At 42.1% G+C, this 288,358-nt stretch overlaps 3 protein-coding genes and 1 long non-coding RNA gene across 14 annotated transcripts; 3 read left to right on the top strand and 1 right to left on the bottom strand.

The window, feature by feature from the left end:
- The first annotated feature begins 25,499 nt into the window (after positions 1–25,499).
- On the top strand, positions 25,500–35,564 carry CYSLTR2 (cysteinyl leukotriene receptor 2). Its single transcript, XM_013948322.2, has 2 exons — positions 25,500–25,549; positions 34,410–35,564. The coding sequence occupies exon 2, from the start codon at positions 34,436–34,438 to the stop codon at positions 35,366–35,368; it is 933 nt and encodes a 310-aa protein (XP_013803776.2). The 5' UTR covers positions 25,500–25,549; positions 34,410–34,435; the 3' UTR covers positions 35,369–35,564.
- A 69,155-nt stretch (positions 35,565–104,719) lies between these two features.
- LOC106489265 (uncharacterized) lies at positions 104,720–132,799 on the bottom strand. Its single transcript, XR_001293365.2, has 3 exons — positions 131,619–132,799; positions 107,666–107,921; positions 104,720–104,926 (listed from the first exon to the last, which is right to left on the bottom strand). It is a non-coding gene; the product is annotated as an uncharacterized lncRNA (long non-coding RNA).
- Positions 132,800–134,434: 1,635 nt separating this feature from the next.
- FNDC3A (fibronectin type III domain containing 3A) lies at positions 134,435–263,683 on the top strand. 11 transcript variants are annotated; one of them, XM_067292000.1, is made up of 27 exons: positions 134,435–134,542; positions 152,821–152,949; positions 166,899–166,940; positions 180,741–180,816; positions 206,561–206,637; positions 212,050–212,287; positions 220,333–220,605; positions 223,171–223,229; positions 230,665–230,822; positions 231,952–232,011; positions 234,427–234,565; positions 235,243–235,296; positions 235,946–236,070; positions 239,766–239,940; positions 240,794–240,880; positions 243,796–243,934; positions 245,621–245,689; positions 247,072–247,190; positions 248,886–248,991; positions 249,079–249,254; positions 250,267–250,380; positions 253,244–253,393; positions 253,478–253,761; positions 255,877–256,086; positions 257,468–257,634; positions 258,255–258,382; positions 261,213–263,683. In XM_067292000.1, the coding sequence occupies exons 2-27, from the start codon at positions 152,848–152,850 to the stop codon at positions 261,525–261,527; spliced, it is 3,642 nt and encodes a 1,213-aa protein (XP_067148101.1). In that variant the 5' UTR covers positions 134,435–134,542; positions 152,821–152,847; the 3' UTR covers positions 261,528–263,683. The 11 variants fall into 11 exon arrangements, with proteins under 11 accessions (XP_067148101.1, XP_067148090.1, XP_067148109.1 ...); XM_067291989.1 differs by having other exon boundaries at positions 134,435–134,591; XM_067291993.1 differs by lacking the exon at positions 134,435–134,542 and adding an exon at positions 134,619–134,754.
- Positions 263,684–263,946: 263 nt separating this feature from the next.
- Positions 263,947–266,972, top strand: MLNR (motilin receptor). The gene is made up of 2 exons (XM_013948302.2): positions 263,947–264,703; positions 266,570–266,972. Exons 1-2 carry the CDS (start codon positions 263,947–263,949, stop codon positions 266,881–266,883), a joined length of 1,071 nt encoding a protein of 356 aa, XP_013803756.2. The 3' UTR covers positions 266,884–266,972.
- The last annotated feature ends 21,386 nt before the right edge of the window (positions 266,973–288,358 follow it).

Raw genomic sequence — 288,358 nt, 5'->3', positions numbered from 1 at the left:
CTTCCCTGTCTAGTCCTGGGGAAACATGTTAGACAATTTCTACCAAAAGCAGGGAATTTCTTGTGCCAAGCACACAAAAGAAGAAGAATCAAACCAAGAGTCATATGAGCCCTCTGGCAGCTAGTCCATGGGTGGGAGTTCCTGTCCAGCGGGACATTCTGCAGATGCCTCCTCTGATCCCTGGCGACTTCGATCGTTTGAGCTGTGCTGTGGCTCCTACACATCCAGGAGAGACTCCAAGTGTCTGATGCACACCAGTGCGGTGACTGTCATGTCAGAATACAAGTATTTATAACATCCAAAATGCTTGTGAATCCCAGACTGCAGTAAGGATATCGTGAATAGCTACTCATCAAAATGCTGGCAAGACAAGTGCAGTGCTGCTCCTGCAGTGTTTTTCCTAGCTTGGAGAGCAGATATACCATGAATTTGTTTGCAGTATGTGTTGTAAAAAGAGATTCTTCTGCTCTGGTCTCCCCAAGAGCAGAAGGTATTGGTCTCTGGAAATGTTTCTGATTTCCCTTTGCACTTCCACCTAGGATAAAAAGAACATTGAAGTATTTTATTTTAGTATCACTGAGGCTTGGAAAGAACACTTCTCATTGAAATGTGTCCTTATAATTCATAAACATCCTGTGCATGAGAAATGTCCTTTTTACACTTTGTAAGTAAAGCTGAGCTCTTTTTTTTCTGCTTCAACTTAACTTTTCTTTGGTGCATGTTTTATTCCTCTTCTAGATGGCGCCAGTGTCACATTACTGAGACAACTTCTTTCTTTCAATGGATATTTTTTCACAATTTTATTTTAATAGCTTCACATGTAAACCAGTGAAATAGGCATTTGTCAAGACCCAGCTTTGCATCTCTTTCTGCTATCTTTGGACAACTGCTATTATATTTCCCACAGTTTTTGAGTTTGTTGGTGTGGAATGCTTTATATAGATATTCTTTTTAAAATATTTCCTTTTATACCTATTTTATGATTTATTATTGTTATTATCAGAGTATATGCCAGTCTACATGAAATGTGAAAGAAAGTTAATGACATTATTATAACTTCTCCATGCTCCTGGGTCACCTGAGCAGCCTCATAGTAACAGACAATCTCTAAGGGCAGAGCAGAGCCAACCTACACCAAGGCATCCTAACTCATGTTTAAGGAAGACCTCAGAGACCCTGCTTGCTTCATCTGCCTACAAAAAAGGTTTTGCAGTGCCTTTTCGCATGCAACTGATGTAGTCCAATTTGTCTTCTGTATATCACTGTGGTTTTTAAAAATCTTTCCCACCTAAAATCAGTTATTTTTTCCTGAAGGACAGATGTCTCTGGTTATGAACTGAAATGAGTTGTCTCTGCCATGTATATTCCAGCTGTTTCAAGAGGTGCTGATGGCTTTTTCTTTCTGATGAGTAATACAAATAGCCAAAAAAAGGAACTGTTAGCTCAACAGAGCTATTTCACTTATAATATTTTTAATTCTGTATGTTATGTTCCTTTGTAAAGTATGATCCAACCTCTATATTGGTCTACCCACCCTGGATAACAGATTTATGATTATATTGTTCTACTGGCCAAAATCTGTATCTGTCACAAGGTTTTCTACAGCATGCATAGAAATCAAAGTGCCCCTGAGGTAAAACTGGATCTTCCGAGTGGAGTCCTCAGTGGCACTGGGATTTTCTGGCCTTTCCAGTGGTACTGCTGAAACAAGAAGGATTTTGCAGAGTGCCTGAAGGTGAATCACAGTTTGAATCCATTTGATTTCCTTCAGGTTCTTTTCCCACATCGGCAGCCCTGAATTGAGAATTTCTCTCTGTGACTCACTGTTTTGATGCTGAGATTTGTTTCAGCAGAAAGCACCTGCCTGGGTGGCCTGGGGGGATGTGACATTGCTGCAGCTAGTGTCTGTCACCTGGCCAGATGCTTTCTGCCCAGCCCATGGGGTGGATGTTGCAAACACCTCTGTGCCTTAGCCTTGCTAACACTATTTGCAGCCCAGCACCCTGCTTTTTACTCACAGCCCTAACCTCTCACTGAAACTGCTGTGGCAGCATCTTTCAAAGCTTCTAAAACAGTATTTTTCCCTTGTTGTTCTCATGCTCTTGTTGTTTTTCATGCTCTTTTCATGGCCTCGCACCTGCAAGCCCCGATATTGTTTTTATGGCAGGTTCACATGGGAAGTGACTGACTACCACTGGTATGAGACTAACCCCTTATTTCCTCCCTTTCTTACCTCTCATTTTGTAGATTTTTAGTTTACATCAGAGAAAACCAAAATACAGTATGTAATAAAGTAGATAGAAGTCATTTGAATACTCAGTAAATACTAATATACAGGTACAGAGGCTTAACAACCAATTAATATGTAACACTTGCACCTATCTATCTGACATATTTCAGTCTGTGCTAAGAGCTCCATAAATGGCAACAACAGTAGGATGTTCAAGTGGGTCCCAGCAAAAAGTATGTTGTAGTTGGGAAACCACTTGGTGAAAAATAGTTGCCACTGCCGCCCTCTGTGCTGGAGAGGATGCCCAGAGGAGGATACTCATCTGAATCTCTGTTACAGCTCTTCCTGACCAGTCATATATATACATATTTATGTATATATAAAGAAGTTTTGAATTCAAACTGAAAACCATTTCACTAAGGGATTTTATTCCTGAAGCTACTTCAGTAAACAAAACATAGTGTTATAATGTAGATGCCTGCAAAATGTCATATGAACCACTCTACAGGTAACGACTTGCTTTCTTCCACTAACAGGAATTGGCAGGGAATTTAGAAAATGATGCACATATGAGTGAGGATTCAAGCACATGAAGGACAAGAAGGTGATCAGGAGTAGTCAGCATGGATTCACCAAGGGGAAACCATGCTTAACCAACCTGATTAACCATAGCCTTCTATGATGAAATGACTGCCTGGATAGATGAGGGGAGAGCAGTGGATGTTGTCTGCCTTGACTTCAGCAAGGCTTTCAACACTGTCTCCTATAACATCCTCACAGGCAAACTCAGGAAGTGTGGGCTAGATGAGTGGACAGTGAGGTGGATTGAGAACTGGCTGAATGGCAGAGCTCAGAGAGTTGTGATCAGCGGCACAGAGTCTAGTTGGAGGCCTGTAGCTAGCGGTGTCCCCCAGGGGTCAGTACTGGGTCCAGTCTTGTTCAACTTCTTCATCAATGTCCTGGATGAAGGAACAGAGTGCACCCTCAGCAAGTTTGCTGACGATACAAAACTGGGAGGAGTGGCTGATACGCCAGAGGGCTGTGCTGTCATTCAGAGGGACCTGGACAGGCTGGAGAGCTGGGCAGAGAGGAACCTCATGAAGTTCAACAAAGACCAGTACAGAGTCCAGCACCTGGGGAGGAATAACCCCATGCACCAGTACAGGCTGGGGGCTGACCCGCTGGAAAGCAGCTCTGCAGAGAAGGACCTGTGAGTCCTAGTGGACAACAAGTTGACAACAAGCCCTTGGGGCAAAGGCCAAAGGTATCCTGGGCTGCATTAGGAAGAGCATTGCCAGCAGGTTGAGGGAGGTGATCCTTCTCCTCTGCTCCACCCTGGTGGGGCCGCACCTGAATTGCTGGGTCCAGCTCTGGGCTCCCCAGTACAGGAGAGACATGAAGCTGCTGGAGTAAGTCCAATGAAGGGCTACAAAGATGATTAAGGAACTGGAGCATCTCTCATATGAGGAGAAGCTGAGAGCACTGGGACAATTTAGCTTGGAAAAGAGAAGGCTAAGGGGGGACCTTATCAATGCATTTAAATATCTTAAGGGAAGTGGTAAAGAAGATGGGGCCAAACTCTTCTCAGTGGTGCCCAGTGACAGGACGAGAAGCAACGGGCACAATCTGAAACACAGGAAAGTCCACCTGAACATAAGGAAAAACTTCTTCACTGTGAGGTTAACAGAGCACTGGAACAGGTTGCCCAGAGAGATTGTGGAGTCTCCTTCCCTGGAGATACTCAAAAACCATCTGGACATGGTCCTGGGCAACATGCTGTAGATGACCCTGTTTGAGCAGAGGGGTTGGACTGGATGATCTCTAAAGGTCCCTTCCAACTTCAACCTTTCTGTGATTCTGTAAGATCAAAGAATACTCACACCCACAGCTCTCACAGAAATCAATAGATTACTGGAAAGGTTAAAAAAAATCCTTTATCAAATAGCAAATGGTAAAATTATATAACAAATAAGCATCCAAAGAACTCATTAAGAGTGCAAGAACCAGCTTGACAGAGATTCTGCTCTCCCTGTTCACACAAGACCAATTCACTTTAGGGGAGCATTGATGTATTTTGGAGAAGTGATTCCAAGTCACTTTTTAGGTATTTTTAGTAATTTATAACATGACTACTCATTTTTCCAAATACAGAAGGGAAAAGTCTGACCTTTTCAAAGGCAAACTGAAGCTTCACTACTAACAAGTCTGTCTAATAGAGGCTTTGCCATCCTGTGGCTCACATTATATGAAATCTGTTATGAAAAGCTATTAAAGTCAGCTACAAGAAGGGGGAGTAGATTTGTGGCCAATGAATTATCCAATTTTATGTGATGTATTTAAGTCTGTGGGCACTGTGGCTAGGCATGCAGGCATTCTGGCTGCATTTACAGCAGCCTGTTACCAAGCTGCCAGCAATACCCTTGAGACAAGTGCTGCGGCCATCCCTGCCATCCCAGTCCTGCAGCAAACTGCGGGAGCAATGCGAGGGTGCCCCCCAGCAGCACCCAGAGGGAGGCACTGCTTCCAGCTAGCCCTGACTGCCAGCCCTCATCAGCTCCGGCTTGCCTCGCACCCTGGACCCCCGCTCTGTATGAAGTCCCAAATCTCCCAGAATGTAGGACACACCTGTGCATACATGGCCTGCATGCCCTCATCCCAGTACCTCCCAGCACTCCCAGATCTGCACACAACATTTGTCCCTTCTTCCACTGCCTGGGTGGGATGTGCAACCCCTCTCCTCTCTGCAGAAACTCCTCTCTGAGGGAGGGCTGTTTTAGTGGCCCAGAGTCAGGCTCCCCTCCGCTGCTGGAAATGACAGGCTGGCCCTTGCAGGACACGACTAGCATATCTGCACGCCTCTGGCCCTCTGGCTTGCCAGACCCTCCGTCCCATTTCTTCTGATGGAGTCTGTTATGCCTCCGTGTCCATCACTGCATCAAAGTCCATCTCCCAGAGCTGGAACTGTTGGTTGTATTATACAGTGCACCATGACTCACCTGTCTGTCCACGTGCACGTAAAGCCCCAGCACTCAAAACACTAGCCCTATGCAGCACAGGCATTGAAGCATGGGGAGCATATGAGAAAAAGAAAGAAAAAGAGGAGGATGCTGTGAGTAACTGCTAGATTTGTGGGAACTCACACGTTCCTGCCTCTTATCGTTCTAGTTTCTGTTCCCTATCTTCCTTTCTGCTTCCTGAAAGGCTGTTAGGCCAAATCACAAGCTCATGCTAATGCAAACTGCACCAGCCGTGACCTTTCAGATTCATCTTCATTAAGTCACCACTTGTTTGGGAGGGAGCGAGAGAACTCTCTGGCACATCCTTTGGACCTGCCTTGGGCCATCTCAGAGGGCTCTGCCAGGGCTCAGCCCTTGGAGGAGAGCTGCTATTACCCAAACGACTGGTGAGGGAGGCTGGAAGCCAGAGACAGGTTACCTAGGGAAGGACCTGAGAGCCTGGCTTCTGCCCTGGTTTTGCTTTCTCCCTGCTGTTTTCCCCCTGGAGCATGGGTTACCATGTGTTGGTCAGCTGTTTGGGAGTACAGGCCACTGTCTTGTTCTGCGTGTCTACCTGGACATGCAGAGACACGTGCGTCCCACCTGCGAGAGCCTCGCTGTGCCATGGGGCTGGGGACAGTGAGATGTGGGGGGCTCTGGTCATCCAAACTTATCTCAGTGTTACCTATTTCCTGCCAAGTCCACTCTGGTCGCCTTGGCCTGGGTCCCCTTGTGTGCCTGATTTCAAGGAATGCCAGACTGCACACAGTTGGAGTCTTTTGTGGCTTCTGTAGGACCGCAGGTGTGTGATTTTCTCACGAGAGCCTCTGCTGTTCGCCCACAGACTCCACAGAAGTGTTAAGCCTGGCAGTAGAAGCGTTTCTTGGCTCTTACCAGAGATAAAATGTGCGTTGCTTGATTACATGTCTCTTGTATCCCAAGACACTGCATCAGAGCTCCCGAATCCCACCCCACTCCTTCCTCACACCCAAATATAATTCCCAAAGAACAGTCCTCCCCTCACTCACGTGTGGTCTATAGTGGCCATGGGTGCTCCTTAGTTGTGTCAATTTTGTCTGAGACCTGTAAGCTCCCTCCATAGAAGAAAGTATTCAGGGCTTAACTCCATGCCAGAGGAAATCCTCAAGATACGCTGGTGATTTGACTCTGAATGCGCTTTCTCTCATGGACAGCTTTATTCAGTCTTTGTCACTTGTGTTAGTAGATGCTAGACAAGATATAGCATGGATATAGCTTGGACTGGCTTGGACTAAATTTACCTTCAAACATTGACATTGTAAAGAAGTTCTTCAGAAACTGCATAAAAGTAACAACCGACTCTTAAAGCTGAGAAATAAGAAATATACAATTACAAGACTAATGAAAAAGTGAGAAAGGTTTGTATTTTTTAAGTCAACATCTATTCTGAGACAACAACAAAGCATGTAATAACTGCTAGAATATAATGCACTTATTGACAAGGTCAGGAAAATGAGAGTTCTTAGGATTACCTGAGTAATTCATAATCATTTAATCTGTCTGTTCAAGTCATCAGAATTAAATGGAGGTATGAATTAATTTCTTTTTGGTTTCTAGCTCCTGTAGAAGGTGTTGGAGGGCTTCTCTAGGTATCTGGGTCTCTAGATATGTTTATTTTGCTCAGTTCATAAAACTGCAGGCAACACTAAAATGTATCTCCTGAAAAAATAACCCCCTCTCCAAGTCTGTGCTCAGATCAACATGGAGACTCATTTTTCAGAATTTTGTCCTCCATCTACATGCAGATATTCTTGAACTAGAGACCGGAAATGCAATGAGCACCACATTAATTAGTCTACTGTCCACATTTTTGGCCCTTGGAAATTGAACTACCATAGCCCAGTTTATTTGAAGTACTCCAGCATGCATTCAGTTCAGGGGGCTGCAGTGCTCTTGGACTCCCTTCTGATGCTAGTAGAAAGTATTGGCTCAAAGACTCTGTACTTTCTGACAGACGGCCATCTGTCACCTTTCAGATCCTTGACATATCATCGCTCTCCCACAATAAAAACAACAAAGCCCATCACTCTTCATTAGCACCTGGCAAGGAGAGAGAGCAAACATGTAATGAACAGTAGTGACATTGTCCTGAAATCACACTGTGATGTTTTGGGATCTCAAGTGCTGGACATAGTAAAACAATTTACTTCAAATAGAATAGTGATGGAGGGAGTATTTAAGATGCCATATAATTAACCCATACAAATAATGTCCAGAAACATACACCTTTAAAAACAAAATACTCCATTTGAGAATGTGTCCCCTTTGCCTTAACTAACACTTCTGTATTCTGCAGTCTTTATCTCCCTGCGCACTTAAGATACGCAGTGCTGTTTGTTACCAGTACAAGGGAGTGTGTGAAGGAAGCACTGTAAGCAAAAATTATTCAAAATACTTCCCTAATTAGATATCATTTAGGTATTTCTTGATGTTTTCCAGTCTTGTTTTCTATACCGTTATGGAGATGACCTCTTAGTAGAAGTTCTTTCCACTGGTAGACTGGAAAAGACAAGCTCTACAAAGTGCCTCAAACATTACTTTCTTTTGACATATGGTCATAATGAGACAAAAGTCCAAAATTATTTCAAAATTACTATTCTATGTTTTATTCACTTTTAAATCATGTTGTTCTCACAGGAGAGGCCATGATGTTCATGTGTACCAGAAATGAATGCATATTGATCCACTTTAAAGAACCTCACTTACTGCACGTGTAAGTAGTTTTGCCTTAAAAAGAGACTACCTTTCACATTCAGCCATGCAAGCACTAGACAGACATAGAGTCTTAACCTTCTGGTTGCTTAGATCAAAGTCATTAAGCTATTTCCTGAATGCTTTTTGTAGCTTTTGCCAATAAGTTGCTATGGGCAATCAGTCTTCAACCAAAAATTATCCAGGCAGAATTCAGGAGGTAAAAAAGATTTGTTTTACAACAAGAGGCCCAGCCCCTCAAGATCAGATGCACTCTAAAGTAACTCAGGCAGGCCCTTCAGCATTTTTAGGAAATTTTTGATAATTTATGTGCCTAAGAAAGCTGTCTGCACTTTGTACACTTGGCCTTGTGCATAATGTCTTGGTTAGTGAAATGCCACTCCAGCACCTGATGGAAGTGCAGTCACAAAGTGAAGATACAGAAGTATGAGTTCAAGCTTTGCTCTGGAGTCAAAATGAAGATTACCTGCTAGGCTATACATACAGTACCTATTTTTATTCAGACTGGAGAGCTGAAGATGGGTGGCTTGTCAGAGTAGCCATCACTTTCCTTTAAGCATTTTTTGGTAGTGACATTGGGATACCCTACTCACCCCAAATCCATAGGTAGCCTTGGCTCAGGCAAATCATTCCCAGGCATGATTTGGCAGGGCACCTCATAGCTGCTCTTTAGCTAGGCTCCAAGCACTTTCCTTTGCCAACAGACAGACCGGTTTGGGTTACCAAAAACAAAGTGTAAACATTCAGCCATTGTATTAGCTAGAATATTGTCTATCAGTTTTCTGATATTGTTCTTTTCTCTGGTGCTGTGAAACTACACACAGTTCATAGTCCTGATGGTGGTGTCTGTGTTTTCATTGCACTGAGAGTAAAAGGGAATATGGACTTACTGGCTAATTCATTCATCCCCATTCATTTGAGGTACAATTTAGTAACATTTCCTACAAAAGCAACTCCTTTGTCAGGGTCTCTCTTCTCCCAAGCATCTCAGCATAGGTTTTCTCTTTTACCCTTAGTAGGAAATGCTTCAGTTCCTCTTACTGCTGGATCATGGATGCCCCACCTGAGCGGCAGCTGTATTGTAAAATCTCTTTGCAGTCTACTCCTTGGGCCAGATATTTGTACTTAAAACAGGAAGGTTTAGTTCCCTGTAATCAGTGCTGGTTCCTTTGCGTTGTAGGTAATTGTTGGTATATTTTTCAACATCATTTCCCTGCTTCAGGAGCCAGCCAAAATTGTTTTTGTGGCTGAGGACCCTTTTTCTCAATTCAGATCTGTCTATTTTCTCATGCACTCATTTATGATTTTACTCAGAAATTTGCTATTTATCAAGCAGACCTTGTCTCAACTCTTGCCCTGAATTTTGAAATACCAGAGATGAGTATGTTATAATGGCTTTTAGTCATTCCTATTTCTTCTTCAGCTCATTTTCCAGATCTTTTGCAATCTCTATGGCTACAGCTATGCTAGTTATAAGAGTGCTGAACCATTCTCTAACACTGAACTGAATGGCTCAGGTCTATACTGCTAAACTTCCAAATTTTCAGTCTCTCTGACCCTTTGCCTCTTCCAAGATACCTACTGGAAATGGTCCTAACTTCTAAATCATGCATGGAAACCATTTGGGAGACTACATCGTGGTCCAGGCCAAAGCCATGCCAGGGATTGTTTCAATCATTTGACACTGAAGACAGTGTCAACCATATAATACTGGGAATGTTTCCTTTATCTGGGAACATCTCTAGGTTTGCATTACTTTACTCGTACTGTTGTAGCTTGTATTTCTTAAAATAGCTGTTTCACAGACTCTTGCTCTTCCCATGGGTCTCTATTTGTAGATAACATCTAAGAATTTTTTCTCCTGTAAATACTACTACTGTCTCTACTGTTCCTCTCCAATCTTAAATACACAGAGCCATCAGTATCTGCTATCAGCAACTCCTTGTCCGTTTTCATCCATCTTTGGGAAGACCCCAGGGATCAGTTGCAGGAGGAACTCTACCCTGATGACCCTGTTGTCAGTTTTCCCCTCTTTCAGAAGCTGAAGCTATTTCTTCACTCTCTGAATTCTCCCAGTGTACCCAGTCCTGGCCAGTTGCCATGCGTTCCCCCAGCCAGCTAGAAGCCAATGGCAATGTCCACTGCATGGTGGTGGAATCAACATGAAGGGCTGATTTTCTTAATTCTCCAGTGATACTTTCTTTGCTTTTCTCTCCACTTGGCTGTTTTCACAGGGCCTCCATTCTTCTGTTTCACAACAGCTATCCTTCACTTCTCAATCTTCCTTCCTAGATGTGATTTTTGTACTCCTGTCTACCTAATGCAGACTTTCTTTGATACCCTTCCCACAGCTGAATGAAATCTGTTAGTAAAACTGTTTTTTCCTTTGGTCCTTTATTTAACAGTTCATCAACAATGATTTACATGCTTTGGATCTTGTTCTGCTACGAACAGAATTTTACTAATGCAGCAATCAGATACCGAAACCCAAGACAGCCTTCAAAGGGCCTGACTTTTCCTCCTGAATTAACCTAGGCACCAAAGGCCTCATCCTCCCCCAGGCCTATTTCAAATGATAGCATCCAAGTTTTCATCAAGTCCAGCTGTACCACCCTGGGCCCTGGAGGCAAAACAAGGATTTGAAATCTCTCTCTCTCCCTCTCTCTCTCTCTCTCTCTCTCGCTCGCTCTCTCTTTTAATATCTGGGTTAGTAGCAATCCACCTCTTTCTATTTCTATCCTCACTCTATTAATAGATTCCCAAATGTTCTGAGAAATAAACGGACATCACTGCTGTGAGTAAACAGTAGTTCCTACAACAGAATTCCTCAACATTGCCAGTTCAGCTCTTAGCACTGATCTAGGCACTTTGCTGTTGAGCCTATGTCTTTTTAGGGATTAGTGAGGCCATTGCTAGAGATCTCTGTCTACCTTCCAAGCCTTTCCAGCTTGGGTCTGACAAACCCTAAACACATCTGAATTAATAATCTTGTACTACTCAAAAAAATTCAATCTTTTTTCCTGAATTTTCTTGCTTTTTCATGAGATTCATGAAGACACCTTGCAACCTTACAGAAATCTTTTCTCTTAAAAATTTCCAGTGGTTCTCTGCTTTTTTTAATGTAGTTTTAACTTTATGTAGGAAGGCATTTCATTTCCAGCACAGACCAGGTATGACCTCCTAGTGCTTCAATAAGAACAGGTTCTCCTCTATCAAACATATTCCTTTCAGGTGCAGATTAATCCCCTGGTCTTTAAGTTAAAGAATTAAGTCCTTAATTAAGTTCTTAATTAAATCCTTCAATAGTAACTTAATACTGAAATATTTCTACCTTAAGGTGGAAATCAAAGGAAGATGGGCTTTTTTCCAGGAGTGCGCTCATATTGCTATATTTCCCTTCCTAATCAAAAGGAGTAGCTGCTGCTCCCCCATATACCTCAGAATTAGGCTGCTTGCATAGAAGATAAGTTTTGGAGCCAGATCCCAGCCATAAGGGAGGAAAGCAGTAGCAATGGGCCGTTTGATCATTACCTTTATAAATCACTGAGCTCATAGTGGTGATTTACTTGCCATGTGAACCTCAAAATGTCTGAACAGGCTTTTAGGCAATGTTGGAGAAGAGCTGGTAATTTAAGTTGTGTTCAATAGGAAGCTGAAGATTGGGACTTCTCTGGTTGCACAGTCCAAAATGCTCCTGGTGCCTTGTACCAGATTACAAAGAGTCACAGACATAATTCCAATAATTGCTTGAGAAAATGGTATGAAAGGGAGGTGTAAAGATTCATCAGGAACTGGGGATATTTCTAGAATAAAGCTAGCATATGCCAGACAAATGGACTTCATTTGAACAGATAATTGTGCTGCTGACGTTTCAACTTAAGAATTTCACAGATCAGTGTCTAAACTGAAGTGTACATGGCTTGAGATGTAGCATCTGCTAGGGGAAAAGTCATGGGAACTCTGTACTGCTGAGTAAAGAACAGAAGAGAATATTGCAATATTCAAATAGGAAATGGGGAAGAACAGTCAGAATAAACACAGTGCCATTCAAACAGCAAAGAAAAGAAATCCCAAACCTATGAATTGACGCAAATGTTAGAAATCTAGGAAATGACAGAGAGAACTGGTATGGAAAATTTGAATGAGGATACCAGCACAGCAGACATATCAGAAACCATAATGACTGGGGACACAAAGTATTTTGGAAAGATGGGGACACCTGTGCTGATAGAGGAGCTCTGCTATATGTAAGAGAAAATTTTAATCATGTTAACTAAATGTTCAAAAAATAACGTGGAATCTTTGTGGATTGAAATTCCAGGTCTATGAAGGAACAATATAATATTGACATATAGTATTGTATTATTATATTATGAGTGTGATTATATTCATATTACATCATTTTCTATTATTGTTGTATATTGTATACATATTTATTATTACATTATGTTGCATATATACCATATATGTAATTACATATACATATGTGTATGTGTATATATTACATATATGTAATATGTGCAGTATATTACATATATTATTAAATATAATAATTACATTATTATTACATTATGTTATAGGATCACAGAATCATAAAAGAATTGTAGCTTCAAAGCACCCCTGGAAATTGTCTAGTCCAACCTCCCTGCTCAAAGCAGGGTCAAATAGGACAGGTTGCCCATGGCCTTATGAAGGAACTATATTAGTATATAGTTACTGTTACCATGGAAGATCCATTTTGTAATCATGACCATGATGTACTTGTATTTAAAACCTTTTCAGGATCAATAGAAGCAAAAAAACACAAACAAACAAGCAAACAAAAAACCCTTATACATGTTAAATTTTAAAAAAGAGAATTACACAAAAGTGAGGGCACTTATTAAGAAGACATTTACAGGGGCAGAATTAAATCTTTGCACACAACTTGTGGACCGCTTAAGGATACCATAGTGCAAGGAAGAGAAAATGTCTTCCTCTAACAAGAAAAGATTTGAGAGAGCACAAAAGGAAACCAACATAATCAACATGACTGAAAGGAATGCTATTAAAATGAGAAGACATCCTTAAAAAAGCTGAAGTTGTGCCCAAACTGGGTTACTGGAAAGATCTGTAAGCTGTAATTAACTATAAAAACATAGCAAGGCAGGCAAAAAAAAAACCCTTCTAAACTTCCCCAGTTCTAAAGATTCCAGGAAATTATTTACAAGAAGCATAAAAACTATTAATAAATCCTTTTCCAAACATATCAGAAGCAGGAAGCCTATCAGAAGGTTGGTAGGGTAAGTCAATGAAAGATGCAAAGAAAAAGCCACAGGCAGAGAAAACAAATGCATTTGTACTTTTTTATATCTGCCCACTGAGGAAGAGTTTGAATAACCCTATTTGGAGAGGATTTATCAAAGGATATGTCTTAGTTTGAAACAAAAAATTAATGGAACAAACAGACAGAATTAATATTAACAAATCCCCTTACATGGTGGTTTTCATCCAAAGAGCGCCAAAGGAGCTCCAGGTGGAAATGGCTGAAATTCTCACTGTGGTGTAAAACTTTGCACTTAGAGCTATCTTATAATCAAAGGAATGGAAAGTGGTTAATGTGAAAAATGAAATTACTAATTAGGAAACCTGATACATGTACTGAGCAAATTAGTAGAGGCTATATTAAAGAAAATTTGAGGTTTAGTGGAAATACAGATAAACGAGACATACAGGGAAGAACTTTTGTAATGGGAAATTGTATCACACAAACATTGGAAGGCTCTGAGTGAAAAATCATGTAAACGAAGGAGATCTGGCTGATGCAGCATACTTAAAGTGTTCAAAGGACATCCAAGAAAGTCCCTCACCGAAGAGCCTTAAAGAAATTCAGCCACCATAGGATAACAGGGAAGATTCTTGCATGAATAATCAGGACATAGAGGGTAAAAGCAAGTGGTCAGTTTTCACAGTGGAAAGAGATTGCCACTGGGGTGTTTCAGAGGTCTCTGCCAGGGCTGTACTGTTCAACATAATCAATAACTAATCTAGAGAAGAAGGTAAAAGTGAGGTGATAAAACTTGAAGATGATGCTAGGTCTTCAGGGTAGCAAAGATGTGGGTTGACTGGGAAGAACTGCAAAAGCACTATAGGAGTCTGCATGACAGAGCAATTAAATGGCAAAAGAAATTCAGCAGAGACATGTAAAATGATGCACATCAGAAGCTCCCTTGTCCAGCAGCTCTACTTTTATAAATAGATAATAGGCTCTGAGTTGACTGCTACCTCTCAAAAACGAAAGGTAGCACGAAAACTTCAACTCAGAGTTCAAAAGTAGACCAAAAAAAAAAGCAAATATTATTATGCCACTGTCTAAATCCATAATGCACTGATGTTTTTCATGTTCTGCGCAATACTGAGCTCCCCTAATTGGAATGGATTTAAAAGAACTGGATAAGGTTTAAAATCAAAAATGACCAAGGCATGCAACCCAGCTTCCATATAACGAATGAGTGTGTAGGCCGAGACTCTTCATCCAGCAAAAGAGATGACACAGGAGGGTCCACAAAACCATGAGTGGCCTGGGAAGGGTGAATACAGAGCAATAGTATTTACATCCAGTTTGGAAATAAAAGGAAAACTTTCACATATGGTAACACCACAAAGCTGTATCCTGTCTTCCAAATGCCCCACTTCTTCCCATACAGGATCAAGGGGCCATCAAACAAAGTCAGTGCCAACCAAATTCAGTATAGATAAAAGGAAATGTTTTCCATGAAAAGAATAATAGACCTGCAGAATTCCTTGCCAAAGGATGCTGAGAAAGCAAAAAGTTTATGGAGGTTCAAAGGGAGACAGGACAAGCGCTTTGGAGAGCTGCTGATGTTGCTAAGTAGACCATGCCAGGCTTGGAAATCTCTCTGATAAAAATAGTTGCAAGCTGGGAGAATACGAGGGGGAAGTACCATCTATATTTGCTTTGTTCTTACACTTGTCTGCTCAGCCCCTTTTGGAAGTAGGACACTGTCCTGGATAGATCCTTGTTCCAAATCAGCCATCCTTCGCTTTGCATGCAAGAAGAAACAATTATTCCTGCTCCTTGTCAATACAAGAAGTAGAGAGTACCAAAAAAAAAAACAAAAAAACCCCCCAACCCACTGGTAGGCAGCAGTTTCAAAATAGACAAGGTGATGTGATTTTTCACACATGTAGTTCTAATGTACATGTGTAGACCTAATTCTACGGCGAATATTTTCTATAATGTGCAGTTCAGCAATGGAATCTTTATGCAAGATGTGGAGGTTGCCAGAAGTTGAGAAACTGGTAGGTTCAAAAGCAACTGGACAAATTCATGGAAGAGAAAGTCATCAAAGGTTATTAAATCTCAGGACAATTCTCCTGCAGCAAATCCTTAGGCATGAATTATTGATAGTTGACTTTTTATTGAACTGCTCCGTAGACATCTCTGGTTGGCCACTGTCACAGACAGTACCAGACAAAGTGAGCATTTTGACTGATTCTGTACGGCCTTTCTTGGCTTCCTATTTTCTCTTGCAAAGCAAAACATGTATGTTTCTATGACTATGACCTGCAAACATTGTATGTTGTATTTCAAAAAAACAGTCAAAAATAATTTGAATGGTATCTTTATAGACAGGAATCGTGGCTGTGGCTAAGATTTCTTACGCTGAAGCAAAGGAAACTCCCATTAAATATTGCGTTAGCTTTATTCCAATTTCTCATATCAAACAGAAAAGAGCCTCTATCACCCGTTTGCAAACTCTTGACATAGTAAAATTGTGCTTTCAACTTTTGGCTAATTTTAGCACTGTGGTCTCGCAATTCTAATTCTAATACATTTAGGCAGTACAAGTGATGGATCTGTGCACTAAAGAGATGAAAAATGAAAGATAGAAAACATCCCTAAAGTGGGAGTATACCACTCCAACAGCCAATTTGCTTACCCTTGCAGATGTTTTCAGGATTGCCTGTCAAAGGGAAACAGAATTTTCTGTGGATGTAGCTGGAGGATATTGTACATAATGCTGTTGAACCCTACTGAGGTGTTTCAGCTTTGCAGAGATGCAAGCAGAGAATACTTAGACCTAGGAAGTTTGCTTGACATGAGACTGGTTTTGCTATACTGATATGTAGAAACTATTCTATTACCTGCAGAAATTATAGTGAGCATGTTTAATTGTTAAAAAGGAAAGTAAGACTTGATACTGTTGTTAAATTAGAACACTTGGGTTATTTGCTAGGAATGCCTTTGATTAATAGTGGAATGAAAGGTTTAAATTATGAAATAATGATACTAATACGATATAACTGTTGATAGAAATTTGACAGAAGTAATTCAGGTAACTCATAGGAATTATACCTACAATCTTGCTGAATTATACCTAGTATCTTGCTTAAGAGATGTCTAGGAGATTAATGCACAGAGAGAGCAAATGAAGTGAAAAAGGCATATTAAAGGTGTTGTTCTTTGGAGCTTTGCATGGAGTGATATTTTTTGGAGATTGCATTATGTGGTTCTGTCAAATCACATTAAGACCCAAAAGGTAAATAGGTGCCTTGATTTTAAAGAATATAATTTTTATTTCTTGTTTCCCCCTTACATAAACCTATATCTTTCTGTAATAACTTTAGTCTCACAGAATAACCTGGCAAAATTAATGAGCATCTCAATCTAATCTGACGGTCTGCTGCCCCACTCATGTCCTGTGCATGAATACCAGAGATTGTAGCAACTAAGAAAAGTCACATTTCTCAGCAGTTTTCCCCTTGAGAAATGCAAAAGCATCAGTCTTCCCATCAGAGATGTCACCCAACTGGCTGGAGTTCCCTTGCCTTCCTCACCCCAGTGCCGTGTCAGCAGTGCCACATGTGCAGGCATGTCCCTGTCCCCAGGGCTGGGCAGTGGTGCCTCATTTGTCTTTACACGTTTTTCCTGCTCTTTCCACCTATGCTTTTGGGTTTGCTGAGTCTCTCCCCACATCTGCTTGGCACGCTAATGCACATGAGCTGCACCATCAAAGATCTGCCTTTCCAGCACGCTAAAAGTGGGATCAGCCTGCACCATCAGCGCCAACACATCCCTGTGGAGATGCTTAATTCCTCCCCCTTTCTTTATTGCCACTTTTTCAATAGAATGGCCCTCAGAAAGTCCTGGAAGAGGAAGACCAGTGTCGCGTTGGTACCTTCCTGCAGAAGAGAACAGTGTCCCCCTGCACACACACACACACACACACACACACACACACACACACTTACACAACAGTAGTGACTGGGCTCATTGCTAGCAACTGGCTCACTCAAACCGCGCAAGGTGGAATGGAATAAAACGCATCAAAGAATAAAACTGGCCAAACTGTATTTTCATCTGTTTGAAAAGAAGTAAAAAAGGAGAGAACATGGAGAATTCTTCTGGAGAGGGAAGTCTCGGTTTTGTTCTTTTCCCTTCTCTTCGTGGTCCTCTGCCATAAGCAGTATTTACTGCTTAAGCTGAATGAATTCTTGATTCATGCACGTGATGCTCTCAGAGTAGGGAAATCAGTCTTAATACATGCGAGATTCTCTCAGCAGAGATGTCTGTCTGATGCATATAAGGGTGTCATTGTGGGAAAGTGGGAGATTTGTGTGAAAAAAGCTGTGAGATTTCGTCTGAACTGGGAATCTGCTGACAGCCTGCTGTGTACTCTACTTGTTGTTTAGCAGCCAGGGGATGTGTTGCTAAAACCAGTCTTGCATGTGTAAAGCCAGAGCAGGGAGATCTGTGCTGCTGCTCTAACAAAACACAGCCTTAACCTGGCAATAAAAGTCTTTCAAGGGATTTCAATATCAGCGCTGTTGTGAGCAGAATGCAGCATGACTCCATGGAAAATGAGCAACCACCCAAACACATACTGAAGATGACACCCACAGGACAGACAACATGGACCCTTCCCACAGAAAGCACTTCAGCTGCGTGGGAATAGGGATTTTACGGTGACACAGCGCAGATTCAAACTGTGACAGAGCCATCTGGGGGGATGCTTTGGCCTCTGTTGCCACTTTGGGGTGGCTTCTGAATTCAAAGTCCCTCGAACGCAAGCCCGTACCTCTGTGACCCTGCGCTGCACGCCTGCTGCTAGACATCCGCATTGGCCCTGTTGCTGTATAGCCAGGACACCATACTAGCCGCACTTGGGCAAAGGGAATGAGACCTCCCCTCCTTTCACCAACTTCACTAATTGTATAAACCTTGCTAACATTTATCTTAGACTCCTGGCATCCATCATGGCCTGGGAATCTGACAGATGTGTTGGTTACTTGTCCTAAAATTAGCTATGCCAAAGCTTCGTTTGCCTGGTGCTGTGAAGAACCAAGCAGAGCTAATCATGGCAGAGATGGTGAGTGCTGTCGCAGCTGACTAGAACTAGGAAAAGTGTATTTTCATTGTGTCATTCTTTTTAATGAGAAGTAAAATAAGAGCTGATGCAGGAGATCCTGAGCAAGAAAAAGTTTTGTTATATATAAAAACTTATCTGCTTTTCCCCCGGTCTATTATGTGAAGAATGAGTCATATTTTTGACAGTAGCGGATGAGAAAAGTTGTGGCTGAGGGACTGAGTACAAAGCGAAGCAGATGGATGGGTGCTGGAACATGCTGAACAAACAGCTTGCTTCATTTTGTTTATTCTCTTCTAAAGCACTCAATCTCGGGGTATTGGGAATGTTACATAAAACTGAAACCATTGTGCTAATTCTTCTCTGGTGGCATGCTCCTGATTTCAAGAGAATTACAGCTTTGGTCTAGTAAAAACAACCACAAAGTGGAAGAAACAGCTCTCCAAACAAAACTGAATTAAATCATGTATTTGCCATCATTTTCTTTCTGCAAGGAAAGACCAATTAACCTTTGCCCAGCTTGCCCTCCCTGCACTAAGGGCTCTGAAAGCAAAACATGAGATAGTTCAACCAAGACAGAGTGAGCTACCTCCCGGTTTGGCTGCAAATCCCCACACAAGCCCGACGGATGGTCGCTGGTTTGTGTAGCCAGCCCATGTCAGGCTGCTCAGACCTTTCCACACTAGTCCCAAGCACTGGCTGTGCCAGTGGACAGGGTCCCCTAGAGACAACACCCCACGAAGATGGGTCTTGAGGAGATGGGATGCGTGGATGCCAGATCCCACTTTGGTGCCAAACGATCTCCATCTTGATGATGGAGGAAGTTGGTGCCTGCAAGATTTCCCTTGCCTCCCTTCCCCTTTCCCACCACTGCCTCCAGCCCTGTTCAGCCAGTCTGGCTTACTGTATGCCATTAAAGAGGATGTAACTAAGTGAAGTCATTTCACAAAATCATGTCATCTGTGACAAAGATTAGCTTAAATTAATTCCCGTTTTTATTGGGGTGAGGGTGGGGGAACCACTGGTTGCAAACTAATTACAAAAAAAGGATAATCCAAGCAATTTTCAAGGCTGGAAATTTCATTTATAAGTAGGCATTTTTCACAACACACTTATAACTGATCCTAGACACTTGGATCTTTTCCTAAAATTCTAAGTAAAAAATGGGGACAAGAGGTGATGTTATTATCCTTTTCAAAATCACACATATGGTCTATCTTTATGTAGTATTTTAAAATACATTTTTAAAAGTATCAAACAGCGTACAATATCCTAAAATATTTCCCAAAGCCTGTAGAATAGAAAATGCTGCCTCTGGGATCTGACCCCATGTGAGTTTTATCTAAAGAAACATCATTAAAATCCAGACTGAGAACAAAAGCTTAAACTTACTTTTTCTGTAAGCTCCAGACCATTTCAGAAAGAAGAGCCTCCTGCATGCTCCAGGGAGATAAACCTCTGACAAATGAAAGCGGTCAGCCTTGGACGGAGATAACAGCGACTTATGTCCCACACAGTTCTTCCCATGGCTCTTCAAATTCTGGCCAACACAGTTTAGTCTTGCGACTTCCATTCAAGATTTTCATCAAGCATGCATAAGCACATATATATTTATAGCTACATAAGCGCACAAACGCGTTATCTATAAACACATGCATCCAAATGCATCTGTGTTTGTGCATGTGTATATACGCACGCATGCAGCATGCAGCTGCACGTGTAACTGTGTGCATGCACAAACATCCCTGCACACATAGAGAGAGAGCATGGAATAGCATTGGAAATACAATGAGTAGGAAAGCGAAGGGACCACAGTAAAAAGGAGAGAATGGCATAAAGAAACTGGGGCTGGTGAACGGCACTACAGCAAGAGAGGCTGTTTTCTGTGATAGTCAGTGCTTTACTAAGTATTAGCAATGACTGCATGGATATGAAAGTGGATTTGGCGATAGCTGGCATTCATGTGGAGAGACTTGCCGGCTGCGTTTCAATAGTGGTGTTTAGCCATTGAATATAAGATGCAGAGCACCTGAACCTGATCATTCAGATTTTGCAATATTGTTGGTGGTTTTTATCCAGCTGTTGGGTTAGGGCTATTGTAGAAGAGTCACCAACAAGGGGAGAGAGGAAGCTTGCTTTGCTTCTACTTTCTAGATTTGTATGAAGAGAGAGACCAGCAGAATAACATAGGACATGCGGAACATTTAAAGTGGGGTAAACACAGATCAAAACACAGAGCTTTGGAAGTAGGTCACTTACTGTAAAATGCCATACACATGCCAACATACGTGTGTGATAATCTACAGGATATCTTATCTCATATCTTAAGGGAGAGGTAACTAGATCACTGCCAAATCCTGCAGATTCTGCACTTTCATAACCCCATCAATTTGCAATTTTGTAATGTCTAACACACAAAATGCAAAACAGAAATAACAGAGGTTGCAGTTGCAGTTTGTGTGATTATTCAAATTGCATAACACAAGCAAAAGTCCCTGTGACATCAAGATGGTGCTAAGTAGATAGATGGATACAGAAGCAGAGAGGTTTTGAAAGACAGGCTACGCAGAGAAGACAGAATATTAGTAAATATTCCTGGCACACTGTCAACCTTGCGTGTTTTAAAACTGAAATGCTTTTAGCTAGTTACTAAAAAAAAAGTTCTTTTTTTCCAGTCACAGCTTCTGAGGCTGTTTTCTTTAGGTTTTAATCCAAAAAAAGGCTCTATTCTTTCCAATAACTTCAATGGGCTTAAGATGAAGGCCATAGAAAGTGTTTGACTTTCTGTCCTGCTCGAGTTCACTCTTTTCAGAGTTGAGGACTGGATCAATTAAACTCTAGGAAGTGTATTAATGCTCCTGGCTGCCAGCGGCTCCACGGCTTTTGAAGACCATCAATTCTTCCCAAGGCCCACAAGCACCTTTGGAGGAGCAGGCAAAGAACTTCTCCAGTTTTAGTACTTTATACTTTTAAAAGGGCAGTTTATTTTACATGTAGACAATATTACATGTCTTTTTCCATTCCAGATATATGTTAACATTCTTCTGCCTTCATTAGTATATTAATGAGGAACAGCAAACTGTTAAGAAAAGACTACAAGCAATTAAAAAAGATGTCATTATTGAAGTTGCAAAAGAAACAGCTTGAAAACCTTCTGTGCTTTTCCTTTTTGAATAATTTCTGTTAAAATTACCCTTCCTTCTTTATTCCTTCTTCATGCAGTAGTCACCTTGATCTTCCCAGCTATACAGCCTTGTGGCTGACAGCAAATGGGCTACTAACATTTGATGCTATTTTTTTTTTTTCTCAATTGCACAGAAAATGAATGTAAGCTTTGTAATTTTAGTCTCTGGAAATAGATATGTGTTACTAGGCTAAGCTGCTATTTTGAAGACATGAAGCATTAAAATCTCCAGTGGAGGTAATCCCTTCTGTTTGTTTGACACATCCTTTTTTACCAAAAAACCTATTGTCGTGTGAAGGTGAAACTCTGCCACTGGACGTTCATGCCTGCAGACAGCAAAATATTAGCTGAGCATCCGGAAAAATATATGGACTCCTTCTTCTGGATTGCGTGGGTCACTGGATGTCTCATCCCACTCCCCTGGTGCTGGGGGTTGCCAGGTCTCCTGTGCACGGCCCCGTGGTTTGCTCTGGGCAGCAGCGGGGCTGCCCAGCTGAACGAACTGGCATGCAACTGCCCGCTACGCCCTGTGAGCAGCGCAGTGTGCTCTTACGGGTCTGTTTGGATGTGCATGTGCATTAGAGACCCAGTCTTGCCCAGGCAGGTTTCAGATCCCCGTGGCCAAAAAGGCAGCTCCCCAGCTCCTGTGCTGCGGCACGAAGCAGAGGGCAACCTGCCCCGCGGGACTGCAACGACAGATGGATGCGCCTGGCAACGTGCTTGTCCACCCTCACTTTAGGGGGCGAAACTTAGCATTCCTCTCTAGCTGGTGGGAAGAGTGAATTGGCAAATCATCCCACATGCCCTCGGCACCTCTTTGACAACAAGACACTGGCTCTGCTGGTGTCTGGAGCAGCAACAGCAGCTCTACGTGGGCCAGAAAGTCACCGCATGGAGCCGTTTGAAACAGCCTCATAGCAGGAGGCAGCCCAACAGTAGGACTTCTAGGCTGTGGCCTGCAGAGGTGTCTGGGAGGGGAAGGCCGCTTTGGGGGAAAAAATGCCTAAACTGCCCCTTTGGAGAATTAATTCCCCAATCACCTGAACTGCAGTATGGCTAAGGGGGGAAGCCTGGCCCTACAGAGTGCATGAGAGGTGATGCGAAACACCACAGCGCCTTGAATTTTGGGATGTCCATGCTGCCTAGCAAGGTGCCCTCCACAGCGAGCATGGGAGATGGGCTCCTCAACTGGCGCTCCCATTGGGGAGCACTCAGGCCACCAGGATGCTTGAACTTGCCGATATGAATAATTCAGATTTTTGCCTTTTCCTGGCCTGAAATGCTTCATTATGGTCCAAAGTTAAGCTTTGCGCGATGGGAATTCAAAGCCTACAGCCACGGCTTTGCTTGCAGTCGTGGCCTGAAGGGAAGGAACTGACCCCTCATCCTTGGGCCGCACCAGGGCAGAGGTGGGTAAGCAAAGGAGGGGAAAGTAAAGAATGAGTCACTCCCTCCTGCTTTTTTCTCTTGAAACTGGGCTGCTGTGGAGCCAGAAGTGCAAAAGGAAACAGAAACAGAGGCAGGAGGGAGCATAACTGCAGCTTAGCTTAGTAGTTTGCACTCTCAGCCCTGCTGCTTCTGCATCTTGGACCTTCTCTGCATTTTATGGGATGCAAAATTCAGAGATAAACTAGGCTGGTAACTGTTGAATGTGTTTTGTGCAAAGTATCTTGCAATGAGAGTCCTTGATTCTTCACAGTATTCTGAGATGGTTTCTGCAGAATTACTAAAGTTTTTATTAATAAGGGAGTTACTAAACTCCCCTCAGAAGCTGAGTCATCCAGTGACAGAGTCTAAAAAATCCCAGGCAGTCACTCCAGCTCCAGCTCATCAGGTGCAGGGTGAGCTGGCAGCCAACCCCATTCACTGAAACAGCCTAAAAAGGAAATACAGCATTACTTAGGCAAGGAGAAGAAACAGTACTCTGCAGAAAGCAGGGCTTGTAAGAAGGTGGATGCAACAAATTACGAGGCAACAAAGATACCATATCACACGGTGAAAGAGGCGTTCTCAAAACACGTTCAGGGAAATAAAATGTGATCAATGAGTAATTTTTCCACATGTTTTGGTCTCTGACCTTGTGTATCTGCGAACAACCTGCTTATCAGTCCCAGTGTGATTATCGCAGCATGCCGTGTGATACGGATGTCATCAGGCTGCTATTGCAATGCTTACATTAGTCATCACAGCATCTCTGCCCATTGCAGATAAGAGGCCATCTGAATTATTGGGGCATTTCCCGAACGGCCCTGGTGGGCACAGTTCTCCTCTGGCTGCAGCTGTGCTCTCTGAAGCATTCTTCACAGCTTCCTCCCAAAGGGCTCTGCCCCCAAAATCTGCCCACCAAGCTGCTCATGGGGTCATTTCCTATCCTGCTGCAGTTCAAATGAGCTGGGATAGCCAAGACCCCCTATTTCAGGTGTCTAAGGTACCCTGCCTCACTGACTGAAGCATGAGCAAGAGCCTGCACCCGCACAGCTCTGCAAGCAAGCCTTGGCAGATGGGGAAAGAGCTGGGAGAGTAACCAAACCAGCCAGCACCACCACAGCTGGGATGGGACACAGCCATGGCCTTAGATGCTGCATGAGTTTGCAATATCTACGTTAGGCACCAGTGGAGTGGTTTCAGGAGCATCCTTAATTCACTGTCATTCTGCACCTTGCAAATTCATTTAAAATGGCTCTCTGACATTGTAAATGTACTTTGCGCTGTCAATGCAAACATGGGCAAATGTTCACAGCTCGCTCCAGAGACCGAAGGTGCTCACCTAGCCCTTAGCTAGGCCAGAGCAGTCCTGCACGTGGTTTCCTATGTCCTTTTTCAGCTTCATGAAATAAGAAGTGCTGGGCTGTGTTTGCAGCACCCCCTCGTTGTCAGGATTTGTGAAGTCTGGTGACACAGGTCTTTGCAGGCACTGCACATCACCACTCACCCCCCTACCACGCAGAGCACACCCAGAGGGCGATTTTCCATGTTCCAAAGACCATTTATAAACCAAAGTGAAGGGACCTCGCTATAAACAAGAATCAGGCACAGGTGGCCAATGGAGGGTAGGTTACGAGCGGGACTGCCAAGAAAGCTTTGGAGGATAGATGACTATAAATGTAGGTGCTGAGCAGGTTTTAGGAGGAGACTCTCCATCTGCCTAGCTATGGTAATGACCATGTGTGGATGCCTGGCCTGCAGCAGCTGGGAAATAAAACACAGCAGCCAAGAAACACTTGAATAAGTCTGATCTGCCTGCGTGCGCTGACACCATAAAGGAGGAATAACCAACCTATAGTGCGCACAGATACCTGTTTCTCAGTTGCAGTGGGCTAGGAGCACCCATCTACACTGATCCACTGATGAGAGGTAAAGTGTTAAGGGGCAGTAAAGCATTTGCTGCAATCGCTTGTCCATGACCAAGCAGCACTATGTATTCAGGTCCAATCAAAATTCAAGGAAAATTAGTCCCTCAGCTCCGTAAATTCACCCTGGAAGTGTGAGCTGAGTTACATTACCCATCAACTCCTAGCTGCCTGCTTATGATGTTGTTTTTAATGTACTTTCTGCAGTAAAAAGCCTGGATAATAACCCCTGTCATGTGTCCTTGTGTCCCCTTAATAATTCCAAGAACTACACCCCTAAAGATCCATGTTAAGCTTATAGCATGATCTCCAAATATGTCCATCAGCTGTGAGTATTGGAAGCAAAGATATAGAGCCCAAATATAGAAATTCAGAAAGCTTCCAGGACCACTGCTTAGCTGCAGGGCCTCTTTCATTGGAGGAAAAGTATGAAAGACTGCCATGTGATTACTAGCGCCACTCCTTGAGCTGAAAACATTTCTCACTTAAGAAAACAGAAGATTTCTTAATAAGGATTTACTTCCCCTTCCTACTGTTCATTACCCTTCTGTGGCATTTGTTTTTGATTCAAGTTTCTGTGTTTTTCATTTCTGCTAAGAAAGCTGCAAGCTGTGAACAACAAAAAGCAGAAGGAAATAGTGAACACACCAGAAGGCAAAAGAGCTGAGGTAGGACAAGATTTATCCTCTTTTTCTTTTTCTGATGTAGATAAAAATGGTTGTAATAATTAAAATACAACTTACTTGTGTTTCTTATTACTTGCAGTAAGCTTTGTTTTTGCTAGAAATTGTAATCACTGACTAAATTTCTCTATGCTAAAGCCAGACTTGAGAATTTTATTTGGAAGAAAAAAGTGTGACTTTATATAACTAGGACTTTTGCCGGATAGAAGATAACAATCAGGTGGTGGATCTGAGTGCATCTCATTTTTTAACCAGACCAAAATGACAAATTTTGTTTATGACAAACTTCTAAAACAAAAAAGTATTAAAGGTCAGGATCTTGTTTTTTCTTTTTTATTATCATGCATGTAGAAAGGTTAATAAAATGCCACATGTTTCAGTGAATTGAATTCAGTGTTAACTGAAGATATCACATTTTGTTATATTTATTCCTGGTAATGCTGCTCCTGAAATATAAAATGTACACTAGAAAGAAAGCAAATGGGAAGTTTAAAAAAACATTAGAGCTTCTGTTTTTCTCATAGTGCAGTGGCAAATGCAAGTAATATGACATGAATGCTCCTATATTGCAAGGATATCATGACAGCCTTTCTATTCAGATAACAAACATGGGACTCTGGTGTCTGAGGTCTTCTTCAGACAAAGGCAAATTGTGATAGATGTGCAGAACATCTCGTTTTCCTGCTACACAGAAGGATCTATATCTTTATCGCTAAACATAGCACAGAACCATATTTTTGCATGAACAGCACAGTTTCTCTATTTAATGTTGCATATGTGGAACAGCATATTGAAATTAGGTCTTTTGGTAGTTCCTCACTTTCTGGTGAACTCAATGTTTCAGATGGGCAGATCTGAGAACCTTCACTTGGAATTTTTCAGCAGTTTGGAATGAAGAATTTCACATTTACACCTTTAGCAGCAGCACCCCTCCACCAACCCCCCCTCCCCATCCTCCAAAGGGAGGGATTCCTCCTGCTGCAGCATGGCACAGAAATCTTTCCCACTGTCGGCTGAGATACTGGTTGACTTGTCTGACTGCTCTTGATTTAGCCCTCCACTGGAACTGGGGACAGCCCAGGGCTACTGACTGTTACAGTTTTCCCAGTAATAGCTTTTCAACATACAGGGTGGAATCTCTTTTTTCAGGATCACTATTGGTACTGGTCTCACTTCACAAGCAGAAAGTAGGAGCAACACAGTGAAGTCAACTGAGTTACAGTGGTGTTTGTTACATAAACTGGGAGCAAAGTACAACCATAAGAAATGAGCTAGTGGCTCAGAGCAACCTCCATCTAGCCCAATATTTGGTCTCTGATGGTGGCAATAGGAGATGCTATTTAGAGAGACCATGGGAGCCAGATCACCTCCTGCAGTGCATTGCCCTTGTATTCCCCCAGCATCTCTAACTGTTGTTTAGGGGTGCTAGAGGGTATATCCCTGCCCAGGCCTTCATTTCCCATTTATTGTCCTTGAATTTGTCCAACCCTGTTTTGAACCCACTGATATCACCTGCCCTCACTGGTTGAAAGTAGGCTCCCACCAAGTCTGCTGAGCTCCCCTAGTGCTGCAGGACCCATGGATAACAGTTTGCATTTGCACCATCCATCACCTTCACGCATCTGTAAGCCTTGACTGCATCTTCCTTCAGCCTTCTCCTGCCATGCTAAAGGGTCCCAACCTCTTAGTCCTTGCTCTGTCCCTTGATCGTTTCGCTCACCCCTCTCTATCCCTTCTCTAACTCCATTATGTCTCTCTTGGGTGCAGAGACCAGAACTGCACACAGCATTCACAACAGGGATGCATGGAGGTTTTATACAAAGTGGCACACTTTTGTTATCCATAGTCTTCTTGATGATGCCCCTCATTTTGTCGGCTTTTTTGGATGATGTTGCAGCCAAGGCAGAAACGACTTCAGTAGACTGTCAACAATGACTCCATCACTGACACCAAACACAAGCTCTTTCTTGAATGTAACAGCCAGTTTCAAGTTCAGTATCACATAGGCATGATTTAGATTATTTTTCCAAGGATGCATTACCTTACATGAAACTACACTGAAGCTCATCTGCCACCTTTCCAGCATAGCACTGGAAAAGTTTAGGGTCATCTGCCAGCCTGGAGATTTCTCTGCTCACACCCTTCTCCAGGTCATTGATAAAGATATTGAACTGGTCCAAGCACAAAACCTTAGAGACCCCATTGTGGCTTCATTAAGCCCTACACTTTTCTTCCCAGCCTTTAACCTGCTTTCAGTCCATAAAAGAACCTGTCTTCCAGATTTCTGGCAACTTAGTTCCTTAGAAAACTTTTCATGCAGGAGTTTCTCAAAGACTTTTAGAAAATTCAACTATATAAATACATATATATATATACATATACAGATGTATATATATGGATATACATATTTATATAAAATGACCACTGGGCCCCCTTCATCCATCAACCTTACAGCCCTTCAGCAGATGAGTGAGGCAGGACTTCCCTTTTCAGGAGATGTGCTGGCTCTTTCTCAGCAGCCTGGTGTTTCGATGTGCTCAGAGATGTACTTTGTTATGGACCCCTGGCACCTTACCAGAGGTGGGAGGCAGTCTCAGTGGTCGGTTGGTCCCAGCACTGAGACAACCAATCTGCAGCTTTCGAGCTCCCTTCTCGAGCCCTTCTTGCAGACAAGAGCTGCACTGGTAACGCTCAAGTCCTTTGGCACTGTGTCTGATTGTAATGGTGGGTTATGTGCCTTGGCCAGCAGTTTAACATTTGAGATCCTCAGGATACTTGTATGAAAGCCATCTGGTCCTGATTATTCATTGGCCTCTAAACTTATCTAGTCAGTTTAATATTTCCTGAATACATACGCCAAGTGGAGCTGGCTCCTCTGACTTGTTTGCTACAAAGAATGTATCAGGCATGAAAATACCCCAGCATCTTCAGCAGGGAAGATTGAATTCACTGAGTTTCTCCACTATGGCTTTGTTATCCCTAAAAGATCCTTTGCCATCAAGCAACCCTGCCAGTTCCCTAGCTGTCTTTCATCTTTTGATGTATTTACAAAACTTGCTGCTCTCAGCTTGAGCATTGTTTACCAGGTGCTTTCAAAAAAATTTTTTTAATGCTCTTCAATTCCTCTCTTTATTTGAGCTGCCATAGTATGGGCTTTCCTATTCTCCTCATTTGGACAAACCTTCCAATTTGCTAATGATGATCTTTACCCTATAATAGCTTTGCTAACTGCTCTATTGATACATGTAGGCCTCAATATTTATTGAAATATTTATTTCTTTTGGAATGATGTCATACTTTATATGTGGGCTTCTAGCACAGGTTCTGTTGAATTTTCTGTCTGTTTTTTTAAACAGCACCCAAAACTCGGTAGGCTTCTTGCTTCTGGGACTGCTCCTCCCTCTCACAGAAATGCTGAACCTAGCTGTCCTGCGGTTGTTATTACAAGGCACCCTCCATCCCAAACTGCTTGAGCTGGGTCCTCCGCAGCACTAAAGGCCAATTGCAGAATAGCATCCTGTATTGTGGGTTGCAGGACTAATTATCCTAGGAATCAGTCATTTACTGCATACAAGCATTTTCTCTACATCTCATCCTAACACAGCATCATGTCTGTACGAAGGCACCTTAAATCTCCCCCTATTACTACCTGCTTTCAGTTTCTCTAATCTCACTTAATGTTTTCTGATCACTATCATCACCTTGATAAGGAGTTTGGTTGTGCAAGCCTCATACTGTATTTTTATTATTAGAGTGTAGGAGGTATTGTGCTTCTCTCTAAACGTAATATTTTTATGTTGTTACATTTTGTGTAGTCCTTCATGCACAGTGCCACTCCTCCACCTGAACATCCTACAGTATCATTACCATAAAACTGGTAGCCTGGCAACACGGGATCCCATTGATTATCCTCTTTCCAGCAAGTCTCCGAGATGCCCGTTATACCAGCGTTGTTGTCTCGTGCCAAGCATTCTTGCTCCACCTTCTTATTTTTAGGCTTTGAGCACGGATGCAGAATTATGAGCAAGTTTGACTTTTGCTCAGTCATTCAATACAGCATGTGCCAGCCAGCTGCTTTGCAGGTCATTTGATTTGCCTTCTTTGGCTGCTAGATTCCTACCTGCAGCCTGAGCTTAAAATCTGTGAGGTTGGGGAGGCTTATATTAGCGTCTCCTTCAACTAAGACTCTATGCTTACTAAATACTCTATGCTTACCAAACTGGTTAGCTAGGGGTGAGCTGTACCTAAGGGTGTGCACTGGAGAAAACCCCAGCACCTGGAAATTGCCCTGTTCATACTGGTCCTTCAGCTACTGCCTTTTATCTGCTGCTGGGTCTGGGCACATTCTTCATGAAGCTCCAAAAATACCATATTCCTGAGTTTGTTTGCTCTCTCCTTACACACTCTGGGAGGTGAGTAAGGCTGCCTCTTACTCAGCAGACCATTCGAGCAGCCTACACAGACTCCCAAATGCATACCCGAAGCTCAGGGCCACCAACCAGGGAACAACTACAGCTCTCACAGGCCAAGCACTCAGCAAGCTCTCCTGCCCTCCAGGAGCCTCCACCACTCTTCCTCTTGCCCCTCCTGAGGCAAACTGCTGTGCGAGCTGCCCCATTCACTTGGCAAGGAGGCGTAAATGCTCTTTCAAGCTGCCTGTACAGATAGGACTCATTATTAAATGGATCGCCCACGGCCTCTCCAGCAGGCTTTGATGGTTTGCAATGCCGGCTGTGCTCCCAAGCAGCCGACATGGCAATGAAATGACTCAAGTTGGAGTTGGGTCAAGCTATAGGGCTGAGGGGTGTTATGCAATCTCCATGCTCCCTCATCCTCAATGCTGAAGTTCCTGACCTCACTGGGCTCTGTGACGCTCTCCTTGTGCCCCTCTGGGTTCAAGATACATGTCTTCCAGGGACCCCTCCATGATTTCTGTGCTATCAGTTCTCCACCTGGCTTGTGCACCCACGCATTTGCTAAGTCTCCTTTTCTTTTGTTGAGCTGACTCACTCACTCTCTCCTGCCAAGGCAGTGTCAGAGCCTCGGGGTGTAGGCATACCCTTCTGCCTCCACTGCCTCTGTCTGGTAGTTTCCATCACAGAAACTCACATAGAGGAAAAAAATCTCCTCCTGGAGCATTTGCATCAGAGAAGTCTTTCAGTACCACTTAGGAGAGACTCCCATTTCAGATTGCCCCTTTCGCTCCCTCTTGTCTCTCAGAGGGGTGTTGGTTCTTACTGCCAATCTCCCTTTTGAAGTCTTTTGGGGGACTCTGTAGACTTAGTCTTTCACCTGAAACCCATTCTGTTCTTTCCCTACCCAGGAGACAGCCTGGACACTCTTATTGTAAACAAAGTTTGTTTCCTTTCCTTAGGTATGTAATACTTTCTGTTTATCTTGGAGCCATCTCCTGACCTTAGCTGGCTGATGAACATCTCTGGGCTGCAAGGAGGGGTAAAACTCTCCCCTTTTACTTTGTGGCTGCTTGAGATATTCCTGTGTGTAATATATCTTTCACTGGACCTTACATTCTACATCAATCTGTATGGTAAAACACAACTAATACAAGCATCTACATATAATTGCACAGGTCATTACTGGCCCTTGATTGAAGGCAGGCACAAGGGTGATTAACAGCTTTCAGGTGACTGATCCCCGGCCTCTTTCTCTTAGACCTCCCATAACAGCTTAAAAGCTTTGTTTGGATAATTTGGAGAGTCTGAGTCTCACCACTTCCAAGGATGCTGTGTTTCCTCAATTACACATAGGCATCTAGTTTCCTAAAGGTCTTTAGCTGTCCTGAGAGATGAGGAACACAAAATAGCTTTAATGGTTGTTGTTAGCTACATTACCCCATCTAAAGAGCCTGACCAAAGTGACTTTGCTTCTGTGTCTGTGGTACCTGTTAGCACTCTCCCCAGGATGCTGAAGCTGAAGGGGTTTTAATAAACTAAATTTTAATTGCTCCAATCCTCTCCTTCAGCAGATAGTGTCAGGCTATAAGAGATCACCTGTGTTGCTGAGCAGGGCTTCAAATTTGCACATGCTCCAAGTTCTTCATCTTTGTTTGACTCCTTCATCTCATAGGTTTAAGAGAGTCATGTTTGGTGGCCCACACAACAGGAACACTTCAGTTGGTGGCTGGTCTCTTCACTAATAATTTTTTGTTGTGTTTTGGGGTTTCTAAAGGCAAGCATGCTTGGGCCATAGCAAAATACAATCAAAAGTGCTCTTATCTTTGCAGTATATTGGGCTATGATGTTTCCCTGAAAAATGGGAAGACCAGCTTTACTCAGAAGAAAAGCTGTTTCCTGATTCCACGTGGAGAACTTCCATGTCAGCCAGTTGCTTTGTATAGAAAACCAAAACCATTCAAAATTCCTCTGACTGGAAAAGGATTTGTTGTTAGGAAGTGTGCCTCGTCTCTCTCCTCTGCAGTGGCAGAGAATCTTAAAAGAGCATGAATTTGCCTTACGAGCACTTTGTTTGTTGAGGCTGAGGCATTGCTGAGCATCACTATCCAGTTTGCCCAGTTCCAATCTCCAGCCCCAGTAAGCTTAATAGATATTATTATATTTGTTTTCTGGAGGGATGATTTCAGGCACTGCAGGGATGGATACAACCTCTGTGTGAGTGAAAGTCCCCACTCCGCCGGCACCACACTCCCATCTCACCACGGGGAGTTAAGTCCTGCTCCTTGGAAACCCAGCCCGGAGGGATCGCTCTTCCCACGCTCCCTCTCGCAGTGGGGCCACTCCAGTTGCCAGACAAAAGGCCCCTGCTGGGACACATCTGACTGCAGTATTCAGGGATCCAGACGGCCTCTGAGACACAGTCCTGCAGATAACACAGGCATGCCTGAACGTAGCGGGCTCCAAAACTACGGGGAAAGGCTTGAGTTCACAAACTAGCTCCTGTTTACAGCCATGCCAGGAACACCAGTGTTGCCAGCACTGCAGTCGGTACAGGGATGCTCAGGGGACCCAAATCTACAGCCCACTAGTGAGACTCCACCTGCACAGATAAATTCATTTCAAATTGTTAGGCCAATGAGGTTCAGAATAAGAGATAAACCAAGTCATGTACCATGGGCTGATTATCACTATCAATGGGGCAAATGACAAGCTGCTTTTTCACGCACATAAAAATTTCTTACTGTTCTATTTTTTAGGCTAAAATTTTCCATGCTGCATTTGCTGGCAGATGTGGAGAGGGGATTGCTTTCCCACTATTAAACAAGCAACAATTCTGAAACCTTCCTTTTAAAGTACCAGTAGTTGCAGGTGAGCTGAGAAAAGAAACATGGAATTTTGCAAGGAAATAGACTCTAATGAGAAAAAAACTATTATTTATAGTGTTTTAGTGATCAGTGGTTTTGGTTTGATTGAGTTATGGTTTCATGGGAGGAAAAAATATCACTCTACATGAACATAGCCCGTTTTCTCACAGATCATTTTCAATAGGGCTGCTAACATGGGCCACAGTGTGCATAGATGACTATCTGATTTAGAGCAGTTGAGAACAAAAAAGGTTGCAAAAACAGTAAATGAGGCAAGGGTCCCACAAAAAGAGACAGAAAACTATCAGCAAATAAAAGGAAAGAAGAAATCCTGTGTAAGGAGAAGGGAATTTAAAAAAGGAGCCATGCATAACTAGCACAGTATTTATACGCTGTTTAAGGTAAAAATGTCCTTAATTTATTCTTATGAAAGGACATCAGAATGCTTTCAGTATTGTTCAGGAAAGTTCAAAAACATCCTGTCAACAGCAGAAAACAGCAGAAGAGTTTCACTAGTCCCAATTGTGGCGGAGCGCAACTACCCCCCTCCCCATCTCAGGCCCAAAGTGTGGTGGAGCACAGCTACCCCCTTCCCCTTACCTCAGGCCCCAGCTGACCACAAATAACTGATGGCGCCCAGGGGTGACCAGGATGAACTAAGCGATACTGGTTGCAACTGGTGAGGCAAGAAATGGGCATGAGATCAGCAAAAAGGGGTATATTATCCCCAACACAGCATGAGTCAAACTCCGGGCCCGTAAATAGCGCTGCAGCCTAGAGCCCATTGAGCTCTCCTGCATGGCAGCAGGCTGCATGGCGGTGAATCTCCCCTTGAGTTGGGACGCCTCTCAAGGTTACTCTCCTGGAGTTAAGAGAATCTCTGACAAGAAACCACTGAAGCGGTAAGAAACCAAGACTTGGGCAATAACAAATGTGAAGTAAGATTCTCTTGCTCTGACTACACTGTATAGCCATCTTCAGTAAATCTGTTTGCAATAAACCCAGAGATGATGATGATGATAATGATAATAATAATAATAATAACAACCAGTAACACCCCCTCTCCCCCTGCGACACCATTAGGCAAATTCAATTCTTTTGGCTTTTCATCCTAATTTGAAACACAAACTTCCTAGCAGATGGTGACTTCTTTTCTGATCAGCTTTTGATATTTCCAGGGCTGGTAACTGCTGACTCAGAATCTCTCTGTTACAAAATGAGTGACAACAAGTTGCTTATTTTGCACAGAGAAGCTCACAAAATTGCCATTGAAACACATGTATAAGATTCACCTTCAAAAGGCAGCACTTACATAGTTGGAGACAACTACCAGCTGCTGTAATAGCCAAACCATTTAGAGCTTCCTTGGTGTTGTACATTTTGAAAGTGTCATGCACAAATTTTGGGATGTGTATTTCTTGGGAGATCACACTCATTTAACCAACCTTTACTTTCCACTGCTCTCTGCAGCTTGTAACTTTTGCACTCAGTGAAATAGTCACAATGGTGAATTCCCCACATGGCTTGTAATCCAACACTCACAACCACTTCTTTTTACTTTGTCAGAAAGGCCGAGGACCCTACCCCAGACTATGAATATTTCCGAGATGGCGCTAAATGACAGCTTCACTAATGGCTCATCCAACTGTATGATTGATGGCTTCAAGCAAGCTGTTTATCCTGCCACATATCTCTCTATCTTTTTCCTGGGTGCTGTTGGAAATGGCCTCTCCATATATGTCTTCTTCCAGCCTTCCCAGAGAAAGACCTCGGTAAACATCTACATGCAGAACTTGGCCATTTCAGATCTCATGTTTGCAAGCACTTTGCCTTTTCGGGCCAGCTATTTCCTGCTGGGCTCACGCTGGATATTTGGCGAAGTCCTTTGCAGGATCATGACTTACAGCTTGTACGTTAACATGTACTGCAGCATTTATTTTCTCACCGTGCTGAGTGTGGTTCGTTTCAAAGCCATCGTCTACCCGTTCAAGCACTGGAAAGTAACTAACATTAAGCATGGCAGGATAACATGCGCAGCGATATGGTTCTTTGTACTGGCAGCTTCCAGCCCGCTGTTAAGCCAGGAAATTGCTGGGTACAGCCACCCAGACAAGTGCTTGGACCTCCGCCCAGCCAACACACAGAGCCTCTTTCTGATGAACAACGTCGTCCTCGTGGTGGGCTTCATCCTGCCGTTCTGCACCATTATCATCTGCTATGTCTTTGCCATCAAAGCGCTGCTCAAGACCAAGACTCCTCAGCAAAAAAAGGCAGTCTGTCACAAGAAGGCACTGTCAACCATCATCATCACTCTCATCCTGTTCCTCCTGTGCTTCCTGCCGTATCACATACTGCGAACTGTGCACCTGAGGCACAATGACTGCCGCCAGGACAACTTGTATTTGCACAAGGCGATGGTCATCACTCTCTGCCTGGCTGCCATGAACAGTTGCCTTGATCCTGTGCTCTATTACTTTGTTGCTGAAAATTTCAAAGCGCAAATCAGAAGTTTATACTGCAGGTAGCTGACTCAGAATTGCAAAATTATATATATGCGCTCCTGATAGGACATCTAGACTCTGTCCAAATTATTAAAGAAAAGAAGCCATGTGGTGCTAGCTAGCCTGGAGCCGCGTGGCTCTGTGCCAGGCCCTGCTGGAGCAAAAGTGTCTTGGAGAGAGCTCATTGGAAATGTCCAAAACCGAGACAGGAGCTCACTAACTTTAAGCCGCGTGGATGATCAGAGGTCAGGTGCCTGGGCAAAGTCCCTGGTCCTTTTTTATTTAGCAGCGTAGATATGCCTCCACTGTTCACCCTTGCCAAGGCAAGGGACTGAAAGAGCAGTATTCTTTTCTCAATGTTGCCACCAATTTGCCTTGTTACCAGAGTATTTCATTTCTCCTTACTCACCAGTGATTTGAAGGGAAACTGCTCACCTAACTATCTCGGTGTCTTTGTGCTCCATTTCCCTGTGTGTGTAGAAGTGCGTATTTCAGATGCTTCATGGTGCTTTGCCAGTTCTCTTTACAAACATTGGCCAAAGGTTTGCATATAACAGAAATATAAAGCATGCTGAGTCTGACTTACACAGCAGGCAGAGAGCCAAGCAGGACCTGGCAATGCTCAGGCCATTCAGAAAGCATTAATACTTCTAGATTTTCCACTCCGAGGTATTTTGTTTAATATTTCACTGATTATCAAGTGAAACAATGATTTCAAGCAAACAATTTCAGTATTGCAATGATATAAGTAATGTGACCTTTGAAACCAAAGGCAGGATGCTGGCTCACGTGCACAGAGCTGCACCCTGCGTCGCTTTGAGTGCTCTCTCATCCCTTCAAGACCATTGCAAAACTTGTTTTTATGCTCAGTGTTGCCCATGCTTTTCTGAAAGCCAAGCACTTGAGGCTAGGCAGCTCAGTCCATGCATAGGGATTCAGAGCCAGGCTTTCAAAAATATCTAGGCCCAGATGGGTAGCTAGTAGGACATTTGACAGTGCAGCCTTAGGGAGTGTTTCCAGTCTGACAGCAAACTGCTGCCAAAGAGGTGTCCCTAATCCCCCACCTCCTGTCTGCTCCAAGCAGAAAACTGTTCCCTATTTCATAGGATTAAACTTTCAGTTGCTTTGAACTGCCTGACATCAAATGGGACCAAAGCAGCAGGAAAACACATGTAGCCAGGAGCAGGAGGAAAGATGGGCGGCAGAGGAGGAAGAGGAGGAGGAGGAAGAGTGCTGTTTTAGAAAGCGGTGGGGAGGTCCACCTATGCAGGCTTTGGAAAATCTCACCCAAAAGGCTGTCTGCTTTTTTAAGCCCCTGAATATTTTCTAAAATGCATGTCCAAGAAATCGGGCCACTGGCAACTGAGTGCACTCAGGGTCCAAATTCAGTTTGAGCACATCTGAATTTTTTTTAAATGGCCCCCTTTTTTAAATAAAACCATGCTTGGATTTTTTTTAGCTTGGAAGATTTGTCATATTTGTGAGGAAAATAGCCTGTCTCATATGAAGACTTGATATAATGATGAAAGATTTCCCTCCCTTTGGAATCCCCCCAGAAGAAGGTTTCTCTCAGTGAAGATATGTTCTCAGTGCTCTGGACTTTGGGGGAGAAAATACTCTATCAGCTGAAGTTTATTAATCCCAAACCAAAATAACTGCAACCAACTATTTTCAACTCTGTCTGAAATATAAGGAAAACAAATCATTGATGACCAGGTGGAAAAGTACTCAGCATATCACCAGGAAAGTCACATTTTCCTTGGCTACCTCACGGTTAGCTTCAGTTGAAGAGTTAATCTGCTTCAGTTATTTTATGCTGTCTTTGATTAAGCACAGACTTGTATCATGTCTTCACTAAAGTTTATTTTCCAAATCATTATTTCAAGAATTTAGATAGGCTTATTTTGTGTGTCCAGGAACAGACCTGAGACCTGATCCAGTGATGCCATGTTAGCTCATGGAGTGCTTGGTCCCATGCTATTGAAGAAAAAGGTAATGTTACCATTGGTTTGCAATGGGAATGGGATCAAGATGGTAGCTTGTGCGGAGAGATAGTGGACAGAGGAAGGGAAGGGAGCAAACTCTTTTTCCATGGTTTTCCCCTATCAGGAGTAGTCCTGAACAGGGACAAGTGACAATCTTGGAGCCTTTGACAAGATACTATACACCTTACTATCAGGAAATGGAAAAAATAAGAGGTGGTTATCCACAATTTAATCGCACTAGAGTGTGTTCGTTTCTGTGTCCATCCAAATGTACCCTCTTATCAGAGAGTTTTGAATCTAAAGGGTAAATATATCCCACATATAAGGTCACATTTTTTGTATAGACCATGCTACAACTTTGTTAGCAATTGAATTAACTGTCAAGACCATGTTTCAATAAACTAGGTTTACTAATTGCTGGTGTTTTCTATTGGTTGCACAACTAACAAGGAATCTCCTTGGAGAGCAGGCAAAGAAGGGCCAAGACATGGCTGCTGCATTTCCCTACGTGGAGTAGCCTTTCACATGAGAGAAATGCCTTAGAAGGTGAAACAGCATCCTGCTGTCTTCCTGACTTTATTGGGAAAATAGTAGGGAACATCAGTCAAAATTTGGGGTACAGATAAAATGATTTTTTTTCTTTAGTTACAAAAGGATTCAGAATCATCCTTATTAGGGAATCTCACATGCAGCTTTAACAACATTTGAATAACATGTCACACTTGTATTTACTGTCATTTCTCCATTTGGTATCTTTGTATGTCCCTGCTCACTGAGCTGAAGAACGTGTTCTTTACTGTGGAGTATCATAGTAAAAATGTCGTAAAAAGAAGACACCATATTTATCCCCTAAAATAAAGCTCCTGACAGTTAAATTACTAGCAATGCCTCTAGGCCCCTCAAGGGACCACCTACCCTTAAAAACTATTTTGATATGTTTCCTCAATTTTCCAGGAGAAAGAATCTAAGAACAGCTATGTGCCTAGAAAGTTAAAGCAACAGGAAACTTTTCAATCCAAAGCTACACCAGAAACAAAGGGAGATTTTATAAAGTAATCTGCCTGCCACCCAAACCACTTGACCCCCAGCACAAGAAAATGCCGCTCTTCACATTTGCTTGTAGCCCTGGCTCAGGCCAATGTGTGGCCCCATGTGCCCAACGGCGCAGCGTGGCCACTGGCCGGGGACCGTTGCATGCTCGGGGAACGTGGACATACTGCTGCCTCCCACTTCACCTCTTCTCCACACATGACCCTGGGCTCTGCTGCAGGACAAAACTGCTGCTTGCTGTTTCGTAAGGAGCCTTTCATATACATAATAAATGAAAGTATTACAGATCAGAAGAAAGAAAAAAAGTTGGGGATAAATGTTACTCTACAACTAGCCAGCAGTAAAAAGTCTTTTGTAGAAGACTGGTGTGGATTGGAAGAGAATCACTGAACAAGTTTTTTTTCTCTAACATGAACTAAAGAACTTTATTATAACCAATAGAGTATATGTAATATTCTGACAATATATTATATGCAGTATGTATATTTTTTCTAATACTGTTTTATATGTATATTTATATGTAATGCATTATTATATTATAAGCAGTGCATTATCCCAGGTAGCTTTCATTTTCATGATATACCCTCTGCCTTCCTCATTACACATCCTGTCACCATGGCTTATATTTTGCTTAAGCTCCTAACAGTGGAGAAAGGGGTATGAGTTTTGTTATTCCGTGCCCCCTTCTGAGACGCATGTTCCTGTGTGCTACAAGAGCATGTTGTGTTGGCAGCAAAGCAGACACGGGACTTTTCTCCATGTCTTAGGGCTGCTGCTTGTCTTGGTCCTTTAGGATGGACAGGATAGAAATGACCTTCTGCCCCTCCAGCTGATGAGCAAGGAAATAAGATCCATCGACAAAAACAAAATGTAGTCAAAATCAGGAGAAGTCAGATGCTATTTCAGCAGTGACCCCGGACTAATGTTTTGATTTCCTGTGTCGTATCTCAGTGAGATTAAATGAGAGCCTCTTTGAAAGACGGCAGAAATAAAGTGCAAGTGTAGATTCCCCGAGAGTCCACTCTTGCCCAAGGTGTTTCAGCTCTCCAGCCCGGGCTGACCGTGATGTGCCACACGATACCACTGTCTCCATGTGGATATGCAGTCCAGTCCCACACACACAGTTGTGCCATGTCTATACAGGAATCTTACTGGACATCTGCAAAGAAAGCAGTATACTTAATTGCATGCAGCTGATGTTACATAGGTGCATATGTTCATCCACCAGTCAAAAGTTTAAGGAAGCTGAAGAAATTACAGAGTTTCCTTTGTCCCAAATTCCCTTTTTGCCTTTCAGGCAAACTGGCCTGATTTCCACCACCACGTCCCCTCCCTTTGATTTTACAGCTGAACAAATAAAACTGCCTAATGCTGGAGCCAAAACCTGGTCACTCAAGTCGCATTCCTGCTCGCATGAACAAAATTTGAGCCTTTATTTCCGAAGCTGAGAAATGAAGCTGTGGACCTTGATCCACAACCTGTATCCAATCCCTGTATCACCATAGGTAGGGTTTGAATGCTTGGAGTGGTAGTTGGCAGCCAAATACTTAATCAGATTCGCCGTCCTCATTTCCAAATGTCAAGCGTGTTAATTGTTTGCCAGTAATATATGTTCCTCTGAGCAACTGTGTAGATGCAGCTGGAGAAGATTCACTCAGCAATGAGCTGTGTTTCCTAACATACACAATGTTGAAAAAGAAAATCCCTGAAGAAAGGCACTCTGCACAGATGTTTCTTAAATTTTTGCCAGCGCTTCCATTCTGGAAATAATTTCGGGTGACCTCCCACTGCAAGTCTCCCTGCCTGTTTCTTAGGACTGTGTTTTAAATAATGGGATACAGAAGCTGATAACTGTGAAGCAGGGAGTCAGCCCTGCCCATGGAAACCACTGTCGGCTCCCATTCCTCAGCTTTCTGATGTGGTTACAGCCCGGCCATGCAATGATTTTGGTATGAAGCTCGCAGAGGCAGAAAGCCTGGTGTCCCTGGCAGGCTGCCATCAGGCCCCTTCTGAGGCCCAGAAAGCCCTTCATGGCAGAGAAAGCCCTGCGTGCGTTTGCTTTCTCCTTGCAACTATCCTCTCAGCAGAATTTCAGGAAAAATTTGTTTGAGTGCTTTGCTTGTTGCTGAGACACTGCTTGCTTGCTGCAAGTCAGTTTTTTTTTTCTTGGCAACCGTAAGGACAAATAACCCACAGAGAATGAGAAAAACAATCCAGCCCAAGGGCCATCACATGTTTTCTGAAAACTTTTGTTACCCCAGTTGGAGCTGTCTCTTCTGGTGATCCCTCACCACTCAAAGAGAACATACAAACCCAAGTCAGAAATATGAATATGCTCTAAAAAACAGTACTCTCAGATTGTTTTTTTTTTCCTTTTTTAATTTTGAATCACACTGAACATAGCCATTGACACCACTGAGCCCAGCCAGTCCACACAACGCTAGATTTAGGCTGATGGTAAGCAGGGACACATCCCTTTATAAAGCTGATAGGAGCAGCATGGGCATGCACAGCTCCTCCTCCCGAAGCAGAGGTGGTGTGTGGAGCACACGGCTCGGTTCTGCATCTTTCACAGATGCACTGTTGCTTCAGCAGTCTGTGTACCTGGCTGCGAGTGCTCGCTTTGGCCATCCGCGTCCATGGACCTTCCTGTTTGCTGGGCATGCTCCGGCTATGCCTGCCTCCGTGCCAGCACAAACCCAGCCTGTTCATCAGCCCTCCACACACCCTCGGGTGCTGGTTGCCATGGAAAGGAAAACCAGGTGCAGAGACCAGGTGGGAAAGACAGGCTCCAGCAGGTCTCCAGCCTCAAGGACAGAGGGAGCACACCCAGGCGACATGTCTGGCCATACCGCCTTCACTGAGTTGTTTATACCAGCTACAATTCAAGACTGGCCTCTCCCCAATTCCCTCCCTGCTTCCGATTTTTAATTGCACTTAAGTAGTGCTTTAAGCTTGAGCTAGCTGTGCTATGTAGCTGAGGATTGCCCTGGGAAGGGTAAGGGTGGATGGGCAGACATCCCAGCTGGGAATGGCATAGGAAAACATGTTGTTGCACTGCCTTTTGGAGAAGGACAGGGTGGTAAAACCACTGCTCACAGACTGAGAAGCTGTTGCCTACCTGTAGGCCCTTTTCCAGCCTTAGGGTCTCTCATTTTGTCCTTTATATTCAGGGCCATCATAGCTCTAACAGTAGCTCATGTGCTCACACGGAGAATCTATCCACATGCTTGCAAGGAGCAGGATGAGCTAAAGGCCTAGCAGCATGGCCTGCGGCGGCTCCTCACTGTTTTCCTCCTGTCTGATCTAGGGCTTGCATGCCCCATCTTTCAGGACAAATGTGGAACCTTTCAGGACCTAGCTCAGAATCAGCAAAGCTCAGCAGCACTCAAGGACATGACACAGGCAGCCTGAAAATGGAGAGAGGAAGGTCTTCTTTGGGCTGTGCTATGGGAGGGGATAAATGTGGAAATGCAGAACTTTTCTCAGGGTGCCAATTCCAGTGAAGCACTTTACCCTAGAAAGAGCCAAAAAATGTTATTGTTGTCCACAAAAAAATTTTCTTGGGCTTCTCCAAGTCCACAAGCAAAGAGCAGGCCCTCACAGCCACCACCCACCACAAAGCTCTCCCAGAGCCTTGAGGCAAAGCAGCTCTGCAAAAATCTGTGGATGGGAAGATGTCCCTGGGACACTCCTAGCCCATCCCAGCCTGCTCCAACATCAGGGCCACCAGCATGCTGAGTCAAAGGCAGGCAGCACCTGAAAAAGTCTTTCTAACCACCACTCTCCAAGCAAGACACTTTCTCCTGGATAAACCAGCAGAAAGTGCCTTTAAAACCACAGGACCTCCTCATGCAAGCCCTTACACCATGTCCTCTTAAGTCAGCTTCTAAACTAAGACTACACACACAGCTACTCATTCAACCAACCCAGTAAGATCAATGCAGAGAAACCTACTTTAAAAGGGAGCTTCAAAATCAAAATATTCCCCCATGTCCACTCTTGGGCCAGTACACCTTGGTGTTTCCACCCCCACAGTAAACTATACCCAATCTAAGGACTGGGCTCATGAGGGAACGTGGCTTTGGAGACAGTCCAAGCAATGCTGGCAAAGGCTTTATACCTGGTCAGAAAAGAAGCAAGGATGGCAGTCATTCCTGGAGCTCCTGAGCAGCTCTCAGGACCTTCGGAGGGCCAAGGGCACCCTCACGCCCACCCCTCTCCCCTTCCACCCTGAACAGGCACATGACAGCTACAGGCCGGTGAGATAGACCAGATCTCTCTCTTTCCTGCTCCTGGCCTTGGCAGCCCAAAGGATGGTGACCTGGGGAGACCCTTTTCAGCAAAGAGTGATGAATACTGATTTTAAGGAATACATAGCAGGGTGTTTCACAGAGAACCAGGGGCATGGGGCAAAAAAAGGCCAACCGTTGGGAGAATAATGCCAGAAACTTCCTCAGCAAACAGCAAGAAAAAGCAAGGAACTTGTGAAACCATTTTCAAGAACTGATACTCGGAGCAACATGTCCATTTCAGAAATACATCTGGTTTCAGCTAGTCTGCCAGGAAGGAGCCTTAGAAGTCACACAAAAATATGCCCAAGTTGCTTGAGTTCTCATGGCTGAGAACTTTCTTCTTTTTTTCAGGCTCAGCAGCTTCCAAAATATCTAATTTCTGACTCATAATGGGCATTACCATAGCCATCACATGGTGCTATGATATACTTGCCTTCAGAGTACTTTCATATCCCTAATTTCTCAGTAGACATTTATTCACCTTGGATTTTTTTTTATATATTTAACCTGCGGTAATTGAAGGCAGCAGCAGAACATTAAAATATCTTAGCCATAATAGGTAATATGGTAAAGTATTTTCACTCACATAGTACTTTAAGAAAAAGCATATATGTACATATATATTATATATATTTATATAAATATATCTTTATATCTTTATATATTGTATATATAAATATATACACATATATGTAGGCACACACAGAGTATATATACATATTTATGTATTTATGTGTTTATATGTTTGCATACTTATATGCATGAGTATAGTTCTTAGTTTGCAAAGTCAGTGAATAAATATTTGGTAATCAGTGCCAAACTTCTCAAGATTAATGTCATATATAACCCTTTTTCATTAATGTCTCTATAATGTATTTAAAAAAAATACATTCCAAATTAGCCATCCATTCCTACTCCACCATCAAGTTGCAATTCAAATCTGATGTACGAGAGAGTGAAACCTTGCTTCCTAATGTATCAAAGATCATACCTGCATTGGTGAAACCTCTTCATCTTGGGGGGAAAAAACAAAAACAAACCCAAATACCTCTTTTCCTGTATCTAGTTATATTTTGCTTAATTTCCTTATTAAAAGAGAACTTTTATTTCCAGTTTCACCAGGACTTTCACTTTGGCCCGAAGTGATACATAAAACTTTGACAAGCTGTCTTTTTTCAAAACTTGACAAGCAGTCTATTTTTCACACACATGAAAACCATGTGGAAAAGATTTCAAAAATCTCTAATGACAGCTGTGAAATTAAGAACAGATTTTTTTTGATGCTGGTGCAGTAAAACAACGTGTCTTGCACGATGGTGTGCAGACCTGTGGGATCCACAGATCCTTCCAAGAGTCCACAGTACGTAACAGAAGCAAACCTGCTGTCAATCAGATTAAATGTGTTATGGGGCTTCACAGCTCTACAGGAAAACAGAAAGCTGCAGCAAAGCATCACTTCTGAATGCGGACACGACACTTCCCCAAATGCAAGTGTCTGCTCAGTGCGTGCACCACCAGCTGTGAATAAACAACAGTCTCAAAGCAGCAAGGTTGAACTTTAAATTTTGAGAAAACCTGTGCAAATTCCTTTGGAGAGTGCTGCGCACTTGCTGGGTTCCCCAGCACTTCAATTTATGCAAAGAAAAGAAGGAGATTTAGCAAAAATTCAAACATTTCAAAACCACACTAAAGAAAATAGAGGCACTCTAATAAAATATTTAGAACTTTTAACCTAAAAACACCCTCTCTGGTCAGGAGCAATGTTTCCAATTACAACTAATTTATCAGCATGGAGGGAGTCAGGAGAATTCCAATTTTTAAGGGAGAATGAAGAGATGAAAATGTAATACCCCAAAGTAAAGATGAAATAAAATTATACTGAAGACTCATGAGAAATTGAAATTGATTTGAAGGCCAATATAATATTCCTCCAGTAGAAGACGGTATTACATTCTCTTCCCATATACAAATGTATAAGAAGCAATCAAATCTTACTGTTTCAGAAAAGATGTGCCATAAGTGGAGGTGGTATCAGAACCCAGTCAGATTGTTCTGCTGCTCTGGGGACTTTTGCTCATATGCAGTAGGATTGCCCAGCTGCCTCTGGCAAATGTGGAAAAAAATAAAATAAGAAGCAAACAACACTGATGACGTGTTTTCAAAATCCAAAAAGGATGTTTAGTAAGTGTCAGAATACAAGCAACACAGAAAAGGATGTTAATAAATATGTGAATGACTATCTGAGGAGACAGATTTAAAAAAGTCCTAGGTATCTTTTATACTGAGCAATAATTCTATTTTAACAGAGTATCGAAAGTAAGTCTGGATAGTGGAAGAAGTGAATATGAAGCCCATAACTATAGGAAGGTGAAATTCATGTGCATGGATCTGTGTCATGCTGTGATCAGATGCTTTCCAGGCTCAAGACAGATAATTTAAAACTAGTCAGATTATTTAGTCCTCAGCATTTCTTTACTGCAGTGTACAATCAACCTGCACGAGATGGATGTGGGGACTAAGCCCAAAGTCTGAAACAAATCTATATAGCAAGCGGCAAGACAGTACCTTGAGAAACAGTAGTTTCCCTCTCGTGAACCACATTATGATAGAAATCATAACAGTGCATGATTCAGAGCAACACAAGGAGGCCATATAGTCTATCTCCCTGCAACAGGATGAGTGCATGCATCTAAAGCATCCCAGGCAGATCTGCCGAGGGCGAGGAATAAGACTATGGTGAAGGAGATACAGCTCAGGTAGCCTTGGTTGGAGACACATGTCCGAAGCTGGAAAGCCATGGAGAAAGCCCCAGTACATTTTCTGAAAACACAGTTTTATTTCTTCCCACAAAAGATAGCACATAAGAAGGGAGAAATAATTTCCCCTGGATATGTGCTGTATTTTTCATAAGAAACTAGCTTCAGTTCCTTGAAGTTTCCCTCAAGCCCTTTGTTGCGAGAACAGCTTCACATCGGCTCTCTCCCTCTAGCTGTGTTTTGCTCTGCCCTCGCGAAAGCTGGCCTCACAGCTTTTCCTTCCTCCAAATCTATCTGAGAGTTTCTGCCCGGCCTTGCAGGGCAGCTGCCGCTCGGCCAGCCGTGCCTCACCGGCGGTATCGGGTCAGACAGATTTCCTGCAGCCACGCTGTCTGCGAGAGTGAGATATTAGGTTGGCCCACTGTGGTTGTAATGTTGGCCAGAACATCTCTGCCAGCTCCTGAGTGATTCTGCAAGGCAAAAGCCGGAGGGTCCTCAGTATTTATGAGACTTGGACAATTGTTTGTGGCTTTCTAATAAGCTGAGCAGTGGAAAACCAGAGGCATTATCCCTGTTAGCTCGTAATCCCGAGGATTTCGGCCAGAAGCATTGCTTCTGTCCTCTCTTGTTGTGTTTTGGATTTAGGCTAGCCAATGGGCATACACTGTCCTATTGCATCACGGAGCACAGTTTTCCTGCCAGCTTCCAGTTCCCTCAAACCGTGATAACCTAGGCAGCAGTTTCCTTGCAGAGCCCTTAACCATTTCTAAACCAGAGAGTAAAAGACAACACTACTTTTTCCTTTGACTGCACCTTGCAAAGGGGGTGCTGGCTCACTGTGAGAGGATCAGAGCAACCAGCGGTGGGATTCAGTGAACTTCAGATGTCTACAAGACAGATGCATAAGTTTGCATGTGTCCTTTTGTTTCCCTTTATGATAAGTGGAAGGAAATGGCTGTTTTCCAAGGCTGGTTTATTCCACTCAGAAGCAGGGGACAGATGAGTTGCCCCCATTGACTTTAAAAGCAGCTGAGGGTGACTAGCTCACACTTTATCTACCTTATCGATAGCTACACTTGGGCAAGACAAATCCCACCTTAAATCTCTCAGCTGTCATCATGAATATCACAGGGACACAGCACTGAAAGAGGTCTTCCGGGAAATGCTGCCATTCTGTTGCTAGTAACAACACCATATGTCCACATACACAAACAGATCAGAAGCCACCTGAAAAGCAGTTAGACTACTATGGGAAAACATTTCTTTGAAAGCTTTTTCCAGATGATGGTGCTTTGATGGCATGAACCAATTTTCCAGTTTCCAATCTAAATGCAGTCATGGGTGCTTTGCTCATACATTAACGCTGTCCTATGCCTTGCATAGTTGTTTTCTCCACCTGGACTTTATCTGCCAGACATATTTATAGAGAGGAAACATTTTTTTTTAGTTTCTTGCTAGGTTAAACATGTCATATCCTTTTGGCGTGCTGTCTCCAGTTGTCCGACCATCCTAGTTGTTCTCCTCTGCACCTGTTTGAGTCTGCATTCAGCTTTCTGGACATGCATGATCTGGACTGTTAACACTGTTTCAGCTGAAGTGAAATAACAATGAGCAACAGCACATTTTCCGGCCTTTACTGGGAGGAAGGATAAGTTACTGGACTGACTCATCTAAGAACAACACTGGGATTTTCCACTGTTACATCCTGCTCCCAAGGCTCATATTTGCCCCATGGCCACCTAATACCTCTCCGTCTGTCCCCTTTTTTGTTGTTTCCAACAAAAGAGTGCCATGCATCCACTCTTGTCGTGAGGCTTTATGATAGTGCCTATGCTGCTGGATAAAAATGAGGCCAAGCAGCTTGGGCCAGCTCACGCCCACACTGCTGAGGTCCCGCAAAAGTGTCCCGGAGAGACCCAGTTGGAGCCATCCAAAGTGGAGCTGGAAGTGAACTAACAGACATATGGACAACCAGACAAACAGCTGCAGAGCTTGGTCCCTACTCTCTTTTTTCTGGCAATGTGGAGATGTTTAAAGAGTAGGTCCCTCATTTTGTCCTACCTAATTTGATCCCATTTTTCACTTCCTGCAATGTTTTCTGTGTGATGCAGGAGTCCTTCGCTTCAAATTCACTACCGCACTCCCACTTTTGGTGCCAAGATTGTCAATGACAAGGTCAAGTGGGATGAGTATCAGGTCTGATTCTGAAGGCCCCCCAGTACAAAGCTCCTTCCTCCTGCACTAACTGGTGTGATCATTTTTAGAGAAGGATAACTGGCTGTGTAAGCTTTGAATTCACCTGCATCTACCTACATGTCTTTTTCTCCATCTTAAGTAGTGATAATAACCAAGACCTGGTGAGTCAGTGCCCCCCAACTTGAGGGAGTTATTAACACTTTAATCCCGGGTCTCCAATGTCATGTGCTAAATCTTTCCCAGTTTGGAGAGAGAGGCTGCATGCTGTGATGCATGGGCTGGACTGGAGCAAATCAGGTTTCATATAAGTGGGCCATTTCTAGAGCTCTGGTTATCATAGGATAGCTAAGTTATATTAACTTGATGAATTACAAAACTGCCAGATATAGCCTCCGTTTAAAAGGTGAGCTGTCTGAACCGCTGAACTCCAGAAAGGCAATCATACAGGGAGGGATGTTGAAACATTGGAGGTAAATTAGGGGACAATTTACCTCATTTAGCAAGTGACATCAAAGGATGTGGACTCCTTCACACTGACTCTCTTAAGGAGGCTGAAGTGGGTTCAAGCAGAGATAGCTCTATATTTTAGTTGACAGGGAGCCACTTTCTAGGAACACCAGCGTGATCAGCACAGTCAAGGGGGAACCCTTCAAGTCTGCTGTACCAACACGCACACAAAACAACATGAAACGAGAAAAGTAGAGAAAAGGAACAGAGACAACAGAAGAAACGAGGAAGAACATGAAAGACAGGAAAAAAAATGGTGAGGAGAATGGGAAGTAGGGAAGAAAACAGAGAGAGAATCTTTTTTATGGGATAACTCATCATAGCATGGGCCAACTTGTGACACCAGGCCTGAACTTTACCAATGGGACAGTTCTTGTTGGCTTTCCACATTTTTGTCAGGTAAGAATGGGTGTCACAGGCAGAGGAGGCTGAGCCAATGGCTGAAAACCACAGCTGGCCCAGGAAGGGAAGGGCAAGGAGCTGACCAGGCAGACCCTGGCGCTTCACTGCTACCACCAGGAGTATGGGAGACCCCAAGGTGGGGATATGGCCTTGGAGAGGAGGATCAGGGTTTTATCAGCCTGGGCCAACGTGATATTAGTGAAATGGTGACCCTGATAAGCAACATTTTTTGTACCAGAATGGTGCTGAAAGATGCCCCATGTTCTTAAGGGTACAGTCATAATCGTGTATTTTGGTGATATCTTCTGGCATCAGTTAAACTTGTCACTTTTCCAACCAGACAGAATTGGAGAGGAGATGCAAACCCAAGGAAAGAATACACTGGAATGGAGAAGAGAATAGGAAAAAAAGGAGAAAGAGTGGGTAATACAGAAAAGAATGATTGAAAGGAAAGAAAGGGGACAGAAGAGAGAGGGAAAGGATGATAGAGGGAAAATTTTATTGCTGAAGTCCATGAAGCAAAGCCATTCAGTGGCAGAAGGGAAGATGTGTGCTGCAGTTACAAAAGTTATATATGGCATTCTTGCTGTGCCTGGATTTTACTCAGTACTTACATGGTGGGAGTGTTGTATGTGAGAGAGGTACAGAGGGCAAGAGAGTCAGAGACACTAATCTGCATGGTTTTGCTAAAGTATTAGTTATTTGGAAAGATGCTTTATTTAGACCAGTAGGCTGTTACTATTCAAAGAATCACACAGTGCTGCTGAAAATTTTCCCAGGGCTGAGGGATACATAAAATCACGCACAGAATCACACACAGAATGGTTGAGGTTGGAAGGGACCTCTGGAGATCATTTAGTCCAACCCCCCTGCTCAAGCAGGGTCACCTAGAGCACGTTGCACAGGATTGCATCCAGGCGGGTTTTGAATATCTCCAGAGAAGGAGACTCCACAACCTCTCTGGGCAACCTGTTCCAGTGCTCTGTCACCCTCACAGTGAAAAAGTTTTTCTTCATGTTTAGATGGAAGCGTCTGTGCTTCAGTTTGTGCCCATTGCCTCGCGTCCTGTCACTGGGCACCACTGAAGAGAATCTGGCTCCATCCTCTTCACACCCTCCTTTAAGATATTTGTATACACTGATAAGATCTCCTCTCAGCCTTCTCTTCTCCAGGCTAAACAGGCCCAGCTCTCTCAGCCTTTCCTCATAAGAGAGATGCTCCAGTCCCCTAATCATCTTTGTGGCCCTTCGCTGGACTTGCTCCAGTAGTGCCACATCCCTCTTGTACTGGGGAGCCCAGAACTGGATGCAGTACTCCAGATGTGGCCTCACCAGGGCTGAGTAGAGGGGGAGGATCACCTCCCTCGACCTGCTGGCAACACTCTTCCTGATGCACCCCAGGATACCATTGGCCTTCTTGGCCACAAGGGCACATTGCTGCCTCATGCTTAACTTGGTGTCCACCAGCACTCCCAGGTCCTTCTCGGCAGAGCTGCTTTCCAGCAGGTCAACCCCCAGCCTGTACTGGTGCATGGGGTTATTCCTCCCCAGGTGCAGGACCCTGCACTTGCCTTTGTTGAACTCCACAAGGTTAAGAGAAAATAAGACAAATGAATAATAGCTGGAATGAAGACTAGAAAGAGTGGTAAGGAGCAGCTCCTTTTAGAGAGTTAGAGGTCTGCAGATATTAGTGGGGATCCCACCCATGTGGTTGAGATACATATTGGGGATTCGACACAAACCCAGCTTGATCGAATGTCCAATTTTGATGCCACTTGGAGTCAGAAGCATTCTGTATCTGCTTTCTATAGCGTAAAAAAACTACACACAATCAAAGAGAGGGAGGAACAGGCTCCAGAACAACAGAGTTTTTCTCTCATGTGCTCCATCATTCAGCAATGAGTCAATAGTAGCCTGTGCCTAGGCCAAGCACAGGCACAGGCTGAACGCTAGACCATATTTGTCCATATTGTCAGATGGTTGCTTCCTGCCAGATTTTGGCCCATGCTATCTAACAATCTCTAGGCAATGCCTGGGCACAGTTCACAGAGAATAGCATGGACCACGGATGGTTCTCAGCAGACACTTCAGCCACTGCCACATGAACTTGGAGAAGGAAAGGAGCTTAAGCATGTGGGTACAAGCCACGCTGCACCACCTGGTCTCAGGGTGAAATAAGAGAGCCTCTTTACTTGTGTAGATGTAGCCCCAGCCATCTGGGGGCAGTTCAGGCTAAGGTGCCTATTACGATGTTAATGTCTAAAGTTCGGTGAGATGAAACTGCCCTGGTGCACTGGCAGCCCACTTTGGACTATCCCGCTTGCTACTCTGCTCCATGCAAACCCCCTGCCACTTCTCTGTTGCATGACCTTGAGCCACTTGCTTAAACTTGCAGCATTTCAACTCCCCCATTTATGAAATGCAGCAAGAACTATGAATAACTGCAATAGTGCAGTACTCACAACAGCGGTGGTAACAGCAATAGCCATGCCCCTAATCTGCAAATCTGGTGAGCAGACTTTTTTCAGTGCTTTGAGGTTTTCAGCTGGCAGAAGGGCCCTAAGAGTATGAATAATTCCACCTTGTCACACCAATATAAACTCAGCGTAGCTCCACTGAGGTCAATGACTGCTTCAGATTTCTACAAGTGGAACTGAATACAAAATGTGATCAGCCTTGCAGGATTGTGAAGAAAAATGAAACAAATCCTGCTCCATCACTCAGACATTTAAATGGACTTTATATTATTAGCTGCTCTGTGCAATTTGATGTTTCTAAATATATGATTTTTCAATAATGCAATGCAAGTTTTTAAAATGCAGCCGTCACATAGCAGCAGACACAGCGAGCTCATAAAAGTAAATCCCTAGGTACAAATGACATCACCAAGCTCTTTAAATGATAAACTTTCACCTTCCTGAGCCAATACAAAAGAAGCCTACCAGCAAATTGTGTACACTCAAACTACATATTAAAATGCAGAGAGAGCCCTCTGGGATTTGAGGACAAATATGGTCCTGTGCAAACTCTGAATGATTTAAGGCTGTTAAAGTGATGCTCTCAAACAATTAAAAATATCTGCCAGTTCTGTCAGGAGATTCTGCAAGACTGTTGTGGCTCCAGGGGCGTTAGGGTAATTCCATGGCAATGGGATGATGCCAATGTCCAGTGACGTATGGAAGTGGAGATAGGAGCTCTTACCTTTCCCATCCCCAGCACTCTCCAGATAGGACAAGAGGAGAGGCGGTTGTCATCAGTCAGAGGCCTTACACAACACAAGGCTTGGAAATGTCAATGTACCAGGAAAAACACAGAGAAATGAAATTCCCAGAAATGGCTCAAAACTCATGACAAACTTCTAGAAAAGGCGAGTCATTCAGGATGACTATCAAGGGGGAGTATCATGCTGTCCTGAGACAGTGCATCAACACGCATTGTCTTGGCTTTGTAAGCTCCTTCTCTCAGAAAGTTATCCCAGATCAAGTTCTCAATGAATAGGGACTCTGCCCAGGGATACCCTGTAGAAAAGGTCCTGCACAGCAGCAGACAGATGAGATGGCACAGCATTAAATCTTATCCGGCAAAGACATTCAGAGTTGACCCTGCCAGTCTAAGCCACAGCTGCCAGATGCCGCACAGCTTAGACACAAAATGGCCTGGCAAGGGTGCTGTGAGGATCCCAAGGAGCCTGGGTTTCCATGTGGCCTGTCTGGCATTTCCAGAAAGATAAGCTCCCTGAAGGCTGTGAGTCCAGAGACTTGGCTGGTCTCAGAAACAACAGGTTTTGATGTTCAGCCTTCGCTTCTACAAAATTCTGTCCAGTTTGGTATGGCCTTAGCTTTGTCTTACATGGAAATAGAGTAAAATCAGTTCTTCAGAAAGAGTGACTGTCAGGACATAAGTAATATGACTTCCCAGGCTTACATGACAACTTCCCTTGCCTGGTGTGGAGGTGTTTCTGGAATGAGAAGGCATATTTTTCAACTTATTAGTGATGGGGTTTTTTTAATAGGCCAATAACTGGAAAAACACCCAGGTGAATATATAAAGAATTCTTATGAGAAAATTAAATGACTGGAGAGGAGGTACGAACTGTTACTGTCCCTTTTGGGGTCATTTTGTTCTGGCACCTTTAGCCATGTGCAAAGAGACTCTGCAAGCAAGCTATACAGCTTAAATGTACAAGGCAATTATTTGTTGGCTATCACACAAAAGACAGCTAGGATTAAACAAGCTGCTAGACTAAGCACAGGTGGGCTCACCATCCCGGTAGGACACCCAAAGAGGTTTTGCTGGCCAGGCAGGCATCAGTCATGAGGAGAAGGGTTGGCATCCTCTGTTCCCTGAGACGGATCCTCAGTGTTGCTGCATTGCCATCATCCAACAAATCTGCCAGCACTGACACCATTAACACAGATTCCCTGTTTTTTTCCTGTAGGACTTTGTATCTTTCCACACTGGTGTTTTTTTCTTTTGAATCCTCAAACTACAAGCAATTCTGTCTCAACAACCCCACCTCTGTCTGTAAGCTGACCTTTCTTATCTTTCAGAGGCCCACTCCAGAGGCTTTTCCACAATTTATCGGTTCCCTCAGCGGCCTGGGCCAAGGTCCTGCCACTGGGCCGGATCTGAGCTGGGCTTTAGACCTTTTCTAGAAGACTGCCAGTGGAAATCCCACTAGACACCACCACTCCCAGCCTGCTGCTTCCAGCCTCCAAGCTGTCTTGTCTACACCCTGCCCAGCGCGGGACACCTCCCCAGCTGTGGCACCCAGCGTCAGGGGGTGCTATGCCGTGGGAGCAGGCTTTCTTCCCCTGGCTGTAGGCAGAAAATGCACATTGACACCGAGATTTCAAAGCAGCCTTTTTCCCAGGGGTGCACAGGAATGTTGTGTGGCAGGAGGAGTGCACCAGGAAATGTCAGCGAAGGAGATATTCTCATCTGCTCACAGGTCACTTCAGCAACCTATTTATAGTCAAAGGATCTTGAGCATGTTCGTGGATGTGGAGCCTGGAGCCTCTTGTGAAACATGATGCAGTGCTTGAACCTCCCTAACAGAGGATGGAGACAAACCCAACCTATTCATCATGTCTCTGTGTTTTCCAGTTTACAGAGTCCTGTTCACCTACCAATGGCTGAAACTCATGGATTCAAGAGAATAACTGGTCTGTGGTCTAAAGAGAGTCATCAATAAGATGTTCCTAAAAGGATAATTCCCTGGTTCTTAGAAACATTTGTGTATTAACCTCAAGCCATTTCCTCTCTCTCTTTCTCTCACCACACATGCACACACACATACACATGTAAATTTATTTCTTTTTTTTCCTGGAAATACATTTAATGGAGATTTCCAAATTCATTTTATGAAGAGGGGTTAAGAAGCATTAACCTCCCCTATAAATATCTCAGTTGTATAAAACAAATAAACCAAGCATCAACAAAAACAAAATATCCAAATGATCTCAGCAAAGCTTTTGCTATACAGCCTTATACCTAGCCAAGTCCCCAACTAATATGAACAGGCTACTTAATAATTAACTTGATCATTAACTTGAAAAACTGCTATATGCTAAGGAATTCCCAGGTTCAGATCATACCATACCTGACAGATGAAGTGACATCTGAGCTGAAAAGCTGCTGCAGATTAGTTTCCCTGGAGAAGGCATGGGGGCTGTGACAGCAGCCTCTCATTTCAGAGAAGGCCGTCAAGGGTATAGAACAATTTTTTTAGCCTGAAACAGCCAGCGCTGCTTAAATGTTGGGATTTGCCAGGTGCCAACTGAAATCATACAAATGTCCATGCAAAAGTGCACCATGCCTTCTTAACCCAAGAAAGTGCTTCACCAGCCACAAGGAATGGAAAGAGCACAACACAGCAAGCCATGCAACGGGCACTGTTGGGCAGTCCAGCCACTGCCAGCCATTTCCCTGGGAACCTAGCTCTCAGATGAGTAGAGCTAAGAGAAACCTGAGAAATGCAGGAAAAAGCTGTTAGGCAAAAGTTCTGTCACAAGGTTTTATTTTGCTTCCTGCTGCATGGCCACCTCTGAATTACCACATCCAAGCAAGGCAGGGAACATGGTTAGCCAGAGACTCTCACTGGAGGGAGAAAGGTCTCCTAAGCACAAATCCTTGCCCAAACAAGCCTGATGATGCTGACCTGCTAGCCATGGAGCTGTTATGTGGAGTTGCCAGTTTTCAGGCCACAGGGAAACCTGAAACCTTTCTCACGGTGCCGTATACCTCAGTGGTGCACACACTCGCCCACAGCCTGGGTAGGATTCAGATCAACATTAACACAACCAAGTGTGGGTATCTCCACGGCAGAGAGAGATCTAGATTTCCAACAGTGGTGATCCAGGGCTCAATTTAGTCATCCACACATGGGGGTTTAGGGCCATTCCGATGCCCTTCGCCATGTGCATGGGACTGACAGACACGACAGTGGGTCTGCAGAAGACCTGTGCCCTTCTGGATTTGGACACCACTTGAGATACTGAAGGGCATCACAAATGGCACCAGGTATGGTGTGCAGTGAAGAGAGGCTCACCTCGGACAACTTGCTGATCACAGCTGAGTGACTCCCTGGGCTCTTCTGGCAGTATCAACTAGCTCCAAGCTGCTATTGTCTAAACACAGCAATTTGGTGTCATTTTAAATGGTGCAGGATATCCTGCCTGGCTTACCGGGGTATGGGTTTACTGTGTCATATCTGTCAGCCCTGTGAAGGTACCATGGGGGATCATAGGGCATCTAGGATCACACCAGGTCACTCCTGCCTAGGACCACCGTGGCATGTGGTGGGAGTCAGTACCAAGGACACCTATGTAGAGGAGTTGTAAGCTGGACCTGGATCCCACCTCAGATGTTTAAATCACCAAAAAAAAAAATCACAAACACTGATTTCTGACTCTGAGTTTCCAAAAGAGTTTAATAGACATAATGAGAACCTCAAATCAAACCACAAGCCACCCAGTCAAGTACTTTTTATTTGCTTCCTTCACAAATTAAAATCCACCAAATCAAATTGGTAGATTCAGCTATTATCTCCTAAGAGAAAGCTAGACTGAACAGGGGATTTTGGTGTTTGACCATCCAGGATCCTCCCCTAGTAATTTTGTAGAGATAAGTATGTAATAGCAATATAGTCACACTTCATATTTCAGTCACTGTAACAAATAACAGATATTCTGTCTGTATAGGTAATTACTTCAATATTGATGAGTACAATTTATCCTGCTCAGCTTTTACAAAGCTCTTACTGCTATCATGCATGTTTTATTTCAGGGAATCAAATAAACAAATGTAAAATAACTTTTGCAATGCTAGTCCTGTCTTTCTCCACTGGAAGTTACTGCTAACTTTGCAGTATCTGTTAATAATAAGCATAATGTTGGCTCTACGGTAATATCAGGTTTTATGCTCTTCTAAGCCTTAGGCTTTATGCTGAAATTTTGGTCCCAGCCACTTTGCCCCACAATGACCACCCAACAGGTGGGATTAGTTCAGTGTTTCAGCTTCTAACACATACCCATCAGGCATCCTTGCTCTTCTGTGTTCATCACAGTCAAAATCCAGCGGGACATCTTTATGTGCCTCTCAGTTGTCGCCAAAATATCTTTCTTCCAGTGTCTTTCTGTATGGCTGAGTTGTGACTCTGACAAGCTCATATATAAAATCAATTCCTGTCTCGCTAAGAAAGATCATAAGGACTTAGGAGCCTCCAAGAGCAAGCCCTGGGACAGGCTGCAATGGCCATGCAAAGCTCTCTAAGGATGGCTTAAATATGGGATGTGACAAAAATGTATATGGGAAAAAAGTAACACAATCTGGGCTGCCTAAGGGCACACTGCATTTAACTGTCTCTGTGAACTGGCCCAAAAGCCCTTCCAAGTCAGAAAGGATGGGCCAAAGTATTTAAGTAGCAATTCGAAGCAGACATGTCAGAAGTCGTAAGGATTTGGGGAGATTAAAGTGAGCGTCTTTTCCCTTGGATAAATAAAAAGTAACTTAAAAATTGATAAAGATGTTGAAGAGTAGTCTGGGTTTAGATAAGACAGTTGGGAGAGAAATCCTATCCTGCCACATGGGCATCGCACCAGGATGCCCATGTAATCCAGCAGCGGGGAGCTGGCAGGCTTACGAAGGCTTGTCAGCCATTGCGGCTGGCATGGGCAAGACGACAACCTGCATTTGGCTCTTGCCTTTCAAAAGCTGAGCTGCTTAAAAGAAGAACACAGCCTGAAGGAAGCAGGACTAACCAACTGCTTTTCCTCATTGTACAGCATGAAGGATGTGTTTTTTCTTTTTTTGACACAGGATTTGCTACAGTTGTCTCTTCTGTTGCCTCCCAGTTGGATGACGGCATACAGCCTTGCGTGAGGTTGCAGCTGAAGGTCACATGGAAATTTTGGTTAGCACAAGGTGTATCTCCATGGCTGATTAGTACAGTCTCCAAACTGCTGTCTTCACATTTGCTGTTCAAAACTGGGACTAACTCCTGCTGTATTTCAATGTACGATCCCTTTTTTTTTTTTTTAACTCTGGCCCTTTTTTTCTGGGTCCTCTATTTCTTACAGATTCCCTCCATGTTTAAGAAGCAGCCTAGCTGAAGACACTGTCAGATCACCTGATGCTCTAGTACAGAAAAAAACACTGCTCCTTCCCTCCCTTCTTTAATGGTTGTCCCTGCGCACCACATATTTACTGATTTCCCTTCAGCTTCTCTTCCCATTTTTTTGTTTCCTCCTCTCCATATATATTCTAATGGCAATTGCACCTTCTCCCAGAGTTTGAAACACTCTTTCTCTGGATGAGTCTCAAACCCAGCTCAACTTTCCCCTTGTTAGCTTTGCATTTCATTCCTTTGGCATCTGCTTTTGCATGTCTATCTGCCACTGCAAACCAAGTTCTTTAGGATGAAACCTAAATCTTTTCCCTTTGGCTTTTTCTGCATCATCTATCACTGTGGAAAACTCCATTTTCTTACCTCTGGCTTGTGATACGGACTCTTTTCTCTCCTTCAGCCACACTGAATCTTGTCTCATTAAATCTCATCATTTCTTTTTTAATATAATCAAGACTGGTATTTTCATTACTATCTCCAGTCTTAATACCTGATTCATCTTCTGTCCTCGTGGCAATAAATTCCTGTAATGGTTAGATAGCTGGAATGCTGCTAGAATATTTCAGTAGGGGAATAAATCTAGTTTGTCTACATTTTTTGTTCAATCTGAATGATTTGTTACTCCGTCATAAACTGACTTCACTTTATGGACAAAGCAGATTCCAGATATAGTACTTTTCTATAGGCTGTTAATTATATGGCCAATACCACTTTTGATCTGAGCTATTATTGAACAAAGTTTTATACGGTATCTTGAACTTCCTTTGCTGCTCCGCTGCAATGTCATCTGATCTATTTTCTACTCTACAGTGATTATTTCATGCCACTCCTTATAAGTGAACAAATTAATCATACTTATAAGTTCTCACTCTTCCCCTCTAAATCCTTCCTTCAAATGGACTGTTTTCAGCTTGTGTTCTTCCCTGAGCCACCCGTGCAATATGCTAAACTAGGCTGCATGAAGAGAGGTTTTTTTCCTTAATTACAAAACTATTCAGTGCTAGCAGCACTCAAATGAGACAGAAGAGACCTCCTCTGTGACATGCTACTTCTTTCTTTGAGTTTTTCTTTTATTTGCACCACTTTATTTCCTCTCTTTGCCACGTATCTCATGCACTGCCAGTTTAACCCTGTATTTATCTGAAGCTGTATTTCTTGAGCTCAGTGCAATTGCAATGCATTCATTAGGAGCCACCTGGAAGCTGCGCCAGTCATCACCAGCTCCCTTACTTTTCAGTCCCTCCAGTTGCAGCTTGGGTCTTTAGGACCCCATCCTTACATTTCAGCTCTTAGGAACCCAAAGATGTCTAACATTGTACTTTTGCATGAGTATGACGTTATATCCTACAAGAAACTGGTCGTGATTCCTCTCTTTAGGTGATCCAACTCTTCCTCACTGCAAAGAAGAAAATGTCTTTTGTAAGTAAGTACTCTAATGGATTTTACTGTTTGCACAAACTTGGCCATTTGGGGAATTCCAGTGACAGCAAGGATGGACCATGATCCTGCGCATATGTGTGTCTGTACATCTGTGAGGAATCGCCATCACATATCAGCGATACGGGGGCCATGACACAAGGCTGAACGTATCTTGATTCCTCCCAGCAGAGGTCAGCGGTAACTCAGTCCCCAGGACAGTGCCATGCCCGCAGTTCAGAACGCACACACTGAACTCTGCAACAGGAAAACATACGCTGCAGAAGATTAGCGCAGGCAGGTTTCTGCACCCGGTGCTGGGAAATTTCATATCAATTTCTCAGCTGAGGGCCATAGGCATTTTGCGTATACAATACTGCATTGGCTTTTTCCTGAGAGGTGTATCAGTCTTTTCACTTTAGTAAATAACATTTGTGGCTCACAGCATCTTCCCTTTTACTTTGGTTCTTTCTTTTTTTTTTTTTAAATTGGATTATAAATATCACTTTGGCTGTTATTAATCTAAAATACAGTTAAGAATGTGCAGAACAGTTTTATTTGCCACTGAGAGAGCATAATATACAAAAGAACTGTTTAATTTCATGTTTTCTTTTCTCTTTTGCTGAAGATGAGAACTATGTAAACTAGATCCCTCTTTTCATTGTTTTTCCTCTATTTTTAGGCCTCACCCCCCCTTCAAGACTCATGCTGCCAGTATAAACTGTATCTCACATGTAACAGGCTAGAGATATTGTTTAATAAACTGCACTGCAGAAGATAATTGCATATTGTATTTTTCAGCATCTCTTCTTTTCTTCTTTCTGAAAAACACCGCAAGCTTTCTTTCATATTAGCTTTCAAGGCAGCCCAACCACTAGCTCTGCAACAGAAACAGAAACAAAAGAATATAGGCGAATTGGGAACAAACTTCTAATTACAGCTCTGTTTGCCACTGTTAATTTATTTCAGATTTACCAATCTTGAACCACTGATATACAGCAATGATACTCTTGTAATTCCCAGTTACTTATCATTTAAACACTAATAAAATTGACACAGAGCGTTTCATGAAGACTAGTGACCCCCTTGCGACCTGCTGACCTAAGGCCAAGGCCCAGTAACCCAGTTGATCATAGATTCCCAAACAACTGCTTTGGCCAGAGATCATTATTGCTATTGGAAGCTGAAAGACATGGAATGAAATGTAAGATGCCTTTTTTTCTCCTGACTGCCCGATTCTGCAATGTGCATGCACTAGTTGCCCTGGAAATACTGGGAATTTGCCAGGCAATTGACTTTCCTTATGTTAGTTCAGCATGTGCCATTTTTGTATCCTGACTATCCCATTCTTTTTAATTTGCAGAGAATAAGCAGCAGTTGCCTGCAAGATTATTTTGTCTACAGTCTTTAACACATCTTTCTAGGGGCAACATAAGATACCTGTATTGAAATGTGATTCGTTCTTAACACTAAAACCCAAGACACTGAAGTCTAATCACATCTTTCTTATACATAACTGTGTGATGTCCAAAATCCTGGAGACCAGCCGTCTTCTCCAAAATAATGAGAAGATCCCAGCAGGAGCAGCCATGGCAGGGTGCAGCCTTGGGGACAGAGGAGGAGCACTGCTCACAGCTGCCCGCAGCACATGAAGCTACCCTCAACTTGATGCCATTTGCAGAGCCTTGAGAGAATCTAAACACCCCCATATAATGGAGATACCAATAATATGGCAACATTGCTTTATCAGGAATAAATCATATAAAACGTCCTAGACGGCCATGAGGATAAGGTGGCAGCTCCTTTTTGTGATGTACAGTCATGGATATCCAGCTACCCTGGGAACAGCTTATCCTGAAAATGTCATTCCATAAGTGGTGGTGTTTGGGATCCTCCTGACATCTGGCAGAGTGGGTAAAAAGTCCCCTCTGGGTGCTGGCTGTGAGTGGCCAGGTTCAGCCGGGCAGAGTTCAGTGGCTGATCACCTGCCAATGTGATGAAGGACCGTCACGCCCACATCACCCGTCCCAGCTAACACGGGAGCCTAGCCTTCCCCAAAGGCAGAATGCAACGACTACCAGCCTGAAGGTAAACCTTGGAAAGGAATTGAAGCTCCAGCACAAAAGGGGAATAAAACACAACAATATATCCAATAAGTGGAAGATGTCTAATACAGTGTCACAGAGACTGATGTGAGGTCCAGTGTTTTTTTTAACATTCACATCAGTGATTTGGAAGAGTGAGCGAACAGTATGCTAATTAAATCAAAGGATGATAGTATTCTGGTGGCTATAAACCGCTGTGGGGACTGAGATAAGATGCCAGTGGAATTCAGTGTCTAGGGGAGTTTGTAGTCCTATACAGCAGGAAACAGCGATGTGATTTTGTTTTATGGGGCTGCACATGTATAGGCAGCACATTAGAGGGCAAGGGGAGATGGTTCCTCTCCACAGATTTCTCACAAGACCAGACTGAAATCATGGGTTAGCTGTAGACATCTCGCTAGTGGAAGTGTGCTGACAAGCTGAAGTCCCATGAAAAATAACAGAAATGATGATGGAGGTGAGAGGACAGATGGATGAAGAAAGTTAAAAGAACTAAACAGGGACACCCTGGTCAAGAAAAGACAAGGCATGCAGGAAGGCATGCAGAAAGTGAAGGGTGCTGCAAGAATGGACAATTTATTTGTAAATATCTTTTATTTGACACTATTCAAGTGTTCTTGGAGTACTTCATATTTTATCTCAGATTTGCAACCAGTCAAGAGAAAGGAAACGTGGGTCGAGCGGCAAAAAGAGACATAGCTTTAATATCTTTACAATAAGATCTGCCAGACTGTGGCATCAAAACCACATGAAGAAATAAATGTGTGGACTCTTATTTAAATGTTTCTAATCACCGTCTCATGAGAACCTCTCCCCAAAACATCTCCCTCCATAAGCACACACAGCCACATGCTCTTAATTATGCTAGTTTTTGGAGATGTAAGGAAAAACTGCATGGTTCCACCCAAATATTTTTGTGATAAGACAGAATCACTTCTCCCCATTCTCATTCATAAAACCTAGTAGTTCTAGACTGTTTCTCCTCAGATGTGCTAGTTTTCTATGCTCCACACTTAATCATGTATAATCTCTCCTGCACCTATTTCTAACAAGTGAAGGATCACAGAAAATGCACCTGAAAGATTTAACCAGGTATTCCAGCTGAGCATTACTGCAGAGCTCTTCCCTCCAATATTTGCTAGTGCTGTGTTTATTTAATCACAAATCCCAAGTAACTGAGTCCTCACCATGATAAATCTGGTTGTCAAGATACTCTTTTCTGTCACTTGTCCCACATTTTCATCTTTTTGTCTTAATTGTTACAAGCTTGAGATAGGATAACAATTCAATAATAGTGTTCAAAAACTCAACAAATTTCAGTAAATATGAAAGCCTGATGGAGCAATCTCCCTTCCAAACCCCCAGTTCTCCAAGGAGAACCAGCAGCGCTAAAGAAGGGAAGAAACAACAGGCATGGAGAGGAGAAAGACTTAGAAAGGCAGGCTATATCTCTTCCCCATGTACTGAAGAAAGGTCCCAGCCATACAAGCATAAAACTGGAAGAGGCTTCCTGGGGCAACTTCAGCCCCCTTTGGTTAGAGCCACCAAGCTGGAAGAGCAGTGAAAACATTATTCTTCTATACACTGTTGAAAACTTCTTCTTAAAACACTGATGTTTCTTACCTGCATGACTTCTATTAGAAAGCCATTGCAGAACTCTGCTCTTCCTGTTATTTAATACACTGGCTTGAAAAAATATACCACATGAAACATTTCAGCAGAATTTCTCTCCAAGTTATCTTTTCTGAGCATTTCCTAACATTTGAGAAGGTAAACAGTAGGATTAAGACACACTGAATTTTTTTAAACTACAACTGTGTGTGTGTTCTTACTAGCAGTACAGCCTAATCAGAGAGGGATGGGTCGTCAAAAAATCTAAAAATAGAGTTCACTATTGCTTACAGTTTATTACAGTTGCAACTATGTCCCTTTTCATTTGTTTTTCTGCAAATATTTTTATGAGGTTTCCTGTTCTTGTGGATGGAGGAATAGACAGATGGATGGGTAGACAGATATCTGGAAAAGGAATTTTATTCAAGCAAATGGGGACTCAGCACGTGAGCAAGTACATTCATGCCAGAATTGCTTTCTTGCCTGTTATGGATAGAGACATAGAAATAAATATAGGCATGCATACCATTATTGGCAGAAATGTGAAATAAAACTGCAAGTATCTTTCAGACACTACATGATTGATAGCATTTTTCCTTTGTCAGGAGGGAAAACACCTATTTAAAAACTAGGATCAGCATATGGGGGAAGCAGAACACCCTTTGTAGTGCAAAAAATGATGAAAATAATGTTAAATGCCTTAATATTTCCTAGACTAATTTTTCAGCTGTGTCTATCTGAAGTGCTTCTTGCCTTTTCCGCGGTCTGTACCCAGACTGGGGCCGTGGTTTGAGCAGCAGTTCGGAGTCCTCTCTTCGCCTTCCCCATCTCCCCTCTGTCCCTCAGCCCCGGTACCTCTCCTGGGAGCGGCCAGGGTGTCCTTCTCACCCCACGATATCCTCCATCCTGGAGCTATGTGTGCAAAACACGTATTGGTATTGCCCTCTGCTGGCTAGCACCATTGGAAGGGCTTGCGCCAAGAAATGCCGGTAGATCTAGCTTCCCTATTTTATTATGGGCTGTATCCTAAAGGAGATCTCTTTTGATTTAGTCCTCACTTGCATTTGCTCAATCTCTGCAGGATGTCTCCTGGAGGGATGGAGCCGACAGGTCTCTGCGCGCGCTTGCTGCCCTGCAGGAGATATGCATGGGCCATGCTGGCAGGTTTGGGCAAGGGTGTCGTTCCCATTCACTGCTGCTCTTCAGGAAACTGGCTGGGGGATTTACAGGGTGAGGGGGAGATGGTTCTCCCATTGGAGGAAACAAATTCAAGAACAAGAAGATCACAGAGTTTTCGAAAACTTTCAACCTTTTCTTTACTGGGTCAGAGTCCTTTACTGCATTTCACCAAAAAATTGAATTTTTTAAGACTTTGTTGAATGGCACTCAGTTTAAACTGAAACTTTATCCAGTCCTATTCCCATATAGGAAGTGTTTGTCCGCAGATGTGTCAATAGCAGTGGCTAAACAGTCAGGCCTTGTCTGACTTGTTCCGTTATTTTTTATATTTTTTGTCATGGTTTGGAGAACTGTTTGGGAGTGCTGTCTGCTGTACCTAGTGACATTAGGCTGTTAACATGGGCAGTGCTAACACCAGCACATCCACTTAAACTCAATCACTCAAAATGCTGAAGCACGGAGAATAGATAATGATTGAAAACATATTTTGAGAGAGGAAAATGATGGCGTAAATGATTGTGTTATTCTATCAGCATCTATACACAGCTAGCACACAGTGCTGAACTCCTCAACGCATTGATTTCTGATGAATAAAAAAAAACCCAACAAAGTGACAAAAACAAAATCTGAGTGCACTGGGGCAAACTAAAAAGCAAATGTGACAGCAGACTCCATGCATTTGAAACAAGATTTACAGTCCTGTGGGGGCCTGTGATGCCCAAAGTGATGCTGAGGTTCAATTTCCTTAAGCTGCCAAGAGTTTTTCCTCAAAATCAGGCAGAGGTCACCAAGGAAGATAGCAGAAAGTTGAAAAAGCAGCTGTCGATGCAACATCTGTCTGAGCTTATGCCAAATATGTTTCTTTTGACAGCAGGTTTTAAACATTTTGGTCACTAGAGCAGGACAGGATCTGAGAACTGCTCAGATTATTCCTTTTTTTTTCTGGCCTCACATGAAGCCCAGCTAGGATGTGAAGTCAGGTTATAGGATCCTGTGAAAAACGTGCTGCGACCAAGTGGCACAGGACAATTATTGCTAACAGTGCTGCAGGCTTTGAAGGGGTTTCTGTTGGATTTTGGAGCAGATGTCCAAAGCTCAGTGCATGCTCTGTAGTCACTGGCAGCAGGAGACTGCAAGGTATATTCCAGGTACCTCACTGGACCCCTTTTATTAAAAAAACAATAATAGCAAAAAATTAACCCTGGAACACAGTTTTCTACACTCTGATCTTAAAACTGTTCCAAAAAGATACTCACATTTGCTCACAGAGGTCTTGCATTTGCCATACAAATGCACATTTCTGAGCGCACAGACTCACATAGTTCGCCTTGCGCTAAAAAACCTGCAGTGTGCATTAAAAACCTGCAGTGTGCACCATGAGCAAGGAAACAGTGCAGAGGCCACACTCTTCCACTCTGAAATCTTTCACTACCTTGGGGACAAAACTCTCCATGACTTCAGGGGGACTGCTCTTTTTCTGCTGGGATTTCCCCCGTTTTACAGTGTCTGTGCCTGGCACGCGTCGGAGGCTGTCCTGGAGGAGCCTGCCTGGCCACAAGGCCACAACCACATCACGTGTGGCATGCTTGGCATGGCTAATGGGAGGGGGTCAAAGTGCCTTCCTGGGACCCCCCCCGCAGAAATCCCTTTTTGGGGCTGTGCATTATCACCCTGCCTCGTGCTAAGCTTAGAGCAGCAGACCAGCATGTTTGCTGCAATTTGCTTTGGCATTGCTGGGGAAGAAAAGGGAGATTCATGAAGCAAGCTGATGCCCAAAGGGCTGTGGTTTGCAGAGGTGTTTTGGTGCTGGGAGTATGGTGGCATTTTGCTCTAAGATACAGCACGGTGCAAGAGCGGGGAGCAGATACTCTGCTCCAGGGAGCACTCGATGGTAAGAGAGCGAATGAAATTACATATGATCTTCTTAAGTCCAAGGGCTCCTTCTGTGTATCTCACTGCTTTCCAAACACTGGAAGACAACACCTAACAATCTCCCTGCCAGGAAAGGCCTTTTTATCCCCATTTTACAAGCTGGGGCTCAGCAGATGACCATCTGGGAAGCCCTAATGAACCAGGCTTGTCCTCTAGCTGCTGCTCTGTGAGCTGTGTCACATCTGCCTGTCCCCAGCAGATATCTCAGACACTCTGGGGTGCTGAAAATGGGCCTAATGCCTCTTTTCAGGGCAAGCAGGCCAAGTGGGGTGTTCAGCTCATGCCCCGAGGCATCGAGCATCAGGCACCCTAAAAAGCAAAGCTCACCACACTGCTGTTCCCGAAGGGGCAGGGGCTATGCTGGGGCGCCAGGCCAACCCCCAAGACAGACAACCTCTTTTCCCACCCAGGGGCAGCGAGTGCAGCAAACCTGCCTTCCTCAGCAAATTCCTTTTATCTGCCTCCTTTGGGCAGCAAAATGTGATTTTGACTAGACCGCTGCAAAGCCCAGAACCAGCTCTGGAAGACGACCCGGGACGTATCACACAAAGGAACATGAGATCACGGCAGCCACCAACTTTTACCTTCTGTTTGCTCTGACTAAACATGTTAATGACAAAATGGCTGTGGATTCCTTCTGGAAAAAATTTTTTTTTAAATCTTGAATTGAAATAAAAACCCAAACTGACAAGGCAAACCTGTTTCAGAACTAAGTTAAAAAATATGTCTTTTTGAGGATGAAGTCCTCTTCCTTCACTACGTCCCCTCTATCCCATCCATTACTTTATATACAAGAGAGAAATCATCCTGGGAACCAAAACTATCCCGTTTCTTTCAAATGGATGCAGGGCATGATGATATTTTAATCTGTAAAAGAGTGCGCTACGAGAAGGCAGGCAGGTCCTGGCTGTTGTATTCATTGACCCACCAGAGCTCCAGCTCCCACCTGGTCCCAAACCACCTCCTGGATCCAACTGCAGCACGGCACAGCTCCTCATTGGATCAGTGCCAGGTTACATTGCAGGTAACATTTTAAGGGGAAAGCAAGAAGCTTGAGTCCAGCCACAGCAGTGGGGTTTTCACAAGCTCCTTCCAAGCAGGGGGTTGGTGTGGGCCGGCCAGGCCTGGCTCCGAGATCTGGACCTTCATCTGTCCCTCCTCTCTCCAGCAGATCAGCACATCCATTCCTCATTGAAAGTTGCCTGGAAATTGCCATAGTCAAAGTTTTTTGCAGCGGAGGAGGGACTGCTTTTGTGGAGTTCCTCTGTGGTTTTCCATAACCTCTGTTATGAATGTCAAATCAGTGTGTTTCACATGAAAAGAGCTAACAAATCCTTCACAAGGACTGTTTGTTATTCAACCGATTTTTACATCATTTTCTGTGGCCCTTTTGAAAGGATTAAGAAATCCTCAGATACTGGTACCTGAGGGAAAAATTCAGCAGCTCAGCTTATATGCAAATTCTGAATGTTTGTAATTCAAACTGTGTTGATTAGGTACAGTAAATAAGTATTGATTCTGACTAGATGGTTTATGTAACTAAGCAGCACAGCAGGAATGAAGTATTACAACTATTACAGCTGCATGTGCAAATTACAGAGCTCTCATTTATTGAAATAGTTGAAATGCAGTGCTCCTGCTGTGCTGATTAGTTAAATAAGCCATCAAATCAGTGAACATAGCCATGTGCCACAACACTGCACAATCTGGAATTATGTATTGGACTGTAACATTTGTGATTCATACTGGCTAGTCATCCATCTAACTAACTCAAGGCAAATAGCGATTTTTTTTCCTATCCAAAACACATAATGTGGTATTTGCTCTCCACAAATATTTAAATGCAGAAGTAGCTTATAGTGACTGGTTAGGGTTCTAGAGTGTTTGTTAATATGAACTTTATAAATATGAAATGTTAGCAGAAAGCAGACAGGAAAGATCTGTGAATATGAGCCACATCTAAATTCCATGCAGGGTCGGACATGACCCTCATCTCCATCAGATCCAAGTGCTTGCTATCTGCATTGGCAAAGCCACTAACATCTGCCAGGTGTGGCTTGTCCCCTCTCTCAGCTGGTCCCCCAGGGGAAAACTGCGTTAGCAGTGCAACGCTTCCTTTTGTGAAGGGTTTACTTTCAGCATGTTTTTCATATTTAGTTTTTACACCCACATGGAGTGCTAGAAAAGGCAGAAATGCAACTTGCACACAAGAGTATGAAGATTTGTGATTATTCTTACTTTTATGTTCTTACATGGTTATTAAATACAGCAGGCTAGCTACAGCCTCCAGCTAAGCAAGTCTTCTGCCTTCAAGAGGCTGTGTGGGGGGCAGCATTGCTCTCCTCCCACACTGTTCTTACAGTCTTTCCTGTGCATCATCTTCCTCCACCATCAGAGACCATCAGAAGCTCTGATTAGATGGACCAACAATCTCACCCAGGGTGGCTGTCCTTATTTTCTCACCTCTTGGACTGTCTTGAACTACATTGGACCTCTTGGACTTAAACCTGTCCTCTGCCTCTTGCAAAACTTCCAAATAGAAAAATGCAGAGAGGACATGTGCAGAACTGCAGAGCTCTGCATCGTCTTTTCAAGCGACACTGGGCTCAGGACTTTGAATCACATGAAGGACTGGGAATGAATGTAACGATATTCTAGGGAATGTTGGCACAGGGAGCAAAAAAGAGACCTCACGGGCTTTGAAGTGGCCTGAAGAGATGTGCTGTGGGCTCTAGTCAGGAGTCTGGAGCCCCTAAGGCTTCCAGGTGTGAAATTATTGTATCAGCACAGAGGTGGGTAGCACAAGGGGTAGGCTGTCACCAGACAGGGTGGAAAGAAGTCTTACCGGTATCTCCTTCTCTGGCTCACCCTCAGGGGATTTCTCTTTGCCTTCATTGACCACAGGGAGAACCTAGGTAGTTTAGTTGGTCAGTGACCAGGTCACCTGGATGCCATCCGCTGGACAGTGTCAGTGCAGCCCAGGGTTTCCCAGCCAGCCAGGGACAGTAGCTGACACAGGAATTCGGGTGAGCTGTCCCAGGGCGCCTCCTTGACTGGGTCTCTTGAGCGCTGCTGAGCTGTTCATCCCTGCATGCACATGTCAGCACAGCCTGGGCACTGGACACATTTCGTGTTCTTGGCCTTGAAGCCTGTTGACTACCTGTTGCTGGAAAATGCTCTGTCACTGCACATAGCCTTCATGCGGGGTTTCAAAGTGACAAATTCCTCCTTTGAACATATTATCCCTGTTTATGCTTTACCCCAGACTGTGATTTCTCATATTATCAGGGGACAGAGGGTGGGGCCTGGGACACCGCTGAAAGGAGCAAATTCTACTACAGGATCAGCACTACAGAAAACCACTCCAGCAAAGCTGAGTAATTCATTCCTTTATCTGGAAATATTTGCTTATTTCAGACATTTAACAGGATAGCCCAGCACATTAAGCTTGGCAGCATGCTTTAGTAGTCTTTTTGTAGTGATACCTAGCAGTCCTTGCACAGTGCATACAAAGAAGGTATGATGTTACAGTGCTAGGTAGGAGCACACAGCAAGCCAAGGCAACAAAACTATGAGCAACTCCTTAACAAGCTGGATCTGATTTTGCAAAATCTGCCTAGGTCTTTGGATTAAGTCTTATAGAGATGTGATGCAGGCTGGATATCAAGCAGAGCTGAGTTATATAATGTTTTACAGTGACTGGTAAGATAGATGACCTAGAAAATAGGATTTGGCACTGCTGCCTGCAATTGATTAGTGTGCTGCCTACGTGTACAGGCAATGGGAGGCCTCTCAGATAGACTGTGCCTGACTCAGATCCTGGCTTGCTTTTGCTTCTTCCTTAAACTCATGTACCACCTGACTTCAAACATCTCTTATGCTCAGGTGTTTTCCCACTTCTGTAAGCATGCTGTTTAATATCTCTCGGTGGCCTGGAGAAAGAGATGGCCTGCACCCTCATCAAGTTTGCAGATGACACTAAATGTGGTAGGAGGATACGTGGGAGAGCATGGCTGCCATTCAGAGAGACCTCCTCGACAAGCTGGAGTAATGGGCCAGCAGAAACTTCAGAAAATTCAACAGAGGCAAAAGCAAAGTCCTGTACCTGGCACAGACTAACCCTGGGCACCAGGCTGGGGACCACCTGGCCAGGAAGCAGCTCTGCTGAGAAAGACCTGGGGACTTGGTGGGCAGCAAGTTGGGCGCAAGTCACTGGCACACCTTGGCAGCAATGCAGGCTGAGAGTGTCCTGGGCTGTACCAACAGGAGCAGAGGCGGTACGTCAAGGGGGTGGGGGATCATTCCCCTTTACTCAGTGCTCATTAGACCACATCTGGATACTGCATCCCATTTGGGGCCTCCCAGTATAAGAAAAGCATCGATAAACCAGAGCAAGTTCAGAGAGGGCCACCTGGATGGTCAGGGCTGAAGCTCTTGTGCTGTGAGGAGAGGCTGAGGGAGCTGGGCTTGTTCAGCCTGGAGAAGAGACACCTTCAGGAGAACCTCACAGCTGCCTGCCCATGCCTACAGGGAGGTGACTGAGAAGACGGAGCCAGGATCTTCACAGCAGTGCATGGCAGGAGGACAAGGGAAAATCATCACCAGCTGAAGCAAGAGAGATATAAGGATAAAAACCTTTTTCTCCATTAGGACAGTCCAGCAGTGAAGCAGGTTGCCCAGAAAGGTTTTGCTGCCTCCATCTTTGGAGGTTTTCAAGACCTGACTGAATGAAGTCCCAAGCAACCTGGTATGACCCCACAGCTGGCCCTGCTATGAGTGGGGAGGTTGGACAAGGGACCTCCTGAGGTTCCTCCCAGCCAGACTGATTTTGTGATTCTGCAGGTTAGGAAGATCATGTTTACTGTATAAAATGAGCTTTCCTATTTTGCAAGGTAAATCAGTCCTATCCCAACTGGAAATCCAGATCACCATGGAATATATACAGCTTACTTCTGACAGTCTTTGGAGAAGTCTGGGATTTGATACCCAGTCCAAGCATATTACTAAAACAAATTAACTCATCTTAACCATGCTTGTGTGTCTTAAACTTGATAGGGGACTGCAGCAGAATCCTTCCCAATTTTTACTGCCTCAAGCAGGAACAGGTCACACTTTTGGTCCACCAACCAGACTTCATGGATTACATCTGAGCAATTGTATTTATTTAGCATCCTCTTGCAGAAAGCACTAGTGATATTGTACAATACTTTGCTACCAAAGCCCAACACAAATATCAACTCCTGGATTGAAAAACAGAGAAACAAATAAAGTGACAGAGAGACAAAAGGGAAGGGGGGCAAAAGGATATTGCAAACAGGAAAATAAATATGTAAAGGCAGAAAACTTAACTGAGCTCCATCTCCTTGGGACACTGCTGAGGCACTGCAGAGCCCTTCTGAACTGAAACGAAGCCAGCCTTTCCCAGAAGGCATGCAAAAAATCCAGTCACGTTTGCCTCTAGGAAGAAAAAAGAGCAGTTTTAGGAGTGAACTCTTCCCTGCAGCAAAAACTAGAGGGAGCAACTTGCTAAGGAAGGTTATAGGAGGGCAATAGTTCTAAGCTGGACTGAGAAATGGAGAGGAAGTTACTGAGCTTGTTCACCATTTTGGAGACACTTGGATTAAGCTGGTTTTGTGTCTGAATTTTCCTGTGGTCTGTTGGGTGGATATATGCTGAGCTGTGCTGGGAACCTAGGGTTTATGGGGTGGAGATATTCACCTGTCCCTGACAATATGCAACAGTCGAACCGTGAATGCTATCACAGGACTCCCGGCCTACCTGTAGGGTCAGCAGCTGAGCTCGGGGACAGCCCCGCACACCCAGTGCTCCAGCTGGGCCCATCTCACCGCAGCTGTCTATCCTCACACAAAGTGCATAGGAAACACCATAATAACATCATGGGATTGCATCCACTTTGCTCTGGTAGAAAGCAATGTAAAGTGCAAGGTGAAACACTGCAGGAAATGCGTTAAATCAACAGACTTATTCCATGTAAAAAGAAGCCTTCCTTTTGCCTCTGGGCCTGGGCTGCTTCATAGTACAGCGAATGCAGAGGAAAGATGTGACTCAGCCACTCTATCTTTAATCTCACATATTGTGAAGTCCATATTATTCAACAAGGACATTACCAGAGGAAAGTAACTTCACAAACACAGCCCAAGTCAGTCCCAGCGACCTGCTATGGTGAGCAGATGACTGGGCACATCACAGGCAAATAATGCGACTCCTGCTCAGCTCTGCCCCTGAGATCTGGGTGCACAATTTACATGGAGCTCTTCAGAGGTCAAGGTGCTAGCAGGCACTGCCCAAGGCCACCGGCTCTTGGGTACAGCAACGGATGTGAACTCCACAGCTGTGTATATACCCTTATCTTCATTTCACCCAAATCTCCAAACCCCAGAAGGTCACAGACCTTGGCAAAGGAAGCTGGATTTGCCTTCGGTAGGAGATATTCCCACGCTGGGGGCAGGCGCAGGGATGGAGCTCTGTCCCCACAGGGACAGGGGTGGCAGCGGCAGCCTGGGGCAGCGAGAGCAGCTGTAGCTCTGTGACAGGCGCCTGAGGATTTGGGAAGAGCTGGTGGACCTCTGGGAAGCAGATGAGAGGTGTGGAGGGGTTTGGGAAAAGAGGATGACTGCTGACCACCTCCAGTGGGAGCCCAGCGGGCAGTCTGGGCAGCAGCAAAAGTAAAGCGTCCTGCCCACGTGGGACTCTTTTCCCCAACCACCCTCATCCCTTCCCCAGCCACATTTCACTGTTTGAAGCATGGCACTTCTGCTTCTAGCCATGGGATCTTGTGGTCTTGTCTGCAGAGCCTTGAAATATCAGATTTCTGTTCATCTTCTAGGTACTTACTGATTGTGATCAAGCTGCTGTTCCTTCTAAAAGCTCCAAATTGCGGTCCATAAGTCCCACTATAAAAGTGTGTTGCACGATACTGTACATCTCAAAAAAAAAAGAGAGGAAAAAAGAGCCTAAGACAAGTGTATGAATTCCTCCAGGAGGAGGAAAGCGATCATTTTAGTTTTGCTAGTGTTGTATACACTTACTGGCTCTATTTTGAAAATGGTAGGGGGTTGCTTTGTCTCCATTGCTATTTATATTACCTAAGCATTTCCCACAGAGCAGATGCCATTTTTCAATTTCTTTTTACTTTTCATTTTTCTTCTCTGGTCCGCAGGGAAATCACTGTAGCAAACACACACATGCGCACACACGTGCCTGGGAATGACTCCTGGAACACAGCAGATCCCAGTCCTGCCTAGGACCAGAGGGAGCGCGAGCATTGCAGCTCTGTGATTCAAGCATCTGCAGCCGCCGTAGCCCATAATGAGTTTGTGCACAGGTGGATTTGTACCAGAGGCTTGGGCTTACCCTGTAAGGAAAAGGTTCAGTGGTGAATTAAATTCCAGGGGTAGTGGATTTAGCAAAAAAGCCCTCTACTGTAGTTTAATCCACACATGAGAGGAATACGAAGTGGAGCATTTTTAAGCCTCCAAAACCAAAATCAAATCAAATCAAATCTAGCAGTCTGTTCTCTCCAGAGGTTTTCAGCCCCAGACCTGCTGATGGCTCTTCACCAGCCTTATTGCCACTCGTCAACAACAGAGTTGTGCACTGTAGATCAGGTCTTAGCCAGCTGAGGTAGGGACAAGTGAACTTATTTCAAATGGCCACAAGAAGATCACATAATAGCTTTTCTCTGCTGGCATAAGCCATGGTGTGTTGCCTGGCACCTCGGGCTGAATCCAGCCCCCTTTTCCTCTACCCTGTGCTTTTGGGGGAGTTTTGGGAGCATCTTCCCAACAGAGAAGGAAGAGCAGTGTCTTTTGTGTTCTCCAAAGATATTTCTCCATGGTGTTTTTGGACACCTTCACCTCCAATTTTTCTGGTAGGGCACACAACACCCACGTTTTCTAGCCTAACTAAGGCCATGCACACAGTTCAGAATGTATGTGGTGCTGTGCAAAATCTGACTCACCGACTCAGCCTGGGGCCCTTGCTTTAGAAACTATTCACAGGCCAGTATTACTTCAAATGCCACCTGTGCAGCTGCAAAAGGGCCATAATATGTGACTAAAGGGGCAACGCAAAGTGTGTGACACCAGGTTGACATCTCCTGCCCCTTCACAAGGCTCCTTGCTGCTGCGTCAGGGTAAGAGGCAGAGGTGATGGGCAGGGAACCCCTGTACTTGTTCTCTTGCCTGTGGGAACCAGGAGGATCAGCCTGGCAAGGCTCCCCGTCCAGGCTGCCTCCTGCAAAGCCCCTCACTCCTGCTTGCCGTGCTGAGATGCTGTGTGTGTTGGACCGAAAGCAGCAGGCACTGGCTGTCTGCACTGCTTTCTCCCCAGTCTTTTTTTCCAGCTTGCACTCTCCCATGGCATGGGCTTGCAGCCTCTGGCTGCCTCAGCTGCCCTTAGGAAGCCCTGACAGTCGCAGCCTGCAGCTTCAGACATCTAACACTCTGGATCCACATTCACTGACTTATTGATTCTTCACACACCATTTCTGGGGCCCTAGAAATAATAATTGAGACTTGTCTGTGAGCAAAGGAGCAGTGTGAGGACTTATTAAGAAAAACAATGTAAAGCACAGGCTAAAAAAAAGCCCAGGATATGTCTTCTGGCATGTAGCAAGGAGCCAAAGCTGTGAGGAGACACATGGAAATTCACAGTGGGAGCTGGCAGAGGCAGCCAGGTTGCCAGTGTCATTGGATTGAATGGGATCCCAGAGCCACCAGCAGGCCTGAGGTGACTCCTCTGAGAGGGAGGTCTGCATGAAATGTGGGTAGCAGGGACTTGGCATGCAAATACGGGGGCTGCAGGTTACGGAGAGACTGAAAGTGCTGAGGATGGGCACAGAAGAAGAGGCAGAAGATGCCACCCTCAAGCTGAATGGGTCCCCGTCATCTCTGCTGGCTCCTGTTCCGTCCTTGACCTGCTTGGAGTAGGTGCCACAAGGCACGAGCTCAACAAAGTCTGTTGGTGTTTCCTGGCTGTGGTCTGCATTTCCAGGGAATTTCCTCTGCTCTTGCCTCACTGCACAGGCCCATCACTGCTGCCCCATCTTCACTCTTGGGTTTCCTCTGTGGCAGCTTAGCCTTTCTCTGGGCTGCAGCACCTTCACCCACAGAGGCTTAGAGGCCTTAAGCAAGGAAATGAATGTGATTTGTATTCTCACCTCCGCTAGAGATGTATTTAAATCTTCTGCCTTCTTATTTACCACCCATCAGCCCAGCTCTGAGGTCTGAGGCAGCACTAGCGATGCCAGGTTCAATATACATAAGACTCTGGGCAAAGGCACAGTCCTGATACTTTGGGGACCCAAATGGGTACATGGGAAGAAGCCAAAGTGGCTTGCTCTTGGTGGCTCCAAGGATTTCTGTGGCTATGGCAAGAGGACATCCAGGTGGGTGGAGGAGGAAGCTGTCAGGTGGCAATGGCAGCCTTCATCTGTGTGCTCTTGGGGATGTGGGAGTGAGGAAAAGAGAGACCTGGGGATGTGGGAGTAAGAAATGAAGCTGATGGTTTCTCTGGTGACACTCTTTGCTGGCAACCGTCATGCCGGCTGAGGTGACATGGATACACATCACCCCACATCTACAGAAGTGCCGTGCTGAAACAGTTGTGCACAAGCAGTAGAATGCACGAGGCCTCACAAGGACTTCCCCCTGGTACCTCCCCCTGGCTCCTGTCTGAACCATGATGGATGGGGCCAGGCCAGGCCAGTCACAATGCATGTTTCCGCATGGGCCAGCTCTGCAAAAAAGACTGGCAGCAGCCCTATCTTTGATATGCTGCCAGACAGCCCTTCCAGCTGCTGGATGCTGAGGTCTAAGGTAAAGGTTCAGTGTGGAGACCTAGTGTTTGGGCACCATTCAAGTGAAAGAAATATTCTCGGGCCCAGGCTTGTATAGAAAGGTGGGTGGCAACATATGGGAAGACTGGAAATAATAAGAGAGTAGGAAGGGGGAAGGAAAGTACAGGAGAAAAGTCTGTGTTTGAGTTGTGAGAGGTCAAACTGGGGGAAGTTATGGTCAGCAAAAGCAGAACTGGCCCAGTCTCAACCACATGAAAACGATCTCTCAGAAACAAACTGAACCCAAGTCAACCAGTTCATGGAACTGCAGTCCTGAATCCAATGTCATCTGTATCACTGCATTTAGGTACAACATTTAGGTGCAAGGATCTGCATCTTTGCTGCTCTGATTTCTCTTCTTTGAAATTGAATGTAATTATAGGCGGATGTCTGGTTAATTACTTGCATCACATGAATGCTTTTTTCCTGCAGACTGCATGACATCTCCCACTTACAGTGAGGCCCCCCCCTCCTGATTCTGCCTGCATCGGAGAAAAGAGGAGATTTTGTCTCCTCTCACTGTACAGCTAGGGCAGCTGGACTTGGTTATCTTCCGGCACTCTCAGTTTATCCGCAAGGCAAGTCATTTTTAGGGCTGTGCTGCCTTTGAGTGGATAAGTATTATGAAAATGTCCATCCACCCCTTTGGTAAAAGCTTACTGCAATACAGGGCACCCTGACATCCAAATAATAAGGTAACTTTCATCATCACCTAATCAGTTGCCGTAGTAACAGATTTCCTAAATTTCCCTGTTGCATTTGCATGTTCATAATATGAAAATAAGAAGTGGGAGAAGGAAAGGAAACAAAGAAAATCCAAGGCTTTGTAGGATCTGCTCTCTGACTGCAAGGCACCTGTGACAATGTTTGCTGATCAGCCTGGGCTTTATTTACTCACCTTTGTTATTTCCGTGGCCCCTTCACTGACGCAGCAGCAGTTGCTGTAAGCTCAATGTGTGGGGGCAAGTCTGGAAAATTACCAGCATCCTCCCTGCAAGGTTTGGTGGCACAGAGTGAAATAGCTTATGGCATATCTTTGTATTGAAAGGAGATATTGCTAACTGTCAAGGTTAGGCAGGGATGGGCAACCAGACCATTCACCCAGCAGATATGGTATTAAATAATGAATTTAGAATTTCCTTTCAAAAAATCTTGGGCTAAAATCATTGCATGTAGGATGTGGGGGTACTGCTTATTCTGTGATAGTCAGTTCAGTAAGGGTTCAGCTCAGCAGAGGTCATTTCACCAAAATTGGCAGTAAGCTTTCCACATGACCTTCCTGCTCAGCCTGGACTCAGACAGTCCCGCTTGCACTGTGCTAGGAGAATCAGGAGGTGATACCGCTTGTCATTTGAAGGGCTTTGCTCCAAGTAGACCCACTGCAACTGATTAGCTAGCGGCCTTGCAAACCTCAGCTGAATCTCAACAAGCAGCTTCAGCCTTTCCTGAACTGGCAGCAGATAAAAGACTGTGCAGCTTGGACCGGGAAAGGTGGCTTTCCTTCTCCCTTCTGGCAAGCTTCACAGTACAAACATGACTTGGGACCAGCATGGAGAAAGCAGTGGGGGAGAAGGTGAAGGTGGCTAGGCATGGGTGCACACAGTACCTGCGAGCTGGCCAGGCTGGGACAACCTTAAAACAGCAATCCTTGGGAGAAGGAGGCCCACTTGTCCCTAAGATACACATCCCACAGGGCTGGGGGGAAATGGGTTTCTTTGTACTCTCCTTTTCACCTGTTTGTGGCCTCATCCACCTTTGGGGAGGGAGCTGAAGACACCAATGAGGGCACTGGGCAGATGGCCAGGCTCCCCACCTTGCCCAGCACTGTCAGTGCTGAGCTTCGAGATCTGCCCCCTTGAGAACAGGCAACTCGTAGCAAACACGGAAGTATTTCTTGTCAGGTAAACACACCGCAGAAGATGAGGCTGGGAACAAGCTCAAGTCACACATTACAAAGTCCACATCTAAGGAGCACTGCTCTCTCCTTTAACCACGCATAGCTGTTCCTGCGTGGGATGGGGACAAAGGCCACAAAGCGAGGTCGGAAAACACAGCAGATATAAAGGCGGTCCGATGTGGCTGTTACATCAGGAGTCTTGTTTTCAATTTCCATGTTTAGTCTCGAATTGAGTAATGTGCATGTGAAAATTAAAGTGCTCATTGCAAAAAGGTGAATGTTGAATACAATGAATTAAGGAAGTGCAGTAAATCGGCAGTACTGTAATTATATCATCAGGGAATATCATGTGCGTTGCACAGCATTGTGATTCATGATGTTGCAAGTAAATAACAGGAGATTAAAAGTGTTCTTGGATTCTCATCTGTAATGTAGCCCTGTTTAAGGTTAGACCTATCAAAATTATCAGTGGAAAAATACTATATTTCAGAACTGAGTCACAGAAGTTCACACTGAGTCAGAGATGAGGGTTCTGCTGGGAGATCTGGGCACTGAGAACATAAGCAAGATTTTGGGTACTCCCAGGGACTTCCAGAGATAAAAATACTGGGGAAGAGATTAATGTGTCTTTCAGATGCACAAGTTCCCTGAATCAGCTGACAGATACCACCAAGTGACCCAATGCTACATGCTTAGGGATATTCCTGGCTCCCTCTGAGCAGCAAGGGTATAGCGAGGCAGGACAGTGTGAGGCAAGAGGTAACATCGGTATTTCTGATTTTCATGCACACTCCATGTTTCTTGTCTGTTGCAGGAGATCTAGTCCAGCTCTGCCCTGCTGGCATTTACAGAGCCTGGCAGACTGGCCTCGGACCTTGGAAAGAAAAGTCGTCTGTCATTGCATCATGTGCAAGGAGCCCAGACCAAGAAGGCACTGCATTTCCCCATCAAAGCACCAACAAATGATCCCAAACAACTGGCCAGTCTCTGCAGAGACATCCAGCAAGCACCTGTCCACCTCCCTGGGTGTTGGGCTATCACCAGGTATCCTCACTAACCTAACATCTCTTAGTGGCCATGGGAAGTGGGATTATCCCCATTTTACAGATCATTTACTTGAAAAGCAATTTCTCAAGGGAAAATTGCAAGGCACTTCCAGAGCTGGGAAAGTGGCAAGGCAAATCCCCAGCCCCCTGCTCCACCTGGCAGGACACGTGGCCTTGGACGGGGTACCCGCTGCTTGAATGTACAGCCCCATCTCTCACAGCCATGCTAATCCATTTTCCTTCTATTTTTACACTGCTCCAGACAGGAGCAAGCTTTCTTTCCAAGTTGTTAAGAAAGGCTCTTTGATAAACATTCAGTGTCAAGTAGCAGGAACCATCAGCGCTGGAAGTTGCTCTGGTTACTTGGGCATGTATGCTAGAAAGTGGGGTTACAGAAGGGCAAGAGGTGGAAAGCAGAGTCCTGACCCTAATCATCCATTTCTTCCCGTCACTGGAAATTATAAAGCCTCATTTTAGTAATCCAGACACAAGCTTGCCATAGAAGAAGACAAAGTGCAGATGAAGGAAACCTTGATAGTATGGGACAGGATTTCCCTGTGAACTAAGCTGAAGGAGAAAGATGTTATTATAAATGCAATGATTAATTTCCGAAATAAGACCAAAAATGGATTTGACTGTAAACAAAGGGGATATTATTGCTAGGTCTTTAAAGATTTTAATGATTATATGAATTTCTACAGTTAATTTGAGAGGTAAAGAAAATCAGCCTTTTGCTTTCTTGTATTACAACAAGGTGTGATATTGAAAAGATGAAGTAGGAAGTTGGCGTGCGGGTGGACTGTGGACATATCTATCACCTGCAAGTTTTATGAGTATAGGCAATAGCATCAGTACCAATGAGGAACGATACCAAAGGGAGAGTCAGAGCTCTCTGCCTGCCTTCTAGCATCATGTCCGCGGTCAGCGCATGGTGGCAGAGAGCCCTCTTGGTGCTGTACATTTCCAAAGGCCCTCTGGTAGGGAAAGCATGGTAAAAGAGGACCCTGTCTTCAGGGTTGCCAACATTCATATTTAGATATCTGATTAAGAATGTTCTTATTGCCAGAGATGCTCACTACCCACTAATTCCAGCCAGGCCTCTCAGTATTAAGCACCTTTTGTAAATCAGAGCCTGATACAGATGCAAGGTGCTTAATGGCACCACAAGGCCAGTGAAATGATCTCCCTTTGCTTCAAAGCTGGCTGTGGATCACTGGATCCCTGCCCCCTTGGTCTGAGGTCTCCTAGAGCTGATTGAGAAATTCCATGAGTTTTTAACCAGGTCCCATGGGAGACGCTGCTTTGCTCAGGCGCGTTCATGCAAGCTGCCCATTCATCACTCCTCAGTACCTGCCTAAGAAGCAGCAGCTCTGCTAGGAAAACAGGTGCAGGCAGTATTTTCAGGGGTTAGTAAACATACGCAGACTGAAGAGTGTCTGGAGTTTTCCTGAGCCAGGAACATGCAGTAAAATAATCCAGTTCAAGGTCTGCCACTAACCTAGAACAGTCCTTGGCTATAGTGATGCAAAGAGCAGCTGAGTTTGCTTCTGTGCATGTCCTGCTGCTGCCAACATGACTGATAGATATTAAACTTGTGAGGTAATACACTTTTAGTCTGTTTGCAGCCATAGGTGACCTGTTCATCCAAATAGGCCATAGTATTTGTGGACGTGCTAAATCCATGTGGAAAGAGGCTAGCATAATTGAGCATATTTAAACTAATTGCTGAGACGGCACCATCCCAGGCAGCAGCAGGGTGCAAGGTCTGGGGCGGTGCAAGCAGTGGGGGAAGAAAAGGTCTCTGGTTCCTTCTGGAGCTGAAAGGGGAAACTGTGCTGCTGGCTTGGAGGAAAAAATGGGGAAAACTGGGGACGCTGCTCCAACCAGGCAGTGCAGTGTGCTGCTTCAGGTGCACAGCTGTGAGTAATGGCCAGAGAGTTGTGTGGTATGCTCCAGGGAAAACCTTCTTGCCTTTCCCATGGTCCATGCTCTCTAACTGACCTGCCTGTGGGATCATACAGCACCAGAAGTTGGAGCCCAGCAAGAACCACCAGAGACTGGCCTCGAGAAAGACTGAACCATCTTCCTATGGACAGCACTGGCATCGGGTAATCAAGACAAGGGTGTCCCAGCTAGAAAAGCCCTCATGGAGTTTCAACTCCGTACAAAAGCTGTATTTGACTAGCCTGACCTGAGGACAACTTAAAAGAAGACATAACAGCAATAGATTTCCTCAGACTTGGATGAAGGCTGCAGCACAGCTTTACTGATGGTAACCAGGCAAGATAACGGTGCTATGCAGAGGCCAGGAGAGGTGGCCCTTATTCTGCCTTCAAGTTTTGATTCCAGACACTTCTCAAAGTGTTTCTACAACTCTCTTTACTGATAAGAAAGCATGCCAGGCCAGCTGGCACTGCCAAGCAAACGATGAAAGATACTGTTGTTTGGCTGCTTCTGACACAAGGTTCTGCTATAGTTCTTGTCTTATTTCACCAAAAGCCAGGGGTGATTCCCATGAAAATCCTAGTAACCAGAAACCTATCAAATAATGCACTGAAAACTGAAAAGTGTTTGTCATTCATCACATTATTAAACAATTAGGGGAAAATCTCTTTGTACACAAAACAATTAATGGCTGCCACATTAAACCATAAAGAAAAGCAAGAGCCTGATTACCGAAGTCAATTACTAAAGCTGTTTATTGTTTCATGTACAATAAAGGATAAGAGATTACTGTAAAACAAATGCTAGCAAAGAAAAAAAAAGAAAGGGACGCCTCCCCCTGGGTTGTCCTTTGAGCAATGGCAGAGGTGACTCAGCCGAGGTGTCCCAAAACTTCACCATCATCCAGATGTGGTTGCTTCTGGGAAGAAGCACCACGAACGTCACAGCTCAAAGGCAGAGCACAAAAACTGCTTAGCGCTGAGACAGAGCTCTGAGAGATGCAGAGAGCCTTGTGTGCAGCAGGACAATTGGAACTGGACAGAGGAATTAGACAATCTGGAATATTTTTAAAAATATTTCCCAGTGCAATACAAATGAACCTGGGAAGGGGAAGAGAAGGTTCAGTATCCCTTACGTGAGCCACAACATTCCCAGCAGTTTTTATGAACTTGAAGATCTTATACTGGACAACAATAATAATTTCCAGTGTTACTGCACTGGGCCACATGCTCTTTGCAGGTGGCCAGTAATTTCAGGCAATTTCTGGGAGGAAGAGTTTGCTTGACTGTTCTGAAAGGAGAGAGTGGAAAAGATTGTCAAGGTGGTGCTTTTGGCACAGCCTTGGCTTCTGTGTCAGTCATGATGGCTTAAATATTCCCCTTCAGCCTTTCATGAAAAGGAAGGGAATTGGTGTCCCCTGACATCACGTGTGGCAGCTCCATGGCCTGTAGCAGTGCTAGGAAGAAAATCACTGAAAATTTCCCTGCAGAGAGGAGTCTGTGGCCAAGCAGCGGGTGGGTGCCATCACCCCATCAGATGGTCCCCCTCTCTCTCACTGTCTGCATAGGGAGCACCCAAGGGCAATACTGCCCCTAGCCAGCCACCCGCGTGCCCTTTTCCTGGTTCAGCAGTCTCTCTGGGCTTCTCCAAGCAGCTCATTTCGGACAACCAGCTAAGCCCGCATTTGGGAACGGAAGGGAAGCTTTAAAAAGGTCAGGCCACTGTGAAGCTCCTTTTCTTCTCCACACTGCCCAGGTGCAAACTGGCACTTGTGCTGCTGAGGAGCCTGTTACTTTCCCCTGACTTTTTCAGTGTTTTCTCCTTGTTTTTATCACCTAAAATAAAACTCTCCTGGGGGGAAAAAAGTGTCTGTCCATATCATAAACAGGAGTCCTATGTTGTTGTGAGCCATTCTGTTCCATGATTAAAGCTGGGCTAGACATTTTATTCATAACAAGCGCTTTAGGGTTTTTCCGTGGTGTTTGTGCTTCTCCTGCCTGGCGCCCTCCCCTTTCAGGGAACTGACGTGGGTAATGATTTCCTCTCGGCAGGAGCAGAGTTCAGAGCTTCGTACTGGGAATAAACATGCGATTTAGCCAAGGGTGGATTCATGACCGCAATTCATATTCTGAAACAGGGCAAGTCTTTTGCTTATAGACAAGTACATCATGCGGTTGCAAATAAAATTTAGGCATCAAAACACTAAACGTGACATTTGCAGCAGCGGATCGCAGCAGACGCTGAGCAAAACGAGCTGGGCGTGAGCCATCCCCCTCCCACTGCTCACTGCCCCAGCCCTGCCTTTGCCCTCAATGTCCTTTCCAGGGTGTAACTCTGCACCGCTTTTCTTGTAAAACAAGCAAACTTTATATTGTTAAGTTTCGAAAGGCATGAAAATGAGATGCATTCGGTCTGTGAGGAAGCGTAGGTTTCAGAGAGGCTGTTGAGTCACTTTGTTTGAAGCGCAGAGGCATGTAAATGAAATGAGAGAGGGGTCTTCAGCTGGCTGCAAATCACAGGGGGAGCCTGGGAGCACCGGGGTGGGATTGCACCCTCCATACCTGCAGAAATGCAAAGCGCTATACAGAAAGACCTGAGAAGGAGGAAACACCCAACAGAAAAAGTAATGTATCTTTTTTTGTCCTGATAATTCAGCTTGTAAAAACGTGAGATAGTCTAGTAGAAGGAGGATATACGGACAGATTTTAAAGCTTTCAGAGCTATGCAATTTTTGCATGGAGTGGTCTCATTTCTGCACAGATGCATGCAGTTAGCATTAGGGGCTGAGCAGCCTCAGCAGGCACACTGAAGCGTGCATTTATGTTCCCTGTCAGACTGCAGCATTTGTCTGTTTGTTCAAATGCTGCCTCGGCAGTGGGGGAAGACAGACAACGGATCGAGACCATGTCCCTGGCAATCCACGGTTTGGATACGGGCACACCTCAGTGACTCTGCGCTCCTTGCTCTCCGCTCGCAGTCGGGAAAGCACGCAACAGAAATGCAGGCGTGCACAGCTTCAGCGCTGAAATCAAAACCGCAGCTGAAGGAGCGAGCTCACATCAGGAAGTAGTTAACACACTAAATCAGCCACACACTGAGAGCCGAATCTTTTACCTGGAGAGTTACCCCAGACCAAGAATGCGGATATTGCTGCACACCTTGGCAAGGCTGGCTTTCTGCGGAAATGTCCTTTATCCCCTCGCCTCTGCACGGCAAACACCCAGCCACCCCGTGTCCTTTAGGACATCCTCCCACAGGCAAGAGACAGCACATGTTGTTTCAGGTTTCAAGTTTCATGTGTGCCAGTTGCCTGATGAGTATGTGCATGTCCACCAGCTGCCCAGCTGCTGCCACGTACTGGGTATTAACAGCTGGATTTGGCCTGCCATTGCCTCCATGGGGAGCTGGGCTTGTCTTTCCCTTAGGAGCAGCCGATTTTCATGGCACATGTAGGAACTTAACTCGCCCTGAGACCTCCATCCCCTGCCAGACTGGATGGAAACAGGCCAGCGAGTTCACAAGTTTTGGGGGGGGTAAAGGGACAGACAGGACCAACAGCCAGACAGGCAGACAGGCAGCCTGATCACATCAGCCTTGTTTCTTTAGAGAGTGAAGCTAAAAAAATAATAGCAGCAAAATACAGACATTCAAGAAGCTGAAAATAAGGCACAAATGTCATGTGAATCACAGGGCCTAAAAGGATGTCTGGGCTATCTCAGGCAACCGCATCATGTTATTTCTTTGACACATCATCCTCAAGGATGGTTTGCTCTTTCATTCCTCCTCCTCAGTGGAAAGCTGACTTACCCTTTATTCTTCTGATCACTGAACACCTCCTCCTAATTTCCAGTCTGAATTTGTATTACTTTCTTAGAAGATCACATGGAAACAAGAGTTTGCACTGTGTGCCTGTGCAACGAAATTTAAGTTAAAAGTGTGAAGTCAGAAAAAGTGATGCCAGAAACAGGAGAGCTAAGACTGTAAAGGCTGGGAAACCCAGGCTGCAAAATGCCCCTTGTTCTACATGTGTACAAATGAAGCTCCTTAGCATTCGTATAACACCCTTCAGAGAGTGTGCTCAGAAAGCCAAGGCTGGTACTATCACCAAACTTTCTGAAGCCTACTCTCATGGGGGCTGGGTCAGGATCTTGCACCCTTTTGTTATCATCATTATTGATGCTATCTCTATTATAACAGTTCACAAAATCCTTGCTCTTCAATAAGGTCCCATTCTGTGTGGTGCTGAAGTTAGAAAAAGAAAAAAAAAATCCCAACTTCACTAGTTAAAAATCCTTGGTTATTACAGGACAGCTTAAAGAAAAAGTGAGGCTGAGGGTGAAATAGCAGCAAGCAGGAAACAAGAGAACATTTTGCATATGCTAGGAAGTACTAGCTTGCGAAATGACTTTGCTGCTCACCCTTAGCGTGGCTCCTTGAGAAGACAGGCAGTTTCTCATGTAACAGTCAGCACCTTGCTTGAAGCCCTCAGCCACAACACAGCTGATGTGCTAGTGCTGCGTCACGGTCCATCAGACATTGCTGCCCAGCGGAGACAGCCCCAGAATAGGATTGCAGGCTCTGAGAAAATAGCTATTACAGCAGTTCACGAGCATACTGTATAGTAAATGCACAAGCTGCACCAGCCTCTGTTTTGGTGTGGATCAAGTAAGGCACCTCTGGGCCACATATGGCAGAAGTTGGACCTTGCTTTCCCCTTTACGCTCAGCAGCAGTTTATTTTATAGCAGCTGCCGGAAGAAAGGGTCAGACTGAAGGAGCTTCTCCAGCGGGTGCTGAACAAACACAAATAAAGACAAAAACTGTACTGTGAAGAGCTCACCAGCCAACATGTCAGGACACTACAGATGGATGAAATAAAATGGAAAGAAAAAGAAAACAGTGAAGGGAAGAGACTCTATGGGAACAGGAGAAGAGGGACTAATTTACCCTAATTAGAGCTTTTACAGGTTAGATATCTAAGCTAATCACTCTTGCCTTTGTTTGTAGTTAATGAAGACAAATAGACCCCTCCAGAGTACTGTCCTCACGTCCTAAGATAGGACAAACAACATGTCACATGAAACACTCTCTAGACAGGCCTGTTTCTGTCAGCCAGCTATAAAAGGAATGTGGGATGACAGATGTCTGACTTTCAGCTGCCTGAATTAGGTGTGATGAATTGCATCTGAGAAATCAAATGCATTAGTTGAAGGCACAGTTTGGCGGTTTTACCTTGTGGAATTTGGGGCGGATCTTTTTTAAAAAAAATATATGAGCAAAGGATTTCATGATCCCATAACAAAATCCTGGTCTGGTGTTTAGGTATGATGAATAGGTATTTTATTTGAAGAGGACTTTTCCAGGGCAGAGCAGACCTAGCTGAGGAGACTGCCTGAAGAGGACTGGCCACAAAGGAGACATCACAGGGGAAGCCCTGAAGGGGTCTCTCAGGCCTGCGTCCACATCAGCAACGCTGGGCTGGACCTGCCACCCTTATATCTGGCAGTGGGTGCAAATACAGATTTGCCAGAAGTCTGAGGATCTGACCCAAATTCTCCTCTAGTTAATGAAATAAAGTGCCTGTGACTGAAGCAGAAATTATTCCTCCAGTCCTTTTACTGGATGTGGAGGGAGTCAAGGGCAGCCAGCCGAGGCGGAGGCAGCTACATGCAGCCAGCTGAGCCCTGCCAGGCTCATACCCGGTGTGGGGCAGGTCCAAGGAGGGAGATGAGCCTGCGCAGCTCAAAACCCTTCAACTAGGATCTAGGTTGCATCCAGTTCAGGAATGCAACCGCCAGCTGATTTGCACTGTATAGTTCAGTAAGGAAAGGGGAAGAGAAGGGGAAGAAATGACCTCCATATCAGTGAGATTCTAATCTTCAGTGAACAGAAAAATGAAAATACCCCCAAAAGCCTTGCTTTGGTCAAAATGCTATGTTTCCAAAAATATCGGCCACTGGGAGTTTCTGCTTTTTCTGCCTTTTTTTTTCTTTTGTAGAAATACAGCTGATTCATTTAAACGTAAATCAGGTTTACAGAGGTGCAAGAGAATTTTTTTTCTTGATGGTTTCTGCATATTTTTGTGCCTCATTGTGGGGATGTGCTCTGCTTCAGCAGTAGCTATCAAAAGACATAAAACCAGAAATATAGCAGCCTGGTGCTTTGTCAGTTCTGCAACTGCAGTTAATCTGAGATGAGAAAGAGACTATTGCTGAAATATAATACCAAACTACTGGGCAACACGATCCCCTGCTTCTCAACTGATCAAACAAACTATTCATCATTCTAGACCAAACCTAAACTGACAGCATCCTTTTGATTTAAAGAAAATTGAAGATCTCAGACTATCTAACATGAATGATGGGGTTTTTTTTTGCTCTTTTGTTTTCTTAATTGAATGAAAGCAGGTTTTATAATTTAAATATTCCCACACACTGTTGAATGAATGCAAATTTTTCCCATGATTATTCATGTACTGGAACAGCAGAGAAAAATTAACAATCTTAATTCCCAAACAAAGCTGATTCCTTCTAAACGTATACTGTGCATTTCAGGATTTGCAGTAGCTCCTGGAGACCTATCACTTAGGGCCTTATTGTACAAAGTCCTGCACAGAAGATAGATAGCCCCATGACTTCCCCCAGTCTGAAGCAGCCTGTGCTCTTCTCAAGTGTATCACCACGCTGCCCTGACTTTTCAAACCCCAAGCTTTCCAGCTCTGCCTCCACCCAGCAGAAACACCCCATTTTGACTCCACCTACAGTTTGGAGCATCCCAACCAGGGTGGTTCTGCCACCAACAACAGCCAACTTTTCCCCCTTCTGTCCACTAGCTCCTTGTTCCTGTACATTATAGGCAGTCCCCAGCTTAGTCCCCATACCTCTTATTAAGAAGAATAAAGAATAATATAAACAACAAATAAATAAATAAAGAAAGAAAGAATATAAAGAATAAATGCCTCTTATTGAGAAGAATCAAGAACCCACTCTCCAAAGCCATCTCCCATTCCTCTCCCTCTCTGGAGTGACACATTAAATATCTATTTAAGCCCTGAGGGCCCCTTATTGTCTGCTCCCTCCCTTTCCCTTGAGACCCTCCCTTCTCCCTTCATCATTTACTCTCTGCTTCCCCAGGGTGTCTATCCCCCCTGCACACTCCTTTCTCCACACATCCCAAAGGGAGAAGAAACCTTGCACAGAGATCATATATGTTGTGGATGAAAGGAGTCCACTGCTTTTAGAAGCAAGGATCCCAAACACCCCTCCAACGCCTGTCATGAAGACAAGGATCAAGGAGGTCAATGATGTGGTTCACTAAGAAAATGATCCTGGTGAAAGTGCCCAGACAGCACTTCCCCTTTCACTAATCAAAATCAAGGTTTCATGTGGCTGCCTGGTCCAAGGTACCCCAGGGACACTGTACTTGTCATTTCTTTCATTTCCTAGAAAAGATATTCCCCCCTGCCCCGTGCACAAAGGCAAACTCATGCAGCCAGGAGAAGGATCTCTTGACAGCTGTCCTGTGAGCATAGAAGTCCCTGACGAAGGGATCAGAATGAGGACAAATACAGGGACTTCAACTCTGCCTTCCTCAAAGGCAGCTCCCCATTAATGAGGACAGTAGGAAGCAAGGAAGAAACAGGAAGAACAGCAGAAATGGGGGCATGTGCAAGCAATCTGTCCTCTTGGTGACTTCTGTCAAAGGAGAGGCTGGAGGACTCCCTGAGCAGGAGACTGCATCTGAAATATTATGCTTAATAATCACAGTTGGGTCGAATTTGTTCAGTCCGGCTTGAATCTCTGTATGGTTTCCACCTTCACAACTACCATGGCAATCAGTTCCGTAATTTTATACGTACTATTTGAAAAAGTGCTTTCATCTGTTTGTTTCAATACTGCTCATGATTGGAGTCCATCTAGTACTTATACTGTGGGAAATAGTGAATATTCTCTACTTCTTTGCCTTCTTTATGGAACTCCAAATTCTGTGGACCCCTATGGGATATATAGGTCTTATAGAGTCTTAGATGTGTCTTTTCCAAGATAAGCACTCCTAGGTCATTTTGTTTCTCTTGTTCAGGAAACCATTTTATACTCCTGATTGTCCTTTTCACCCATCTCTGGACCTTTTCTAGGTCTATTACATACTTTTTGAGATGGGGAGAACAGAACTACATGCTGCATTCATGGTTACATTACACATTACATAGTAACATACTGGCATTTTCTGTCTGGTTCTTGATTCATTTCCTAACAATTACCTTTCAAAATCTTCATGTCATTTTGCAATAGTACTGCCTTACTTTTGGCTAATTTTTTCAGACTGTATTGCTTAACATTAAACATCTAAATCCACAGGAAACTGACTAAGTGACCTGACTTTTCAGTGGTTTCCACAGTTCCCATTGAAGTTGCTTTACCTGAATTATCTCTGAAATGTGGTCAGATAAAGATATATACATTCCTCCAAGGAATTAACCTACATATTTCTTGTGAGCAAACAACCATCTGCCTCCATCTGAGATATGCACACTCCAGCACACACCTGACTAAACTCTGTGGTTGCCCACATCTCCCCTGTGATGGTCCTCAATGCTGGGTATCTCTGCACTGAGGGTGGAGCAATATTTTATGCCACAAACACCTGTTGGCTTCAATAAATGTTAGCTAGACATTAAAAGGAGTGTAATCCACAAGGAATTATTAACTGAATTTAATAAACATATTGATTCATTAGAAAAAGAGGTGACGTCTAAGTAAATGCATCACAAGTTTGAAGTAGGCTTAGTTGTAGTGTTTGCCCAGGTGATTGACATATGACTTATCCTAGTCCACTGCAGACTCAGCTCCAACTTACGATGTCTAAATCCACACTTGTATTTCTTTGTGTGCACCACTGGGTCTTCAGAAGAAGTAAATCCTATGGTTGTCTGGGCTTCAGTAGCTGAGCAGCTCTGGTTCTTCCCCATCCAACTGCAGGAGAATGTTTTTGCCTTCCTGGGTAGAGGACAGAGTCTCAGGGAGGCACTGGAAGGCTCTCAGCGGTCTCTGGTGAAATATTTCCATATGGCATCACTGCAAATCTTGGAGCTTCCCAGTCTGAGGTCAACGTCCTGTCTCTGAGAACAGCTGTCAGTGACTTCAGAAGAAGGAACACGAAACTGCATCAGACAGTTATGGAAATAGTCTAACAGAAATGGCTCCTATTTATTTGGAGCACAAACATGCCTCTTACAGAGGATTCTCAACCTTTCCACAACTTAAGGAGTTTTTATTTATTTTGTAATCCTTGCTAATAAAGCTAGATGTTCCCACTATCCAGAAAAATGTCCAGTCTTCCTCTGATTCATACTAAGCTCTTGGCCACAGTGATATATTATAATATTAGGTTCCTAGAATAATGCAGCACAAGTGCTGAAATTTGCTTTGGGGCAGAATTTTGTACCGGGGTCTACTTCACATAAACATTCACAAAAAGCTCATGTAAAACAATAGCTAGCTCTGGTACAGTACTTTTCCATAGATTGCAAAACTATTTGCAAAAAGTGCCTATTTCATTTCGCTTTTCTTTAAAACTGAAAAGAATGACTCATTTTCATCCAACAAATCAGCAGCTTCATGCAGGACTTCTGGTCTTACTCCAGGGATCTACCAAAGAGTCTACGCTACCTTCCACAAAGTGGGTGAAAATATGGACAGTGTGAACATGTTTAAAACAGTTAACATGTCTCACGGCCATCTTTGTACTACGCAACTGTAGGCATCTGTACTAAACAGAAACATGTCACTGCTGCGCACTCTTATGTAGCAGTGTGGCCTTGCAGCAAAGAAGGCCAAGCAAATACCACGCTGTGTTAGCAAGTAGCCTGCAGGTCAAGGGAAGCGATCATTATCCTTTACTCAGTACTTGTGAGACCACATCTGGACCACATGCTGCACCTGATTTGGGGCTTCCTGGTACAAGAAAGGCACTGACATAGTGGAGCAAGCCTGGTGGAAGGCCACCAAGCTGGTCAGGAGGCTGGAGCACATGGCATACAGAGAGAGGCTGAGAGAGCAGGGTCTGTTCAGCCTGAAGAAGATTGAAGTTATTCTATAGTTCTATGATTTTGAGCACTGAAGAACCTAGGAATGGCATCAGTTCAGCAGTGGGTAAGAAATGCCTGTATATGCTCTGTTTACCAGTTGGTCAAACATCTGACAGGCCTTTGGGGTGAAAGTCACAGCATAAAAGTAAGATGGTTATCAAGAGCTATCAAAGTCAGCTGTAATTTGAGAGATGGTTGCAATTTTTTTTCAGCTCCTCTCTGTTACAGGTAATAACTTCCATGCTGAACTGAGGGGCACACAAAATATTTCATAATCTAGACAAGGTGCATGATGCCAGATAGAGTACATCAGTTTAAAGGGAACTTGAGCCCAATCTGTCTTTTATATAACCCACTCTACTAAATCGCAACTCCTGAAAGGTAGAATAAGGCTACTAGAATCAGCTGATACTAAGTGAAAATGTGAGTAATGCTTGAAGGTTTCAGAAAATATATTTTTTCTCCATAGTTAGCAACGTATGACTCATTCAGGCTCTCTAGCTACTGCACTGCATGAGTGACTCAAAATTCCACCAAGAATGGAGGCACAAGCAGTCCTTGCTCCTTTCAAATCACCCTTGTTTTATCTCACCCACTTCCAAAAAGGAGACTCTTTCCCTGTTACTTCCTTCCATCGTCCCCATGCAAATCCAGAAAAAACATCGTGCACAAGGATGCTCTGTGCTCACTGTGACTTAAAAAAAGCACATGATATAATGTGTCAGAGTGGACTCAGGTATCCATTTTTTAAAAGTGAGAACATACATAAATGGGTTGCTCTGCTGACTCCCTCTGAAATTCTCTGGAGAGAGAGGACACTGTGCTTTTAAACCTGTTGGACCAAAATGTCCTGTATGGAATTTTCCTGTGCAGAGAAGCTGGTGCTCAGAGTTGGGGGTCTTAGAAATCTTAGTCAATCATTTATTTGGGAGCAAGTTTTGAATTCAACTCAGTTTGGACCTTGAAATATCTCGGTCTCTGGAGACCTGTATGGTTTTACAAACTAGTAATTCCTGCTTAGTTTAAATAGCATAAATTGCTGCTGAGAGGATCCACTTTAATTTATACCAGGCATCTCCATAAGAATGACTCACACACATCCCTATCTTTAGTGATTCCTGGCCATATGCCTGAACCCAGGTTGCCTCTGCAGAGCTCTGAGCAACTCTTTGGAGTCCCAAGCAAATCTGCCTTTGATGTCACGTTCCCACTGTCTCATCACTTGATGCCTCACATGAGTCATTTGCCAGGGACCAAAAGATGGAGAGGGAGAAATTGTGCTGGCGTGTATATTAATTGTCTCTTCAAGAAGATATGCTGCACAGTCTGACTATTGCCTAACTCCATTACCTCACCCTTAGGCTGATCACCATCCTCTTGTTCTCTGCATCACTGCCCTGTTGCAATGACCATGGGATATTTTGGAGAGTGACCATTTCCTCTTCTCAAAATCCACTCGTCATAAGAGCAAGTCTGTGACCCTTTGGTCACATAATGAAGTGAAGCATACATGTTCATTCATAAGAGCAGGCGAGCCACTGGTTTCAGTTCTGCAATTTGTTCCCTATTTATGAGAAAATTACCATGTTCAGAAGGGAATTATTGTGCATTATTTCCCTAATCCATTCTTTCCATCACACATTTTTATTCAGCTTTTCCAGTTGTTAGTTGAGTTTAATTCTCTCTTTGATTCTGTTAATCTTCAGTTGAGCAGATACCTAGTGGTCCCTCCCACCAAAAGCTGCTTAGGACTTCACCAGTATGTGAGGAACTTGTGCTTTCATTAAAAAAGAAAGGTTCCAGTCCTTAGGGTTGTACGTGTAGCCTTCTGAATACAACATCTTTATACAGATGGAAACAACAGCTGTCCAAGAGTCATGAACTCCTTATGTTGCTAATGCAAAGTCTATTTGCTAGAATTTCTGTTTCAAAGTTAACCATTTCACTGCTGGCCATCTTAACTGTCTGGAATCAACAAAATGATCCAAGAGTGGGGATCTCCAGTACAGGTTAGGCAGAAGATGTTCACCACCAGACAAACCTAGTTTGGACAAGTCCCTTCAACTTGTCCAGAGCTGCCTCTTCTGTTGCCATCATGATATGTAGTATTCTGGATCAGTTGCTCTTTCTTTTACCCCGAGGCTTTCAAAACAGTAAGTTTTTAATCACGAGTCTCAGATTACGGCCAAAGTCTGTCAACCTTGTCGTCTCTCTTGGCTGACCCAAATTCATTCCATCTGAGTTTAGACCCATAATTCAGGAGCCTAAGTTATCTACACTAAACTGAGAAAACAGACATCCAGAAGGAGCACATGGATGTACAAAAAGAGGCAGAGGCAAATGGGTTTGCTCAACCTGGAGAAGAGACGACTCAGACGATTTTATTGCTGCCTACAACTACGTAATGGAGGGGTGCAGAGAAGACAGAGCCAAACTCTTCTCCGAAGTGCACAGCGATCAGACAAGAGGCAACAGACACAAGTTCCAAAAAAGGAAATTCCAGGTGGATACCAGGACACATTTTTGCACCGTGAGGGTGGTCAAATAGTGGAACTGGTATTGGAAAGTTTGTGGCATCTCCATTTCTGGACATTTTCAAAACTCAGATGGTCAAGGACTTCAACAACATGCTTCATCTGGATGTACTTTGAGCTGGTGGTTGGACCAGATGACCTACAGAGGCCTTGTCCAACCCAGATTATCCAATGCTTCTGTAGTTCTAAGGGTTTTCAGGCCATTTAAGATACTGACTAAGAATCAAAGCTATCCCGTTACGCTACCTTTTGCAGTGTAGTTTGAGCAGATTTGCAGTTATATTTCATTTCCACACCACTAACACCAAGTTCTTCTGTCTTGACTAGTTCACCAAAGTTCAATTTTGTTTCAGGGGGAGAACTATTTAATGTCTAATAAAAGTATTTTAGCCATAAAGTTATCTGAAATCTTTTGGATGTCAGCTAAAAATACCCATTTCTCTCTTTCTTTTTAGCTCCACTTAGTGCATCTCATTTTTTCTTGCTCATCACTTTACCAGCTGAACTATTTCTCTATATCCTCTCTTCCTTTCATTAACTTCTTCTTGTCTGTTGGCAGCAAAGATATTTGGCATTGGAAATTGTCAGAATATCAGTATATGTGGTCTTTTAATGTGATTAATTAGCACTGGGAAAGAACTATGTAATCAGTCAAGGAAAACCAGCAAGGCTGTGAGGGTTAACAAAGGGATCTTTTCCTTTATTTTTGCTTGATTTATTTTATAAACAGTGACACAAGCAAATACGTCAGGACTCAAATTGGAAAGCTACTTCTTACTATGTTGGATTAAAAGAACAGAAGATCAGTGGAAGTATTTTGCTTGCTTTTTGAGAGATACTACAGCTCTGGCTCGCTCTATATGTTTGCAGGCAGTTTAGTTCTCCGCCTGCCTGTATTTTGTCAGTTAAATGCTTATCTGAAAACCTTGCCCAGCAATCTTACCAGATGATGATTTTCTCACTACCATTGCTTTCAAAGCAAAAACTCACACAGCCTTTTTTGGCATGTTATCTCCTATCAGCTCGTATTCAGTTGTGAAAAAGGGCTTGAAAATCAACGGGAAACCCAACAAAATGTGATAACAAACAGCAGTGTGTCAGGGTTTAAGGAAGTGTGATTACAAGCACCATGGAGACCATTGTCAGGTCAGATATGTCTTTTTTAATTAACTGAAATAGAGGGAAAAGAGCATGTTAAAAAGATTAACAAATGAAATTACCAAATTGTAGGTGTGAACATCAGTGAGTATTATTCCCTGCACTATCTCAGAAGACATCACCCTAGGAAATAATTTTCTTTTCATTTTTAATATCCATGTTTCTCACTTTTTTTTCATTTCACCTCACAAAAGTTTGAAAATGTTCTGTGAGAGCCTCTTGAGGACTAGACTGGAATTGGCCTTGTGCATTAATTTAGAGATCAAACTCTTTTGCAAAGAAGAGAAACAATGCTTTTGGCTATTCACTGTTTTCTAATGAGCAAAATGAAAATGTCAATACTGAGCTGTCTAGGCCCCTGGAGCAAAACTCTAGACTATGACAGGATGCAACGCTTTCAGTGGTTGGCAAACACAATGCCAAACTTTTTCCAAGCCCTGAACCTCAGTATAAACAATGAAAAATCCATTTTCACATTATCTTCTACTACAGAATTTTGTTTGAAGTAGAATTGCTGTCCCAGAAAAAAAGATCTAGACCATGTTCATCTTTCTGCACTGACTGAAACTGAGAGGTCTCCAGTATAATCTCGCCTTTGCCCTTGGAGTCACATGGCAGTTTACACAAACACACAACACCTCACACAAAGCTACATCTCTGCTACTCCCACGCATGGCTGAAATGTCTATTTACGTTCTTGACAATTTATCTTTCAATTCTAATTCCACCTCTGTGACAGTGGAAGGACAGGAGCTGGTTGGCATGGGAGGTCCCTCTTCATTCTTAGTCTCAAAGAAAATATTAGTTACAGATGATTCAAATTGCCTGCGAAGGTCACATGCTCCAATCACAGAATCACAGAATGGTTGAGGTTGGAAGGGACCTCTGGAGATCATCTACGTCCAACCCCCCTGCTCAAGCAGGGTCACCTAGAGCACGTTGCACAAGATCGCATCCAGGTGGGTTTTGAATATCTCCAGAGAAGGAGACTCCACAACCTCTCTGGGCAACCTGTTCCACTGTCATCCTCACAGTAAAGAAGTTTTTCCTCCAAGGGTAATTCTAGGCACTGGGTCTCCACCAGGGTCACTACATTATATCAAAGAGATGTAAGAGATATGAGAGCAGTATGTGGAGTGTATGGGGACTTCAGGGGCAGTGCATACAGATTATGTCAATGTGACCAGTCACCTCTTCCAGGGCACCAGCATCACAGCTGAGACCCAGTGCACCCACTTGCCACTGACATGCCGCTGGAGTTTCCCGCACTGGAATGACCCAAGACACAAGGTCTCCAGGAGACACAAGTTCCTCATTCCAAAAGTGGAGCTATTTGAAATGATCTCTCCTCCATGCACCCACTGCCGATCTTTCTCTTCTGCTGCTGTGCTAAGCTGAGCCTGGGATTCACAGAAAGCCAGAAGGGCAATGTGCTTAGCTCCACACTGTCCTACAAAACATTGGCTTAGTACACAAAGACTTATGTATGGGCACACTAAAGGCAGAAGAATGAGCTGAGCAGACAGTCCTAGCAAAATTTCCTAGCTCAAGCTCACAGAGTACCTGGGAGGGGGCAGAGGGAGAGGACTTCACCAGAGCTCCAGCTACTGAACCAACAAGTAGCTTTCCCTGTATGGATGACTTCAGGGCTTCTTAAAAGGCAGTAAACAGAACCTAGTATTCCATTTCTTTCTAAGTGAGTCTTTACTGATATTTCATCTGCCTCTTCACAGGCTCTCACAGCATCCCTGCTTTAATTTGGTTGGTTCTGAGTTTGTCAGCAGCATGTTTTTTTTCTTGGTTTGAATCCACCATTCCTCATCTTCTCAATTATTGTTGCCCTGGGACTCTGTCACTGCCTTAGCTCTTTGCTACAAAAGCACCAACTTTAGTCATGGCTCCGTGGAAAGGAAAATGACCTACAGCTGCTTCCTTAGAGGCATTCTTGTTTTGCTGGGAAAAATTTCTGAGACAAGTGCTCATTTATTTAATAATAAAGTCAACCAGTAAGTTAAATGCTCCTGCAGGAAGTTGTCTCCTCATTTCAGAAAAGATGTTTTTTACCTTTGAGAGTGAAACTACATGCAAAAAGAACTATTTTGGAAGCCTCATCTAGACACAATCTTCTCACAGTAGAGTTCTTTTTTTTTTAATAAATAGGACCAAATTGTTTTCACAGTTCCATAGTTTCAATGGGAATTATGCATGTATACCTCAGGAAAAATGTGACTGGTAGTTCTTAGAAATGAGAGAGGAATGAATTAAAAATGGATTTTGGATTAAAAGTATCAGGGGGATCAGCTGACTATGTGTTATAGAAAGGAAAAGAGCTGACTTAGGAATCAGGGTTATCACAGGAATTCTGCCAAGGCATTTATCTATAGTAGTAGATATTGCTATTTTGACTTGCAAACTGTTAGAAAAATATAAACTGCTTTATTCCCTTGTCCCAGTTAGATTAGTCAAGTACTTAAGCACTTTATCTTTTAATTAATTGTATCAGCTAAGTGTGTATTTAAAAACTGAATTTCTGCACAGAAATCCCCAACATATTCATCACTTCTCGTACACCCCTCTTTGCCACAGCCTGCCAAGCACTGAGTCATAGCTCCATTTTATTCTATTCTTTCCATTGCTGCACAGCAATTACACAGTCTATGAGAAAATTGTATTTGTTCTTTAATCATCAGGGGGACCAGCCATTCATAAGAGAAGGAGACAGCAGCCTGTGCAGAAAGATGATGATTTTAGTGAGGGCTGGAGAACGTGATCTGGTTAAAAGTCAGCTAAACTTCATAAACGGAAGCTTTGGAATCCACGACGGAAGGTCATTCATTTTGACACTCTATTTTAAAAGAAAAATTGTAAAGGAAGGAAACAGCTGCTGGTTTTCACGTTCATTATGCCAACCTGTGAACTTTTTATCTTCCAAAAATGTATGTCTGGAAAAAACAAAAACTAGATGTGATTGTTGTTGTGGGTTTGGGTTGTAAAACAAAACTCAAAGGAAGGCTTTCTTAACCACTATCATCCAATCTGCCTTTTGTGGATGGAGTAATACCAGTCACTAAACACAGGGATAGTTCCAGTCAAATGGCTCCAGTCAACCTCGTCCATGCCAGCATTGGTTCATAACAGCCATGCTTCCCCAGCCCCCTTCCACAAAAACATAACCCTGGACCTGTCCCTAGGTAGCAGTGCAGGGCAATCCCTCCTTTCCAAGGACTGGCAGAGAAATAGAAAGAGCCCTAGGAAAAGTTTGGCCACACATGTTTCTCCAAACATGAAAGAAATGAAAATCTGATTTCAAAAGTTCCAAGGTTGAACAAATGAAATCACAGTGATCTGTTTGTACTTCAGGAGATATGCAGACTGGCTTGAAGAAAATAAAATAGGGTTTCAGGCTATATTTCACAACTATGAACATTAATTCATCCTGAAAATATTCCTCAGTAGGGAAGTCAAATGGCCTCAGATAACGGCCCAAAGCAACGTGCCCAAGTCATTCTGCAGGACTGTGCAAGCAAGCAGTGCTTCCTGGGCAGGAAGGGTTGTGCTAAAAGTGTACTAAGTCCATTATGAGATGCTGTGGAAGAACTGTAAATGGAAAATAAATAGACTCTATATCTGGAAATTTCAGGTAGTGACATAAGGCAATAGTGGTGGTATTTGGACTTTCTTCGAGCTGGCACTTGCAGTTGTGCGTAAGCTTGCCAGCCTGCCTGGACCCACTCCCAGACAGTGCGGCCATCACCCCTTCCCAACACTGCGGGTATCCCTGGGGGGCCTGGTGCCTGTCGCGTCCCAGCAGAGGGGCACGGCTCACCCTCGCGAGCTAGCCAGCGCTGACCAACCTGCCGGCACGCCACAGAACAGGCTTTCCACGCTCACCAGCCAGACACCCTGTGCAGGTCAAACCCCAGTGCTTGGGAAGTCCACTGCAGATCTGCACTTTCTTTAGCTGGGAATGCCCTGGGGTCATGTGGGTTTAAGGTACTAGAGGTCAGACAACTACAGTTGGCTTCTGAAAGCTCCTAGTCAGGACTGGGGTCCTTTTGAACCAAAAAGGAAGTATCAGGTGATAGACTAAAGGTCTGACAGCCAGGGGCTTGCAGTTGCAACTTTAAGCCAAGCTACTGACTCACACTGAATGTGTGAATATGAGCAATTGAATTGGCTTCTTGCTACCTAAATCAGCTAAGCTGGAAGATTGAGTCATGCCTGGACCTCCCAGAATCCAGATACAACGTCTGAAGTGACCTTTCTAGAATAAATAAGAACAAGTTTGCTTGTTGTCTTTGAACTCAGCATATAAGTGTTAAACTGTGCTACAGAGCTGACAGCAAAGAGGCTGTGGATGGGGCAGAGGAGGACATAAGCTCCCCCTTCCTTTGCACACTGGGGAACTTCTTTTAGAGATGAATGGGACCTATTCTCTTTTACACTGTGGGAATGCTACTTTCCAAGGAGTCTGTACTCAGCTTGCCTAAGTATACACGAACCCATTACACAGAGCACATGAAGGAGTCTAGGGCATTTGAAAGAGGATCATACAAGAATTTAGGTTGGAAAGGGCCCCTGGAAGTTATCTAGGCTAATCCCTTCTCTTTTCAACCCTCCAGGGCTATATTCAAAGTTAGATCAGGTTGCTTAGGGCCTTGTCTAGTTGAGTTTTGAATATCTCCAAGGATGGGGATTTTGTGGCCTCTTTGAGCAACCTGTTTCAGTATCGGACCACCCTCACCGAAAATTTTTTCCTTATGTCCAATCAGAATTGTCTTTGCTGCAACTCATTGCTTTTCATCTTTTTCTATGCACCCAGAGAATTGTCTGGCTCCATCTTCTCTGTAATTCCCTTTTAGGTTAGGAAAACAGCAGTTAGATCCTTCCTAGCTTCCTGCTCTCCAGGCTAACACCAGCCCCCTTCACCCTGCACTCCAGCACCTACGTATCTCAGTTGCCCTCAGCTGGACTTGCTCCAGTTTCTTAATACCTTCCTTGCACTAGGGGGCCCAAAACTGGACACATTATTCCAGATGCAATCTCACCAGTGCCAAGAAGAGGGGAATAGTCTCTTCCTCAGCTTGCTGCCTACGGTCTTCCCTTGCTATGTAGTCCAGCGTGCAGTCAGCCTTCAACGCTGCAAGGGACCACTGCTGACATGTTCAGCTTGTGGTCCACTAGGACATCGGGTTGTCTTCTGAAGAGTTGCTACATAGCCAGTCAGTCCCCAGCTTGAACAGTTGTATGGATATTCTGTCCCAGGCACAAAAAAATCAAGAGTAAATCCCTGCTAATCAATATACCTATTGGACTGGTGAGAGGTGGTTAGTAGAGCAGGCTTCTGGCATAGTCAAAACAAGCAGTTGTCTAGGACAGAAGACTGCAGGCAGTAGCAAAGGGTCATGATCCTGCTGCCCATTTTGCTTATACTAAAGCTTTGTAAAACCAGGTTTGCTGCTGCTGAGTTTTGAGATATATATGTCTGTGGAAGTAGGGCTATTGCTAGGGAATACAGGACACCTGTAAAGCTATAAAGCTATCACTGCTATCTCTTCTCCCATATGCCTGGTGGCAGCAGGAATAGCAAATCCAACTGTCCAGGGCTCTGCCACTGGATATATATCCCAGCTCACCCTATTCCCCCTGACAGGGCCAAAAGCAGTCAGTCTCCCCTAGACTTACACAAACCTGGGTAGGTTCTGTCCATATTTTTCAATTACATTACTGAGATTTGTCACATGTAAAGAGCTATTCAGTAAACTGTAGTGAATTAAATTATTATTACCAAACAGTACAATAAAAATACATGGATTCACTGGAAAAATATATTCCACATTTAAAGTTAGTTCTTCTAAATCTGCTTTAAATAACAATCTCAGAAATGCTGAACACTGAAAGTCCAACAGCCTTCAGAGGAGCTGCCTATGCTTAGCTCTCTAGCTCAACTGTGATAGGCACTGAATTGTATATAAAGCAAAGCATGCCATGATGGGACCCTGAGCTGCCCACGACAGACAGGGAGACTGAAAGACATTCCTCTCTACCACTGTTAGGCAGGACACAGGGATGCCCGTATACCAGGCTCTGGCTGGAGGGTGGAGACACATTTGACCTGCAAGCTATTAAAGAGTGTCCCCCCTACCCCCCCCCCCCAAAAAAAAAGGAGAGAATAGGTCAACTGGATTAAAGATTTCCTGTTGTGCTGGTCATGCTGGCTCGTCATTCTAGGTGGTCTCTTGAAAACTGCTCTAACTAGGTCTGGTTGAAGCTGCTCTTGGAAAACAGGAAGAAAAGTCAGAGTATCAGTGCCTGTTCCTCCAGAGGCTGAAATCCCACATGGCTGTGCTACTTGCCTGAGGACGCTGTTACACAGAGGTAGTAAAAATCTCTGGGCAATACCCAGGAGTTCCTGGGTAAAATGCTAAAATGAAACAGCAAGTCATGTGTTAGAAGTGGAAGAAACCTCTGTTTACTGCTGTGACATATGATGAACTTCTATCTATGTGCTGTCTAATGATTCAACTGTAGAGATGGCAGAGGCAGGAAGTCTGACACTGTGGGTGTCCTAGGAGGCTAAAGAGCTCAGGATATGGTCTGTGCTGATGGATATGCAGGAAACAAGTGGATATTCAAAGACCCAGGGCTACCACTCTTGTCTCTGAGAATTATACTCTTCTTTCAGCATCCTGGTGACCTTTAAGATACAGAGGGGAGTTATAGTTGGCTCATCTGAAGCAACACAGGAATTAATTTCTGTCTCAAAACCTATCTGGTGAGCACATACTGCAAGCCAGATCAGAGGTGCCTTGAAAGGGGATTCTGCACTGCCCATGGAGCATGTGATAACGTGAAAGCACTGTTTTCCCTGCTGGGCACTGTGCACAAAACAGTAGGCTATGGTCTAATGATTTATGAGCACAACAAATCCACCTCCAAATTGTTGCATTCAAATTCGTGTTTTGAAATCAGTGACTTCACATACATATGCCGCAATGTACTGTCACTTCTACTTAGGGTCCTTTTGTTCTCTTCTCCTACTCTTAACCGAGTACCACAGAGTGTGCTATTCTGATAGCTGGAACACTTTGTGTCCTCTATTATAATGGTCTCCCTTCAACTCCTCCGGTTCTTTCCCCCTGAGTATCTAGTGTAAATCAATGCTATTCTCCTGCCGCATCCTTTAAGTGCCACAGTGATGACACCCAAGTCAGACTATAAGAGCCTGGGGCAAATCCACATGAGTCCTGTTACTAATGTGAAGTCAATTAAAATCAAGTAACACAAGGAACACATCTGGTCCTAGATGTTCATAATAATAAAGAAACCCCATTATGCTACTTATACAATATAATTACTAAATAGTGATTCTTATAATAGTGATTATAATAGTGATGCTTATAATAGATCACCATGTCAGGAAGTCACCTGAACCACAAAATTGAAACATTTGTTTTAAGGCTGATTTCAAGCCCCTAGGGTCTGTAAATAAATAGACTCCATTTTCTGTTCAGCTTATTAAAAAACAAGATCTTAAACACAACATTGAGCCTTACAGTCAGTTCTGTGCTTTGAACATCTCCTCCCCACCAGCTCTACTAAAAATACTTTAAAAAAAGGCATCTGTGGTTCTAGTTTGGAACAATGACAACATTAGGAGTGTGTGGAAGGTTTAATGTTGGATCTATCAACTCAGTGCTACAGAGCAAAACATCAACATCTTAGAGATCATCTTAGCAGCTAGCACAACCTTATTCTTGTGCATTTAACTTGATCTGTTCACTTTGAGCTTTTTTTCTTTTTCGGTAACATCTATGAATCATTGTGCTGTCCAGAGTGAATGCCAACTGAATGCTTCCTCAGCTCATAGATAACAGAGCCCCTTGCTTAGTCAGGAAAATGATTTAAGAAAATCAGTGCCTTTGCTGTGGTTACAAAATAAATTTTAAAAAGTAACAGAGTAAGAGCTGAACAGTTGGGATGCCAGCAGAGGGAAGTTTCAGTTCACTGCACTTTACTAAGGGTTCTCCTGACAGCAATTTGATAAACGTATTTCTCAGCAACATCAAATCTGAGGCAAAGTCCTATAGTCATTATTTTCTCTCTCAGATATTATGGCCAAACATATTAGAAACTTCCCTTAGGTCAATAAAAGAGCCCCATGCAAGTCTCTCTTGTCCAAAAGTAACAAAAGGTCATAAGCACCCTAATGTAGGGCTGTAGCTGGGATTGACTTAGATCTTAAGGCCAGACAATCTGGATAGAAAAGTGCCATTAACTTCACAAATGCTTACAGTAGTCTACAGAGTTGAATACGGGTGATAATTTTTTAGGCTCAGACACAATTCAGTCCTGTCTGTAGAACCTGACCTCAAAGAGCACATGCAGTTTTTCAAGATTTCCCAGGGCAGGGGCTCCCACGTTTTGCTCGCCTGGGTGTCACGACATGGTGGTGCCAATGACAGTAGTTCCACACTCAGTGTTGGATGGCATATGTGTGCTTGGGGAAAAGTCCTTCATACCCTGCCTTCTCCTTACTTCATTTGATTTTGACAGACTACATAGTACAAGAGCATATCTCCAACATACCCTTCCCTTTTCCCCTCCTGTAGTAGCACTCTGCTAGCATTTGTTTTTGTCTGCATTGCTAGCAAAAGCAAAGCCTGGTGCATTAAGTCTCAGGCTTCTGCCCCCTCTTTGGGATTAAACAGTGTTAGGAAGTTGTTTTACTTGCTCGGTGAAGTTAGTACATATTGATTACACCGAGTATATTGTTCACAGGAGGTTTCCTCCATTCTCTGTGTGTTTACACTGTGAGTCAAACTCATCCTGTACTGTACAAAACCTGAAGGAAAATACTGGGCATACAGGGAGAAAGTCACATAGCTTAGAAGAGAGGCCACTGACTCATTTGACTCTTTCTGTGAAGGATCTGCACATGTGAGTACCAGAGTGCTTAAACCCGCAGAAAACTGATGCAACAAAGGAGACTGCACCTGTAATCCCACCACTTCCAGACACTCCTGGTGCATGGGATCACCTTTGTTTGTTGCATTGATGTGACTATGGCCAAGCAGGCCAGCAATATCCTGGGCTGCATTAGGCAGAGCATCACCAGCAGGTTGAGGGAGGTGATCCTTTCCTTCTACTCAGCCCTGGTGAGGCCACATCTGCTGTGCTGGGTCCACTTCAAGGCTTCCCAGTGTCAACCCAGTGTAAGTATGTAACATGGGCATACTGGAGCAGGTCCAGCGAAGGGCCACAAAGATGATTAATGGACTGAAGCATCTCTTATATGAGGAGAGGCTGAGAGAGCTGGGATTGTTTAGCCTTGAGAAGAGAAGGCTCAGGGGGAATCTTATCAATGTGTATAAGTATCAGAATGGAGGGTGTAAAGAGGACAGGGTCAGACTCTTCTCGGTGTTGCCCCGTGACAGGATGAGAGGCAACAAGCACAAACCGAAACACAGGAAATTCCACCCTAACATAAGAAAACATTTCTTCACTGTGAGGATGGTTGAACACTGGAACAGGTCGCCCAGAGAGTTTGTCTCCATCCTTAGAGATATTCAAAACCCAACCAGACACTGTCCTGGACAACCTGCTCTAGGTGAGCCTGCTTGAGCAGGTGGGTTGGACCAGGTAATCTCCAGATGTTCCTTCCAACCTCAACTATTTTGTGATTCTGTGAAATTCCTCAAGAGCTGGCATATAATACAGGAAACTCTGACTCCCTTCTCTCCTTACTCACATACAGAGTCACATCAGCCAACTTAAGTTGCACTCGGTGCTTTGTATGGAGTCTCCCACACATGCTTTTGACTGGGTGAACATAACTTTGACATTTTTTTTCTGAGTAGCAGCTGCATGATCAGACCTTTACTATGTACACAGAATACATAAAGAGAGATAAACAGCCTGGGCTAATCTATGCTAGCGCTGAACTACCCTTAAAGAAAGAGATTCAGAACTACTAGGTGAAATATTGTGAGAGTTACGGTGGTATGTCTTGATGAAGCGCTGAAAGCTATTTACACTGGACAGATCTGTGAAGCACCTGAGGAAGTGTCCATGACAAAGTACAGCAAATTATGAAGCATTCAGTAACGATTTCGGTAATTCACAAGCTATAGCAAAATCTGTAATTTTTAAGTTGATTATTCTAAGTAAAGACAAACTCCAAAATTACACAGCAAAATACATTCCTTGTTATTCTCAGTTGTCTGGTAAGTTTTTGCTACAGATGCTGGGAAAGGTCTGCATTTCCCATTGCTCCACACCTCTGATGGAAAAAGGCAAAATGTCTGCATGATCAGCCTCTTTGAGGCCTAACAGGGCTGAATGAGGACAAACTGATCTATGTACAAGCCCTGGCCTTGGGCTACCCAAATTAAGCTGTTTGGAAGTGTTTTTTCCTTCTCATTGTCCTGCCTGAATGCAGCATGCACAGAAGGCACTGGATTACTATCATCCCTGGCCTATGCAGGGGGGTTGATTTTAGTAATGGCAGCAAAAGTTCCCTCAGGATGCTCTGGGAGGCTACCTACCTTACTTGGAAAACTCACTCCAAAGGATACATCCGTCCCTAATGTAATTTACTTTATTGAGGCCAACCATAGTGTTGACTTTTGCCATGAGATCGCTAATATTTCGATTGAATCACCTAAGCTCTTTTAACATAAGTCACTGAGCCACCGTGGCTTGGCAAAATATTCAGTCACAACAGATGTGGGCAGAGGTTGAATTAGTCATGTAGGATGAAAGGGCTTTCTCAGACACTTACCCTTAGAAATGACATTTTAATAGAAATAAATTCAATTTAAAAGGCAATTGATTTTTTCTGTATGAAGGAATGCCGCTTTCAAAGTGAATTTTGTTTATTGTGAGCATCAGCAAGGCCTTCACTGAAAACCAAGCAGCTTTACAACCAGGTTGGTGAACCTCTGTCTTCAAGAAGACTTCTGACACTTCATAGCTATCTTCTGCTTCCACTGGGAGCCTCAGGGGGAAGAAGAGGGGAAGGGAGAAGAAAATGCTTAGTTTCCCTGACGCTAACCCCAAAAGTGCTGTCATGAGAGGGAAGCAACAACTGCACTAGTTCACGTGAACCCCAAGGAGTGGTTATATTCCTGTTACATTATACATACTTTCCTCCTATACAATACCCAGCATAACACACTGGGGGTTCCCAAGGACAAGCTTTTTGGAGGAACAGGAGAATTGCAGGGGAATCGAAATGGTTGCTGTCCAAGCAACCAAACACCTTTAAACTTTGAAGTTCATGTATGACTGGAAATGGACAACTAAGCTACTGTGTTCAGAAACAGGGGAAATAAAAAAAAAACCCAAGAAGTTCCAGGCTGAGCCTTGACTGAAACATTTGTCAGTCATTCATGAAATATTGGAGTAATTGTTCCTTGCACAGCTCAGGCACCAAAGCCAGCTGAAAGGACCTGCCAAGCCAGGGACTGTGCAGCACAGCAAGGCACTGTCTTCGGCTGTGCTCAGCCTGTGTGCATCTCCCCAGCAGCAAGGAGGCAACAGCCAAAGTCCCCTCAGTGAGAAGATCAGTCAGCCCTGCGGTCTTTCAAACACCTAGAGAGCTTGCCTCTGCTATTTCTATACCCATTTTGTCCTCTCTGCAACACAGCGATTATGGCAAAGGGGTTGTCATTTCTATCTCTGAGCACCATTACATCCCAGCAACTCCTGCCTTATCTGCAGCTGTGTGATCCTAACTTGCATCCCTCAGGGAAGCAAATTAATGGTTTGCAAGCAGTTCCTGTTCATAACCTGCGCTGACAATCACGATGTGGACCATAGAGTAATTTGGTCTGATCAGCAGCTTTTGCTCAAGAGATGCCTAAGGCTTAGCTTTTAAGAGGGATGTAACAGGATCTCCTGCCATTACAAAAAAAAAAAAGGGACTGCATGATTTTTCTAGGCCATCACTGAGAGCTGGACATTGTGAAGATTTCACCGGAGGCAGGTAGACATCCTTAAAGCAAAGTCAAGGCTGGGCCCTCACTCTTTGTGACCCAAATATTCAGCTGAAGTATTTCAAATGAAAAACAAGTTAGTTGTCTTGTAGTCATCAATCCACTGTGGGCTGAGGAAAATCTCTGATGGGAAAAAGAAGCTTATTAAACAGATGCTACAGAACAGAGCAATATGGGGCAGAAAGGCAAACGATATGAAACTAGTTCTGCCTCAGATACCCAGTATAGTTTTATTAAAGTCAACAGGAATTGCACACAGTGGGTCCAAGAGCAGGCATGGCCCATCAACAAAGCATTAAAGCACACACTATGGGAGAAATGGAAAGGTCTGAACTCTTCTCTAGCTAAATAATCCAGGCCTAGCTGCTTTTTACAAACAATAAGACTGGCAAATCCTATGCTTGTAAAATCCTGAGTCTAAAAACTCACAAGAAGAGGAGTTTTGCACCCTTTCCTAGCTAGAGAGGTGCAGTAAACATGCCACAAACAGTCTCAGACTGAGGAAGTCATTTGGCACTTCCTCCCCTAATGGAGAAGCAGAAGTGACTATGCAAGCAAACAAGCAAACAGCAAATAAACTTGCTGTGATATTTGCACCTCAGATAGGGAAGATCTGTGTTTCATGTAGTGGTACAAGAACACTTCATATGTTTTCTTTTTCTTTTTTCCCCAAACCATGTTTAGTATTAATGGAACTTTTGCATTTAAATCTCCGTTCACCATTTTGAATGAACAGCTTGCATTAGACAGTGGTCATGTGTGGTGAAAAATTCCAAAGTGCTTTGCAAGCTAACAGATAAGTGATACAAAGAGAGCCTTTCACTTGCCCCAGAAATGCAGCCTTATTGAATTTCAGCTGGTTAAGGGTGCAAGCAACATTTCACTGCAACCTCCGACAAGAAATGAAACACGCTTCTATAAATCTGACAGACTCCAACAGCCAGTAGAGCTACCAGCAGCTCCCCAACCCCTGCCCGTCAGGTGAACTGCGAGACTGTGTGCACGCTCTCAGCCCACCCCGAAGGCAAGCAATGCACCTTAGCTAATTTTTTTTCAAACTTAGCTACTGCTACAAATCCTCACAGGCTTTAAATTTGCAGTCTAAGTTCATACGCCTTTGTAATTTATGTTCTTGAAAGTTAACATCAACTCATACCAATCAACTGAGTGTGTCCCAAATGGAGGACTCTGGACTCGTGACCAAATCCCACTAATACAGGAAGCTTCTATGACTGTGGGGTTTCCTTGTTTGCCTTAAGGAACTTCTTCACTGGAAGGGCAGTATGGCCCAGAAACCAGGACTCAGAGACACTGTGGCATCTCCAGTCTTGAAGATTTTCAAGATTTGGCTATACTAAGCCATTGCTGATCTGACCCAGTGTTGGTGATACACCTGCTTCAAGTGGGAGGTTGAACAGGAGACCTCCAGAGGTCCCTTGCAACCAACATTTCTATGAACTCTTGCTGCAACATCAGTATATTTCAGATGCAAATAATTTTCAACATTAAAAAATGAAGGGATAAACAGATTTGCATGGAATGAAAGTATACTTAGTCTTTAAATGACCTTTAAATGAAAGCGATGGGCTATTGAGAGACATTGGTCAACGCAATTGCTTAGCTGTGCACAGTACTGAGGGCTATTTAGGGTGACATCCTAAGAAGACCCTAACTGCTCCCACATACAGTAATGCCTATTCTCCTGTTAAAGTAGGGAACGTCAGAGAGGGACAACTGACCTTTAAGATGCCAGCACAGTTGTGTTAAACTTCCTTTCACAGTGAGAAGCCAGTCAAATGTCACCATTCACTGTAGAACTGGTCAGAGCAGAGGGCAAAGCTGCTGCATTTTTCACACTAAAGCTTTGAAACAAGCCATTTTTATTTTTCATCTCTTTTCCAGGGCAGCAGCTCTAGCATAAGTCTTTCTTCTCAAAGCAAATCCAACTTCAGAGCCTTTTATTCATCTTTCCAAACTTCATGTCCTTTAGGATTTCTGTAATACAAGAAACATCTGTAGAAATACTTTGTCCATGATCAAGATAACTGCCAACACTGAGTCACATATTATTCCACATGATGATGGGCACTGTCATCTTAATTCAGTTTCATATACCACCAATTGATTTTTTTGCAGAAGGGGAACAGCTGTTGTGTTGTGTACTCTTTCATGTTAGAGCTGCCACTGTTAACTTCTTATTGAAAAGTATCCTTTGCCAATCCAGGTTATGAATCAAGTCTCATACTAAGTCTTATCACACTGCTTTGCACCACAGTGACTAATGCTTGCCCTTTAAACATCCTATGACACTTTTAACAAACTTGTCTGGTACTGCCCAAATTTGGTTTGGGAAACACAAGCCCAAATGGCCCTCACAATGTAAAGCATTGAGTACGTGCTTGGTTCCCTTCTCATTCAGATGGAAGAATTCAGAGCGGGGAGCTCCCAAACTGACAAGGAGAGGATCCCTGTGGTGTCGCCAGCAGGAGAGCAGTGGGGAGCCCGTCGGCAGCCTACCCCAGGTCCTGCAAGCCAATGCATAGGGAACAGGGCTGTTTTAATTGCAATACTCTCCAAGCTGCACAGATGCACCTAGGCAGCTCCTTCTAGGCTCAAATGTTATTTTGCTAAGAGTGGAGCACACCTCTAGGGAAATACAAAGAACAGCACATAAGATACAAATTAATATTAGAGACATTCTTCAGCCTCTAAATTTTCATTTCTATAGCAAATAAAATTAATGATTTTTCAAAAAATTCTTGTAAATTTTTTCCAGAAAACTAAGTTTCTCTTTGAGATGCTTTGGAACCACTTCAAAATATGTAACGTGGGTGCCCGACACAGAAATAGTTGGAGTTTGCAAAGCACCTGAACCTACAGTTCTTGAGTTTTGGTTTCAGTGGGTTTCAGGTCAGAGGTCCACAATAATGATTTAATTGTCAGCATTGTTAACAATTTCATAGCTCAGAGAAGGGATAAGAATTATGACATTGAATTGCTCTGATAGACCCCCAAATTTCTCTCTGTGTGTGCGCACGTGTGTGTGTGTGTGTTTGTGCACACGAGTACATAACATGTAAGGGTAGAAACAGAGAGGAAGATGAAATGAGTAGGCCACCACCATATGTATGGTGAGTTCAAAGGGTGATTGGTTTACTTTTCTTTAAAGAATTTTCTATAAAGAAGGGGCTCCACATTTAAGAAGCTGGCTTTTAGGCAGTTTTCACATTCACAAAATCTGGCTTGAAGCGAAGAGTCTCAGCAGAGTTTATGAACCAACAATGTTAGAGTGGGTGGCAAAATTAGATAAAATCAATCTTTCCATCCCTCAGAGCAGACATGGCTGCAGGTGTGGGTGGGGACTGAAGGTGCACCACAAGGAACACAAACAGCCTAAAAAAATACTTTCCAAGGAATAATGATATGATAGCTTGTTGCCAAGAGTGACATAATGCTCATGCAAAATCATTATGTTCCAAGCAACCCCTCCTGAAGCCTAACGCCTAAGCTATTTTTCAAGAAAATAGACAATCTTTTCTTTTAAATTTCCTCCCGTGTGGAACTGGCTTGGTTCTAAAGTAAGCACTATGGAAATAGCCCTATTGAAAATTTCTAAAAAAGAAATATGACACCTCCAATTATTTTGCCATGTATTGAAAATATCTCCATCTTAAAATATCTTAAGAAAGACCCTAAGGCTGAAAAAGCAGTGCCTTTGCTCTCTCCTCTTGTTGATGGTACTTCTTGTCCCTCATTTTATGAACTCCAAATTCAAAGAAAAATCTATAAGAAAAGAAAAATGATGACAAAGACTTTAACAGCCTGAAAATCATCCCTCTGCTCTACAAGGAATGTCACTGTGAAAATGGCCACATTGATGTCAGTTCAGAAGAGGGCAACAATTGAGTCCTGTTTTGGTCTTAGCAGATATTACAGTGATGAAATGTAAGCTCATTGATTTTTGCTACACTGATGGTGTGAGATACCATCTTATCTTTTATATGTGTGAGTGAATGTGGTTAAAAAACTATGTCTTCAAAGCTTCCTTTCTGTAAGACAGGTTATTATTCACTTCTTACAAGGCCAAGAGTAAATCATACTAAAATGACCAGATTACAAAGATTCTTAAATCTTTCCTGGCATGTAGCAACTCATTCTTAGATGCATGTGCCAGTGGCAGATCTACCTTTCTGTCTGTAGTAGATCTAATCTTTTAATTTGGCTAAAGAAGATCTTTTAGGTACACTTGTATATGCAAAAAAAATTGTGTTCAATCTCAACCTTTATCACAAGCATTTCATAGTGCTCAGAAGTGTGTTAACTGGGCCACAGAAGACACAGAAAGTGGCTATTTCTATAACTCTTTCAGAGATGGCCTGATAAATGCACATAAGTATTTCATGCAGAGAAACTTGACTCCTGTTCTCATTGCTTGGTAAGGTATGTGTGTGCCTGGTCAGAGGGACATCCCCAGTCAGAGAGGGCTGTGTCTGGCCTTAGGCAATATATCAGATCTTCAAAACTCCATGATCTAAAAGAAAGGGAGATACAGAAAGAAGTGATGGCTAAAAGCTGAAATTAATTGATTTTTAGTAATAGTTAGTCATTTTAGTAATAGTCATTTACAGTGATCAACCAATGGGACAAATGATCAAGGAATACAGTGGATTTCCCCTCTTCCACTGTCTTCAGGTGAATGCCAGCCAACTTTCTGGGCATGGAAAATAGGTAACACAAGCTGCACTTTAGTCAAAGTTAATTATTGGGCTCTGTACAGCAGAAACTGGGTCAAATTCAGGGCTTGGCCACTGGAAGTGGTTTGTTCACATGCTGGATGCCCTGTATCTGTGCATGCAAGGGGGATAATAATCCTTGCTCTCAGCATTGCTGAGGGACCCAATGGAGCCTTACACTAGCATGGCTTGAGTGCTTCTCACTCCTGGGCTGGCACACCTGAGTATCCCTGCACCACACTGGGAGGTGCTGCACTCAAGGGCTTCAGGCATGCAGAAAGGCTGACAAGATGATCTAATGGTCCTCATAAATCCTCTGGATACAGCCTTGTTACCTGGGTGTATAAGGTCCTCATAAAGGTTAATGGTTTCTTCCCTGATCAGCAGGAGCCCTTGCTCCTATCTTATGAATTGTGAACTGAAGCATAGAGAAACCTAGGTCCTGGTCAAAAGTCATAAGGAAAGTCATAGGGAAGGGGAACTAGATGGGACTGGCTCAGCCGGAGTCTGGATCACGAGGCACAGCCCTAAAGAGCTTACAAAGCTCGTAGCAAAACAAGTGAAGATGACAAATATTTATGTAATGGATATTTGGAATGCAAATGGTATGCATTTGGTAATGGAGGAAGTCAGTAGGCTGCGCAGCATCCGGGAAGCGGAGCAAGTGATAGACAGGGTATTTTCGGAGACTGTGCAGCTTCGGGAGTCCCAACCCCCCACAGCAGTGGAGTTGCCAGAGGGCTCTGTGCCGTGTGAAACGGTACATCATAACACTGTAGAAGAGGGCTGGAAACTGGTCACTGCTCGTGGGAGGAGAAAGGCTCCTACTCCTCCTGAAGACCTGAAGCTGAAGAACAGGTTTAGTGCCCTCCAGGATGAGGAGGAGATGGGCATGGCTGCAAGGGAAGTACCTGGGACAACAGACCCTGTGCCTTGCCGGAACGCCCGGAAAAAGCGGCGGGTGATTGTTGTGGGGGACTCCCTGCTGCAGGGGACGGAGGCACCAATCTGCCGACCTGACCTCATATCTAGAGAGGTTTGTGGCCTGCCAGGGGCTCGCATGAGAGACGTCATGGAAAGACTGCCAAGGCTTGTCCACGCTTCGGACTATTACCCACTGCTGCTCTTCCATGTGGGCGCCAATGACACCAAGGGCAAACTGGAGACCATCAAGCAGGATTTCAGAGCTCTGGGGATGGTGATCAAGGGTCTGGGAGCCCAGGTCATCTTCTCCTCAATCCTGCCAGTGAGGGGGATGGATGAGAGGAGGAGGAGACGGACTTTCCAGGTTAACGACTGGCTGCGCCGCTGGTGTTGGCAACAGGGTTTTGGTTTCTACGACCATGGGACCCTGTTTGAAGAGCGACAACTGCTGGGGAGAGATGGGATCCACCTCACGAGGTGGGGCGTGCGGGTCTTTGCCAACAGGTTGGCCAACCTGGTAAGGAGGGCTTTAAACTAGGAAAGACGGGGGAAGGGGAGAGTTTTAGTGACAGGGTAGTTGGCAAAAGACAGCTCAAGTCGGGATGCCTCCAGCAGGTGAATGCAGCCAGGGAAGTGCGAATGGGATGCGGCTATGGAGAACCCTCTTTGACCCCTCCTGGAAAACCTGCATGCTCGATCACCTCCCTGAAATGCCTGTACACCAATGCACGCAGCATGGGGAACAAACAGGAAGAATTAGAGATCTGTGTGCGGTCACAGGGCCATGATCTCATTGCCATTACAGAGACATGGTGGGATAGCTCGCATGACTGGAGTGCTGTCATGGATGGCTACGTGCTTTTTAGGAAAGACAGGCCAGGAAAGCGAGGTGGTGGAGTTGCTCTTTATGTGAGAGCAACTGGAATGTATTGAGCTGTGCCTAGGGGTGGATGGAGAGCGAGTCGAGAGCTTATGGGTAAGGATTAAAGGGCAGGCTAGCATGGGTGACACTGTTGTGGGTGTTTACTACAGGCCACCTGATCAGGAAGAGGAAGTCGATGAGGCCTTCTACAGACAGCTGGAAGTAGCCTCACGATCCCAGGCCCTGGTTCTCATGGGGGACTTCAACCACCCTGATATCTGCTGGAGAGACAACACAGCTAGGCACAAACAATCCTGGAGGTTCCTGCAGAGCATTGGTGACAACTTCTTGACACAGGTGGTGGAGGAGCCAACAAGGAGAGGTGTGCTGCTGGACCTCATACTAACAAACAAAGAAGGACTGGTGGAAGCTGTGAAGGTCGGGGGCAGCCTTGGCTGCAGTGACCATGAGATGGTGGAGTTCAGGATCCTGCGAGGAGGAGGCAGGGCACTAAGTAGGATCGCAACCCTGGACTTCAGGAGAGCAAACTTTGGCCTCTTCAGGGACCTACTTGGAGGAATCCCATGGGTTAGGGCCCTAGAAGGAAGGGGCGTTCAAGAGAGCTGGCTAATATTCAAACATCACCTCCTCCAGGCTCAAGAGCGGTGCATCCCTATGAGTAGGAAGTCAAGCAAAGGAGGCAGGAGACCTGCATGGATGAGCAAGGAGCTCCTAGCAAAACTCAGCCAGAAGAAGGAAGTATACAGAAAGTGGAAAGGGGGACAGGCCACTTGGGAGGAATATAGGAACGTTGTCAGAGTATGCAGGGATGTGACAAGGAAGGCTAAGGCCCGTTTGGAATTAAATCTGGCGAGAGATGTCAAGGACAGCAAGAAGGGCTTCTTCAAATACATCAGTAGCAAGAGGAAGACTAGGGAAAATGTGGGCCCTTTGCTGAACAGGGTGGGTGCCCTGGTGACGAAGGATGCAGAGAAGGCAGAGTTACTGAATGCCTTCTTTGCTTCAGTCTTTACTGCTCAGGCCAGGCCTCAGGAACCCCAGATCCTGGAGGCAAGAGAGAAAGTTTGGAGGAAGGAAAACTTTCCCTTGGTGGAGGAGGAGTGGGTTAGAGATCATTTAAGCAAACTTGACACCCACAAATCCATGGGCCCTGATGGGATGCACCCACGAGTGCTGAGGGAGCTGGCGGACGTTATTGCTAAGCCACTCTCCATCATCTTTGAAAGGTCATGGAGGACAGGAGAGGTGCCTGAGGACTGGAAGAAAGCCAATGTCACCCCAGTCTTCAAAAAGGGCAAGAAGGAGGAGCCAGGGAACTACAGGCCAGTCAGCCTCACCTGCATCCCTGGAAAGGTGATGGAGCAGCTCATCCTGGAAGCCATCTCCAAGCATGTGGAGGACAAGAAGGTGATCAGGAGTAGTCAGCATGGCTTCACCAAGGGGAAATCATGCCTAACCAATCTGATAGCCTTCTATGATGGAATGACTGCCTGGGTAGATGAGGGGAGAGCAGTGGATGGTGTCTCCCTTGACTTCAGCAAGGCTTTTGACACTGTCTCCCATAACATCCTCATAGACAAGCTCAGAAAGTGTGGTTTAGATGAGTGGACAGTGAGGTGGATTGAGAACTGGCTGAATGGCAGAGCTCAGAGGGTTGTGGTCAGTGGCACAGAGTCTAGTTGGAGGCCTGTGGCTAGCGGTGTCCCCCAGGGGTCAGTACTGGGTCCAGCCCTGTTCAACTTCTTCATCAATGACCTGGATGAAGGGACAGAGTGCACCCTCAGCAAGTTTGCTAATGATACAAAACTGGGAGGAGTGGCTGATACACCAGAGGGCTGTGCTGCCATTCAGAGAGACCTGGACAGGCTGGAGAGGTGGGCGGAGAGGAACCTCATGAAGTTCAACAAAGGCAAGTGCAGGGTCCTGCACCTGGGGAGGAATAACCCCAGTCACCAGTACAGGTTGGGGGCTGACCTGCTGGAAAGCAGCTCTGCCGAGAAGGACCTGGGAGTGCTGGTGGACACCAAGTTAAGCATGAGGCAGCAATGTGCCCTTGTGGCCAAGAAGGCCAATGGTATCCTGGGCTGCATCAGAAAGAGTGTTGCCAGCAGGTCGAGGGAGGTGATCCTCCCCCTCTACTCAGCCCTGGTGAGGCCACATCTGGAGTACTGCGTCCAGTTCTGGGCTCCCCAGTACAAGAGGGATGTGGCACTACTGGAGCGCGTCCAGTGAAGGGCTACAAAGATGATTAGGGGACTGGAGCATCTCTCTTATGAGGAAAGGCTGAGAGAGCTGGGCCTGTGTAGCCTGGAGAAGAGAAGGCTGAGAGGAGATCTTATCAACGTGTACAAGTATCTGAAGGGAGGGTGTCAAGAGGATGGGACCAGACTCTTTTCAGTGGTGCCGAGCGACAGGACGCGAGGCAACAGGCACAAACTGAAACACAGACGCTTCCATCTGAACATGAGGAAAAACTTTTTCACTGTGAGGGTGACAGAGCACTGGAACAGGTTGCCCAGAGAAGTTGTGGAGTCTCCTTCTCTGGAGATATTCAAAACGCGCCTGGATGCAGTCCTGTGCAATGTGCTCTAGGTGACCCTGCTTGAGCAGGGGGCTTGGACTAGATGATCTCCAGAGGTCCCTTCCAACCTCAACCATTCTGTGATTCTGTGATTCTGTGAGTGCAAAAGCTCCCTGTGACAATAGCAGGGATAATTTGGCCGATTTGCTCAAGGGTATATGGATACTCTTCTCCATAATGTTGCCCTTACCACAGTTTTACTTCATGTGCATTTCTCTACCTACTGAGTTTCCCCCTGCCTCAAGTCACATCTGACTGTCAGTATATAGCTAGTAGGTAAAATAAAAGCTCAGCTTCTCATTGCCACTCCATTCAAGGAAATTGTTTGGATTTGGTCGTTGGGTTTGCTTGTTTTCAAAATGATGATGTGAGTGTTATCGGAAAGATGAGTCAGTGAAATGAGTTTTATAGTTCTGGAAGCGAGGGTTATTGGCTGCTTTTTAAAAAAATGTAACCCCCCAAGGGGCCTCAGGGCAGCCTCTGAACAAGTTTTGGCTCCACACTCTAACATTATCCTAGAAAAAGACAAATATCCTGAGCCATCTGGTATCTGTGTCTTTGTTAATAGACCTTTCTCTTGCCTCCAGTAAGAGGGTTTCATTTGATCAAAAGCGGGTGAACCATAAATATATGACACTAAACTGTATTATTTCATAGTAAAAGAGTAGATAAGAAGCAGCATATCTGAGTGCAAAGTAATGCTAATTTTGGCTGGTGTACTTTGCTATTTTCAGTCTTCACAATATCAGTCATGTGATACTTGCAGCAAAACTTCCTTTCCTGCAGAACAGTCCTCTGGAATTTTGAAAAAAGGAAGCTGTTAGATATCAAATAAGAAAAAAATACTTCTTAAGTGGTCATCATTTTTAAACTCCATGCTTTTAGACTATTAGAAAAGTGTTTTTCTTGGGTTTGACTAACAACACTGGACGCAAATATGATAAAATTGAAATGCCTAGATTTTAAAGGCTTAGCAACAGTTTAGCTACTGAAATTCTTGAACACTTGCACTGTCTGTGTAATCTTCACATTTTTGTTGATCTTAGACATGTAAGCCCCAAAGCAAGTCCAGCAGAGCACCACAAAGGTGTATAGGGGCTGGGGCACATGATGTACAAGGGGAGGTGGAGAGAGCTGGGCTTGTTTAGTCTTAGGAAGAGAAGGGTGAGGGGAGACATTATTGCTGTCTGCCACTTCCTAACGGGAGCACATAGAGAAGATAAAAGCCAAACTCTTCTCAGAGGTGTGCAGGAACAGGACAAGAGCCAACGGACACCAGCCTCAAGAAGGGAAATTCAAATCAGATATTAGGAAACATTTTTTCACCATGAGGGTGGTCAAGCATTGACATAGGTTGTCCAGAGAGGTTGTGGCATCTCCATCTTTGGAGAGATTCAAAACTCAACCGGGCAGCACCCTGAGCAACCTGCTCCAATTGGCTTTGCTTTGAAGAAGGCAGGGGGAGGGATCAGATCAGATGACCTCCAGAGGGCCCTTCCAATTTAATTTATTTTACCATCCTGTTCTGTTTCCTTCTTTTTCCTTCTCTATGTCCAGTACAGTATCACTGTGGTAAGCCTATTGGTTTGGTTCAGCTTTTGCAAATGAGGACATATAGCCCACAAAATGTTAGATACCGCGATTTGACTTCACCAGGTTTCTAGGTTGGGATTAAGACAGTTTTTTAGTACCCTGAAAACTGAAACCTGGCCATTGTATTGCCAGTTAGGGCCTGGTGAAAGGTGTGCAGAAATTTGCAGAGGTCACAGAGTCTCACTTGCTGGGATTGCCAATTAATAGTCACCATCTCTCCTTCCCAACATTAAGCTTTATCCAGCACCACTGTCTTCTAGGATCAGACAGATTGGTTTCCCCAGCTCCACCATGCACCCTGATACCAACTGTCCAATATACATTAATGATATTTTATATCAAAACAAGTCAATATCAACGTTTCTACAGAAAAAATCTCCCTTGATTTTTTTCTCCTTTACTCCTTTACTCTCTTTTACTTATTAATTTTTCCTTCTGCAATTTTTTTCACTCCCCCATTTTTCTTTTTAATACTTTACTAAATTCATTTACTCTTTGTTCTCCAAAGAAATTCTTCTTTAGCCCTACTTTTCTTACAAGATCCCCTTTCTTCTGCTAATTCTGCTTCTGGTTTTAGCTTCTTTCTTCACTGTTACCATTTCCTCTCTTATTCTTTCTTCTCTTCTCCCTTTTTGAAAATAAATAACCACCTCTTATGTCTCTTTTCTACTTTTCCCATCCTTTTATATTTTCTGACCTGTATCTTCTTTCTACTTTTGTGCTCTAAGTCTTTTTTCATTCACTTGGTCTTCCCCATCACTCCATGTTCCAGGCTCAGTTTCTCCACTATCACCTCCCAGTTGTCTTTTCCCTTTAGCTTATTTTCCCTGGCATTCACTGTTTCACTGAACAACTGGCCAAGAGTTTGAAGCCTTTCCCTCTCTCCTTCTGCAAGGAAAGGGGCTAGAGAAAAACCTGTCTCTTGTCCCACTTCTGGGTGTTGGCTGCATGACATTCTTTACACCAAAAATACTTCCAAACTGTGAGTGAAGTTGCCGAGACATGTCAGAGATCCCTCCTCTTCAGGGAACTGTGCTGCATCTCCACTCCAACTTCACTTCTCTCTTTCTATCCACACTGGCCTTGTCAGATGATCTAATAAGTTGGTATCTCTGTCTGTCTCCTCCTTTTAGAAGCTGCTGCTCACAATGTTGCCAGTGGCTACCTTTAAATAATATCCTCTGTCTCTAATTTTGAGCAGTATATGTGGACAGCCCTTTCAAAGACTCCCGAGTGAACCACATAGTCTCCCATCCCCATAATACAGTAATAACATCCTGAGGTAGGTTCTCCCCAGCCAGAACATGAAAACACCCAGCCCTCTCTTTCCCTTCAGAATAAGCCAAACATGACATTCTTCTGTGCACTGTGATCTGAAGGAGTGTTTCAGACTGTCCTCTCTACATAAATCACATCTCAAATACTTTTTTTAGCCAGTTACTTAAATATATTTCCAGAAAAAATCCTTCAGAACATGAAAGAAAAGACATGAGAAAACTAAACTTTGAAAAGCTATGTTTTGTTTCCTGTCCAAGGTTAATTTTTAGGTTCTCTGAACCTACAGATGAATGACAAGAAACACAGAATATTGAGAGAGTGTAATAATCTCATGTAAACCTCTCATGCCCACACACTCTCCATTTTCTGGGTCTAAGTCATACAAGTCAACTTCAGGGAAAAAATTACTTTAAAAAAGCACCCCCAGTGACTTACCTCCTGTGGATACAGGGAAGGTGCCTCTTTGATCTGCTCTTGCTAGGCCAACCAAAACAGTACTGACAGGTACAAAGGTAGAATTAGGGAAAGAGTCTCACCCAGTAGCTGATCCCTCTTACTCAGATATATTTGTTTTAACACGGTATTTAGGGCTTCTGTGGACTCCCTAAGATTAAAAGGTGACTCAAGAGTAAGGCTTTAGAAGAGTTTGTAGATGATATGTCATGTATCTTTTTATGCCAACTATCTTATTCTTTCTTGACCCACTCCAGCAAGTTCTGTGAGAAAGTTCTCTTATGCCAAGTGTGAATATGAAAGTTACTGAATAATTCTGTTAAAAATGTTTCTACTTACTATGAATGAGGCATAACTTTGAATCAGAACAGCCACCTTCTGTTAGCCCCTACCTGCAGGTTTTACAGTAAAAACCTGGGGATAATATTTCTGCACAATGAGGGCATGTGAACAGAGGATTATGGTGCTGGAATTGTCAAATCAACCTGCAAAACACTAGCTCTGGAGCCAGAAACAGTGTAGCGGTATAGCAGCATTTCTTCCAAAAAGAAGAGGACAGCCTGGACACAGCACTGTGCAATTACAGACACTCTGCCACTGGGACCCAAGCCAGGATCTCCCCTCAGCATCACATTGCTCTGTGTGCATGAATCCAGCTATGCAGACCTAAGGCAACGATTTCTAACACTGTGCTCCATGGCATACCCCAGACATGCCCTCAGATATATCCAAGTCACATGGCAATTTTTCTTTCTCCAAGTTGAAAATTCTGGTAAATCCATGAATGTGATGTCTGATTTTAAGGAAAAATGCATGTCCAGGTAATAGCTAATAGTCATCAGTTATACAAACCTCCATCCAATTATATTGTCAGAAATTCAGGAGAAACTATCAATGAAAACAGATCTTTATCTTTACTAAAGTCTCTTCAAAAACTGAATACACCAACAACCACATTGAACTTTGCAGGGTAGAAGAGACAGATTTTCTTTTTCTTTTGCAAAAAACCCAGAGTTTTCATTTAAGAGAGTATCACTGTCCTATAGATTTAGATGTGAAAATGACAGATTGCTTTCCCTATTCATTTCTTAGCAACGTCTTCCATCCATCTCTGTGTTCCCCCCAAAAAATGGTGATAATCAAATTCCCTCTGGGTGAGTTGGGTAAACTGAAACTGTGGATCTGAGCATCTTTTCCCTATATGATCCAAAGGATGGGCTGAGACCATCCCGTGGGGAAGGCTAGAACAGGATGGGTGTATCCCATGCTGCATTTTGCCCACTGGGGTGAAATACTGATTCCAGTGAAAATTCAGTGTCCAAGAATATGGTGACGTCGAGATATCAGCTCTGATTTCCCACTTGAAGCTTGATGATTCCTTATCAGCTCTGCTGCCAGTAAGTATTAAATGGCTAACACATACCACAGGCAAATTCACAAGAACAAATCTATCAATCTGTCATCATTCCTGTCTTACCACCCTGTCCAATTTTTGGTACCTGACTTAGGTGTCTAAATTAGACAGCCAGCCTCCCCAGGCTACCTTTGCAGTAAATGGAAAGGGCAAAGTCACTCCTGAGGACAATTCAGAACAGGACCCTAGTTCTGAGGCCTGCTTTCCCCATTAATTGTACAGGAAGACTAAGCTCTTCTCGAGATGTCTACACTGAGGCTCTGTAACTCTCTTCCACCTGCTTCTAATTTCTTATCTGGAAAAGAAGCCTCTACAATACCAATACCACCAACCTGACTAGTCTAAGTCTCTGGGACTGAAAAATAATTTTAAAGAAGCAAGACTATTCTACAGATAAAGCCAATGATGTTGTCAATATTGATGGTTCTGTTCATATCTTTAGCAACTCTCCTGCAGACTAGCGAAGCACAAGGTTCAAAGAATCCCCAGTTACAGAGATGAAATTCAGAAGAGATTGGCCCTGTTGAGCAGCCTATCTGAGGAGGAAGATCCTCCTTCTCTCTGCAATTAGAGAGGAGAACCATGGGGCAGTTCTGACCATGCTCTGCACAATCAATGTGGTACAGCTGAGCTTAGCTTCTACTCACGCATTGCTCGTAACTTGTCTGTATCTCCCATTCATACCCAAAAGGGACTGTTCTAATTAAATATTCAGTTAGAGCAAGGGAAAAAAATCAGAAAAATCAGACTTTATAATAAAAACATGTATGAATTAGCTAGTGGATAGTGGTTGCTAAATTTTAGGAACATCATCTTGTCTATTAATTGTTATATTTTAGCCAAATAGCCCTATCAAATATATTTATCAGTAAGAGAGCTTGGACTATGAAATCAATACGTGGGGAGACTACAAGTGGAAGCATTGCTTGACAAAGTATAGAAGGGGAATCCAGTTTGATTGGTATTTTTTTCCTGCTGGGAGAAATTTTCCTCTATAAAAGCTGTGAAGGAGAAAGAAAAATATCACTGTCCCATTTTAGAAATTCCTGGAAAACAAAAACACTATTTTACCTACAATTGTTTCTGTCAGCAAAAAATTGCTAGAAGGACTGTGTAACTACATTTGCACTAGAGCAACTGGAGACTAGCTATTTTGTCTGCAAAATAGAAAATAGTTTCTCTGTCTCCTGGAGATAGTTTTCTACTGAGGTTAAATATTCTTTTCTTGATACTTTTAAAAACAACAACTGGAAAGAAACAATAACGATTATTATATAGAGTAAAATAAAAAAATGAGGCAAGGTTGTGGGTGTCATTCAGGTTGGGAGTATATCAGAGATTCAAGGAAAATAAAAGAGGTAACTAGAATGATTTAACAAAACAGAATAGGAATCAAAGGAATTCAGTTAAAGTTAAAATGAGTAAACACATTTAAACCACACTGTTCTGGTCCCCCAGAAAACATGATGAAGGAAAAAAAAAAAGTCAGAGGCAATTTCAATTTGCCACAACCAATCGTATCAATATACCACAAAAGAACAGAATATTTTCCTTTTAATTATAGGGTCATCACAACAACTTTGGTCTTCATTGTATTTCTAGAAGAAGATACACTTGGCAAGTTTGTATTAAACAAATAGCACACTGTAAATCAGCATTCTTTTTCTTCATTAATACTTCAACTGTTTATGGTTTTCTAAGAATGACTAAAGCCAGGATAAGAGTTTTTGCATATGCAAATCTCCTAAATCCAAAAGATCATGCAATAGCACTAACATGAAAAAGCAGAGGCAGGTGGGATGAAAAATACTGTACTTCCAACTAGTGTAATGCATACAAGCACTTACATATACAGTAAGTGCAAGACCATCTCTAAATCCCAGCAGACCACTGGTGCAAAGCTGAGGGTAAAGAGGAAGCCATGAAACCAGGGCATACAGCCCTGTAATGATTCCTTGCAGAGTGAGCAACATCTATTCCTGACCAGCATGTCTAGGTATTGCACTCCAATCCTTTCTGGACACTGTACCAAAGCCTGAGCTGCAGGTAGGCACTGGAGCTCAGCGAATTTTCCAGCTGTGCCAGGAACCAGGCTGGGAGAGACCTCAGGACCAGGGGATGAAAGTGATGCTCCAGGGGAGGTCCCCTGATACTGCTTTTACACCTCGGGTGCAACCCGTCTGCCCTTGCACAGGCTTGCAACCATCCTAGTCATTATTCAGAAGTACTGCTTTCTGCAGGGTTAAGGATCTACCGTAATTTTTTATAGGTTTGGGTTTTTTTCGGGGGGGGATCGACAAGAAACAGAACTGTTTCAGGAACAGTAGGAGGATAAGTATACATTTAAAATAGTAACAAACAAGGAAATGAGTCTCACATGTCATGCTAACTGTGAATTCATTCAAGAAGTCTCAAAAAAAGGTTACTTCTCTTCCTGACAATGAAAATAATACTCTCAAAAGTGCTTTGAAATCCCAAATCCAGATATAACAAAGACAAAGAAGTACGGAGTTTACTCATCTACACAACTGAATAGGTCAGAACTTATTTAGCCTTTTCTCACTATAGGAATTAATCCAAAAACCTTCCAAAATAGAACAGAGAAGATTACTTCTGTTAGCTTTATGTACCTTCTTACAGAATTCTAACAGAGGGATAAAATGAATCTTATTAATTTTTATGATTTTTCAAAACAGCAAAGCCTAGCAAAGTATAGCAGCAGACAACAAATTATAGAGAAAACAACAAAGTATAGAAAAATGTAGAAATGCTATGTACATTACATCATCCCAGAATATTGTCTGAGGGTGAAAGGCTGGAGCCATAAATAATGTGTTTCAAAACCTTCTGTGGCAAATGACTTCAATAAGTTGGCTGCCAAGTGAAGAAAATATTACATCTGAAAGACAATATAGTAGAGATGGAAATTGTCACTATATAAACAGATATTAAGTTGAAAGTCAGATGAAATTGTTTCTACTGTGATAAATTATTTATTCTTTTGATAACAAGGAATACCTAATCCATGAAACCAAAAGTTTTCTTTTGGTCTCCAACAATATTTGTGCTCATCTACATCCTCCAAAGAGGAGAAAGAATATCATCAAACACAAGCAAGCCTTGTGGTCCCTGTGTGTAAGCCTTCACAGGACCCAGTTATGTATCTGTGGCCATTTTGACTGCCATTCATTTGACTGCAAATCATCTGGCTGCTGTTCTACAAATCATCTAAGTTGTTCTAAGTCCCCTTTACAGTCAATGAGAAAACAGGCATTTCTTGCATGCGTTTCACCTTGATATACCAACATTCAGGCAGCAAATGCTGGAATACAAACAGGCAGCACTCTCCAACAAATGTCATCTTAACATGTGCAAGGGACCTAAAAATGTTTATTAATTACATCTTCTCTTCTCATAGATCTCAAGTAGTCCAAAGCAGATATTGATAAAGTGTGGACACTCCCGTTTCAGGAGGTTGAAGATTAGAGGCACGTCTACTGAAAGTTATGCATGGAGCGGTGAACACCTCAACTGAGAAATGAAAGTTGCAGTTACGGGTAATGATCAGGCACAAAACTTTTGTGGAAAAGTGCTACTTTATACTGAAAAGGTGTTGCTTGGAAATGAGTGGGAACCCAATGCATACGAACTAAGTAAGCAATTTCATCTCAGAAGCAGGGTAACTTCTCTGTGAAACAGGGTAACTTTATACCTACACATATGAAATCATGAGAGATACAGGCAGACACTGCAAAAAAACAGTGAATTGGAAGGTAACAGTGAAGTGAAATATGTTGAGAATTAACATAATGTTAAAGAAATTCACATGGTACTATTAGGAAAAACTAGCTCAAATATTTTTTAAAAGGACCCACAAACAACTGGCGGGTGCCATGTAGCACATTGGGGAATAGGCCACAGAGCTCTGCTACATCAGTGCCAGAAGAAGGGTCATACACCGTGGGAAGTTTGAGAAGGGCTACACTGTGCAAGTCTCATGCTTCACTGCTTGAGACCAGGAGGTCTGTGCAATGTCATTTGCAACCACTATAAGGCCTCTTGGCACAGTCGTGTAAATAAGAACCAGATCCTTTGATTTCAAAATCAGTATTTTTCAAACATTACAAAGACCCTCTGTGGGAATGACTAAGTCCATGATAGCTGTGCTGTGGTAAACATGAGCTATTTTGGAGTTATTTGACTGCATAAAACCATAGGAATATATCTATATTTTTAAATAGATGTTACTTCTTCCCAGTAGCATAATGGTTCAGGAGAGCTCATTTTAATGTTCCACATGGAAAATAAATTCACTCTGAGAGTGAGATTTAAGCATGGAGTGTACTAGGCAAGAGAGTGAAAAACAAGTAAGACTCCTGTGATTTAATTGTGGGATGATAGCTACAACCCTGTAATTAATCTTTCTAATAAACCATGAGATAAAATCCCATATACTTTTACCACCCAGAAATATGGCTTTATTGGTGTAACAAGCCTTTTTCTGTATCATGTACCTGAACTTTCATGACTCAAACTTTGCCATATAGCCAAAAAGATGTGTGCCGTTGGCAACACTGTGATGGCAAATAGAGAACATCTGGTGCGGAGGATTCAAGGAAAAGAGGATGCTTTCATCTCTGAACAAGTATCTCCCTAAGTATTTCAGGGAAAGTACACAACACAGGCTTCATTTGTTTTTATACTTTTAGGCAAATCAGAAATGAATACCTGTGAAAGATGGCACATATTTAATATTTTGCCACTTAAAAAAATGACCGAAGCAATTTTGAGTTGAGGAGATTTTGAGTAAAATGCCAGCAGATTTTCCCATATTTGGAGAATTAATTGCACTTTCCACTTTCTGCACTGATGACCATTTGATGCTTTGTTAATGTATTATCAGGAGGCATTCACTTGCCTTTGTCCATTCTGACAATATCATATTCATTTTCTATCTTCTCAAGTCAAAGTGCACAGGAAGGTGAGTCAGTAAGCACCATTAACTAACAACTTGCTCACTCATGATCAGTACCACAGAAAAAATATAGGACTGTTTTATAGCACTTAAACATTGTGCAAATACACTGCTACTAAATTAGTGACCATTACTTTAATTTGGCTTTTGTTACTCAGTGTAGACAGAATTTAGACCACAGTATTTTAAGAAGAAATTGTCAGAACAACGTCTCCTACAAACACACAGCTCTAATTATACAAGTTAGTAGATATGTGTTCAAATCAGCAGGGGAATGATTTCCTCTTATTTCTCATGCTTGTTTACAAGAAAGAAAAAATTAATGATTTTAGGACAGCATGGTCTGAGACAGCTGAAAAGAGGTTTTAAATTTAGAACAGAGTAGGACAGCCGTTACCAACAGTGGTTCATCTAGTCAAACACTGTGTCTCTGACAGTATTCAGACTGAGATATAAAGCTAAAAAATCCTGTAATGGACAATCCTTAATAGTGTACCTCCAGGAGAAGCGTCTTCCTGACCCCAAATAGGAAGTGGCTGACTTTCATCCTGGAACATGAAGTTTTATAACCTCTGGCATGTTGTTTTCTATTTAAGGTAACAGCAGAAATTATCTGACTCCTCCTAAAACTTTTGCCTTAGTAATGAGTTCTGAAAGTCTGTGTGCTTTGTGGAGAGACACATTTAATCAGTTTTAAGCGTATTGACATTTTAACCTCACTGGGAACTCAAGCTCATGCTTTTGAAGAACCTAGGGAAGATTTTGCATATACCTACTGTACCGTCCCTTGTTCATGATGTCTAATAACCTGACCTTTTTGTCTCTGCCTCACACAGCAGCACATTTTTGTTGCTCTTTCTAAACCTTTTTCTGCTGTATTCTTTTTTTAGAGAAGAACAGACTTACACACAGTGACTCTATCTGTATCACTTCACAACATGGTGTGCTAAGATGCTGCTGGACATAGCCCCCCCATCGCAGACTGTTCAAAGAGAGCAGAAATGTGCCTGGTAGAGTGCAAAAGTCCTCTCAAGAGGTGTATCTAAGGCTATACCACAGATTCTCTGTCTAACATCCCACAGGTCTAGTCTAGAGGGTATTTGGGGACTACTCTCATGGTGTGTTGTAAATCTGCCTCAAGAGAGCCACGGACTCATTCTACAACAATAGAGTATCATAATATTGTCCACATGAGCCTTCAGCCAAGTGTAGCCTTCATGTTTTTGACACCCACCTTGCATCAAGTGCCCCTGAAGCTTGAAATGACAAAATATCTGACACCAAACCAAGGGTAAATTCTCAGCTATTGCACATAAATCCTTTTGCAGGAATACAAAAATTCTTGATCCACCTAAAGAAAAAGTGTTTAGTGAGACTAGTTGTTCTGACCACAAGACCTAAAATCCCAAACAAACTATAATTTGTAGGAGGTTGTGAGGCTAGAGGCTAGATTACTTCTCAGAAAAATCCTTGAAGAAATAGGATGTCATCACTAAAAATATAACATGCGCTAAACAACGATTAGAACAGAACTTTAGATAGACAAAATAATCTTATCCTGTGTGCCTGAGTGAGACAGATCTGTCTAGACTGCTTTCCTTATCTTGCAGCCAAACCATTCTCTCTGTAGCAGTCAGTTATACCTTCTGTGGGTTTTCTTTCCAGACACAAAAAGAAATCTAGGGGAGGAGCTCTGTAAAAGCACATGTTCTGTTAGGCAAAAGCTGTTGGAACTGTGTCACCAGATAAAGACAATTTCTTTCAAGCACCTTGGGTTCGAATGATTAATGAGCATGCCATTGTGCCAGCAGCAAAAAGAAATTAAAGAAAATAATCTGAGTGGAAGAGTGGAACAAGTAAAAGCCTCAGAGGAGTTGAAATCCTACAGAAAAGCAGAAGGCAACAAGGAGAGATTTATACATCACATCATTCTGTACCTTCAGTCAGGAAGTGCCAGTGGAAGGAAAGATCGTAAGGCACCTTTATTTCTAACACTAGCCAACTTGCATAGACTTGGTCTCTACCCATTTTCATTTAAAGTCAGAGAGAAGAAAATAACTATAGAATAGGAAAAAAAAATTGAGGTGAGCCGTACTGCACTGAAAGTAAACATAGGAATAGTGTCTAACCCAAAGGTAGAAAACATGATACCAGTATGGAAGAATCTGTGATTGACCTAAGACTGAAGAGTCAATTCTGTAGTATTTTGGAGGAGAAGAGGAGCAGGTTAACCAAGTCTTTAATGATAGGCCACAGTGTGACTAGAATCTGAAATGAATAAAAATAAATCTTAGGTCTCCTACTAGAAAACCCCAAATTAGTATTTCACCAGGCATCTCAAATTTTGCAAGAAATGAATTGTTTGTCCCACAGTGATGTTTTGTGGAATAAGAACTGTGCTTTCACATTGTAAACTACACCAAAACCCCAAAACACAACATGAAAAAAGATCTGAAGCAAACACTTCTTTTGTTCATTTTAAGTGTGACACTGATGCTCTAGCCAACATATTACTGGTATGAAGAACACAGGCTCACTCTAAGGCAGACCTTAAAACTTAAATCATGAGTAGATGATGAAACCCAGGGAAAGGGGGAGAAGATTGGTCAAGTGACATTATAATAATGATGAAGTTGCTCATTTTTTTAAGTTGACAGCATGTCCATGTTTAATAAGTGCTCAGAAGATTGAAACACTTAACATGGAGAGAATACACTTATGAAGAAAATGTGTAAAAGATAATCGTGGGTTTGTTTCTTGTGGGTTTGATACTCATTCCTCCGCCAAAAGTTTCACATCACAGCTTTGCCAGCAGATATCTCTGCTATACCCTGGATTTCTTCTTTCCCAAAGAGAATCTGATCTGCAAACATAATCAGGTATTTTTTGCATAATCCAGGGTGATACAATGGTGGGACTTCCCACCATGACACAGAGCTTAAGGGTTGTCCACTGAGGAAAGTGAGTGATGCTGACCACGCAGATTGTATCTCTGGGCTCTTCTCATCGGCCACAGCCTTTGAGGTGCTGCTCATCTACCATGGCACAAATGGGGAAATATTCCTACAAGGCCAAAGACCATGCAGCAGAAATATCATTCTTTCTTTTCATGCCATCAGTAATCATTCGAGTTGCATGATCTTCCTTTTCAAAGAGAGGCCCTTCCAAGAAAGAAGAAATGAAAGACTGGTATCATTTGGAAGGCTAGCCTACAAGAAATCTGCATGCGTTATGATCACTGAACACAGGCATTGCTTGGATCCAAAGAACCCTTGAGTTAAAGACTCCCCAGAATCAAATGGAAGTTCAGATTCTTTATTCCCTTCTATTTCTTATTTTTATTACTTTATTAGGGAGCATTTGTCAGTTGTATATTTGTTTGTAGAGACATGCAAAAATAAACAGAAACCTCTCACTTCTATAGTCAGTATAGTCTTCTGGGTTGAAAGAAGTGTCTACAGTTGTATTCAGAATCAGCCATGCACAAGGTTTAACTATCATCTGCGGAAAGATTACAGGTTACTTAGGAGAAAAATAAAGCAGAATCTAATAGGTTGCAGTGTAAGGAAGACATGTTAAAGCAGTCAGCTGCAACCACTGAGATGCTTCAAGGGAAACAAAAGGATTTGACTTCATTGAGCAATTTTTCTGGTCAAGAGTCTAAGACCGTAACAGGCATTTACATTTTCTACTCAATTCTCATGTATACTAATGTTCATAACCACCTATATCAACACACAGAACTGGACAATACCCTGGCTGGGACCTTAGATTTGAAGGGAGTAATTTTTCCTTAAAGACTAACAAAATAATTTAATTTCTTTATAGCCTTTTCTTTGTTAAAATTTCTGAGAAGTTACACAAACAAAATATAAAAGCAGATGTAGATGAAAACAGCTATACTGGGTCAGTCCAAAGAGAGTTTCTTTGTAAAAGCCTAGCATCCATCTCCAACAAAGGCCAACAGCAATGCAATGGGCAACTGCCCCCAGTGATATTTCTCCCCAATATTCTCCCAGCCTCCAGCAATTTGTGGCTCAGAGACTCCCTAAACCAGAGGTGGTGTCTTTGTTTTTAATAGTCCTCATGGTGTAGGCTATTCCTCTTCTTCATCCTGTGATGTTCTACTTTTTTCTACAACAAATGAGATTGCATAAACCAAGTGACCAACTGCATATTTTCATCTGCCCAAGAGTTTTGTGTGCATTAGCCAGTACCATTCTTACCATATAAGCAGAAACCACAAAAAAGCAAAATACGTATACTCCAGGGGCTAAAACAAACTCACTTACAACATAGACGATTAAAAGGAGGAAACTACAATTCCAACAACAATAAGGCCAGCTTCTACTGCTGGTAGTGCTGAGCTGCCTTCACTATTTCCTGCCACAGGAACCAAGTGCCAGTTGCTTGACACTGTTAACATTTCTGAGACACCTCATCAGCCATGACTTGAGTTTTTTCCTGCACATAACTTCAGAAAACAAGACTGTTCTTTGTGCTCATCCTGGTTTGAAGATTTTCAATGGCTCTATTATTCTGAAGCTAGTGAAGTATACCTGATTTTCACTGTTGCAGAGCTTTTAGGTGCAAACAATATTTGTCTAAATACACAGATGATGCTTTCACACCGTCTGGATACTTTATTTGGAAGAAAAAGACCTGAAATAAATATGAGAGGAATCAGCTTTCTCCAAGCCACCATGAAGCAGTTAAATTCTTCCAGAAAACCACAGAGAATGTTGGCGACATGCTAAATATTCAGTCCTCTGGGGGAAAAAAAAAAGAAGAAGAAGAAGAAAACAGGAAAATCTGAATGAAAAGACTAATTAGTATTCCATGAGCACATTGAACTCAGGGCTGTTATCTTGCCAGACAAGGACTTGCATTGCGAGGCCTTTTTACTGAACAAGCTTGAAATACACCCTTATGTGAAGAGGTTGACAAAAACTTTCTTCAACTTCTTTGTTTGCAAGCACAACATGAGTCTGATATTTCAAAGTGCTGGAAAAAAAGAGTCACAGCAAAATTCCCAAACCCAGCATTTCAGAATGAGATAATGGAAATCTGGTGTGCCTCAAAACTCCTCAAATTAGTGGCAGAGCTTCTCAAATGGAAAAGGTAACTTCCTGAACTAGGTCAAAAAGTCCTAAACATTACACAACCTATCCTAAATTCTGCCAGGCCCAGCTGTTTCAGCAAAAGAAATCCAATCTAGAAAATCCACATTCCCTCTCAGTGGTCCATCTGATCAGATGAAAGCTACAGCTTATTTTGAGAGCAAATCTAGAGTAACAATTCAAACTCAGGTATGAAATTCCTGAATGTTCAAGAAAGTAAAAGCTCCTAACTAAATACAGACTAGTAACCAAGCCACTTAAATTAAGCACATGAATTTTGTAAGTCTTTCTGTTTCCATACAATTGATCTTTTAACGTCTAATTTTTAATCGCTACACAATTATTTAAAACCAACTCCAAGCAGAAGCACAAATTCAATGTATGTTTCCGGTGAACACTTCAGTTACAACGAGCACTGATTACTCAGCGTTATCTATTACAAGCCAACTGTTAGTTTGCTAAGAGATCACTACAGACAGTTCAGAAATATCTCAGTTCAAAGAGCCAAAATAAACACCTGTGGTTTTTTAAAGTGATGAAGCTGATAAATATTACTTCATTGGTGTCTACAACCAGTGCTTTAAGTACAGTTTTAAGGCTGTATGTAATATGAAATCCTCGCTTCAATTCATGATGGGAAAATCACAGTTCAGCTAGTTACTGATTTTAATATGTTTATGCAGAAACAAGCGATGATTTACAAGGTACGGATTTTACAAAAGAATCAGTTTCAAGAACCCAAGGTGAAGATCATTCTTTGATATTTTTAACAACTTGTACGTTTTTTTTTAACTTGAGGTTGAAAACTAATATTTTAACGAATAGTTTTGTGCCATATATATATTTCTCCATTTTAATAAAATGGGATAAATAAACTCAGTGACTAAACCATGTACTTCCTCTTCCTATGCATGTAATCCCTGCCTTTATTTTGCTTTTCTAGTTGGCAAATAAACTATCAGTAATTAAATGCCACACAATTAGACTAGTCTGTCAGCTGGGCTCCATGTAATGTTTTCGAAGTCTAAATCCTGGCACCAAGTAGAAAATTTGGGACTAATTAATTTTTGGTAGAGTTTGGTTTGTTTTAGCACCTGAACCTCTTAAGGAAACAATCTGCTGTGCCTAGTCTTGTTGAGCAACCAGCTGTTCTGTGAGTAACCCCACTGAACTCAGGGGGATTCTTTCCAGAAAAGGAGACAAATCAGTAAGATGGGAAATGGCAGATTCCCCCTCTCCTCTAAATTTAACAAACGGCAATTTCCTGCAAAGTCTTGATACCATGCTACAATTACTCCCCCAATGCAAGAGTTGAATGCTTGAATTTTGCTGTCTATGACTGGATTAGCATTTTAATCCATTAAATCCTTCTATTCAATTTGCTACCATAATTCTATAATTTCAACTGTTTTAATCCTGACAGAGAATGATTTACTTCATCACCCATGTCATGAAAAGCAGGTAAAGAAGCCAAAGATTTGCAGATTTTTGTCTTTTTAAGGTGTCCACCAGCATTTTGATAAAAGTATGGCAAATAAATCATGCAGTATTTATTCTTTAACAAGTGTCAAAAATAAACACTATGTACCTTTTATTACATGACACTGCTCAATGTGTTTTCAATTCTAATCTTTTGCCATTTTATGTAAAAATGCAACTGATCATATTAATTAAATCTCAAGCTTTTTCCTTTCCCCCGCAAATGTATATTTTACATTTGAAATGAATCATGCCTCACCTTAAACAGTTCTCATCAAACTTTGATTGTGATGCATCATTCCATTATTAAAATGGGATTTTTACAGCTCATTTCCTTCTATACAAGTCAGAAACCAGCAAATAATTTAGACTGACTGGCAGCCTCTTTGAAAAAGGATCTGATATGATGACTATGATACAGGTCTAGGGGAAGATGCTGTATACCTAAAATGAAACTGAGAAAGTGGTACTTCAATTTCATGATCATTCAGTTTTCTGCAATTTTTTACCAACATATCAAAATTAAAGCTCACTCATCTCATAAAGCTGCTATCATCATATAGTTTGTTTATTTTAGGAGAGCTATATGCATTCATTACTTGTTTTAAAAAATAAACCCTGGCTGTACTTTTTTAATTTTTTAGTGCTACTAAAAAATCAGTGCTACTGATGTCATGGTTTCCACAGTCCATAGTCCAAACTGCCGTCTTTGTGGTTCACGAGACCATGGTAAGTGTTCTGTGCAACCACAGGAAACACCGTTTCCAGTAGCGTTTTCAATTAAAGTTTGGAGGATAAACCTGTGTGTAGGTAGTACACAAGAACCTGTGAGGTTTGACTGTGAGTCTGCTGCTCTGCCTCTGGCAGCCGCAGCCTGACAGGCTGAAGGAGCTCCATGAAACAGCAGCAGAGATGCCGCTACTGAGCCTGGCAGCCATTCCCGCTTCTGGCATGGGTACTACCAGCGTCCCCAAACTCCAGCTGAGGTAGAAAGACAAGTCTCCCACTATGGAGTGGGGTGCTCCACTGAACCCTGCACACTGCGCCACATTATTTTAACTTTAGAATTGGAGGTTTTCCCCATTTCCTATGAGGATGCAGAGAGCTGGGAAACTTGTTCCAGTGACCTTGATTTTCATATTAGCATAGTTGCCTACTTCTCATCCCAGGCACTACAATGGTATTATTTTTCTGAGTAACTACAACTTAACAAAAACATGAAATAACAACTGTAATAACACTGATGTTTCCGAATTCCCTGGGAACAGCACCTGTTGTTTTACTGGAGAAATGAGAGCCACAGAAGGTGGGCATTACTATACAATCAAGAGTATACCTTAAGGGGGTAAACCTCAAAACATTCCCATGATGGATTTCTCTCCTTGCCCTTTTCTGGGTTTAGCTACAATATCAATTTCACAAATGTTCATCACTAGCACTTGCAGGTATATCTGGTATGACACTATAAAGAAATTCTTTCTCCATGGCTTCTTCTGGTAAATTCTGCAATGGATGAAAGGAAGGACATTTGCTTAATCATCTAGAAGTAGCTCAGATCTGTATCGGCAATCTAGATGGGTAAATAATCCCAATCTAACTCAGTTTCATTTTAGAAAAGTCTATTTTACACGTGAGTCCATAAAAAAGAGATAAGGTCACTGTATTGGTTCCCCTGTGCCTTCCAACTTTCAGTATTATTCTGAGTCATTTTTCAGCTAGTTTTAATTGGCCTTACAGCAGAAAATGGGATTTTATATACTCATATTTATGTATTTATGACCCAGAAAGGAAGGAAGCAGATGAATGACTGCACCACACAATGCAAAATTATACATCCCCCAGAGCAGTGTTTGGATGGGGTGAAGAGGGTAAAACACTCCCAGCTTTTCCCTTTCCCCACGGTAAATGCGTATGCGCAGATGCACAGTGCCGCTGCCGATGCCGCCGTCCCCAGTCTGGTGAGGGGTCCTGACGCACAGAGCTGCGGAAACCCTCGCTACACCCCACTGAGACTCCTGGGTAATTTAGGAAACCGATATTGAACCTGGGGTAAGACATGAACACAAGTGATCTCCGAGCAGCTCCAGACGGCAGAGAGGTGAGGTTTTGCGCCCCAGCTGGTCAGAGCTGCCGACACGGTGCGGTGGCATTTGTGCAGGACTGACTCATAGGCAAACACCATTGGATGAATCACCAGCAGCGCCTTCTGCAGCACCTAACGAGGTAGCTCATCCAGACATCCATCAGGCCTGACTCTCTCACGTTTTGGAGACCTGACGTACAACAGTGCTGTTTCACCAGGGATACTGCAGGCTTTGCAAGAGGGACCTACAGCGGACAACCAGGATGGCAAAACAGCCATTGGTGCATCTGTCGCCAGCACAAGCTACCTTTTGAGCACGTTAAGCTGCAAGAATGACATGAACTCTGCTGAAAGGCAAAAGAAAGAGCAACCTGCTAATAACAGAGAACTTAAAGGCAAATTAACAAAACCACTCTACAAAACACCTCATTCCCTCCAGTCCACTGCTGCAGAAGGTCACGGAGCTAAGTGCTGTAGTAGAATCGTTTTGATCCATAATGCTTGAAAAGACAAACATTAAGCAAAGGGTAATCACGAATGAGCATTCAGAACATCAACTGAACATGGCAGGTGTTAAGGGAAGATAGTTCCTCCTTGCGTAAGGAATGGAGAAAAATGAGTTTCTTCCTCTTTCCCTGAACAGATCGGATATCGGACATATTTGGGCAAGGAGCAGGGCACGGCTCAGGTGTTCAGAGAAGCAGACACACTCCTGGAGGGTCGCTTTACCCAAGGCAGGTGGGTTGAAAGTCGTTTGACGTTTGGGGTGTTGAGGCAAAGGGAATTGGCAGCGCCCCCCACCCCGACCGCGCTGCCTCAGGAAGGGTCACCGCCCCGACCAGGCCAGGCCCCGCCCCCAGGGCCCGCCCCGTGCCCTGGCCCCGCCCCCTCCCCGCCGACAAACAGCCCCCCTCTCGCGGGGGGGCCTCTCCGCGCAGGCGCAGTGCGCTCCGGAGTCAACGGCACCCCCTCGCGGCCCCTCATACCCCTTCACAAAGATGGCGGCTGCGCTCCAGCGGGCGAGGCGGAGGGGAGCGCTGGGGTTGCGCGGCGGCGGCGGCGGCCGGGGCAGCCACAGCGGCGGCGGCCGGCAGTGACAGGTGCGGGGCGGGAGGCCAAGGCGGCGGAGCGGCCGCGGCCGCGGCGCAGGTACCTCGAGTGGGCGGGCGAGGGGGTGGGGGGAGCAGCGGCGCGGCGCCGCCCCTGCCCGAGCTGCGCCATCGGGAACTCCCCTGCGCTCCCCGCCCTGGTGCCGCTGCCGCCGGTGGCGGAGACCGAACCGTTAGCCGGGAGCGCCGGCGGGGCCATGGCGGTGAGTAGGGGCGGGCGGGAGGAGCCGGGGCGGCGCCGCCGCCTGCTCCCACCGCGGCGGCCGCGCTCCTGTGAGTAGGGGCGGCGGGGCGGGGGCAGCGCGGCCCCGAGGGGCCCGGGGTTGCCTCCTCGTCGCCCCCGAGGCGGGCGGGCGGGGAGCCGCGGGCGGGAGGCCCCGCCGAGGAAACTTTCTCTGCCCCTTCGTGCGCGGGCTTCTGCCGCCGGGGGGGCGCCGCCGGGGGGAGCCCCGGCCAGCGGCGGGCCGGGGGCCGCGGCGCCCCGGCGCGGAGCTGCCGCCGCGGGAGGGCGGTGGGTCGCGGAGGAGAAGCGGCTGTGAAGCGCGGCCGGACCAGCTGAGACGGCCGTGACAGGCGGCGAGCAGGAGGAAGTGGCGGTTTTCAGCACCTCTTTCTCTCTTGTTGTTGTTCTTCTCCTGCTAAGCCATAACTGCGCTCTCGGAACTCCCAGCGAAAGGGACGAAGTGTGCGTTTGTGTATGTGTACCACAGATCTCTCGGAAAACACTGTAACTATCCTGTTGAGTGCTACTAGAGACATTCTTTCAGCTAGATTTATGCCTGCTTTCTCCTTCCCTGAGTATTACCCCAGAGCGCTTTGAACCCGAACAGAAACTTTTTGTTGCTTCCAGGCAACCTGAAAGTGAAACCAGCTAAAAGCAAAAATGAAACTTATCAGCCGATATTATTGTGCAGAGTACAGAAAACAAGCAGTAGAAACAATGGAAGGAAAATACGTTAGGTAGAAACTGATAGAGCATTACGTGTGGTATCCAAAGACATGTTAGTCATTTGTTAAGCCTTGTCGAAGACAATTTATTAGCTGCATTGGATGTCAAGTGTTATTCCAGAACATCTAATTTCATGAAGTAATTTCTGCAAAACATTCTTTTTTAAATTTAAGTCTGTTTGATCTATATATATAAAATCATAAATTGCTTAAGTTATCATGAAGACTTCAAATCTCTTAACTTTTTGCTATTAAGTATTTAATAGCTTCTGTCTCAGAAGCTCTAGGTTCCAGTCCTGCTAAGTTTTAAGCTAAAAATAAGCTATTTTGGTGTTATGGCAATAGGTAACTTTGTGCTTACACCACCTGCATTCACCTCCTGGCTACAGTTTAATTTTTGTGTGTCTGGCTGCCTGTATGTGTTTATATAGTGTCATGAAACAGTATGAATCATAGCAACTCAGCAGGCCTTAAAATTCAGAGAGCAGTTTTGTTAATTTACCTTTTTTTCCACAAACTCTTAAGGAAATGGTCTCAAGTACTTGTGAAGTTTAATCACATGATGCACGGAGAAGAAGTGAGCTTACAGGTAGGGAGAAGGCTGTGCGCATGTGTGAAAGTTGAAAGCAGCTGAGTATCCATAATGGTCAACGTTGCAAATTGGATAGTAGCTGGCATTCCTGCTAGGCATGCGGAGCAGGAAGGGTCCTCATCACATTTGCAAAAATAGCTTCTTGGCTTACATACTTTACGTGCAGAGTGAATCTGTGCAAGTCATCTTGGCACATATGCCTTGAATCTGGGACTTTTTTGGGCAAACCTTATTTTGACAAGCTACACCAGGATGTTTTTTCTGGTGATTTCTGGTTCTTGTTGAATTGATTATATCGCAGGCTTTGATTGATGCTGGTTTTGATAGATGAAGCCTTAGTTGAGATGTGAGACATGGGGATCCTTGTCCTCAGAAAGGCCATCAGATGCTTAGGTCACTTGGTCACAGTGAGCAATCTTTTGAGTGTCTGCTTTGAGCAGAGTCACAGTCTGACCACTGTAGATGATGATAGAAACACAAAATTAAATGAGTGTCTCAGGTTTTTCAGGACAGATAGAGACCTTCTGAGGCTTTTTGCTGTATGCCAGGCTCTTGCTATAAGAGTTGCTTGTGGCTCAGGTCATTACATGCAACACTGAAGTTAGCTGATTCCATCCATTAGTCGCATTTCTACCTTGCTAAAACTTCAAGTTTCCACTAGTTTGTGCACTGGGGACTTAACACTCAAAGGCTTTTGATAGTATAGGTAATGATGTAATGGAATTGCAGAAGCTCGAATTATGATTCAGACTACTAACTCATTTGTTTTGGTGTGTGTGTGCTGTGGGTCTTGAGATGACTTTGTTATTATCTACCTTGTGGCCATTTAATTTAGCTTGAATTTGGACCTACTTCTGCTAACTCAGTGTTGTGTTGATGATCGTTTTGGCTTAAGGTAACGGAAAGAGAGCCTTCCTAGTTGTTTTTGCAACTTTAACTACTTAACTGAATGTGTTTTGCAGTGTTCTGTTAGGACTTTCTGGGAAGCTAAACCCTTAAAGCATGACTTTAGGAGATGTACAATATTCCACCTGGGTCAATACTTTCTCTTAAACAGTTATAACTTCTAAATGCTTTCAAATGACTTGCTGATTTAACTTGTTGACAGTTCACTTCTGAAATACTCTCTATTATTGTGAATGTGTTGGTCTTTAGAAATACTGAGTACTTTAAAGCATGAAGTACTGGTGTTCTGATTATTTATTAACTGATACCTCTCTCAAAATGGCAAGTCCTATAACCCAGACCTCTCCCCCCAACTCTTTTTTTTGGGGGGGGGGGGCATGGAACTAGCACAGATCTAGTCTGGTCATTGGACAGACAGATACTAAAAAAGACAACGTGTTTGAGGTAGCCATCTCACTTCCTAGATAGCATTGTTTGCAGCCGTTGGTGTTCATTGTTGGTGCTTCATGGAACCTGAGCAATTTTCATCTTCCCTCCAGAATTTGGCAACTTCCATAGCTTTTTTGATCTCCAGCTTCTAATCATTACAGGATTTCTAGTTCAACCTCTATTAAAATATCTAGAGGTAACATGTAATGTTTCATTGGTGTGTATCTGTGGTCTAACGAGGCAAACTATGAATTAGATTCTCTGTTATGTCTATAAATAACAACTTTATATTTTATCATCCTTTAAGCCTGTTGGCTTTGAGAAAATTGCCATTGCATATTTAATCAATTTGTAGCAAAATCCAACTTAGCTGCAATTTACAGTACATGACTTGAATTGTTGGCCGTTGCTTTTCCTGTAAGACCAGATCTAGTAAAAATAGATTTGACTTGCACTGACAATTCTTTAGCTTAACTAGAAGATACTGCTTGTATCTCAGAAAAGTGATAACAATTTGGAATGAGTACATAGCTGCTTTTTCTGTACAGTAAACACAAACAATGTTTATTTTGTTCATGGAGCCGGTGTTTCCTGTGTTACAGAAATGATCATTTTTTGCTTGTTTTTTTTGCTATATACTTGGAGCAGTCCTTTTCTTAACTTTGTCTATCCATAAAGTTTACTGTTTTTGTTTATTTCCAGTACCATTTTGGATTGTCATCCTGGGGCCTCTATTTTGTAGGGTTCATAGGGGTAGCAAATGTTTACAAAGTAACATAACATTTCTTGCAGGTTTTCACCTTTAATTGTTCTAGTAAATTTGCATTTAGTTTCAGACTGGATAAATATTTTGGAAGCCTGTTGTCCATTTCTCCCCCCAGATCTGGTCCTGTTCCCACTTCACATACTCTTGAGTCTGTAACCAGTTTAAAAAAATTTTTTTTTTTAATAAGCTCTCTTAGATAACTTTAACAAAATATAAATGGAAAAGGAATTTGCCAGACCCTTAGTAATAGTGTATGATTTGTTGCTAGGTTTTTTTTCATGCTAGCCTCACCCATGTAATAGGTGTCTGTACTCATGTACTAGATGATGTACTCTTTCTTGAATAAATTATCTGTTTTGATTAGCATACATGATGCAGAAGCTGTTGGTCTTCATTTTGACAGTACAGCTGTGTGGAGGACTGTGTAACTACCCTTCATGAATGTATCGGTGTAGAATGTTTTTCTGTTTACTGTTGTCGTACCTCAGGAATGGAATATCCTTCAGTTTTCCAAACCCTTTACTAAAACTCTAACAGCATACTCACTGTCGGTATCTTCACAGCACTTCTGAGTTAGACTAGACATACTTCTCTCTCTCTGTGTTCACTGCTCTTAAAAAACTTCTGCCGTTTCTTGCCTGGGGCAAGCACATTTGCTGGCCTCAGTCTCACTAGACCAACCCGGGTACCCTCCAGTTTGTTTACTTGAATTTATATTTTTGTCGCCCTTTAAACTTTTGCTTTTTCAGAATGCTTGAAGCTTCTTGTCTTACTGTTCTGCATTCTTTTCTGAGGTCAAAACGTCACCTTGGTTAGTGTTGGTACCCTCTCTTGCGGTTTAATGTTCTGAGTGCCAAACACAATACCAACAGCAATTTGCAGAAGTTGTTAAAGTGTTGAATATGCCTATATTGTGCTTTTTTCCCCCTTAAGCTTTACTCTCAGAATTTTTCTGAAGCATTTAGGAGATAAGAAAAGGGGAGAGCCACATGCTGCAAAACTTCTTCATTTAGAGGCCATGGAAAATATTCTCCCTTATTACATATTTAAGTACTCTGGGCATATACAGAAAGAGCTGTCAAAAAATAAAATGCCCACAAATTTTCGATCCCAGTTTAACCAGTAAGCTTAGTTCTTATAGTCCATTAGTAAGAGAGAAGCCCAGCACTTTCTAAACTGTGATAAATCTTTCTCTTCTGCTTTCCAGCTACAGCACTAAAACAAGTTATTCTATTTTCCTGGCAACACATGGACTTGTATAGTATTGTCAAAAAACTATGTTTCACGACTCCTGAAACTTAGGCAACAGAACTGATCCACTCTGTGATTTGAGGAAGGGAAAAAAAAAAAAAGTAAAAATCCCAATTTTTATCAAAGTCTGGAAAATATTGTCCATTGAAGTATTGTCCATGGGGAGAGTGACAAGGCTGAAATGTATTTATAGGGCGGTAGCTGTAGATACTAGCTTGATTCAGTAAGTGGGCTGTAAAGACACAAAAATGTTAACTTTACCTTTGTCATGAGAGTTCTTAAGGTGCTTTTATTCTCGATAAATACCCTGGTTGCATTTAGATCTGTGAAGCTCAGTTTTTAATATCTCTTGCTCTTGAATATCCTGACATGAAAATAAACTTACCAAATCCAGAACATCACTGTTATATTTAAAATAAAGTTTGTTTTTTTTAAGACTATTGCTTACATAAGTAAATACTTCTTTGTAAATGGTATTGAGATTGGCCTTATTACAGACATTGGATTTGTACATTGGGCAAACTTTACTTAGCATATAAGAACCTACAGGCATGGGATACTGCCAAGTGTTTTCTCATTTCCCCTTGCAAATGTAGGATATTCAGTATGGTATCTCACTCCTTTGATTACAAAGTAAATCTTAATCTGCTTTAACTTCCAGTTTTCAGACTGTAGGGTTTTATTGTTGGGTGTTTTTTTCCTTTTAAACTAGAAGAACTATACCTATTAGATGACTTGACAGAAGGAAACTGAGTCATAAGCAACAAAAATATCTAGTAGATCAGCTTTTCTTGGGGTGGGGGAAACACATTCTAGAAGGTGGTAGCAAATCAAGTAGCAAGGATGAGTGAAAAGCGTGCATATAGCTAAAAACAAAGCTGTGAGTAAAAACTGTGAATGTCTGTATACCAGCATAAGAATGTCAAAAGCAAAAACAGGTGACTTGTAATATCTTGGCAATGAGAGAGAACCTTGACTGTAACTGTATTTTGCTAATGTTTCAATTTACCTATCAATAGGCTATTTGGGGACTTTTTAGAGTAAGAGTAAACATCCTTAACCACAGGACTTATCATGCATCTACAAATCCTGTAGAATCTAACAAGCAAGTAGAGAAGACCATGCTTTAGGACAACTGTTGCCTCACCTGTTTAGTCTAGTAGGAAGGTAGATTGAAGACACTAAAGAGGGCTGAAAACCTGCAGAAGTGAATAGTGACTGTTGAAGATGATCAGTGTTAGATGCAGCTGAAAGGCAATTTGATTTAACTTCTTCAGACTTGCTCATAACTTGACTGTCCTCATATAGCAGCATATATGCACATACCACTCAATCCTGGCATTTCAATGGCAAGGATAAATTACTGTAATTCAGGGAATAAAATTTAAAAATACTGTAGTACATTTAATTATGTACATCACGGCAATACAGCTCCAAACAGATGTATATCTAGCTTTGTGGATTTATTTTTGTTAACGAATTGAGAACTATTCAGAAGAAACCTTACAGTTTAAGGTGTAAAGTAGGAAGCTGAGAGCAGCTGTGTCCTCTGGCTGGGCAGTCAAACTAGCTGGTCTGCTTACGTTTTGACTGACTAGGCAACCTTTCGTGGAGGATGGGGTGGCACATGGGAGAAGGGATTGCTAGCATCCTCTGAGCAGCCAGTAGCGGCACCTGCTCTTGTTCTGCTGATCTTCCCCTTCTGTAGTTGCAGAGGCTCCTCCATGGAGGAACCTTTGCAGGAGGAGCATTTTTAATGTTCAAGAACTACATTCGACTTGAGATGCTGTTTGACTACCCTGCTTGGTTGTTGTTGTTTTGGGGTTTTTTGTTTGTTTTGGTTTTTTTTACAGCATGCAAGTAAATGCTTTGGTACTGTTGTCATTAAGCTTAATATCTTAATATCCAGGGAAATGAAGCGCCTGCCAGGGTGACTGCCTCTTGACCCTTTTTACTCTTGTAGTCTGTAGCTTCATGAATGCTATGCATTGGCGCTGAAAGAAGCGGTACCTCTCTAGCTGCTTGTTCCTATGGCTGGCACACATCTGCATGGCTGCACAGTGAAATGGTTCAGGCAGCTGATCCAGGTTAAAACTCATCAACTTTTGTAAGATTGATTTTAAACTACATCTGTCCTCCAGTTTAATTCACCATGTTGTTGGCCAGTTGCTTGCAGTGGCACAAGCGTGAGAGCTGCTAGTACTATTTAGTAGAACTGGATTATGGCAGTTTAAAGTTTTCATAAAACAACATCTTTCAGATATGTTTGTTAGGCCTCAAAACCCCTTCTTTTTTGGTATATTCTTACTGTTGGGTTGTAGTTTTCAAGTGACTGACTTGGCTTGTCATGTTCTGTGCTATCATCCTGTTCCTTATGGAAGTAGAGACCTACAGGTTTTCCTGAAACAATCTATATTCAAAGGAATCAGTGGAGAGAAATCTTAAAATCTACGATTGCAGCTGTTAGGCTTATAGCTTCGTTGCTCCAGTTTCGTCTTAGGTTTGTATAGCATAGTTTTCATTTTTCAGAACAAGCAGGAAAGAACTGTTTTGTAAGAGTTTTTTAAGAGCTACTGGTTCTTCTTGAATCATGCACTCTTGTTTGTAGCTCCAGCACTGGCAGCTGTCTCTATGCAATAAATTTATCTCAGCGACCAGTTACATCACATGAATAAAAATAAATACAGGTTTTTAGTTTGCTATAATGGAATCATATGAAAAATTATTACTTTGAAAATTTGTCCTCACTGCTCATAGTTACTAAAAAGAGGGAGCCAATAACAAACAAGGAAGTAGCTTGATGCTTGGCATCAAATTTGCTTGCATTCTCAGAAAATGAACACGTTCTTAAATGAAAATGAAGGCAAGAATAATGGTTAACTGGCAAAGGCCAAGATGTTTATGAGCCCATATGATTTTCAGAAAATAAACTGAAGGAAATGCAGTTCTGGCAGAAGCTTAGAAGAAGCTAATTTAGCTAGTATAAGAGTAAAATTGGGAGAGTTTAGGGAAGTTTTGGGGAATAAAAAGCATGTAAAACAAACAAAACAGCCCTATAGTTTAGATTGGTGAAGTGTAAAGTGGAATTGCACTGCATTTACAAATGGTGCAAGAAAATGCACCACGTAGTTCACTCCATTTGTTTTTGAGGATATTTCCCCTGGAGTATCTAAAAGAAAGTTGTCTCCATAAGACAACGGAGGCCACACTATAGCTCACAAGCCATGTGTGGCAGTGGATCAGACTGATGTGACTGCTAAAGACCAAGGGTAATTTTATACTCTGGTGCTGACACTTACTCATTGATTTTAAAATGCACACTATCAAATTAGGTGTGAGTAAGATGAACAGATAAACTCTGATTTGTGAAATGGCTACTGCTATCTCTTTCTAAAGCTTACAGAACCTGTTTAGGCTTCTTTTCTTTGAAGGTGTATGAGGGAGGGGCAAATCTTTGGAAAGTACTGATTTCTCCTTATGCAATAACTTCAAGATATAAATATGTTATATGTAGTTCATCCAGATACAGTCTTCAGAGGGTTTAATAAGAATCTAATAGTAGTAACATTTAAAACCAGTAAGTGGTATTTTCAGGTAGTTTTCATTGTGTTGGTCTTGATACCAACACTCAAGCGTTTCACAGCTTAAGTCAAGAAGTAGAGAAGTGTCATGAATATATTGGCCCTTTCCATATGACTGGTTTATCAATGTCTAGTTCTTTATGTAGTCTTCACCTTCAAAAGTCTGGGTTTCTAGAGTAACTGTTAGTAAGAGTTTATCCTCTTTTGGCTCAGACTCAAAAACTGCCAGCTCATAAATAAAAATGCATTAAACTTGAACAGCTGGAGTGCTTCCTATTATCTACTGTGCCTCTCATATAAGTTGTAGTACCCATGACATGAATGCATGAACAGCACTTGAAGCTGCTCCTAAATCATTGCAGTTCACAACCTGAAATATAAAGGTAACCTGAAGTAGGTATTGATTTACTATACTAAACTCCCAAGACACTAAGGTTTACAGTTTTGTGGTGGGTTGGCTACTTTTGCTTTGAGAACAGGCAGCAACCGTTGGGAGAGAACTAGTTCCGGTAACTATTTCAGCTATCCGAGTACAATTTGCATTTGTGAATCAGTATTTTCATGGTAATCATATTACAACTGTTAGTGTTTGCCTTCCAGTGGTAACAAAGGATGCCCAGAGGTAAGTATCACATCTCAGGATTTCTTTCTGAGGTTTCAGTGTTTAGTGGAAACCTGTGACATCACTGGTGAACTACTGACAAACTATTTCCTTCCTTATGGTAGAGGTCATAGATTCTTTTTTCCTATGAGGAATTTCAGAGCTTATTAAAATATTTTGCAATATATTCTCATTTTTTAACTATTCTGATTTAGCTTCTAGTAATTGGAAGTGTTAGACTTTGATTTACTTTACAAAACTATACTTTTTATAATTTGTATATATATTCTGCCTTGCTACAACTTTAATGCCTCAAATAATGGGGCTGAGGAGAATACCAGTTTCAGCTTCACATCATTTAAAAGGCGATTGTCAAATTAGTCAAATAGAAATGCTCCACAAGACATCTTTCTTTTAACAAAATATAGCAATTTGTCTCTCCATGCTATTAGAAAAATGTTTTATCAAGTTTTCCAGGAACCTTTTTTCTAAAACAGGAAAAATGCTTTATGAAGAGCAAGGCACATCTTTTAAATAAACTACATATTAATCAAAATAATTAGTGGAGAACTAAAAAAACAAAAATTGGTATATTCTAATTCACACATCTGAAAATGTGTGAATAGAAAATATGGTAATTGAAAATATAGCAAATCTGCAAAAAAATTAAACTGTAATTTCTGATTTTTAAAACAAAACAAAACTCTCTTCAGAGTGCTTCATAACTTTAATAGCTCAGGTAGAACCGTATGGATCACTGGCTAATTATGTTGTAATATTTTTCTACACCAGCTACATCCCTGTGTCTGAGCTCTTTCCAGCAGTGCATTAAGTGACATGACTAACATCTGTCACATATGGTTTCTTCTTTTATTTTTTCCTCAGGGAGGCATTGATGTATTTCTTTCAGATTTTTCCCATTTTAGCATGTTTGTACATCTTGGGCACTTGTGTTTGTCCGCCCCATCTGATGACTTCTGAACTGGTTGGCTGATTTGGCAGATTGGAAGAAATCTCAGTAATACTATTTACAAGTCTCAAATGGGTGGGCAGGAGGAATCTTTTAAGAAATAAATAATAAAGATAAGTTTATCCTGCAATAGATACCAAAAAATTGACTTGGCTCACTGTGTCACTTAAATGCCTTAATTGCAGGAAAAGTTTCAACTGTAGCTTGCATCTTCTTAAAAAGAAGAATCAGTCAGATGCAAGACTAATCTAAATAAAACTGGGCTTTATCACTTAAGGTGTTTACAAAGATGCTTATTTTTAAAGCATGCCTGCTGTGTTCATGTTGGAAAAGGCAAATCAAAGCATATCGTGCATTGGAATTGGAAGATGGTTTTATGGAGATCTTTGACTCTGTGTTCATTCCTTGGTCTTTGACAAAATCTAGAAAGTGCTGCCTCTTGTGCAGAGAAGCTTTGCCTTATTATAGGAAATTGCCTGGGCCTGTGGAAGTGACTTGTGGATTGTCCTGGAGGAAGGTCGCCGCGGAAGAACGGAGCTGAGGAAGGAACGCACTGCGCTGCCAAGCGCCCCCGGGAAAACCCGCCTTATGGCAACTGCTGACGGGCAGCCGCAGAGTGATGCAAGCTCAAGCATGTCCTAAACTGCACTACTGACATAAGGAAATCCTGGAGTGCCCCTGTTTTTGCCATTTCTAATGTAATATCACCATACGACTTGGCAACACTTAGTGAGGGTGTTCCTTGTTCTGCACCTGTATCAGACACTTTTGCTTGTCTTCTCCCTGCTTACATTTTTACCCTCACTTCACATAAAAATCAAGGCCTTTGTGTGTATTCTTCCCTAATAATTTATGTATCTGCTGGTCATCTGATTTGACAGATCTAGGGATGTCAAAGAGTATTAAGTTTCTGAAAGTGTTGTGAAAATAAGGAGGCAGGTAGAGGAGAAGCACTCTGTAAATCACAAAAATTGAGGAAAACTAAGTTATGCAAATTTCTCCATCAGTAGACACTAGAGAATCCACTGGGGAGGCGTTATAAGTGCTCCAGTTGTGGGAAAGGCATTTAATTGGACTTTGTATCAAACTCAGTAACCAGAAGCAGCAAATCTGTAGAAAATGAGTCTGTCTTTTTTTTTTTTTTGTACACAGCATTATTAACTGTTAGTACACTTTTTTATCATAGTAGTGCTTAAAACCCAATGAAGGTGTAAGGCCTGTTTATGCTGGGTGTTTCATACAAAACTATAACTTCTGTTTTGCAATTATCTTCTAAAGCTGTTCCCTTTCCTTCTCTTAAGAGAAAGGCAGAGTATAAAATAATTCGGTTATGGACAGTATACTATGGTATGTCCTCCAAAGTCTTTTAATTTGAGTTTGATTATTACTGTCACTGCCTTGAAATTGTGAATTGAGAATCCAAAAAATAATCACAGTGTTTAAGGGCTTGGGAGACAAACTAGTGGCACCTCTCTGTGGGTTCTGCTTTAATGAAAACCATTCAACTTTGGCATTACAGACTTATTTTTCAGAGGTCTGTGCTTTCAAATTCATATAAAAAATTTAGCTCAAAAGAGACCTTTGGAGATGGTCCTGATATAAGCAAGGGCTGAATTAGGCAAACTTCCAAAATAGCTCAGCTTGCTCAGGGCCTTGTCCAGTCAGGTTTTGAGTATCCACAGGATTGAGATTTCTCAGCCTTTCAGGGCAACCTGTGCCAGTGCTGTACTGCGCTCATCATGAAGGATTCCCCCCTTGTGGCCAGTCCGAGTTTCCTGTGCTGCAGCTTACAACCCTCGCTGCTTTTTCTTCTGCTGTGCAATGCCAAGAGGAGTTTGGTTTGCAGCTGTCTGTGCGCACCCTTCAAGTTGTGGCATCCTGCAGGTAGATGACTCCCAGCCTTCTCTTCTCTAGTTCCCTTTGCCTCTCCTTGCCCAGCACGTGCTCTAGCCCTGTAACCCTCTTTATGTCTCTTAGCATCTCTCATAGACTGAGGACGAGCAGGTGGCTGGGGAAGAGCAAAACTGGATGCGGTATTCCAGCTGCAGCCTCGTGAGCGCTGAGCAGCGGGGAATAATTGCCTCCCTCAGCCCCTTGGCTGTGCTCCTGCTAGTGCAGCCCAGTGCCCTGTTAGTCTTCAGCACTCCAAGGGTGCACGCTGCTGACTCATGTGTTCTTGCCCTTTGGTGATCCAGCTGATTTATTGCTGGTGTGTTTTCAAAGAGGCTATCGTTAAGATCAGCTGCTAGTCTCTTGGAAGTGGAAATGCTGATCCATGTGCAGAGGAAATTCAGTGCCCAATGATCTCAGCCTTGTAATATTCTTTAATCCTTAATGAACAGATGATTGAGTAATCAGCAGTGTTGTATATCTCTTTAGAACATGTGAGTAGTGCCACAGGAACATTAAAGTACCAAATCTGAAGTCAATAAGGACTGAGTTAAACTGTCATTACAGTTCAGGAAGACATACTTACTTAACAGCAAGTTTAACTCAGCCTTTGAGCCTTAACATCATTTAGCCTTATGACTTGTTCTTGTGATCCACTCGGTAATGTTATTGTATATGAATTGTTTAGAGACTCTCCAGGGCTGATGCACAAGAAAGTTCATATGCCTTCATGTTTCAGCTTTGATAACCTTCAGAAAAATCTCTTTCAAGGTCTGTTCCTTACCATCATTTTCCAATTTCCTTTACCATCATAGGAAGGTAAGGGAAATGAATAGGAGTTTGGTTGGGAGGCAGTGGGAGTTTGCTACCTAAATCTACAAAGCATTAGCCTACCCAGCTTGGCTGAAAACTCGGGAGACCCTACGTCTCCCTTGAACCATAGGACGGACTCAGTGAGGGTACTGAAAGAACAGTGTTAGCTGAGTTTGCAATCCTGAATTACACTTTGAATTGCTACTACTAGTTCTGTATATTCAGTACCAAGACAGGAAAGGAGATAACTGTTCATGCAGCAGTTGTTGCTTTGCATGAGTCAGTGTAGGCTTCTAAATAACCTTGCCTTAATGCACCACCAGCAGAAAATTACATCTCATCTGCTTCTGTGCTTAGCAACAGTGTATTATCTATCTGTTCATCTCATGTGTTGTCTTCCTTGTCTGGTTCATTTTACAATGACCATGAGAATGGCATACTGAATTGGCCTTAAGATAAATCCTTAGTTATCTCATTTTATTATTTTACCACTCTGAAGGCTGCTGCATCCTTTAGTTTTGAGTGGTGCAGGAAATTTTAACAGTAGACTAGTGAATTTTCTGTAGTGGTTCTGCAGACTGTAGGATCTAGCCTTACCTGATGTCTGAATACAAACTTTTTTCTTGTTTCACTTTCAAGACCTCACTGTATCCTAGGTATATTGAGAAACTTGATGGAATTGAAAAGCAGTTGTATCATCCAGAGCTAGCAGAGCAGTTTTACCCAGAGTAAGACTAAAATTATGGTATGCACATCCTTTGCCTTCAGTGTGGTTCCAGCTTGTGTTGTGTCTGCTTCAGTAGTCTTTTCCAGTGTTCAGCTGAAGGGAGGTGGTCAGTGGTGGAGTGTTAACTTCTTCAGGCCTTACATCCAGATCTACAAAAGCAGCCCTGGTGCTCATGTTTAAAATAAATAGCCAAACTCCAGGAGTATTTTCAATATGGAACAATATTTTCACAAAGTTGTAATCACTCTAATTACTCTTCTGAACAGATATCAACAATTTTAAGTCAGCAAATTGGAGACAGCTTGTTAAACTAGTCCGGTAGAGCTTGTAGCTATTTGCAGACAGAAGCAGAAAAAATATCCTCCTTGTTGCTAAATGATGTTCACCTGTTGATATAATCAATGTTGATAGCCTTTGGGGGGAGCTTGTGTTTATCTGGCCGTTCAGGTTGATTATCCCATCCTCAGAATCAGCTCATTGCAGGATTGACTTGATTCTGTGTTGGGTTTTTTTGTTTGTTTGTTCTGAAAAACCTATTTTACCTTTGTATGTATTAAAACCTTTGGTTATGTCTAGTTTGTCAGGCTACTCATACAATTTTAGTGTAGTAAAATTACTTACTCTTATCACTGCCATGGCTTGTTATTCCCAGAGTTCCTTCTGATTTCCTCTTTTTTTTAATAAAGTCAGTGGACAAAAAAAAAATAGAAATGAGAAACCAAGAACTGATACCTTCCCTTCCTATTAGGTACTTACCTGCTTAATAATTCTGTATTTAAAGTTACATTTTTGAGGGTGAGCTGTCAGGTTTTAATCTATGTAATATCTATTTTGTGCTTTTGTTCAGGCAAAATATTGTGTAATGCCGAGCCAGGTCTAAGACTATTACACCAGTGCTCTTACCAGTATCTTTATCAAGGACACTTCACCAGAAAATTCTCATCAAGTTAATTGGAAAAGATTTTTTTTTTTTTGTCAGTCATATTTCTTTCTTAACTCTTTATAAATAACATTCCACATCAACTGTTAACTTATTTGGCCTCAGATCGCTGTTGGACTGACAGGCCTAGATTGTCCCATTAGCCCTTTTTAAAATAAAGTATTTAATATATGATTAAGGTTTTTTTTTTTTTCCCAGACCTCTGAAACTTTCCCAGGACTCAAAAGTTGTTTGGAAGTTTTTTCCAAAGATCTAGAGATGGATTTCTTCTAAAAGTCTTGGATGCAAGCTATCTGGATCTGCTGACTTAAAAGCTGTGTCTTCGGTGCCTATTTGACATCTTCACTCTGATACAATAGAATTGGGCTTATTTCCAAGATACGCTTATTAAACATTTCTGCCATTTTTGATGCCAAACTTTTGTCTATTTTGTCTAGCCTCCCCTCCCTCTGCCGTGCAGTACTTCCCCTTTTTCAAACTCCTATCTATCTTTATTTTATCCTCAAAGCTGAAGGAAAGGCTTATCCTCTAAGTGGCGGACATACCAGGTCTTACCAACTGACCATGTTATGCACGACTGGTGCAGATTGCTGCTTCTTGGCTAGTGATAGGGCATAGCCTTCTGGTGACACACGTAACAGACCCACATTGGCGTGAAATTTAATCCTGTAGTCTTCGAGACTAGTTCAGTGGCATTGCAGAGAAATCTATTATTGCGTTGTTGAGAAAGCATTGGTTTTTTTGTTGTTGTTGTTGTTGTTGTTGTTGTTGTTGTTTTTGTTTGTTTTTAAGATTGCTACCTGTCTGACTCTGAAATCGCTTTCATTTTTGGTGTAGAGGGAGTCAGAAATGACACTCTACCCAGAACCTCCTGTCAAGGTGTATCAATGAGCAGTGGTGCTTCATCTCTAGAATAAATCAGACTCTTGGATTCAGAAGTGGAATTCAGCTGAGTCCCAATTAAGGCACCTGAGTCTGTGGGCGAACTGCAGAATACCCACCTGAGAATACATACCCATACACCTGTAGTACCTTCGTTTTTACAAATCAATTATTTTAAAATTATTTATTTTTTTAAATTACTATTTTTACAAATTAAATTAAGTGCCTTTGTGAGAGAGAGTGAATGAGTGAATCCAAGGCCAATTGTTCTGTATGTCCAGGACTGTTCCGGTCTTGGAAGGGCTGAACAAGTTGTCATGGCTGTCATACTTAAATGCATTTGGGTTATGTTTAATTCTCATTAGTGTCCAATTTGATAGACATGTTTTGATTTATGCCTAATATGTGGTGATAGCAGTAAGTGCATCATAAGTTAGGAATCAGTCAAAAATTAGCGTGTGATGAAGGAGGTTGGTGCTACTTTATATAACAGGCTAGTCATTAGCTTGGTGGCCCGGGAATAACGAGCAGGATTCAACTTAAACCTGAGAAATTCAAGCCTACGTTGTCCTGGAGAACGTTTGGACTGTTTCAGCTTGGAGTATTGGAGTTGCCTTCCTGTCTGTGGCACTGTGTAAATGGGAGGGCAAAGTGGCTGGAGCTGTAAGATCTAGGGACGGTGAGAAGGGGCCTGCTTGTACCTGTCATGGGAGAAGGGAGGCCCTGACTCTCCCCCCTGCTTCCAGGCTCTCTGTTCATTTTACATTAAGCAGTCATTGGATAACACACTAGAAAGCTCCCTGTCAAGCTTGCTGGCTTGAAAGATGATCCAAATAACTTTCATCAGCACTCTGCCACCTGCAGAAGTGGTGGAGACTTGCTGTAGCCTGGAGGGTTTCTTGATGAGTGGGAAAGCTTTTAAAGTAAGGTAGGAATATAAAACTTGGTCCGCATTCCTTGGGAGACTAATTAGTCTGGCTAAACAGGTATAAATGACTTGGCATAAGTGGTGATGAATTCTTATATAATCATAGTTAGGTTTTAAGACTCTTAACCCAGAGGGATTTAAATTTTTTTTTTCCAGCTTTAACCTTTGTAAGTTAAGTACTGTTTACTTTCCTGGTATACTTTAAAATCATTGCAGGGGAGTTTTTTCCAAGTTCATAGTTTTATAGTAGGGCAACCCTCAGCATAGAAATGGTTAAATCACTCTGTGTATGTGTAGCTGTATGAGAGGGTTATAGTGCCTTATTACTTAAGCATTTTCTGGAAAATGCTAAGTCTTTATTTTGCATGGGGCCTTTGGTACTAACAGCTCTACACTACACCCTGCAGCCCGCAGCAAATGTACAGCCAACTTGGCCTTAGAGGAGCGAGCAAGTGAAAAACAGTCACTTGGGTGGGGTGGAGGCTGTTTTAGAGAATGCATTCCTATGTGGCAAGTTGTAACAGCAGCGCTCTCAGCTGCTCGAATAACATTGCTAGCACTTGGGACTGAAGTCAGTGTCCTAAAGCTAGCATTATCACCCCTTGAATTCTGTAGGGTATCTCTTCTTTTAAAGGAAGTTGCAAACTGTGCTTAACAAACATCTACATACAACACAAACACAAGTATATTGTCTATATGTTCATGAACAGAGATGCTTATTGGTTACAGTTGGTAAACACAAAATGCAATTAACTGATGAGAATTCTGAATGTACTATGCAAAGCCCTTAGCGAATTCTTTTTTGTCCTTTTTTCTTTCTGTTTTGTTAAGGAATCTCAAAAATAACTTTCCGCATTTCTTGCCCTCTTAAAGATATATTTTCTTGGTTCTTGTTGATTTTTAATTTTCACATTCATGTTTATATTTCAAAAGGTAGGTCAGTATAACTTCAAATAGAATTTTGAAAACAGTTTAGAAACATTATTTTCTTAATTAGACTCATAAGACACATTTCCAATATGGAAAGATTTTAATCTTCTGCTTTTTTTTTTAGTCTTAATTCTTCTAGCCAGGTTTCATATAGCAGTAGCACCCTAAATAGCATAAAAGCCATTATTTATGATTTGTTAATGTAATGAACAGGAACCTTCAGTTGAAGTCTGCTTTCTGTTGTGCTGTTGCTTGACACTTGTCCGTTGGAGTTGACATGGATCACTGTTTTTGTGGAGCTCTTGCCTATTTTTTTTTTCTTGTCATCAGATTTCATGTATCTTTACAGTTTGCACTAGCAGGCTTTTTATAGTATAGTTATGAGAATTACACTTATGTGTGTGTGTAGGCATTACCTTTCTCTTGGAAGTTCTAGCTACTGGTAAAGCTATTAAAGGGCCAGTGGGCATCAAAATGACTGCTTAAATTCAGGGGTTAAATATATTTTAAAAGTACAGAAATGTCAGGGGATACAATTGCTCAGAATTTTTAGTTCGTTTGCATTTCACTTAAACATTTCACAGTAATGAGTTGTTCTTAAAAGGGCATTTGTTTGATCTAATAGTAAAAAAAAAAAAAGTGGGTTGGTGATTTAAAAAAAAAAAAGTGTCTCTATTCTTAGATCTCAATTTTTACCAGTTTCATATAAACAGGAACACTATATAAGTAAGTTTTAAGGCAAATGCGTATTTTCAGTTCTTTCTGGTACATGTTTTGTCAGCAGGGCCAGTCAAACTTTGACTCTAAAGCAAGCCTTTTGCCTAAGTTGAAAGATCCAGGTGTCTTAGCTTGAATACTGTGATTTATCTTCTTCTGAGGTTCAGCCACTAGAGGGAGTCTGAACCTACCCTCTGTATGGATGTAGCTTGGACTGGCTAGCAAAACATTCCAGCAAGCATGTAAGCTTTAAAATGTGTTATGGAAACATATTTTAGAGACCTATTTTTAATTTCATAAACTTGACTTTTAAAAAGCAATACTTGAGACTGTTTTTGAAGGATAACTATTCAGAAATATTTATATAGTTTAACCATTTGAGTAACTTTTCTTTGCAGGTGAACTTGTGAATTAGTGTACCACCAATGATGGCAGAGCACTCACCATTACTGGATACCACTCCAATTATCAGTAGTGAAATTCCTCTTCTAACTTCCCCTATTGTTAGTGGGGATGGAGCACAGCAGGTAAGGAAACTTAAATATCTTTTTTCTTTTTTCTTTTTTTCCCCCCTCTTTTCAACAGCATCAGTGACATATTGACACTTTAAAAGTCAGTAAGCCTTTATCTGGAATATTTTTGTGCAATTCTGGTCATGCGTGTCTTGTAGAGATGAGTTCAAGGTAGAACTGGTGCAGTGAAGACATTTGTAAGGAGTACAAAGCAGAAAACCTGTCTTGTAAAAGAACACTTTTCTGTAAGGTTGGGAGCAGACAGCTGCCATGCCATCCAGCCATGCATGAGTCTTAATTCAGAAGCCATGTAGTTGCATCAGCATGCGACCTTGTTAAGGCTAATAAGCTTCCCCCTATGGTAGGACTTATTAGCTCAGGCACAATGTGTGCTAACAACTCTATGGCCTCTAGACTGGATCTTGTTCACAACTGAGTATCTTGAATGGTGGGACTTTCTTCTGTTTATTTATGCCTACCTAAACACTTACTCAAATAGCATGACTGTTTTAGGCTAACAAAATGATAGCTAAGAAGGACTTACAATCCCTGTTTCGGAATACTTCAGAAAGGTCAGCTCCAGAGAGGAAGAGAAGCTAAACAAAGTGTTGGCAAAAGAAAAAATAGGAATTCTCCAGATCTTTAGGCTAGAAAGAACATTTTAGATGCTGGAAAAGCATGATTCTGGAACAGCTTCCAATGGAAAGAAAGGGGTAAAAAAATAATTATTTTTAAGGGGCTTGAAGTATCTGAATAGACTAAGAGACTATTGCCTGTGAAAGGAAGAGACTGGAGTTGATGATCTAGGAAGTCCCTTCTAGTCTACTATTCCAGTGTTTCACATTTATACAAAAGAAGTAATTTTTTATCATAAGAAAGGGGAATTAATTTATAGGGTAAAAAAATTGCAAAAGAGATTTAGAATGAGACTGGAGAATGGATTGCAGCAGTGCTTGAGATCAGGTCTGGGCTGCAGGGAGATTTTTGCAGCATAAGTGAAACTTAAATGCAGAGGAAGAGTTTGATAAATGTCAGTTAATAAATATGTGAACAGAAAATACCAGAAGAAGGAAAATGAAATACTCCAGCTTGCTTTTTCTCCAAAGTCTATTTTCAAATACTAATATTCAGAAGTAGTCATCTGCAACATGCAAGAGAACAGTTACTATTTTCTTACATGTCCTACCTTGAAAAATTCAATTTGAAAGCCTTACAAACAGAAAGGAATAAAACATGCCTACACAAAATTAGGCATGCCACCACCATTTAAAATATTTTTTCCTCTTACTGTTGTTGTTTAAGGCTTTTTATAGATGCATCACAGAATTCTTGAGGTTGAAAGAGACCTTGGAGATCATATAGCCCAACCTCCCCCCCATCAAACAGGGGCAGCTAGAGCAAGTTGTTCAGGCCTGTGTCCAATCAGGTTTTGAATATCTCCACAGCCTCTCTGGGCTTGGACAAACACTGTCCTCTTAGACACTGAAACAGGTTTGTTTGTTTCATCCCCCTTGCAGTAAAATAACTTATGTTTAAGTGGAATTCCTGGATTTCAATTTGTGCCTGTTGCCTCTTGTTACTTCACTGGGTACCACCAAGAAGAGTCTGGCTGTGTTGTCTTTACTCCCCTGCTGTCAGGTGTTTATACATGCTGATAATAAGATCCCCTCTGAGCCTTCTGTGCTTGATGCTAAACAGTCCCAGTTCTCTCATCCTCTTCCGGAGTGTCAGATGCTGCAATCCCTCAGTCATCTTTGTGGCCCTTCACTGGACCCGCACCAGTACCTCCATGTCCCCCTTACACTGGGGAGCCCAGAACCGGACCAGCACTGCAGATACGGCTTCACTAGTATAGAGTAGAGGTGAAGGGTCACTTCCCTTGACCTGTTGGCAATGCTCTTCCTAATGCAGCCCAGTACACTGTTAGAGTTTTTTGCTACAAGAGCACATGCTGGCTCCTGGTCAGCTTGTCCACCGGGACTCCTAGATCCTTTTCTACAAAGCTGCTTTCTAGCCAGTCACCTCCCAGCCTGTACTGGTGCATGGAGCTATTCTCCACAGGTGCAGAACTCAGCACTTCCCTTTTTTGAACTTCATGAGAGTCCCATCAGCCCATTTCTCCAGCCTGTTGAGGTCTCTCTGAATGGCAGCACAACCACCTGGTGTATCAGCCTCTCCTCCACTTTTGTTTTTGTCTGCAAACTTGCTGAGGGTACACTCTGCCGCATCATCCAGGTCATTAATGAAGATGTTAGATGGTATTGGACTCAGTATTGGCCTCTGGGACATACTGCAGGAGACTGGCCTCTGCATAGTTTTCATACCACTGATCACAAACATTTGAGCTTGACAGTTCATCTAGCTTTCAGTCCACCTCACTGTGTGTTTATGTAGTCCATACTTCATCAGTTTGTCACTGAGGAACATCATGGGAGACAGTGTCAAGAGTCTTGCTAAAGTCGCAATAAACTATATCCATTCCTCTCCCCTCATCCACTAAACTAGTCACTTTTTCATAGAAGACTATTGGGTGTGTCAGGCATGATTTCCCCTTTGTGAATCCATGCTGTATAATCCCAGTTGCCTTCTTGTCTTTAATATGTTTGGAAACAGCTTCCAGGGAGATGTGCTCCCTCACCTTCCCAGGCCTTAGGGTGAGACTGACTGACTTGTAGCTCCTTAGCTCTTCCTTCTTGCCCTCCTTGAAAATAGCAGTGACAGTTACTTTCTTCCGGTCCTCAGGAACCTCACCTGATCACCATGACCTTTCAAAGGTAATTGAGAGTATGCATTACTTGTCTTCTCCAAAAATAAGACTGATCAAGCTATACTGTCCAGCTTATTCAGTCATGGTTCAGAATCTTGAGTCAGATCTGTCCGTGCTTAAGTATTCTTTTGGGGACATTTTTTTCATTAAAGGAAAATGTTGCCTCTCTTTTGCTACCAATCAGTATTAAAACTGGAAAACAAGCAAAGAATTTGATCAAAAAATGAAGTTGTAGGAGTTTCTGTTAATCTTCTTAAGTGAAAAACATAATATATGCTGTAGGTATCTTTTTAGCAACTGCTCTTTAAGAGTATTATCATCTACAGTGGAACTGATAATGTTAGTGTTTAAAAAAAAAAAAACTACAGAGAGCATTAGACAGGTTTTCAGTGGTGAATAAAGAAAATCATCTTTCTTCATTTCATGATAGCTAACAATTATGCCACAATGTTGCCTACCATTTTGTGTTCCACAATGACTGATGAAAGTTGCATATTAGTTTCAATTTCTCTCTTCGCATCTAATACATGACTCATGAAAAATCTGCAAATGCATTTATTTAGTAGCAGGAAACTACTGGAAACCCTTTTTACGTCCGGTGATTTAGAAACCATCACTAAATGGAAATGCTTTTTATGTCTGGAAACTGGGAAATCCAGAATTACGGGTATTGCTTACTCTATCTAGGTTGCCTAATTAAGACTTATGCCACAGGAAGGTCAGGCCTTTGTGTGATTATGCATATCTTGACATTAAAGAAGCAGGATACACTATCATATGAAGTATGATATATTCGAGAAGCAAGTACAAAGCATTGTAACTTTTAGCCTTTTTCATATCTGTTAAAAAATGTTTTAACCTAAATATCCATTGTATGCTTTATTTTTCCTGTAACTTTTTGAAGTTACTGTGTATCTCTTTGAGGTACTATAGATGCATTAATATCATTTTGTGCTTCATGGCTTTTTGTACTAAAGACTTCTTGTTACTGCCATAATGAGTTCTAGAATATGACAGTGAATTCTTTTGCCATCATTGAGATATTCACATTTTCTGAAAAACTTTTCTACATGCTTAGCTACCCTACACAAATATTTTGCAGGGATGCATCCTTGAAAATATGAAAACTGCCTCTCTAGTTTCTTTTATAACAGCACCATGGTGTTGAATTGCATAATTGGTAACTTAATATGTAGTCTGACAGAACTTGTGTTCTCGCAGTCAAAATTCAGAACCACGTTTTGTCTGTGTTCTGTTTTTATAGTGTTTTGGTGGCACTCTAGCTCTTCTAGTTACTTTTAGTCCTGACTGGAAAGAAGTTCTTATTTAAATACTATTTATATACATATATGCACACTCACTCACTCTTTCATGGCAGAAATTGTGAATTTTTGTTCAGCTATGAAACGGCTGAGACTTTAAAATAGGGGAAAAAAAGAAACTCATATGTAAAGATAAATCTTACCAGAATTAATTATTTTAATTATTGTGATTTAAATTGATTTAAATGTACTGTGTGGTCATTGTGGCAGAATGCAAAATTGAGATGTTAAATGGATATGGACCATTCAGTCCTTTTCTGGAACAGTTCACATCTTCAAGATAATTAATTTCAGATACTTTAAGTTCTAGCAATTTAAACTTGAAATAGTAGTACAAATATTTGAACATGTTATGATGAAAGGTCATATGCTTCAAACAGTGGAAGTGCCTGATTAGGTTAAAGCTGTAGCTTTTCATCATGTTTTAAAACAAAACAATCCACAAAGCTGGAGGAATGCATGTGTTCAGGCAGAAACCATGAGGAATTTAACCTATATGTTGGGACTTCCGTGTTGGCATTCATATGCAATTCACTGTCATTCACTGCTGCTGTGGGAGATCTCCTCTTTCTGTGTCCCATGGAAAATACTGTTAGTCTCATAGGACAAAACTGGGGAAAGGGAAGAGTAGAGAATAAAGTCCATTAGCTCCTTTCTCTCTGTTAAGCACAGAAATAATGCTTTTGCGCCTTCTCATCACTATGCTCAACATGAGAAAGGGTAATATACTCCTTAAATCTTGGTGGTAAGGTTGGGAATGAAGTTTGGAGATGATCCATAGGAGTTAGGATAGAAACAAAGTGAGACTGAAAAGACTTGGTAGGAGGACAGAATCACAGAATCACAGAATTGCTGAGGTTGGAAGGGACCTCTGGAGATCATCTAGTCCAACCCCCCTGCTCAAGCAGGGTCACCTAGAGCACATTGCACAGGATTGCATCCAGGCGCGTTTTGAATATCTCCAGAGAAGGAGACTCCACAACCTCTCTGGGCAACCTGTTCCAGTGCTCTGTCACCCTCACAGTGAAAAAGTTTTTCCTCATGTTCAGATGGAAGCGTCTGTGCTTCAGTTTGTGCCTGTTGCCTCGTGTCCTGTCGCTCGGCACCACTGAAAAGAGTCTGGTCCCATCCTCTTGACACCCTCCCTTCAGATACTTGTACACGTTGATAAGATCTCCTCTCAGCCTTCTCTTCTCCAGGCTACACAGGCCCAGCTCTCTCAGCCTTTCCTCATAAGAGAGATGCTCCAGTCCCCTAATCATCTTTGTAGCCCTTCACTGGACTTGCTCCAGTAGTGCCACATCCCTCTTGTACTGGGGAGCCCAGAACTGGATGCAGTACTCCAGATGTGGCCTCACCAGGGCTGAGGAGAGGGGGAGAATCACCTCCCTCGACCTGCTGGCAACACTCTTCCTGATGCACCCCAGGATACCATTGGCCTTCTTGGCCACAAGGGCACATTGCTGCCTCATGCTTAACTTGGTGTCCAGCAGCACTCCCAGGTCCTTCTCAGCAGAGCTGCTTTCCAGCAGGTCAACCCCCAACCTGTACAGGTGCATGGGGTTATTCCTCCCCAGGTGCAGGACTCTGCACTTGCCTTTGTTGAACTTCATGAGGTTCCTCTCTGCCCAGCTCTCCAGCCTGTCCAGGTCTCTCTGAATGGCAGCACAACCCTCTGGCGTATCAGCCACTCCTCCCAGTTTTGTATCGTCAGCAAACTTGCTGAGGGTGCACTCTGTCCCTTCGTCCAGGTCATTGATGAAGAAGTTGAACAAGACTGGACCCAGTACTGACCCGTGGGGGACACTGCTGGCTACAGGCCTCCAACTAGACTCTGTGCCACTGATCACAACTCTCTCAGCTCTGCCATTCAGCCAGTTCTCAATCCACCTCACTGTCCACTCATCTAGCCCACACTTCTTGAGCTTGTCTATGAGGATGTTATGGGAGACAGTGTCAAAAGCCTTGCTGAAGTCAAAGGAGACACCATCCACTGCTCTCCCCTCATCTACCCAGGCAGTCATTCCATCATAGAAGGCTATCAGATTGGTTAAGCATGATTTCCCCTTGGTGAAGCCATGCTGACTACTCCTGATCACCTTCTTGTCCTCCACATGCTTGGAGATGGCCTCCAGGATGAGCTGCTCCATCACCTTTCCAGGGATGCAGGTGAGGCTGACTGGCCTGTAGGACAGAAGTGATTGGGGATTATTCATGTAAGGGTAACTCTTGCAATGAGGCATTACTCATCATCGCTGAGGTTGGGCAGGAAGAATGCGTGTGGTTACATAAGTCATGATTTGGTGCGGGGAAGTAAACTCATGACTGAGGAAAACAAAAACATTCAAACTACTTCAATACACACCTTGTTTTCTTGATATTAGACTGTGAAGTTGAATTGTTTCAGTTAACACTGGATTTCTACTGCACCCAGCACTATTCCAGGACAACTGGGTAAATTGTTGACCCTGAAGTTTTGAATCATCTTTTCATCTTCCCATTAAAGCTAAGAGTGGCCAAGTGAAACATCCCTGTAAAAACTTGGTCCTTTTTATTACCAAAGAGTGTAGATAGCACTCAGAGTAACCCAGTACCTGTTAATTGTTTCCTTCTCTTTGAGGAATAGGCCACACAGTGTCTGGCCTTCAGTTAGCTTTATTTATCAACGAGATACAGGAATAAAGTAATACTTCTAGCTTGTGAAGCTGATCACTTATCCTCTGAACTTTATTTGGAGGTTGAGGTGCTTAATGGGATTTTCAGAGTCTATATTTCCTCCTTGCTATTGCTAAACATTTTTTGCTGGACTTTCTCTTGGAGAAGAGGGTGCAGAGCTGAGAACTTTGACTTTTGCTTTCTACCTGCTGGACATTCTTCCTTTTAAGCTCTTATAACAATAAGATGATTCTTTTGCGCAGTGGATTTAGCTTTCATATGTTAACATAGACAGGATCATTTCCTTCTACTCCCTCTTCTCTAAGCTTTCTAAATTAGCATTTCTGTTATCTTCAATAAGCTGGCAGATAGAATTCAGTATGGATAACTACAAAATGATGCTGGTGGTTGTAGAGAGGGGATCCTAACTCTATGTACATGGTGATGGGCTGTCAGCTGATGATTAACACTCAAACAAAGTCTTTGTTATAGTGGTTCTACACAATTATCAGGTCCTTGTTTAGTGGCAGCTTAAAAAGCAAACATTAGAGACATCAAATGAAACTAGCAAGTAGTGAATTAAAAATAAGCAAGAGAATACATATAAGCAAGAATATAAGCTTATATACATTACTTATAGCGTATATACTTATATACATAGTTAATCTGTGGAACTCCTTGTCACTGGATGGCAAAGAAGTTTATACAAGCTCAAAAAGCAATTAAAGAGATTCATGGGAGTAAAAATTCATTCAGGTTTGTTGAATAGAAAGACAGTATTTCTGTTTAGGAAGCATCAGAGGCAAGAGCAACTAGAAACGGGGCAAGTGTTCTAGGGAGGTATCACTATATGCTTGCCTTCCTACATCCTTCTCTAGGAACCAACCTTTGTCCACTGTTGCTGGTGAGATGTTAGGCTAGATGGACCTTTGGTCTGATCTGATGTAATTATTCTATTTGTAAGGCTAATTTTTTTTTAATATATATTAACTTTGTAGCAGAAATCAAATGTTGACATAAAATTAGGTCCTTTATCAATTTTTCTTTTAGGAAATAGTCTCAATATTTGGAGGTAGGTCTCCTGCTTATTAATATTACTGTCTGAGAGGCAATGAAAAGTACATTCTTCATGGAAATCAAAACAACAAATTGAGAAATTAGTGTCCCAAGAAATATCTGGCAAGTTAATGTAAGTAATAATTATTAAAGTTCTACCTGAGAAAGACTTGTGTAAGTCTATTATTTGCATGTTGTGATCAACCAGGGATACGGACTGAATGCAAAAATGTCTAACATTCTACTTTATGGACTTAATAATGCAATGAAAAAAGTGAGTTAACTTGCTAATAGTGAAACGTAGAACTCTTATTATATCATCAGACCTTAATCCTGCATCTGTTTTCTGGTGGGCAACCAATGTAGTCAGCAAATCTCTACAAAAGCAGATTTTTGCATTCAGACTTTATTTTGCAAATATTTAAGTAGTTGGCACTATTTGTTATCAGTGAGCCAGTCAGAAATTCTTTGGTGCAACAGAATTTTGTTTAAAAAAAAAAAAAAAAGTGATCTGTTGTGAAGGCCTGCAGACTTACCACTATAGAGTTGAGTCTGAAAGCCCAGGGAGTCAGCAGTTTGTCTAGATGCCAGCTCCCAGTGTGTTGTTAGAAAGCCTAAAACCCAGGATTTTTGTGATAGAGCCTGTCCTGAGGCTTTGGGATTTTAATATCCAGAAAATTCCAGAAGCTTCCCACAATGTGGGCTCTTGAAGGGCCCTGGTGATCCCAGAGCCGCTGGGACATTCTGTTTTAAGCTGGGCTTTGCTTCCCTCTCTGCAGCAGGGAGTCTGGAAACAGTGGTAAGCTCAGTAATAACTAGGACATTCAAGACTTTCAGGCTCCCTCTGTTCATTAGGTGCTCTCAACTGAGAAGTTAAAATTAACTTCAAGTTTTGAGCACGTTTGTTTATCTCCAGTTCAAAGTGATATCAAATCACAGGGAGAAAAGCCTTCACTTGGGCAGAAAAAGCCCCAGGTTTTCCATGTACTAGAAATCCTCAGTCCTAGCCCACATTTTAGTGGGATATAAAAAAACACATGAATCCTATAAAGTATTTCCAAGCGGACTTTTTTTTTTTTTTTTTGGAAACTATTCAAACAGCACTGAGATGAAACATACCATTTGCTTTTAATCTCATTAACTGATAGATAGCTGTATATAGATGTGTGTGTGTATATATGTGTGTATATATATAGTGTGTGTGAGTTTAAGTGAATTCTTTGAATTCAAATAGGCCTTTAGCATTAAATCTGAAAGTTAGTATTTCTCAAAACCAATTTCTTTAAATATTAAGACTTCTGACCTTGAAGTTGGTATTAGCCTGTTATCATAGGAAGAAGTCTTCAGAAAGCAGAGTACTAGACTACTATAAAAATAAAATAATTCTGAGAAGCCCCTTTTTCTTTCGGCCTTCAGATTATTTGTTTACCTATGTGGAGTTACAGCAGAGATACAATGAAGATATAAACTAGGTTACTGAATGTTTTGTCCTGTTTTAGTTTTGATACTTTTGTTTCTGGAAAGCGTATGGTACATTATCAGCTTCCAGCTTGCTTTGTTTTTGCCTTGCTGCTGAAAATCAAGCCTAGAACTGCATATGATTTATAGTCTGGATGAGAAAATCTGTGTTAAAAGTCAAGTTTAACAACATATACAGTTATGACTGTTCTCACAGCTTTCCATGTTGTGCCATTTCCCTTTCCTTCGTCTGTGTGTTGAATTCATAGAGTACATGCATGGCTGCTTCTGTCATTGTGTTTCCCTGCCTCCCTCCCTCCCCCAAGCTCTATTGAATTAGCAGATATGTCTTTAACTTTTCCTTTCAAGGATTCATTAAGTTTGGTTTTAGTTGACAATTATTCCTTCATCCTTCAGTGACTTCATAACATTGAAATGCACCTGAATTGTGCTCACTGGAGTTCATTGGAAGTCTTCAGCATATAATGCTGAAGCTCCAGCTTACAAAAGTTGATCATCGAGCTGCATTTTTTCCAGTGTTGATTAATGGATCTGTGTGATAATTCGTCCTGGAAAAATATCTTAAATATACTGCAGATGCACTGAAAACTTGTTTTAAATTTCTAGAAGAGAACATCATTACTCCAAGGAAAAAGTGAGAGGATTCAAAATTCTCAGGTGCTTTGTATGTGTGAATAGAGTGCTGCTCTTGGTTAGCAAGAAGCAACGTCAGATTTATTGCATAGCTTATATTTGCATCCAAATACATGTATTTTAATATTCACTGTCTAAAAACAATAAATGTAGAAACATGAATGAAGGATGCGTAGTTCAAACTTTCCTATTCATATTCAATATGGAAACTCACAGAATGAACTATCCTCATATAAAATTTTTCTGAATAGTCTTCTTTTTCTTCTGAAGTGTCTGACTTCAGTTGCATAATATGATTTGCAGATAAATTTTGGTTTCTCTGATATAATAGATTCATCCTAAGAGATTTGAGACAGGTTTTCCACCCCTGTGGAATGAATCTCTTTAGATACTGACATTTGGGAGATTGGATGACATCTGAAAATCAGATTTTTAAGTCCAAGTTGGTTGCTCTGGGTTTCCCATATAGTCAATGGGGAGAAATAAGCATATCTAGAAGATGATCTTTTTTGTTGTTTGTTTTAGCAAGGTGACTAAAGATCTGTGCACTTTTTTCTTGGTGAGAAAGTGCAAGTTGCCTGGAGCTACAAGTATTGAGATAGCCCAGTTCCTCTCTGCAATCTGTTGCAAGTGGACACAGTTTGGGTCTGCATTCCTTTTTCAGCAAGATTTGAAAGGCTGCAGTAATGTCTAAGCAGTGTCCTGCACTTAGTCATGTTGACTGATCATCTTCTTTGTGGGACACGTGCATCAAGTAAGCCAGGACCAGAATACCAAAGTCCAAGACCAACAAAATCACCCTTACTGCTTGCGCACAACTCCTCGGAAGTCAGCAGTTGTAAGTTCTTTGTAAATTATGACAAAGGAGTGAGGACTGCCTTGCAAAGGTGTATCTTAACTACAAAATCTTTACTCTTAAAATACATGGGAATTATACATTTTTGTAAACAAGTAATCCTGAACTGCATCCCTTGCTAGTTGAAGCCTGCTTTTCCTGATGATTAGAGGTTTCTCAGTTTCTAACTGGCCAAAGTCCATCTAACCCTCTGCATGTTCCAGAATTAAAACATTTTATAGAGCACCCAGAGTGACATTCTTCTGGAAGAAGTAGATTCGGCTTTAGACACCAGCAGAAATGATCCTTGCCTCGTACTTTCTCTCCCTTTCCTTTTGAAAAGGGAGGAGAAGATATCGGGGAAAGGATGGGGGAAGGGTAAACATCTCCCTTGGAGCCCTTGCTCCGGTAGTGATGTCACCTTCCCCCAACCTGATCAAATTGAGGGAAGCGCCTTCCGCTTCTCTTCCAGCTCCATTTCATGGTGTCGCACTGTGCTTTGATATACAGTGAAACTCGGCTCCACATAAAGTTGCATGTGTGGAGAGAACATCTAAGGAAAGGATATTTTAGAAGCACTGTTGAAACCTCTAGCATGCTAAATCCTCTTCTGAAATGCTACTTTGAATAAATTCAGAATACAGTTCTCCCTTTGACACTTCCTTTTGCACTTGTTTAAGGTAGAAATGTTAGAAAAACATACTCAAGAGTCTTAAATGAGTCCCTGACTTATTACTGTATCAGAGAAGAGAAATCTAAGCTGTCATAAGTAATGTTAAATACAAAACTGTTGTCTTCTAGTCCATCTACTTCCTAAACTAGTGGCTTGTAAATCTTGTAAACTCTTTAGAAGCTGAATGTCCAAATTCAGTTTGATTCTACTTGAATTTTTCTATCGATTGCCATAATTTCATTGCAGAGTGATTATTTTTAAAGGGTATTTATACTTTAATACAAATAAAAATTGAGTTGTTGAGCTGAATTCTGATTTTTAGAATAAATTATCTTTTTTCAAGATAGGGAGAAAAGGAGAAAGTTGTACTTTCTCACCCGCCTATTATTTCAGCCCTAGAAGTAATTCCAATATAAATTACAGAATGCTGCACAGCCAGAATGAACTCAACTGCTGCGCACTTGGTGAGGATCTCCATGAGTGACCTGCTGTTTTGGTAACTTCCTGTTTATAGAGGAGAGAAATAAACCAAGTGTCTGTCCTGCTCTCTGGGTTCTCCTTTTTTGTGCCTTGGAAGGTTGAAGGAAAGCAGGATGAGCGCTGAAATGGCTCTGTCTCAGCCCACAGAAATGGAGTATCAATTGTAGCTCTGACCTCTCTGAAATAAGGTATTCAGCTGTTAGGTCACAGGTTGATCATGACTGCTTTATAACATTGTATATTGTTTCTCAGTGGATGCCAAACTGGTTGCATGCTTTTTCAGATATGTTCATAGACAAGGAAATTCTTTTAAGTAAAAAAGTTGGAATGCTCAGGCTTAAGTTCAATTCTTAGGAATGCCATTGACTCTCATTGTCATTAGCAAATCAGGTAGCTGTCTGCCTCAGCTTCTTCATCTCAGTTAGCTCTCATAATGTTTGTAAGATTCATTGTGGAATTTCTTTTTATTATTAGGTATTGTACAGAGGCAAAATATTAATGACAGGCTCTATAAAGATGACGCAACTGCTTAGCTTGTTTCAAAGTAGTGCTAACCAGCACTAATTCTTCATCTCTTTTCAGCATTAGGATCTTTAAGACTGATTCAGAGAGACTGGAGGGAGGCAGTCTTCAGAAGTGTTTCTAGCATAGTGGAACATTGAATAATACTTACTCAACATACAGTACTCTACTGGCAACTGCTGGTACAGGCTGCAGTCAAAGGGCTGAAATTTCAGAATACATACAGTTGAAGTACAGCTGAAAAAGTCTTTTAGATTGATGCTCAGTTAAAATAATTGCAAGGGTATTTTGATTCTGTAAGAGTTGTGAACAAGATGGGATCATTTACAGGAAGAGAAAAGCTTTCATTTTAAATATGATATTTAAAAAATTGTTGTGAATCAGGTTAAAAATCTGCAAAGTGCCTGAGTTTTTTGAACAATGCATAGCACTTCATTTCTACAGCAGTATTAGAAAATTTAAGTTGTTGATTCTCTGAACATTTAAGTGTGTACATAAATATTTGTAGCGTCTTAAGCACTCAACTTTTTTGGGAGGGGGAATTGTCATGGACACAAGCATCTTCAATTCAGACAACAGCCTTTGTTAAATTACTTACTGCTTTCCAAAATTAAGTTGACAGTCTTCTACCTTTTAATGCATCTAGATACAACTTAGATGAAAGCTTATTCCCCAATTTCTGTTTTGGACTGGTGCAAATTAGCACTGTACCTAAGCCTGCTTATTAGGAGGCTAGCCCTTAAAAAGTCTGAGCTGCAAGCTTGGCCCTCACCACTTTGCTGTGTGTTATGCTTTCTATCCCTCGCTCAGTTTTGCTTAGCAGTGTAAAGCTAGTCATGTGGACTTCAAACAGCAAACCTTCATGAAATGAGAATAATCTGGTTAGTCTTGCAGTTTTTATTTATAGAGATTGATGTTTCTAACCAATGACCAGGACCAGATGATTCAGAGTTTCAAAGTTCAGGGACAGCTCCTAACATTGTTTCCTTATAATCCTTAGTAAACAAGGATTAGCTTAAAACTTTGAAGCACAAATGTTTCTGTTCTATTCAGATTCTTTGAAACATGGAAACCCTTCTGTTAGCCTTATGTTTATGCTTTATGATTTTAAAGATACTCTAGTGGGACTATTCTAAATAGCAAGTCTTCTGTACACTATCTACTAACCACAGACTGTTTCAATGCTAATGAAACAAATTGAGCTTGCTGTAGATGAGAGAAATCAAGACCGCTTAGCCAAGCTGTAAGAATTGCAAAATGCAAAAGCAAAGAGATAAAGCAGAAACAATAAGTAGATTAAAAATGTAAATATTTCTCAGTAATAACAAATGGTGCACAGACACTTATGGAACATACACTGACACTGTTAGATACTAATGAGAAGTCCTGAACATCTCTATCAGTCACATTAGATGCAAATTTTAACATTTATCCTAAGGTAGTTCTGCTCAGAAAACTTATTTTTACAAAACACATCTCCTGCTCTTCATCTATTTCTTCAACCTGTGATCAGCTTTCTGATATTACCCCTTTTTCTTCCAGGGCCTGGGGGGGACACAACAGAGAGGACATCTAATGAGTACAGTAAGAATCTTTATTTAAAAAAAAAAAATTTTGTAAATAAAATCACTCTAGATTTGTCTGATAAGTGACCTCCAATTCTCAGATCTTTCCAACACGTCTTACAACAAAAAGCAGTGAAAACTTACTGAAATCTTCTGTTTTTCAAATCTCATCGCCACTGAACAGTCTAGTCATCTTTCCAACCTCTTCCTCTTTCTAGTTGCTTCTAGGGATATTCTGCCTCTTGAGTCCTTACGGTAGTGCTGACAGTGTCTTGTAACAGTGTTAAAGATGAAATGTTTGCTCATTTTTATTATCTCCATCAGCTGTATTTTAGAAAAATGGCACAATGTGAGTTGCTTGCTCTCACCCCTGAAAATACACATAGGCTTTAGAAGATTGTCACTGAAAAGTTTCTCTCACGTTCTTTGGGACATGCTGCGATTATCTGAATCAGCCAAAGTGTCCAAGCTGAGATAATGTCTATGTTTAAAAAACAAAATATTCCTCCTTAGTCCTGAAATCAAGCTTTGTTAATAGTCTTTAGTACCCAGACGATCTCCTCTGATCTTCGTTATCTTCATATATGAAGGAGTTAGGTTATCAGTCAGTATTAACAGATGTTAGAATAGAGAATTGTGTGATTGTATGACACTTATAAATTGGAATTTGCTCAAATAAATTTGGTGAGAAATGTAACATATTACAATTTTAGTGTTAAGAGCATTGCATCGTGTTAATTGGACAAAGATCAATGTCTAGGATGCCTGTAAATGAGGATGAGAAGCGTGCTTTCTTCTATCAGCCATACTAAAAGCAGAAGAGAACTTAAGACAAAAAAAGAAAAACTACTAATATTACTTTTCCATATAGATACCACAGCAATGTTGTGTGCTTAGTCTGCCATGAAGCACTATGAAGTAGTACAAGAGCTCAACTTAGTTTTTAGAACCTTTTATAGGTTGTTCAGCATAATAGATGGCAAGGGAGGAAGTATTTAGGAAATCTGATAAGATTTTCCTATATCGATCTTTGAAAGATGCCTTTAAGAAAGGGTTAGTTGCAAATTACATTTTTCACAAGCATGAAATTATTAAATTGTTTTAAATTGTCAAACACTAAAGTCATTTTAGTTCATTTTTTATTACTGATTTGCCAGTTGCTTTCTTCCTGTTTTATGTTCTTACATGGTCTGTAATACCTATTACATACTTCTTTTGCATTTGTCCATTTAACTAGTTTTTAAAATGTTAGTACTTTTGATTCTGGGAAGGACTGGTTTATAGGCTCATTAGTATCATTATGATATGGACAGCATATTTTGAACACAAAAATCAATGAAAAAATGACTGTTATGTTCATGACTGGCATCACCTTAGATGGACCACGGATGTGGTTCCATCTGGCAGCTCCTGCGCTACTAATGAATAACAGCACTGAAGTCTTACGATGTTCTTTCATCAGTAGCCTTTAAGAAGCCACAAATACCACTGTCCTAGTCCTACAAATGGGAGAACTATGGCATAGAAGAGGTGACAAACCTACAAATCCCAGTAAGTCAGTGGCAGAGCTGCAATAGAATTAGGATCCAATTTTCCCTGTTCACTGGACTGTGCTTTGTAGAGCCAAGTTAAGCATAGTGATTTTGACTGAAACAAAGCACTGTGTACACTGATGGAAAAGTAGCCCCTTTGAATCCTAAAGATGAATATTCTAGACAATAAAATGGTTCTGGTTAGCTAATACCTTGAGCCTAGCAAATGTTTACTTGGTAAAGAATTCCATGCTGTGCAAGTTATATTCCTAACATTTGAACATACATGAGCAGAAAACTACTTTTGGGGTTTTTTTGGTAATTGGACTGTAGATTTGAGTCACTTTACATAAAAGTGTGTATGTGTGCATACGCTTACATTATATACTTACTACTTTTGAAGACATTACTGTCAAAATACTTCTAAAGTTTTCTATACCTCAGGCAATATTTAACCAGTAATCTAATGTCACATTCCAGTTATCAAGTTGTTATGAAGACTTGTTTCATATATTGTCTGCCTCTGGGTTAAGACTTGAGCCAGACTGCTGCATATGTGGTATTTGAAGTCCCTTCCCCTGGGAAGAGAGGGATGATTGTGCCTCTCCACACAGCGGGCTTTTTGCAGGTGAGAGTGCGCCAATGGACCCCAGTTACCATTGGGTTAACGACGGTAGATGTGAGCTTGCCAAAAACTAATACTGGGTGATTTCAGTTCAGTTCTTCAGTGGAAAGTAATAGAGGGAAACCATCGTAGTCAACCAGCTGAAATGTCTTAAATACAAATATCTAATAAATCTTTCTGATTATGGTCTTAGTTAAGGCAGATGTATGTAAATAATGATCTGTAAAGCACTATATTTTGGGGAATGTACTTTTTTCTTTTCACGTCTCCTAATGTTCCTGAAAAATGCACAGTACAAAGTATTTAAGAATAAGTATAATAAAATATATATCCATTTGGTGACTGTATTTTTTATTCTGTAATGCAGTGTGTGGTTTCCCCCCTCCCTTCTGACTTGCTTGCAATCTCAAGTCATGAGTTGCATCGTATCTTCAAGTGTAAAGTCAGAAGTTGGTTCATTCCCAGCTCATGTAGCCTATATGGGAATCAGGAGGCTAAATTAAAAACACAGTTATAAAGTGGAATATATTTGGAAGCTTTGTTCTCTTAAATCTGAACCTTCTGTTGACTGATGTTAGATGGTCCTGAAGCAGATGCGGCAGTAGCTATTTGTTGATTTAGTTGCTATGGTGACATGATACAGTGGTGTACAGCAGGAAGCTCGCTGTACATTGGCTAATTTGATAGGAAGGAAGGCTTGAGGTAGGTATTGCTGACTATATCAATAATTGACCCTACCTTTCGCATCCTCCCTCCACATGCTTTATGGAGGCACAGCTCCAGAGGAAGATAAAGTGGGCTACTCTGGTATGACGTTTTGGTTCAGGTGCCCTGTGAAATGAAGGGGGGCCGGTGCCCAGCACGTCTGCGATGATTGCCTCGGTCTTTAGTGAATGGAGCCGATTGGAGCGTCCGGCGTGGTGGCTCTTGCATCTTCCTTCGTCTCTTGTCATTGTGGGTAGCACCAGTTGAATGAGAGAAATAGAAGGATGCGAGCAACAGTAAGTGAAAGTGCTCAGGCTTTTGCAACGGGTTACTAGATTAAGCATGCTGCTAACGATCACCTTGACTGAGCTATTCGCAGAGGGAAATGTAAGTGTTCTGAATACGTACCCGAATGACAGAGCACAAATGGGGCTTTGCCTAGAAGTTGTGGGTTGTGTTATCTTCACCCTTTTCAGGATTAAAATACAGAAATACACCCAGTTTTCCTCTTTTAATTTCATTACAGACAGGCTGTTAAAAATACAGTACACATCTTAAAAAGGACTTGGCTGTACCACCCTCTAAACAGGTTTAGTTGAGTGTTTTAAAAATTTTTGAAGTCAGAATGACCAAGATCGTTAGCTAGAATTTTTTCCTGATTTTGTGAATTGTTTAAAATTGAAAATTGAATTTACCTTTGTCCTTTTGACTAAAAATACTTCTCATCAGTACTGCTGAGCTAATTTCACTGGCAATATTTTTAGACAAACCCCTGCTTTCTTTTTTTACAGTGCTGTAATCTTACTAGTGCATTCAGAGATAAGATTTTAGTATGCAGTCTTTCCATCATTTGTCATTTTCTTTTGACAATTGTTTGCTACTTATTCAGCTCCTATACCAATATAATGCTAAATACAGATGTTTTCATTTAAAAGAAACAACCCCACAACCCTGAAGCTCTTGTCTCTACTTCCTAGTAAAACACCTCAGAAAAGAGTATTATTTCTGCTTTTATAGAAATCGATTGATTGATCCTTTTTTAAAATTATGGTTTCAGAGGTCTGTTTAGAAACATGTTATCTTTTGGGGTACAGTAGAATTGGACAAAACCAGAGCCTTGCTTTTCAGTAGTACTATTTTGTTCCAATTTATAATCCTTCCTGTTGTACAGGAGCTGTCCCTTATTATTATATATTTCTTTCAAATATGCCATAACCACAGTTGTAATATAACATACTCTTCTTCATACTATATATGATTTTGCAATGGATAAAATTAAAGTAATATCTTTGGGGTTTTTCCCCCCACTTTCTCCTTGCCTTCTTACCAACTTCCCCACATTTTCAATAATAACTATGCCAAAATCTGAGTTTGTTTTGCTGCTAAGGGTTTGCATTGTTTTATTATGATATATTTAGTGATAGATCTATTAGCATTCCTATGTATTTTCAGAGGCTTTTAATTCATTTGGAAAATTTTCTCAGATTTCACTCACTCTGGAATAATATGTGAATTCATGAAGCATAACTAACTTCTTTTAGAAGAAGGTATCAAGTAACTCATTCAGTTCTTATGCCCTTCATTTGTAGGTAGTGGGGCTGGGGAAGGGGAAGTATTCTGAATATCTCTTTACGCTGGAATTCAACTCTGTTCCTTTACTTTTCTTGTCTGCGTGGTGATGGACAGCACTAGCCTGTGGAAAGAACACGGCAGCAGCGCTCACGTGCGCTTATCCCACAACTTCGCGTGTGATGCAATGTATGTAGTGTAATGTATTTTGGGGTTTGTTTTGTTTTTAGCCTGGATTAAAAAAAATTAACTTTGTTTTTCCCCTTTTTCCCCTTCAAAAGGCTGATAATCTTTGATGCTGACAGATGTGTTTGAGAACGTATATATTTCGGAGAGGTCTAAAATAAAAAGCTTGACACTTATGGGTTTTTCTTTAATGAAAATATAAAAATGTTTGGCTCGTATCCCACCAACTCTAAAATGATAATTTTGATTTCTTTCAACTAAGACTTCACTGGTTAGAAATCAACCCATAGGTATTAGGAAAACTAAATGTTTTTTAATTAGTGTTGTATATTCAATTGCTAATAACTTTTTTACAGATACAGAATCTTTCAGGTATAAAAGCTTTTATTTGGGGAGAGTAGTTTACCTGCTACTAAAGATTTGGAAATGTCACTTTGAATACTAAATTTGTAAACAAATTTTGGCTACATCTTAACTGAATCTCTTGGTGTTTGTGTTGGCTCAGAAGAATTAGGACTGTATTTCAGTCCTGTCCCTTTAAAAATACAGGTATTACACATTGTAAAACCACAGTTTAAGCAATACTAAGAATCATCCTTGTGTAGTAAGTTTAAACTAGTCTCTTCTTTATAAACCTTGTTCAAACCTGTGATCTGCAAATATTTCTGCAAATCAGGTAGATCTTTATACCTGTATGCAGCAGGGTGGGGGAGAAGGTTAGCAACTGTCTTAATTCTGGATTTTACTGCTGTTGTGCCTACATTAAAAATCCTCACTGTACTTCCAGGCAGTCATTTACTTTTTACTTTAAATTTAAACTTCTAGATTCTGAACAGTATGTTCAAAATATTACCTTTGGATGCATCAGACAATAGCAGTAATCTTTTGCATAGTTTTTTCCCCAAAAAATCTCTTTTCCCTCACAGATCAACTGTATTTATAGTTGATAGAAGAAGGAGAATATTTTGGAGATGCTCTTTTCCCTGTTTCTGACTTGTTTTCCTTACAGCAAGGCTGTATCACACGCATGTGTGCATACACACGTGTGTGTGTTTGGGGAGGGAGCCTCGTTCTTTAGCCTTTGAGGTCTGTTCAGAGAACTTCCTCTGCATGCATATAATGGGGAGCAAAAGAACAAAAATGTGTGAAAACTTGCCGTGAAACATCTCTTATTAGGTAGTGAGTGAATCCTGGCAGACAACTAAGAAACTTTTTTTTTTTTTTAAATCTGAATGACAACTTTCAGGTTTTACCTATTAGAAAGTGTGACTTCCCTTTTATTTCCCCCTCAGGGATAGAAATATCTTTAACCTCCAGTTATATTTACAGTTTCTGCTATGGAAAGATATTCCCTTAAAACTGTCACCACTTGTGATTTAGGCTTAAGCTCTTTTGTTTCCCTACTGTGTGAGCCTTTCACCTCAGCTAGGGCCTAGGACAGAGATTAACCCAACTTTGGTATTGATGCTTTGTGGTAAAGTCCATAGGTTTTATTTCAATCTTGCTTACTAACCAGCTGGTGAAGACAGGCGTGTAGTGTCTGCAGTGAACAGTCATTAATTGTGCAAGCCCATCTATCCTTTATCATGTTCTTGTGACTTTTTTGGCATTTGGAAAACTTTCTCCCGTAGTTTGTAATGTAAATGCACACTTGTGGTGCCACAGTCTTATGCTGCCTTTCCTTCTTCTCAGCTAGCTGAAATTACCTTGAAACCTGGCACTCTGCTAATATGTCAGTCCTTCCGTTAGTAGCTTGCAGAAGTGTGCATCTTACTGACTGTGTGAAGGGTCATTTTTAGTTGTTATCTCAGTGCAGTTAATGGGCTTTTTGGCCTTATTTAATTAGTGTGCAAGCTAACATTTGAAAACAACAGGATTAGTTAGGTCTATATCTTAAACACCACTCTGTCCCTCGTTTGCTCCGGTGAAGAAATATGTTAACCTGCATCTTCATCTGACATGATGAAAACAGTCTGTTTAAGAAAGTATGCTGGATTCATAAAGACAAGGATTTGTAAGACATGAATTAGCTGTATTTTACATTGTTGCCATTCTGCCTTTGAAAGACGTTGCTGCAATCATATCGGTGGAGAGATATGTGTATAGGAATCTTATTTTGGCTTCTGTAGCCTTTACTTTGGGATGATAAAAGCCTCTTCAGGGTCTTTCTGGCATTACCATTTGGTCTGAAACTTTCCTTTTTTGGGGAGCAGCCCTCTGACTTGAGATGGCTGCAGCTCTGTCTTGCACAGGTGTCTCTTCTGTTTTTTGTTATTTGTATCCTTAGTCTTCTGATTTTTTTTCCAATTTCAGCCATTTTTTATCAAATTCATTTTTTCAGAGTTAGAAATAAAATGAAGACTTGAAAAAGCATTCACCTCCCAACTTGGTTCAGTACCTGGAAACACTGTCTAGATTCTCTTGCAGATAGTTGAGTTTACTTACAAAATAAGAAGTATTAAGCTTTTTGTTTTTTGAACACTACTACTGCCTTACACTCTTTAGATGCAAAATCAGAATACTTTTTCTCATCCCTAGCTCATGCTGATAGTCTGAAGCTAAATCACATATGAGATCTTCAAATGAAATTATTGTTACATCTGTTGTTATAATTAATAGTATGTCAAAATCTTTTTTTTTTTTAGGTATCTCTGTAGTACTTGATCTTATGACTTGAACTGCAATAAAATTATACTTTAATACGGAATTCTTTGGAGAGAAATCTTAAAAACTGTTTTATGTAGAATTATTTTTATAAGCCTATTTTTCTTATAAAACTGACTCAAGTTGATTAACATCTGGAATAGATCTTCAAAGAGGGTGTCCCTTAACTAGTCCTTCAAAAAGGCAAAACATTTTAATGCTTCTTCAGCCTACTGGCAGGCAGTGTTTATGTATCAGCAATTTAAATGGGCTCAGGAATGTTCCCAGAGACTGAGGCTAGCTATCATGGAAAAAGTCTGCTCTAGGAAGCTATCTTACAGTCCAGAATGTGCATCTGTGTGCAAAACGTGTGTTAAAAATGGGCCTTGGCATAGTTTTCAGAATTGTTTGGGAGAATACTTGTTGATGCAAGGCAAAATTGTGCTAAGGATCACTGTAACAGTTTATCATCACCGGTCATTGTTTTTCAGAGCCCAGCAACGTTCCTGAGCGCTGCTTGATTTGCTAATGTAGATGTGGGTTTAGGTGCTGCTGAAGCAGTCAAGGGGATGGCACAGTTGTCTTAAGAGACTAAAAACACTGCCACTGAAGTTTGCAGAGACTAGGAGCAGGGAGGGGGCGAAATATGATTTACAATTTACAAAATAATGAAGATGGAGAAAACTTCTTCAGAATTGTTGTCCGCCAAATCTCATATACAAGAACTAGGGAGCACTTGAAAACTAGTAGGAGATTGGTTTAACATGGATAAAAGAAAGATGAGCTTCAGAAACTTGCTGCCCTAGGCTGTGGGGACAACCGGTATGAGCAGGTTCAAAGAGTTTAAGCAGATCCATGAACAGTGGAGAGATGAACTGCAAAAAGTGGTCAGGTTCACATGCTGTCCCTAAATAGTATTTCCAGTTATTATGTTAGAGTACTGGGCTAGGTGGACCACCGATTTGGACCACTGATACAGCCATGAGGGCATTTCTAATATTATTTGGCCTGAGCAGCTAAGTTAAAACAGGGATTTCAGCAAAACCCTACTGAGCTTTCTAATATATGGCACAATTCAGTCTTGTTGGGAAAATTGGCCTTTGCCAATCCAAGTTATGTACCTTGAAACGTGGTTGAGCAGCAAAGTAATGCTTTTAATATTAGGAAAAGAAAAGTCAAATATTCCATAATAAAAAGGGTTTTAATCAGTACTGTTCCTTTCTGCAAAGCTTTTCTGTGTATTAGGCTGGATTTTGTGGCTACCATTGCACTAAGAAATAAAAATTCTCTGTAACCCATGCCTATTTAATTGAACCACCAAAAAAGTTTAAAATGTTCATTTGATCAGGATTAATCATCTAAAATGTCCTTTCTTAAAATGAATTAAATACCACTGAAAAGTAATGAAATTTCACTGTTAAAACTCTGGCTGGGAGCTGGTGTTTCAGGTATTTCATGCTTTAGTCATATTGGCCAGTCATTTTGTTTCATTCATGCAAGAACTTTTTAGGATAAGTGTATAGCTGCAGTCACATCAATTTGTATGCTAATCTCTCCAGGAAAGAGATGCTGATAATGTGGTTGATATAGACTGCCTTTTATCAGGAACTGCACTGAGGTCATGTGGATCATCATTAAATATCTGTTTAAAGGAAACAATTTTCAGTCACAGTGAAAATGACAAAATTAGTTGTTGACCTAATACTCCATTTCTTAGTAGCAGTGACTTAACATATTTTGAACTTGAGAAAAAATATGTTGTCACAGTCGTGTTAGCATTGAGAAATTACATGTTTAGATTTTCTTAAGTTTTGTTATAGTTGGCTGTGTTTGAGATGCATATGTAGGATTCTAGGGCAAGTCTTAAGTTCCCATTATTTTGTTAGGGTTGTGAAGTCCTTAATGCTCAGTTGCTTTAGAAGAAGAAATGGCATTTGAAAAGTGGCTATGTTAGGCATGCCTTTCACTGAGGTTGATAAATCACAAATGAGTTCTTCAGGTTATTGTAATTATTGTAGAGGAGCAGGCAGCAGAAATCTAGATGGAATGATGCATATTAGCTTTTGGAGAGCTTTTGTGAATGAAGCAACAGGGTTTGTCATGCACAGAATGAAGCATGGGAAAAGAGGCTGAACCATAAGTTTTTTCCAAAGCTTTTCATTTAGTGCTAGCCAACATGAAGATTTTGCCCAAGAGTGGAACGAAACTGAGATTTAGAGTAATTGGTGTGTGAGACCACGGGCTCAATTTTGGTAAATGCCGACATCAAGATTCCTGAGGTAGCGTGCTGGAGAATGAAATATGCAAGTCTGCACAGGGGAAGCCTGGAATGAGATGGGAAAGTTATAAATACTAGCAGCCTGTAGATTTTATTTGCCTAATGCCTGACACCTTAAAGAAAAAGGTAACATGAATCTTTCATAGAAATTTCTTTGCATCTTTGATTATGTGTAGCAGGCTTTTGTTATTTAAGAGGGAATCTCTGTGGGTGACCCTCTCTCTTTGGTAGTATCTCTCCTGGCCAGGAAGGTATCAGTCTCCCTCCAAGTGTGCAGCTTTAATTTTTCTTATTGCAATTTGCAGCTACTCGGGAGGCAAGTGAGTGTCAAAAACGTCCTCCTCAAAGCAATGATGATGCTGTGGTGTTCAGCAGCAAGTAAAAGGCAGAGAACCAGCAGTGGTCACATTGACACACTTTACCCCAGCACAAAGACTTTTGAAACCAGCCATGTTTGAAACTTGGGAAACTACTTCAGCCCTGATTCCGGCTGCCTTTTGGCGCTCTTGCCAACAAATACAGCCTGGCTGGGAACAGTTGTGGCTACAGTGTAAAAGCAAGGCTGAAAGTGGGAGCCAGTCAAAAATGTAACTAGGCATCAAGCAGACTGATATTGCAGAGAAAAAAGGATCTATTTCATGTCCCTGAGAACTGAGCATCTAATTCATCTGACAGAGGAGAAGCGTTTAGTCAGGCAGTCTCCCAGCCCTGTTGGCTGTGAAATTGAGAAGCCCTCAGAGAAGTGAAAGTCTGACAACATTATGAGCTTCGGTACAGTGCTGGGCTCCATCATTGCTGAATTCTCCCCCCCCCGTTCGTTCTCCCCCCCCCGTTCGTTCTCCCCCCCCCGTTCGTTCTCCCCCCCCCGTTCGTTCTCCCCCCCCCGTTCGTTCTCCCCCCCCCGTTCGTTCTCCCCCCCCCGTTCGTTCTCCCCCCCCCGTTCGTTCTCCCCCCCCCGTTCGTTCTCCCCCCCCCGTTCGTTCTCCCCCCCCCGTTCGTTCTCCCCCCCCCGTTCGTTCTCCCCCCCCCGTTCGTTCTCCCCCCCCCGTTCGTTCTCCCCCCCCCGTTCGTTCTCCCCCCCCCGTTCGTTCTCCCCCCCCCGTTCGTTCTCCCCCCCCCGTTCGTTCTCCCCCCCCGTTCGTTCTCCCCCCCCGTTCGTTCTCCCCCCCCGTTCGTTCTCCCCCCCCCGTTCGTTCTCCCCCCCCCGTTCGTTCTCCCCCCCCCGTTCGTTCTCCCCCCCCCGTTCGTTCTCCCCCCCCCGTTCGTTCTCCCCCCCCCGTTCGTTCTCCCCCCCCCGTTCGTTCTCCCCCCCCCGTTCGTTCTCCCCCCCCCGTTCGTTCTCCCCCCCCCGTTCGTTCTCCCCCCCCCGTTCGTTCTCCCCCCCCCGTTCGTTCTCCCCCCCCCGTTCGTTCTCCCCCCCCCGTTCGTTCTCCCCCCCCCGTTCGTTCTCCCCCCCCCGTTCGTTCTCCCCCCCCCGTTCGTTCTCCCCCCCCCGTTCGTTCTCCCCCCCCCGTTCGTTCTCCCCCCCCCGTTCGTTCTCCCCCCCCCGTTCGTTCTCCCCCCCCCGTTCGTTCTCCCCCCCCCGTTCGTTCTCCCCCCCCCGTTCGTTCTCCCCCCCCCCGTTCGTTCTCCCCCCCCCGTTCGTTCTCCCCCCCCCGTTCGTTCTCCCCCCCCCCGTTCGTTCTCCCCCCCCCGTTCGTTCTCCCCCCCCCCGTTCGTTCTCCCCCCCCCCGTTCGTTCTCCCCCCCCCGTTCGTTCTCCCCCCCCGTTCGTTCTCCCCCCCCCCGTTCGTTCTCCCCCCCCCCGTTCGTTCTCCCCCCCCCCCGTTCGTTCTCCCCCCCCCCCGTTCGTTCTCCCCCCCCCCCCGTTCGTTCTCCCCCCCCCCCGTTCGTTCTCCCCCCCCCCCCGTTCGTTCTCCCCCTCCCCCCCGTTCGTTCTCCCCCTCCCCCCCGTTCGTTCTCTCCCCCTGGTCCAGGACACCCATCTCTGTGCTTCAATTCACTTTTGCTAGCAGGAACCACCAACCACCAACTCAGATGTCCTGCAGCAGAGATCTGGAGAAGAAAGACCAGCAGATTCCTAAGACAACATCATTACCTCGGTTACCAACCGCAGGAGCCAGGCATTGACATTCAAGAAGTGGGAACAATGAAGTAATACCAGTCATTCCCCTTTCCCCGTTACTTCAGAAGCAGTAGTCAAGGGACTTGCACCAGCCATTTACCCTAAGACTTGACAGCTTTACAACTTTTCTCATTCTTGCAGTTCACACTGGAGAACAAGAATATGGAACTGAAAATTGTGCACGTTCTTTGATGTGCCCATGCTGCAGCCAGAATGGCTCCTCCGAGAAGTTAAGGCATCCTAAGTCAGTCAAAACACTTGTGCAGATCTGGCTACTAATAGACAAAGAGGCAGTCTCATGTACCCCTGCAAAACTTTGATGTCCTTTTATTCCAGCCTATATGTCAAGCTAAAATTTTTAATCATAGCAAGGAGGGGAAAGTAAATCAATGAAGGACGTGTCTTCAAAAAGCTATGCCTATTTGGGGAGTCTGAAGGAAAAATTGTTAAAGTCCTCCACTCAAATTTCCCTCGTTTATCTTGTACTAAAGATGATATCCAGTTTCTAAAATGCTACCTTCAAACACATATGATAAACTCTGGCAATACAATATTTTCTGAAGACTTATAGGGTCTTACTTCAAGAGCATTTCTAAGATTCTCTTGTCTCTAAGTTTAGACCATACTGTCTATGTTAACTTTTACTGAATTTATCTAAAATATGCCTGAATATAAATCAGGAAAATTTATCAAAATGATAAAATGTAAATGGTGATCTAGTTCATATTTTTTTCCTCAAAAAGCCTAAGGCTTCTAAAGAGACTTCCCCAGTAACAGTACTGCATCAGATGAAGCAACACAAGATGGTATGTTTAAAGTGTATGCTCAAAATAGAGCTAAAGCAGTATTCGAACGCTGAACCACATGGCCCAAGTTTGAATATGCTGAATATCCAGCAAATCTCATCAAAGTTGTTAGGACAGAGCTTACCATCTTTTGATTACTTTGTGAAGTTGCCCTACCGAAGAAGGAGGAATTCACGTGATTTTGCCTTTTCCTCACGCTTTCTTTTCTATGAGGCACAGAAAGGTAGCCTGAACAGATTAGTGGTGAAGAAAGATGCAGCAAAGGAAAAAGTTCAACAAAACAGGAAGATCTGGCATTCCTAAAATAAGTAATGCTTAAGTTTCTTTGTTTTCTTTGTTGTAAAGAAGCAGTAACAAGCACAATTTTTGCTTTCTTTAGCAATTTAACAGACTACCTTTTTGGCCATGATATTAAGGAGTTGTGTCACACACCAATTCATATCGGGGGGAGGATATATATACTGTATTTAGATGCGTGCAAGCTAGACTGAGAAAAGTTTGTGTCCAGAAAGAAAATTATGGAATGTACCTGCTCTTCCCCTCCTCTCCCCCCCCCCCCCAAATAATTTTATCTGGGTTCTTCAGTAGTTATAAACTTTTTTTTTCTTACAGGAAAGCAGGCTTTAATTAGCATACAGAAGTCTGAAACAGTATCAGGCATCTTCTCGGGGTACCTGTCAAACTTCCTCTGTTTATTTCAGCTATTAAGTATGCTTTTCTACCAGTTCTACACTGCTTAGTTTTACAGAATTAGGATAATTAGCTTTCCCCAAATAAAAATGTACATATTGTTTCATGCTATGCATCCGGTGCGCTTACTTTGTCATTACTTCTAATAATGTTTTATCATTAATGAATCTACAAACATGCTTAGACCATGAAAAGAAGGAAATTACGCAGTATTTTCCATATGTTGAAAACTGTTTGCCAAGCCGTAATGATTAAAACTCAAACACTGGGAATTCTAGGCTTCCCTGTGAAACTTTTATATAATGGCTTGATTAATGTTGAAGCTAATGTAATTTGTTTTTGAAATAGTGTAAGCAATAGGAATAGCTTTTTTAATTACACTAAGCAGTCCAGAAAATGAAGTTTGTAGAAGTACTGTTTTACCCAAATTTAATCTCATCTTGACTCTTTGAAGAATGCTTGTTAAAAATATCTGTATTTGTTCTTGCTCTTATCCATTTTCTGTGCGGAGTGAAGGCTGCAAGCAGTGTGAAGTGGAAAATAGTGTATTTATTAATCAGCAAAAAAAAGGGTTGTTTTTTCTTCCAGAAAATCTTTTTTGCGCATACTGGATTTTGTAACATATTCCTGTGTAATGGTTGTAAAAACTTTTATTTTTAAGGTTATTCTTGTGCAAGTTAATCCAGGGGAAGCATTTACAATAAGAAGAGAAGATGGACAGTTTCAGTGCATTACAGGTAAAGCCGATATATTTATTTTAATATTTCCTGATTCTGCATCAGGGTAGGCAAAAGGCAATTTATGATGTTGAAGGTAAAACAGTGAGGGAAGTGGTTTTGGATAGAAGGTCTGTTTAAAGACCTAAAAGATTAGATACTAAGTATCATTTGGTTTTATACTTCACTGTCATAGGCAAAACACCTTTTCCTATATTAGGTTAAATTAAATTACATTCAGCAGGGGTGGGGGGAAATTATTTCAGTCTGCAGAGCGAATGAGCAAGTGCTATCATAACAGCTTTTGGTTAAGCTCATTTATTACACAGACCTTAAGTTACAGTAGTTAATTTGGGTTGAGTTTAGATTTTTTTTTTTAATTCTTTGCTATCATGTGGATGTTATTTTGCCCATCCCACCAATAGTTGTCTGTTATCCTGCTAACCCACTAGTAGCTGTTGCCCCACTGCTAGTTGTTTATTATCTCTAGGGGCCGAACTGCCTCCTTTTTAAGTTCCAGCAAGATTCGTCTTCAAAATACAAGCACTTCATCCTAACATTACATCCCCATATGTAACAGGCAGTTTGTTTTCTATACCGATGTTGTTTCTATACAGATGTTGTTTTTTATACCGAATCAGAATAGCTACAAAAATTAAGACCATCTAGGGCTGCAAGAAATGAGCAGTCAGATGTTACTGTTATTTCGACTATCACTTTATTGTGTTACAAGAGACTATCCGCAAATGCAGCACTGAGTCACTCTCTCTGCTGGGCCAATGAATCCTGCACTCTCTTTTTCTGGACGTTGGTCCAGCTTCAACAGATACTGTCCTGACCAGCTGAAGCAAGTGGCTTCAAGCTCCTTTTTCCCCCCCTCTCTGTAGTCTGAAGAGAGCCCAAAGTCTGGTTTCCAATGTCCTAGGCAGGTCCTTTAGCCACAAGATAACTGATCAAAGGGAAGCCTTCAATTACAACTTATATTGACAATTCTTAAAGCTTACATGTGCATTAGAACCATTCTTCAAAACTCTATGCTGATTGCACAGTATTATATTGTTTCTTTTGAGCCACGGTCACTATTGCAGCTCAGTTTTGTGGGGCTTATTTGAAACATAGCTGTGTAATAATTACTTCACAATATCTGAGAGGAACATAGTGGATTTTGTCTTGCATTTTAAGTGAAAAACAGATGACGTGTTTTCCATCTATGGTACAAAATACAGCATACTTTGTATTTTAATTTTGATTTATCAAATTGACTTGGGGGAGGGGGGAAATGAATTGACACTTTCCTTGCCTGGTAATCTTGAAAGTAGAAAGTCTGTGTGATGAATTGCAAAAATATTAATACCATATATGTATAGATACAGTGCTAACTTTTCAGGATACTTGCAGACACATGCTTTTATCCTTGTCTGGTCCCTCTTGAACAGCCAGCTCTCTGTTATGATTGACATCAATGGCTGAAGCCTTCATGCTTTAAATCTGAGAGTGAGTGGTTATTAGGTAGGCAGTCGTTCCTGGGGCTCACTAAGCCTAAGCTCAGGTGCGCTCTTTACAACTTTCCTGAAAAGTGGAACCGACGATCTAGGGACCTAAACCCCAGATCGGTTCCGCAGCTTTTTCAAACCTCCAGATATTTGCCTTATCCTTCCGCCTTCTAGGACATGAAAACATGGCTTATAGTCTTGTGGTAAAGCAGAGAGCATAACTTGGAGGTTTCTCGTGTCCACAGTTTCATTACTCTTGGAACAGAACCTGGGTTACACACATTCACTTGAACATAGTTTTTCTTTTCTACTTCTGCCACTCCTGAGACATTTTTGTTTCATACGAGTCTTTATGCCAGACAGATCTTTCTACTTTTTTGCCTTGTTCTTAAATTGCTGGGTCTCCCTGGCTTAAAGAAGAAACTCCTTCAAAAATCAATGCTATACTTTTTCATTATATGGATTGCAACTAATGAGAGGAAAGTCTACTTTCCCAACAGCTTTTGCATCAGATAGCATATGCTGTGGAGAGTAATATGGTATTGGTGGCCCTTATTTGCTCTGCCACAGCTTCTCAAACATAGTTTGCTCTTGATAAATTTTGTCTTTTTTTTGTATATATATAAAATGGATGCCCAGTTTACAAAATGAATTATGGTTAAAGAGGCTACTGCACTGACTCTAAAGAAGGAAACCTCACCTCAGTTCCCTGTTATTTTCTTCAGTGTATGCTTTCAGTTACCAAGTCAAATTGAAGTTAAAGATGTGGAAATACCTAATGAATATGATTTGGGGGGAACATTATAAACATGCAGGAAAGCTTATTTAAAAAAAAATCAGACATAAAGAAATGAAGCTAGATAGCTGAATTTTAGTGTTGAGATGCTATTAATAGGAAGTTGATTTACTTGTGACAATATCTGTTAATACTTTTTCCAACCTCTTTTTTTTCTGCAAATATTTGCCCATTGTTATAGTCTCTTCTGACTATGTATAGCTGTAAAAATCTCTGGAAAGAATACATGTTCTGCCTTTTCTGCAAAGTACTCTGTAAAAAGAGATAGTACTACATATGTTAAAAATATGTATCTGCATATTACTTTGCAAAAACACAGCATGTATTGTCTGCAGAGAAATTGTAATTACATGAATATGCAGTTTTTGTTCATAATCTGTCATTTCCTTATATCCTGTCTGAATCTTAATCTAACACTCAAAATCCACCTAGGTGAAAAGGATAAGTACAAGCAAAGGATTTTTTTTTTTTCCAGGAATTGCACTTAATACTTTGTTACAAGTATTCCCCTGTCCCTTGTAAAGAGGTATTTATACAGCTACAGGTGTAACTCACCACCCTGTGCATTTCTGGTAGAATACCAAGTGACCACCAAACAAATCTGTCTATTATTCAGTTTCTGATGTTTGCTTTCTAGAAGGAACTGGTTCTGGCAACTTCATTTAATTCATATTTTGTAATAATGTTCAATATTCTGCAAATAACACACAGCTTAATGCTGAACAGAGTTTGATCTTTTTTAAGTAATAGAAAACTTTCAAGTACTATTTTTCTAAGCCTGTATTCTAATTTTTACTTAGCAAAATGCTGGTTTACGAATATTTGGTTTTAGTATCTCTTTTTGGATTAAAATCTTGCTAAGATATGTCCAGGGAAAAGGAGAAATAATTTGAGATTAGCAACAATAGTAAGAATTTGAAGTGTGGTGCATTGACCAAAGATTGAAATAATAAAACGTAACTTCAGGTTCTTGCAAGGCTATTTGCCTAGGCATATGTTTGAATATAAATTATGTAGATGTAGTATGAGGGGTAGTGAGCTATTTCTAGATGGAGTCACAACAGAAGCGCAGATACACAGATCGAGTTGTCTTGTTTGTGTCCCTTTGACTCTCATGCTTAATTGATAATCAACTCACCCGGAGATTGCACTGTGTGCCAGAGTCAGTGTGGGTTGTATATAAATACAATTGTAGTGTTAATTGTATTTTCTTGCATCATATTCCCTGGCTGTTGGGAACACTGAGGTGCTCTATCAATCTTTGTTGGTACTCGTCATAGCTATTTTATTTCTAAAGAGTACTAATCTTATTTTGGATATTGTATGCATAGGGTAAAACTACTCAACTTGAAAACAACTAGAATCAATGTCTCTCCAGGAAAAAGGAGAGTGTGTATCACGGACAGCTCTAAAATATTCACTCTAATCTATGAGGTACTGAAAACTCAATGCACCAACTAATGGAGCTGCGTGCTTCTGCGGGGTAAGCTTCTGAAGAACGTACTGCGTCTGTACTCAGGTGTCTACCGACTTCCTGGCTGTTTGCTGGTCTGACTCTCACAGATGGTCTATAAAGCCTTGAATGTTTTGGAACTGTGATAAGGGACAAATAACTTGTTAATGCATGCCTTTTCCATGGCAGTTACAATGGGATGAAGAGGCTCTTGTGATTATTTCCTGGTCTGAAATTTCTAAGCTTGGCAAAAGAGCACTGTTGCTGAGGGATCCTTCTTCCTTGTTGAGTCCCATTCCTCTGTTTGTCAGAGTTTTGATAACTTAAAATGATTTGTGTATTTTTTTCTTGATGTATTGCACACACATTTCTGTAAAATAACAAACCCAGCGTTGCTTTATATTTCTGCATTTAAGTTTTATGTTGTAGTTACTTTGCTATTGTACATATTTTACTTAAGAAATAGTTCTAAATGAGCACTTCTGTGTGCTAACAATCAGTTTCTTATTTTAAAAAATACTTTGTTTTGGCTGTCTATTTTTTTTGGATAGTCATGACTTCTGCCCACTCTTGATGCAACTTCAATTTAAACCATTTGTCAGGCTTTTACTTTCCAAAGATTGTGTGTTTTACTTGCTAAATAGATAGGAAGACATCTGCCTGTGTATCCATGTGTTAAGCCAAAATGTATATTTTTAGAAGAGCTCTTAAAACTGTTCTCACATAGTAGAAATGTTCAGACTTCTGTGGAAACCTTCCTTAAGCCAAAATTTTCTTCTGTTAAAGTGAAATAATCAGCTACATTACAGTGATTCAGAAAACCAGGTTTGAAACGTATGAATGGGCTCTCTTTGCAGAAGTGAATTACAGCAGATCACTCATTCGTGAATTCTTCCTATTGCAGAATAAATGAATGAAGATGACTCATCTTGAGTACATTTTATAACAGTCCCAAGTTGCAGCTAAGGGCTATTAAATGTTACTTGACATAATAAGAGACCATGTTATATGTCTCTCCAGAGGGAAATTGCCATTTTCATAATAAAATAAGAAAACATATGTAAATCAGAATGAGTCATAAAGACTTCATGTTTTGAAATGAAATGAAGTATCAGTGTGAAGGTTAGTCTCTGGGGAAAAAAGTTAAGCAATCTTACCTCTTTTCTTTTTCCTTTAAAATAAGGAATAAAATACTTTTTAAAGTGCTGTCAAGAGGAAAAGAGGAGGATCACATCCATTCTGAGACTACAGTAGTGAAACACAAACTTTCTCTCATTTGAAGGTTAGTTTCAACTTTGCAACACCAGACCTGCCCATTATCCAGAACATTAAGTAAATAAAGTGATTTCCTGCTGCAAAATCTCATATGTGGTTTTGGTTGTTTTAAGATGGCATTAAAGCAATCAAACTGGACATCTTAAAATCTAAATGTAACTGTTATGTATGTTATAAATAACTGTTCTATATGTTATCTACCATCCCCTCCTCAGAAGGGACTTTCCTAGCCATTATTGATCCTGGGAAGATGCTTCTTTCACAAGAAGACTACAGCTCATTAGGAAATCCTGAGGCTCCTGAGTCGCGTGGGGGAAGTACGCCCTGTCATTCTGTGGTTGTCTTAGAATGTGCTAGGGATACCTGGCACTGCGGTAGCGACCCCGGATGTTGGTTTTAAGGATGACCTCAACTACAGAAACAGAATCTTTTTTGCTGAATTACTCAGTATTAGCTTTAGCAGCAGGCAAAGTTTAGGAACAAAAGAATATTTACATAAAAGCATAGATCTGTAGTAGTGGAACAAACTAGCAAAACCAAAAAGCAGTAAAACACTGTTAACATTATAATTAACAAGAACTCTCCTCTAGCATCTGTAGTCTTCTGGGTAGTTTGTGAGCCTGGATAATGAACCCTTGCAAGCAACCCCAGACAGCTACTTCTTAGACAGATTTTAGTGCTCTAACTTTTCTACTCCTGTTAAAAATGGTTGCTGGAGCCCTCCAGGGAAGCTGTTCTGGATGATCTTCTCTTTCTGTAGCCCAGGAAGGAAATACTACTTCATTCCTGTTTCCATTTACACAGTCCTTATTTCTGGCTATAGGGATATTACATGATGACATTTTTCATAGATCTTTGCATTTCCAGGTGTCTCCAGTCAAACTAAAAATAGTAAGAACACTGGTAGCAGTCAGCTATGCAGGAGTACAGCTGCAGTGGGGACTTGATTCTCTTCTCTGTGTTGCAATAAGATGCTGAGGAGAGCAGGTGACCATGGAGCATGGCTGTAGCTCCTTGATTTGGAGCTATCTCATCCCTAAATAGTTCTAAGTAGGAGCTGCCCTTTTTATAGCTTACAGCAATAAACAGAGTGCATGAATGTCCTTGGAGATTTTGTAGAACAGACTCCTTCCCTTCTCCCTTTTACAGGTAGGTTTGTGTAAGAGTTGGCCAGAGATTTGACAAATCTTTTTCTAATGTGGTAAAGGAACAGTGATGAGTTTAAGCCTTCACTGTATCACCTGTAAAATACTCATTTCCTGCCTTTGGCATGTTGGAGAAATCTCATCCATAATTTGAGGACTATTGGCTGGGTAAATAGGCCCTAAAGCTGCAGCTCTTCTTACTGATACTGTGCTGAATTAAAGCTAGCTCAGCTACATCTATTTGATCCTGTAGTCACTTTTGCAATACAGTTGAGGCACTCCGCAGTCTTTTTTAGGACCATCTCTTAAAGTTCAGTTTTATTAACTCAAAAATTGCGAAGAAGCACAAAACAAGGTCATTCTCCTGATCAGAATAAGCTGTAGCAATCCAGAAGTCTGTTATTTAGATCGGTTCTTTCTGTTCTAAGGCTGGCCATAAGAATTAACCTCTTAACAGAGCACTCTCAGCCTTTTATGGGAACTGCCTGACCTTCTCCTCAGTTAAGCCTGATAATTGAACAGGGCTTCATGCCCCCGTCTCCCCCATTTCTTAAAGAGGCAGTCAGTGATGCTACAAAAAGCTGTTGCTGAAAAAGCTTATTTTATCATGCTGCTTTTCTGCCAGAACAGCCAGCTTTACTGTCTTGGCCATTTTGTTAGGTTTATAAATACTAGGTTTCTAGAATGTGTCATTCCCAGGATAAACTAAACTTGGCAAAAGTTTTGTTAAAAAGCAAACCAAGCCTGTTTAATCACCTTCTGCAGCAGAAAATTAAAAAACAGGTGGAAAAGGAAATGCATTAATTCAGATCACTTTCATAATGTTTGTAGTGTTTTAGGGAAAATTTAATTTTTCTGTCACTGTTTAAAATGTGTTGAATTATAAATAGATCTAATATCTCTATTTGGACAAACAGACATGACAATATAATGCTTTCATTTTGGTTATTTTCTTGCTTTTGTATTAGACATTGTTTTAAGTTTTATTCTACCTTGACTTCATACATTTTTGGGATGTGAATGAGTTCATAATTTACTATATTCATTATAAAGTGTTCAGTGTGTTTTTCATGTCTTATTTTTCTTCCTGTGTATTCTAATCAGTTAATTTTTCCTTTTATCTTCCCTAATTTCCTCCTTTATTCCTTCTTTTCACCGCACCACAAGCTTCACGCTGTAAACCCAGCCTGAGTATAGGAAGGTTCTGGAGACATTTCTTTGAAATATCGGTGTTTCAGCTGCAGACTGAAGGCATCTAATTTTGGGTGACTAAATGTACGTTTCTATATGTAGCCTTGGATCTAAGCTCCCATTATAGCTAGCAAAGATTTAGTCACTAGCTACAAGTACACCCAGTGCTTTTCAGCTGACATCAGTTTGAACTGAACAGCTCTCCAGGCTCCGCTGTCTGTGCTGACTAGATCTCCACTTGCTGTAATGAGAGTTTAAAGTCTCGCATACAGGTGCGTAATTTTAGACACCTAAATGAGATGTCTTTATGCAAAAGCTAAAAGCCTGACTATTATAACCTGAAATAAGTCAGGTTAGAGCCTGGAAACATCTTATTTGTGTGGTGTTTCACAACTGTGCCCACAGTGAATGTCTTTAACCTCAGGACTTCAAACTCTTTGAACTCATCCACTTCTGCGATCATCTACCTTTCACTTCTGTTAAAGTGCCTATGCTCAGAGATGCCCGTTGGGAATGGAGTTGTGGCCCTGACTTACGGCTAGAAGTCGGTGTCTGGGACTAGTCACTACTGTGTCTAGCACACGAGGTTGTAAAGCATTAGTTCATGCTGCTGAGATTCGGGTGCTATTGCAGGACATGCAAGTCTGGTATCAGCTGGATGAGCTCTCTGCAAAGCATGTTAGGCCTGACAGGTCTGTGGCCTACAGTACTGAGTGCCCCAGCCTTGCAATCAGTTCCTCTGATTTCTGCCCTGTGCAGTTGAGGAGAAAGAATTAGCCCTGTACTTTTTGCTTTGTGGACCAAAAAGAGGGGAGAAGTGAAATAGGAATCCTTCTTCATTTCTAACACAGGCAGGAAACTGATTAACACTTTGAACTAAATCACAGATCAGAGATGCATGCATGGAAGTTTAAAAAAAAAAAAGAGAGAGAGAGAGAATCTTATTTAGTATTTTCACTTAAGAGCCTAACACTAGAATGACTTATGCTGATAGCATTTTCTGTATCTTAATTGGGTCAAATCCGGTTGACTGAAATAAAGTTTTTATGAAGATTACCAGCTGTTACTTTATTAAATGGAATAATAAGTTTCTAAGTTTTATTATCTGATACTAATTCATTAAAACAAATTGTGCTTTTATCCTGTAGAAACTTAGGTCATATTTTTAAGTTGATTTTCCACTGGCTTTCATAAAGGCAAAAAGGCATAAGGACTTTTGTTAGATCTTCTTTCACCATATGTACATTATGAATACTGGCTGTTGCATGTCATCTGTTGGAAGATGTAACAAATTGTTAAATGAGACCTCAGGAAGTTTCTTTATAATTCCACCCCGTGGGGTTCAAGTTGTCTTACTACATCCTTGAACTGTGGCTGTAGCTGTGAAAATACACAGACTACTACTACTTCTTTCAAAGAATTACAGTTACCAAGAAATACCTTTGAATTAATTTTGATCTACACTTGCTCTATTTGTACTCTGAAAAGTAGTCTTCACCATCTTCTCTTGAGGACCCGAACTGTCAGGCACAGGCTAGTTGTGACGGCCGACAGACTGGCTGGGAAGGAAAGCAACGTCCTTATGGCTGTGGAACAGTTCTCCCAGGCATGGTTCTTCCCAAGTTCTTCAAGCCTGAGCAAGCTCCCCACCCTGTGCAGGCTGCCACAGCCCCGCCAGGAGTTTACAAGGCCCCGCCGTTGTCCTGCTGCCATGCTTTCTCCTTTGCTGCTAAAGGAGAAATTGTGTAGGCAGAGGGTCAAGTCAGCAACAGAGAGACCTGGAGGTTGGTTTCCCTTTCCGTACTTCATTTTCACCCATCCTTCTAAATGCTACTGTGCTGTCTGCTTGGGTCCAGGTACGTTTTTGTCACGACATTAGTGACCAGAATTTAATACATTGCTGAGTGTCGCAACTTGGAATCCAGGAATTTTTTTTTAATTCTGCTCCTAGTTTTGCTCATTTCTAATGGATGAATCAGAGCAATGTATGGCTGTACATATGTTTATTAATAATATGTGATTATAGTTGTAGTCTGATTTTTTTTGAATGTTAAATGACTAGGGTTTTGTCAGCTTGCAGGACTTACATGATCATGACACTTTGCAACTTCATTAAATCATGTTAGTATAACTTCCTGCCCCTTTCTTCCTTTTGCAGGCATTCATGCAATCTGTTTTACAGCTAAAGCAGTTGGTTTTTTGAATGAAGGGAAAGGAGAAGGGGAGAAACACAACAAGGCCATTACAAACATATAGGCTAACTGTGCACAAATATAAATAGCTACTGTGTAATGTGAATTAAAGACCAATTACAAGTGTGTATGTTCAACCAATTAAAGCCATTAAGAAACAGTGTAATTACATGGGGCTTCAAACAAAGTTTGAAAGGTCAAATTCACTAGTAGCAAATACAGCTATCCAAAGTGCTGATCTTGTGGGGAGGGTTGGGGGGTATTTTGTTGTTTGTTTCTTTTTTCCAAAGAATAGGCCTTTCCTACACTGAAAAGAGCTTTCCAGGAAAGCTGGTTTTCTGGAGCAGATGCCACAGGACACCATCCAGTCAGCTCCAGGTTTTTCTTCTAGTGACTGCACAACACATAACTTGGAGAACTGTCTCCAGTTAATGGTATTAGAGCTACTAGAGAAGCTGATGACACCCTTCTTCCTTTTTGATTAATCGGCTATTTTGTGAGTGTATGGTTTACCTCCTGTGCCTGTTCTCAATGTATTTCTCCAGTAGCCTCTTTTCCAGCTGTGCTTAACTCATCCTTTTCCTTTGGTGTTCTACATATAGGCCATCATAAATATTGTATTTATTGTGTTTCCCTTGAACTTGACACTTGATCAAGAGATCTTGACACTTTTATTCATCGATGGGGTGGATGTGCCTTCCAAGACAATTAAAGAGCGAGCTTTCTTACAGTATTTTGCTATTTGGGTGAGAAAAGAAGGCTTATACCTACATTACATTCTTCATCAATGTAAAACCCAATTTCAAAATTTACCACACTCTCTCCTTCCTATAGCCTTTTCCTAATATCTATAATCCTGTAGTTCTTATGTTGTGATATTTAGCAGATTCTGCTGCTATTTGAAAACTGCTGTTACATCGCAGTTGACATAACTTAGAAAAGTCGTGATATTCCTCTGTTCCCCACCCCTTTTTTTAAATAGGTCCTGCCTCAGGAGGACAGCCTGCACTTCAAGCAAGGTTGTTATTAGTGTGTTGCTTTCAAATTCGGTTCAGGTCAGGGAAGTACTGGTAGAAACAAGTAATTCAGAAGTATCAGAACAAAAAGATGTTTAGTAGCTTCTCAGACCTGCAGAAAGATTTTGTCTGCCTTTGCCTCTAAAACATGGCAATAGAGGCTGGGGGAAGAGGGTTAGAATAAGCACCATAAATGCCAAATTTATCATCTCTATTTTTGCTTCATGAATAATTCTTAAAGGGAGTTAACATGAAGTTATAGTTATGGCAAGATATAAGATAACGTGAATAAGATAGTGAGTGCTTCTCATGATGCACGCTTTGTTATAAAGTATTGCAACAACATTAGAAAAAAAAATCTTGTGACAGACAGGTCATTTAAGCTATAGTGGCTGTGCTTGAATAAAGACTGCAACAGGATTGTGGGCTGAGAGAAACTCCCAAGGTGGGGAAAGCCCTACTCACAAAATGCAACTTTAGCAAGCCAGTTTCCACCACCCCCCCCCCCCAAAAAAAAAAAAAAAAGCTGGAGGAAAACTCAATTCCCAGGACAGGGTAGGGAAAAGATTGTTTGGCCAAGGTACTCAACATTATACTGTCTTCTTCTCTAATAAGAATCAGTTTTAAAGTTGGAAACAACTGAGGGAAGAAGAAGAAGAAGCAGCTTGTGTCTGCAGAGAGCTGTCAGCCCTTTTTTCCTCTTTTCCCACAAGCTGCTTTTAAGATAAATGCTATCTTTTGAGAGACTAAGTGATGTGCTACTGTGTTACGTCCTCTGCTGCTTCAGCCTTAAAGAGGCTTTACTCTAAAGGGCACTATTCAGAGTTAGCCTTTATGACTTATGGAGCCAAGAGATGTCTCAGTAAAACTTTAAGCAGCAGGTATATTTAGAGAATGTTGTCAAACATACTTAAGTTTGCATTTATTCTTACTTTTTGTTATGCTTTCCATGTGTTATTTTGTTTCCAATTTTAGTAACCAGATCAGTGGGTTAAAAAAGTAACTTTAATTTTATCTAGCTTTTAAACTCAAGTAAATCAAACTCATCTGAGTTTTCACTCTTGTTTTTCTGAATGCAATACATAAAACTGTCTTGCAGATAGACTCATGGGGTGCCTAAAGCCCAAGATGAGTCTGAGAATCCGAGGAGTTGAACTGTTTTTTCTTCAAGTTTTAGAGTCTGTTTGGAGGCTGGCAATGTCAAGTACCAGAATATGGAAAGAATTTTCTCCAAGCTGGATAGCAAGGGATCAAAAGAGGAGACTACCTGTGATTTAGTGTGACATTGTGCTCTCAGTGCAATTTTGGGGAAGCATCTGGTGACTAAGCAAAGCATCACTGAGTGAAAATGTTTATTAAGTTAAAAGGGCAACCTGAGCAACTAGAACCAGTTAAAGTTCCTACAGCGTGAAAGAGTTTCAAAAATCACCTGTTAAGAGAGTTGAAAAATAAAGGTGAATATCAGCAAATGCTTAACAAAGATGCAGAGGGATGGCCAGTGTAAGCTGATCTTCTTTTCCTCCCATTTGTACTGCAAATGGATACAACAGTAAGGACAAGCACAGAGGTTTTGAGATTGATTGTTGATGGTTTTATCACTTTTTACTGTGGACTTCTAGCCCATGTGTGTTAGACCAGTGCTTTCCTAGGCAAGTTGTAAATCTGTCATTATATAGCTATAACCTTTTCAATAAAATATATATAAAAGGTGTGTATTTATGCTTACTACACCCATCTAACTCTTACACAAATAAAAAGATTACATAAAAAAGGAGGAAAGTGCATCTTGGAAATACCCTACCTGTTCCGCTTAATTGCAGCTAAATATACTCAGTCAAATGTTTCCTCACATTCCTTTCAGGCAAAGTATATGACATATACTAGGCAATGAATCTTATTCATGTGTCCACACTGCTTCCACTGCAGGTTATTTCCCAGGTTCATCCTCTGAGAAGTCTTAAAAATACCATCCAGAGCACCTCCTTGCTTGTAATAACCTTCCCAGTGTGCATTATGTTCATTGGATTCCAGTGCATTGGCATTTGTTTTTGTCACTAAGCCTTGTCCTCTCACCTGAAAAACAGATCTGCCATTTATGATGGGAAAGACTCTAGCCTCATCTTCGTGACAATAGTTAGAAGGAAGGTGGGGGGAGGGGGTGTTTTTGTTTTTTAACAAAAGCACATAAAGATAGGTTTCTGGATCTTCCTGTTGCATGGTTTTGGGTTGCTGCTTGTTTGGTTTAGTAGTATATTGGCAGGTAAACGTTTCTGTGCTGCTTGAGAGAGCTGGAAAGAGGTCTGAAGTGACTGGTAACATGCCACATGGGAAAAAGGAGGCTGAATGTCAGGTAAGGTTATATCTTTATTGAGTATAGCTTTCTGGGATATGAAGGGAAGTAAATAGAAGGGCTGGAAAATACAGGTGTAGAAAAAATTGTGGCAATGCAGTGGAATCTTGAGGCCAGATACCTCTGCATGTTTGCTGTCTCCATACTGCAAAGCTCAAAGCATAGTAGAGAATGTATTTTGACCCATATCTCTAAAGAGCCTGAGCAGATTCACTACAGTCTTACTTGTGGTTTTGGGGTTTTTTTTTAAGGTTTTAAATGTGGATGCAATAGGGAAGGACAGAATGCTGAAGTATGATGCACAGCTAGTCTAGAGTAGAAATATATCCCTGAGTCACTCAGTAACCACCTAAGTATCTTTCAGCTATCAGGATATTCCAGAAATACTTGGCATTTCAGCTATCCAGATCATTCACACAACTCCAGTGGTATAGGAAAACTATATTCTAGAAGTAGTGAAAGATGAACAAGAGCATAGATTAGCTGCCTAAAGGAGTGTTGCTTGAATGGTATCCCTGAACTGGATGAAATTCAGTAATACACAATACAAGGTCATGCATAAGAGTAATAAATTATAAGTGGGGGGCTCCTCATTTGAAAGTTGATTAGCAGGAGGAGGAAGCGGATATAAGCTATTTGGCTCACAAGATGAATATTATCTCCAATGTAATATATCTGTAAAGGGGGCTCCTGTGATCATAAAATGCATCAGGACAGATAATGTTAGTACAGCTAGGGATGTTTTACTAGGATTTTACAGGATTCTACTGAGACTTCAACTGTAATTTGATAATTCATGCCTAAAAAAATGGAGTGCAAGTGGAATAGCCATAAAAAAGAGCTACTAGGATGTTGAGAAGAATGAGGAGCTTATATAGGAGACTGGAAGAGCTTGGCTTGTTTAGCTAAGAATCAGTTTTGTTAAGAATGGGTAAGTACATACCAGGAATAATAATAAAAAAAAAAATCTGTCAATAGTAAATACCAAAGCTGGCTTACAGCCAAGGAGATTTCAAATGGCTATGAATATATCTAATCTGACAATTACAAGAAGCCTTGTAACTATTTAGGAGGGTGATGCTCTAGGACAGCACTCCAATGGGAGAAGTATGAGCAAAAAACTGACTTTTTAAGATTGGTCTTGATGCAGTTGATGTACGATCTATTTATGACGGATCTTGATGTATGATAATGGGGCAGAGGGAGGAAGCTGAAATTGCAGGTGAATAGACTGGATTCTTGAGGTCTTTTTCAGTTCTTTAGTCCTGATGGCCCATCAATAGAAAACGTAGATCTCTCACATCCAGACAGTAGGGAAGCAATAAAAAGGTTTCTGCACAAAGGACACTTTCCAGCTATTAAGCAATTTTACTTTCTCAGCTCCCTAATAGCAGGGTGCATTGATCCATAATGTATGGTCAGGAGCTCCTCTGTATGTGGGTGTCTTTTTCCCTTTCTTCTGGCTTGGAATGACAAATTTCGATGTGTCTGAGCAAAGTGAGTTGTTTCATGCCTGACCTCTTTTTTGACATAAGTAGGTAGATTCCTTACATAGTTCTGTCTGGCTCTGAGTTCATTTTGGCTGCCAAAGCAGTGGGTACATTACTTTCCAAAACATATTTGGTTACAGAGCAGATTGAGTTTGAAGAGAACGCTGCAATGGCATAAGTTTATCTTTGAGTCTGGGCCCTGCTTACTGTTTTACCAGATGCTTTCTTTCTGATAATACATATTTATTATCCTCGGAGAAAGCTTTTTATCAACAACATCCTTTGTCATAGACACTCTTGATGTTTGAGCTTGTATACCTTCCAGGTCTGTGTGGGAGCTCGCTTGAGATTTGGTGAAAGCATCTGTGGAGAGTGTGTTGTGGAGAATCAAGGAGCATTTTCACATAAGACACCAAAAAGAGCAAATTCTAGATTGCAAATGCTAAACAAGTTTAAAAGGTGAAAGTGATTTTATTAGTCAGTCTGTAAGTGGGTTGTGGGAAGGAGAGTTGGGAGGAGTGGGTGTTGTTTTGTTTATAGCATGCCCAGACCTTAAAAACTCTTTGGAATCACTGTCAATGCTAAAATATAAGTGGATGTGTGTTGTAATGTATATGACAGTAGAAAAATTTCACTACAGAAGAGGCTGCAGATATTGGTAGCGATCATAGTGCCATTCTGCCTTGCTAAGTCTGACTGAGAACATCAGTTCTTTCACAGGTACCCTGATTTGGGGTTAGCTAGTTTGGACCAAAGTTTTGTAAAGCTTTTTGAACAATGAAAACAATTCCTATGTGTTGACCATAAAAGTCATTATCAGAATCGGAAGTCTTAATCTAAATGTTTATGTATTTATCATGTCAGTCAATGTTATTAAAGAATTTTCAAGACCAGTAGCATTTCAGTCAAACTGGTTTTCTCTGTCTTCAGAGAGTTCCCTATTGTAGCCACATTCATAGGATTGCCTTGTTATTGGTGAAGAAAGAGAAAAGTATGGCTGTGTGTGTGATAGACGGTCAGCACAAGGGATCACGTTCGGGCTGCTTGGATCCCACCTGGGTTCTAACTTTAAGAAGCTTTTAGCTACAGGAGTCTCAGAGAGCAGCTCAGGTCACCCACTAAATCACGGCCTAATCCTAGCAAGTGCATTGAATCTATTGCTTCTGCTTTTTTGATCAGTGTTCCCTACATGCCCGTAATTGTACAAAACATTAGGCTGCACTTGATTGTTGGAAGAATCTGGAAATCAAAGACCTGCCGCAATACATGCGGTACATAAATGCTGCCTGTCTCCCTGAAAGGAAAGCAAGGTTATTTGTTTACTCAGGCTGTATTAACCTCACCCCAAAGCACAAACAGCAGCAACACTAGGAATTTGGCTAGACCACTCACCCAGAATCTAGGATGTCTGAGTTTTTAGCTATACGAAGTACAACAATATTTGAAGCTGTAACCCCCAATTCCAGCACAGTGCCCTAACCATTTGCTATGGGGTATTCTGAGCTCTTCTTCATGTACTCTTTTGAAGCTGGGCCTCGTTGCTACCATAAAAAGTAATATTCTAGAGGGAAACTACACAAGAAGGCAATCTGCCTTTTTAGACTGATGTAGTAGGTATTTCCCTATGGTTTGGGCAAAGGCCTGGGTTCCGGTTCCTGTTTCAAAGGCTGGTTTTGTATTTTCTGTTTAGGAGTTCTTGGACTGAATGAATTAACCATGTGATTGTAGCATGGGCAGAAGCTTAGTGTGTTGCATTTCATTTTCCTAGCGGCCCATTGTCAGCAGAAGGGATGGTCACAACAGAGGTTATTGCATAGTCTGGTATTTATAGCACTCTCCTAGACAGCAACAAGCTGTGGGTTTAATCTGTGTGAAGAGAGCATAGAAGTTAGTTTACCCACTAACTGAACAAGATGACCTCCCTTTTCCTGCCAGTAGGAATCTACCCTCAGAAAACATGATATTCTCTACTGAAATTGGACGGAAGGGTCAGTAGAGCAGACCTGAACCAGATACCTATTGGGGATGCACTGGCTGTGCTTAATGATTTTTAACATCTGGTGTGAGGTGACGCCCTGATAAATGTGCCAAAGCACAGAATTGTTCTCCAGAGGCAGCCAGTGAATCATCCTGCTGAAGCCAAGTGTTTGCTTTAGACATTGCACAGTGTAAGGTGCGTAGCAACAGATGTTTCAGTTTGGTCTTTTGTCTCACTTTTGTTTTGTCATATGTGGTTTTTGTAGGTTCTCTGCTTTGAGGCTTGTTCTCTGCAATTTGTATCATGGCAGAAGGACTTTGCATCACTAAATATCTCCTTTTGTTGTCAACTTCAGGGAGATTTTAACCTTCCTCATGATTTGAAACAAAGCTGTGTAATAAAAAGCATTACTTATTTTATAGTTTAGAGTTCTATAGTTGAACATTTTCTTGTAAATACTAGAATCTTTGTATTAGTGGATTCAAGGGAACATCCCTAATTTAGGCAAATCAACAGTTGTATGTGGTGAGTGTGAAGAGAGGAAGTTCTGTAGGACTGAACTTCACTTCTTTGCAGTGTTTCCAAAGGCTTTGTCCCCTGACCACAACAGCAAACTCGCTTAGCTAATGCAAGGAGGATTGCACCTAAGAGTAAAATTTCACTGGGACAGAGCTACTCTTTTTTTCCTTTTATCAGTGCAGCGATAGTTAACTTTTGACTTTTAGTAAGAACAAGATTTAGCTATGTTTTGCACCAGATAGCCTGACTTTAGAACTCTAGTAGCGGAGCCAATATCATTCTGGATTTACCTATATTTCCCTCTTTCTGCTAGATCGTGTAGAATACTGGGTTCTCCTTTCCCATGATGGAAAGCTGAGAACTATCACTTCTTGATAACTTTAGGTTTGCATTGATTTCAATTCTGAACCACCACCCCCAAACCAGTCCTTTTGCAGAAAGAGGTATGTAGTGTTTATTTAGATATTAGAAGGACTTCAGATACTTTGCGCCATAGATGCTAGCTTCTCATAATAAATTTTGTTCTGGTTTGTTTTTATTTTAAATAGAGCATCTGAATCTGCATTGTGTTCATTTGTATAATTTGCTTGAAGTCTAAACAATTCAAAGGATCTCAAATGAAAGCGCATGCCATTAGTAGATTCCAGGGACTCAAAAGGAGTACACCTTTAGAAAAAAATTCTTGGGTAGAAATCCAAGCCCACAAGTTGGGCACTACGTTTTCTCTTGGTGACCTTTTCGGGTGTTAATTGCTTGGGTGAACTTCTGGCACTGTATGTATGGCAATACTCAGTCACAGGTGGCACAAACAGAATGTATTATATCCACAGGTTCTTCTGTATGTTTTCATCCATAGTTTTAAAATACCCTACCCTGGAATTTGGGAATTTGGTAAAATTGTTTCAATATTCGTATGCATGCTATTGATTTCCTTAGTCATCTGTATACAGGGGTCTTTTTTTTGGGGGGGTGGAGGGGAAATATCAAGAAATTTGCACAGAGGAAGAGGAGCTTCTTTGAATGCCAGTTCTCTGAGACAGCACAATGTGCCAGATAATTTTGCACTCCAGTTTGAAATCAGTGTAGCTAGATAAGTATTGCACAGTAAAAATAACCCATTAGTGTGATAAGTTGAATATAATGATGCCAAAAAGACCTTTACAAGTAATAATACTACATAATCGTATCTTTTTTGGCATGATCAGTCAGGGGCGGGGGGAATGTTGAAGTTAATGTGTGTTTCTTCAAGGATCTCTTCCTCCTGTGAGTCAACAAGTGCTCTTTTCTTGGCTATCTACACGCCAAGAACCACTGGCAGGCTACAAATCATCTCCCCCTGTTGAGACTCAATTGTGCTGTTCACCTCTTAACCACAACTAGCTATCAATAGTAGTGCTTAACCTTTACTTTCTGGTCTGCAGACCCATATGTCTAAAATCTTTCTGATCAGAAATATACAAATTCTAGTAACAACTGTTAATGGTTGATTCTGAATCTTCCGAATCATACTGAAGACTACTAAGCATTATGCATAAATATTAAATAAAGGTCTGATTTGGAGGGAAAAAAATGCGGGTCAATACTGCTCAGCATAACTGCTAGAAAATTGGATCCTTTTTGAGGAAAAGGTAAGGAAATATGCTACGCAGTTATATTGGTGTGAGTGCAGATTATTTTTACTGCTAAGAATAAAAGCATTCATGAAAGTTCCTCTGTGTTAAGAATGGTATATCACATTTAGCTCTCTTTGAAATGCAATGAGTTATGGTTCACCTGATATTTAAATTGGAAGACTATTGGAGAGAAAGAACATAATTTTTTTGGCATAACTCTTCCACATAGTTATTAAGTAATTACCCGAAGTCTAAACCTAAAACAGCAGTCCAAACTAAGCATTTTAAGAATCTAAGCTACATAGTACAAAGCTTACATAGTATATTTTCATATTAACATCTTTGATTCAGTGGTACTTTTTTTCTTAACCAAGTAGGGTGGAGTTAGTCTCTGTGCCACATAACTGCTTCAGAAAAAAATGTACAAAGACTTTGTATTATTGGAGTGTCTTGAAGGACTAAGCATCCTTCTGTAAGCTCCCACGTGTAACTTTCTGTTTTGAAGTTTGCACTGCTTAAAGACATGGACTTGTAATCCTATTTGATCACAAAACTGCATTGTGGTCATTGTTTAGAAATAGCTGAAATGAAAGTACATTTAATATTTGAACATAGAAACCATTGTCACTTTTTTCCTTTGAATGTATGTAAGGCCATTATAAAAGAAAACTGATAGCTGTATTAATGGTAAAGTGCTATAGAAATCTGTCATCTCTGCACATTTGCCTATGAGAAGGGATTTGATGTTCTCCTTTTTCTTTTTGAATACGTACGTATGGTTTCATGAGAAAGATCAGGATCTCAATAGAAGGGAATCTTTAGAAATACTGTAGCTAGTCAGGCTTCACAGCTTTCTGCTTTTATCCATTATTCCAAAGTCTCTGTGGATGAAACTGATGCTTTTTTTCCCCACTTTAGAAATCATCTGTGTGAGCGTTTTATCTTCAATTTTGTTGTGTATGTTTGACAGTCTGCAGTCTACTGATAGATAGCTGTTGTAGCCAATTAATGTATTTAAATTGGTGTCCTTGCTTTGTCAGCTGTCGTCCACCAGCCTTGATGACAAAAGTAGACAGATGGAGGGGGGAAGGGATGGTTTTGTCGGGATGAATTCAGAGCATAAGGAAGGTGTTAAATTGACAGCGTTGAAAACTGGAGTCTTCTGGTCACCTGTGTCCTTGCCGTGCTCATAGTTCCTTCTTGTGCCTCTGCCCCACCTCAGGCCTGACAGTAAGTTTTGTGTTTGCTTTGGGGTTTTGTTGCTGCTTTCTTTGATTACCTTGTGTCTTGTAAAAGTAAAGCTCTTGGGTTTTGGGGTTTTTTTGTGTGACTTTTTTTGTGCTTGTTACCCTAATGTACCAGTTTGGAAGTATTTTCCAGGCACAGCTCACAAGACAAATGTAGCCCACTTGCTTGTTGTTGTTAGTGGCTTGGGGGGGGGGGGTTGGGGTTGGGTTTTTTTGTAATTATCATAGCTGCTGGCAGCCCAAAATAAAACTTTCTGAAGTCGCAGCCATTATGTAAAAGAGTGGTGCAACTCTTCGTGGCACCTGGGACTATTGATTTAGCGCAGCATGGCCATGCCAGGCTGGCGCCCTGCGACGTCAGCTGTGCGCTCTATTGTTTGGGCCGCCGTGGCCTTTGTGGCTGCCCCTGTCAGCGCTTGCGTCAGCGATGCATATCATCGCCTGCATGATGTCAAAGTGTGGGTGTTCGGTTAATGTGCTGCAGTAAATCCTGAACGCCGTCCCTCCTGGGGATAACAAAGAGTGATTCATCGCCGTTCACATTAGGCTAATGCTAAGTATAGCAGTGCTCATGAGCTGCCGTGTCCACATAGATTAAGTATCAAAGTCACTGCAGCTTTCTAAGCGCGATGCCAGAAGGTGTTTGTTCATAACCAGATCTGTATGTGCACCTGTGGTTTGGGGGGTTTTTTTTGTTCTTTAAGGTGTTAACTCATTACCAGTTTCACTAAAGGTTAACTCCTATGCAAGTGTTTGGTTAAAATAAACCTTCTCAACTTGATCTCGCTAATCGGCATAAAGAGCGTGAATTGTGCCGGCAACGCGAGCTGGAGGGTGAGAGTAAAAACGGGAGTGGGACATCCCGCGGGGTGGCTGAGGTCGCGCACCTCCGCGCGAGCGGCGCCCCCGAAAGCCGCGGCCGCTGCTTTCAGGGGAGGCCGGGGGGCGGGGCGGAGCGGAGCGGCCGCGGCGCACCTGAGCCGAGCCGAGCCGCGCCGCGCCGCCGCGGAGCAGCCGCCCGGCCCCCGCGCCCTGCCCGGCCCCGGCCCCGGCCCCGGCCCCGGCCCCGGCCCGAAATGAGCGGTAAGGTCCCCCCGGCGCCGCGCCGCCGCGGCCAAGCACCCGCCGGGGCGCGGAGCTGGCGCAGCGGCGGATGGGGCCGGGAGGAAAAAACAATTAAAATAAAATAAAAACCACCCAGCGTGGGGGGTCCGCGCAGCGCTGAGCCCCCGGCGGGGCCTGCGCGGGGGGCGGCGGCGGCGCGGCCGCTGCCCCGGAAGAGCTTCCGGCGGGCGGGGGCGCCGCGGGGCACCGCGAGCCGGGGGGGCCGGGAGCTGCCGCCCGCCGCCCTGCGGGAGCTCCGGTGCAGCCGGCCTTGGCAGGGCGAGTCAGAGGCGTGGGGGTGGTGGTAGCCTCGGTTTTTCAGGAGTGCCTGTGTTCGATTTTTTTTTTCCAAAATCATAGCAGTCATGCATCGCTCTTAATTTTGCTACGCGTTTATGACATCTGTAATGAGCAAAGTAAGGTTTCTGTTATAGCCTTAAACATACACGCTAGTGATCTTAACCTGCTGTGGCTGCTGGCGGGAGGGGGTGGGTATTTCTTCTGCCGTTGCGATTTTTTTATGCATTTCCTGTTTAAGGGAATGTGCTCTAAGTCTTATGTGATCGTTAATAGGGATCTTGTTTGTTGTTTGTTTTTTTTTTAAACTTGGAACAAAATGCTCATTTGGAGACTTTTTATGAGCTTTTCCTTTCATAACAGTGAAATAGCAAATTTCTGTAAGATGGTAACTTAGAAGTATGGGGAAACATCAGCATCTTGGGTTAAATTTGCCCTTTTTTTGTAAGCAATAAGTCATTTTTCAAAAATGGAGTTTAACATGGTTGCATGTTTGGAGGTTTTCTCCTACAATAATTGTTTTTCCACTTTTATATGGAGAGAATGTGTACCTTAAAGGAATACAGAAGACTGTAGATCTCCTCTTACAAGAGTAATATCTTTAATATTCATAACAACAGCGATTTGGATGAAGTTGAATTCCATTTATGTGCAATATAGAAAACTAGATGTTTGGTTAACATGACTCCTGATGCTGTTATTTGCTGATACTTAAATCATTCTCGCATCCTGGTAAAACATACTGTTTTTTTCATGCACCAGTCTAACCAGTACCTAAAAGCATGGGAATTCCTCTTACAATGTATTTTACTTAAGTGAAGCCGAGAACTTCACCTTAGTTGTTTAAAAAACAAACAAACAAAAAAACCCCAAGAAATGTATTTCTGCTTTTATAAAGTATTTAATCTTTTCTAAATATGGAAAAATTTTTTTAACAGTTCTGCAGGTAATAATGTGCTTTCTGTGAAGAAGTCAGCAACATCACTGCAAAAACCCTGTATTCATTAAAGTGTATAGTCTGCCAACTTTTTTCCTTGCTTTCCTTTTTCTTGAATGTTTCTATATCATCTAACCCCACAGTTATTCAGAAATCTAATCAGAAGTGTGTTAGAGTTTACCCTTAATCGTGAATATTAAAAAAATAAATTTCCATTAATTTTGGAACTTCAGAGTGTTGCAGTTTGGATGCAGGTGTGGCAGACTGCTGACTTCATTCTAAAATTGCAAGAATTTTTCAGGTTCATGTTGCCTTTGTTTTTATTTTTCTGCCTGCTCTATTATGGTGTACTCACACTCATTTTGCGAGGAACTTTAGAACTGCGTTGTGGGTCAACCTTTGTACTGGATTGGAGATAACAACTGCTTTTTGTTTGTCAAGACAGAGGTATTTAAAGCACTTAAAGAGGTGATCTGTACAAAGAAGTATGATTTGTTAATCAGGACCTACTTGTTAATTTAGACAAATGCGTAAAGAGTATTGAACAAACAAATAAAAAGCCAAACATGGAAATACCTACCAGGTTGCAAAGAAACAAGCTGTCCACATTACAGTTCCTTCATCCTCCTAGGCCATTGCGTTTGCTGAAAAAAGTCTTAGTAACTGTGGACTTAATTCTCAGTTTACTTGGAACTTATGTAGCTGTTCATGTGTGTTGGAAAAGGTGAGTTTTAACAAAAATGTCTGTATCTTGTATTTTTTTATGAAGAAACTACAGGTAAACTATGCAAGATGCAGATTGTATAAAAACCCTCCCTCTTATTTAAGAATTAATTTTTGGCAGGTTGGTCTAATGGTAACTTTAAATTACTTGTTGACCTTTTCCAATTTATTGTAGGTTAATACTTTTCAGTACTTCTTCAGCTCTTTCACTTCTTTTCACTTCACTTTTTCACTTCTTTTTCAACACAAATGTTCCACTGAAACAATTTTGAGTTTCACCTGAGCAAAAACACCTCAAGGTTCAATATTCAAAGCAGAGCATACTGTAGTTCTTTTATTATTTGCTGTTCCACAGTTCAGTTAATCTTTCGACTAAGACCTTGTTCTTGAAAATTCTTCACCCCCACAATCATGAGTTAACACCTCAGAGAATAAAGCTGCAATTCTTTCCAGCCAATATATTTCTAAACTTTTGTAGCTTATTGTAAAGTAGTCCATACGGTGTAGGTAATCAAATCTGATTACATGCTGCTACTTTGAAGAATGCTTTTTGTTCCTTTATCCTGTTCTTGGCATTCAGGCATAGTTATCTTTTATTTTTCTGTCAAGTTCATTCTTATTAAAATGGGGTGTAGGTAATCTTATATAACTGTACTTTATATTTGCTTAGCACTTTCCATTTGATAAACTGTGTTAAGATCTGCAAATGTTAATGTGAGAACTGAAAACACCCTCTCAAACAGAAGTATTGTTGTAATTTCACTAAGAGTTGGATGATGCTTTTGGTAACTTCACTGAACTTAATGAGAAATTTGGATTTTCTGCATTTTTAAAGGTATAATTCACAAGTCTTGTGGATTTGTCATAGGTTAGATAAGAAATCTGCTGTAAAATTGAGAATGCAGTCTGGGGTATCTGTATCCCAATCTTGTGGTCTTGCCACAAAACTTGGTTGGATTGTGTTGCGTTTCAGTTGCTCTCTAATATGTTACTTTTTGTATTTTAGACACAAGAATGTAAGGCTGTCTGTACGCGGTCCCGCTTGAAGCCTGTGCCAACTTGCTCGCTCTGATAGAGGCCAGTATCAAATGCTGAAGGGGAGAATGTAAGAATAGGGCAGGCACACAGAAATAACTTTCTTGTTTCTAGCATAAAAGCTTCTGGAGCCGAAAGTAATATTTGGGTTTTCTACAGTTCTTAATGGATTACTTCTTCCAATAACTTGTTCAATTACTTTTGAACCTAACCTTTAGCTTCCCCACGCTCTTAACAGCAGTGAGTGGCACTGTTTAACTGTGCATTTCATGAGAAACTCCTTTTTCACTGTTTTAAACCTTTTATTTGATGATTTAATTTGCAGTCTTTGGTTCCTGTACTGTAAGAAATTGTAAATGATTTGTCTTCCTATTTTAAACAGATGGTGAATTTTATAGGTCCTCTACCATTTCTCTCCTTCCTGCCTGTTTACCTTTTAACCATCTGTAGGTGGAATTATCCCAATCTCTTTAGTCTTTCCTGGTAAAGCGGTATAAAGCCTTTGTAAACTTTTCTTCCACTTTTGTCCTTTTCTAGTTCTATTACGTCCTTTTGGGAAGAGGAAGACAGGCATTGCACATAGTCCTCGAGGTATTGGGGCACAGTGTGGATAGTATTTTCTTTTCATGCTCCATTATTTCAGTAAGGATTTTTAATGTTCTGTTTCCTTCTGTGAATGCCACTGAAGAACATTCGGCTGGTATTTTCTTAGAAATACATATAGTAACTCCATTGTCTGTTTTTAATCGCAGCTAATTTATCGTTTAACACTGTAAATACATACTTTCAGAGCAGGAGCATTGCTTTACACTTATCAGTGCTTTCTTATGCATTTTTACTGTCCAGTCATTCAGCACTGTGAGGTTCTTTTGCAGCTCTCTGAGTAGACAGCTTGTAGATGTGGCTGTTTGTTCCCCTTTTCCAGAGGTTTTGTTCATATCTTGAACAGCTTCTTCTTCACATCCCTGTGGGACTCCTTTGGTCACTGTCGCCAATTTGAAAGCTGATCGTTTACTTCTATCCTTTGTTTCCTATTCTCAAAGCAGTTATTTATTCATGAGCAGCCCTCCTCCCTTTTTAACCAAAGGCAGCATTGCTTCTTTGAATCTTTGAGACAGTCAAAAGCTTTTAGAAAATCCAAGTGTATAATACTGTCCTTTTGCTCAGAGTTCTTTGAAGGTATCAGATTTTCGAGGCATTGCTTTATCTACAGATGCCACATTAACACTTCCCCATTCTGCCATATTTATCTAAGTGTCTGCAAATTCCATTCTTTGTTACAGTTTCTTTCCAGCTTGCATGGTACCAGGATCATCATGGTATCACAACTTTTATCATTGGTAGCAGTTTATAATACACTGGCTTCCCCCTGGGATCTTGACAGTTACTGTCTTATTTGCTGTCTCATTCCTGTGGTACTGAGATGACTTTAGGTGATGGATCACTAGTGACAGAACAGCATTTTTATAAGAAATCTTTTTGAAAACTCTTAACTGAATACCATCTGGTCTTAGCAATTTGTTTCTGTGGGGCTTTTTTTTTCTTTTTTTTTTTTGGTGGTATTCTAAAGTCTCTTCTACTGTCTCTTCACTATGGGATGCTTCTTTTGACTTGTTGTCTTTAAAGAAGTTTTGGAAGTATTGGGTACCTCCATAAGCTCTTCTGTGGACTTACTGAGAAAAGGGAAAAATATCTGCTGATGACAGGGTTTTGTTGTTGTTGTTTGTTTTAAATGTCTCTTAGGTTTCACGGAATGCCCTTTGCTGTAATTTTATCTATACAGTTCATTGCCTTTGCTTATCCATGTTATCTTGTATATTTTTTACAGATGCTTTGCAGTTCAGCGTGTTCTTTTGAACTTTTTCAGATTATTAAATGGTACTGTACTGAATATTTCTGTAACCCATTTAGGTCCTGCTCAGGTTCCAATGATGTCCCCAAATGGTTCAGTGCCTACTATTTATGTGCCTCCTGGATATGCCCCACAGGTATGTCCATTCATTTGATTCTTAACATTTTGTTTGCATGAAAATTGTAGGAGTAGAACTGAAATAGCTAATCCAGTAAATTGATGTATCAAGCTTCTGAGTCACAGTGATCATGCAAGTAAATAATGGGAGATGTCCCATAGTATCTCTGTGATGGGAGACTCTTTTCATGGTTTGTACACCATTTAGTTACAGATCAACTACTTAAATTACAATAGCAGACAGTTCCTTACTGAGTTCAGGATCCTAATGTACTATATGCCGTCTGAGCATAGAGAAGATTCATGACACAAATAATGCTTTGTCCAGGATCTGTACTGAATTCCAGGTTCATGGATGTTTTTTCCTGGCACCAATGTAGTTTTAAGGACATACCCATAGTTCCATCTCTGGGAAGTTCCCTGCAGATTAGGAGTAAAACAGATCAGATAAAGTGTAGCAAGTAGCATGAAAGAATGTCAACCCTTCACTGGGGACAAATTGTCGTACAATATGTGCTTCTACTGCTTATCTGTAAAATGGGGCTCTGCTCTTGTCTCTACTGGAGAAGTCCTAATTGAGATGTCTGAAAATTAAAACTGATCCAAGCTAGATAACCGGGACATCCTTTAAAGCTGATTGAAAGGCTGATTTATCTCACCTATTTGGGACACCTGTCTTAAGGTGAGATGTATTGCCTTCTAGATAATGTCTTTTTTCTTTTCCCCAACTACAGAAAGAGCCTATGAATTAGTAGGTCAGACCTAGAAATTAAAGCAGATGAATGCCACTCTCAGATCTGCTCATGATGTTCTGCTGCTGTAACCAGTCTACTTTTGCAGACTCTGTGTGCCCATCCTATGGTATTCATTGAAAAGAAAATAATGCAACCAGAAACCTTCCAGTGTCCAGATGTTTCATAGTTTCTCTGAACTTCATGAAAAATTGTCCTCTAGGAAAAGGCTGTTAGGTTGGACAGACTAGTACATGGGGTCTCTGTGGTTTTACCTTTCATCTCTTGAAAGTTAGTTGATAAGTTGGTCATAAATCTTTCACAGTTGAGGTCCCAAACAGGTAGAAGAGAAATGAATTAAAAATAATGAAAGTAAATTTATCTTTAGATTCATAGTAAAAAGGCTTGATTCCTATTAAGATTCACTTTTAAAGAATGGAAAGAACTTTTGAAATAATTGGAATTAGTTTTACTGTAAGCTAATTTCTTGACTACTTAATTTCAGTTGTTGAATTACTGTTTAAAAGGTTTTGTAACTTGTAAAATTCTGAATAATTTTTATGAAATAAACTTATCCTTCCATTGAAGACAACTTGCAGCAGACAGACTGAAGGCCTGAGCTTTGCTGGGACAGGCTTGTTAGCCTTTCATTGGAGCTTGTTCGTTCAGGCAAGTGCTGGGCATCCACTGCTCTGCGACTTTTGAGCTGGAGGTGCCTCACATCCATCCAGCTCAGAGTACAGGTGGAATGATCTCATGTCTGCTGCTTTCATCTGAGTAGAAATATCATAGTCCAGTAAAACCTGTAGATTATAAGGCTTTTGAAGTATTTACTGCTGACAAAACATACCAGCTGTTGTGGTTTATGTTCTGTTACAAGCCAGAAGATTAGATGGCAGTCTTGCTAAAAGGGAAAACTACCACTATCGAGCTAAAAGTTACCCCAGACTCAATGTAGTCAGTCCCAGCAAACTAACTTACACGGTTCCTTCAGGCTTAGTATATTTTTAAAAGTCTGTAACTGCAGATGTATTTGGAGAGAGATTGGAAACCAGCTAAATGCCTCAAGCCATCAGTCTAGAAGAACAAATTCAGTATAACCATCTTTTACCTATTTTAGTTTAATTCTATCATGCCTCTACTTGCTTCAACTACTATTTGGCAGTGACCCAACATGCTGTCCTCTGGAAGTTAGGGATAACTACAGAATAAAGCATGTTTGTTTTTCTTGCATCACATAAATCATAGTTTTTAAAAAAGCAATTCACAAGTTTGGAAAGAAAAGGGAGAGTTGATTTATTTCTCCCTCCCTTTTCTTTTGGAATTGTAGTAATGAAATTCTGAAAGAAAGCACGTTACATCTTTATTCATCCTCTCCAAGCTGTCTGTAGTCATGTCTGTCATGAATCCTCCAGTGGCATTTGATTGGTTCACCCAGTGATACGGGCTTATGCCAGAACAAAATGTTTGGCTAGTAAAACTATGATAATAGCTAACTTGTTTCTTTTTTAACTTAAAATGACAGACTTGGCATGATTCTGTTTGTGCTTTGTGAGTTTTTTCCTGCAGTTGCCTGATAGGGGCCTACAGTTAAGTTAATGTTTAATTTAGGTACACAGATATATACCTAATTTGTTAAACTCTTTGATTTTACGCTACTGAACTTAAGGTCCCTGTTGCTATGAACTGGGTAGCTATCTCTGAGTTGCTTAGAGTATCAACAGACCCAAGAAAACATATTAAATGATTTCAGGTATTCTAAATTTGACCTGAAAAATAATGTAATTATAAACTGTGCTAGTAGCTTTTTTTTAAGAATGCTGCATCCTACATAATCTGAATCTGCCCTTAAGTTTTTGATCAGTTTCGTAATAAATGTCATGATAAAGCTCTGTATATATCCCTGCCATATACATCACCTCTAGATTGCGTGTTAAGCACAAAGCTGTAATCAGAAACCATACTGGACCCTTTTGGAGAAGAAGCACTGGCCCAGACTAGGCGTAATGGGCCTGAAAGCAACAAAAAGATCTTAATGGATTTAAATAAATAAAGGTTTACTGAATATCTGTTTCAGCATATTGACTTGATACAGTCTGTGGTTCAACTTAAAAACGCACGCACACACACACGCACGCACGCACTCCTACCCCTTTTTGATGTTCACCTTTAAAGTTCTTTAAGTGTGAAGTAACTGACTTGCATGATTTACCCTGATGTGCTGGGATACCATGGGGGCTGTTAAGTACACATAACCTGCACGCTGTACATGCCTCAGACTGAGCTCTGCAGGGAAGGCTAGGGACCTAGTGACAATTTGAAGTTTGAATTATTTTCTTATTTAGAGTTTCTCTGAATCTGAATATTGTTGCTGTGTATAGTGCTACATAATGTGTAATAACATATTTGATGAGGTCATTTTTGGTGCAAGCAAAGAGCCTTAAAAATAATTTAATTTAATTTCCATGTTTAGGGAAATACATTGGACAACAGAAGTTCTAGTTGTCTTCACTGCTGTTAATATATCCTGCCTTAGGAACCAAACAGCTACACTTTCAGTAGATACGAAGAATGTTCTTTAGTAAAATTATTCTTTCCTGATAAGGGACAATTTCTCTGTACTAAAGATAGCCAATCCTTTTCAAAGTCACACAACGTGTATTTATTTTAAAGCTGTGTTCACTTAGAACACGTACGTTAGTCTCCATATATTTTTTTATTTATCTAAGCAAGGTGATCAGCTGTATTGTACACATACTTTGTTTTCTGAATGTTACTGCTTGTGTATAAGAATCTTCCCTCTACCGTCACACCAGAAGCATACAGCTGTGTCTATGTAACCATTTTTCTCAATACAGTAGCCAAGTTTTGAAACAGTTCCCTGCAGCATCCTCCCTTACCTTGGCTTGATTTGACTTGCAGTATCTGAGGTGTGCAAAACAGATTCCTTTCAGAGAAAACAAAGGCAGAAGCTCCATTCCAGATGTGTACCAGAGCAGTGATTGATCCTCCAAAGAGCTTTCAATCATACACACGGTGGAAATGTTTACAGCAATGCACAAGACTAAATCTAGCCCAGTGTAATACCCTTAATCTCAAACAGTGGATGTGGAAGCGTCTTGGCACCAAGTGCTTTGATCTGCTCCTATTGCATCGGCTTACTTGGCAATGTAGCTGTAGCCTGTCTGTCCACACCTGCTTTCAAATACCAGTGAAAACTTAGGTCATAGGGTTGGCTTGTCCCCTGCTTAGGAAATATTCAGAATATTCTAAATTTTTCTTGTTTCTCCTCCTTTTCCAAATAAACTTTTCATCCAAAAACTCTTACAGGGCAGTCCCCCTGGCATTTTTCTGCAACAGGTTTTGAGGAAATAGAGAAAAACCATTTATAGGCATCTCAGATATTTTGTCCCCACAGTACATCCAAGTCAAGCCATGCCATGATCATCTCATTTAGATATTACTGGCAGTCATGTTTATTTGTAAATTTATCACTAGTGGTACCCTCTAGAGAGGGTCACTGGCCATCTTTTCTGTCTTCAAGGAGTGACCCGTTTGTTGTCCAGTTGATGGCTGATCCTCATCTAGAGTGAAGAGTGTTTTCTAGTTCGGTACCGGTACCTGTACCATAGGCCTTTGTGCCTGCTCACCTACAGACCCCCCTAGTGCTCCACGTACTGTGCACGGCACTCCTTGGCTCCATGCATCCTATGTGACCATGCTTATTCTCATCGTGGTATCACATATGCTGCTTGTGTTTGTCTGAACTTTTAACAGCATTGCTAAGGGCTGCGCTCAGATCCCTCAGCAAAAGGCCGTCCTGTCACAGCTCTCCTGCTCGCCAGAGAGATTTTTGCAGTAACAAACTGCTTTGCGCGCCCTGAGTCGGGCACAGGCTGCTGCAAAGGCTCTCATCTTCTCTGAACTCTGTTTAGCTTCTTTCAAAGTGCAAGACTTTTAAACAGCAAAAGTTTTTAAGGGTCTTTAAAAATTACCTTGAGCTGTGAAGGAGTATTGAGAAGGCTGACTACCATCCTGCTAGATTTGTACTTCAGTAGCTCGGCAGCTGATGGCTGCTGCATGCTGACAGGCACAGCGTGAAGCACCGTGGCTGCTGGGATAGTGTAGGAGGCCTGTGTCGGGCGGATAGCAGAGAGCAGGCACTGTCCTGCCTGTTCTCTCTGTTTGTGCAGACCTAGATCAGTCCTGGCACCAGATCGCTTCCAGGGGGCCATCTAGTTGTTGCATTGCAAAATGAATCCTAGGAGCAGTGCTGCATGCATGTGGTGTGAAGGAGTGGGAAAACAGGACCCTGGGGACAAGACAGACTAATGCCATAAATGTGTCTAGGTGTTTATAAGATGTTATGGCAACCAGGCTTTGTAGTAGAATATTTCTCCCCATCACATTCAGAAATTAATGGCGTTATTTCAGTTTCTTACAAGACATACTCTTACCAATGACCTAGATAGCACTTAAATTGTCCTCTCTCCACGTGCAGTTTTTTGTCTTATCTTCTCTTATTTTGCTTTTCTCCAATTTGGACGAGGTTTTGCTTCTTTATTCAGAAGGGTTTTGCTATTGCTAGTTGTAAGTATCTATAGAAACATAGCTTTCAAGCTGTTTCCTTCCATACACAGTTATTCTTCTGCTTGTTGCTAAGCATTTCTTTCTGATGCACATTCTTTCTCGTTGCGCAGGTTATTGAGGACAATGGCGTTAGAAGGGTTGTGGTGGTTCCCCAGGCTCCAGAATTTCACCCTGGTGGTCACGCAGTGATACACAGACCTCCGCATCCCCCCCTGCCAGGCTTCCTTCCTCTTCCAGCCATGATACCTCCTCCACCACGTCATATATACTCGCCAGTGACCGGAGCAGGTGATATGGCAACGCAGTACATTCCTCAGTATCACACCTCGCAAGTCTATGGAGATATGGGTAAGTAGCTTGTTATGCGTTGCAAGTTTTGTCAAAGCAAACATGCTGTTGTACTGGTTTCCAGAATCAGTGCAGCTGATGGACTTGCTTTATCAAGCAGAACTATAGCTTGAATGGGAGCTAGACAGACAAGTTTTTATGAAGATACCAGTCTCATTTTTACTGAAATTTATTATTCCAGAAAAAGTTCCTTTCACTAGGTTGACTTGTCTGTTCAGTGATGCATTAAATATATAGGATTTTTTATGTGTAGCAGTTATAGTCTTGCTCAGGAAAGGCAAAGGAAAGCAATTCAGGAAGTATTTGTAGTGATTCGGTGTAGTGATTCAGCATTTAAATCCATACCTGAGCACTGTTTTGAGATACAAGGTCTTGTAAGTGTCCTTTTTAAGGCATAAAACAGTGTGCTCAGTATTGTTTACAAAAAAGTGTGCTATTTTTCATAAAACCGTATGTGTCTAGTCTGATGTCCCTTACTGAATTCCAACTTGAATAATTAGGTGTTACCCACCTAAATTTTATATTGTAATTGAAGTTGCCTTTAGTAGTGCTACCAGTATCTGTCTTTAATACTATTTAATGATTTATTTAGTGTACGTGTTTACTGACTGGGGGGGGGGTGGAGCTATTAAATAAATATTTACATTTCCAGTACACTTGCTTTTCTTTAGATAAACTTCTGCTTTAAAGTATGTGCTGACCTTAAAAGACTTAGGGAGAACACTGTCAGATTGCTGTTTTCACAGAAAGAAGAGAGAAGCTATGGAGAGGGAGAGTAGCACTTTGTCACGTTGCTGTAGATGCACAGATGCTGAGTGTTGTATGGTAGAGCTACTAAAAGCATTTTTAGTTATCCACCATATAGTCACTGTGCTTAAATAGTCATGAGTTACAAAGCAGTCAAGTAGAAATACATGCATGTCTTGACCTTTCTGGTATTCTCAGAATTTCAGTGTTCTTATATTACCGTTTCTTGCTAGTTTGACAAGGATGCATCATTAGATATTTCTTGGGTGCTTATTTACACTTTTATTAATTTCTTGGTTTACTGTAGATGAGAGTTGTTTACTTTTAGTTTGCTAAATTAAGAGTTGGAGTTTGATAGTAAAATGCATAAGATACAAGGGATACTTCGTAATGAAATAATATGTTTTAGACTTCAGCTGCTAGATTATATCCCTTTAGCAGGAATTCGGTGATAATTTGCTAAACTACCAAGATCGTAAAAAAGAATAGATGAGGAATTCTTTGGTTTTCCTTTGTTTTAAATGCAGAAGTTCAGTTTACTTACATCAGTTAACTCTTTGGCTTAAGCATTTCAGCATACAAAATCAAAATGAACTTTTGAAAAGAAGCAAATAATTTAAACCATAGAAGACAAGTAAGAATAGATTTCTAGAGTTAGCAGTTAATGTTTGATTCTCTGAAATTGTATTTTAATACATATTCAAGATGACCTTGAAATTAGGAAATTAGAAGACTATTTTAGTTTGTTACATGCTTGACACAGATTTCACGTTTAATTTTGGACTGTTGACTTGGACTATGACTTTCAGATGTCAGAGTCTACAATTAAGCTCCTATGTGAGGAATCTGAATTTAAGGAACAAAATATTCAAAAGTGCTTAGAATGCAGTAGTTCTCTAACAGGAGCACCTAAGTCTTCAGTGTTAATGAAAATTAAATTTATAAATATACACAGCTTATCTAGTAGTCCTCTGTCACACTTTCTGAGTATTAAATTGATCTGAAAAAAAAAGGAACTGAAAAGCTCTCCAGTTTTGGGATTGTATCCTTCTTGCTAAAAAGTTATTTGATTTGTTCTTCTGTAATTCCTAGCACACAAGAAATAACAAACAGTGGATTTCATTCTTCAACCAATGGGTATAACTTACCCCAAAATGGTCAAATTCTTTACTAGTTTTAAATGATTATTTTTGAAAGAGGTGACAGATGCATTGTTTTTATTTTGCTAAGCTATCTACATTGAAGAAATTATTTTGAAGGTCCAACTCTCTCTTATTATTTCTTGAGTCCTTAAACCTGACTGCATTATAAATTGTTGGCATTTATATTCCAGAAACCTAGAGGTGATGTATTGGTTCTGCTGAAGTCAGTGGCAAAATTTCCATGTCCTCAATGGAATGAGGTTATTGGGTGCCTCATTTTGTGTAGCACAACTCTTCATTTTTACAGACTATAGGAATATACTGGCACATTGTAATTTCCATCGTTGTTCTAGTAAATTTTAGAATAGTCTGCATTTATTGAATTAAATGTGTGAAAAATAATAATATTGTTTATTTTTGCGTATGTCCCAATTTACACTCTACTAATAATTTTCAGTTCTTGCAATCATTTGTCCTCCAGAAAAGATGGAATTATCTGAGGTGTTGCTGGAATTTGAAGATTTTCTAATTCTCAAATGTTTAAAAATAAAATCAGATATTCTGAATTCTTTTTTTTTCATAATTGGATTGATTTAAGAATAAGATTAAGAAAAGCAGGTTTTGATAAATAATCAATTTTTAAAATGATTTTGACTGTAAATTGAGATCAGTTCTCTTCTGTCTAATTCTTCTTTTCATGTTTCAAAGCTTTTCTTCTAAATACAAATGGTACATAAACCAAGAAAAAAGACACAGTTTGTTCATCCTGAGACAAATCTCTTTTGTCCATAAATATAACCAATAACAGCTGTTTTCCCCATTTCTCATCGATAGGATTACACTGAAGAACAAGAGTTGCTGCCATGTGATATACTGTTTAAGTCTTCATTGAGTCGTTAAAATGTTTCTAAGCATAAAGATGAAATGAATAAAAATGTTAAAATTGGACAGAAGAATTCATCAATCTGCAGTTTCAATTTTTCCATTAGCCTAGTAGTGCCTTTTTTTTTCTTCCAAATGGATGTTCTGATTCAGTGATGGGAGGTTTTGATGAAACTGCAGCAGTGCTTCAGGTTTCTGTGTAGATACAGTGTACTTACAAGACCTAGCCATACTGCCTTCACTCTTCTAATATCTTTCAGTTGTCCTATACTTTTGAGGGTTTTTTTACTGATTTCTACTGAAACACTATTAAAGTAATAGAGCTGTAGTTGTGTTCCAAAACTTAAAACTTCTGTATTTTCATTCAGCATTACAGCAGACCTAATCGCATGTAATAAAGTAGCAGTATTTTTTTCTGTATTGACTTTATTCTGCACCTTTAGAGTTCAAGGAAGGACATAGAAACATCTTAAGATCCATTTTTTAACTAGAAAAGGAAAGGAAAGATTGCACTTTAGTGTATAAAAGTTTTTACCTGCTGGACAGTTTTTACCTGCTGAGCGCAGCTAACAGAGGCAGCAAACAGACGCAGCAGTTTGCGCAGCAGTGTTTGGGCTCTGACTAGAACTTGAGGACCTTGTTGGAAGTTGTGGGCTTTCTGAGGACCCCCGAGGAACTAGAAGGTGATTGCTGTGAACAGGAAAGGGGAAGCTAGGCAAGGACAACTGCAGGAGGCCTTGACTTCTCCTGGGAGAAGCTCGTGGGAAAAGCTCTAGCTAGGAGTGGCTGCTGCTAACGAGCTCTCTTGGTTGCCCCTGGCCAGAGGGAGTTGGGGCCTTTGATCCCGGTGGCCCTTGATTAGGGCAGGTTAAGCACCCTCTTAGCCAGTGCTAGGGAGAGGCCTATATAAGAGCCAGGCCTAGAGCGCAGCTCCCAGAGGCAGCGAACAGAGGCAGCAGTTCGCGCAGAAGGGCGCGCGAAGGGACCTTCGTTTCTGTTCCCTGTGGTGTACGTTTCCTCAAGTATGGTTGTGACACACCGCAGAGCACATTCCCCAGTGGCTGTTGGAGTTGCTGTGTCAGAGGCTGCGACCCAGACCGACCCTCTGACAGCAGACGCAGCTCTCCAGGTCTCAGGCTGCAGGGAGTGCTTGGGGCCTCTCCGGGAGGCCTGGGCTGGCAGCCAGCTCTCCTGCAGGAGGTGTGCTGCTGTTGACGAGTTGTGTCGTCAGGTAAGGGAGTTACAGGAGGAGGTCAGTAGGCTGCGCAGCATCCGAGAAGCTGAGCAAGAGCTAGACAGGGTATTCTCGGAGACTGTGCAGCTTTGGGAGTCCCAACCCCCCACAGCAGTGGAGTTGCCAGAGGGCTCTGTGCCGTGTGAAATGGTACATCATAACACTGTAGAAGAAGGCTGGAAACTGGTCACTGCATGTGGGAGGAGAAATGCTCCCACTCCTCCCAAAGACTTGCAGCTAAAGAACAGGTTTAGTGCCCTCCAGGATGAGGAGGAGATGGGCATGGCTGCCGGGAAGTACCTGGGACAACAGACCCTGTGCCTTGCCGGAACGCCCGGAAGAAGCGGTGGGTGATTGTTGTGGGGGACTCCCTGCTGCAGGGGATGGAGGCACCTATCTGCCGACCTGACCTCATGTCTAGAGAGGTTTGTGGCCTGCCGGGGGCTCGTGTGAGAGACGTCATGGAAAGACTGCCAAGGCTCGTCCATGCTTCAGACTGTTACCCACTGCTGCTCTTCCATGTGGGCGCCAATGACACCAAGGGCAAACTGGAGACCATCAAGCAGGATTTCAGAGCTCTGGGGATGGTGATCAAGGGTCTGGGAGCCCAGGTCATCTTCTCCTCAATCCTGCCAGTGAGGGGGATAGATGAGAGGAGGAGGAGGAGATGGACTTTCCAAGTTAACGACTGGCTGCGCCGCTGGTGTTGGCAACAGGGTTTTGGTTTCTACGACCATGGGACCCTGTTTGAAGATCGACAACTGATGGGGAGAGATGGGATCCACCTCACGAGGCGGGGCGTGCGGGTCTTTGCCAACAGGTTGGCCAACCTGGTAAGGAAGGCTTTAAACTAGGAAGGATGGGAGAAGGGGAGAATTATAGTGACAGGGCAGTTGGCAAAAGACAGCTCAAGTCGGGATGCCTTCAGCGGGTGAATGCAGCCAGGGAAGTGTGCATGGGATGTGGCTCTGGAGGATCCTCTTGTATCCCTCCTGGGAAACCTGCCTGCTCGATCACCTCTCTGAAATGCCTGTACACCAATGCACGCAGCATGGGGAACAAACAGGAAGAACTAGAGATGTGTGTGCGGTCGCAGGGCCATGATCTCATTGCCATTACAGAGACATGGTGGGATAGCTCGCATGACTGGAGTGCTGTCATGGATGGCTACGTGCTTTTTAGGAAAGACAGGCCAGGAAAGCGAGGTGGTGGAGTTGCTCTTTATGTGAGAGCAACTGGAATGTATTGAGCTGTGCCTAGGGGTGGATGGAGAGCGAGTCAAGAGCTTACGGGTAAGGATTAAAGGGCAGGCTAGCATGGGTGACACTGTTGTGGGTGTTTACTACAGGCCACCCGATCAGGAAGAGGAAGTCGATGAGGCCTTCTACAGACAGCTGGAAGTAGCCTCACGATCCCAGGCCCTGGTTCTCATGGGGGACTTCAACCACCCTGATATCTGCTGGAAAGACAACACAGCTAGGCTCAAACAGTCCTGGAGGTTCCTGCAGAGCATTGGTGACAACTTCTTGACACAGGTGGTGGAGGAGCCAACAAGGAGAGGTGTGCTGCTGGACCTCGTACTAACAAACAAAGAAGGACTGGTGGAAGCTGTGAAGGTCGGGGGCAGCCTTGGCTGCAGTGACCATGAGATGGTGGAGTTCAGGATCCTGCGAGGAGGAGGCAGGGCACTAAGTAGGATCGCAACCCTGGACTTCAGGAGAGCAAACTTTGGCCTCTTCAGGGACCTACTTGGAGGAATCCCATGGGTTAGGGCCCTAGAAGGAAGGGGTGTTCAAGAGAGCTGGTTAATATTCAAACATCACCTCCTCCAGGCTCAAGAGCGGTGCATCCCTATGAGTAGGAAGTCAAGCAAAGGAGGTAGGAGACCTGCATGGATGAGCAAGGAGCTCCTGGCAAAACTCAAGCAGAAGAAGGAAGTATACAGAAAGTGGAAAGGGGGACAGGCCACTTGGGAGGAATATAGGAACGTTGTCAGAGTATGCAGGGATGTGACAAGGAAGGCTAAGGCCCGTTTGGAATTAAATCTGGCGAGAGATGTCAAAGACAACAAGAAGGGCTTCTTCAAATGCATCAGTAGCAAGAGGAAGACTAGGGAAAATGTGGGCCCATTGCTGAATGGGGTGGGTGCCCTGGTGACGAAGGATGCAGAGAAGGCAGAGTTACTGAGTGCCTTCTTTGCTTCAGTCTTTACTGCTCAGGCCAGGCCTCAGGAACCCCAGACCCTGGAGGCAAGAGGGAAAGTCTGGAGGAAGGAAGACTTTCCCTTGGTCGAGGAGGAGTGAGTTAGAGATCATTTAAGCAAACTTGACACCCACAAATCCATGGGCCCTGATGGGATGCACCCACGAGTGCTGAGGGAGCTGGCGGACGTTATTGCTAAGCCACTCTCCATCATCTTTGAAAGGTCATGGAGAACAGGAGAGGTGCCTGAAGACTGGAAGAAAGCCAATGCCACCCCAGTCTTCAAAAAGGGCAAGAAGGAGGAGCCAGGGAACTACAGGCCAGTCAGTCTCACCTCCATCCCTGGAAGGGTGATGGAGCAGCTCATCCTGGAAGCCATCTCCAAGCATGTGGAGGACAAGAAGGTGATCAGGAGTAGTCAGCATGGCTTCACCAAGGGGAAATCATGCTTAACCAATCTGATAGCCTTCTATGATGGAATGACTGCCTGGGTAGATGAAGGGAGAGCAGTGGATGGTGTCTCCCTTGACTTCAGCAAGGCTTTTGACACTGTCTCCCATAACATCCCCATAGACAAGCTCAGGAAGTATGGGCTAGATGAGTGGAGAGTGAGGTGGATTGAGAACTGGCTGAATGGCAGAGCTGAGAGAGTTGTGATCAGTGGCACAGAGTCTAGTTGGAGGCCTGTAGCTAGCGGTGTCCCCCAGGGGTCAATACTGGGTCCAGTCTTGTTCAACTTCTTCATCAATGACCTGGACGAAGGGACAGAGTGCACCCTCAGCAAGTTTGCTAATGATACAAAACTGGGAGGAGTGGCTGATACGCCAGAGGGCTGTGCTGCCATTCAGAGAGACCTGGACAGGCTGGAGAGGTGGGCAGAGAGGAACCTCCTGAAGTTCAACAAAGGCAAGTGCAGAGTCCTGCACCTGGGGAGGAATAACCCCAGTCACCAGTACAGGTTGGAGGTTGACCTGCTGGAAAGCAGCTCTGCTGAGAAGGACCTGGGAGTGCTGGTGGACACCAAGTTAAGCATGAGGCAGCAATGTGCCCTTGTGGCCAAGAAGGCCAATGGTATCCTGGGGTGCATCAGGAAGAGTGTTGCCAGCAGGTCGAGGGAGGTGATCCTCCCCCTCTACTCAGCCCTGGTGAGGCCACATCTGGAGTGCTGGGTCCAGTTCTGGGCTCCCCAGTACAAGAGGGATGTGGCACTACTGGAGCAAGTCCAGCGAAGGGCTACAAAGATGATTAGGGGACTGGAGCATCTCTCTTATGAGGAAAGGCTGAGAGAGTTGGGCCTGTTTAGCCTGGAGAAGAGAAGGCTGAGAGGAGATCTTATCAGTGTATACAAATATCTAAAGGAAGAGTGTCAAGAGGATGGGGCCAGACTCTTTTCAGTGGTGCCCAGTGACAGGACGCAAGGCAACAGGCACAAACTGAAACACAGACAATTCCATCTGAACATGAGGAAAAACTTTTTCACTGTGAGGGTGACAGAGCACTGGAACAGGTTGCCCAGAGAGGTTGTGGAGTCTCCTTCTCTGGAGATATTCAAAACGCGCCTGAATGCAATCTTGTGCAATGTGCTCTAGGTGACCCTGCTTGAGCAGGGGGGTTGGACTAGATGATCTCCAGAGGTCCCTTCCAACCTCAGCGATTCTGTGATTCTGTGACATTTCCAGTTTTACAATAAGAAATCTAATCTAAGTCTAATTTCAGTGTAACACACTGAAAGTGCACAAAGCATATGCTGAACTCACATAGTATCTTTAAATAGATTTGTAAATGCATGCTGTTCTTAATGGATTTTTTTGTATTTTTCTTTCCTTACTTTCATTTAGATACTCTGCCTGCTCATGGAAGATCCAACTTTAGAGATGAAAGGTCTAGTAAAACATATGAGCGGTTACAAAAAAAATTAAAAGATCGACATGGAACTCAGAAGGATAAATTAAATAGTCCTCCATCATCTCCTCAGAAATGTCCTTCTCCTACAAATGAACATAATGGACTTACAAAAGGACAGGATGCAGCTGGTGTAAGTGCAGGTTCTACCAAGAGCAAATCTGTGGGTAAAGGAAAAAGCAATTCTCAGACAGAAACAGAAGTAGAAGGTAAGTGTTAACAAAAATAATACATGTATCATGCAAGTGCAGTATCTGGCTGAGCATAATCTTTGTAGACAGAATACAATACTTTGACAATCATGAAGTTAGGTGGTAGCCCATAACTGCACTGATTTGCATAGAATGTAGTTAAGGACAACTGACCTGCTCCTTACATTCAAAGGATGGGCCTAAGAAAACAAAACTACTGACTTGCAGGTCTCCCTGTAGGTTTGAACAAATGGTATTTGTCATATTCTGTAACACTGCTTAAAGAAAAATCTGGGCTTTGGCCAAAGTTAATTTGGTGCTCACACTTTGATGAATCTCTGAGTACTGATGGTCTGCTTGATAGTACAGAAAACATGGAAAGAAACGGGGCCTCTGATAGAGGAGATCTACATTCAATTTGTTAAAGAGGAATATTTCTTAAAAGGGATATTGTTGTTGCACATAATGCCTGTCCCTACCAATTCATTATTGAAAGGCCTTTGGAGAAAAAGTCTGGTCCTTAGGAAGTGTTTGGTGTAATGTTTTTTTTGGCTAATGAAGAGTAAAGATAGGGTGATATACTGAGAATTCAAAGTAGCATGGCGCGTGTTATGAAGATAGGAATGGGTAAAGGAATTAGTGGATAAAGCAGTATATACCCCCAGTGAGAAAAGAGGCAGAAACACCAACAACCTACAGAGTAACAAAACCATGCTGATCTATGAATGAGGATAAGAAGTTCCCATGTGATCATTGCTGGTGTGGAGGTTGGAGCTATGAGACTCTTCAGGGCTGTACCAGGTTAATGAGTGGGATGATGTGAATCTGAGTTTGTTACATTAGTTTTGCAGCTTTGATAAAGGGGGTGCACTGCACTGATTTTTATATTCCTTGCAGTCAATTTAGGATTCAAGAAGAATCAATTTTTTACACAAACATACAGTACCCTTAACAAGAAAGTTTCATTGTGCCCAAAGGCTGGAGTTGTTAATGTGGTCATCTTTGTAGAATGTTAAATGACTTTTGAACTTCTGCTGTTGAACCCCTTCAAAATAAGGACTGAAGCTTCAAATGTGACTTCATGTTTTCTACAACGCTACTATAGGGAGTGTGTTTATTAATACTTTTATTTCCCAGAGAAGCTCATGATCTGATAAATTGACCAAATTCACTCAATCTTAGTCATGCAGTCATTGTCACATCTGAGACTGTGTCACTACACAATTTACAAGCCACTGGCACAGCACTTCAGATTCAGAAATCGGCATCAAAGGCTTGTTGTCAGTCAAGTGCAATTTAATCAGAATAGAGAGGTGTAACTATTGATGCTGAGGGAAACAAACCGTGATGTTCTCGACTAGTTGAAGCTTCCTGTGAGATGATGGGTTTTGCCTGTATATATTGCTATAGCCCAAAAAGAACATGAAGAAAGTACATCTAACCAAGACCAGGAAGTCTGTTCACCTACAAGAACTGTTAAAAACTTATTTGTAGATGATACCACGTGAAAGCTTAGTAGCAAGGGACACTTTTAAGATGCAACCTAAGTTCAGCAACTAGGAATGTTCACTGAACTGTTGCTCCAGATTTGGATGAATACTTCTCACTGTAGTTTCAGAGTAATATCTGTCCTGGCTTCAGTTTGCTTGCAGTTAGCTGGTGTTCATCTGTGAGCTAACTTCAGCAAGCCTGCTCTTCAAATCTATTTAATTCAGGAGGCTTTGGAAAATGATAGACTCGATTTAAAAGGAGGAAATACAGTGTACTGTGACATAGAATTTTGGCCACAAACAGAAATCGGAAGTGCATTTAATCAATTTCAACTGCAAAAAAAACCCTTAAAAATATAAAGTCGTAAATAGATTTGACTTGATTTCTTTTTAAGAATTTTTCCAGGATTTATTGTTTTAACTTTAAGATGGGTCTTTAAGTGAATAAAAAATACCTGGCAGCGCTGACAAAACTGAGTAGCCTGTTCACTTACCTAATACTATAATTTGATCATTACAGTGGTGTGTAAGAGAAGGCGCATAAAATATTTTCTATAAGCCTCCTGAATACTCTGAACACCTCAGGTGTACCTTCAGTTGAAGCAAAACACCTTAAATCTCTTTCCCTAAGATGTAACTGAAGGTGAAGCTAAGGTTTGCCACCTTACAACTGAGAGGCCAGCAGTGTTACCAGTAGCGCTCCAGCTGATGTGCAGTAACATATATAAACTGCTGTAGCTTGATTGTTAGTCTGCATCCCAAGAGAAATCTATAGAAAATATTTCTGACAGCTGAGAGATTAAGTTGTCCAGAGCAGTAGTTTAACATAATACATTAATAAAAGATAACCATGCTTTATGTATTTCATTAAATCACAGAACAGATTTAGAAATAGTTTTATATGAGCAACTTCTTTGGGAGCTTTTTTGGGTTTATGTCACCCTAAATGAATCAAGTTGGCAAGGTGTTCTATTTTATATGTACTTTACTTCATGTGTGCTGTACTTTTTGAACTTTAAAAACTATTTCAATGTAAGATCACTGAATAATGATTCATGGGTACTTTTTGTTCGCTTTGATTTTGTTTTTTAAGAAAAGGATGAAGAAACAAAAGCACTTGAAGCACTTCTTTCTAATATAGCCAAGCCAGTGGTAAGTAGACATGGCTTTCCATAAAATCCGAAAGTATCTGTTCCTATTTTATACAGTTACACTTCCTTTTCTCTGTGCCAAGTTTAAAGAATCTTTAATTCTCAGCGGTAATGAAAATGCACTTAATTTGCAGTCACCAAAATGTAAATGGCAAAAGTCATGTTCAGTCGATCAGTATTTATGAAGCTAAAATTAATAGTTAGTATTTTCTTGGCCACCTTGTGAAGTCCTCTGTCCATTAGTTCTCCTGAGTGAAAACAATCCATATTCCCTACTGTAAACTACAAAAAGTCCATGCAAGTGAAGCTTCATGAGGAGCTGGCCATGGCTTTGTCCAGCCAGCCAGCTACTCCCTCCAAAATCAGGCACTCTGCTTTTCACCCTTCATCACTCCTCCACGCCCACAGCCACAGTTTCTTATCCCTTTGGCTCAAATCAGATTAGTTCTTCACATAGCTAATAAAGAAAACTTTTAACAGAAGGAAGAGCATACAGAGAAAAGGAAGAAGGAAAAAGGGTCAGATAGAATTGTCATGGGGCTTGTAACATTGCCATTCATCAGCCACACGCTTTCCCCCCTTCATCTCCAAGACAACCTGACCCCAGTTTTAGTGTCCCAGTCTTAATTATTCTTGTCTAGATCATTTTACAGCCTGGTGCTGCAAGGACTGAGCAGGGATTGTAATTGTAGAGGAAGTTCTAAATACTTGGGGATCCCTGCTGTGTCTTAGCATCAGAATGGGATATTATGTCTTCAGTGCCCCGTGTCTTGGGTGGCTAAGCAGCTTGGAAGAGGAAGCTGTCTGAATTGGGTAAGGAGAGGCAAAAGGCCTGTAAGAAGGAGTTGAGGGAGCTGAGATGAAGAAATGGAGAGGAGTAAGCTGGTTCTAGCCATTGCTGGAGTGAAGACAGTAGCTGTGACAATCAAGTTCAGTAACATTGGACAGGATGGCCTTAGAGACTGGAGCCAGTGGAGAACCAATAAAAAGAATTTCTGGAGAAGAAACTGGGACTGGCAAGATAGTTTAGGGAGATTAAAGTGTGCCGGAGGAGGGAAGTGAGAGGAGTGGAGACACCTCTGACAAAGAACCCAGATATGAAGGACAGTCAAGACACAGAGATCTTAAAATAGATGAGGAGTCTAGGATGGGAAAATGAGACCAGGAGCAGATAGAACAGTGGATGTGAAGTACTGGAAGAACAGGATGGAGAGCAAATGGCTTTTCTGTTCATTATTCTTACAAACAGACTGGGGCTAGAAGGGTGAAGGGATTCTGAAGGTCTTGTCAATAAGCAGTTGGCAACCCAGGGAGTAGTAGCAAGAGACTGAAAGAGCTTGAGAAAGATTAAGGTTGATTGGGCAAGGACACCAGAATTGTAATGTAGGACTGAAGACTGCAATTGAGTAAGTGAGGAGTTCAGACTGGAATGAAGAACAAATGATAAGCACCAGGACTTCAAAAAGTTGGAGAAGAGAAAGAAGTGATTGTGGTTGTGGGAATAAATAGGAGAGTCTGTATCTGATAGCATCCGTTTTTTCTGTAGGTCCCTGCCATTCACAGTACAAAAGAGACCTACTTTGGAAATGGATCAGGGCTACGTAACTAAGGGGACAGTTGTTTTAGACTCCTTTTGTCTCTGGGTGATGAGGTTCTGTGCTAACAACAAGGAAGCATGTGCCTAATTTAGCCACATGCTGCATCAGAATGGGGTGAGTTTACTGCTAGGTTAGTTTACTGCAAGATAGTGCAGTGTCAGTGGGACATGCTGGACATAGATCTTCCTGGTGATCTTCAAAGCATGAGTGCCTATTATGCTTTCTTGACTCTGTGAGAATTTGGATGATCCTTTCTGTCTTGACTGGAAGTATGAGGACCAGTTTCTCTTGCAGATGTATGCACAGTCCTCTGCCAGCGGTCAGGGCATACAGGATGTTATCCAAGTCTGGGATGCTATCAGTGACTTCCTTGCCAAGGAGAATGACAACCCTGAGCATCTTGGGGCGGTCAGAATGATACTGAGAAGTGTGATTAAAATTTGATATCTTCTACTGTCTTGCAAATGACATACAAAAAAGTCATAGAATACCAACACTTCCTTGTCATCTTATTTCCCCTCACTTCCTTCCACCCATAACACTCAACCATCCATGCCTTCTAGGCAAGCATGGCTAGTTTCACTGTTTTCCCTCCCCACTATGTCCTTTCTTGAACTTCATTGCATGTTGCTGTGTGCCTGTAAATGCTCTCTGCAGGCAGCAGAAAACTTCACAGGCCTAGGCAGTAGTGGTCTGCTACAGACTAAACAGTAGCAAAAAAACAGGCAGCAAGTGAGACTTCTAGCACTTGGCAACATTTCTTGCTTCTTACTTTGCTTTGCAAAAGCAAAGGACTGTCAAGGCTGTGGGTGGATGGAAGACTAGTTGATGTTGCAACATGGGGGAGTGTGATCTGATAAGAGCAAGGGAGGCTGTAGTACCTACTTAGGCGTTGCAGGATCAGAAGCAACCCTCCCCCAGTTTCTCCAAGGAAACCTTTTCCTCACCCTCCCACACATGAACCAAGAGCTTGTGTTCCTTTCCCACCTTCTCTGCAGTTCTCATCAGAAATATTCCTTCTGGTTTTTGATGAAGTTTTTGCTTGAAGCACTGTATTTGGGGATTGTGCCATGATGTTTCTCTTGATGGGTCATCAGCACTCCATTCTCTGGCTGAACTTGAGTGCTAGCACAGGGAAAATTGGATATTGGCCACGGTGGTGGTCATACAACCAGATGATCATACACTCATTGTCCAATGCAATGTCCATTGCACTTTTTAAGGCTAGGACCTAACTTGGGCTGTCCTGTATCTCAATGTCTAGGCGCAGGGCATGCATATCTAATTAGGTGGTAGGCGCCATGAGGTGCTTTCATTCATGTTTTTCCTTCAATTCTGTATAGTATGGGGCACATCAACCTTGCTGCCTCCAGACTCCCGTTAGTGTTTTGTTTTTACAAAAATAGCTTTCGTTTTCTTAAACTTTTCCCTGTATGGATTGCCAGTCCTTTCATATATGGCAGTGGTAGTCAAGTTGATAAACTCCTGGTACTGCTACCAACTGATCCTTCTACCAGAGAGATGTTGAACCCTCTCAACCCAAATGTAAAAATGGGGTGATTCTGCAGGTTGCACCATGTTGAATCCTCAGCCTTTGAGCAGAGTCTGTACCAACTGTCACATCCATTAACCAAATAAAAAAGGAAGCAAAAACAAGGGGACCTGAAAAGGCAGAAGCAAAGAGAGAAATGGAGCAGAAGATTGGATATTTAATGGGAAGAGGAGTTAGAGACTCAGAAAAATATAGGTGGAGAAGGGAATTTGCTAGAAGCAGAGAATTTGAGGGTCAGTTATATAGCGTGTAAAGCCCTTGGGAGTACCTTGTGTTTTGTGACTCATGCGTGTTCTGTACACACTGGAGGACTTTGGAACGTGATGCAGCCCACTCCCTGGTCACCTTGTGCTGCTGTTGGCTTTGGAGCAGCAGTCTTGATTTAGTTTCCTCTGAATGTAGTCCAGTTTGCACGTGATGAAACTGCTCCTTTGTATGACCCAAAGTACGGGAAGCATAGATGAAGAGATTCACTTTTGTCAGCTGGACTGCTAGTGTAGACATGCCCACCACTTAGTTTCTTCAGTGCTAGGGCCTGACTTTGAGCATTGTAATCTGCTTTGCAGGAGCACAGAGTGCTCAGAGCTGCAACTAAAATAAATTGCACCTGCTTGAATAAGCGTACAAGGTAATAGGTAATGACAAGTTCTCTGAAAAAGCAAGTCCTAAGTACCTCAAATCAGTCGCCTAAAAATAGTGAATTCTTTTGATCTTAATCTTTGTTCCTCGGAAATTCTTTTTTGCCGCCTCATATAACACAGATTTTTGAAAACATGTTAGTGTTTTGTGCTTAGGTGCTATACTAATAGGAATTTCTGAAACTTCTGAAATTCTGTTTCCATACTAGAGTTCTGAGTAGTGTTCAAAAAGTAAGGTATTGGGGCCTGTATTTAACAACAAAGATAAATGAAAATACTGAATAATTTCTTACCTAGTGAACACTGTGAAGCTGGAGGTTTGTATTAAAATAGTATGTGCTGATGGAATCTGAAACTACCATAATGCATATACACAACAGGGAAAAGTTAAGACTTTACAGGAAATCTTAATTTTACCCATGCTAATCTTTTATTACTTTGTTTCTGTCCCTTAATAATCTTGTGAGGAACAGTAAAGGATATAAACTGGAACTAGACTTGTCTTTATGAATCATTATCTGAGGAGTTGAAAGCTGAATCTGAAAAGTAGTATCAAGTGTTTTATAAACAAGAGTCAAAAAGGACTTAAGTTATATTTTTGGATTCTCTCTTGTCAGTATTTGCAGCTGTGATTTCTTGGCAGCTACGAGTGATTGGAAATATTCTATTCAAACACCTATATGAATATATTAAAAAGCTCCAGAACTTAAAAACTAGTGTAGCATCATTTAGAGTATAAGCACGGAAGAATGTATATATTGTCTGGTCCAGTAGCTGCTAACCTTTACTCTGTCCCACTCCTACGGCCTCTCTTCCTTTTGTCCAATTACTGACTCCTCACAAGCTGTATTTCCAGGGACCCCGCACTCAGCCAACCCCATTCCCTGGGGGTGCAGAAAAGGAGATGGTAGCAGTTGTAGCAGGATTCAGGTGTATAAGGGACAGGGCTGGAAATTATTTCCAACATTTATCCCTGCCAAAGCATGGAGTATTGTACCTCTTGCTCTGTTTTTCCACCCCTGAGCACATTCTCCCAGGCTTTAAGGTACACACGTGCCTCTTATGCTCGTTCTCTAAGTGGTTCACTCCCCAGTGCTCTTCAACAGTGCTTGTTAGTTTAGGCTTGGCTGCATGCCATTTCTTGGTTTAATGTGAATATACATCATCAAAGGGAAACCAGTAATCTAGTCTAACCACCTGTTTTATTGCAGACCATTCACTTTCATTGGGCACCATCTATTGAGCTCAAAGACTTTGCTGCAGGTTGTAAATTTTCTAGTCCAACTACAGTGTCATAAAATGGATATGAATTTCTGCCTCATTGCAAGTATAGGATGGAAATGGCTATTAAGTGATGCTTTCTTTCCTACATTACTTTTTAGTTTTGGCTTTTTTACCCAAAAGTAGTGGAGCAATATCTGACTTGATGCTTTCCTGATAGATTTTAAAATATCTTTTATTGTCTTTAAATCTGTTAGGTGTTTTCATTTCACTGAATCTTCTAAGTTTGCTTGTAAATTCTGTTTTAAGAAAGGGTAACTTAGTCACTAACATTTACTTCCCTTTTCCCCCACATATACATATGCATATGTGCATACGTATATAGAATTTATATAGGTTTTATACACTACAGCTTTTTATGTACCATTAGGATAGCCTTAATTTGCAACACTTTTTATTTCTGTCACATATTCTGTTCTTGACTGTTGGTTTTAAGCTTTGGCAGACTGGCTCCAACAAAGCTTCAGATCTTCATAATACTGATTAGTGACATGCTCTATTTACACAGAGTAAAACAACCAGAACAACCTACATACTCACTGATTTTTAGCTCAGTACATAATACCATTTCATTGTTTTGTAGTTACTGTGTTAACAGTTGTCATTTATTATTTCAGAAGCACTACAGAAGTTCTGGTTTATGTGAGCTGACCAACAAACATTGCCCAAGTAGAATTAATTCAGGATATCATTTTTCTTTCAGTTAGAGACTTAAGGAACATTTGATTCTGTTCTCCGTAGACTCTTGTTGGTATATAACAGATTTCCACTAGTACTCTAGGTTCAATTTTGCTAGTCAGAACTTCAGAACTGTGAAACCAGGCATTTCATATAATGGCCAGGGTTTTCTATTCGCTTATGAAATGATTGAAGATAGGTAGGTATACCACATAAACCACAATACTAGACCCATGCAAAATATTAGTAAACACCCATAAATTTCTATGTATCCTTCTATAACTAATCCTAAGAAGTTTGCATCACATGCACGCACGTGCAAAGTTACCGGCATTTCCCCCTGCAAAACACACACGCATGCAGAGGGCCTGTGGGTTTCAAGCAACAGCCGCTCTTCTGGGTGTTGGGTGCTCCTGATGGCACATCTCCGGTGGGAGATGTGGGTGCTGTCGCTGTGTGCATAACTCTGGTGCTCCCTACAGTCGGCAACTCCCCAGGCCCAAGAGAAAGCCCCCACCAGGTCGCATGCGCACACCTAAGCCGCGCGTGCCCACCTGTTGCACCCTGCACTGCCACCACACTGGTTGGAGAGTGGCTGTTCATAGCAGCCAAGTGGGAAGATGGCAGTCGTGCCCCCAGCGGGGGCACTTCTCACGTTGTCAGGCCAGGTTTTGGTTGTTGCTCTGTTCCACTCCAGTGTCCCTTGGCCCTGCTGCAGGTTTGCATACTACTTCTATACTTCTGGAGCTGATCTCTTCTTTGTCTCAGAAGTCTCTTTGTAATTCCCTGGTTACTGTTTAATCCACCCGATGATCCCCACTTGTAGCGTGACCAGTCTGGAGCATGTGCTTCTCAGACAGTTTGGGGGGTTGCATTCACACACACTGTTTATGCTCCTATTTCTCTCACACTAGCCGTTGTTGTCCAGTCCAGACCTTTCCGCGAAGGGCGGGCTGTGCAGGCACCAACGCAGGAGTTCGTTGGTATGTTGCCCATAGGCATATGCACTTTCTGAGCATGATTCATTGCAAGCACCTGAGTTCAGAATATGTTCTTCCACTAACAGAAATTGGAATAGTCTCTCAGGTAGTCACCAGGTTAATACGCCCATTAACAAAAGTGTACTGGGGTAATTACCAAATAGATTCTAATCTAATGGAAGAGTCTGCTTTTCACAGTCATCATTAAGTGCCCAAAGCAATTTCTTTATGTGTCTGTTACAGTAGTGCCAGTCATTTTGGAGACTTTCCTGAGCTCTTACATACTTCATATGAAAACCTAATGAATCAATGAAAAGGTATTTTAAAAAATCATAATGCTGGTCACTTCAAAAAATGCCTGAAACATTGCCGTTTAATGAAATGACTGATTTCACAATATATGCTCACCATCCTCTGTGCTTCATGAATGAAACTGTTCCTTTGTGTTTAACCACTAGGTGGCATTCCTTTCTTAAAAGTTTTCTTTGCAGGCTATGCCTTAGGATAGCAGTTTTCAAATGACATTTCTGGTATTTCCAGCCTGGTTTCATCTGTAAAAATGAATTAGTAACTATCATATCAGTATACATACTCTGATATGCTAATAGTATATGATTTTCCTCTCTCTTATTTTGTCCTACATAGCAAAGCAGCACTTAAATACAGTAGCATTTAAATGGCAGAACTCTCAAGAGTTGTGTTTCTACAGGTATCGGACATTCAGGCAAGAACAGCACTGCTTGCCTGGTCCCCTCCATCTAGCGATATCGGAGAAGACACTGACAAGAATAATATACGAGAGGTTTATACTTATGAAGTCATGATTTCAAACACCGGAAAAGATGGAAAATACAAAACCGTATATAGGTAGGTGTTCATTATCTTTATTTAATTGCTATTGCATTGAATTATGTGCGTTAAAACCTCATTAAAAGTCTGCCTGTTGTCTGCAGATTGAAATAATTAGCAGTTTTGTGTAACTTCACTTTTGAAGCAGACTACTTTTTTCAGTAAAAGTGGCTGTTTTATTGCTGAAGTGTCTACCAATGATTAGAATTTAAAGACTTTATTCTTTGATATTAAAGCATGCTTCCAGCATCTCTTAGCTGTATTTCAGCCAACTACAGTAGAGGCTATGGGTTCTCAAATAGTGAGATATACAAACAGTGAGAAGTACAAATTGTATTTGTAGTTACTTACTTTGGCATATACCTCTACTCCCAGTAGGGCCATCCCTTCTTTCCCCGGGAATTCTCTTGGCATGAGGCAGTCTTTATGACATGAAATAAAGTAAAAAGATTCCCACAGAACACAACTCTAGCAGCAGCAAAACATGCAAAACTCTCCAACTTTGAATTTGAAATTTGCCTGTAAAATTTACTACTAAGGCTGTTCAGCTCTTTATAATTATATAAAACTTTTGTATTTAACTAGTTTATCTTAATCACCTTGCATGGATTTCTTCGGAGAAGTTCATGAATCAGAGGTTGGATATCCCTGTCCTAGAAGCTAGAGGGAAAGAAAGGAGTATACTTCTGACGTAAGCTGTTCTCAGTGAAAGCAGATGAATATATGTCACTTTGGTGTCTTTTCTGTTTTCTAGGCTATCAGAAGTAGCTATATGCACTCATTTACAGTTTTCAGATGCTTGGAGAGTTGTTATAAATATCAGTGTTTCTAAAGGGCCTGGCAGTTCATTGTATTTTTAATGTAATAACATACATGCATACACAGGGACGTACTCTAGCACATGCAGCTGGTGTTACGTAGTAAAGAGGAAAATGATCATTCTAAAAACAAAAAAAACCTAAAATTCGAACATAAATCCATCTTTATTTTGCCATATTTAGCAGCAGAAACAAAGTGTTAGCAAATATATTTCTTACGGGTGTAGTCCTGCGGTGTTACGTGAGTGGGTTAGATGGGTGATGTATCTTTTTTAAAAATGTCTGAGATTCTGAAACAGTCTCTTAAACCAAATCATACCTCTTTCCAGCGGAGAAGAAAACAGAGTTACTGTAAATGATCTCAGGCCAGCAACTGATTACCATGTAAAGTGAGTACCCTCCTTTTTATCCATAAAATTCAATGGTAATGTTTAAAAATGTCATTGTATCTGTGTATTTCATTTCATAAGCCTTCAGAGATTCTTTATCACATCTCATCTTCCTTTGAGTCACTGTGGTAATTAGTTGAGATACTGCTGTTCTCAAGCCAAACATTTTGGCTTAGTTGTCCACTCAGTCCAGTCTGGAAGACGTAAGAGAATATTGTTGCTCCTTCATCCAACTGTCCATGCTCTTTACATCTTTTGTCATGCCAACACAGTGATACTTGTATTTTTTTCCCCTTGAGGAAAATGCAGAGATGGCACAGATGCGTACCTTGCACAAGAATGTTTTCACTACTGGCCACTTAAAGAACACTTTGTGCTGCTTTCACTTTGCTCCAGTAGACTGCATCCCCATACACATTATTGAATATTCCCCAGCTCAATTTAATCCGACAGTTCTGGTAGAATCTGCTGCACCTTTATGTCCTACTGAAGAATTAGCATGGGGTTGTTAATGGAAAAGATGTAGTTAGGTGTTCTTCCTCCTTCCTTTTTTGCATATTGGAGAGTTGCCTTACTTCCTGATTTAATAGTAATAATAATAATAATACGGATATACCAGATTATAAAAAAATAAAATTGCAAATGCAGAAATTAGGGCTTCCCTAAATGTATTTTCAAGAAATAATTGCAAGTGGAGAGCATCTTCTGAGAAGTAACTGAAAGTGCAGCATATGAAGGATTTGCCTCTCTTGAGCCATTTAGAGGCAGCTGGTAGAGAAAGCAAAGGGAACAGAAATGTTTCTGAGTAAGGACCTAAGTATGAAATGTATGGTAAGTGCCTCTTTACACAGGAAGTTTAGAACATCAGCAGTAGGGATTAGAGAGAAAATCTTTTCCCTTTGCATAATGGTCTTGTTGGGAGTGGTTTTGCTCAAAAAATATTTGCTCAAAGGGGGAGAGCTAGGTTCCTGGCCATCAGTGTGAGGGAGTCTGCATCTTCTAATGCCGTTTTCAGGTTATTGTCCTGATTGCCAAACTGGAAGCAAAACAGGGTTGGGCTGTTCTTTATCGCCCCCCTCTCATTAAAGCTGGGCCATTATATGGCCCAGCGTGGGCTCAGGAGAAGAAAGGAATGGGAGCTTGACTTTGAAGCTCTTTGATATGCAGGTGTTTCTCTGTGATTTCATCTCTGTTCTTAGTAGTGTTTATTCATTTTACCCAATGACATTTAAATTGAAAATGTACGGAGCATAGGGGCAGAGCCTAGAACTTCCTTTTCCTATATAAATCCCCTTTTACCAGTTTACGTTCAGGTTCTTTCTTTCTTATTCCTTGTCATTATAGAGTACACATGAGAATAGATGACAGAATTGCTCTTTGAGGCTTATCCATCTAACTCTTCCTAAACTAGGAGTTAAACAGAATCCTGCCAGTCTGAACATTGCCTGAAGTCAGTGAAGACCAGAAAGGCTAAGATATAAAGATAACTGATGAATTATATATTTGCTATTGCATGCAATGACAAACAACTTCATGCAACATTATTCAACTCCTCAACTGTTTGTCATGCTTGTCATGCTTTCCCTGTTCTTGAACTTTACAAAGCCATGTTTCCTATGACTTGCTGTTCAGGCAACATGAAAACATAAAAACTTTAGCATTTTTATAAGCAGATGGCAGAGGTCTTATACCAGTGATTGGAGAAAAGATGATTTTCAAAAGGAACAGGGGAATCAGAAATGAGCCTACCAAGTGTGAGATACCCAGAAGAAAGTAACATTGTGTGTTCACCCAAGAAAGAGACATGGCATAGCTATACGGCCAGGGAAGAAAAGCCAGAAAATAATCCCATATTTAATTTTGGAGGAAAGTAATTAGAAAAATAAACAATTTCTCTTTGCTGAGAGAGAGACAAGAAATCAGTCTTCTGATGTACATGAAGACCTAGTGCATAGCCTTACTAAAGGAAAATACAGGGTGAACATAGACTCAGCAACCTCCTGGAGGAACATCAAAGATATTCTGACAATACCTCCTCTTGCTCATCTCAAGAAAGCACTTTCAGAAGAAGAATTATTCAGAATATCAACTAACGTCTACAGCTGATAATGACTCTGCAATATATTACCATTATTTCCCAACCAAAGTACAAGTATTATACATATTTCAAATATATTAATGAGAATAAAGCTGACTGATGGTAATGACAGTATATATGTATATCCAAAGTAAAGGATTTTTTTCCTGTGCATTATTTCTGTTGACCAAAATGCTTTCACCTGTTGTTTATAGCAGTAACATTTTAAGAATGAGTTAGCAAGGCAATAACTTAATTCTGAATACTCAAAATAGTCTTCTTTGGAAATCGTATGTTCAGATTTTGAAGCAAATGTTACTGGCTCTTTTCCACTTTAGAGTCCAAGCAGAAAGCAACTGCATAAAGGGGAGTCCTTCAGAAGCAGAGAGTTTTACCACAATGAGTTGTGAACCTGATACTCCAAATCTTCCTAGGATAACTAATCGGACCAAAAATTCTCTTACTCTGCAGTGGAAAGTAAGAATTGTTTAAAAAAACTTTAAAATAAATGTTTAAAGCTCTTTGATTTGTTTTTTTTTTCCAGATTTGTTTTGTCAGTAAAATGCCAGTTCATTGAAACCGAAACTTTTCATCAAACATACTAGTTTCAGACATACTTTTATCAGAAAGGTTCTCTGGGCTAAATGCGGACTTTATCAAAAAGAAAAGGATTCACATAAAAGCCAAGAGCCTTTGTAGATAAAGTTACTGAGGTGGAACAGAAGAGACTGATTTGAGTTCCTGTCTCCTGCAACTTGGATAATTAATTTCTGTGCTGTTGAACTAATTTCTTTCTCTGTTTTTGAACATAAGCTTATTTATGGAACACAAATGGCATCATCTGGAAAGGCTGAGATTTGAGCAGACCTGCAGTCTAGCTGCTCAGAAAATTTCTGTAGAACAGTATTTTACACTGCTGCCAGAACACTTTCTCCAAGTCTGAATTAAAAAAACAAAAAAAAAATTGATACAAGCATCCATTGAATGGAGACCAAACTAGGACTGCTTTAGCAAATGAAACGGTCATATGAGGAGCTCATCATTTGCTCTCCACTGGACTTGTCATGATTTGATTAAATGACCAATATATGCATTTTTCCTTTAAGTGATCTTATATCCAGTTACAGTTCTAATTTTCTTTCTTTCATTTGCAGGCATCTTGTGACAATGGTTCTAAAATCCACAGTTACCTTTTAGAATGGGATGAAGTAAGCAAGTTATTCTGTTACATTTTTCACTTTATAGTTTTTAAAAGTAGCTATATGTGACTGTACACATCAAGTTGTATGAAAAATAGGACTTCTGTCCAGAGACATGTGACAAATAGTGAATTCCTGAAGAGATTATGAAAACAGTTATTTCCCTATTTTTTTCTTAGAGTATATAACTTAACAGGTATTTTTTAATTACAGGAATCTGTCACTTTTAATAGAGTATTTTTTCACCGGTGGTCAAATACTTCCCTCTAGAGCTGACTGTGGAGACACCCTTCCTTTTGTCCTGAAAGGATGAGTCAGCTATGTCTCCACAGACATCTTCGGATCCCTACCTGGACAACTAACCTGAGAGGGAGCTGGCAGAGCTGTAGAAGCTGTCTGTGCAGCTTTTTCCTTCCAACCCTGTGGAGCTGGGGAATGGAGGAGAAAAAAAAAAAAACTAATTCAATGTATATACAAAATTTTATATACTACCTATTTGGTATTATATAAATCTCCCCCCCTCCATTTGGGGCATTCTTGAATTATGTTACACTTCAAAAAATTAGTTGACCTGAAGTTTTTGTTGGTTTAATTGATAGACTCATTAGTTTAATAAAGTGATTAATTTATTCCTTTTTTTTTTTTTTTTTTTTTTTAGGGAAGAGGAAATGGAGAGTTTTCGCAGTGTTATTACGGCCAACAGAAGCAGTATAGGATTACTAAACTATCACCAGCAATGGGGTACACCTTTAGGCTAGCAGCCAAAAATGACATGGGGATGAGGTAAATACTACTACTATATACATAAACATGTAATGCATATGTGCACGTGTGTACTTGTTTAGGAAAAGCATGTGTTGGCATTCAAAGAAACATGACTTTTGTCCAAATAGGATCTATATAGTTAATTTACAGTATGTGATTGGATTATCTAGTTTGCAGATTACCTGTGCCGTGAATGCAGACCCACTTGTTATCCAGCATGGTACAGCCACGTACTGCAGCTACTACATACGTACATACTTACCACATACATACTACAAATCTCAGCCCCCCTTAGGAGCAGCTTAGTCTGCAAATAATACAGCCACTTTTGCCAGACTTGGCCTCATTCCCTTAGCAACCTGCTCCAACATTTGTACGCCGTGCCCCTAGCATGGAGAGCATGGCACAGACAGCCTGGCTGCTCTCACATGGAATCAGCTTGGGCCCTGCTAGCTTTTAGCTTCAGTCTTTGCAGACTCGCACTGACTTCACAGAAGCTGCTAGGCTGCGCCTGCTCCCTCTCACTCCCTGCTCCCTCTTACTAGTAGTGGCATTTTTGGCAAAGCACCATGTTGCACAGACTCACAGATTCATTGCAATTGTGGCTTTTGTGTCTGGTGTAATAAGCACTCCTGCTAAAACGCTGGGGATCATGGTACAAAGATAAGTAGCCAAGCTGAAGGACCAGAACTGAATGGTTTGTCAAACCCTGCCGTATTTGTGCTGATGCTGTGCAGACCAGAAGGGGACCTCTTACCGTGCTCTCTGCTGCTCTGGGTTTGAGTGAAGCATACTTGCTCTGACATGTTGCCAGACCTAAGACAGTTCCTTGAGCTCCTGTAGCAATTTTCCAGGGCTTATCAGCCCTCCTTAAATTCAGAGCTGTAGTGATGACAGTATAAAGATGTGTCAGTAATTCTGCTGGAGCCGCAAGTAAATCTGGTGAAAAGCACACTGCCTCCTGCAGGTACATCTACATTATGTTCTTTGTCATATTCATTTTACCTGTTACCTGGATTTCTCCAATTAGCTAGGGTATTTCAGTGCCATGTTAACCCGGGAAATGGGCAGAATATGACACTACAAAATCCTCTTGAACTTCTAGAGCTTATTATAAATGTTTAGGATATGTGGTTCTTATTTTAATAGTTACTTTTCAGGAGTTATAAAGCACAAACTGCACTTTGAATTTTTGAATGAATGACTTCGGGCTTCAATAGAGGATGTGAGAACTTGAAAAAAACATTGTTTTTTCTGCCTATACCCACATTACTGGAGGCATCAGTTCTTGGGAGTGGTTCCTAGGTTTCAGATGAAGGGATAAGGCTGGCTGATAAGGAGATTCACAAGGAGATGTTTGAGGGAGCAATACCTGCTTGAACAGTGTTGAAAGACTGTGTAAAGGACAGGGTGCCAGACCTGGGGCAGGATAATTCATGCTCGGCAAAAGAAATCTTTTGCAGACTGTTAAGTACATGGAAAAAGCAACTGGCTCAGGAGGTCTTTGAGATGCACGTTGGAAGGCTTTGGAAAGCACTCAGGGAAAGCAGTATTATACATATTCCCTGTTCTTATGTCTTTCCTTAGTCACCTGCTTTGGGATGCTGTCACGAGACCCTGTAGTGGGCTAGATTGACTTTTGGTGTGCTCCAGCACGGTCATTCTTACAGTACTGCCTTTTGGAAGATGTTTCTGGAATTAACTATTCACTGACTTGCTCCTGGATTTTGTCCTGATGACAGTTAGTTGGAAGCATTCAAAAAATACGGTGAGCTGAGAGTTAAGCAGGGTCCAATGCTCAAGTCCTCTTCCTGTTCCCCATTTATTTCTGAGTGTAAATGTACCCTCTAGGAATATCTGCACACTACACGTTTCTGCAGTGTAAGCTAGTGGAAGGCACTGATCAGTTAAGTACCTTTTTTTTAAACTAATCATGCCGAATAGATTTATAAATCAATATTTCATAGCCCTATGCAGATGCACTTTATTGTCTTTACAGTATTATTTAATTAAGAGATCTCTTCAAATAATATTTATTAAGATAAGAGTGGCAGTTTATTTCATATGAAGAATGTTGAGAACCTTAGGCTTCTGGAGACAGGATTTTGTCTAAATGATGTTATCAACAAAAATAGATATTTGTCTTTGTAAGTTACTCATGTTTTTAAACTTAATTCTAAACACGCATGAAACAGTGCCTAAACAATTGGATAATAAAATCTATTTAAAGATAGATAGTATTATTGTACTTTTAAGTGAATTGTTTAAGAGCCATTCCACTGTGGGAATCACTGGAACTCTTTTAGCTGATTTCAGTGTATTTTGGAGCAGTTCAAACAAGTAAAAAAATGAAGACTCCACATTGTTTAGTTAGTTTTCTTAATATGATTTTTTTTTAGATCTGTTTCTGAGGTAACTGCCTCAGTGGTTTGTTGTGAATGGAGATGGGCTTAGCGTTTGTCTAGCCTCTCGTTAGGCTTTCTTAGCCTGCCTACGTAATGTTGTTTTGGGGTTTTTTTTAGTATATATCATGCATGGATTACATCTTCATTTCAGAGATTTTCTTGCTTGTTACTTTTTCAAGAAAAAATACTATTTCCCCAAAATTAAAAAGTTTCCTCTTGCTTTACATTGGCTTTTCTGTTTCCTGCCTCACAGTCCATTTCACAGTCTGCATGTCTGCGTAGTCTGCATGTCTGTTTTGTCAAGGTAGCTTCCTGCTGAGATTGTTCAGGAAAGTCAAGTTTTGGTATGCAGGGTATTTAGCTGGTTCTGTTGTTCAAGCCATACAAAGAATTTTATTTTCAGGGCTCCCCGATACTCACTTAAGTGAGCATAGCTTTTAGACCGAAGTTGTATCTTAATGAGACTAGTTTCATGTATTAAAAAAATGTCAGAAAAGCTCTCAAACATACAAGCCTTTCTTCAGATCTGATAGAGAAGCAGCAAATTTACAACTGATGTCAGCTGAGAACAGTTGTTCAGAGTCTAGCTGGATGTCTGTCAGGCCATCTGTGCAAGGGTAGTCCTGCTTTACATCCCTCTCTTTCACAGTAGCTTTTCCTTTCTGTACCTTGTTTCCATTCTCTCCTCAAGTAAGGCTCTCTAAGAGTCATCAAATAAGGTTAACATCATTTTGTGAGAAGGTTCACTGGTGTACACTGTACTTTCATTCGTTGTAAAGTAAGACTTTGATACTGGCAACTCTTCAAGTAATGTAACGTTTCATGAGACTATTAGACTACTGTTTTCTGAATCACTAGAGGAACTAGTACTGCACAGTATGAAGCATGTAGCAGTTTGCATAGGTTGCTGCCTGGGAAGCAGAATGTATTTTGGGGTCTTTCCCCCAAGACTTTTATCTTTTTGTGTTTTCATTTTGAATAGAAGGACACTGTGGTATTCGTACATCATTGTGCAAGTTTTAGAATAATGACTTAATATTAAAAAAGCAAAATATTTTGATTATCAAAACATATCAAAATAGCATGGTACACAAAAGTCTTTCAAATATGAACACACGAATTTTGTTCAAATATTTTGTTACTGACACACTCATGGGCAAGTTGATAAGTCATTTGCATGTACCAGCTTGCAATTTCCAGTTGTGCGCATATCCAAGAAGTTGTTATAGCTGTGTTTAATAAGAATTATGTTATTCTAAGTATTAATTATTGTGTCTAGTTAGTTTACATACTGTTTGTTTTAAACAGCGGTTTTAGTGAAGAAGTCCTGTATCATACCTCAGGCACTGCCCCAACCACACCAGCAAGTCCTTTGCTGATTAATGCTGGAGTTACTTGGTTATCTCTACAGTGGACTAAACCCTCAGGAACACCATCAGATGAAGGAATCTCATATATATTAGAGATGGAGGATGAGAACTCAGTAAGTGTAGAATACTTATTCTCAATAAGAAAAGAGACTGTAATGATGTACTGTTGCACTTCAGTGTAACAGTGATTACTTCTGCTGGGGTCTTCTACAAGGAATGTTCTAAGGTGTATTAGTGAAATTTCATAAAGTTAAATATGTTTAAATGAAATGGTCAGAAAGTTCTTTATTTGATTTCTTATCTTGCCGAAGGTAAACTATTATATTACGTGTTATTTGGTCATCTTTGCTGGCTTGGGAGAAACTGAATTTTCCAAAAAAAACCCAATGACTTGTCTGCTGTGACCAAGCCACTTAGCTTTATCATTTATTATGATAATAATCTTTATTAGTCTTATTAAACCCTAATCCTGCAAAGGCTTTTAGACTACTTTTAACTCTGTGAACATGACTGAATTTGTGTGTAAAAATTAAGACTTCTAAGAGCTGGAACAAAGTCCTTGCAACATGAAGTGTGGTCCCTTTAGATGTCATTTCAATCTATCCACCTTCATTCATTTTAAAGCAAGTCCTGTTACAGTTTTACTCATTGAAAGTGTTTAGTATCATTTCTGTTGGCAATAGATACGTTTTTCTTTCACTCTTCTTTTCTCCTCTTCTGAATTGGAATTGCATGAGAATTGTTGGTTCTGATTTTTTTTCACTATTTTTATACTTTGTTTCCATGTACAACATCCCACATGGTGGAAGTAAAAGATCTTGGTTTTGCAAAATGAAGTTACACTTATTACTTTGCAGAGAGGCATAATAATTACTGTCTGAAGCACAGTAATTTTTTTGTTAGAATGATGTTACACAGTCTGGTCTATAAATACAATGTTTCAAGTAATCATATTTAATTCTGCAGGGATATGGTTTCAAGCCAAAATATGATGGTGATGATCTTACCTACGTAGTGAAGAATCTGAGGCGTAATACAAAATACAAATTTAGGGTAAGATTTTTCACATATTTTGTGTTTTATTTGCACCAGAATAGCTTGAGATTCTGACTCAGAAGTGGGGGAGGGCTTATTTTGAAAAAAAAAAAATTTGATGCCAGTGTCTCTTACAATTTCAGTCTCTTGAGATGGTAGCAGCTGAACACCTGCTTCATTAACCATCTCTGTAGCAAGAATGGGAACCTTTGAAAGGGCAGGACACAATTGCAGGCATCTTGAAATGCATCATTCCAGCTAATGAGTCAATGTTCTTAGCAGTTGTGTGTTGTGTTGTGTTTTGTTTTGTTTTTCTTTAAATTTGGTTTCTGTGTTGCTAATACACAGGTAATATTACTTGGTGTGGTTTATAAGTAGACTCTAAATGCATCTGAAAGTGTTGGGTACAGACCAACTTTGATCCAGAAGGCACGATCAGCGCTAACACAGCATTGATACCCAAGTCATTAAAACATTCAGATTACCGTGGTGCTGAGCCCACTCTAGGAAGCCTTGAGGGTCTGAACTTACCAGCTCAGGATCAAGCCACTCTTGAACAGTCGCGTGGCTTCTGGAACACAGCTAACGCACATCCTGCAGCTTGAAGCTGAGTCAGACTGATCTCATCTCTGTCTACAAGGGGAAGAAATGTTGATAGCTGCTGTCTCGTGTACACCTAAAACACTATTTCATAAGGAAGTACCAGCAGCTGCTGAAAAACAGCATCTCTTTGTAGTACAAAAGATAGCTGTTTGGGGTTGAATTGGTTTTTGGTTTTTGGTTATTTTTAATTAACACTAAAACATTTAAAGATTTGTTTTCAAATTATAACAGGTATTTAACACTTGTGAATATGCTTACCTTTTAAGAAGCAAGAAAAAGTTACGATAGGCATTCATCTTACAATCCTTGGATTTTATCTGTAACAGGATTACTAATTAAATAATTAAAAATTACACAGTGTATACAGAATCACAGAAGGGTTGAGGTTGGAAGGGACCTCTGGAGATCATCTAGTCCAACCCCCCTGCTCAGGCAGGGTTGTCTAGAACACATTATGGCCAAATGTGTATTTAAACTAAAGAACAGCTAATTATTTTGGAACTAGCTTTTGCAGGACTTGATGATAGTGTTGCTTTGAAAGTAATCATACGTGTTAATCATGCACATTACTAGTAAATACATAGTTAACTTAAGCATCCTATGTTTGTTATTCAAAATAAAAAATCAAAATGTTCATATGATTTTTCTTAAATCTGTAAACAGAAGTCTCCGCTTACTTGCACGCAAGGTATAAAGGAGAAACAAATATTGTGTTAATTAGGTCTCTATTTTTTATTATACAGGGAAAGACTTAATTAGTAGTAATATTCCTTAAGGCTTTTGAAAGAAGCTTTATAACTATTGGAAAACGTATTATAATACATAAATGCTAACTGTGCCTGTTTAACTTCAAATTTAAGAGCACAAAGAAAAACAGATAATTGTTAATCTTGTAAACTGTATCTGGAGATATAATGTCTGAGAAGCATGTTAGCTCACATTTCCTCTTCTCAGTCTGTCCTGACATTACAGCTATCAGTTGAATTCTGCTGAATTTTTAAACAAATTTAAAAGCCACATGAAACGTACTTGATTTTTACATAATTTGTAGTTTCAACTGATTTGAGCCTTCCTTTTTTTTAGGTTCCTTAGTTTTTCGCTAAAAACAAACCGGAATATGTGCTAAACTAACTGCAAGCACAACCAGGAAGTATAAAGAAGAATAACTTATTTTCTTAGAATCATAGAAGAGTCTAGGTTGGAAGGGAACTCTGGAGATCATCTGGGCGAACCTTCTGTTGAAAGCAGGGCCTTAGATTAGGCTATACAGCCCTGCCCTAGCCCCATCAAGCTGAGACTTCAGTATTTCCAGCAAGGGAGTTCCCACCAGTCATCTGGGAACTTCTCTGGTCTCATGGTGATGAATATTTTTCTTAGACCCAGCCAGAGTTTTTTCTGACACAACTCGTGCCCACTGCTTCTTGTCCTGTCACCACACATCCTTGTGAAGGGAGCGCTTTCATCTCTTCCATAACTACCTGTTAGGGATTAGAAGACTGTGATTAGATCCCCCCACCAAGCCCTCTCTTCTCTAGGCAGAACAAACCAAGTCCTTCAACCTTTCCTCGGATGTCAGGTTCTCCAACCCCCTTATCATCTTGTTGGCTCTCTGCTGGACTCTCCAATATCTCAATGTCTCCCTTGAAATGGAAGAAACACTGACTTAATACTGTGGTTTAAAAGTTGCCACTTTGCAATATGTATTTTTCACCTTTTCTGTTTCCATGCTTTTATAAAAAAAAAAATTTCTGACACATATTTCATTATAGATAAACTGTATAACTCCAGTAAAAAGAAGTGTTTCTTAGTCCTAATTTCTGAGCGTCTCAGATTGTTTAAAAAAGCAAGTTTTCAAATCCTTGACTTCTAAATAAGATAGTTTGCGTGATATTGTGCAGCCACAGATTCCATTAATATCATTGAGATCTGCAGATCCTGAGTACCTTTTACAGTCAGGCGCTTTATGTGTGTGAATAAGGATGTAGGAGTCTAATTTTAGACACCAACATTTGAAAATCCGGAGAACATGGAAGATCTGTGATTTTTTGCAACTTTGCAATGACTAATTTTATCTTTTCATTTTTTAAAAAACTAAAATTTTCTTGCTAGCAATTCACAGCAGTTTTTAATTTCAGTAAAGTGGTTGACTAACTATGGGACTAACAAAAAACACAGAATTAAGGTATATGATGATTTTATTTCTTTTGATTTATTATCAATCTGTCTGGCTACACATACATCTAAATTTTGTCTTATCATCAACAAGAAATAGCAAACCAGTAGCAAATGCATGTGTTCTGTGTTTATAATAATTTTTTATGTATTTACAGGTCATTGCCTATAACTCGGAAGGGAAAAGCTGTCCAAGTGAGGCAGTAGAATATGTTACTTGCCCAGACAAGCCTGGAGTACCTTCAAAGCCCTCAGTGAAAGGAAAAATTCACGCACAGAGTTTTAAAATAGTTTGGGGTAAGGTTACTGTCCAGCTCTCTATAGGTTGTCCTCTGTATTTTGTATATGTAGGTATGTAGAAGGCAAGGTTTTACTTCCGTATTTTGCTCTCAGTTCCATCAAAATGGATCGTAATGGCTCAGTTGAGCAAAATATTGATCCAAAATACTTAGGGTGGCAACATGATAGTGTAATTATGTGGAAAGAATAATATATATATTATAGTAGGGACTGTTACTGCAGGGACTGCAATAATTAAAAAAATAGCAACACTGATTTATGTACTAAGAAGTTTTGTTTCTCTGACAAAAAAGTCAGATGCCACAAAATTCTGCCTTATCAAGAGCTGCTCCAAGTTTAACCTATTTCTTAGAAATATTCGTTTTGATACATAAATGTTTTTATTTGCTAAGGATCTTGGGAAACTTTTCCTTTCCAGTTTTTTTACCATTATGATGTGAATTAGGAGAAGGTGAAGCAGTTCTGTGTTGATACAAGACTTTAGCAGAAAACCAAACAGTTAAAGGTTTTATTTTTTGTCACAAGTAATTAAACTTCTCACCTATTTCCTTGTAATAGTCTCTTTAGTGTCAGAGGTTCTTTTGCATTAATAAAAACTTGTAGAGTTCAAGTAGTGCTCAGCAAGTCCAGTCTTGCATCTTTGCATAGTGCTTCGCTAAATCAGGGCCTGAGAATTTAATCTTATGGGTGATCTATAATATGTGAAGTCATTGGAAATATCTAATTTGTAAATAGAAAATTTCTGAAGTATGATTTATATATAGAACTTCTTATAATCATTTTTTGAAGTATAATCTGTTTTTGCATGAGTGACAATTAATGTGATAATTTGATTTCTTATTTGGAGTAAATTGACTGCTGCTTTCTAACCAAAAAAATTCTATTTACCATATAAGTCTCGTTTTATTTTGCATGTGTGATGTGATGAATAATACCTAAGAGCCGACAAGGTTTCTTCCAGCACATACATAATGTAATGTTGTGGTAGCAGTGCCCTTCTGTGTTAAAGTGTTACACTGCCTTTGTATTTGTCAAAAATATTGTTTTTCCACTTTATTTTAATTTTGGTGTCCTTTAAGTCAGCTCTGAGAAAGAACAGGAGGATAATATGTCAAAGATATGTCAAACCTGTTTCTGTAGGTTCATATCTTGTACTTGAATATTGTCTTAGGAGAGGATAGTCCACTCAATTTATACTAGTGTCATCAAATATTTAGGAGATTTTTTTCAGTGTAAAACTTCTGGCCTCTTTTCCATTCTGTCCCAAAATATTTGAAGGTTTTTGAAATGCTGTCCTTAAGTCATTTTGAAATATGCTTACTTGTATATCAGTATGGTAAGAATCCTTTCCTATCTACAGTGCAAATTATAGGACCATGAGGATCTATGTCCCTGAAACCATAATCAGGCTGCCTTCCATGGCACTTCAGAGTAACTGAAATGTTGGCTGCGGCAGCTCCCGGGTACTGGATTCACTTACCATACTTCCAACCATAGATTATACAAGGGTTGTGATCTGGCAGATTTGGATTGTGGGGCATTTGAATGGCTCTTTGCTCTCTTGAATTAGGATGCTATGGCCATTTATCTAAATGAGCACCTGTGTCCAGCTGGTGTCAGTTGTGCCTTTTGCAGATTCTCCCAGAAAGCTACAAAGATTTTAATCTTGCTATATTTTGATAGATCCACCAAAAGACAGTGGAGGAGCAGCAATAAATACATATGTTGTGGAAATGTCTGAAGGCTTAAATGGTAAGTTTTAGACATATATGTTTGCATTGAGCTATATGGGTTTTTTGTGTATGTCTTTAGTTGTAAATTATATGGGAGGAGTAAAATATGTATTATGATAATGAATGAAATTGCAGGGGATTGTGATAATTAAAAACATAGAGATGTTGATATTTGCGTACTGGAAGTTCTGTTTTTTTGGCTTAGAAAGATGCCACAAAACTCCAGCAAGAGATGCTCCAAGTTTAACCTTTTGCTTAGAAGTATTCTGTTTTGGAAGTCAAGTGACACTTTTCTGTATTACAATAAGCTTAGGGCAGCAAAGACAGGGCCACACAACTTTGCTGCATATGTGGCAGAGATGAATGGAACATTAGTGTTGTATTTATCAGCATTTAATGAGAACAGTGATCCAGCTAGAATAAATATTTCTGCTGTGTTTTCTGTCCTTTCATGCACAAGTGAAATAATAACAGTATTTCAAAATTGGGCATAAAGCTATCCAGCTAGATTATTTGAAAATCTAGGCCTTTCAAGTTACCATCTTGAATTAAGGAACAGTCATGTTGAGAATGAACACGTATATTTTTCCAGTGCTGTGTCAGATTAAGACAGTGCACCATCCCCAAGTTATAAAGGCAGCCCCGTCAGGGGTGTCACCTGTGGTGGATTTAATACATAGTCTAGCACTTTCCTGAATGCCTGTCTGCATTAAATCACCTTCAGAAAGATTTACCTGAATCTTTGATGATGATCAAGTGAGCTGAGTATTATGTTTAGTTCCTAATCCTCTGGAATTCTAGGATGCATTGAATTGTTGGGCAACTTAAGAGCCAAGGTTTCCAGCTTAAGCTCTTAGAAAGAAAGAGAGAGAGAGAGAGAGAGAGAGAATATGCTAAAGAGGTTCTGAATTAAGAATCTGGCTGAATAGTAGAGAAAGAAATCGTTATGTCAGGTGCTGCTGGGCCATTCAGGAATACAGGATCAAGCTTTATCAATTGTAAATTGTAGTCACAATGTGCAAAATGAATGTACATGATGCAATTAAGTTTCTTTTCCATGGAAATTTTTGCTTATATATTTTGCCTTTTAATTTAGTTATGATGTTTAAAAGCGCTTGCTGACCCAGTAATAACTACTTTGTTAAAGGTAAATTCTCTCTTAGTTAATGTGAAAACCAAACAAGGGAGATATTTCACTTCAACAGATCTACACAAATTTGTCTAGGAAACTATCTTTATGCAATAATTAAATCTTTTCCAGGAAACTCAAAGCAAGCCTTAAATTTTTTGACAGATGTCAGGCACACACTTATTAGTGAAGCTAGGATACCTGCTGTGGCTGGTACTGCAATGTAGAAAATTGCACCTTGGTTCATTGCACACTTATTCTTAACCTTTCAGGAAACAAATGGGACATAATATACAGTGGAGCTGCTAGGGAACACTTGTGTGACCGACTAAATCCTGGTTGTTCCTATCGCTTGCGTGTATATTGCATTGGAGAAGGAGGACAGAGCACGGTAATATGAGCTAATATTCTTTTATTAAATAAAACTTCTCTAGTGTTAAGAAAAGCTGGTTCAGCAGTTAATAACAAATACTGTCAGAGGGATAGTTGTATAGAAGTGCCTAACAAATAACCATAATTAGCACGTCAAAAAAGTTCCAGTATTGATGCACAGTGCTTCAAGTTTCTGCCCACATCTTAAAACAATAAACATGAACATTCTCTTCTTATACTGTATTTTACAGAAACAGATACCATGTCTTTTTCCTGTAAAATACATTGATAGAATGACCTTTCTTAAGTCTATATTGTCCTAACCCAAGGCAGCAATCTAAATTGCATGTTTGCCATGTGATCAGTGTAGCACCCTGTCTAAGCAGCTGAGCCAGTCCACCTGGTAGGGAAGGAAGGAGCATTTCCTCAAGCTGGCAAGCTTGGGCTCTGTAGTCTCCTCCAGTGTTTGTGGCAGCCACTATCAAGCTGTTCACATTGCCCTACTTTTCAGTATTCCCTTATAATTTGGTATGCCCTACCATGCTTCCACACATATACATATTACATACACACACACTTTCCCCTCACTTCTGTGGCCTACTTCAACCTCCAGCCCCAATATGTCATGGTCTGTTCTTCTCCCTTCTTCCCAACACCAAGTCTAGCAAAGCCAGCCCTGGCTGTGTCCAGATTTCCAGCAAGGTTTCATTGTGAAGCTAATCTACTGTATCCCTGGTCAAAATTTTACACAGATTTTTCCCTTACTATATCAAATTCATGTGTTCTTCATTGCCATAGAAGTCTCCTGTGAAAGTAGGTGTGCCCACAGCCACCTCATCTTAAGAACAGATCTGGACTCCTCCAGGGCATAGCCCTGCCGTGGTGTTGGCTCAGCTGCAGTGCTGCCCCTCTTGCTGCAGTTCAGTACACCTGTTGTACAGCGGAAGAGGGAATACAGTATATTTACCAGTCACCTGGTGCACATAGGTCTCCCGAGATGCATTCTGCTTTTTGTGTAAGATCTGTTCTCAATGCAACAATACGTTTCAAAGTAAATGAAAAGCAGCCCATCTTCCAGTCCCCTATTACCTGAACATGTGTAGAAAGCAGTTGTGAAATGATGCTCTTTGAGATCATAAGGCTTACCAGCTTCATCTGCTGCATGTTATTATGCTGTATATTCTTGTGCACTCTCCAAATTGGAGTTGGAAGTTTGTTGTGTGTTAAATCTTACTAAGCGATGAAAAAGTGAAAATTTCATTTTTATCATTTCTGATTGTCATTTTTGTCCGCGTGTGCTTCTTGAGAGGTTTCTGCACAGAAAGAAGTACATAACCCGTAGTGTGCATTAAACTGCAGTAGTTTGCTCCCATGAGGAAAAGAAAATGAATTTTCAGTAAGCATGTCATACCTCTGGCATCCATGCTAGGTTTGTACTGATATATAACTTTTTGTTTTTAATTCTACTTCTTGTATGTGTACAGAAACACAAAGGCAAAGGTTATTTTGCATATCCTGTGATCACTTTAGCGTGTTTTGTGTAGGTATTCTAAATAATACATACCAGGTCACTTAAGTGACTTCACATATTTGAGGCTGTGTTCAAGAAATGAAAGATCCTGTTTCTGCCTCAAGTATTTGCTTTTATTTGTGAGGTAATTGACAGCACTTGTTTTGGCCTAAATGACTTCATTAATCTTCTTTTCCTTTGCAGGCATCTGATTCTTTGCTAGTGCAGACACCAGCAGTGGTTCCTGGTCCATGCCAGCCTCCAAGGCTACAGGGTAGACCAAGAGCAAGAGAAATTCAGCTACGCTGGGGTAATTGTATTATGACTGTTAGTGAGTGCAAGGGATCAAAATGTGTTAGGTGTTAAAATTAAACAATTTTTTCTTTCTGATTTTTAGGACCACCTCAGGTTGATGGTGGTTCACCCATTACCTGTTACGGTCTGGAAATGTTTCAGATGGAAACCGATGAACACAGAGAGGTTTACCAGGGCACTGATATTGAATGCACAGTGAGCAGCCTTCTTCCAGGGAGGATATACAACTTCAGACTGCGAGCAGCTAACAAGGCTGGGGTAAGGAGGCAGTCCGAAATGAAATGAGTTGCAGAGAGTGCAGTCACTGTGAAGTAACTTCTCTTTTAAAAGAAGCACTTTTTAAAATAATTATTATAATGAGGTTTTCCTAATATAGATTCACTTGGTTCACATAGCTTATTGCTGTGTGGGAGCAAATAGTTAAACATCAGTTCATAATATTTCTGGGCTTTTTAGGTGAAGAGAAGAGAATACAGCTAGTTATATCTGAATAATGATGTTGGAGAAATGTGAATAAGATAGTAAACTTTTCTATATAAAGCTTTGTAAACTGTTTGCCCCTTATTTTTGTAGATGTAGGCTTTCCAGAACAAAATGATTAGCATTTTCTGACTTTATTCTATTATTTTGTTTAACCTCCAAGTACATGTTTTGTCAGGTCTAAGAATATATTCTCATGTTGGAGAGTTAGATGTTTTTAGATCAACTTTTGCTGTAGAACAAGCTTTACTTATGTTGCCAAAGTCCTGATTTAAAGACAGAGACAGGAGAGCTTGCATTTGTTTAATAACATTCACTTGATAAACAGTGTCAGCTGATCATGACAGTTTTAATGGAGAGGTCTGCAGCTTAACACTTTAAACTACTGACCTAACCTCTAACTCTCAAAAGACTAGTTTATAATTGCAGTGTTTTTTGAATCCTGTATTTCATTAAGATAAAAAGGCAGTTGCAAATTGTTCTGTGTCACTGTGGTGTAGCATTCATGTAGCTTTAAAAGAAGGATTTGGAGAGTACTTTCCTGTTTTGCCTTAGAGTTCAAAATATCAGATTTATTCTGATTGCATTTGCCATAAAAGAGAGTCTTGCAGTTATTCGGAAGAATAGTCAAATGCTGAAGTAAATCCTTAATCCACAATTTACAAAGATATATTTTGTAAGCAAGTAATACAAAGTTTCAGACTATTACATGCTCCTACTATGGCAAACTGTCATTTAAGTAGTAATTTTGTTTTTAAAAAGTTAATTACATGAACTTCCTTTTTAATAGTTTGGACCTTACTCAGAAAAATGTGAAATTACTACAGCACCTGGACCACCAGATCAGTGCAGACCCCCTCAAGTGGCATGCAGGTCTGCTGCATGTGCCCAGGTGTCTTGGGAGGTAAGAATGCAATGTCATCCTTATCTTAACATGCTTGTCTTTTAAATTAAGTCCAAATTCAAAAGTTTTTGACTGTATTTCAATCACATTTTTTAAACGTGCTTACCTGATTATCCAGTATTGTTCAGGTAAGACCTTAGAGGTTCATAAACCATGCCAATATATGTCAGCCCTAACTCAGTAATCTGCAGATACTTGAGATCTTACTTTCTTCTTTTGTTTAAGAGTTTTCCCACAACTGCTACACTGTATTTCTGAGTGATGCAGGCCCTTCTTAAAGTTTTTCTTTAATGTAGTTATGTTTTTTTACAGTAAATACATCCACATAATACAGTGGATTATTGTACACTTGTTGCTTTTTATAAGCTGATTTGATTTTATATAATTACATCAGTAGTAATGTAGCAAAAGCCAAACAGACTTCCTATAAACCTGTAGTACTTAGTTATCTGATTTAAAAAGAATGCAGTAGATAAAAATTAAGCTTTTAAAAAGGAGGATTCTATCTGGAAATATTGTTTACACACAACTTTTTAATTGCTTGAGATGGAGTGAAGCGTCTGAATTATAGAACCACACGAAGAAAAGATTAATACATTTTATCTGGAAAGAAGAGTTCAGTGTTTCATACTGGGGGTGTCAGAAGGGTTCTCTCTAACTGTCTAAAAGGCAAACCCTTCTGAAAAAATCTCTTAGGATATTTTGGTAGGATTAATTTGACCAATTTTAGATACCTGCTATATGGAATCACAGGATATTTAAGGTAGGATTGGTCCTCTGGATGTCATCTAATTCAATGCCCTGTTCAAAGCAGGGCTAATTTCAAATTTAGACTAGGTTGCTCAGGGCTGTGTCCAGTTGAGTTCTGTATAGCTCCAGGGATGGAGAGTCCATGGCCTCTGTGGGCAAACTGTCTCACGCTGTGGAATTTTTTTCTTTTACGTCCAGTCAGAATATCCTTTATACTGCACATTGAGACTGTTGCCTCTTGTCCTATCACTCTGCGCCTCCAAGAAGAATCTGACACTGTCTTCTCTGTACCCTCCCAATAAGTAGTTTAAGGCAACAAGATCTCCCCTTAGCCGCCTTTTTTTAAGATTGAATAACCCAGTTCTCTCCCTCTCCTCAAATATCATGTGTTGCAGTCCCCAAGCCATCTTGATAGCCCTCCACTGGACTCACTCCAGTATGTCAATGTCCTCCTTGTTGTGGGGAGCAACTGGATGCAGTTTTGCAGATGCACTCTCCCAAGTGCTAAGTAGAGGGTAGTCATTACTACTTCTAGCGTTCTTGCTGCACTTCTGCTACCACAGCCCAGTATATAGTTAGCCTTCATCGAGGACACATTTGCTGACACATTCAGCTTGCCCACCAGGACCCCCAGCTTCTTTTTGGTGAAGCTGCTCCCCAGCCAGTCAGTCCCCAGCCTGTACTCTTGCATGGGGTTATTCCATCCCAGGTACAAGACCTTGCATTTGCTTTTCCCTTAGTTGAACTTCATGAGGTTTCCATCAGCCCCCACTTGTTGAAATCCCTCTGACAGCCATTCCCTCCAGCATATCAAACACTTCCCTCCAATTTAACGTCATCCGTGAACTTGTTGGATTGGATTCCCCTGCTTCAGTTAAGGTAAACTCCACTAGAGCTAAAGGAGCAGCAGTGATAACACTGAGAAATGTCTCCATCTTCACGATCTGTTAAGAGGCCGTGTAGAGTTCTTTTGACCAAGCACACCTCATCATAAATTAGAGAAGAGAAAGGGAGTCCCTATCAATTACAGCTCAGAAGCATCAAATGTTATCCTTTCAAATGATGTTTTATGCAGTCGCTTATCTTCACAAAAGCTAATGCTGAAACCAGGGAATGCTCTCTTTCCTTCAAAACAAAGGGGAAAAAAAGCTCTTTGGAGCAATTATTCATTATCCCGTGCCTCAGTGTGATTGCTGTCTTGGAATAGCTAGTCGAAAACAGCAGCAGCATTTTTGGTGGGGGGGGAGGGTTCCATGACAAAATAGAGTTTTGTTGGTTTGGGGGATTTTTTGGCTTTTTAGATTTTTTTGTTTGTTTTTTACACTGACTGCTGAAATCTTTCTGTAGTCTCATCTCCTATGTCTGACACTGTGGTACTCCTGAACTTACTGTATCTCAGATAATTATTTCTGAGGAAGTATTAAAACCATTTAATTCCCAAAACTGAGAGGCTAAATTTGGATTCCTAGGGAAGGCAGTGAAGAAAAATGGGCTACTTGAGCAGACAGGTGCCTGTCCCAGCCGCTTCCCAATTCTCTCTGAGATGAGACCGAGTACACCATTTCCCCCTTCACACTACCCTCGCGACCTGGTTTCTGTGCAAGAGAGCCATGATGTGCTCCAAAGAAAGAGACCCTTAAACTGGAAGATAGGGAAGCCAGCAACCAGTGTGCTTTAAAGTTTGTCAGCCCTGCACTTTAGACCCAGCCAGAGAAAACTTTAGTACAGTAAATCATCCTCTCAAAAAGGCCAGCTCTTTCCGTTGTCTCTTTAGTCTCCTAAGCTAAATGCCTCAATTAGATGACTTCTGTATTTAACCAACTGAAATCACAGTTGCTTGCTTTGTGTAGAGTAGCCGGCAACAATAAATACTGATTTTAAACTATAAGTGACTCAAGGCGAATAATGCATTATTTGTATTGTATTACATCAGAAATCAGCAAAGAAATCAGAGGGTGAAATTCCTATGGAATTTCTACAGCCCTCTGACACACTGGTATAAAAATTTTATCCACACTCTGCTGATTTATAGAAAAAACAACATAGAAGTGGTGAGTGTGGTTGGCTTTTAGTTAGTGAATTTAAGTTCTAACGATTTGTATCCATTTTAAAGGTTCCCATTTGTAATGGAGCTGATGTGACAGAATATCGACTGGAGTGGGGCGGTGTGGAAGGATGCATGCAGATCTCTTACTGTGGGCCTGGGCTCAACTGTGAAGTGAAAGGACTTTTGCCCGCCACTATATACTATTGCAGGGTTCAGGTAAAGAGATAAAATTATTGTCAGTGAAATCTGGAAACAGGAATCACGCCTGCCATAAAAACATGGTCTACTTTGCATTTGCAGGCAGTGAATGTTGCAGGTGCAGGCCCTTTCAGTGAAGTAGTAGCATGTATGACTCCAGCCTCTGTACCTGCAGTTGTGACTTGTCTTCGGGGACTAAGTGAAGATGAAGTGGAAAATCCACATTATTATCCTTCCACATGCCTTGCTATAAGCTGGGAAAAACCTTGTGACCATGGATCTGAAATCCTTGGCTACAGCATAGACTTTGGAGATAAGCAGCCAATAACTGTTGGAAAGGTTCTGAGCTATTTTATAGATGGTTTGCAACCAGATACAACATACAGGTATGCTGTGCAAAGGCGCTTGACAGCCTACTCTTCCTTCCACAGAGAAGTTTCTTTTTTTGTTTGTTTCCATATAGTTTTATTCTCTACATTACTCTCAGAGAAGTATTGGTAAGTAACCATGGACCAAAGGGAAGCTTTGTAATCATGGCCCTCATAAATAATGAGTTGTGTGTGTTTATTTTCCTTACAAGAACAATTTATTTTGGTTTGTTTATTGTGGTAGATCTGTTGTATTTCTCTCGTTCATGCATCAATTTGCTAACCAAATTCAGATTACAGATTCAGATTCGTAAAGTTATTTTGGCCTGGTTGGTCCATAGATAGATGACCTCTAATCTGTTTGACAAGATAAAAATCCATTCAAGGAAGGATCATATCAGCAGTCTTAATTGACTGGATTGTCTGATCTAATGATAGCTTATCGCACATTGCAATGCCATTTCTGCAGAAATACCATCTATTTGGGAGACATGCAGCAGAAAGAATGTCAGTTTGAAAATCTGTCAATCAGTTTGAAATCTCTTTTGAAAATTTTTCTTACCAAAATAATCCATTATATTTGAAATAAAGGTTACTGAAAAATATACATGTAAAAATTCATAATTCTATATCTAGACACTCCACCTTCCTGTTACAAGTACAGGTCTTCTGTGTTAAAACTTAAAGGGAAATATCAATCCCACTGAAATCAGAATTTAAGGTCATACTGATTTCAGTATAGCTGGGATATCAGCTGGGTATGTAATTTTCTGAGTTCTTAATTTTAAAGATTAATTTTGCATCCTTTTTTAATGCTGTATGTAAGACTAAAATGTTTCTGTGCATTTCATACTTATTAAACAACGATTCTGACAATTTAAAGAGCTGTTGCTCTCCATGTCAGCAAATTGAAAAATGAGACACTTCTACTGCAAAGATGGTTAAACATTTCACTCATGGAAGTGCTTTTATGGAATACATTTTACAAGCTATATTTCCTTTGTGAAAACAAGAAATCACATATATCAACCTCTGTTGTCTATTATAATAAATTAACATAATGTTAGATATTGCTGTAGTGGAAAAAAAATCTATTTATTCTTAAACCTGAATATGTTCCTGTATTTTGAAACCATGGTTGTTGGTTGTTTTAGAGATTGAATTATTGTGATTATTTTTTTCTTGTTACCTAGATAGTATTTTAAACAGCCAAACCTTAGTCTTTAAAAAATGAGTTTAGACACACTTTGCTAATCTGTAAAGTTGCCTTTGAGATCTGTAAAGTATGCAGGGTAGCCTCAGATTTGTTTTTCTGCCTTTCCATTTTAGAAATAAATTTCTTGGCTACTTTTGTTGATTCTTAATTGTAAACCTACTACCAATGTAGAGTTTTCCATTGACTACCCAAAACAAACAAAAAAAATCATCTCTGAATCCTGTCACAGGGACCGAGTTCTGCAAACACCTCAGCCTCCTTTGACTTATTTTAGTTTCTCCTCTCCTTTTCCAAGCAGACCCAAGATGACTTGTGTTTGCAAGCACCCAGAGATCTGGTACCAGTGATATCAGCGTTTTGTAAGAGTAGTGGCTGGACACCACCCCTTTATTTTCAGATGAATCAACTCTGTTATAAAAAGCCCCTAAAATTTTACTGTAGTCTTCCTTAAACTCTCCTGATATAATACCTAAGCTATGGATTTACCTCTTTTCTCTTTCCTTTTCTTTCCTTTTCTTTCCCTGTCCCTTTCCTCCTCTCATCTCTCCAGGGTGAGAAATACAAATCCCATGGTTCTTGACCATCAAAAGTTTTGGTACAAGGCCTGCAGGGTCAGGAAAGTGGACTACTCTTGAAGTAGCTGATAGAGCTTTTGCATTGTTGTCCTGATGTGAATGATGCAAATACACTAATATATTTTATTTTGAACCAGTTCAGCTGCTTAAAATGTGGCAAGGACAGTGACACTCCTGCATATTCATGACAGTCTCTCAGAGCATACTATTAAGAAATATCTTCATCATTGAAAGTACCATGTATTCAGTTACTGCTATTCTCTCCTTAATGTGAATGGTGGAAGTAGCCAGCTAGTTTTTAAACTTTCAAGTTAATTGATTTTCTTTCTTTTTAAATATTAGAATACGAATTCAAGCCCTAAACAGTCTTGGAGCAGGTCCTTTCAGCCCCACAGTAAAACTGAAAACAAAGCCTCTGCCTCCGGATCCGCCTCGCCTGGAGTGTGCTGCCTACAGTTCTCAGACTCTCAAGCTGAAGTGGGGAGAGGGGACTGCAAAAGCATTAACTGACTCCATTCAGTACCGCCTTCAAATGGAGGATAAGAATGGAAGGTTGGCTTTTGGCATTGCTTAAATCTGCCCTGTATCGCTGTGGTCTGACGTTTGAAAGATAGTATCAAAGGGCAAAATCCCATATGCTTTAAGTTACAACAAATGTAGGAGATCTTCTCTTCTAGCAAGGCAGAATGGCTCTAGTGTTCTGTGTTGGAAAAATACATGATTAAAAACTTCACAGATTTTTTTATTTACAGTTCAATATAAAACATTTAGTTAGGTGTTTTGTACCAGCACACTCTTCTCTTTCTGTTCTTTTGTTAGGTATTTTGCCAATATTAAGTCTAATGAGTCCCTGTGAATTTTATGTGCTTCATGAGGGAAGGGGTGAATTCTTCACTGCCTGTTGTCTTTACATGGAATTATTTCTAGTGGAAAATAAACTATAATAAAGTACAAATTATTGTTCCAGAATGATCCCCCCTTTCATGTTAAATCAGAACATGAGCTGAGATGGTGGAGCAAGCACCTGTGCCTAAACAACAAAACAGACAGTATTTAATACAATGCCTACCACATCTGAACCCTGAGTAGCTTTAGCTTCACAGTGACACAAAGTAGGTCTGTTGAGTGAAATTGTTCTAATACAAGGAGAAAAAGAAATGAAACTCTTAACTGGCAAGGTATATGTTGCCATTACCAAAGACTTGGTCATTTTCAGGTACCATCTGTTAAAAAATGAGTGAAAGTAGGTGGCAGAACCCCTGTACAAAGAGTTAAACTTGTGCTGTGTCCTCAGGCTACCACAGTCGAAAATCAGGTGAGAGCAGCGAAGACCAGAATTGTAATATGATCTACAAGAGCTGTCAGACGGGATTTGGTGTCCCCTGCAACTGTGACTCAGGCCTGCTGTGCAGACCTGAGCTTCAGCCAAGACACCCATGTCTGACAAAAACCTACAAGAGCAGTTGGATCCATGACTAACTTAGGTGTAGTAGGGGAGAGTTGCAAAGGTGCAAGGAGCTAAAATCCAGTCCTACCTAATTTTGAAAAGCTAACGATGCTGGGGTAGCAGATGGCAAGAAAAAGTAGTATGTGCTACCGCTTACTGAGAGAGAACTGCTGTCCTTTCCCCTTGTCTTACATGCAGAAGGGTTTCAGAAAATGCTTAGGATCATCTCTGCCATGAGACAGTCTGTAATACTCCTTGTTTCTTTAAAAGAGATTTTATTCCAAAGTCCTGAGAAATAAAAACCTAGCACTGGAAAATGAGCTCACTGTTTTATGGTAATGTCAGACATTGTTTAACTTCGAAATAAATACTTCTGGGTTTCTCATTAGATTTTGGGAGATGATGGGAATTTCAAATGAGACAGTATTCTGGCTACTTCAGAAGCCCTTTTCTGTGTTTAATACAAGCTACTCTTTCCATATTCAGGTTTGTATCCTTATACAGAGGACCGTGTCATACGTACAAAGTACAAAGGCTCAGTGAGTCAACATCATACAAATTTTGTATTCAGGCATGTAATGAAGCCGGTGAAGGTCCCCTTTCTCAAGAATATGTTTTCACTACTCCCAAATCTGTTCCAGCTGCCTTGAAAGGTGAAGATTTCTCCTTTTTGGGGGGTGGGGGGAGGCTGGTGGTGGTGGTCTTGTACTCCTGTGAGGCATTTAGAGTGCTAAGCCCTTTCCAGAGCGCAGGTGTAGGGATAGTAGGGAAACACTCCTTTAATGCAACAGCCTAAAGCCTAAAATGTTTGCCCCAAAAGTAAGACTTGGGTTTTATGTCTTCTTTAGCATAAGAAGGTTTGTACTTAGAATCTTTGCTTTCCAGGAGAGCATGACCAGCCTGTTAATTTGAGATGAAACTTTACCAGCACGTTTAGATTAGTTTTAAGCAGAGCAGCTTTTTTTTTTTTTTTTTTTTTTTTTTTTTTTTTTTTGCATATTACCCATTTGCAACCATCACATTTTTCTTACTTTCTGTTGGAGGAAACCTAAACTATGTGAAAGCAAGAGAGTCCTATATATTGTTAATTGTTGTCCCAGAAAAGGTTGATAGGAAGAATGCATTTAAATCTGAATCTTTTGTTTCTGTGTTTGAGACAAAAATAGCACATAGAATACAGGTTTTTACAAGTCATTAGAAAATAGTGTTAAATAATAGAGAAAACAGAGCTAGCTGTTGCTTTTGTGTTTTGTTTTGTTTTGTTTTCCTTCAGCACCAAGGATAGAGAGACTAAATGATCACACTTGTGAAATCACATGGGAGGTTTTGCAGCCCATGAAAGGTGATCCAGTCATCTACTGCCTTCAGGTCATGGTGGGAAAAGACTCAGAATTCAAACAGGTATGAGGTATTCAAGTTGCTGTATGTTTCTTTTGAGTACTTTTGATAGTTAATTCAGATTAAATATGATTGTGTCCTGATATGTTCTTAATTACCCATGCTCGCTTTTTGTTACTAAACAGTCTAAGGTAGTATCTTCTAAAACCAATTTTCCCTAGAGGGAAGAGATTTAAGTAATACAAATACTGCAGTAAGTTGAGGTCACTGTGGGTTATGCTGATGTTTGCTAAATACTGTGTTTACTTCTTAACACCTTAAATGGTGAGGCACTTGTCCACTAATGGGAAGAACTGAAAAAAGGAAACATCCACTGAGTGATACAGCATCAATGTTTATGAGAAAAAGAACAGAGTGCTCTGTCTGCACTAAGAGCTGTTTGAAGACAGTCAACAATATTTTAAAAGGTTTGGTGGCATCTACGGCATATGAAAAGCATTTTCATGCAGAGACCTGCTGATAGGAGAGACCCCCTCCTTAGCCACATAGAAATTCAGGTGCAAAAACTCTTTTTAATATAGCTCAGTCATTAGTTTCCTACCAGAGGACCATCTCAGTAGTGGGGTATGCTATAACCACTGAGGTAGCACAGCTGAAAAGAGTGTTTTTACTTCAAGTTTGGTTATCTAAAGGTGCAGTTAAAAAATACCAAATTACAAATTAGTCAACATTTAAAAGAGGATGTGCAGTGCTAATTTAGCTTCCCTATAAACTGCTTGATAATTGACATGAAATTAGGCTTGTAAACTCTGTTTCACACTATTAAGCAAGCAGGTTTCCTTCCAGAAAGGAAGCACAATTAATTCTGAGATATTATAATTTTATTATAGGCCAATATTAAGTAAGTGTTGTCTCTGCTTTGGTACATTATAGGCCTTAATATTTTCATAAATCATAATTTCTAGTGTAGCGCTATGTATATTATGTCCATCTGTTAAATTTATCAGTACAAGATGAGTGGTAGTCCAAGGTTTGTTTTCTTGCAGTGTAAATACTCTTTATTGTAACTTTAACATTGTAAATGCAACATTAAGTAGGTAAGTAGGGTGTGGTCAGTGTACTTGCTTCTAGATACCAAACTTTGATTAGCAACGTGCATTGCCAGATGAGCTGGGCAAGAAAATAAAGGCTGTGCTTTAAGCCTGGATAACAAATTTGAATGAAGTGCATGATTCCTTATGCATCTCCAAAACAGTTTATCACAGTAAATTAAAATAAAATGAGAAGGCTAGTTTGCAAAAATTAAAATTGGAATAATCAAGAAGTAGACACCATGGGAATAGCCTTAAAGATACTTAGACGTGATGGCGAGAACTTTCTTTGTGGACAAAAAATAAACCGTGTCCTTAAGGTAGAGCATGGGCATTCACCCCAAGCTTTTTGCTACCATTTCCCTGCCAAAACTGAACTCTGTTCTCCCTGATCTGCCAACTGAGTTGCTCATGTCATTGCTCCATATGTGCTTCAGACAAAATAGGCTACTAATCCAGTTGAGCTATCTTTGTCAACCAGGCTCTTTTTGACTGAAATGCTTTAGGAAGCAATCATAGTAATACCCCAGTAGGCAAATTTGAGGGGAGAGTTAACTTCTGGCAAGGCATCGGGGACAAGCAGCTAAGGATAGTAACCAATGCCAGCTGGCACAGCTGTAGCTGGAGTAGGACGTACGATACAAATCAGCAGAATTTTAAGGAAGCTGCACTTCCAATGAACTGTCCTGTCTCAGCTTGGGAACAGTCTCTAAGACGAAGAAAATCTCTTTCCAGGAGTCTGCAGGTTGTAGATTTTAGTAACGCTCAGCTGCCCAACTGTCAGAAGGACTTTTCGAGCCCCTTAGCAGCCAGGCACAGCAGTAGCTCTTCACAGAACAAAACCCAAACAGATTTCCTGCTTGCTTGATTAAACAGTTGGTAGTTTGCACTTGTGAAATACTGTCTGACATTATCGGAAAAAACTTCTGGATGACCTGATAGTTCTGTGTCTTACTGCCAATTAAATAAAAGAAATCCAGATAACAGAACGGAAAACGATTAAGGTGTATGAAGAGAGAAGTCAAACAGTACCATGCTGCCCATGTGACAGCTTAGTTCCTGCAGATAAATCTACAAACAGAAAATTGTCCCCATCTGGGGTTTCGTTAGCTTTAAAAGGACCACAAATAACATGACCGCAAATAAATTCCTTTAAGAAACCAGCATTTGGTTTTCGCTGAATTAGGCACTCTGTGCTGAAGAGTTGTGAACTGAACTTGAGAGGTGGGTCCACATGTTTACCAGCGAATTGAGAGACCCTTGGAGAACACCCTAATAAAAGTGCTCTTACCTGTCTCTTGGTAGCTGCTGAAATGAAGATTCACAAAAAGGACTTCTCAGCTGTTTTCTGATGCAATGTTTGTTGGGGGAAATTACAAAACTTTTTTAGATGTAGTGTCTTAACTACAGCAAATGTTGGATTGATCAACATTAATGAATGAAGTAGTTTGATACTGAGTTAATTAACCTAAAATCCTGAGATGTACTATTTAACTTCTAAGTGGTCACTAAAAACGCCTTAACACTGGGGCTTTTGAGAGAGTTTATTTGCTGTGTACTCATCATGCCGTAAAAGAACGAGTAGTGCTGTGTCACAAAAAAAACAGACTTTTTATCTGACATTTAAAGTGTGTGCATGTGTGTGCGCGTTAGAACTGTCTGTCCATTTTTCTGATTAATCACACTTGTTCACAATACCCTTCACCATAAGCAAAAACATAGTGATTGATAGATAGATGGATGCATGCATTTGTATGTATGGCATTTTTACTTAATACATTCTTTTTTTTCTTCACTGACAGATTTATAAAGGTCCCGACTGGTCATTCCGATACACAGGCCTCCAGCTGAACTGTGAATACCGTTTCCGTGCATGTGCCATTCGACAGTGCCAAGAGACAGCAGGTCATCAGGACCTCGTGGGCCCCTACAGTGCGCCAGTACTGTTCATCTCTCAGAGGACTGAACCACCGGCAAGCCCCAACAAGGACACTGTGCAAACCACAAGGACACAATGGTCGCAGAGCGACCAAGTGTGTGCTGCTGTCATCCTTGCACTTTTTGCTATCTTTTCCATTCTGATTGCTGTTATCATTCAGTACTTTGTAATAAAGTGAAGAAAACAGATTTATTTTAGAATGCTGCCCATTACATTTTACTTTCTCATAATCGAAAAATAATTCTGTTCTCTTGCTTTTACGAAAACAGGCATTTAGCACCGGCATTGGGACTGTCGCAGACCTTTTCAGCCACTTTAAAATGCTTACTGGTAGGTATAGGCTGGCACATGTTATTAGAATGCAAGCCACAGAAATACAATCTTTTCTTTAATATGCCTTCTTGCAGTACAAACTTTTATGGGGCAAGCAGTGTTTAATTAAAAGGGTTTGACCAGTAAACACAAGCGTAAAAACAGTTTCCTGGCCCACTCCTTCAAGGGTTACTTCCATAACAGGGAAGAATGTGTAGAATGCATTTAAAACTTACACTAACAAATTTGTGCTGTATACAATATTAATCTGATGCTGTGAAAGCAATTTAGCGCTGTATTTCTACCTCCTCATTTGTCTTAATTATTTGGGAAGCAGGATTATGATGAAAAATAGAAGGGGCTTTTCTCAGGCAGCAAATAATAAACTGGATGGAAGAGTATGCCCGAAAGAAGCTTCTTATCTGATAAATGTGGAGTTCTTCACTGCAAGTAGATGTTTTTGAAAGACTACAAGGAGATGGCACAAGTGGTTTATCTTGCCCCCAGGATTTGATGTTTACTCATAAAAATGCCTCTTTAACTTCTTATGAATATAGAAGGGAGAGTGTGAGAGAACTTTTTAGATTTATTGTTTAAATTAAAAAGACTCATTTCTGAAGCTGACCTTTGATTGGATGCAGTTTATACAGATATCTGTGCCCTCTGAGTTTGGCTAGTTATAGATTTTCCTGAGATAAAATTCATTATCGAATTTTTGCTGTTACCCCCAACATTCACTTGCCATATCCACCAGAATCAAGCACTGCCTTTTTTTCCTTTTTTTTTTTCCCCTCCTCCTTTGGGGCACCAAATCAGAAGACGAAGTGTAGTAATTTGCACCAGAAAACTTAAAGCTGCTTTTTCTTGAGATCCTAATGTTTAATGTAATGTCTCTTTGGATACTGTACCAAATTGTTGATTGCATGTAGTTAATGTTGCATTAGAGCACTTTGCAATTGCATAACTCATCACTGTTTTGTGAGCTTGCATTTGTGAGTTCTGGAATGACCAGACTGAATTTTCTCAAGCATCCCATTGAACATCTCGCTAGATGTCAATGACTGCCAGTGACACAAAGCTTGTAGTGAAACTCTCTTTAAAAAAATTCTTGTCTCATCACACTCATGTTCTTTGTTATACACTTTGTAATTAGCTATTTTAATTTATTTGAGTTATGAGATAGTGGATCATTAATGACTTCTAGTTGTGTTGAGTTTAGCATTTTTAATGGTATTAAACACTTCTGTTGGTCTTAATAATAATAAAAAAGGAACCTCTGTCTTGTGCTTTGAAGATCTCTGAAGAATTTCTTATATTCGAGCGGGCATGTATTGTAATTGTTTATACGTCCAATGATCTGTGCTGTAGAATAATGTTGCTGAGTTTTGTTTTAAAAAAGAAACAGCGAAGAACTTGGCCTCCAAGTGGCAAGAACGATCTGTCTTTAAAATGTACTGTATGTTTACATTTTATTTCAAATTTGTCATTTTATGTATAGGCTGAGATACCTTCCCACAGACTACCGTGAGAACAGGTATTTTCTAGAACCTTCTTAAAAGTGCCATGTTTGGCAGTACAAATGCAGTTGCGTGTAATAGCCCAGAGACTTCTTATGGTTGAATGTCTAAAACGGTAAGATTTGTTACTACAGTTAATCTGCAGTGACTTATGTTTTTCATAGTAAAATTCAAATGAACTCCTATTTTTGATAGTCATTTAATAGTGTACTTGCCATTTGAGCCTCAGTGCGTATTACTGCATTGAAGACAGTTTTTAATGTAATCTTAATTTTACCTCATATACTGTACATTCCAAAAAAAAACCAACAAAAAAAAACTCTAAACTTTTTAAAACGTTATAGATACACTACCAAACATATCACTTTGCAATTGTAAAACGTTGGACTTCACGAAGATGAAAATGTATAGTCTCATAGAAAAAAAAAAACAAAAAAAAATACATAAAACTTATGTAGCAAAGTATCTTTAAAATCTGTGGAAAATAAAAGTATCATTCTTTTTCTGCTGGTTGTTAATGGTGTGCAGGGGCCGGGGGCTGCGGGGGGTTGGCGAGCACCGCGCGGGGGGCGGGAGGCGCTGGAGCTGCGCGCCTGCCCGGGAAAGCGCCGCTTCGCCTTCCCACGGCATCGCTGAAGAAAGGGAAGGGAAGAAGGGAAGGGAAGGGAAGGGCGCAGGGCGGAGGAGGCGGAGGCGCAGGTGGAGAAGGGGAGGGCAGCAGCGCCTGCGGCCCGGCATAGCGGGGAGGGTGGTGGCGGCGGCGCAGCCATGCGGGGCGGTGGGAACGGCAGCGCCGGTGAGCCGTGGCCGTGGGCGCTGTGCGACGAGCAGCTGTGCTCGGCGCTGCCGCTGCGGGCGCTCATCCCTGTCACCGCCGTGTGCCTGGGGCTCTTTGTGGTCGGCGTGGCCGGCAACGTCCTCACGGTGCTGGTCACCCACGGCTACCGCGACATGAAGACCACCACCAACCTCTACCTGGGCAGCATGGCCGTGTCGGACCTGCTCATCCTGCTGGGGCTGCCCTTGGACCTGTACCGCCTGTGGCGATCGCGGCCCTGGATCTTCGGGCAGCTGCTGTGCCGCCTCTCGCACTACCTCGGCGAGGGCTGCACCTATTGCACCATCCTGCACATCACCGCCCTCACCGTGGAGCGCTACCTTGCCATCTGCTTCCCCCTCAAGGCCAAGGTGGTGGTCACCAAGCGCCGGGTCAAGGCCATCATCGGCGCCCTCTGGGTGTTTGCCTTCCTCTCCGCCGCACCCTTCTTCTTCCTCGTCGGTGTGGAGCAGGCGGACAACCAGACCGACTTCAGCCGGGAGTGTAAGCCCACCGCGCAGGCTGTGGAGTCGGGGCTGCTGGCCACCATGTTCTGGGTCACCACCACCTACTTCGTCCTGCCCGTCGCCTGCCTCCACGTCCTTTACGGCTGCATCGGCCGGCAGCTGTGGCGGAGCAGGGGGCCCCTGCGGGGCCCTGCCGCCGCCCTCCGGGAGAAGGACCACCGGCAGACCCTCAGGATCTTGGGTGAGTGCCCCAGGTGCCTCCGCATGGAGGTAGATGTAGAGGGTGGATAGAGGTCTCACAGGCAGTGGCAGCAGTGGCGCTCTGCTGTGGCTGAGGCTTGAGCAGGGGCAGCCACACGCATTGAGCAGCTTCACTGTCTTCTGCGTAAATGAGGTTTTTCTTTAATTTCAGCCGGCAGGACTGAAAGCAAGGCGGCTCTTAGTCCTCTGTAGCTTCATAAAAGCATGGTTAGATCAGCAGTCCCCAGGCACCCTGCAGCAGGCAGGCTCTTTATAGAAAATGGAAAGTAACTTTGATTTGTCCTAGCTGTCTCCTGTAGACCTCCTAGAAGCAATCCACTGATTGCCCCAGCAGCGGCGATTGCAGGCTGCGAAGCTTCGCCTTTAAGAGCTGTTTGCTAACAAATCACACACATCAGAATGCTTCTCACTCACGTAGAACACTGTCACTTTCTAGTTCATTTTCCTATTTATAAACTCATTAAACTCGTGTTAAGCTCTTGAAAGTTAGCGAATTCAAGTGACTTTAAAGTTTGCATATAGTGACTAATCTGAAAAAAAGAATTAAATCCATTAATAAGCATGAAATAAAATGCCCTGGTATCTTTTTTACCCTTTAGTGAAGGTTTTGATTGTTTGCTACACATGAGAGCTCTTTTACTGGGGATGTAATCAGCTGCCTAGGAATAAAGTAGGAGTAGCACAAAGGAAAGAAATAATTAAAAAAAAACAGAGATTTCATTTTTGCTACCTTCCTTGAGGAAGGTGTTGAAATTGGAGCGAGTACAAGGTTTTCCAACAGAAACACACATGTCCAGGATTTCTTCAGATTACATCGGATCGGACTGATACTTGCTTACCTCAAAGGAGCCAGTGGCACTGCGCGTGTGATAAATTTCAGGCATTAACTTGCTTCAGCTATCTGACTTTTTTCTAAACTCCAGGAAACATGAAGGATCCTCACTAAATGATTATTTGTTTTGTTTACACACTTGTATGGATAAATAATTAAAAATATGGATACAATAATTTATTTCATAGGAACCATTGCTGAGAAATATATTACCCCATAATCGTCCCTAATTTAATTGTTCCTCATCTGCTCCTGTTATTGTTGCCATTGCAAGAATATTTGTACTTAGTATACCTTTTAACGGTACTGTGCTAAAATGCCACACAAGACTATAAGAACAGTTGTACTGACTCAGGCTAGAAATATCTACCTGGTCAAGTATGTGTTGCCAACAGCAGTTGTCTGGGGACACACGTAAGAGACTCCATTTCAGTGGGAAAAAAATATATAGCCTCACTAAGCAGTAGGTCTTTACACCAGCAACCACCACACTGCAATAGTGCAAATTCAGTGAGAGCTTGGAGGACTGAGGTTCCCACTTGTAAAGTAACAGCTCTTAGGCGAGAGTCGTTTTCAGTAACAGGCACGTAATGAAGAACAGCTCTGTGTGAGGAACAGACCTGCTCTGTGCTTCCACAAAAGCACCTCTTCTTATTTTGCTTTTCATTTCTGTTTTCCTATCACATACATGAAATTACAGATGTTGCAGAGCGGAATTTTTGTTGCGACTGATCTTATTATATAGATCTTATTAGTTTACATTTTTCCCAGCTAACTTAGCTCTTGTAGTTTAGCTGAAGATTTTCCCTGTTATCTTCTTTTGACCTAACTAATAACTGGACTTGAAGCTATTCCCATTTCCATGGCTTCCCACCAGTTTGATGCTGTTATTTCTATACATCATTTGTAGCAATTAGAAGGACCTGCAGAATCAGCTGCATGAAATTTAGATTACTGGATGGAGGAAAAGTTAACTCGCTGCTTGACTGTCACACGTATTGTTTTGTCTTGCAGTGGTGGTGGTGCTGGCCTTTGTGGTTTGCTGGTTGCCTTTCCACATTGGCAGGATCATATTTGTGAACACTCAGGATACCAGGATGATGCTGTTCTCCCAATACTTTAACATATTTGCTCTGCAGCTTTTCTACCTGAGTGCATCCATCAACCCCATCCTCTACAACCTCATTTCGAAGAAGTACAGGGCGGCAGCCTACAAGCTGCTGCTGCCGCAGCGATCAGCAGAAAGGGCTTTCACTGTTACGAAAGACGCTGGTGGCTACACGGAGGCGAGTGCAAGTACGAGGAACGAGTACACGACCACCTTCTGAGCTTGCGTCCCAGGCACCACCAAGGTATTCCCTGCAGTGGCAGGCACTTCATTTTCCAGTTGGGTCAGAAAAGGGTGGATGTTTGTCAGTGCTTGTGGTGTTTTATAACTCTCTGTGTTTTGAAATACTTGTATTTTTGTTAATGTAGTGAGTAGGGACTGTAAAATAGTGAGCATGATGTATAACTCATGAAAGGTAACACCGCAGGAAAGGACGGAGTAAATTACCCCTAGAACTGTGGTTTCAGCTTATTACATGTTGTTCAAAGCATTTGTGTTCTCTACAATTTCTAGTATTTTCTAACAGTCATAATGTCAAGGACTGCAAAGGGGGATGGAGTTCGAGGGAGAGGTTCTGCTTGAGGTCAGTAATGAAAAAAACTCCTGGAAAGGCTTTGCCATTTTAAAATAGTTTTCTTATAAACAACATTTTACAAAATATGAGGTCCTAATCTTGCAAGGAGCTGGATGCAAAAAAAATGGCCTTTCCCTTTGAACATCCTTGGAAGAAGGGGGCATATATTTTAGCACCTAGTCTTGCAATCATGGCTGGGAGTTTCCCGGACAGCTTCACTAGCTCTTCACTAGGAAAGCGCCTCCTCTGCGCACCTCTCTGTAGGCTTAACCCTTTCAGTCTGACCCATGCAATCAGACAGGGTCTGTTAAATACTAGTAACCGACCCACTATAGCTGTAGCACTTTAGATATTCCTGATCATTCCATCGTGAGAGATCTGTAGTATTTGGTTAACATTAGTGATGTATCTCCACTGGTGTTTTACATTATGTATTGCACGTGCAAATAATATGCAGAGTTAACCAAGTTAGCCACAAATGAGACCCATCACCTAACCTACCGGACTGCTCCTGGGACTTACTGCTACATAATGCTGCATTGCACATCATAAGACAACTTGCTAATTGTGCTCCAAAGCTTTTAAATACAAACTTCAACTATACCATTTAGGAAGGAGCACTTGTTGTTAGGAAGAGCTCTAAGAAGTTATAGTATCATTTCCTCCAGAGAGCCACAGCATTTTACCTGTGCATCTTACCTATTAGGTTCCTGGCTATAGCGATATAAATATGGAACAAAGTTAATGAAGCTAGACTGCATTTATATCAGTAACATTGGTGGTATACCTGCACTTGCCTTTGGTTATCCTTTAACCTTTGTTAATTAACATTATTGTGATTCAGACAAAGTAACATTTGTGTGTAGTCTATACAGAACTGACTGCAGTGATGTTAGCTGACGTGCTAGGGCAGAATTCAAAATCCAGTTTAGAGATCTCAAGATGGCAGAGTTGAACCCAAGTCTTCTCCGGGTCTTAAAGATTTGACCAAACTCTTTGTTTAATAGTCCATAGCTCTGAGTCACTAAAGTGAAAATGAAAAGACAGAAAAAGCTGTAACTCCCTGCCCATCAGCTTCATACTAGGGGAGAGCAGTTGTCTGTATGTTTTGGGTTTGTTTTGGTTTGCTTTTGCCGATGACTTTTTTTTTATTAAAATGTTACATTAAAATAAAAGAACTGGTGGCATTTTGTGTTTGTTTGGGCAAGTTATTTTTAACAGCAAACTTTGTCACATTGGTATGTGGTCACACAGCCTCTTCTGCGTGCTGGTAGTCTGCTGGTAACAGCTTTTCCTTTATCTCTAGCTACTAAAATTGCACTGGGGGGGTTAAACACTTCCCTGACAGAGATTTCCACCTAAGCAATAGTGCCTCGGTGCCGCAGGCATGGGGCATGAGCAGGAGGAGGAAGGGAAACGCACCTGTGAGATGCTGAAGTTAAAAGGGAGCCGGGCTGGTGCAGCTGCCCCGTTTTCATGGGGCACGCTCCTTAGGGCAGAGAGCACTGGCAGCTCTCTGCTGTCAAAGTGCTTTTGGTGTTTGGCGCTGCTGTGTCAAGGCCCCATGGAGCTGGGCCCCAGCCCCGCTGCCCAGGAACTGCTGCTCGCAAGCGCCATGGAGGTTGCTGTGCTTCTGCGAGCAGCTTTGGGCTTGTCTGAGATGTTGCACTGCTCCTGCTCAGTCTCAGATGCCACAGCGAAAGGCTTCTGCTTCCTGACGTGGACTCCATGCAGCATGAAAATGGTCTGGTTTGCCAGGAAAGTCATTTGTATCCCAGTTATAAATATCCCTTTTGCAAGCGTAGTAGAATAACACATGCATCAAACCACATTTGTGAGCTTGTAATGCCCTTTAATTAATGTGCGGTCCCCCATGAAAACAAATATTTAGGAAATAAATGGAGTTTGGTGATTTTTTTTTCGGAAATACCAAGCCTGACATCACTGTCTATGACAGTCTCCATTTGGTTGTATAAGGAGCAAAGCTGGAAATAAAGTTAAAAATATAACACTGTGCTATTTATCGCTGGGAACTGTGTGTCCAGTTGTGGCCATGGTATCTTTAAAAGAAGTATTTCAGAAGAAGTTTTGGTGCAGACTAAGACATAGGGAAAATGGATTAGAGGGGCAGAACAACTTTCCTATGGAGAAAGAGAGAGATGATGATGATGATAATTTAAAAAAGAGGTACAAAATGGGGGAATGTGGTAGAAGTGCACAAATGATGGTAAAAAGAAAGCATGTCAGGGTCCTCCATCTTAAAAGAACACTAAGTTATGTTGTAATGGACAAGAAGGAAAATCAGTGATTTTACACAGCTCACGAATGAGCCTGGAGACTTGGCAAAGAGCATAGTTGTACTTACAAAGGCATTAAAACAAAATTAACTGCCTGAACTTTGCAAAGGGTATAAAACCATTCATCCTTAAACACATAGGCGAGTTTTTCATAATGGTTTGGAAGGCAAGCTCTCCCACGTGTGGTTGTCCCCAAATTACCGTAGCCTAAGGCTCCTGCCAGTCTGGGAAGTGGGCAGGGGCTGCTTCCCAGGTCCCACGGGCCTCAGGGCAGCAGGAGCCACTGCTCCAGCTCAGAGACCGTCACCATAAGGTGAGTAATGCTCGCTCCGGGCCTCACCCATGCCTGCTGAGGCTGCCTGGAGGCCCACCACTGACTTCCGTACGTCTCAGTCAAGCTCTTAGTTTACATATAGTTTACTCAGTGTTAACTGAGGTTCTTTCTTTCTGGATTGGAAACAAATGGTGTTTGTGAAATTTCTGCATTTACTTTGTTTTATTACAAAAAGACAAACAAATCCTATTTTCCTTTCTCATGTCTCTTTGGAAGTTGTGTGAATCAGGCAAAGGAGATCTGTTCCAAGGGCACCTTCTGCAAGGAATTAAAGCTTTTAAGTGTCAGATACCAAACGATGCCATTCCTAAAAGTAATTGCCAGAAACAGGCTAGGCAGCAGCAAATTCGCTGGATCCTCACAGCGAAAAGCATGATGTGGTGGAAGGGCTGGGGGTATGCAGCAGCAGAGAAGGGCAGAGCCGCACAGGAACGGCACTGTTGCTGGGCTGGGCCATCATACTGGAGCTTCCTCCCCTCTCCCCGCTGTCGGGGGGATTTGGGTGTCAGGACAGCGTACGGGCACAGTCGCCTCCTTCGGCAGTACATCCAGCCCATTTAACTTGAGGGATCAGTGCTGGCCTGAACAGCGCTGTTAAATTATAATCCTTTACCATTCATTAAAATAACTGCCCATCATACACCACTGTCTCTCCCCACCATGTGTTAGCGTCCCTCTCAATACAGCAGGCTCTCACCACGGCATCCTTCGGAAGCAGGTCTGTACCAAAGACATCAGCTGGCACTGGCCTGGGTCTGAAAATAAAAAGGGTTTTTTTGTAATTTTTTTCTTTAATATATCTGTTAGGACAGGAAAAAAAAGGGAGGGGAGAAATAGCCAGAGGAGCACCACAGCCTAAGGGGGCTTATTGGTTTCTACAGAGGTTTGGTGCACTCACAGCAATTGGTCTTTAGGTGAACAAAAAGACCCTCAAAATTCAAAGTTGCTCTTTTACCTTCTCCTGATACTACTAAAATGATGCTGTCTCCACAGGTGATTGGCAGCTGGCCTAACACAATGGAGAGGTGCAGGGACATATGTTTTTCTCTCTAAAGCCGTCCCCTTAAAATTAGATTTGATACTGTGCTGCGTTGTTCTCACAGGGCACAAAAAAACTAAAAATATGCCTGCAATTAAAACAAAGATTGTACAAAGTAAGTGGAAAAAAAGCCGGATGTAAAGTGGTGTAAGTGTGACCAAAAATTGCTCTGAATTAACTAAACTGACTGAAAGTTACCTTGGCATTAAATCAGTTAAGCCTGTATGTGAACAAGCCCTGGAGCCCCTGGTGCCCGCAACTTCTATTTGGTTTAGGAACAGGCTTAATTTCATCCAAAGAAGCCACTTTTGTGTTAAAACAAGTAGCCACAGCTGTATATTTCCACTGTTTTAGGGAGCTAGTTAAAAACTGATTTCTTATATTTCCACAAACTTTCTCACCTAGATGAATCTAGAGGACTCTGCAAAGCGAGAAGCACCAAGGTTTTCCCCCTCCTTCGAGCGTGAGACTAGACCTGGAGCCACGAGCCCCAGCTGAGCAGCCCCTCAGCTGCCCTGGCCCGCGTGGGGCCGCCCTGCGTCCCAGCGCTGTACCACACTCCCCTCCCCGCGCAAAGCCATATGCTGAGGAGACGCTGCATGTCACAGGTGAAGTAGGGTCCTTTACCTTTTCAAAAACAAAAATCAGCCACACTCATCCTTGGGTCCAGAGCCTGCAGGTCACCCAGCCAGGAGGCCTGCTGTGCCGATGTCTCTACCACCGATGTCTCCACTACTCAGAAGGAGTGAGGTGGCACCCATACACCAGCTTGGTCAAGTCCACGCGGTTAACTTAAGCTAAGCAAACACCATTGGAGAAGTATTTCACATGACAGATATGTGGGTCCCATTTTAGTGTTGCATTATAGTAAGCTACCAGTGGGAAAAGCCACTAAGAAGAAGTTGTGATAGAGGTTGGCCTCTGCAGGAGCTGGCTTTTCCCAACTTTGAAATAAGCCAGTGCTGGCAGGGCTGACCTCTTGTTAGCAACCCTGCTAACTCCTCCTGCACTCACAGCTTAAACCCACTCATCCAGCACTGCAAACCCCCCTCAGACGTGTCATTTATGGTCACTATAATTCACAGGCAAACATCCTGAGTAAGGCTGAGCTACAAGTTTCACAAGAGCTTCCAGTGTTTCCAGGGCAGTAAACCCAAGAAATGACATTTTCAGCTACAGTCCCAAAGAGCCTGAACTTTGGCTATTATCGAAAAATGTGGCTTATCCATGAGATGCAGCAGCAGACCAAGTTAAATGGGGTGATGCTGGAGGGCAGAGAGACAGGTGGGGGGGTAGTGTGGGAGCTGTGATTGCGGCATGGGGTGAAGTATTTGAGGTATTCTCTGGGGTATCATACCTCTGAGGTGTTTGCCTAGGTGCAAAGGAAACGGGCCTGGAAGCATAAGTGCACCTGAGAGCTGCATTTCTTCTCTGACCTGCGAGGTTTCCAACCATGGCAGGGGCCAAAACCTCTAACTAATGTAGGGCCAGACACCTTGGGGCTGTGATTTTAATGAAGGGCATGTGAAAGCATATGGCACGGCATACAAAAGGGCCTGTTCGATGTGGCAGCTACAGCATAGGTATATCTGCTTGCAGGAGACGCATAAGCAGCTTGGGCCCAGAGCAGAGCGTGAGCAGCGAGTCTGAGCACTTTGCAGGCTGCGAGCGTGCTGCTGCTCTGAGAGAGCAGAGGCAGTTGTGGAGAGGAGCTGAAATGCTTCATTGCTTTTCCAAAGCTTGCTTTTCTTTGAAACAGGGCCTTCTCAAAAGCACAAGATGCCCCTGGGCACCTGTAACGCTGCAGTAGAGGTTTGGTGGGGATTTCCTGGAGCTCAATAGAAAACCAGAGCAAAACACTGTGGCTCAGCACAGAACTTTGTGGGACTAGGTGTAATGGTGGGATTTGCATTCAGGAAGCAACTAACAGAGCGCAGCTAACAGAGGCAGCGAACAGACGCAGCAGTTTGTGCAGCAGTGTTTGGGCTCTGACTAGAACTTGAGGACCTTGTTGGAAGTTGTGGGCTTTCTGAGGACCCCCGAGGAACTAGAAGGTGATTGCTGTGAACAGGAAAGGGGAAGCTAGGCAAGGACAACTGCAGGAGGCCTTGACTTCTCCTGGGAGAAGCTCGTGGGAAAAGCTCTAGCTAGGAGTGGCTGCTGCTAACGAGCTCTCTTGGTTGCCCCTGGCCAGAGGGAGTTGGGGCCTTTGATCCCGGTGGCCCTTGATTAGGGCAGGTTAAGCACCCTCTTAGCCAGTGCTAGGGAGAGGCCTATATAAGAGCCAGGCCTAGAGCGCAGCTCCCAGAGGCAGCGAACAGAGGCAGCAGTTCGCGCAGAAGGGCGCGCGAAGGGACCTTCGTTTCTGTTCCCTGTGGTGTACGTTTCCTCAAGTATGGTTGTGACACACCGCAGAGCACATTCCCCAGTGGCTGTTGGAGTTGCTGTGTCAGAGGCTGCGACCCAGACCGACCCTCTGACAGCAGACGCAGCTCTCCAGGTCTCAGGCTGCAGGGAGTGCTTGGGGCCTCTCCGGGAGGCCTGGGCTGGCAGCCAGCTCTCCTGCAGGAGGTGTGCTGCTGTTGACGAGCTGTGTCGTCAGGTAAGGGAGTTACGGGAGGAGGTCAGTAGGCTGCGCAGCATCCGAGAAGCTGAGCAAGAGCTAGACAGGGTATTCTCGGAGACTGTGCAGCTTTGGGAGTCCCAACCCCCCACAGCAGTGGAGTTGCCAGAGGGCTCTGTGCTGTGTGAAATGGTACATCATAACACTGTAGAAGAAGGCTGGAAACTGGTCACTGCATGTGGGAGGAGAAATGCTCCCACTCCTCCCAAAGACTTGCAGCTAAAGAACAGGTTTAGTGCCCTCCAGGATGAGGAGGAGATGGGCATGGCTGCCGGGAAGTACCTGGGACAACAGACCCTGTGCCTTGCCGGAACGCCCGGAAGAAGCGGTGGGTGATTGTTGTGGGGGACTCCCTGCTGCAGGGGACGGAGGCACCTATCTGCCGACCTGACCTCATGTCTAGAGAGGTTTGTGGCCTGCCGGGGGCTCGTGTGAGAGACGTCATGGAAAGACTGCCAAGGCTCGTCCATGCTTCAGACTGTTACCCACTGCTGCTCTTCCATGTGGGCGCCAATGACACCAAGGGCAAACTGGAGACCATCAAGCAGGATTTCAGAGCTCTGGGGATGGTGATCAAGGGTCTGGGAGCCCAGGTCATCTTCTCCTCAATCCTGCCAGTGAGGGGGATAGATGAGAGGAGGAGGAGGAGATGGACTTTCCAAGTTAACGACTGGCTGCGCCGCTGGTGTTGGCAACAGGGTTTTGGTTTCTACGACCATGGGACCCTGTTTGAAGATCGACAACTGATGGGGAGAGATGGGATCCACCTCACGAGGCGGGGCGTGCGGGTCTTTGCCAACAGGTTGGCCAACCTGGTAAGGAAGGCTTTAAACTAGGAAGGATGGGAGAAGGGGAGAATTATAGTGACAGGGCAGTTGGCAAAAGACAGCTCAAGTCGGGATGCCTTCAGCGGGTGAATGCAGCCAGGGAAGTGTGCATGGGATGTGGCTCTGGAGGATCCTCTTGTATCCCTCCTGGGAAACCTGCCTGCTCGATCACCTCTCTGAAATGCCTGTACACCAATGCACGCAGCATGGGGAACAAACAGGAAGAACTAGAGATGTGTGTGCGGTCGCAGGGCCATGATCTCATTGCCATTACAGAGACATGGTGGGATAGCTCGCATGACTGGAGTGCTGTCATGGATGGCTACGTGCTTTTTAGGAAAGACAGGCCAGGAAAGCGAGGTGGTGGAGTTGCTCTTTATGTGAGAGCAACTGGAATGTATTGAGCTGTGCCTAGGGGTGGATGGAGAGCGAGTCAAGAGCTTACGGGTAAGGATTAAAGGGCAGGCTAGCATGGGTGACACTGTTGTGGGTGTTTACTACAGGCCACCCGATCAGGAAGAGGAAGTCGATGAGGCCTTCTACAGACAGCTGGAAGTAGCCTCACGATCCCAGGCCCTGGTTCTCATGGGGGACTTCAACCACCCTGATATCTGCTGGAAAGACAACACAGCTAGGCTCAAACAGTCCTGGAGGTTCCTGCAGAGCATTGGTGACAACTTCTTGACACAGGTGGTGGAGGAGCCAACAAGGAGAGGTGTGCTGCTGGACCTCGTACTAACAAACAAAGAAGGACTGGTGGAAGCTGTGAAGGTCGGGGGCAGCCTTGGCTGCAGTGACCATGAGATGGTGGAGTTCAGGATCCTGCGAGGAGGAGGCAGGGCACTAAGTAGGATCGCAACCCTGGACTTCAGGAGAGCAAACTTTGGCCTCTTCAGGGACCTACTTGGAGGAATCCCATGGGTTAGGGCCCTAGAAGGAAGGGGTGTTCAAGAGAGCTGGTTAATATTCAAACATCACCTCCTCCAGGCTCAAGAGCGGTGCATCCCTATGAGTAGGAAGTCAAGCAAAGGAGGTAGGAGACCTGCATGGATGAGCAAGGAGCTCCTGGCAAAACTCAAGCAGAAGAAGGAAGTATACAGAAAGTGGAAAGGGGGACAGGCCACTTGGGAGGAATATAGGAACGTTGTCAGAGTATGCAGGGATGTGACAAGGAAGGCTAAGGCCCGTTTGGAATTAAATCTGGCGAGAGATGTCAAAGACAACAAGAAGGGCTTCTTCAAATGCATCAGTAGCAAGAGGAAGACTAGGGAAAATGTGGGCCCATTGCTGAATGGGGTGGGTGCCCTGGTGACGAAGGATGCAGAGAAGGCAGAGTTACTGAGTGCCTTCTTTGCTTCAGTCTTTACTGCTCAGGCCAGGCCTCAGGAACCCCAGACCCTGGAGGCAAGAGAGAAAGTCTGGAGGAAGGAAGACTTTCCCTTGGTCGAGGAGGAGTGAGTTAGAGATCATTTAAGCAAACTTGACACCCACAAATCCATGGGCCCCGATGGGATGCACCCACGAGTGCTGAGGGAGCTGGCGGACGTTATTGCTAAGCCACTCTCCATCATCTTTGAAAGGTCATGGAGAACAGGAGAGGTGCCTGAAGACTGGAAGAAAGCCAATGCCACCCCAGTCTTCAAAAAGGGCAAGAAGGAGGAGCCAGGGAACTACAGGCCAGTCAGTCTCACCTCCATCCCTGGAAGGGTGATGGAGCAGCTCATCCTGGAAGCCATCTCCACGCATGTGGAGGAAAAGAAGGTGATCAGGAGTAGTCAGCATGGCTTCACCAAGGGGAAATCATGCCTAACCAATCTGATAGCCTTCTATGATGGAATGACTGCCTGGGTAGATGAGGGGAGAGCAGTGGATGGTGTCTCCCTTGACTTCAGCAAGGCTTTTGACACTGTCTCCCATAACATCCCCATAGACAAGCTCAGGAAGTGTGGGCTAGATGAGTGGACAGTGAGGTGGATTGAGAACTGGCTGAATGGCAGAGCTGAGAGAGTTGTGATCAGTGGCACAGAGTCTAGTTGGAGGCCTGTAGCTAGCGGTGTCCCCCAGGGGTCAGTACTGGGTCCAGCCCTGTTCAGCTTCTTCATCAATGACCTGGACGAAGGGACAGAGTGCACCCTCAGCAAGTTTGCTAATGATACAAAACTGGGAGGAGTGGCTGATACACCAGAGGGTTGTGCTGCCATTCAGAGAGACCTGGACAGGCTGGAGAGGTGGGCGGAGAGGAACCTCATGAAGTTCAACAAAGGCAAGTGCAGGGTCCTGCACCTGGGGAGGAATAACCCCATGCACCAGTACAGGTTGGGGGTTGACCTGCTGGAAAGCAGCTCTGCTGAGAAGGACCTGGGAGTGCTGCTGGACACCAAGTTAAGCATGAGGCAGCAATGTGCCCTTGTGGCCAAGAAGGCCAATGGTATCCTGGGGTGCATCAGGAAGACTGTTGCCAGCAGGTCGAGGGAGGTGATTCTCCCCCTCTACTCAGCCCTGGTGAGGCCACATCTGGAGTACTGCATCCAGTTCTGGGCTCCCCAGTACAAGAGGGATGTGGCACTACTGGAGCAAGTCCAGCGAAGGGCTACAAAGATGATTAGGGGACTGGAGCATCTCTTATGAGGAAAGGCTGAGAGAGCTGGGCCTGTTTAGCTTGGAGAAGAGAAGGCTGAGAGGAGATCTTATCAATGTATACAAATATCTGAAGGGAGGGTGTCAAGAGGATGGGACCAGACTCTTTTCAGTGGTGCCCAGCAACAGGATGTGAGGCAATGGGCACAAACTGAAACACAGACAGTTCCATCTGAACATGAGGAAAAACTTCTTCACTGTGAGGGTGACAGAGCACTGGAACAGGTTGCCCAGAGGGGTTGTGGAGTCTCCTTCTCTGGGGATGTTCAAAAGCCACCTGGACATGATCCTGTGCAACGTGCTCTAGGTGACCCTGCTTGAGCAGGGGGTTTGGACTAGATGATCTCCAGAGGTCCCTTCCAACCTCAACCATTCTGTAATTCTGTGAAGCTGCAGGGAGAGATAAGAAATTAAACCTCTCAGGTACTTTGTATCAGTAGATCTTAAAGCATTTTTATCATGGGGGCAAAGCATAATATTCCCACTCTACCGAAGGCTCAGGACAAGCTGTGTGTGTATGACTTGTTTCTGATTTGGTGACAGGGCAGGCACAGGCTTGCACTAGAGGGGCAAATGTCAAGTGAAGTGAGGCTCTCTGGAGGCTGCCCAGAGGTCACCAATGTGACCGTCGTGTGCATAAAACCCCTGGGAGCCAAAGCAATGCTGCCTTCTGCGCAGCAGGCCTCCTCGCAAGAGCCCTCCGGTGGCCCCCAATGGCAAGGCTGACACCTACCCGGTGCTTCCACAAGCCACACAAATTTCCAGGCAATCCTCTGAAGCCAGGGCTTTCAGAGCCGTATGCCCTTCAGGAGGACGGCAGTGGAGCTGATGGCACTGTTCTGCCTCTTGCTTTGTCCTCAGCCCCAGTCACCCCATCTGTGTGCCATCCTCCTGAAGTGAGATCCCCCCCATTTCTATCTCCACCCTTGGATGTCATCCAGCATTTCCTCCCCATGCTGTAGGCCATGGCTAACCCTGCCTGCTTTCCATCTTTTTTGCTTTCCTCCTTCCAGCCAGGTCTCACCAGGAGTCATTTATTTTATTTTCAGAAATAGTTTGTCACTCTGCCAAGGGTCACATTCAAGCTGTGGGCTGGTTTGGGGTCAGGTTGCTCATGTGCGGCCTGTCCCTATCTGCCATAAATCCATGTGAATGGCAGCTGCCTGGAAATCCAGCCAGGTGCTGGGGCCCCCTCTGTGCAAGGCAGCACATCTGGTCCACATGTGTTAGGCTGTTACTCAACCTGCTGGACAAACTCACCTCCCGAGGCTGGTCTCAACATTACTTCTCCAAGGGGCAGTGAGGGCTGTGTTAGCAGAGGTTGCTGTGGTGTCCCTGTGTGTGTCCATGCTGCACAGAGGGGTCTGCCAGGCTGCAGATGGGACAGAGGAGCCCAAGCTCAATGCACAGCTGCATGCTGCCCCGACAGGTTTTAAAGCCTTTGGGGTGGCAGAAGAGAAGTAGGTGAATTTAGGAGTATATCCGATCCTGAACCTTCTCTTTAAAAGTATGACAGATAAAGTCTTTGAGACCAGTTGGTGTTAAAAAAATTAAAGAGAAAAACTTGAACCTTTAAGAAGGGCTGAGTGTTTTTTTCCTGAGACATGGCAAGGAGGGAACCCTTGCTTTACATGTCTTTAGACTTGAGGCACTAAAACCAGCTTCAAACTCCCAGTGGCCACAGTAAATTTCAGCTCAGTCTGAATTAGCCCTTGAAGGCAGGAAGGTCCACCTTGAAAGAGCAGCCATTTCACCAGAGCAGGTGCAGTCCTGCCTGACAACCTCACGCTGACACAACTGTGGTGCCCCAGGACCCACAGGACTGCACGTGGCTCAGGTGACAAGGGAGGGCAGAAGAAGATTAAATTTGGAGTGACCTCCCTTTTCCCAAGTCATTTTAAGGCAAACTCTGAGGCAATGTGTGAAGTCTGTTATACTCAGTTGGTGTCACCGGAAGGTCTCAGCCGGGATGTGGCAGTGCTGCGTGGAGCATTAAGGGGGCACAGAGATATCCAGGGCTCTTGCTGGGAGCATATTTGCCTCCTTGTATTTAGCCTGTCAGGTTGAATTCTCAGTGTCACACATTTTGACTCCTTATCCCTATTTGCTCTTTTTCTTTATTTCTGAAAAGATCAAGGAAAATAAACAGATGTCCCTTGCGGAGCTCCCTGGTGGAAAACCTGCTGTGGGTCAGCACTGTGTCACCTTTTCCCACCCCACAGCCACCACTGAAAAATAACTCGTGGACCCCATGGCCCACATGTCCCAGGGGTGTGGATGGGGATGCAACCATGATTAATATTCAATGCAGGCTGTGCCTTTGCATCCCCCAGCTGGGTCACACATAGGGGAGGTCTCACCTTGTGTGCTCATGCTGTGACAGGCAAGCTGGAGCCCTCCTGAGGTGTCCGGGGCTGGTTCAGAGGCTCCTCGGTCTCCCTCCCTTCTCTGGCCCGACACAGCTGAGCTCTTCAGCCCCTCTGGCAGGCCCCTCATGACTCCTCACGCTGTCCCAGAGATGGTCTGTCTTTGGCTTTAGAGCTGTCTTGGCTGCGCCGGGAAACCTGGGTTATCACTTCTTCGATGCTGTCCATGGAGCTAGATCAAGAAATAACAGGGCAGAAGGTGGTTTTAGTGAAGCCACTCTTAGCCTCCATGAGCCCCCTGAGAGCGGTGAACGTACTCTGAACACAGGGTGTTGGGGCCCTTGCGGTACTTCAGAACAACAATCTATATGAAATATAGATTGTTGGAACTACACTGTTTAGGATTAGTTGCTTAGCATAACTTGCTTAGCATGAGTAGCTAAATTTGCTGAAGCCTTAGGCCTCAGGCTGTAGCCGCTGCTATGTGCTTTGAAGTAGTTTTACCAAGGACACTGGTGCAGCTGGGAATGATACATCCTGAGAAAGTACAGATAAGCTAGCAGAAGCCAGTGGGAACCAAGGTTAAGGGCTAGACAGCTTTGCTAAACAAGCAGCAAGGTACAAGGCATGACCGCTGCGTGCGTGATCGGTGCAATGATTGGCTACCTGTGACATAATCTGTATGAACCACAAATCAAGGGCCAGAGCGCCGAATACCTGTACTTATAAAATGGGCAAATTGCTGAATAAAGATGGAATTGAACCTGCATTCTGTGAATGCGTATGATTCTTTCCCGTCACTCCCGCGGACCGTGACACAGGGAAAACTCAACAAGTCCTCAACTGATTTTTTGGAGGTGCTTCAATGCAATAGGTCATTTACAATATGACTGTCAGGGAGTCAAAAAGGACCGGATACACCTCAGTGAAGTGGGCAAGAACTGACACCTCTGAAGTACAGTGGCTACAGTGAAGAAGATGGATTAAAACCAAGAAATCTAGTAACCCTGGCAGACACACAGGTAGGAGAAAGCAGTGGTCAGTGCCTAAGAAGGTTGGTGGGGACTGAGGATTTTAAATATAAGCACTAAATAAAAGTAAACAAAATTAAAACTTAAAAATAAACAAAAGCACCAGATGTGACATAAATAGGTTAGCTTTTTAAACTAAGCTATTTTATTTACAAGGATTCCTGAGGATAGTAAAATGTAAAACATAAGCTCCATTAAATGTATCATGAATAAATCAGTTCAGAAATCAAAGGTTTCTAACCATCAGCTTAAGTTGCTTGTGGTCATTGCTGGTTCACAGTTTTTTTCTGCATAAACATCTCTAATATCTCCTACCCAGTCACATGACTCAAACTTGTATGAGGCTCTTGCATGCTGATGTCTTGCTTCCTTATGTGTCCTTTTTCACTGGCTTTGATGAATACAGCCCATCCAGAAAGTTTCTGTAAAAATCATTAACCAGCAGCTTGAAGAGCTCATGTTACCCTTCTTTCTGCCTCCTTCCACTGGCTTCTTCCTCCCAGGTACATCAAATGTAAACTTTTTGTTTCCACCTTTTACACACTTCATGGTTTTGTCCCCTCCTTGCCAATCATCTCTTTGCTATCCAGAGGCTGATGCATGCTGCCAAGCAGCCCATGATGCCTGTCTCCATATCCCCCCCCTTTTTTTCTGGGGGGGGGGGGAGGGGGCTAGGGAGAGAAGGGAGCGATCCTAAACAAGACTGTTGGTTCCCGAGCCCATTTTTATGTCTGGAGGAGGTTTCTGCCATAAATGCCCTCATAGTTAATCAGTATCATCTTTCAAATCTCTCCTTAAAAACTCTTTTTTCCTGTGATGCTTATCAAACAGTCCCCAAACCAAAGCCAGATCTGGATATAAGTCAGATGTGATGTATTACACACAGCATGGTGTCCTGAACTTGCAACTCCATCAGACGCCCCTGAAGTTAGCAACAAAGAGCCCAAGTTTGGCACAGTAAAAGGCCCAAGAGGTATCATCTGGAAATCACAGAAACCAGTAGAGTAGCAGAAAATGTGAGTAAGGTTAGAGGATGCATTTACCTAGACTGGAAGGAGAAACACCAATACTGATATGGATGCTACACAAGGCACTCAGATCCCTCTGGAGTATGGTGCAATCACCATACCAGAGATGACTGCTGTCCTGAGCAGAGTAGAAGGTAAAAAACAGCAAAGGTTCAAGAATAGAAAGAATTGTTTTTCCAGAACTTATTTAAGATATCCTACATGACAATGAATGGGATGGCTGAACACAAAAGATGGTGGGACCCCAGGCACCCTACCACCATGCCCTCCCAGACAGTAGCCACTAATAGGTCTTAATAGTAACTACAGAGGAAGTGAGTCACTTTTACGTCAGTGATCTTGGAAACTTCATTACAGTAGATGACTACAAATGCTTACTCTGCTGCTAAGTGAGTTTCATGAAGGCCATGACAGCTCCACAAGACTTAGAACCTGCCTGCTGTTTCAGCAGGGACACCCGTACATTGCAGAGCTGTGCAATGCTTCTGCACTAAAAAGCTCTGCAAAGGTTGCAAGCAATTCCAGGAAGCCTCTGAAAGGTACAGTGAAAAATGGCCCAGCTTCTGTTTCTGCTATAAATCAAGAATAGAAGCACTGACAGGACTGGAGCTAAACCAGTTACGAAGGGAGACACTGGCCCCAACAAGCGTGTAGATCCCATGCAACAAATTCTGCCTGTTGTAACAAGCAAACTGGTTCCCTAATGTGAATTTAAGTCTACTCTTTGTCTGTGCTGGACAAACACATCCCAAATGCAAGCTGTATGTTGACCCTGGGAAAGCAGAGGCCAGCCACCACAGAAGCAGAGGAATCCAGAGGGAGGCTTGAGCTTCACTCTCCCCTGCAGCAACTGAGCCCGGTAAAGGGAACATTTTCTTAATCCAGGGTCTCAGTTCTGCTGACACCAAGCCAGGCAGCGTTCCCAGCCTTGTAGGCGTTACCTCTTTGCACGTCTTCATTTCCACAGACTTCAGCCAAGCCTGCTGGACCGACCTGGACAAGCAGCATCCATACAAGGGAATGATCTCATCCCAAATCCCCCAGCAGCCTGTTCCACCACAACAAGCCCCTGTGATTATCATAGCACGAGTGACCACCTCTGCCAGGTAAGGGCAGGAGGCCAGGCTGCTCTGCGGTCAGCCACCGAGGAGGACAGAGGGGGAGAAGAGGCAGTGGGAACTGAAAATGAGTTTTTTGCATTCCTAGATGGATTTTGCATTCCTAGATGGAGCGACCCTTGTTCAACAACTGTTGCACTATCACAGGTCTCCAGGATTAGTGTCCCCAGATCTCGCCATTGTCATTATTGTATCAATGCATGTGAAACCACGCTATTGTATTGTCCTGAGATCCCACTGGGTTGCCTATGGCATTTTTTCCAAATTCTTCTTCATCCCTTAGGTCCTAAATAAGTCCCTAGGCAGCCCACATACTGGGCTGTGAACCTTTACTAAACTACACCACTGAACTCCCCAAACCATCTTTTCAGTGGTCACAAGGCCTCCTTAACTACAAGCAAATTAACCTGGTTCTTGGTTTTGCCCCAAGTGTGTGAGGAAGATACAGAAGCCAGGCAGCAGGGAGCGCAGGGTCCCCTGGGCATTCATCCCAGCCTCCTGTCATACCGAGAGGTGAGACTACAGAGGCTGAGATACAGAGTGCTGCTTCCACACCAAGTGATGGCCAGTTTTACCCACCTCTGGGAAGTTACTGTGTTCTCTGCCTGATAAAGGTACAAAAAGAGCAGACAGAATACAGTAAAACTTGCTCCTTTCCATGCTGCTGCATTTGTTGCTTGGGGAGATCCCTCCTGCCAAGCATGGGAATGTGGAAGGAAGCAGGGGAAGATGGAGTTGCCTGAAAACACAGCCCTGGCCAAGACAAGCCTGGGAAAGGCCCAGGAAAACTTTGAAGAGCAGCAGGTCCCGTGAAACAGAACCCCTCCGCTGTGCAGAAGAGACCCATCCAGCCCTGTTTCTTCCTCTTATGGTCTATCCCTTCTTTACGTATTTACTCTTTATCATCTGATTTGGTCTTCAGAGTCCATTTTGCAGCTGTTGGTGAGAAACAACAGCTGTCCTCAACAGCCTGTAACAGCCAGAGTCTTCATTTTCATTTCATTTTCTTCCTTTCAGGCATTTCTTGCTGTATGAAGTGCATATCTGGGGTGGGGGGGGGGAACAATCTGTCTCCAGGACCTCTTTTCAAGCGGAAATGTCAAATATATTTTATTTCAGTTGGGGCTCTAGGAATACTGCATTTATTTCTAAGTATGGAAACAAAACTGAATTCTTTCTCCTTCTCACCAGATACATGGAACAGAAATGTCAAAGGCAACACATAATAGTAAGGAAATTTGACAGCTAATCTCTGTTGTGAAATGGAAGAAAAGTCAAAGTCAGACCATTTGACAGCACACATTACTGCATTATAATTGATGGACAAAAAGATCTACCCCTAGAAGAAAATCCTTGTGGTGCGCAGACTGCAGAGCAGACAAGGGTACCATTTTTGAGCAGGGCAACCTTTGACTTGTTCAAACAATGGATTGCAAGCTTCACTACACAAATCATATGGAACCAAACTCCATGCCTGAGCCCGGGGGAGTTAGAAAGCAAATGAATTTGGGTCACAGACCCACTCAGGGCAGGGCTGTGTGGAGAGCCCAAGGCACTCCTTTCATGTTGATGCCAGTGGAGCAAACTCTGAGGGGTCACTGAGTGTCCAAAAGGCCCTGCTAGTGCTCAGCATCATTCAGGATGAAGCCCACTGCAGCCAAGGGATGCTCACCACCATGCAAAAGGCATCTGCTGCACCTTAAAGGCTGAATCCAGTAAGCAGTCAGGTAGCTAGGAAGCATAACCAGGCAACTGTTGGGACTCTGAGTATCCACACCTCATTGTGGAACTGGTCGCTTCTATGTTTTCAGCACAAACCTGGCCCTGTTAGGAGGAAGAAAGGGGTATCACTAGCTGTTTTCAGTGACCAGCATGGCAGAAGTTGTTCTTAAACCAGCTCCCAGTGGTGGCATGTCCTGCCAGCAGGACAGGCAGCATGCCAGGAAGCTGAACTCTCCCTTCACAAGGGAGAGGTCTATGATTTCCACAGCAGTAGAGGGGTGAAGTATAGTTATTTTTGCTGCCTCTGTTTTGTGGAGTTGACACATGCTGTTTTCATTGCTGTCAAACTGCCTCTTGCACAGCTCCTAGTCTTGTTCTTTTTCAAAACACCGAAAAAGGCAGTAAGTGATGAAGACAGAGAGTTTGATGTAGAGACTTAAAGCCAAAGATTTTGGATGAGGTCTCTCTTGCCTGGTGCACCTCCCTCCTTTTTACCCTCCTGGCAGCTCGCCCAGCAGTGAGCAGGACAAACCACAAGAGAAGTGTCTCACTTTCTCCTGGCACTTCTGAAACATTGTGAGCCAAAAAGTGCCCTCAGAAGCTGAGCCTGGATCAGGCCTGGATCTCCCATCTCAGCGCTACCATCCTCAGTCTCCAGTTGTGACAAGGTGAAAGTATGGAAACCAGGCTGGGCAACCTGCGTTAGGAGAGCGTGCAGGAGGATGCCCAAGCTCTGTGCCGTGTTAAGGACAGCCCTGAGGTCATGCTCAAAACCAGACTCTGGATTAAAAAAATGTAAGCAGGCATGGCCTGCACAGGACCTTGGATCCCGCATGCCCAACAACAACAACAACCACCATGCCAGTACCCTGACTGTGGCTACCTGCAAAGACCATACAGCGACTATGTAGACAGAAACTGAGAACACAGTGAAGCACTCCTCTTACAGCCATCTCGAAGACTGCTCCTCTACTACAATCTAGGCACAGCCAACATCTCCCTGTTTTGTCCCTGGGAGGTTGGCTGAAACTCCATCATGTTGTCTTCTCCAGGGTGGGCTGCAGGAGTAGCTCCACTCAGGGCATGTTCCCTGCACAACATCACAGCCATCGCAAACCACTCGCCTGCCACCGCATGCTCTAAATATTTCCCTTTCCATTGTGAGTACTTCAGTGCACTGCTTTATAAAACAAGCGCTCTGCTGTCTGTTCCAAGTTCATTTGTACAGCTTGTTATCTGGATCGGAGTTACACAAATAGTTTCTCAAAAGAATTTAAACATATGGCAAATGTTTGTCATTTATCCCAGCTGTTCCTCTTGCTATGCCATTTCAGAAAGGCATTTCTTTTATCTTATCCAGAGCCACAGTTTGTAACATAAGATCCTGTCTAGATATTTTGATGTACGGGACACCACTAAGTGCTTGTTTGCACTTAGAAAGTTAATTTGTGTTAATTTACATCGTAAATTCAAAGCACAGTAGCAATGCCTAAATAAATACTTGTGTTGCTATCATTGTACATCTGCTAACATGTGTCTATGCAAACACTTGTGTGCATATGCATCATGCAAATATTTGAAGGAACCTTAGCACTACAGATTAAATGTATAATATGTGTAAAAATGTAGTCAGTTGCTATATCCCTGTGAACCAATGGTTCAGCTGCTGAATACATAAATTCTGAGTGTGTAAATGAGCAGCTACTCCAGACAACAAGTGCACAGGTGTAGAAAAGGGACTGCCACTCACCCTCTGATATTGATAACTCTGACATGATCCAAAATTGATTGCCTTTCTGATACTTACAGCAACACCAGGCCTTTGCTCCTTCTCTCAAACAGCAAAGTCTACTACCTATGGCTTTCAACAGAGACACAAACTAGACACAGGGACTGCTTCACTGAAAAGCAGCCACTCTGAGGTGAAACACAGCAGCTGCTTCTCAGCTTCCAAAGCAGAGAACAGTGCAGCAACGACCTCGGCTCTGTAAGTCTGGAGTGGCAGAGTTCACAGGTTCGTATTCTGTTAGAGCACTGAGCTGCAGCTGAGCTGATTTGTAGCAGATGTCTCTGTCCATAGGTGAGATCCTATCCTCTAACAGGCATGTGCAACTCCTTTTTAAAGCAATGCATTGGTAAAAAGAAATTGCCATCTTGCTTGTGAATTAATTTCATTTGCTCTTTTAATTAATTTAATTAATTCCTGATTGTTTGCTTATGTGATGTAATTGTAATTATTAGAGTAATAGATTTTTTTCTTACTTAGACTGATGAAGCTGCAGGATATATCTGATTTTGTCTGAGAGCAGTGCAAAAGCTGTCTTCTAATGAGTTGCCAAAAATGCATCAGCAGTGGAAACTCCTTAAATACTGCTTGCAGAGATTAAAGAGAAGTTTGTTCTATTTGCATGACAGAAACAAATAACAGGTGTCTCCTATGTGAACTGATGGGCCCATCTGTGTCAGTGATGCTTAATAGCTCACTTTGATAAAGCTTTCCTAGAAGCGCTTTTTTTCTTTAAATCCAGAAGGCAAGCCAAGGATCAGAATGGAACTACTAGAGATGAACAAAGACAAAAAACAGGAATTAGGTAGAGTGAGCCATTCTGAGAGACTGCCTTCTTATCAGTTTTGAAACAGCTGATGAGCTGAGGTGCCTTCACTGTAGATCACCATACCAGAGCCAAGAGTCTGGGGTAGGTATAATGTCATGTGCATTAAGAGGGCAAATGGTAGTGCATGAAACCATGTTTCAGGATCTGAAACTTGTAGTACTCAGGTGCTGAAAGAGACTGCAAAGCAGGTAACTGTGATGCAGGAATAGCTTTTCCCAGCAAATCAAGCCCAAAGATATGTAAGCAGGTGGTAAGGAGGAATCAGATTCTCAGTCCATGGATACCTTCATGATCAGAATGTAAAAATATATTGGTGATGATACAAAGAAGCGTCCAAAAAGCCCAGAAAAACAATACTGTAAACAACATATTGTTTATTAAATTATTCAAAAAGGGTAAAATCCTGGAGCTGTTCATGAGCCAAGACACCTAGTTTTGTAGCACTGAAGATATTATACAGTTCATTCTCAATAGGAAACACATGCTGGAGGTCTGCAAATGCAAGTGACGTAACAACTTGATGTGACAACTTCCAAAAGACGTTTTGGCAGAGTGAGTTTTAGGAATGGGCCTTCTCTCATCTACCAGATCAAAGCATCATGTATCAAAGACAGTTACCTTGCATCAGCTGATGGGAGGGTATCGCAAGGCTGACAGCTACCAGCTAGGGCAGGCTGTTTGGTAACGCTCACATACACTAAAACCAGAGAGAAGGGGGAGCCTTCCCCTTGTGACTCTGGGCCAGGTTATACAGCACATATGGCCAGGCCTTCCCTAGCCAGGGAGATGAGCCAGCTTTCCAGTGCTCTTAGAAACAGAAATCCTAGCAAATGCCTCTGCTAAGTAAAAAAAAAGGTGCAGGTTTAAGTAATCAATCATTTAGATCAATCCTTTTTTTAAGACATAGATGCAGGATCAAACTGCAGCTGTTGGGAGAAGCAGTAGGTTTCTCCCATAGGTCTGACTCCTGTTGCAAAGGCCCACCCAGAAAATCTTGCTGACCTGTAAAGCGACTTACTCAAAATGGCAGCTCAAAGGCCAACACGCTCCTCAACTGAAAAGGCAATTCACAATAAACAAAAGGGACAGCAAAAAAGACTCCAGCCTCCAATATCTTCTCACAAAAGCAGCAGGGGTAGGAGCCCCATTTCCTAATTATGCTCCTCTACCATCCTCTTCTCCACTGTCACCAAGGGCTGGCAGACCCTGGGCAGGAACGCTCTCTGCAGTAGGGCTGGTGCCATTCTCCTTTTGACTTGATTTTAGGGAATTCTCTCCTGGTCCTGGAGTGAACGAATGCCCTCCTCATGTTCCCCAGAGATGCCGTCTAGCTGCCACCAGTTAGGTGCCCTGTAGCTTTCAGCTGCAGCTTTTGGTGGAAAGCACAGAGCTGGTCCTTTAGTCCCAGTCCATTGAAAGCTTTCAGTTCAAGACCAGAATTAGACCAAAAACCAGCATAGGACAGGGCATATCTATAAATCATG

This window comes from Apteryx mantelli, chromosome 1, assembly GCF_036417845.1.
Source record: "Apteryx mantelli isolate bAptMan1 chromosome 1, bAptMan1.hap1, whole genome shotgun sequence".
Lineage (NCBI taxonomy): Eukaryota > Metazoa > Chordata > Aves > Apterygiformes > Apterygidae > Apteryx > Apteryx mantelli.
The sequence above is the reverse complement of the archived record's forward strand: the minus strand, read 5'-3'. Positions and strand labels throughout refer to the sequence as shown.

What these genes read in the sequence shown, in the direction of transcription:
- CYSLTR2 (XM_013948322.2), top strand. Translation starts at nt 34,436, where the DNA reads ATGAATATTTCCGAGATGGCGCTAAATGACAGCTTCACTAATGGCTCA.
- FNDC3A (XM_067292000.1), top strand. Translation starts at nt 152,848, where the DNA reads ATGATGGCAGAGCACTCACCATTACTGGATACCACTCCAATTATCAGT. An exon ending in GAGAAGGAGGACAGAGCACG is followed by an intron (nt 247,191 to 248,885) that starts GTAATATGAGCT and finishes TTTCCTTTGCAG; the next exon opens with GCATCTGATTCTTTGCTAGT. An exon ending in GAGCAGCTAACAAGGCTGGG is followed by an intron (nt 249,255 to 250,266) that starts GTAAGGAGGCAG and finishes CCTTTTTAATAG; the next exon opens with TTTGGACCTTACTCAGAAAA.
- MLNR (XM_013948302.2), top strand. Translation starts at nt 263,947, where the DNA reads ATGCGGGGCGGTGGGAACGGCAGCGCCGGTGAGCCGTGGCCGTGGGCG. An exon ending in GCAGACCCTCAGGATCTTGG is followed by an intron (nt 264,704 to 266,569) that starts GTGAGTGCCCCA and finishes TTTGTCTTGCAG; the next exon opens with TGGTGGTGGTGCTGGCCTTT.